The sequence below is a fragment of the Leuresthes tenuis genome, unplaced genomic scaffold (genome assembly GCF_036924035.1).
Source record: "Leuresthes tenuis unplaced genomic scaffold, fLeuTen1.0.hap1 SCAF_7, whole genome shotgun sequence".
Taxonomy (NCBI): Eukaryota; Metazoa; Chordata; class Actinopteri; order Atheriniformes; family Atherinopsidae; genus Leuresthes; species Leuresthes tenuis.
Window position 1 is genome coordinate 9,674,674 of NW_027325361.1, and position 228,670 is coordinate 9,903,343.

The following is a 228,670-nucleotide window of genomic DNA, read 5'->3' on the forward strand; positions in this document are numbered from 1 at the left end:
CGGTGAAGCTTTATCTTTCTGTCTGGTCAGTTATCACAACAGGTGTCGGTGTTCAAATCCTTTTTGTTTCCTGCTTTTGTTTGAAATTATCTGTCTCCGTCATGACTCCTCACTTTCTGTCACTCAAATGTATTCTGAATAATCAGTTTTTTTCCAATAAAGACAGGCTGTCAGGGAGACAATGGTGAGCAGGAAAACCTCGGACACAGCGGACCATTACCCTTTCACACCCTTCCCCAGCAGACTCGACTGTCCCCCAGCGTCATTGGCGCTGATAACTGAAGGTTGGTCCCAGAGAAAATTTGTTATTCCCTCATACCTAAAGCATGACAGGTCCCTATTGTTTTCATTCTCTCAGTCCTCGCTGCTATGACTCCTTTCCGTGCTGGCTTAGGACAGGATATGGTGGAAAGTTTTTAGTATTTGTTTGGTATTTCTTGCTTCTCTCTTTAGCTTGTTGTACATTGTTCATCCTCCTCTTGGGAATTATGATAAATAATTTTATAGTTGCTATATTTAATGTGGCACTGACCCTACTGTTTCCCATCCGCTTGATATATCTTACTCATATATGGAATATAACGGTACATTTATCCACATACTATACTTAATATGTCTCGTAATGCTTCCAGACAACATTTAACATTTGAATAAAAAATTAGGAATATCATGTAAAACAATATAAGAAAAAAACCTATTGTCCCCCACTGAGACCCATAGACCAACCAGTATCTCTGTGCTGGAGTACCGCCTGGTCACACATGAGCTTAACTGAGATTTAATTGTGAGAATAGATTTAATCAGAGAGATTCTCCACAAGACAAACACATTTAGACTGAACCAGTTGTTTCTGATACAAACTACAGCAGTCAAATCTTACTTCATTGTTAAACAAAAGTACCTTTGGTACATTAAGTAGAATTAACTGATAATAATGCTAATTTATTCAAGCTTAAAACTTGTCATGGAGTCCTTGGTGTTATCACTACAACTTAAATAATGGATTTGAGCTCCTCTTTCTCCATGTTCCCAGTGGTATGACGTGTTAAATGTAAACTAGAGCTGAATGTAACAGTTTGCAAATCATTTAGTCTGTACTGAATTAGAACCTTTATAAAAGCAACACATCGAAGGTTTAAACTTGAAATTTTTAAAAAAAAATATACAGTATGTTCATTCAACTTTTCTTTCACAGCACCAGCTGTAGCTTCAAAAGATAAATGTTTACGTTCTCATTTAATGTTGGATAGAAGCTTTTATTTTTAATTTCACAATAAGCTAAATGTTTTCAGTGTGACAGCTCCGTACGGCAAGCAATTCAGCCTCTAATAGCTTTGACCACAGTTACCACATCTGTAAACACATGGTGTTAAACAAATGGCTTTTACAAATGGATGGAATCTGGTTTGCCATTGTCTTGCTGAAATAAATAAGACCTCCCTGAGAAAGACATTGTAGCAATGGTACCTTTACAGGTGTTGAGGTTACCCATGCCATGAAAGATACAGACTTTTTGAACTTTGCGCTTATAATAAGCCAGATGGTCTCTCTCTTCCTCAGCTCGGACGATGCGGCGTCTATTATTTCCTGAAAGAATTTCAAGTTTAGAAATTAGACTGCAGACAGATTTATAAGATCAGGTCCAGAGAGCGTGGTCATGTTTCTGGATCTAATTGGTATGTTCTTTCTTTGTCTGGTAGCGCTTTAACTCGTATTTGTGGATGCAGCAATGAGTTTGTTCACAGACAGTGGTTTTCAGAAGTGTTCCTGAGCCCTTGCAGTTATTTCCACTCCAGAGCTGGGTCGGGTTCAGAGCCTAAAGATTCACAGTGTTAGACCAATCACAGGCTTAGATTTTTACACTGAGAGACTTCTCCAACAGACTGTCTATGTACCTTAGATGATGAAATATCAGGGCTGGATGATATACAAATCAGTGCATTCTGCTTCACAAACGTCCCAGCTGGACTTTACCTGGATAAACTGCTCACTAGATAATGTAAGCATATCCAAATACATATGATACTGTTGTTATAAAGCTTTAAGTTGTTGTTATAAGCAAATTAAATGTTTTATTAGTTTTTATCGAATATGGACATTAAAGTTTCTATTTATGGTACATTTTCCAGGAACTACAGTTAATGAGCACAATGGATGAGTTTTTGGTGTCTGCCATGATTCCTGTTTTCTCAACTGTTGAAATCTCTTCTTAATCTCAGTCTAACAAAGCTCACAGCCCTCATCCTGTGTCAAAATGACTACCATAGCAACCTCACTTGAAATGGAGACATTTATGTTGGAATCAAGCCATGTCAGTTGTAAAAACAAGACATAGTATCAGTAGTTCAGTGCAAATACTCTGAGAGTTGACTTTCAGAGCAGAATTTTTCCACACAGAGTTTGGATTTCTCAACAAGAGGAGAGGTATAATCTTTAACAAGCAAACTTTTTGTTGAAAAAGAAATAGAACAGGGTGGAATTATTTTAGGATTTATAAATGTCTGTATGGAAATTTTAAGTCCTGTCACAGCGGTCTCTTTTTGTCTACACATTTGGATGGAAAATTTGGAAGCAGAAGTGCAGTTGGAGGCTTTACCGTGACAGAGGTCAGTCAGGGAGGAGAGGGGAGGGCCAGGATGGACTGGAAGCCTGCCTCCAGCACCCTTTATAAACATGGCCCCTTCACACACTTTAACGTCATTGTGTACGTACATTAATATATGCCTTTTCTGCCTCAAGGTTTTCTTCATTCTTACAGTAGTGCAGAGCAGGGCAAAACTGAGGGCTGAACATTTTGCCAGAGCTTCAACATTTTCCATTTCATCTCAACAGTGATCACCTGAGCGCCTCAGCATCCTCTGTGTAGAGAAGATAACATCAGAGGGGAATCCAGTTTTGCAGCCAAATTGATCCTGATTAGATAATCCAAGCCAGCTGCAACCATTTCACCTCCATCAGCCATGTACAGCTCCAAGTGTGGCCTGAAGTCGAGGGAGCCCCTATACAAACCCAAAGGGAAGAGCTGTGGCTACTACATGAGGATCGTCTTCTTCTTTTCTTCTCTCATCCAGTCGCTCATTATCGTCTGCCTGGTGCTCTTCCTCATCTATGGACAGCCAGAGAAGTCTGCCGAGGAGATGAGGGTCAAGGTAAGTGATTTCTTCAAATCCAATCCTTTTTTGTCGCATTAACGACAGTCAATAATACATGTTTTTGAAAAGAATGAGCATGGAACTTCTATAAAATGGAAGTAAAATGTACAACATTTCTAACTTCAACGCTAGCCCAGAGGAGTTTTATTTATGAATGTCACAGTAGCATGTAAACATGTTAAACGAGTGATACTGATGATGCTCGGCTATTGTTGTTCTGAAGGAGCTGGAGCTGGGCTTCAACAGGCTAAGTGACAACAACATACTGCTGAGGAAAGAGAAGGCCGAGCTGGGAGCTCAGCTGGGAGCTCGCACAGCTGAAAAAGCTGCTCTGGAGAAAGAGATGACAAAACTGAATGATTCCATGGAATCCATGGAACTCGGGCTTAGGAAAAAATTGGTAACTAAAGATGATAAATGACGATGTGTGCAAAGAGCTGTGTAGCTTTGTGCACCTAATTTCTTATCACAAGTGACAAAGTTCTTGAAGCCCATATTTTTTTTATCTGAAGATATATTAAAACGTTGTTGCTTCTTTAGGCACTTTTGTGTTTTCTCTATTGGTCGCCAAAAACAAACCCAAAAATTATTTAAATTTCACAGACTAACTGTGAGACAATGATGGGAGTCCTGATGGCACGGCACACCACTCCAGTGCAGCCCCCAATTATGGTTACCCCTAACAGTGAGTACAGCAAACTACACATGTGAAACAGTAACTGAATCTGGCTTTGTGTTTTTCAAATTTTTTTTATACAAGAACACCATAATCTATGTTACCCAAGTAGAAATGTTGTACTGCCTTAAATGGCTGATTAATTCTTAATGAAGCAATATAAAATTGAAAAGGAAACTATAATTGATAATCCTTTAAAATCACTTTTGAACACTTTTATCTGACAATTAGGAAGTATTTGATCTCTCAGTTTGTTATTCATAAGCTTAGCAGTCTGTAAATCGGTTGGCAATACAAGACAAGTTCTCTAAATCATATTTTAATGACTAACAATGCCATGAGTTACTCACAGAGGAGACCTATTGGAAAGTGGCAACAGAATATCAATAAATGCAGAAAATTCTACTGGTGTTAATTATTGTATTGTTGATTTAGTTTTTTCTCTAAATTCTCCAGATGAAATAAAGACTTTGCAGACCCTCAACGCTCAGCAAAAAGCTATGATAAGTCTTCTTAATTCAAACTTCACTCAGATGGTTCGGTCTCTGAGCCAGGAGAGAGACAACGCCCTTAAAGACAGAGACGTTCACCTCGGGGACGCCATCAAGCTGCACAAAGACAACTCTCTTCTGCGTGACCAGCTCACCACTTACACCAGGTGCTGTCTGTCTGGATGTCCTAATGGTGTGTTGGGGGTGGGGGCGATATGAAGAATAAGCATATTAAAGTTTTGTTTCTAATCTTTTAACACAGGAAGTGCAAAGAGGATTTTGCACAGTCTTTGGATGGGATCCAGACGGTGACTAGGGATTTCCTGAGCAGGATCAACAGCCTGTTTCCCCACCAGCTGACCTTCCACCTCACCTGTAAAAGTCAGAAGGAGGAAATGGAGGAGATAAGAAACAACTGCTCGAACCTGTCCAAAGACGTGGAGCACAGGTTCCAGCTGTATCTGAACAATGTGGGCAACCAGGTGTGTGCATGCACATATTTCCTTTTTGGCATCAACAAGACCTCCGATACAGTTGCATAGATGTCCAGAACTAAAGATTCAAATTGACTTCATAAGAAGTCAAATTTATGAATTAATTAATTAATTTTGATTATCTAAATTGAGAAGACGCGTCGTGAAATTTGGTCAAATGCTTTCGTTTTACTTCTGCCTCATATTCTTATTTTGAGGGCCACATGAGTGAAAAATGGCTCGTCTTAACTGTTCTCTCCTAATATGTGGGTTTTGGTAGTTTGAGGAGTAAAGAAGTGGAAACCTTTGATTTACATAATATTTTCTGTTATACATACATATATATATTTTAATTGAAAATGTCAATCCAAACATTGTTACTAAATCTGTCAGATAAATGGAGTGAGGTAAAAAGTACAAAAATTCTCCATAAAAGTGGTCTAGGTATAATAAACATGGATTTACATAAATAATTCAGCACTTGAGTGAATGTTCTTAAGAGTTAATTCCTCCGTCAAGGCAACCCTCCTTTCAATTTTCCTTAAAGGAATTTGTAGTTTGGAATATTCCAAAATAACAAGCTGAATGGGAAGCAGGTTCCTCAGGAGAGGAAGTCCACTCACGACACCATATCTGATAAATTTAGCTAAAGAGACAGACGAGCTGTGAGGCAAACTCAGGGTCAAAGCAGATGTGACGCGTGTGCCTCTGCCCATACAGCAGCACTGTACAGGACAACAAAACCCATGTCCTCAGCAAGTACCTGATTTATTTTATTTATTTTTTTCCCCTTGAATAACATTTCATTTGGATGTGACCCTCGCTCTGGGGTCAAAAACTATTCATCCTTTGGTGCCTGAATTTGTCTCCACTGTGGGTCTCCTTAGTTATTTTTAGTTGCCTTGCTCATCAGAAGAACAGCACTTGTTATCACCTTTCTATTTTCCTCATGCAAACCAAATCATTTCATTGTCTTAATGTCAACATGAAATGTCGGTATCACTACTTGTGCAGCTGTGTTTAAAGAACAATTCTTTTCCACGGATGGCTTAATGTCAGATGATACTTGTAGTTATCTATGGAAGAAGCCTTGTTACAAATACACAAACTATTATGAAACTCTGAACAAAACGGCACTCAACAAAAAACTAATTATCAAAAGATCAGCACAGAAAATAACAAAGTGATGTGAATTTTAAAACCTAATCCTGCTTCAATTTTTTTTATTCATGTAGCCATATTGTCTCGATTTGACTCCACGTCTGGTACAACATTGTAGCGTTTGTTAGTACCACAAGTCCCCGCAGCTGATTTACAGCAAGAAGAGCCTCTGAGTTCAGTGTCCGCAGGATAAATAAACACCTTATGTCTGCTATTTTCTGCCATGGCATCTAATGAGGCAAATACTTAATCTACATGGAACCTCATGGCATCACATTAAAACCTTTAACGGAAATCATTTTAATATTTCAGGTGGCTGAGATTCAGGCCCTGTCTAGTAAGCTGGAGGTTCTGAACACTCATTTGACCACTGAGCTACGGCAGTGTGAACACAATTACAATGAGAAGGTCTCAGAGACTGCCAAGACGATGGAGCTCAAGCAAAAGAATCACGATGACCAGGTATGCAGTGTTTGTACACGGAGACATGTGATGCTGGAATGATCTATAAGACATGCTGATGTGATGTGACTCCTCATAAAACTCAGATGTTTTAAAATTGTATGTAAAAAGAAATGTTTTATGCCTCATAAAATAACCTATATATTTCTTAGGTGGAGAAATTATTGATAGAGCAGAACCAACTGAGAGACCAGAGACAACTCCTAGAGGAGAAGCTGGCCCTGAGAGAGAAAGAGCTTCAGACTGTGCGGGGAACGCTGCCCAACAATAATAAGGTAAAAAAGCAAAACACAGTCATTTAGTCTGTATAGATATATGAAACGGGTGTTAATTAGGATAAAGAGATTGCTAAAATATAAAACAAGTCTAAATGTTATGGTATATTTAGTCTAAGCACAAAAGACTTATCTGGAGAGCACTGCGGTGGTGAGGCAGCCTGTGTGTGTGCGCATTTGACAGGAAAGTGAGGGCTGCAGCAGCAGGAAGGATGGAAAATCAAGATAACAAAGGAAAACAAATTTTAGGGAGTCATAAGTTCACAAAACGCCATTTCAAATTCCACAGTGAGAAGGAGTCACTGGGCACAGTAAGAGAAGGCACAACTGTGATGTATATGGCTATGTTTAATAACAGTTTGATAATTTTATTCGTTTTGCAGCCTGGACCACCTAAAGTTCTTTTCCCGCAGTCAACTTCACCGCAGGGCAGATAGACTGCAGCTAACTGGCAACTGTCATCAGTAAAATGGAAATGGTGAGATTCCTCTTCAACCACACAGACTCATCTGACCACTGTTCAAAGCTGGTCTCGGTACAGCCAGAGTTATATTTTGTTTTTTTTCAGGAGCGACACCTAAAATGAACCAGTTCTCTGATGGTTCATCTTGAATTGGTCTGCACACACATTAGTGGTTCTGTGAGGCTACATACTCAGCTTCACAGAACCACTGCTGTATAATTCTTAAATGCTAACATCTGCACCCTCACAATGTCAGTGGCAAAAAGATTGATGAAACGGGTATAAATGTTGCTGTCGTGGCCAAAATGTTAACTTCAATTGTGGTGTGAAAAAACAACAAAATGTATCACAAGTCGTCCTTTGGAAACGAGAATACATGCACCAGATCTCACAACTGTTGCAATTCACAACACCCGCCAGTTGTAAAACTATTTATGCCTCAACCAAAATAGCTAGAAATAGCATAAACAATTTCAGTAACCTAATCAAAACTGTATTTACTGAACTGTTATGTAATAATAATTGTTAATGTATTGTCTTCCAGGTGAGTTGAAATAAACCGTCCACTCTGCCGTCTTCTGTATCCGCCTCCCCTCGGGTGCCAAAGAGAAGGGAAACCAAATCCAGCTGATACTGTGATCACCATTTTTCAAAGAACATGTATACGTTCCCAGTAACCACACATCAGCAAGCCTTGTAAATACTTTGTGACCACATTAATGACCCAAAGCTTTGCTCGTCACTGATAGTTCACATGTTTTGCACTCAAATCAGCTGTGAAAAGTCTCAGTATCTTTATGCCCAGGTGAATGTGGAAATTTCAGTGACGCTGGTGTAAATATTTTCTCTTGTGTGTCACCCTCTGTGGTTTGTGTAGTTAGAAACATCTGCTCTGGATCAAACTAAAGACGGACTCATTCTGTAACACTATTGTCGTTGCTGGTGGTGAAAATATAACAAAGATTTGGTCGGGGACTCAGGCTGCAGCTGCTCACTTGTCTGCTATACTCTTAAAATAGCAACATTTGAGTTTCCTGGATTTCTAACATGGATTTCTAATGCATCCCAATTAACAATACAGGCATCCATTAAGACATAAAAACATCATCACCCCTGCAGTTATTAGCTGTCCACAATACTATGGGCAGAACTGAGGAGGAAGAACTGTGACATGATTTAGGCTGAAAACTGTAGCTTTTATGATAGGACACTGTTAACTGCCATTTTATGGCATATTTTACAACTACAGTAGCTATTATATGAACTGTTAAGCTTTAGTACTTCCTTTTCCTCACTGAAGCAGAGGTCAAAGAGCACATGCAGTTATGTGGCTGGAAACGGCAGTTGTTCTGTTTTATGATTATTATGGGTCCAGTTTGGTACAGAAGAAGAGACTGAAGACGTTTTAAGAGGAGACATTTTGAATGAATGAAGGGATATTTACTCAGCATGTTACAGATGTCGGTGCGTATTGTCTGAGATGGTTTTAGCATCTAATTGAAAGATTTTCTTCATCATAACTACCTGTGTAAATACTGTAAACTTAATAAAGAAATACAAGATTCATCCACACTGCATTGCTGTAATTCATTAAGATGTCATACAGTATTTTTACAACATTGTATCATATTTTTTCTTTATCAACAACATATATTGTGTATACCAATTTATCCCTCCTGGTTATGTTTTAAGCACGTTCAATTTCTCTTCTAATTTCTGAAAATTACTCTGACATGAAAAGTTTAGCTACAGTAGAATCTGTAAGTCAGGTTGTTCATTTTATCTGATTTTCATAACGTTTTAGTTTCAACAGTTTGACAATTTTTGGATACATGAGAGATGTAAATACTGCTGATTTTGCTCTGGTGCACAACAATGATAAATAAAAGTTTAATAAATAAATAATAAATAAATAAAAGTGAAATTGAAGTTTACAGTTTATTTATAATGTAGTCACCACTGCTGTTCTTCATCTGAGTGAGTCTCAGCAGAGGAAAGAGATACCTTTAAAGTAAACAGATTAATTAAATCCAGTATTTGACATGTGTTCACAAGCTCCCATTATGTTTCGCAGTGAAGAAGATACATAACAGTAAAATAAAAAAGTGTCCGTGGAACATGTCATAAGAAAGCTGTCATTTAAACTTTTTCAGAATTAAAGAGTCAACACTTAATCATTTTATTCAATCAGATATTTGTGTGATGTTGTGGATCAGTTACCAACTTATGGCCAAAAGATTACATCATGAGCTTGGTGACTTTTCACGTCAAAATCATTTAGAATCTTCTCTTATCACTTACTGTCAGCTCAAGTGTGAGTTTATGCCAAATTCCCTCAAGGAGTTCCTGAGATTCGGCCCTCACAAGGAAAGAAAGGCTTGACAGAAACCAGTGAACATAATGCCTACTGCCACTGCTGTCGCCTGTGTGGAGAGAAAAAAAATGACTCAAAACAAATATTTGAGCTCCTTCCCTTATTTCATAAGAAAACACACAAGAATAACCTCACTGTACTGATGGATGTGAGTGTTACAGGTGAGGTTGTCTGCCCTAAGTCGGCAGGAAATCCTTTGTTTAACATGAAGTGTTTTCGATTCCATGTATAGCCCCGGACACTCTCACACTCACTAAGTCACATTGGTAAAGGGTGGAACTGGCTGTACCAAGCTACGTCACCCTAAGACACAAATCAAACTCACAGGAAACCGACGGCTGGCCTGAAGTCTCCATCATAAATCAACTGTAAACAAAAATGTGACTAAGAAGTCGCGTCTTGGTCCAAAATTACACGAAGAGTGGAATAAGTAATGAGCAAAGCCCTCTGTTTGAATTCCCTCTGATTGTTTTTCACTTTGACAATAGATCCACTGAGTACTGAAGATATGGTCAAATTCTTCCAATCAGTAATCAGATGTATTCAGTTTGAGCTCATTTCAGTTGGGCTGGTGACATGTTTCGATGAATAGACTGTAGAAAAAACTCGATGCTGCCATTAACCGTTTGGATGTGAAACTGACAACAAATTGCCTTAAAGTGCGCTTCCACAGACGGCTGGAAGAAGCTGGCTCCGAAACGGCTCCACAAGACTCCCGTTCAAAAAATGTCAAACACTGAAATACTGAGTCAATATTTTTTTTTTTCCCCACAAGTCATTTTCATATCATTAGATAGAATCACTTTTTCTGGTCAGTGTGTCATAAAAAGTCTCTTCTCCAAACAGCTTTCAAGGATCCATCTTCAGCCCCACTTCGTGTCCCCTTTGGAGAGCAACTGACTTCACTTAACCAGAGAAACATTTGGAAGTTATACAACCAGATTTGTAGTAAAATGGTGAGATTTTGAGCACACAATTCTGACAATGACATGTTTAGGTTTAGTTTATCTTGTTAGCCATTTCAGTTTATTGTGCAAGCCTGTGTTTTGAAAGCATTTGGTGCTTCCTATGACAAATAACTTTTTCCTGTTATAGAAAAAAGATAAAGAACGACAACAACACAACAGGAATCCAGCACTGGTTGTAAATATATCCAACATTGTTTCTTTTATTACAATTAAGAACCATCAAGTTGGCTGTATTTTGTGCCTCATAAATAATACAAAACAATGACTGCCAACAAAACAATGAATGCTACATTTGTAAAGAAATGTGACACAAAAAATTTCAGAGAGATTCATCGTCTCAGGATTATTTCCATATTTCTAATGTCATTTGACAAGTCTGAAGTGGTGCACTAACCAACATAAATGCCACTCACTGAGGCTTAGGCCTTAATATGTTTATATCTTCAAATGGAAGGTTTCAAATGAGGTGTTATATTGATATTAATATACAAAACACTGGTCTTGAAGTATCCCACTGATTTCCACCGCTGTAGTAAACATTGCGGTCTAAAGGATGCTCAGCGATAAGCACATCAAAGAACAAAGCTCCAAATTTCACCACCACAAATCAGTATGACAGCAAGTCCCACTTTTGGCCTGAACTTCCAGCCAGTTGCAATTAATCATGGATAACATGAAAGAAGACAAAAGCGCTGACAGAGCAAAGCGGAAAGAGGAAAAGTCAGGTAGTGCAGACTGAGAAGGGAGTGTCAAAGAGACGCAGAGACAGCAGTTACGCTGGGCTGCAACAGGTCCAATGTCGTCAGAGACTGAGGGAGAAGAAACCAACTGGGGAAGAACGGTGAGGAGTTCAACAAGGAAACATAAATATTTGATCTAGGACAGATTGACAAGCGAACAAAGGGCACAGAGAGAATTGCCTCCAAAAACGTCCCTTTCCCACAGACAGGAGCAGGGTCACTATTACTTTATTGGGTATTACTTTATCGTGGGAGTGGGACTCAAAATGCAATCTAGAATGGAGTGAAAACCATAAACACACTTGTACTGAATGTTCTAGCAGAGACTTTAAGAAATGCAATAAAGGAAGCAGAAGTAAAACAATAAGGAATAATTTTCTAATCAGCATTTCTCAAACAAATACCTGCACAAGTCTAAATATGCAAATTAGTGTGCGGTTAAAAGAGAGGGCATGCAGAGCTTGAGGAGCAGTTGCACCTTGCTGATTGGCAGGACAAAAGTCACCAAACGAGAGAACTGACAGTGAAAACAATGGAAAGGATTCTACTACTCAGAGAGAAGATCATTTATCTAAAAAATTATCACAAAAGATGTGAGCTGTCTGAAACTTGGAGCGAGTATAATAGGAAGTGTCCGGACAGAAAACTCAAAGCAAGACGTCAGAAAATAGAAAATGCACAACAAAAAAAGGAAAAACAAACGGGGCAGGAAGAGGACTCAATGTTTGTGACCAAAATGTAAGAAACCGAGTGAAAAAAATGGGATTTACAGGCAGAAAAGCCAAAAAAAAACCATAACATCACAAACACCTGAATAGAAAGAAACAAGCAAATATCCACAGTCATTGGAGATGGAGATGATGTCAGGTAAAGAACCATAGGAGATGGCCGTCGTTACCTCGACTGCGAACGTACACGTGTGCTTTGAACTTTTGTGTGATTTATACACTTTTCTCATTTCATCAGTTAAAAAGAGTTTGGTGATGCTGAGCTCATTTTTTTAGGATGATAATGCTTGTTGCTACAGAACAAAGAGCCAGAGAAGGTGCAACCAAGTACTTGCTGCGATTGTTTTGGTCCATCATTCCATCGGCTATTAAATAAAACAGTTTTGTGTCATAACTGTGTTGTGTTTGCTCTAGAAAATAAAAAAGTTGAATGCACATCTCCAGGTGTGGTGACTCCATCATGTTTGGCCAGTGGTTGTTGTTTCAGTTAAAGATGAGGCATTTCTTAAACCTTTTAAGACTTTAAAGTTTAAAAAGAACAAAAAAAGTCCTAACGTTTGCCTTCCCTTCATGGTCAGTATAGCATATTTAGAATCTTTAGAATCAGAGCTCATAAACTTTATTTCTTTATTTCTTGTTTCTAACAGTCAGCAGTCTTTTTTCTTTTTGTTAGTCACCTTTCCTTTTAGGGTTTTTCATCCATTCTTCTTCTTTGAGATTCTTGGGTTGTCTTGTATGCACTGACATGCTGATGTGTTCTCAGTGACTTTTAAATCAGAGAACTGTGGGGGTCACAGAGCAACTTTCAGCTTGTGCCTTTTGAGTTAGTCTCTTGCAGTCTGCTGCAGAAGCAATCCTCTTTGTTTCTTCAGTAACTTTACAGACAGTGTAATGCTTACTTCAAGGATTTGCTGATATTGAATCAAATTCATTTTTTCCTCTGCCTTCCTTCCTTTTGCAACAGGCTGAAACATGACTGACCCACCCCTGTTCTTAATGGTTGAAGAGGTTGTCAGATTCTGCACCAAATCAATCAGTCCACTGGAATCAGTCGAAAATACATCATTCTTATTTACGTACTACTTTAAAAACTTCTGCCAGTGATTGTGATAACCTTCCTAAAAGACTGCAGAAGCAGTGAATGTTTTCTTTTACCTTTATTTGACCCAGACTGTTCCTACTCACTGCCATTTCTTGATTGCTTTTCAAGCTGAGGAAGTGGCCAACTGAGGTTGTTTTTGTAATCCTGTTATAGTCTGTCCTGTTTGTTGAGGATCAGCTATTTTTTATTAAGGTTTTTAAATCTAAATCACCTGATTTGTTTTCCTAACAGGGACTTTATGGTTTGAGATCTTGATAAAAGTTATCTGAGAGCTGAAATTTCTTGGGGTGCCCCGACATTTTCATGGTGCTTTTTACCGTTTTCCCTCTAAAATCTTCAAAAACCCATCTTGAAAGAAATATTCATCTTAAATTTGAATGGTTTTGGAGACCAGTACATTTTCTAATAATTCAATTGTTCACAATAACATAGATTTCCACCAAACATTTGTACTTATTTACTTCAGGTAAGATAATCCCACGTATTCCATGTTGCAGATATCGAACAGCATCAATACAGTTATGTGACAGTTATGTTTTGCAAAAAAATAACTGACAAATTTTGAATGATGGCATATTGTATGAACCCAGCTTCTTCTATCACCACCACTAACAGACAATGAAACAGACAGTTCATTTTCCAGGTACAAGTAAACATCCAAACCATCAGTCTTTGACGTTGGAAGTTCTTGGCTGTTTTGTTGCGACCCCAGAGACCAATATTCACCATCAAAGGCTTTGGAAATCTATTTCAAATTATGACTCAACACTTGGCAAACACTTGTTCAGTATACTGGGCCTCTGAGACACTGACATCACGCTAAACTATTTCAATCAGACAAAAAGGACCAATGGAAAACAAACATTTCTGTCTTGGGAGAGAAGATATTTTTGCAGCCAAGAACACAGACTTCAGTATCTGTGCCCTCACTGTGTCTCTAAGGCTGGCACAGAGCCGAGGCTTTGTCCTTTTTTGTTCCAGTGTCTTCACTGATACTGTCGGACTGTGAGATTGTTCTCTCTGAGCGGTCCATGACAATCTCTACTTTTTTCACTCTCACTTCTCTATTTTCCAATACAAAAGTCTTTGAAGATGATATCCAGGATCTCCTCTGCCCCGACCCGTCCAGTGATTCTTCCCAGGCTGGTGAGAGCCAACCGGACACCCTCAGCTGCCAGAGCGAGGTCAGAGTTCCGGTATCGCTGATACTGTGCAAGGGCTGCCACACACTGCTGAAGGTGGGCCCTGTGGCGAGTCTGGGTCAAGGTGGGGGCACCAGAGAGAGGATCACCACACCTAGAGAGGATGTTTAGAGTACAGAATGAACCAACGCAATAAAAATCCCATAAAAGTTTGTGCTTCAGTGGATGAAAACCAGACCAAGAAAAGCAAACATCGGGATAAAAACATCACATTCTAATAAATCCATCAGCAAATTTTTTCCTTTTTACATAGCCCCTACAGTACATGCAAGTGCTGCATCCACATAAAAAAAATCATTCGTATATGAGTGTAACTTAACTTTCTCATACTTTATTTACAGTAAATAGACAAACAGTTTTGGTTCTGGTACAACAGACAATCATAAATCATAGAAACGTACAAAGTCTTGACACAACCGTGCAACGCTGTGAGGAAGTCCTTCAGTCCTTCGTTAGTCTGACACGAGATCAGAGACACTGGAGGAAGTGCCCAAACCCCTCTCAGCTCCCTGTCCAGCTTCTTTCTTTGAGTCTCAGGCAGCAGATCAGTCTTATTTAGCACCAGGAGACACCTGTCTGCAGGAAATATTGTGATAAATAAACAATCAGACAAGGCGACTTGTGCTCAATTCATCTTGATGATTCCCAAACTTCAATCGTTGACCTTGACTATGCTGACACCACAACTGAAACTTAAAACAAGTGACCGACCAAAATGGTGCATTCTCCATTCCACTTTAAAAGTAGCTGCATAGTGAGACATGTAAGGACTCAAGTTTGTGAACCATTTGGCATTACTACATTTAATTGTTTGAACACTGTGAGCAGCCACTCACACTCTACATTGGAATGAGTAAGTGGTGTTGTATATTGTAAATAAAGTCACACAAAGTCTTGATACTATCTGCTCCTTTCACGCTCGAATGGTTGGGAAGAGCCACGTTACAACAACTCCCACAGGAACTTAGAATAAACACTCATACAAACATTATTAGAGCTGGAAAAGTCTGTAAAGCCACTTCCAAATACCTGGATGTTCCACCTGCATCAATCCATACAAAGACATGTTTTCTACAAAATCCGGGACTATTGCTTCTCTCCATAAGATACCCAAAGATCCAATAGAGAACGCAACATTCAATCGAAAAAGGAAATTTTCAATTTGAAATGTTTTTCACCTGTAACACCGGAATAATCTCTACAACTAGCTTCAATCCTTCTTTATGCGTCCACAAGGAGAAATATACTAAATGAAATTGGTATTACTTGAAAGACACTACACAGCAAACATCTACCCTCCATAAAAAAGAAAAATACTGCAGCACACCTCAAGTTTGCAAACGACCACCTGCATGCTCCACAATTATGGGACAATGTTCTGAAGCCAGATGAGAAGTAAAATGAGCTTTTTGCACAATAGATTTTGGAGAAAAAAGGGAATTAACACCAAAACCTTGCAGGAAACTTTTAGTTTACTGTACCTTTACCAAGGTGCTGAATTAGAGACCCATAAAAGTTAAATGTTTACTTCGCTGTGCTTGTAGTGCCTTTGTAAATAAAACGCAGTTTACTAAAGCCACGATATAATACCTGTCTCAGGCTGCTCCGGGGAGGGCAGCACACTCCTCAGGTGCTGCTGAAGGAAGGCTGCAGCTGGCTGCACCTCAGAGGGGAGCTGAGCAGAGTCCACAACCACCAAAGTCAGATCAGCCTGCTGCACCCTGGAGGAACGAGAACACCCTCAACTTTAACCATCAGGTGACTGTCACAACAATTTTACATAATCTATCTAAATTTTATGTGAATTTGGGTAAATTTCATGCTTCACAGCCTATTTCTGTGCTGAGAAATACTATCTTACTTAATTTACACTTCCAAGAAATGTCGCCAACTATATACAGCACACCAGCAAGATTTCTCAGAGCAGCAACTTGGTTTTCAGTTTCATTTCTTTCACATAAGAACCATATGGCAAATCTAAAATAACACCGGCAGTGATCATTTTAATCTATTACTCTAAATGGAATTAATTTGAAATACCGCTGTCTTGCATGCGTCAAATTGTTAGTAGCAGCAGGAGTAGCAGCGGATGCTTGTACTTAACACGTCCTTCCTGAAGTGACCCGGGTCACCAGCTTCTGTCCCGCTCCCAGCACACAAAGCTTCCTATAGGACACAAAGCGCCCACCCTTCCTATAAAGCCAAAAAGTCGCCCAAATAACCCAAACAAATGGCAAAGGAATCTGAGACTATTAGCACCGAAGATGTCTGTAGTCAGTCCTACATATAACATACATTTAAACTTTTAAGCTTTCTCACAGAGAAATATAATACATCTTCTTTATTTATCTTGCTTTCACTGTCGAGGTATAATGTTAACTGCTGTGGCTGATTTTTTCCTCCCACCAAGAACACAAGCACTTTGGGAAACAATTGACAATATAACAATCGTTATATTTTTTGGCAAGAAAATGGTCATACTTCATTAAGAGTATTAGCTGAGGTTAACATATTTTATTGGTTAAATGAGAGAAAATGAGAGAATAAAACAAAACACAACTTATAAAGCTTTATTATTTCTTTTTATCTATAATTCAATAAATGTTCCCTCAGCACTCAAACACCAAAGTCATCATGTGACAAAACGCATCAGAGTTCACGTTTCTAAATGTTTTTTTCAATAATGTGCACATGCCAGAGTGTATCATTCTTCTGTCTCTGTGTTTGTATATCATAAAGCAGTGATGACGAATGCTGCAGCTATAGTTGTTCTTCCCTGGTGTAAACAATGGATGCAGCTGTCAGTGAGTGGCAACATATGTCAGCCACACATGAAAAATCTCTTAATTGTAAAAACTCTCCAGCATGGAAAGGTGGCTCTTTATTATGCAACCTCCTGAGTGCGTTTGTCCTATGTATTTATAACTGCGTCTCAGTAATAATATAAACTCTGGCAGTAACTCAGACATTACAGAAGTGAATTATTTCTTCCTTTCTTTGTTTTCAGACTAATTTGTTCTTCTAAATTACACACGTGTGAACGGTGGAGCAGTACCCCACGGAAACCATTGCTGTGTACCGTGAACCCGTTTTCTAAAGTTAAACCAGCTCAAAAACATTCAGGATGTTGGTGTTTTTTATTCATTTAAGAGGAAAATCTTCAACTTGAAAGACATTCTTTAAACAACGTCCTCCCCTACCTTTCCCGAGCCCGTCGGACTCCCTCCTGCTCCACCAGGTCTTGGCTGTCTCTGAGGCCAGCTGTGTCACTCAGCAGCACTGGGAAGCCACCAATGTCCAGTGCCGTCTCTACTACATCTCTGGTGGTTCCAGCAATGGGAGACACAATAGCTGCAGGTCTCTGGCCTGGATTTCGAAAGGATTAAGATGGTGGTATTTTAAAATCCTATAATTATAAAAAAAAAAAAGACCCAGCTCTCTATTCAAAACTTCAAAATATATATATTATATATTATATTATATATATTATTATATATATTATTTATACATATATAATTAGAATAACTTCAACAGTTTAATGAAGAGTAAACTATACATCTGCTCACCACAAAGTAACACACAATTGGCATTCTAAATTGCATCTGCCACAACAAGACCGCCACAACATTAAAACCACTGAAGGATAAAGTAAAAAACTTTGGACGTATCGGGAAGAAAGGGAACACTCTGCTCATGAGGTCAATCTGTAAGAAAAATTTGGCAGGCGTGAGGATCTGAGTGACTTTGATAAGGGGGAATTTTGATGGATAGAGGATAGGTCTTGTTTAATGTACCTGATATGCATACCTACTAAAAATTGTGCCCATGGTTCACTGATGGGGAGCAAAGACTAAAACACTTGCTGTGATCCCATAGAGGAGGTGAATCGCTGATTGTTAAGAATGCTCAGGCTGACTTTTGCCAAGAAACAACAATCATTATAAACTCACTTCTGTTGTACAACATGCAGCTCGCTGTGTAAGAACATGTAAAGATAATAATATGAGTATGAGAAAAAGACTGTGATAAGCAAATAACATGGAATAAAACCTCACCCAGTTGTTCTGTACCATTCTGTCCAATGTGTCCTCATGTCTCCTGCCAGCTAAGCAAGAATAACAGAATTTTATCTGATAACTAACATCTAAGCTTGTTATCCTGATAGGAAGCTCTCACGACCACTTGCCAAACTTCTAGTCCAGAGGGTTTATGTAAACTGATTCTAATATTAGGCTCAATAGGCTGGCACCACTTGAGCATACACAATCACAAATACAAGTAGAGGTGATTTAGAAAAGTGGCAAACATTGTGCATTTACTCATATTCATCAACATCTCCTCATGAACCGTTTGTTGCTATACTCTCCATTGCAGACTCTGCTGTCATTTGTAGCACATACACAACCAGAAAAACACAAAGATGAGATCAGATAAGTGACCTCAACCTTCTTTCCTTTTTACGTGAAGTTCTCAGCTCCTCTTGGACACTTTGGAGGCTGCAGTTATGGCAGTGGTTGCATAGTGGTCACAGCTGATCATCATGCAACACATAGCTTCCATTAAATCTACCAAATCGTCAAATGATAAGGAGGACATAATGATGTGATTTAAATGGTGACAGGCTGGTTAATTAGATGCAAATTATCATAACCCAAAATGAACTCGAGTAAACTGCAGTGCAGACGTGTTAGTGCAGCTGCTGAGGAGATAGATTTACTGAGGCTAAAGGACAGAATACATACAAAACTTAAACATAAATATTTAGCAGTCTTGTATCTCATTAGTCTTTTGACATTACCTCATTGTTGTATTTCATTATACGACAAAAGAGCATTAAATGTCAGCCATCTCCCAGTCTAAATCGGCAGAGATTGATCGCTGCACAACAGCCTCGTGATCAGTAACTTCTGATAAATATGCAAAAGCAGACTTTTTTTCCCCAGAATTAGCACTTTAACTCGCAATGGCAGCGTTTACATTCACAGTGTGTTATTTCAACTATTGCCGGGTAGCAAAGTATTGGCTTTTTAATGAATCACACATATTTTTCAATATTCTGAGTCCATGCTGCTTCGGTATGACAGATGTTGCTTCAATTGTGCTACCAAACCATGGTGAAAGGTGCTCTGATATCATATTGTAATCTTAATTTCTTTGCTGTGTGAGTGTGTGGGATTGCATGTGGGCTGGTTTTCTTTGCTCTTACAGAGTTTGTTGAGGAGGCTACTTTTCCCTGCATTTGTGGCTCCCGCGATGACCACCTGGACTCCGCTGCGAAGCCGCTCGCCTCTCCTCTCATCCTGCAGGTGCTGCTCAATCTCTGCTTGGAGATCGGACACTGAACTGTCCACTGTAGAGGGTGACAGACACTGTAAGACACTGAAGACAGCACAAGACTTTTTAATTATTAAGAATTGGGACTAACTCAATAACTAATTCTGGTAGTGAAAATTAAGAAAATGTAAAAGATAACTAGCTGTTATATTTGTTATAGCAAATTTGTTGTTATTTGCTGCTCTGCGCCAACAAAACAATCATCTGCAGCCTTTACCATGTTGAAAATTCACAACATTTGAGGCTCCTGGAGAGTGCTGACAGCAGGCGACAGACTTAAGGGGGAAATTCCTCATTTATTTTTACACACACACACACACACACACACACACACACACACACACACACACACACACACACACACACACACACACACACACACACACACACACACACACACACACACACACACACACACACACACACACACACACACACACACACACACACACACACACACACACGCATACTGGTATTGCGGAATTAGAGGGACAATTTTTTCAAACCAGTTTTTTGCAACAATAAACGGACACCTCTTTCCACTTATACTAGAAAGATGTAGTAAATCTTCAAAAATCCTGTCTGAGCTATACACCACAAATCTCACTTAAAAATTTAGATAAACACATCAGAAGTCAAGATACAAGAACCTGACGCAATGCTGTATTAGAAGGACAACGATAATGAGGTACTTAGCTCCGCCCATGACACAAACAGCAATTGCCAGGGCCAACTTTATTTATCAGGACCATAGCCATACACATACACAAATGTGAAATTTCTGTGTATTAAAAAGGCCAAACATGGATAAATGGAATACAACTAAACAGAAAGAAGTAGACTGGATTTTACAGCACCTTCACTAAATTTGTGAACAGAAAGGAAAATTTATGAATGGCAAAATGAAATTGTGCATGTCTACTGTTAAAAAAAAAGATATATTAAACAAACAAATTGGGTGAACAAGATGAAATGTCAGCATGTTTACATATTCTGAACAGCCATTATAACTGGAACAGCCCTCCTCCTGCCTCAACAAGATTAAATATTTAAATTGTCCATCAGTGATATCATCAGTACACAGAGATTACTTCTGGTCTCAACCTTAAAATCCCATGTGTCCTGATGATATCACTGATGGACAATTCATCACATCCCCATATGCTATGCAGGATTTTCTTTTCTTTTCAAAGTTACGCCCCGATTCCTGACAAAATCTCTTATGTTTTGGATAGAGCGACCAGCCAGAGCAGGAACTTCAGCCTTCTTGCATTGCTGGCATTCAATCATAGTGGCGAGTTTTCCTTTTTTGATGTGGCCGCCGAAATGTCTCATGACTGCGGCAACCTCCATGGGAGACCATAGATGTTTTTTTGCTCTCCTGGCACTTTCCAAAGATACTAGAAAAAAGACAAGTAAATCATTAATGAAAACCAACTCCACTTTAAACATTTTTTTAAATAAAGAAATTTATGTTTAGTTTATCATTTTGTGTAACAATGTTTCTTTGCTATAAATGATGTACTGATATAATGCCTGTTTCTTCCCCTTTTAAAATGTGCATTCATAAAGAACATACATTAGTGGGACAAGCTACAGAAATGACCATGTGGGTTGCACAGATGAAAATTAATTTCTGCCAAACAGCTTATTCTGCCGTCGATTATATGATTGAATTCTGAAGAAAATAAGTTTTCGTAAATTAAAGATTGTTTGACAAACAGGCTTTAGCTGCTTGTGAAGAACCATCCAAAGCCAAAGGACACTTCTCCTTCTCCCCTCCTTCTCATGCTGGTCCCGAGTCTCGTTTCCCAGTGAAGGAGATCCCACTCAGTATCATCTTACTGACTTCACCAAAAGACGTTTCTCTACAGGTGCATCATCGGCCCAATGGTTGAGAACCCTGGTTTACTAAATCTAACTTAATAACCAAATCAGAAAATACATATTCCCATTGCTTTGCTTATGACAGTTTTTTGGTGCTTTGCTATTTTGAAAAAATATAACTGAGAATGCATAACGGATTAAAATTGGCATAGAGAAAGTAGTATAAACATTAGACCCATTACTGATCACTAAATTACATTTATTTTCTAGCATCTGAACATTGACAGTGTGAAAATTTGTAATTTTTATTACAAGGTACAGTTTTACATGGTATGCATGTGGTACTTTATCTAATTAAGCCAGATGATATATTAGATAAAGTGTCATCTCATAGTATCCTGCAGAAAGAAGAGAATGGTCATCATATTGCCTTTGGGTGGTATGGATCATTTCTTTTTACCATTCTTCAGTTTAACTTAAGTAACTTGGTGTTTAGTGACTTGTGTGGTAGCATTTACCAGAATGTTTTTTTGTGTTCTTTTTTCTGTTGGGCTCTTTGTCCTTCCTTTTTAGTCTTCTGTTGGGTTCTTTCCCCTTAGCATCTGTGTGTTTACTATGTGCTGAAAGAAAGAAAGAAAGAAAGAAAGAAAGAAAGAAAGAAAGAAAGAAAGAAAGAAAGAAAGAAAGAAAGAAAGAAAGAAAGAAAGAAAGAAAGAAAGAAAGAAAGAAAGAAAGAAAGAAAGAAAGAAAGAAAGAAAGAAAGAAAGTTAAACAAAAATAACAATGGATGAGCATTTATGGGGTTAAGCAACTGATGGAGAAATAATAAATAAATACATTTTATAAATAAATAAATTCACTGTAAAGCACTTAGGCTGGAACAGCTTTTTGGAATTGTTCAAACATTATTTGCTTAGAAGTTGATTTGTCATTGTGAATGATATGATAAGAAGTGCTTTTATTTTTAAGTGCAAGCCAAGGCGCTGTAGTTGCCGTTGTGTGTACTAAAAAGCAGCAGCCAGGCCTATATGTTCATTGTTGCACTGCAACATATTCAATGAGTAAATTGTTAGATTGAAAAGAATGGCCTGGTCATCAGTTAAAGCTACTACTTCTGTAATCTACATTCACATCACTTGAAAGTTAGCTTACATGCCTCCCATTTATCTGAACTGTTGCCATGACAACAAAATGTAAACAAGTGAAGAAGGTCTGAATCCACAATGCATTATTTCATAGCCTAAAAGCGATCAAAGAAGGTGACATGTTAGTAGAGTGAGGATAAGGGCTAACCTTGTGATAATGGCACAGACATGCCTGGAGGTTCCTCGACAGGTTGCCCGGCCAACAGTCCTGCACAACCAGTAATAAAATATAATATAACTCATTACATACATGGAAATAAAAACGATGAGTATTACAGAGAAAGTTTGGTTAACTAATAATATTAATAATGATATATCTTATGGTTATATACCTTTTCCACTGAAATTTTAATTCCTTGGGACTGAATTTCATTTGACACATGCAGTCAAGTTTGGACAAAAGCAGACTTTCACAGAATAAACCAGGAAACATTGAAAAATCTAATTGACATACGGCACCCTTTGCCATCTTTGTATGTGACTTCATAGACGTCCACGAGTAAAACGCAAACCAACTGTGGAAGTCTGTTTGCATGGGCACTCAATTGCTATCTGGGACATAAGTCATTCGGGCCCTTACCATTTTCTAGTATTTCAGATACAAATTAATGCCCCCTTAATATATGTCTGAAATACAAGAAAACAGTAAGAAATTTTGGTTACTGACTTGACAGTGAAATTAAAATTGGTTAGGAAACAACATAACATGTAGTTACACTGTTAAAAGTCTAACCATCTGGTGACAATAAATACATGCTAGGTTCCTCAACAGATTCCTTTGTTTTTTTTTAATTTCTGCAGAATCTGTAATAAAGTTTAACATTATCATCACCATAAAAAAAAATAAAAAAAAATCAGTCTTACCAGTCTGTGAATATGTGAGATTTCCTTCATCGACCTCACGCTCAGCATCGACCTCACGCTCAGCATCGACCTCACTCTCAGCATCGACCTCACGCTCAGCATCGACCTCACGCTCAGCATCGACCTCACTCTCAGCATCGACCTCACTCTCAGCATCGACCTCACTCTCAGCATCGACCTCACTCTCAGCATCGGAATCGGTCAACTGTAGGTTGTCTAATAAAATAAATGATATTGCCTTAATAAATTATCTACACGTGTGTTCCATTTTGCTACCATACATTTGCTAGAAACAGGTCTAATTTTTAACTTTAAATGGCATTACCTTCAATTTCAATCTCGTCAAGTGTTTTGCCTTGAAGGTTTCTGAGAGACCCTTTCTCCATGGCAAGCAGCAGTTTGGATATTTTGGCCAGCTGTGTAGTAGCCTCAGGAAGTCTGTAATATTCACGATGAACGCGAATATCGTGGCCAAGGAAGTTAGCAACTTGGTCCAACTCGTGATTCTTGAGGTTCAAGATCTGAGACAAAGTTGCAACATGTTTGCGTAATTGTGTTGACCTGAGGAGCTCAGGGTTTTCGGCCCCACATTCACTGGCATAAAGCCTCAAACAGTCCTGTCCTCTGTAGGGAGTCAGACAGTGAGGTCTGGCAAAAAGGAACAGGTTTTCTGCCAGAACACCACAGTCTTTTCTTTTTTCTATTAGGAGCGTTATGGCATTCACCATGTCTGGTGAAAGTAACACTGCAACCTTCCGGCCTCTTTTACCCCTTAATTCAACACGACTGAAGTGTCGACAAAGGTGAAGTTCAAATTCTGTCAGTCCAAATGCGACGTCCTTATGCAGGGCACTTGTGTCTCTCTCCAGAAAGCCATTCATCGTCATCTTAGAAATTTCCCCCCCTCTTCTCCTGTTAAAAAGGATTACATTTGCCATGGTGGCTTTACACAGTTCACTATATGATTTTGATGAACTATGGTCTTCCAAATCTTTCAATGCTTGTTCTGTAGTCTTCTCCAGATGTCTGTGAAGACGTTGAACATCTTCTGTGAAAGGAAGAGTGGAAGGCTTGTTAAACTTCCGCTCGTTCAACGTAGTTAAAGCGGTGTGTGAGATGAGTTCAGACCACTTTGTAGCATAGAGAGTTTTGAAACTCTGGATTGACTTTATCAGCATACTGTCTTCTGCCATGAGTGCTCTGCAATGTAAAATATCACTGACTTTCTGTAGTGAGTGACCTAACTTTAGAGCAAGGCTTGGAGTACGGTAGAAGTGCTTTTCTTGATCATACCCAGATACTTTCTTGACCGCTTTGATGACCACATCAAAATTAGCAGGTCTCACAGCATCCTCAAGAGTATGTATTGAGAATTCCTTGCGAAGCGTAAGTAGAAGTCTTCCAGATTCTCTGAGTTTCTGGCGAATGTACTCATGTTTGGTGGGATCCTGTCCGTATTTGTTGAAGAACGATTGGGCCAGCTGAAGAATGGAGAAGTCACTTCGCACAGTAGAAGTTATCTCATCATCTTTCATAACAGCTAACATGTTCCAAACCCCTGGTGATATCTGCTGACACAGAGCTGACTCATTCATAGAGGCCAAAGACAAAACTCTTTTTCTTCCAATCTCTGAAGTAGCTTCTACTGGTTTTGAAGAACATTTTCGAACATGTCGCCACAGATCTCGCCGGAGATATAATGCCTGGCAGTACATGCAGTGAATGTAGTCTTTTGCATTATACTTTTTCTTTGATGTGCGTCTTAGTTTTAGTGATCCAACTCCACTCACCAAGACCTCTGAGTTATGACTGTGGTTTCCCTTGTTGCGAAGCTTTATAAGCATCTTCATACGTTGTTTGGACCTCTTGGGAAGACTTAAAACTTGAGCAACATCTGCATGTGTTTTCTCATGAGTTTTTAAGTGACGTGTAAACTTTGTCTGTATCTTTCCACAAATGTAGCAGTAAGTTCTATTTCTGAGCAAGGATGATGTGTTTGAGACGTTTTCCGCTCTAGCATCAGCACCATCATCAACAATAATGCCTTCGGCATCAGCGTTTCCTACTTTGGCAGTAACTCTTGATACGTCAAGCTGAGTTGTGCTGATCATATCTTCAGGTAATGATTCTGCAGCTTCAGAAATGGACTCTCTGTCTTCCTCTACAAAACTTTCTTGGTGGTGTCTTTTCTTTTTGGAAGCAGACTTGCTGGTGGAGACCTCACAATTCTGTACTTGTTTGTGACTGATTTCTAAAGGTTCTGATCTGTCATCCAATGAGCTGTTTGAATCATCTATGGAATCAGGAACATACTCCTCTTCTGATGATGCCGCCTCACTTGAACTTTGTTCTGTACAGACCTGATAATGATTAGAAAAACATTTATATTTTGTATACTTGGAAAGCATTTCACGGAGAATAATTCTACTAAAAAGCTTACCACTTGCAGAAATTCAGTGATGTCCTCCTTGTGTTTAACATAACACTTTTTGTGCCAGGACTGATTGCAAACTAGACAGAGAAAAGTAAGAATTTATAAAGGAAGGTAACATGGTAAGTACTGAAAAAGCAGCAAATGGCTCATTTTGAACATATAGCACAGCTACACATGGAATAGTTTTTTTATTTTTATAAGTGTTACTGTGGAATCACGTTCAAAAGATACAGATAAACTCCCCCCTCCATTCTCAAAAATTACCTTTACATCTCACACCACTCCATTTCAGAGGTGAAAAAGGTCCTCCACATGTAACACATTTTTCTAAACTTGACATTTCGTCAGGGATGAGAACATGATCACAGTCCTGTTGACAAAAAAAAAAGTGTAATTGTAAGACAGGAATTTGATCCTAACAAACACTTGTGTAGTGTAGTATTAAAAAAACACTCAACAGAGCATTTTCTTAAACAGAACAAACTGAACAGAAAAAAAAACATGCGCTCACTGAGGACTTATGCTACCAGTAAAAAGTTCGGACCCAACTTCTCATCCTCATTAAGCTGAAAAGGTGGATCTAAACTTTTAACTGGTAGTGTACATCTTAACATACAGAGCTTTAGAATATTGAAGTGGATTTATAGTCTTCATAATGTATTAACTTGTCAAATTCAAAATTACACAACACATGTGAATCTATACGAAACTGATTGCAATTCTTATGAATTCATATTTTTAAAAAAAGTAAAAGTAAAAAAGTCTTCAAAGATTCAAATTACCTCTGGTGTGTTGCCTGAAAAGGACCCGCATGCACCAACATCCTCAGCTGGACACGGCATCTCTTTGGAGATCTGAAATGTAAAGAACAATCACTGAATGGGAGTTTGTTTCTCATGTAGAAAACTCAGTCCTCCTTATTCCTGCACCTTACATGTTGAGTATTACACAGGACCTGTGTGTCTGCGCACTTCTAAATCTACTTTCATTCCTTTCTATGTGTAATTTCAAAACTCAGCCCTCCAGATTCCTGCATCTTACATATAAAGGTTACATCGTAACTGTGTGTCTGAATACTGCTGAATATCATTCTCATTACTTTATATTAGACAATGAATATGCCTTCAAAGATTCAAATTACCTCTGGTGTGTTGCCTGAAAAGGACCCGCATGCACCAACATCCTCAGCTGGACACGGCATCTCTTTGGAGATCTGAAATGTAAAGAACAATCACTGAATGGGAGTTTGTTTCTCATGTAGAAAACTCAGTCCTCCTTATTCCTGCACCTTACATGTTGAGTATTACACGGGACCTGTGTGTCTGCGCACTTCTAAATCTACTTTCATTCCTTTCTTTGTGTAATTTCCAAACTCAGCCCTCCAGATTCCTGCACCTTACATGTTGAGTATTACACAGGACCTGTGTGTCTGCGCACTTCTAAATCTACTTTCATTCCTTTCTTTGTGTAATTTCAAAACTCAGCCCTCCAGATTCCTGCATCTTACATATAAAGGTTACATCGTAACTGTGTGTCTGAATACTGCTGAATATCATTCTCATTACTTTATATTAGACAATGAATGTGCCTTCAAAGATTCAAATTACCTCTGGTGTGTTGCCTGAAAAGGACCCGCATGCACCAACATCCTCAGCCGGACACGGCATCTCTTTGGAGATCTGAAATGTAAAGAACAATCACTGAATGGGAGTTTGTTTCTCATGTAGAAAACTCAGCCCTCCTTATTCCTGCACCTTACATATAAAGGTTACATCGTAACTGTGTGTCTGAATACTGCTGAATATCATTCTCATTACTTTATATTAGACAATGAATATGCCTTCAAAGATTCAAATTACCTCTGGTGTGTTGCCTGAAAAGGACCCGCATGCACCAACATCCTCAGCCGGACACGGCATCTCTTTGGAGATCTGAAATGTAAAGAACAATCACTGAATGGGAGTTTGTTTCTCATGTAGAAAACTCAGTCCTCCTTATTCCTGCACCTTACATGTTGAGTATTACACAGGACCTGTGTGTCTGCGCACTTCTAAATCTACTTTCATTCCTTTCTATGTGTAATTTCAAAACTCAGCCCTCCAGATTCCTGCATCTTACATATAAAGGTTACATCGTAACTGTGTGTCTGAATACTGCTGAATATCATTCTCATTACTTTATATTAGACAATGAATGTGCCTTCAAAGATTCAAATTACCTCTGGTGTGTTGCCTGAAAAGGACCCGCATGCACCAACATCCTCAGCCGGACACGGCATCTCTTTGGAGATCTGAAATGTAAAGAACAATCACTGAATGGGAGTTTGTTTCTCATGTAGAAAACTCAGTCCTCCTTATTCCTGCACCTTACATGTTGAGTATTACACAGGACCTGTGTGTCTGCGCACTTCTAAATCTACTTTCATTCCTTTCTTTGTGTAATTTCAAAACTCAGCCCTCCAGATTCCTGCATCTTACATATAAAGGTTACATCGTAACTGTGTGTCTGAATACTGCTGAATATCATTCTCATTACTTTATATTAGACAATGAATATGCCTTCAAAGATTCAAATTACCTCTGGTGTGTTGCCTGAAAAGGACCCGCATGCACCAACATCCTCAGCCGGACACGGCATCTCTTTGGAGATCTGAAATGTAAAGAACAATCACTGAATGGGAGTTTGTTTCTCATGTAGAAAACTCAGTCCTCCTTATTCCTGCACCTTACATGTTGAGTATTACACAGGACCTGTGTGTCTGCGCACTTCTAAATCTACTTTCATTCCTTTCTTTGTGTAATTTCCAAACTCAGCCCTCCAGATTCCTGCACCTTACATGTTGAGTATTACACAGGACCTGTGTGTCTGCGCACTTCTAAATCTACTTTCAGTCCTTTCTTTGTGTAATTTCAAAACTCAGCCCTCCAGATTCCTGCACCTTACATATAAAGGTTACATCGTAACTGTGTGTCTGAATACTGCTGAATATCATTCTCATTACTTTATATTAGACAATGAATATGCCTTCAAAGATTCAAATTACCTCTGGTGTGTTGCCTGAAAAGGACCTGCATGCACCAACATCCTCAGCCGGACACGGCATCTCTTTGGAGATCTGAAATGTAAAGAACAATCACTGAATGGGAGTTTGTTTCTCATGTAGAAAACTCAGTCCTCCTTATTCCTGCACCTTACATGTTGAGTATTACACAGGACCTGTGTGTCTGCGCACTTCTAAATCTACTTTCATTCCTTTCTATGTGTAATTTCCAAACTCAGCCCTCCAGATTCCTGCACCTTACATGTTGAGTATTACACAGGACCTGTGTGTCTGCGCACTTCTAAATCTACTTTCATTCCTTTCTATGTGTAATTTCAAAACTCAGCCCTCCAGATTCCTGCACCTTACATATAAAGGTTACATCGTAACTGTGTGTCTGAATACTGCTGAATATCATTCTCATTACTTTATATTAGACAATGAATATGCCTTCAAAGATTCAAATTACCTCTGGTGTGTTGCCTGAAAAGGACCCGCATGCACCAACATCCTCAGCCGGACACGGCATCTCTTTGGAGATCTGAAATGTAAAGAACAATCACTGAATGGGAGTTTGTTTCTCATGTAGAAAACTCAGTCCTCCTTATTCCTGCACCTTACATGTTGAGTATTACACAGGACCTGTGTGTCTGCGCACTTCTAAATCTACTTTCATTCCTTTCTATGTTTAATTTCAAAACTCAGCCCTCCAGATTCCTGCATCTTACATATAAAGGTTACATCGTAACTGTGTGTCTGAATAATGCTGAATATCATTCTCATTACTTTATATTAGACAATGAATATGCCTTCAAAGATTCAAATTACCTCTGGTGTGTTGCCTGAAAAGGACCCGCATGCACCAACATCCTCAGCCGGACACGGCATCTCTTTGGAGATCTGAAATGTAAAGAACAATCACTGAATGGGAGTTTGTTTCTCATGTAGAAAACTCAGCCCTCCTTATTCCTGCACCTTACATGTTGAGTATTACACAGGACCTGTGTCTAGACACTCATATATCACATACCAGTTAATATTTAATTATAAGATCAGTATAAATCTATTTACATGTGACAGTTTGTAACATTTTGAATAGTACTGAACAAGTTGAAATAGTGTCGTCTGATTAATATTTCAGCAAAAATCGTTTTTTTTTAGGCACTATGCTCATCACTTCTTATATTTTTGACTATATTGATACTGTGTACTACAACTTGATATACCCTTCAAAATTCTGTTCAAAGCTGGTAGAATGATTCTTGACAGTTTTGTTACACTTCTATATACCTTGCTTCTCCATGGCCAGTCAGAATCACCATAATTATAAGTGATTTCTTCCCCTGGACCAATATCTTTGAGTGCAAATAAACAGAGATGGGGTCTTCCATCCACTCTTGTAACTTTCATTTTGCTGTTTGGATTCGCCTCATCATCATTTACCAGTCTACCTAATGATCCATCCTCTTTGGCAGCATCAACACTGAAACATCAAGTATGCAATAAGAATAATTACACGATGTAAGGAAAATCATATTTAGTGTTAGCATGACTGAAGAATATTTCTCCACCAACTCAAAATATTCATCTGGCACTGTATGTCATAACTGAAACTACTTTTACTGATGATGAGGCAGAAAATGTTTAAATCACTGTCTTAAGATATAAATTAAATATATAAAAAAAACACACTTTAAAACAGTCACATACCATAACTGTTGTCCATTGAACTGGAAGTCAAACATAAAAACCTTGAGTGCATCATGGTAAACTTTCAATCGGTTTTCTTGTTCCTTTCTACTTATGACTTCCCCTCGGTACTCAATGAGGAAATCTCCTTTTTGAAAGCACCGGCAGCTGAACACACCCCGACCTGGAGGTACATATAATAAACAAAGTAGAATAATAAACTTCAAACAATGTAGAGCTTTCAAATAGTAGCAATTGAGATTATTAACTTTTTCAAAATCTGTTCATTTATTTAATTTGATGTCTTTCTTTGATTAGTTTAAAAAATGACTCATTCACTTCTAAAATGTTTCTGTGGATTAATCCATAAACAATTATTAAATAAAGCATCTATCTACATATACGATTATCTTCCCAAGAAAAAACAACTTAACAGCTTCTATTTTGAGCAGTTGCTTGTCTCCTTTGAAATAAGAAAGATGTTCTGATCATAATGATCATAGAACAAGATCTATGCTCCTAATGTGCAGTTTAAAAATAAATTATAAGTAAAAATTAAAAATAAATCTTTGTGTAATAAACTCTGGAAACTTATGCTAAATAAACTTACAACTCACCTTTAAATGAATTAATATATTTTACATCAAATCCTTTCTTATCTTCACCTAAGGAGCAATAATAACTGGCATCATGTTTGGGATTTATTTTTGCTCTCTGTGGCCTTGTTCCTGCCATCTCCTGCAAAGATCAGATGTTGTTAAATTGAGCAACAACATATACAATATGATTTAATGTTATTGTATGTGAAAATTTTGAAAACGGGTCCCAGAGTGTTAAAATCTTAAAACGCCAGATAGCCCGGAGTGTTGACGGCGAAACGATGACGTATGGGCCCCGCCTCTCTAACCATTAACTTCAGCCGCCGTCACTATACGCGTCATAACCATAGACATAAAGAATAAAACTTTAACAAGTCCGTTGTACTTGTATTTTTCCAAACTTTATAATGTCTATGGTCATAACAACAACGACAATGGAGGACTACACGCTTGTATTACCTTTATACATAGACGTGTAAGATTCTTTATATGTCTATGCCTGCATGCTCCATGGCTTCGTTTCCGTTTTTAGTGTATTGGTGTGGCGTCGTCACAGCGCCACATATAGGCCTGGCATAAACGTACGACAGCATTTTGGGTCGTTTCCAGTGAATCCGTGTGGACTCAGATATTTCTGGAAACGACGCCGTATTTTTACTTTTTTCAAAACGACAGCGTATTGGGTGAGGCAGCGTACTCGTATGGACGGGCCCTTCATGTCTCAGTTATTCTAATTCTGGAGTGAGCCACCATGCCAGTCAGTTGCAATAACTAGCTAAACTGTCGCAGATCAGATGTTTTGGTACATCCAAACATCAAGTAACCTACACCATTCTGCATAATTATATAAAAATATGTACCTAAATGTGTAAGATATATTAAATGGGTCTTACCTGGTCCTCCGCGCAAAGGAATGAAAGGTGTTCAATTAAAGAGTAATCGTTCGCACCAAAACTTGACGGACTGTACCACGTTGATAGAAGAGGAGGGATATGACAAAAGAAGAATTCCTTTTTTTTCATGACAGCATAATGTTTGATTTATTCAGGATGAACAAAACAAATTTACTTGCGTAATAGTTTTTTAATTTAATTCAATGTTTCAAGATAAATAGTTTATTATACATTTTGTTTTTATTAGGTTGCAACAGTCACATGGTATCTCCCACCAGCAATGTTTACAAGTGACTAATTTTGATCACTTCTGATGACATGCTATATGATGTCACAGCACCTATACTTTAAAAACATGTTTATTTAGAGACACTTTGTGATTGGTATTTGTTATTATTAATTTTCACCCAAATGAGGTAGCTTAAACCCTTTTTTAACTTTTCCTTCCTCTGGAAACTGCTGTCTATTGGCAGACACAACACCATCAGAAAAACATTGTCTGATGTACCTGCCTATAGACAATCTAGACTAGACAATCTGCATGTATGTAGAGTAGCAGTATTACCTGGGAATAATGACAAATTATCAATCTTTATAGTTTTATGCTAACAACAACACAGGTAACCGTGATATATTTGCACTATTTTTTAAATCAATGCCTTATACATGGTGGCCCCATTTCTGAGTCAGTATATATAAACAGTCTTGTTCATTATTTGGCCGAGGGCAAGCAGAACAGCATCTCCTTGGTAAATGCTGAAGGTTTTGGTTTCCACAGCCTCATTAATATATATATATATAACTTAATGGAGCTTTTCAATTTCCAATGATTCTTACTTCTACGTTAGTGACAGAGTTTACTGGAATCTACTGTACTGGCTGTGCATAGACTCTCGCTTAACGTGAAGAGGACTGGCTCCTTCACTCTACTGTTCACCTACTGAATAAAATCCACGACATTTGCCTCCATTTCTGCACAAGCCCTGCACTCATGGTCAACATGGCAGATAAATATGTACTAATCTGCTCAAGTCAAGTCCACAGCTGTCTTAACTTTATGAGCATTTTTAATTTTTCAAGCTGTTCTAGAACAATCAGATCATACAGTTGTGAAAACATATTTTTAGACACCCCATGCATTTGTCAAGTGTTGCATAAAGAATCACTCTTTGTGGTTCAAATCCACAAAAGACATCCTCGGTCAAGTAATAAACAAAGTGAGCAGATAAAAACTCAGAGAAGTTTGAGAGCTATACAGAAACATGCTTGGCTGGAAGTAATGGAAGTGCTATTTTTTTCACTTCATACACAAATCCTGTCGTTTTTTAGCAATCTTTCCATCATACTGTGATAGTCTCGATTGGCGAGAAGGTGATGCACGTACAAATGATCTGGTCTATTGTGGCTTTAAGAATGTAATTTATAATTCTTATTATTTTTTAATCACAGTTTAGAAGTCTTTCCTTTAAATACTGGTCCTGTATATGAAGAAATCCATGTTCAACATTTATTTATTACATTTTAATAAGATAGATGTCTTGCAAACAAATAGATTAAGGTATTAAGAATTTGAAAAAGAAATGTAAATGTAATTTATTTATACAGCCCTTTACAACAATCCATTTCGGTGTACCAAAGTGCTTTACAGCAGATAATAAATAAAGAAAAGAATAAGTACAAACAATAAAATAACAGTAAACGCAATAAAATACAGCAAAATTGAATAAGATAATATAAAAGAGTCACCATACTATTGGGTATTAAAAGCCATCTGAAATAAATATGTTTTTAGCCTAGATTTAAAGAGGCCCAGGTCAGAAATAAGACACATCTGGGGGGGGGGGGAGCTTATTCCAGAGTCTGGGGGCAGCAACGGAAAAGGCTCGGTCACCCCAGTGCTTGTATTTTGACCTGGGCACTTCCAACAAAAGTTGATTTGTTGACCTCAGAGCTCTGCCAGGGTTACAGACAGTTAAAAGCTCAGATAAATACGATGAGGCGAGGCCGTTAAGAGCTTTAAAAACAAACATTAAAAGTTTGAAATCAATTCTATAAAGGACAGGAAGCCAATGAAGGGAGTTAAGAACGGGAGTAATATGCATACGTCTGTTAGTGTTGGTTAAAAGACGGGCAGCAGCATTTTGCACAAGTTTAATGACCTCTTCTACTTGATCCGGGCTTAAATATGCACTTTTCATTCTCTCAATGACATTGTTAACAAAATCGCAGCAGTGGAGCACAAAAATAGTTTGATTGCTTTTTCAGGGTTACATTTCTTGTCATCCATGCACTTATCACAGACATGTATTATTCATAATGTTTCAAAATAATAATATTTGATGAAAATGTACATCTATTTGTGCATATTTTTAGGTGTCATATAAATTTCAAGGTTGAACAAAAGGTTGGGTTTAAGCACCCAGCAAACCTTTATAAAATCTTACATTTTATAGCATAGAGAGTAATCATATTGCCAACTCATCCCCAGTGTAAATAGCGACACGTGAATTAGAAGGACAGTGTAGTAATAAGAAGGACCTTCCGGCAGACAGCCAATCACCATAAGACACTGTGTGAATATTCATGAGGTCTTGCTAGTACACAACCTGCCTCTGGGGGCGCTGTGGTGATACACAGATTGTACACAAAATCAGGTTTATATGTATTAAACGGACATCTTGTTTTTTTTGCATTTTTAGGTTTAATGGACCAATAGAAACCATTCTACACTTTTAGAATTTTGTCAAAATTAGCAGGACACTGCTCCTGTCCTGTTAATACAAAATGTTCTTCTAGTGTGGTGTGTATTCTGACCAATTGTCCTGTTAAAACATATTTACAAACGCACACACACACACACACACACACCCCCAGTGAAAAGATGGGAAGCCTGAGCACTGACAGCATGGTGGGGCAGTGTGGTGCTGCTCACAGCACTATTCCTGACAGGCTGTCTTTGAAGGAAAAACGAATGCTGTCCCTCTGGACTTCTCTCCACACTTCCTAAGGAAACAGTCATCTGAGCAGCTTCTCGTGTCAGTAGTTTCTCCCTACAGTGCAGCAAACGGGCCAGTTGAAGATCCAAACAGGAAAAGCAGCCGTACTCCTCTCCCCTTAGAATGACAGAGTCCACAGACCCCCTCACCCTCATCTAAAGCCCAGGGGATGACTGTCCTGTTGTTGTTCAGTACAGATGTCAAAGGGCACACATACCTTGTTCTAGGACTCCATCCTCAATGAGCTCATCCTCGCTGAAGTCTATGAAGGCCTCGACATGTGCCAGACACTGGGACAAAAACATAGGGCTATGCTTAAAAAAGGCAAACCAATTCATTAACCGATACAAAAACATAAAAAAATAAACAAGTTTATCCATCAAAGGAAACAAAATGTCACTAAACAAACACAAAAATAGAGCCAGATGTGTATTTAAGGAATTCATAATCTCAATTCTTTAAATTTTCGTATACTGTTAATAAAAAGTGAATGCACAAAGTGAAGCAAATGATTAAATTGCAATTTATAATAACATTTATATTTCCAATTGCAAATCATTATTATACATTAATTAAATATCAAATTATTTACCAATGGAGGTAGTCATTCTGGACCCTGGTTTTGTTTGCTAATATACATTTTTTCAATATATATATTTTTACAAAGCATAAATAAGTTAATTTTGGGAGCAAGTGGCCTTTATTTGAAGGAATGTGAACAGTGAAGGGGGCAGAGACACCGGGACTTGAACCCAGGTCAGCCACGTACAGAAACTACAGCCTCTGTACGTGAGACACCAGCTTAACTGTTCGAGCTATATGGTGCTCAAAAACACACGTAGCAGTGTCCAGCAGTGTCTCAATCACATGTCCAAGGTGTATCATGCCTCTACAAATAATACCTGCCAAAAAAAGTACTTACTCTAAAAAATCTGTTGGACTTCAGTTATTTCTTGTTACCACCCTCTTCACATGAAGGTATAGTAACTTACATTCCTGTATTTCTTTTTTTATTCAAGTGTTCACCTTATACATCCTCACAGTGAATGTGTCAAATATACTCAAATTAAAAATGACATCAGCTCTATTTGTAGTGTTGCTGCAATTTTAGCTCACTGCCACATGTTTGAGATTTATCTTAATTTAGACTACGGGGGGGACAAACGCTACTGTATATCCACCACATCTCCGATCGGTATCTTGACTTATGCTGTGGAACATAAACACAATAGTAGTGCTGCTGCACAAAAACAGGATGCATCAGATTCACAAACTTTACCCCGTTCACTAATGTGGGAAGCGAACGGTGAAAAAAGTGGCATTGTTCAGGTGTCAGATGGAGAGTTGACCCCTACCATCATACAGATTGCACATATCTGATTGGCTTGGATTTTGGATGGAGTCCAAAATAATGTTTAAATGACTCTAGGAACCAAAGCTATTGACCAAAGCTTAATGTTTCTCAGGGGAGAACTCTTGGACTGGCAGCTCGGTTCTGGTGCCAGGTCACAGTAGAGGAGGGTTTGGCCCACTGCCATAACGATGAAGTTTTGACCTCCTGCAGTTTTCCTTTTTCCAAGGAGCGCTGACAAACAGAACCAATGCTTTTTTTCACAAATGGTTGGGGTGACACTTTATGATAAAAGGATGACATTTTGAAAAAGTAACATAACACACACTTTCCTTTTAGCATTACATATCTAAAGCAAGTTTTAGAGATGGTTAAGGTAGGTTCATTTAGTGAAAAATGTGCAGGAGCAGGATGTTAAAGGGTTAAACCTGCCTATTTTTTTCTTTCCTTCAGGGTAAACTGAACTCTCTGACCATTTATACTCACTCTATCTACAGCTGGGGAGCTTGCAGGGATGAGAAGTCAGGAGTGATGTTTCTGAAAGTCTCTCACATTTTATTCATTCATTGATTTTTTTCAATGTTACAAAATGTGTTAAAAGGCTGTTTCTAACAGGTAAGTAGTCCTGAATGGGATAAATACCTGGAACTGTGTTTTTCCAGTCTAAGTGCTTATAATGTTATGATATTTACTTAGATACTTGTTAGTCTCATTGTGTTAATCTAAAAAAAAACTAAAAAAACCTGCTGTCAGTTAGCTGTTTGTGCAGAGTTGTAGAATTCACTAACTCAGTTACTTATATAAAACACACTACCAGCACACCTCAGTGTGTAACAGCAGCCCTTCAGGTGCCTGTGTGATCTCTGGCATTCTCCTTAGGGGGGTGGGGACCCCAGGATAGAAGCCTATAAGTTACATTAGAGATAAGAAAAAAAAAACACTTCTCAGATGGCACAGTGTTGGTGGTACTTTTCAGGTTTTTACCAGTCAAAAAGCAACTTAAAGACAGATGTTAACAGATGGACAATACTAGAATAATACTATATTCTACAATAATTCATAATACTGACTCTGCTTTGACTCTTTTAGAACAACTTTGAGGAATGAACGGCTCAACAAAGTCAATTGTGATGCCAAGACGGTTACGAATAACAAATAACACTGGTTCTGGTTTATGACTTTAAGTCTTTGGCCATCACATTTAACACAAAATATCAACAATTGCTAATTGTTGATATTTTTAAATTGTTAATTCAATAGATTAGTATTAATGTGAAGAAATGAGAATAGATATAACAATGCGCTCATTCACTGAAATTCATGCATTTTACAGGTTAATGAAGGATTTCTGTGAATAACTAACATATGTATTTATTTATATTCAAATATCAAATCATATATGTATCACAAGTATTTTGATTCTCAGTATTGAACAGGATCACACGTACTACACGTTCTGCAGCACCATGAAAACAGGAAGTCTCTGATTCCTCTAAAAACAGCTGCAGAGAATCCAAAAAGGAACAAAGGCATTGTGTGGGAGTGAAACCACTGAGGTCTGACCTGCAGCTCAGTACAGACAGGTTCTTTCCAACATCTCTGCAGGGAAAACTCCAGGAGTACAGCTTGTTTCTGCTTTCCAGCTCATTTGGAATTAGACAGAATGTTGTTTTTCAACAGGAAATCTAAAGGCCCGCGTTTCATACGACAAAACGGACAATATTACACACCTTCTACACAACACACTGGTCAAATAACGTGTGTTTTCAGGTGGTTTGTCATCAGCTCCACAGCAGTAAGCACAGGTGCAGGAGGTCATTCCCGCCAACGGAAATAGACTTTTACGATGACTCTTCTCTGTGCGGAAGAGGCTGCAACTCATACTGTAATTAATATTTTACATTAACTTTAGATTACTATAAACCTACTTCAAATAATGTAGTGATAGCAAGGTCATCTTTTTTTATTTATTTTGATATATAGTACATTTTGCACAATTAAATATTGATGTACAATAACAGCAGTATCCTCTTTGTAATATCTATGTAAAGTGGTTTGTAATTTGATTTATAATATAGAAGTTTTCATTTTACAATACTTTAATCTGTGCAAGTGCTGGTGTTGTTAAATAAAAGCTACTCAGACACTAAAAATAAGCATAGTATTAGATAGTCATTTGAAGCGGAATCAACACGACGTTCCATTTTCGCTTCCTCCCGTTAACACACAACTTCACAAAGCCCCGCTGCAGACAGACAGACAGCTCCTCCCCTTGCTGCCGGCCGAACACGTGAACAACACTGAGCTGGCTGCTGCTGGCAACATAGGACTAATTTACCACAGTGAGTGCTGATGCTGAAGCACCTTCACAGCCATGTTTCGTCTAAAATTAAAAAAGCAAAGTAAATCATGTCCAAAATTAGGCAGGTGACCAAATAAAGGCTAAAGATGTCAATAGGTCTGTATGCAAACAAAGTGGTAACAAAGTCCTTTCTCTTCCACTGGTGGTATTAAAAATGGTAGAATATTTTCCAGGGAACTGGTAATAAGTTTGAAACTCTGGTATCATGACAACCTTAACGTAAGCACACATATTCCATTTGACCTTTTTAAATGAAGTCATCTTTCTCTCAAAGACCAGGGGCCAGGTGCATAATTGTACACAGAAAAGCATTTATTTTTCCAACAAACAAACTGGTCTTTGTAGAGGGGCTGGGCAGAGAGGATGTGCACACCTCGTGCATTCTTTAGACCACGTGTACACATTTATGGAGCAATTTACCCTTAAAGTGAAAATTCAACATAAAACAAAACTTTTTTTTCACTTGATAAATAAAGAATAGTTATTATTTTTATTTAGTTTCTTTTAAGTTTGTTTGCCATCAGTTTTTCTACTATACTCTAATGTAATTATGGTGAGAATAATGAGCATGCATCATGGTTATGCATAAGGATGCTTGTGGAAAACTTTGCGAATGAGTATTTAGAGACTGGTTGGATTTTCTGGTACAAAATTTGCTCATATGCTGCTTTGGGCATCTGAATGCAGCTTAAAAAAACCAACCAAGATACCATGACATTCTGTAAATCTGTGTCTCTCCTCAAGACTCCACAATGCAAAGTCTGTTCTTCTGTTGTAGATAAGGCAGAGGTTGTGTTGTCCTGTGTGAGCTGTTGTGCATTTTCACGTCTAGTTTGCAGACGTTTATTTTATACCTCAGTAGGGTCCTCTGCTCTGAAATTACAGAGCTGATAACTTCTGTTACTTTTCCCATTCAGCAGTTTTTGGGTGTACCAAATAAAACAGATCCCTTTTCCACTACTTCACAGATGAATGTCTTGATTTCACATTTGATAAAATTGTGCTTCACTTTATGATTTCCTTCAGTGAGTTTAAGATCTGGTTTGAGACTGGACACAAAATGGTGCAACAAATGCTCCAACCATCTGTCTGCCTATAGCATGAAACCGCTTTCTACTTCACCAGCAACCAGGAGACCTACTCGTTTCAATCTGTGGCTCCAGTCTTGATAGAGTCGTCCCAGTTCTCCGGACATCTGTCGAAGAGCTTGTCTCCGTTGGGCTTCTGTCTCTGCGTGGATCAGATCTCCAAGTCCTTCCACCTTCAAGAAGAATTACACAGGATATCAATCATATGCTTATGCATTTATACAGACTATCTAGTTCTTTCAATATCATTTAAACTCACTAACAGCATTAAAAAAAATAGTTTCCCTCATAATGTGCATTATCTCTTATTAACAGAAGACATTATATGGCTTTAGAAATGTAATGCTTTGGGCATAGTTTATGCTACCTGCTGTTGTTTATACATTAAATTCATTTCAGGGAAATTTGAGTTTATAGTATCACATAATTAAATTGATTACTAGAATATGAAAGTAATTCTTTTCACTTTGGCAACATTTCTGCATTGCCTTAATTTGCATGGACATTTTTAAGCTTTTTCATAAATACTAAATTTACTGTACACACTAATAAACTGACTCAAAGCAGACAGCTATGAATGCATTAGCCTGCATATTTCAAAGCATAAAAACTCCCTCATCTACAGAGGACCATAAGTTGCATTTATGTAGGAATCTTTGACAACCCCAAGACATAAATGCCAGAAGGCAAAATATGTAAAAAAAAAAAAGAAAAAAAAAGGGCTAATATTAACATTTCATGCATTTGAAATCCCTGTTCGGTTTTGAGTCTGTTCATTCCACATTCACCCTGTAGGCTAACATAACACTGAAGAGGTCATGACACACACTCCTCTTGACCTGCCTCAGTTAAACCCAGCTTCCCTGCTTGAAAAGCCCTCCGCGTGAACTCCCCAGCTTCAGCAGGCCTCATGCCGGGCACGCTTCCTGCAAAAACATACACACAAACAAAAACTTGAAGAAATGGAAAGACGCACATGCCGTATGTGCACAAACACACACACACACAGAGCAGGATCAAACATGGGGTCAGTATGTCACCGTGGGGTTCACTCGAAATGAAAACAGGCACATCTGTAGGCTATCAAGGTTACATGTACATTGTTGTCTCAGACGGTTTTTAAAACCCATTAGGAGACAATGGTGAGCATGCAACCATTTGGGAAATAGGGGTCAGGATGTATAATAAATATTACAGACAATTAGAGTCTGCCTATGATGTTGCAAACATTTTCATTGGCTCTCTTTTTTATTTAAAACTAAACAAATCTTTCAAATATACTGTACAGCAACCATTCTTGATTAACAAACGCTTACATTAGCAAGAATTAGTTTTGTAGTACAATACTGCCCTCTAGACGCCAATAAGGAAACTGCAGGGGAAAGTCTGCAAATCACAGATTGACTTGCCAATGCAAATATTTTATATAAGAGAAAGGAGTGCATGTGTTGTTTCCTGTTTTGAGTCAAAGTGATAGACTGCCACAGATTGTTCTGAAAGGTTAGGAGCCTGAGGTCATAAAGATACACATACCACAGACACACAACATCTCATATTGTGTGCTATATTGCATTATATCAAGTTGTTTAACACTGTATCTCACTCATAACAACATCTGTGTGTTACCTAGAGCCTGTAAGACAGCAGTAGTGACAGCAGGACCACCATGGATGTGGAATTCCACACTGTCTTCTCCTGTGAAACTGTGAGGGGCTGATGACAAAAGCAAATGAAACATAGAGAGTTACTTTATCCTTAGCCAGTTGAATATATTGAATACTGCTTTTCAGTCCAGCTGATGAAATGAAAGTCAAGTGTTTTTCAAGGTGTCACACCTGGAAACCACAGGACAAGTCCACGGTCCAGAACTTCTTCAGAGCGGGGGTCTGTGATCTTTCGCAACAGGGCAGTTCTGGGTGGAGGCAGATGGTGCGTGAGCCGTGCCATACACCTCAAGGCTGTAGCTGAGGCAGGACCACTGATACGCACCACCGCCACCCCACACCTGCCATGACCTGATGACAACGCGAAGATGGTATCCGCATCGGCCATTCCAGCGGGGACTCCATCACAGGAGGACAGGAGTCGACAGGGAGAGGTTATTTCACTGGTGATAAGAAAACGATAACGTCACATTATTAATTACACTTGTTAGAAATGTAAGACTACACACAAGTCATTTCCCAATATGTCAGGTATTTACTCTACATCGATATGCCCTATACTGAAATACAACTGTAAATAGTGGATTCAAATGAAACTGAGTTTAAAAACTAGATAAATCATTAAATATGAGCCAGGACAAAGGCAGAGCTGGCAGACAAATACACTGATACTGTTGATAACAGCAAAGGACTAAACTGAGTATAATAGGAAGCAAAGTGAAAGTTAAAGTCAGCGATTAAAAAAATAAATTCGAGAACGGACCTTGTCCTGAATGTTTGGACCGCAGCTCTCCATATCGCACGGTAAATGGATGGAAGTGGCAGCATAATTACAGAATACTGAGCGAATTACTTCATTTATTTGCTGCTTGTCCTGCAGACTGACATTGCGACACTTTCTCTGTCCCCACCTGGAACATTATCAGCACTTGTTCCCCGGTCAGCTTCAGGCCGGATTACCTGGTAAAGTAATATCAGTCGGTAAATAGTGAAAGTTCATCGTCTGGGACTGAACTTCAGTTCTGTTACACCTTCATTAACAAACACATTCCGCGCGTGTCGTTTCTGCAGTTTGGTATGTTGCTGCTCCCCCTGCTGTGGGGGATTGGTTAACATTTTCCACACAGTAAGTATGTTTTGAAGTCCTATTTGTTCAGAGCCTGTCATTCTAGAGTAAGTCCCGCCTACTGTGCGTCATTCAATCTTGTCCGTAGTAGTATTCATTAGTTCCGGCATATACAATTATCCCTAGATATTACTTTTTTTACTGGTAATTCCCCTCCAGCGCTTATTTCAAGTATAATTTTCAAGTAAAATCTCAGACAGCGCAAGCTAATCTTTTTTGTTTTGTATTGTTTTTTGATCTGCTTTATTTAATTTTTATAATTGATTTAATTATTTTTTAGTTCACTGTTATTTTATTCTATTTAACATTGCATACTTAAGATAACCCCAAATAATTTGCAAAGCAGTGCACCATATATCTAATTACTCTACTATCTGTCTGCAGATGAATCAGTTACAATTATTAGATTAAATCTAGAAAATATCTCTTCCTGTTTTTTTCCACTCATAATATATCAATCAGACATCTTTCTGTTTTTTTTTCTTTTTCAAATCAAATTGCTGAAGAATTAACAGTGTCTCTCAGGGTACTCCAGCTTCCTCCCACTGTCCAAAAACATGCATGCAACAGTGTGAGACATTTCTTTAGACTGAAGGAACTGAACTCAGCAGCATCACAATTTCAACACAGGACTTGGTTGTAGGAAGGTAATATTCTAATTAAGATACCATTGTAGCTACATTGCCACTAACTGTAAAACATTTTAAATGAGCACTTGTTTTCTTTTGTTTAGATAGTATTTTTTGTCTCTTCTTTCTAAAGTGAACAGTGCTGTGATCATCTGACCTCCATCCTGTACAAGCATGCATATGGCAGAGCATAAACAGAGAGTATAGACAACATGTGCACTGATGTGTGTGTGCCCCACTGCAGTGCCTTGCAGCTGTCAACCTGGAGGTTGGTGAGTAAGCAGAATTTCTGCTCGCACATGAGGTGCTCCTGAGCTGTGAGCCATACGAGGGGGAGGGCTGCCAACCTGCTTGTGTAGCTTTACAGAGAAACACAGCATCCAGGAGGGGTGGCCAAGAAGAGAAACTGTGTGCATGCTAAGGAGGCATGGCCTGAGGCCTGGGAGCAATGTCTAACCCGAGACCTCAATAATTTATAGACTGCTCCGTGTGTCCACAATGCGTGACAGCTGCCACCTCGCAGCTGTTGAGTACCAACAATACTCTGAGCAAGAACACTGCAAATCAGGCCGTGGATCTGATTACAGATCACAAATTTCTCTTAGTCAAGGACAGCAACTACTCTCTGGTTGCTCAAATGCGCAAATGTCACCAGTAGAGGATCGTTCTGACACAATTTGAAACATAAATGTTTGTTTGGAAGAAAGTGCATTTGTTTAAGGCGTTGGCTATCCTTGACTGGGAGCAAACATGATGACATCATTTGGTGTGTAAATAGCCTTTATACTTATGATTTGTCTGTATTTTGGTGGACTGACAGCAGATCAAGTCACATTATGTATGAAACAAACAGTATGCAGCTGCTGCGTGCACACTAGGGAGTTAGTTCAACTAAAGAGTGACATAACTTGTACCAATACCTGAACATCAATGAAAATTTAATCTATGAGGATATTTTTGCATTGATAAATAAGTCATAGTCTATTTAATCTTCCAGGACAGGATGGTGCAGTCCTGTTCCCAGAGGAGCACTATCCTACCTGCTGTACTGCAGATATCAACTGTCCGTCTGAGAGGATTAGCCAACCACTGTTATCATCTAAATTCAAGGTGGGTACATTGAGAAAAACAATAATAAAATACAGTTTTGTTGATCCTTGGAATGGGCATATTGCCAGTTAAGTAATGCTATCGGAGTGTAAGCCATGCATTTTACTTTTTATTTCAGCTTTGCCTTAATGTAGTATAATCTTTTCTGGTATCAATCTGTGGCCTGGTCGCTTGCAGGGGTCAATGAAAGATGGAAATTCAAGGTTATACATGTTTAAAATGACCATTTAGATCCTACAAAGGCTGAAGGAGAGTTCAGTGGGTTTGTGGTGACAGCCATCTTACCAGGCTATGGTTACATTTTGCATGAGGTAATTCTTCAATGAGCTCTGAATTTTGCTGTAATGATCAAGGACATTACTCAATTATCAGGTTACTACTGTTGAACGGAGTGAGGTGGATGTGTGTGTCTGTCATCCAGCCCCTCCCCTCGCCCTCCCGCTCTTTGTCCCTCCTCTTGTAGTCTGAGGAGCGCTCTCCATCTAGCCGCGCATCCTGCCCCAGAGTACCACCAGGATGATCCGCCGCTGCGCCGACAACCTTCACTTCACTTTCATACTCATTTAGCCCTTCCCTCGGACCCCCACCGGCCACCCTGCCACATCCATGCTTTGCCCTCCTCCTGAGATGCGACACCACTGCACAATTTCCCGGAGAATATCTTCATCTTGCGTTGCTCCTCGCTGATAGAGAGCATGCCCGACACGGGGACCGCTGCGGCGGCCGCCGGTGGTGCCACCACCTCCAGCGACGGCTCCGAGAGCTCCCGGCACAGACACAGGTCACAGCAGGGAGACGCGGAGAAGCCAGACCCAGGCGCTGCCCCTCAACAAAGCTCCTCTGGAGTACTGGGTGAGTCGAGAGTCCCCGTTAGGCTTCGGACGTTGCGGTTTACCGTCGGAGGAGAGGACAGGTGAACGTGCTGTTAGGAAATGAGGAGAGCAGCGCACCATCACAGCGGCACAGCTCTTTTGTCTCCACGAGGGCGTCCCAAAATGATCAAATTACCACAGTGCAGACCTGTTAATAATGTCTCTGTCTCGTGTTGCATATTTATATGGCAGCAGCTTTTTCAGAAATGTTGATATTTTATCCTGTGCTCTGGAAAATGGCTTCATTATGCACATCCCAGAAGCTATGTTTTGACCTTACTGTTTTATGGTGTAGCCATTTAGCCTACCTCCTGTCCCAAGCTTATTGCCACAGTGACTAGTATTATTACGGGTTGTTATTCTATATCCTTAAAGGCTACTAATAGGCTATGACTGGTTGCCCGTTTCTTTTAATTGAATGAGTTCCAGTTTTGTCAATCATTCCTCCTGGTAAACAAATGTATTTGCCAGCCATGGTTTTCTGAACTATTGTTCTCTGACCAGACTACTAATCGGCCATGTAATTGTAGTTTTCAGCCTATTTGATATAGAGCAGGTGCATGTTTTGTTATTTCAATACAGAAAATGCCTGTCTGCCTCCTTGTAATTGCTAAAATATTTATCTTTATGTAAAGCAGACTGAACGTTCTGTCTGTTTTCACTCCCGTGACATGCAACAGTAGATGTAATTAGGCCATATCATAGTTGTTTCTTTACATGGTTTCCAAGTGAGGCTATTTTTGGATCAGACCACAATATTAGACTACAATATCCTGTAGGGAGCCTCAGCTGCCGATGTGGATTGTTTTTCCTGCATGCAGGGTGCAGAGACAGCCTCTGTGCTGTGCTCCCTGCTAGTACTGCTGCAGAGTGATGCAGTGGGCTGTCAGCACATGAGCGCTCCTTTCCACTCTTTGTCGAGGTAACCTGAGCAAGCTGGGGCTGACTGGAAGAGCAGACTGATGTCATCCTCCGAGGAAGGTGCTTGAATGGGTCAGAGACACGTTGGAGGGTCAGTGGAGCAAATATTAGCTCGATTTTACGGTCACTTCAGTAGTTGAAGGCAGCAGTGGGGCAAAGGAAAGGACTGGGAATCTGAAGATGTGAAGATAGGGGCATAACACAAGCATTTATTAACATGTGAATTCACAGGTATGAATATCTTAACAATAACAGCTTTTCTTGCTGATGATAAGAGTCAATCATGTTTTCAAAGCTGTGACGAACTAAATGCTGGCTTTACATTTTCTAACCGTGACTCCTAATTCCACGATTAAATGTTTTTGGATGTGAAGTTGGAAGTTTGGCAACGTGTTTAAAATTTGAGAGGATCAGTTTGTCTTACCTGTTTTTAGAAAATCGAGTTTTAATTTCTGAAAGTAGAGCGTCAGTAAAGTGTTGCTTGCACGTTGTTGGTTAAAAAACAACTTTCTTTTTGGGGCAAAATATCATAGTAATATCACACTACATAAAATCCTATGAATTTTCACTCTTAAGTAAAAAGAGACGAGCTCAAAGAAACAAGAAGACATGGAATCAGCCTGCAAATCAGTGAGGGTTAATCCAGAGAGGAAGGCTAAAGATTTGATCCCCAAATCCTGCTTTTTTGTTGTCTTATGCTCTGCACTGCAGTTTAGCGTCTTGATTTTATTTAAATTTTTTATGGAGTCATGTCTCCATAACCAAAGCCTTCTCTGAAAAAAACAAATGTTAAATAGATGACAGTATGGACTATTTTCAACTGAATGTGTTCCAAATCAATCATGTCTCCCCGAATTCATACACATTTTGTACTGCATGCCTACCTTTTTGGAGACAGGTTCCTTGAAGCAAGAAGAACCTTTAAAGAAGAAAAGTAATGATTTTAATAAAATGCTCTTTGCATAGAAGAATACATTTAGCTGTTACTCATGTTGTTGTTTTGCAGGACCATATGCGTTGTGTTCAATTTCTGTTTAATTTCACAGCAAATAAAAAGAAAAAAAAACTACAGAAATATAACATTATCTGCCCCAAACCCCCTCATGGATTGATATCAAAGATAAAGCATGAGATGTTTACAAGAGGGACTGCCATTCTTTGTGGAAACTTCCTCCTCCCGCTTGCATTGGTTATGAGTGAGAGGTTTGAGTATTTCAGTGGGATTACCATGATATCTCATAACTGGCCTCACACATGTCAGTGTCAGTTACCCAGCAGGGCAGACAGGGTGACTTCTCCGTACAGCTAAGACTTTGGTGGCAGTCTGGAAGGATTTTCTTCTCTGGAGTCTTGGATCTTCAATTGTCTCCATGCCTCCTCCATATTTTCCTAATCCTTACACTGTAGACCGCAGTGACTTTGATCCTCTCAGCCGTCTTCCTTTGTAGCTCCAACACACACACAGGCCTGCGTTTCAGGGATTAATTAAGCGCCCGTCATTAGAAAATGCAACGTAAAAGTTGCACCAATTAGAACGTGTTACCTCTGAGGCTAGTGCTGATAAGATTCTGTGTTGTAGAAATTGGGTCATGTATTTTCTGGTTGCCCAATAAGCCAACACCGTTGTGTGGGACGTGCAGCGGGACTCAGAGTGGCGCTGGGAAAATGATGCAAAGTTACGGGGTTGGTTTGAACAAACCTTATTTTACCCTTTGCTTTTATCCATATTTTATCTTCAGGGTTAGTGTTTCTCAGTTAAACTTCTGTCATCTGGACAAAATTCATAGAACATCAGATGAATGCGTTGTAGATACAAGTATTCCTCACGACTGTTCTGAAATTAGTTCATGACTGCCAATTTCAAAAGATTAAGGAATTAAAATGTAAGTCGCTCTCTGATTACAGGCCTGACTGTGTCATGAACTTCTTGTAGGATTTTGCTTTGTTCTTTTTTGTAATGTAGATTATGCCGTACTCTATGAAGTGTAGAGGAGTAAGCAGGTTTTGCACTTAGAGTGAGTCCAAAGCTGGCGTATGAAACCCTTTTCTCACCCTAGTTCTGATCTGAATGCACGCGACCTTTCTGAGGCGGCGGTGGGATTCTTAGGGTATATTTTCCTCCCTTTAAATTTCTTTAACTCCATCCTTGGTGCTTGGCATTAATAAATGCTCTTTACGGTCTACAAAATGCATGAGGAAAATGTATTAAGCAGGGATCTGCACTTTCAGCCTCTCGCTCTTCTGCTGCTCTCTCTGCCTCTTAAGCGAGTCGAATACCTCAGCTTTGCCTCAGACAGATTTAGTCAGGTTCAGTGTCACACAGGTTTCTTTAAATACAGCATTGTGAGGGCAGCACTGGGAGGTAAAAGCATCTCTCTGAACTTCCTAAAAGAAGAGCTGTTTTCTGCTGCAGCAGGCAGACCGAGCCACTGGTTTGTGCCCTCCCACTGCTTCATAAATGAAGGGGCTGATGAATGATATGCAGTTTGATATAATGCCAGCAGTGGGTTGTGCCTAATGACTCTCTGCTTAATGCCTCTCTCTGCATCTGCTTCTTTGCCTATCTTACAGTTATTCATTACATGATCAACGGATACGCTTCCTGTTCTTCCTCTCTTTTCCTTTTTTTTGAGGAAATGCTGAGCTGCATGTTGGCTGCGTGAGAAGTCGAGTCTTTTTCGGGTGACCTTGCTGCTGGTCATATTTTAGCTTTATTAGACTCATCTCGGGGGTCAAACACACAGCTGATGGATTACTTTGGTTTACTTTCAGGCTTGAATTATGAAGATCATCAAGTGAACTGTAAAATTAAATGGCTGGCTCTTTACATGGATGAGACTGCATATTTATTAGAAGCAGCTTATCTTTAAATTGAGACCGTTATAGAAAATGTGGCAGTTAGATGACGGTAAACAGTGCTGCAGTACTGTAATAACAGTTAGTGCAGCAATCATAGATCATATGGTGATAATGTCAAGCTGTGTGGTGAGCAGTCATGGTCTGGTACAGTGGGTGTGGCTCCGTCCACCTGAAGCTGACCTTTCTGTCTGGAAACACATGACTTCTTAACAATGCACACATTGTATATACCAAATTGGTATCAATTTGATTTTATTAGGCGGATCGTGTTTCGGGCTACGATCTGACCAATCTAGATTAATTACATTCTCTTCATCACTGTCAAAATTCAGTGTTTCTGCTATCAGTTACAGTTGTCCAATCACAGCAGGCTGTTGGCTTAATTTTTTGTAGTTCCATAACAATCATCACTTAGAAATGATTCTAATGAGGTCCACAAAGGGAGGTTTTCAGATTAAAAAGAGGGCAGTGTAGTGTACTTGTAGCTTGCAACATCAGATAAACCGTGTCACCTTCAACCTGACCTCGACTGACACTGTGGGGGAATTTTCTCACTCGTAGGTTTTGCATCAGTGTTTTTTTATAATCATTCTGATGTTGCACATGTTGAAGGAAATCGCAATATTAAAAGAGGGCGTTCTCAATTATGCGCTTGAGGTGTTTGTTGCCTCTTAGTTGATGAGAACAAGGGGAGATGGAAACATCATTAAGTGAATGAGGTAGCAAAGGTTTTACTTGCATGACTGATCATGTGAGCAATCACCTGTTTCTGTTTCTAGAATAATCATGACCCTTACTGGCTGACCTCAAAGAATAATAATCATGCATCCAGTTAAGAAAAAGAATCCTAGTTATTCATCATATTTCCAAAATGATCAGTTTTGTTGGTCTCACGTTCCTCAATGCTGCTCATATAAACAGAGCCTGTAGGTTTCCTGTAGACTTCTGCTTGCATTACAAAGCAAAGTTTATTTGCTCCCAACCAGTATTTGCATTCAAAGGAGCATTTCAAAGGAGCTGTTTTTACATTGTTTTCCAAAGTAGGAGCTGATGACACAACCATGAATCAGATTTCTGTTGTTTAAGGGAAATAAACAATTAGAGAAAACTAGATTTTGAAGCGGGGCTGCACGGTGGTGTGGTGCTTAGCACCGTCACCTCAGCAAGAGGGTGCCAGGTTCAGTCCCTGCCTGGGGCCTTTCTGTGTGGAGTTTGCATGTTCTCCCTGTGTATGCGTGGGTTCTCTCCGGGTACTCCAGCTTCCTCCCACCATCCAAAAACATGCATGTCAGGTTGATTGGTGACTCCAAATTGTCCATAGGAGTGAGTGTGAGCGTGCCTGGTTGTTTGTCTCTGTGTGGCCCTGTGATGGACTGATGACCTGTCCAGGGTGTACCCTGCCTTTCGCCCAATGACTGCTGGGATAGGCTCCAGCCCACCCGCTACCCGATTGACGGTATAGAAAATGGATAGATTTTGAAGCAGAACACAAGCTGAGAGATACGTACAAGTCGATCAGTCAGGCTGCACTTCCCAATCAGCGGCTCAGCTTGCCTCTTTGTTGCCTGGTTCTTGCTGGCTTGTTTTTTCAAATGCAGGGATGGCCCTGTATAGGTGCTATATACTGCCTGCTCTGTGCCCTCAGGCACCTTCAGGAAACTACATCCTTTTGTAACTCATCAGCTGTGCAGATGCCAATATGTAGAGCCATTAGATAAGCAGATACGTTTTTGGAAGTTAGAGACAATTTCCTTGAGTTGTGATAAACCATCTGTCTTGCCAGTGGTGATTCAGCTGTCCTAGATTCTCAAGTGCAGTTTTTAATGGCTTAATCATATGAATCACATCGCCCATAACGCCTCTTTGCCTCTAGCCAACCAACTTCTAAATCCCTATTTATGCCCTGTGGAAGTTTACACTTTTCCATTTATATCCATGAAGATTATCTAACTGTACGCAGAAAATGATAATGCACACCCTCGAGCTTAAAGGATTTCAAAGCACAAGATATGAGTGCTGCTGGCGTCGCCTGTCTTCATCTTTTTGTGACATGTCGCAGAGACCTTATCTGTGAGTTTAGGCTTCTTTTCTGTGATCAGAGCGCAGTCAGTGGCCAGCCTTCTTCTTTGCTACTTATACTGAGAGGAAAAAGTAGGACTGAAGTGGGTTCTGCCATCCTGTCTTTTACCCTCTGTGACTGCACTGACTTAGCTTTGGTTTGATTTTCTTTTTCCTTTTTTTTTTCTTAGTTGCTAAGCACAGCCAGGAGAAGCACAATGACCATGGTGAAGAATGCTGTTTTTAGCCTTGGTCGAAGGGAAGTGCTCCACATTAGCTGCTCTGCCGTCTTGAAAAAACAGGGAGGGAGTGACACTTTTTCTCCTGCAGCTCATAAATGGACATGTTATCCATGCCATTGTTGGCACAGAGACAGACAGTGAGACGCAAGGGAGGTTTAAATCACAGTGTCTGTAATGTAGGTCTTTGTCTTCTATCATTCTTGTTTTTCTGCAAACAACCCCATGCGATTCATTTCGTTTGCCCACTTCTCTTTTAGATTGGTTTCGTCGAGGTGCAATCAATCCTCACCATCTTCTCCTCATTACCCTCTGTTATGGCCCAATTTCAAAGTTAAACCTCAGTACAAAGCAGCATTATCTGTTTGTTTGCAAGCTTGGGCTTCCTCTGGTTACCACTGCATATCTTAGCATTGCTCTGTTGCTTTTCTCTCTTTGCTGTTTTTTTTTTTTTTTTTTTACTAAAGAGAGTATGCTGGTGTAGAGCATATAAGGAAGAGAAATCAGTGTTCATCATCCCCTACCCTCTCCAGACCTAGAGAAAATGACCCATGTGTGGCTTTGTGATGGTGGGAAAAAACAACACTCTCTGCCTTTCTATGAGCATCAAGCCCACAGCTGTAGATGACAGATGAAAGCTTGGCTGCGTGTCCTCCCCTGAGATTACACCTCTATAAATGTCCTGCATGAATCCGCCCTTTTCAGACCCTCTTTTTAAATTAGTTTTCCTTGTTGATATACATAATAGATTCAGGAGAATCACTTCCCTTACAGTATTCATTTTTATCCTTCCGAGTGGTGACATCTGTCACCAGAACACTGCATTGATTTTATAGATCAGTCCCTGTTTCAGATGCCAGGACCGCTAACCTTCAAAAAACATCCATGGAGTCAAAGATCAGCCACATCGTTAATGAAAGGAGTATACTTTGGGGTATTCAAGCAAAAAAAAAAAGCCATTTAAAGTCACTATAAACTCAAACATCCACAAGATACCTTTTAGAGATGTCAGCATCAATATTAAGACAGTATCACCAATGATAAAAACATGTGAAATGACAGAAAGCCATGAGAAAACACTGATGAAACCTATACTAGTCCTTTAAAAAAAAAATCTAATTCTCTTTTTTTTACTTATAAAGAATCCTCTTGCTTCCTCTCTACAGGGAAACTACTCGATGTGTACATTCAAACCATGATTTTTATCCACAGCTTCCTGAAATTCGGCCTCACTTGTTTGGTGTATTTGTAAACTCTGGGACCTCCTTTCTATTTAAGGCGACATGTGGAGGTCAAACTCGAGTATTGACTCACCCAGTAGTGGGGTCAGATAGGTTAGTGTGTGATGATGAGATGCTTTTCACTCCTCTTGTTTTTGTGTGCATGCTTTGCTCCTTATCTGCCCCTGCCTGTAATGCAAATTTGAATGTGCGGGAAGTCTGTCAACAGCTCCAGAGGAACATTCAGTTCCAGCTCATATATTCTAGCGTCATCAGTGTGGAAGATTGAAAACTTCTGTCTGTCTCCTTGTATTTCTGTTCATTGTTCAGTCCTGCTCATCACAAAAAAAAGATTTAATCTGTGTGTCCTTTTGCTTGACATTGCTCTGTCATGTGGTCAGAAAATCAAATCTCGGTTTGTGTCTGCAGCAGCTTTAAAACTTCAGCTCATTTCACTCGGGCGGGAGCACATGACTGTGTGGTATCCCGACGATGCCTCAGAAAATAAAGAATGAACTGCATTGCCACTACAACACCCGTTCCTGCATTTGGGAGAGAAAGATCTGCAGTTTTTCACTTTTCGGTGTTTATTGTAGCATTGAAGTTAACCTGCTGATGTTTGTGTGCAGGACTCTTCCTGTGCCTCTTTTATTTAAACTGAGGCTGACTCACCAGCTTAAAGATGCAGGGACTTTGAAAAACATTAGCACTGTTTAAGGGGAGATGGAATGAATTTGGATTAACCCTCATTTAGCAGTGATAACACATTTTAGCGTAATACCGTAAACTCCTACTTATGCTCTTTGCTTAAAAGCATCACAGTTCACTTTTGTTGCGTGTTATTGTTACAAACCTTCAAAAAATTCATCTGAAGAAACTGCAGAGCTGAAAAAACCCAAAACAGGATGAGCTGTTGCGAAGATCTTTCACGTCTCCTTTTTGAGAGGCACAAGAATTCAAAGCGAGGTCATGAATGATCTCTTCCCCTGCTTGACATTGAGTGGGAAAGGAAATAGGAGGAATGGTGCAGTAATGTACAACAATCACTGGTTCCTCTGGGATATTGATCCAACACGGAGCCTCCTTCCTTCTTCTGCTGTCCAGTGATAAAATACAACATACAGATTAGTTAATCGAGCCATCAGACTGACTCACTGCTGTTGCATCTTTTCTCCACATGCACTCGTCTGTTATCCCCCTGCAATGCTCTGCCACCCACCATCATTTGTCAGAAGAAATACCCACTTTGCCTGATTTGTACTGGGCTGCCTCACTGTACTGGATTGTCACATTATCAGGATAATTATGAATGCATTCTGGAGACACTGGCTCGAGCTCGATCCTCAGTTTTTACAAAGTAGCTGTGAGGTCAACTTCTCCCAGACAAAGAACTGACTTTCACTTAGATGAATGGTTTGAGTCTTGTGCAGCCGGGAAGATGAAGTGCATTAAGAGGCCGACATTACACTCAAACGCTCTGTGTTAAACCTATTAAAAAATGTATGAGTCTGTTTTCTCCCGAGTTGTTTGGTCCACTATGTGACCTTCTGTGCATTCTTAGTTGTTTTTAAATTGCATTGTTGTGCAGGAGGCTCCATCATTTCCTTTCTCATATATTCTGCTAGTTTGACCATGGATGGATTATGAAGCATCGAGCCCCTGGGCACAGACATGTAAAAGGCCTTCCAATTTTTTTACTGAGGACTAAGACAACCAGACTGAAAGGAACACAAAGCACTAAACAATCCAGATTTGTATTGTGGCTGTTTTTTGTGTTTCCAGCTGTTTCTGTTGAATTTGTCTTGAGTCATTATGAAGCAGTCTCTTTGTAGTCACTTTGCATATCTGACTGTGAAAATTGGTCATTTTTGTATCTCCTTCTGGTGGCTTGTATTTCATTCAGGTGTTTCCGTCACGTTGTGGTTGTTTCGCATGTCTTTGTTGCTGTTCTATGTCTCTGGAGATGCCATCTCGCTTCTGTCGGGGATTTGTATTTCTTAGATGAGAGCGGGGCCCCTCACTCCTCGGGCCCATTCAATGATCTGTCCATGAGTATGAAGCTACAGCCAGCAGTTGGTTTCTTTGCTTAAGGATTGGGTGCAAGGGGAGAACAGCTTGCTTTGCTTATAACAGAGCTAATAAAATCTGCATATCAACACTTTCCAAAGCACATTTTAACAGCCTACATCTCGTATAAGGCCTGCAGCTAATCGTTTCCCGTCTTTACGCTAAGGTATGATATATAAGTGCTGCTGTTTGATTTCTTTTTATCTAACTGATATGAATATTGTGTTGTTGTTTTTTTATCTATCCCTTGGCTTCATCTAGGCTTCATGGCTTTACATCCAGGCTAAATGCCATGGCTGTAAAGAGACTCTTGACTTGCTCCATATGACACAGAAACGAACACTTTCATGTAGGCTCACGTCTGTGCGTGAATTCAGCATCACTTGCATACTTTATGCTTACGATGATCTCCCACAGAGAAAGTTGGAAGCGGCAAAAGTTTTTAACAGCATTCCTGTGCATAGTTTAGGATATTTTACGCTACTAACCTGAAGAAGTGTTGCGTTTTTCTATGTTTAAACAGGAAACACTATCCTTGTGTTTTTATTAATGGCTGAAGCAAGAAGATGGTTAATGGGCAGAAGGCCTGACAGAAACCTGACTCGAATACAGTTTTTAAACAAACAGTAAAATCATTTTGATCACATGCTTTTTCAATATTGTGTTGTTGTTTTTTTATCTATCCCTTGACTTCATAGGAAATCTACTCAATCCGAACACATTTAGTCTTGCTTTATCAGAACTATCCAACCTTTACATCCAGGCTAAATGCCATGGCTGTAAAGAGACTCTTGACTTGCTCCATATAACACAGAAACAAACACTTTCATGTAGGCTATATGCATTGTTGCAGAGTGTAATCCGTGTCTTTTTGTTCTCTGTTCATCAGAATCCCCTTCTTCTACACTGGCAGTTGCCCACTGCTCAACAAGGAGGTCTGTTTGCTCCACAAAGGCTGCTATTCTTTTCTCTGTATTCCTCATCACCACTCGTTTATTCATATTCCTAATCCCCTCCCTCCCTTGACAGAGTGCAATTCAGCCAGTTAGATAACCAGTCTGTGGTTGTGTGAAGGAGTACTCTTCTCTAATGGGGTGTAAAAACTGTCTGCCTGTCACCATTATAACCTGACTGAATTGCACACAGCATAATTTTCCTCATTTAACCCCAGCTTTATAACTCATAGGACAGCTCAATCTGCGCTTCTTTGCTTTCTCACCGAGGTGGCACACTCAGAATTACCAGCTAACCTAGAATGAACCACCAATTAGCCTACTTGGCTGAAATAAAAACAAAACATTTAGAAAGGAAGGAGGCAGATATAGTGACACTAAGTGGGGAGGAGAGATGAAAAGTGATGCAAAGGAAGGAGAGAAGATGGGATGGGGAAATTGATACTTGAACTATTCTGCTGTGTGAGCACTATAGCTCTTCTCTTCCTACATCCTCTTGCCTCGTCCTTCTCTTGGCTCTCAGCCATGGGCACGTCCAGTGTCACAAGCAATCATTGTTATTTTGAAGCCAAGGACGAGTCCCTATTATCCTCCTTGCTACTGTTAATGAGGAAACCAGAGTCCTGACATCCATGAACACTGACATCTTTATCCCATTTGTCACAAAGGTGGAACAGACACCTCCCATCTTTCTACTGTACAAAGGACATCTTTATCTGATCTACATTACCTACAAGTTCTTTTTCTACTGCTCCACTGGATTGTTGTTCCTCTAATTTTGTGTTGAATGAAATCATTCAGCAACTATTTAATGAGATGTTTTAGGGCTCCAGCAACTTCCTGTAGCTCCATCGGGGGGTTTATGATTCTGAGAAACATTTCTCAACAGCTGACCATGAAATTTGGACCAATTTCTTAGTGCCCACAGGATTAACTGTGATCATTTTTTTGATACCCTAGTACAATTGAGATTAGTTGTCACGGTCATGCTCCTTAGTTTTTATCCCCTTATTTCTCTAAATGTTCTCTATCTCATGTGCCTCACATCTTTGTTTAACTCGGTTTGCATGTTTGAATTTCATTGTCATTTATTGTTAAAACGAGATGTTTTTTCTTCTTCCTGCTCTGCCAGTGTTAGATAAATGCCACATAAGTACTAATAAAAAGCCGTTAGGAGACCTTTAGATATTAAAAGAGGAAATGAAAGCAGACACATCTGCCGTAAAGAGTGGGTCTTGTTGACGAAATCTGATGTCATTTGCTCCCAGAAACACAGACCTGTTAGAATAATCACAAACCATGACACTAGGAAAAACTCATCATTGTGCAAGTCTGACCAAATCAGACTTTTAAACTGCATCTAAACATATTAGTAAGACCGAAATAATACAAAATTGAGTTTCTATAGCTCAAATAGATTAAATTGGGCCCAGACAAATGCTGTTGACTTCCAACTTGTTGCATCTTTTTGTGTAATAAAACAACAGGATTCCCAATAAATCTGCTCTCATTCACATATTTTCTGTATCTTTTGTCGCCTAAACTTTCTAATCTTTCAACTCTGATTCGCTTAAAGCATTTCCACACTTGCTTCGCTCCTGATAATAAAATTTGTCATCATCATCTCACAAAATCACCATTCAAGTAACTTAAAGACAACGTCTGTGCGTGAATTCAGCATCACTTGCATACTTCATGCTTACGATGATCTCCCACAGAGAAAGTTGGAAGCGGCAAAAGTTTTTAACAGCATTCCTGTGCATAGTTTAGGATATTTTACGCTACTAACCTGAAGAAGTGTTGCGTTTTTCTATGTTTAAACAGGAAACACTATCCTTGTGTTTTTATTAATGGCTGAAGCAAGAAGATGGTTAATGGGCAGAAGGCCTGACAGAAACCTGACTCGAATACAGTTTTTAAACAAACAGTAAAATCATTTTGATCACATGCTTTTTCAACAGCTCACAGCTCAAATTAAAACTGCCTGGCTGCAACCTGTATGCTTGACAGCATGATCCCCTTTGTTTACACTGCTGTGAAACTGTTTGGGGTAATGCATCAGCTAATGGAAGCAACTCATTTCTTTGCAGCAAACATGCTGCATAGTGCTTCAACACTGGAACAACTCAGTGTGTTAAACCAGGTTTATTTGTATCAATGTCAAACATTCCCCCTCCTTTCTTCCTCTAGTTTGAAAGAATCATCCATACAACCTCTGTGTACGCAATGATGATGAATACCTCTTGAGACAGCCTGACAGAGTGCAAAGGCAGGAGAGCTGGGAGAGAAAGAGATAAAAAGACAGCATGAAGAGCAGGAGGGGGTGATAGATTCTGCCCAGAAGGAGTGAAGAGAGAGGATTTGGAAAAGAAAACGAGGCAGGGCTGGTTGTGGCAAAAAGACATAAAGAGGAAAGCAAGATGGACAGGGCCGTGGTGTAGAGGAGAGGAAGAGACTGAAGTGAGAGAAAGGAGGAGTGTGCTGCTACAAATTCTCCAAAAACACATCCGTGTGTACAGCTACCAGTGAAAAAGGGGATGCAGTGAGGAATGGGTTTGTATCTGTGGATGTGGTGTCTATGTAAATGTATGCACCTCCGTATTGAGGGTGTACTGTGAGGTGACTTGTAGCGAGCAATAATGTGAGTCAGTATTTGAAAGTTGGAGAAAACATGAGGGAGGGAAGAGGAGAAGGTGGGTTAATGTTGGCATTTCTTTCCTGCGGTCATGCAGGCAGCGTTTACAGAATCCACAGCTTGATTCACATTACCCTCGCAGGTGGAATGGTCTGATGTTTTATTTATGTCAAACTTCTCGGCTGCATGACTGGATTTGAGATTTTGGATTTGTCGGACCTGTTTAGAACCCTGTGTGTGGTGGTGTTTTTCATTCTGCATGCTCGTGTGTATTTAAAACTGGTGTGTTTGCACAGACAGTTGGAAAGTCACAGGCAAGCCTGAAAGGCCCCTGAGAGTTAGCAGTGGGATTCAGTCTGGCTGTGTGTGGACTTGTCTGTTCAGGATGGAGACAGACAGAGTCGGGGATGGAGATGATTCTAATAAAAGACAATGTGGGGTGTTAGAACCTGATTATGTTCTCTGTCCCACTTACTGATGTAATCATTCTAATGTAATAGGGCCATTTATTTTGTTCACGAGTGCTTAGCAGATGTAACAATAGAATACATTTTGAGCATCTCTTATTGTTTGCTGTCCTCCCCGAGCTTCAGTAAGGATTTCTGTCACTCTTTCTGTCTTAATTACATTGTTTATGTGTCTGTCCCAATATTACATAGATTAGAAGGCCCTGCTAGGATTCACCCCCTGTTGCCAGGTGAATTTAGCAAAAGGCATCCTTTTATGGATCTTTTGTATCTGAAAATGTATCTGAAAATATGAGTCTTCAGCATCATATGAGGTGAATCTATTCTGTGTTTAAATTTAGATTGGTCTCCTATGATGCTAAATGTATAAATGTGTGTAGATTTTACTGCCTGTAACTGCAGCTCCTAGGTGGTGCTTCAGTAAACACATTGGTAACGCGTGATCGGATACTTAGTTAAACAGATAGAGAAACTTCAAATATAAAGCAAGAAAGTATGACAGCACCGTATTCACATTTAGTTTTTTCATAAATATATATTAGAAGTTTGAATTCATTATGACAAAGATGTTTTCAATTAAACTAGTCCATAAACTAATTGTCAAAGTCATACATGATATGATCCGATTACATTGTTGCACAGAGAGGACCGAAGTGCAGACCTACATGCATCAGGGAGATGGGTAAGAATTTACTAACCGACAAGCAGATTTCCTGCTAAGCAGGAAATCCAACATGGTCCGAAAGCAGGGAATCCAAGTTACTTGCAGTATGAAACAAATCCAGAACAGAGCTACTGCAAGCTGATAGTATACACTAAGGGAGGTGATGACAAACCCACTAAAAGCATTTGGCAATCGGTGAGAGAACTCGGGTGTGAACCAATGACAGAAATATAGCTGACCAGAATCAGGATCCTGAAAATCCAGATGACAAGGTCAACACTATGACAAATGCAAGGTCAACACTATGACAAATGCAAGGTCAACACTATGACAAATGCAAGGTCAACACTATGACAAATGCAAGGTCAACACTATGACAAATGCATTTACATGACAAAGAAAACTAAAATATTGTTTTTGTCCAACTGAAACTCGACTTTAGATAAAGATAAAAATGCGATGGCTTTTTTGTGGGGAAGTATATAAACTGAATTTAACTGAATTATGTTTAATACGTTACGAAATAAACTTTGAAACGTCTGCATCCTTAATAGAATAACTTCTGTATTTCAAAGGAAGCTACTGTGAAGAAAACTACTTGATTAAAAGGTTGTGAATGTTAAGACCAATGGGCTCAATTACCCCGAGCTCACACAGTAAAAAGGTCAATCACTGTTATGAATGATAAAAGCTGATCCAAAGCTGCTTCAGTCGAGCATAAAAACTAACCTGTTATCAACAGCCTCACACAGCCAGTTAAGACAGTGAATGCATCATCAACTTTCTTAAAGTGCCTGTGACCTTCATTTTAGTGCTGAGCTTGAAACTGACTTCCACTTGATTAATCTGGAACTCTATAGCAAAAGCGCTCACACACACACAGACAAATACACGCACATAGACAAAATACCCATGCGGACACACAGTTGACACACATTAACATCACATAGAAATGCTTCAGAGAGCGGCTCAGATCACAGAGAGACACCCTGGGTCTTACTCCTGCCTGGCTGCTGTCAGATAAGCATTAGCCCTGGAACAGTCTCACTGCAAAGGCTGTGAGTAATACAGGCTTTATCTGTAACGCCGCTAGTCCTGGTATAACATAACTCATCAGCGACCTGCTTTCTCTTACAGGGGCTATTAGACTAAAAAATGGTCAACATTTTTGAATAAGTAAATGATATATAGGATGAATTTTAATTTAGTGTCTTTAGAAGGATACATCAACACTATGGGATTTGTAAGCACCTCATACTTACAAAATAAGCGATGTTCATTGTTCCTGCATGCAGACATTATCTTATGTGTACACAGCTTTGGAGAAGAAAGCCAGTGTTGAAAATTAAGTTCAAGCTATCAGTGCTTATTGATCACTTGCAGTTATGCAAGATTTGCTAATATATAAATGTTTACATTTGGTTTCTGAAGCCACCAGATGGCCAAAGTTACTTATCTTAGATGTGAATGAACACAGTTTTCAAATGTCTGTGTGCAATAAAAACTAATGTTTCTCTTTTCACATTTGCTAACATGATTAATCGCTGATACTGTTTGATCCAAAAACATATAACCCCTGAGTAACTGGCCATGGTTTCGGTTGTGCTGCTTCACGGAAGTTATTCTTTTCCTGGAAAGTTAGTGGCACATTTTTTTGGAGCAGAGAAACCACATTCTTACACATGCAGATTCAAACATGGCAGACAGGCCTCATCTGGACAGTGAAACCGATGTGTGGTCTATTAGATGCTGTTAATGTTAAACCGAGTAACAAACTCATAAATGCTTGCAAAGTGTCTGAGCACATGATCGCTACTCGGGTGCATGAATTGAAGCTTTGTGGTGTTGACTCCAGTCTGAGGGCTGTTCCAAGAGTGTGTGCTTCTGTGCATATTGCCCTGAGCAGTGAATACGGAACTCATTAGAATGGCTGTCATGTCGCAGCAGTGCCTGCAGCATTTCATTTAAAGCACAGCTGAGCGACCAGTCAGATTTCAGCATCAAGAGGAACCACTTGAGATTAGGAAGTCAAAAACACCTTGCTCTGTTTCCAGTCCAACCTGTTGCAATGTTAGAAAGCATTCTTCAGATGGGAAAAGCGGTGTGGAGTAAGATGAAGTTGTCGCAGTTTCTTTGTAAGTACTTGAGAGATTCTTTAAATAATAATGCTGTGAAGTGTAAACGTGTAAGTGAAATTCTCTCCAGATACAAGTTTGTAACACCAATGTTTTTGATTTATCTTGACGGTTAACACCATCCTCAGATACAGCATGCATTTTCTGCTGAATTTGGAAAAGATGGTAGCTTAGTCTTGATATTTCCTGAGTAAAGCTTGTTTATTTAGTTAATTTATGATTAAATGTCACACAAATAATTGCAAATAATGATTAAATTGTCTCTCGCTGTTAATTTGAATGCCATTATTATACTAACAGCCAATTAATTAATTATGGTAATTATGAATACATTATACAATAAATGACAGGTGATTAGAGTAATTGTTAATTGAGATATACCTAATCCTTTTTTGTGTTAAATGACTCTGATTTATTTGCATCTGGAATTTTGAAGTGAAAGATACTGAGGAATTAGACCATAACGTGCCCAGTAACTGGCAAAAATGCAACAAAGCAGCATTCCAGAGTTCAGTAGATTAAATTAAGATGGAAGCAGCTAAATGATAGTTCATACATATGGGTTTTTTATACCAGGTTTTAAGCTTTGTTAAGACGCTAATTAAAAAAAACTAGCACAACACTGTCAGATGATATAAGTGTTTTGGGGAGTGTCTCAGCAATTATTTACCTAATCCAGGAGATGTAGACCAGCATTAGATTTGAAAAGTACTTCAAGTAACATGAAACAGTCCTACAGCTCTGACTGAGCTTTGCACATGCACAGCCATACGCGTGAAGTTGTCGTCATGCCAAAGAAGGCCGGCAAAGACACCTTCCAAAGCCATAAAAAATGATGGGCCACATTGTAGAGTCTTACAAGAGTAAGACTATGACTGCATAAACGGTGAGAGGTCATGAACATGCTTCTCCCTAAAATGTGCAGATGTGGCGAATGTGTATGTAGGTGGAAATAATTATGATATGATTATGATTTGATTATGAGTGTGAAGGGTAAAAATGGCATCCATAACATCCAGGTTGCATTGTACAATGTTTCTTAGCCCTAAATGTGATCCAAGTTTTCTTGTAACACGCTATGTTTATACGTAACCATAGCAACTTGTAAAATGGTGTCCATGATTGCGAGGGTCGTGTTGTAAAAAGAGTGTATTTTAGCAAAAAAAAACATGATCGGCTTGATAATTGGACTGAAGTAATCTTATTTTCTAAACTCAGCCCGGACGTGAGAAAAGCGTGTTGTTTTGCCACTGGTCTCGATCTGACGTCTCCCAAAAGCCCAGGACTGAAAACGCACCCTTAAGCTGCTCCATCCAACCAGTCCTTCTCCTTACACGGACTTTGTGGCATAACTTCCATCTCTGATCATAGCCGCAGCAGCTGTTGTTGTTGTAATGTTGTGTGTTTCCTGTTCGTCCTGACACAGCACTTAGAGGAAGAAATTATTATAAATCCACACCGTGACAACTTAGAGACTCAAGTAAAGTAAGTGTATGCAGCACAGAACAAATGAGCTAATCAGTTATTACTTGGCAGTTCAGTAGCAGCAATGCTAATTGTGCATCCCTCCTGCAGGTTGTTTTTTTCATTCAGCTCTCAAGCAGTAAAAGGATAATTTATCGTCCTGTCTCACTTCCTCTGATGGCATTGGGTCTCTTTGCTGCAGCTGCCACAATGCTTTTAAAGATTTTTTTTTAAAAGAAACTTTATGACTTTGTTTTTCATTTATTTTGGTAAAAGTGTGTACAGTAAAACTTTCCCAAGTGCTCAAGGACAGTTTCAGGCCCAGTAATGTGCCTGATGAAGGTCAGTATGCTTCAGCGCAGCTCAGAGGTGCCTACCTTTAGGTACTTTTTGTCCATGTCTTCCTTCCTGGGCAGATATAGCGGCTGTATGCGTCTCAAAATGAGGCTGAGGATAACAGTTCACGGGGCAGAAAACCAAAACATTGATCCATAAAGGATAAAACTGGGATTAAGCCGGCAGACCTAATTTTCAATGCCAAAGGCAAAATGTTCAGCAGCTTTATGCTGCATGTTTCAGCTCTCATGTGTGTTCATAATATACAAAACATAAAAACCAATCAGCCCAACATTAAAACTTCTGACAGGTAAAGTGAGTAATTCTACACATCTTGTAACAATACAATGTTCTGCTGGGACAACCCACAGGGCCTATATTTTCTACTGCTAACATCCTACTACCAGATACTCCAGGGTACCCTCCGATGTTTTTTGTTCATGCCTTGACTATTTCGAGCTCTTTTGTTGGCATGACGAGGACCTACACGATGTACACAAGTGCTCTGGGTGATGAGTGTGTATTTATCAGTAAAGCCAAGCCCTGCAGTTCCAGGAAGTAGAGGGACACTGTGTAGCAGTACAAAGATGTTTTTATGTGACAGGTATTTATTGGCTCTGCAGACCACAGAGACAGTGTTATTTACAGCATCATTCTAATGCAGGAGATATGGTGGGGACGTTTATGACCTGTCACTGTGTATGTGTGCACATTCACTGTAACCATGTCAGCAATAACTGAAGCGACAGGATGGACATCATGTGTAAGATTAAGATTACTTTATTGTCATGTACACACAAATGTTACCACGAAATTACTTCTCCGCATTTGACCCATTAAGGTTGGCACCTGTTTAACACACACATGCACAGGGTCACACACTCATGGAGGGGTGGGCAGCCAATCACAGATGGTGGATTGCAATTTTGAGTGGCGAGACTGGGAATCAAACCGCCGACCTTCCAGTTATTGGACGACTCACTCTAACCACTGAGCCACAGCCGCCCAAAATGATAAAAAAAACATTTAAAGTGCTGTCTCATCTGGATACACTTCAGCTGCTTTAAATAGATAAAGAGATAAACAAGGAGGGTATCAGATGATGACTGCTGTGATAGTGAACATGCCTGTGTGTGATCTTTGGAAAGTGCCCCACTTTCCGGCTCCTCTGACAGACCTCGTCTCACTGATCACAGAGCAGATGAGGGGTGGACATTCCCTCCAGGCTGCCGTCATTATTATTCAGGAGCTGGTAAATAGTTTTCACAAACTGCCCTCTGACAGCTGAGTCGGGGCTTGCACTGGTTACAGAGCACTTGGTATTTAAACTGTTTGCACTGGTGCGTCCGTGTGAACTTGAGCTCTACGGGGTCAGGGATTGATGAAGGAGGTGTCAGAGTAAAGATGGAACTTTACAATTTATTTTTCCATGACGTTACAATATCTGCACCAGCAGAAATATCTGCTGAGCACTTTTTTTCCCTTCAGACTGCTGCATTAAGGTGGCTGTGTTTTGTCACACTGCTGTGTGGCCAGAGTAGAGCTATTTTAGTCTGCTTTTGACTTCACTGATGGAGCCATGGTGATTCTGCACGAGCTGAATTCATACATATAGGTGCATTTACATATTATACTGCAAACCCCAGGGAGAATTTTTATTTATCATTCAAGTGTCGTTCCTTGGAGTCAGAACTTATTACACCAGCGACAAAGAGCTGCAGTTTTGTGTCATGTGTGTTTTGTGTATGTGACAATTCAAACAGTGCAGACAATTTGTGGCCTGTGGTCTTGGCAGACCAGGATTATTCCTGCCAGTCTCGTATTGTGAAGCAAAGGGGCGTGACATTTAAATCTGTCCCATTAAGAAGGCCAATTTTGTTTGTTTGTGTGTCCCTTTGTGTATGTGTGTTGGAACAGCAGGGGCTGAGAGTTTTTGAGGGGGTTTGACAAAAATGTTAAAAATGTCATTGCTCCTCACGCTGGTTGACTTTGAAAAGGTGACTCTCCCACTCTCTCACCCTCTTTTCCCCTTCCCTCACTGTCTCTCTGTCTTTCAGATAAGCTGTTTGGAAAGCGGCTGCTGCAGGCCGGGAGACACATCATGTCTCATAAGTCCTGGATGAAAACGGTGCCCACAGAGAACTGCGATGTTCTCATGACATTTGCAGGTCAGGCACTCGGAGACATCCACAAATGTTTTTATCTGAACAGTATGTCTCTGAAAACATTCAATGAAATGGTGCATCTGTAGCACATAACCTATCAGAAAGAAGTGCCTGTAAACCTTTAACCAATACTGTCAAATGTGGACGTAGTCAATGTGAAAGGTTTTATGGAGACAGGAAAGCGGGAGCTGCATGAAGTAAATGACCAAAGGTCAAATTTGCCACAACAAGGATTCAGTCTCATAAATGACCGGTGACTAGTGATGTTCACATTTAAATAGCAGAATACTCAGAGAAGTTGGCTGTTAATTTTCAGCATTTGGTAGATTTAGTTGCCTGTTTTCAGCCAGGCAAAATTAGCTTTTCAATTATTCTCACAGTTATATATTATGGATGCACCTCCCCAGCCGTTTAAGTTATATAGATTGTATAAGCTGATAGTGCTATGCTAATGTAGCCAGTAATACACATTTGTATCCTCTTTAGAAAAGGGATTATGTACAGGGCCCAATGATGAACAGACAACAAGAGAAACAAAACGCTTGCTCGCTACAAGGCTCAAATTTTCATTTATTCATCGATTTAAGATGTCAGATCGTTTCTGATGAAGAGCAGTACGGCTTTGTACTACAACATCAAACTTTATACTTTAAGACAACTGATTAATTACTCTAGATATAGCACTAAAACTGACTAGATTACTATTTTGCCTGCTGTGGCTCAAGAGTTGGGCTCCACTTATAGGAGTGACTCTAAACTTTATCTTTATTTTCATTCTGTTTTCTTTTGTTAACTAGCATGTCAGCACAGTACAAGCCAAAGTCATTATATCCCAATTTCATGACAGTTTTCTGTTAATTATTTCTGCACCGCTGAAACCGAAGACTACGTTTTCACCCTCCAAAAGCACTTTTGAGGAAGTGAAGGCAGGCCTACTAATTTTCCCTGCTCAAAATATTGTTCCCTTAAAATACAGCAGCACAAGACCACAAACAATTATGTACGTGTACACATAAACAAAATTCTGTTATGGAATTACATCTTTTGGCCAATCGTAACAGGTTTTATGTTGATGCTCCATCATTCACCACAGCCCCATTAAGTGTTAAATGTTTCATTTTAAAGTCACGTAAGACTGTAACATTGCTTTGTGTCGCTGTAGGCAAAGAACGCACATGTGTTTAACTCCTTAAGTGTCCCGTTTTTTGCAGCTTAAAGAAAGAAGTGAAATAGTTATTCTTAACCTCCAGCTGCATCCCAGGAATAAGTCGTAATCGACTGTGGGAGCACCCTGTTGATCCTGCGTAGATGATAGAAAATAAATTTTTTTATTTTTCATTTCCTGCCATAGACGCCACAGATGACCACACATTACTCTGGCTACTGAACCACATCCGGCTGGGAATCCCAGAGCTCATCATCCAAATCCGACACCATAAGAAGACCAGAGTCTACGCATTCTTCATCACCGCTACATACGAAAAGTAAGAAATCTGCCGAGAATTTCTCTCATTTTTTCACTCATTCAACTTTTATGACCTTTTTTCTTTAACAGTGGGGATGAAGTTATGACGATTCATTCTATCCTCATTGTTTTTTTGAGTTAATAGATATAATGTTATAATTTTCTTTGCATGTAAGGTAGTGTGATATCTTATTATGTTTCATCTAGCACCTGCAGATCCTCAGTTGACCATAAATTGAAGTGAAAATCAAAACTGATTCTTCACCATCATACAGTACATTTTCTCTTGTGTTGTAATGCAGAAGTGGTTGGAGAGCCTTATTCTCGCCCTCTGTAGTTGATAGTGGAAAAACTGTTGCCTCTTTGTTGCCTCTCATGTTCTAAATATGAAGTTAAGAGAAAATTAAGAGGAAATGCTCGACATAGCAGCTCAACATAGCAGCTGGCCTGACTCTGTTGACGAGTAATATCTTCATCTCAACCTCATTGGCCCCCTGAAATATTGAAGGATTTCATTTAAATACTGTTATATATATATATATATATATGTATATGTTTGAAACTCTTATGTGTGCCCTGTTAGCTTCAGTAGAATCAGATCTGCTGTCATGACCTGGTGCAGGCTTTGCTGTAACTGTTCTTTTAGCTGTAGCTGTATCCATTCATCACCTCATTACTTTGGGCAGAATGTAAGTAAGAAGTTACAAGTAAGAATAAGCTATTTTTGTCCAATGTGGAAGAAATTAGCAAAACTGCCTATGAATAATGCATGACCTCTTCCTCCAGTAATTTGCGGTGTGGTTATTTTTAAATGCTACAACTAGACTTGGAATGTAAAATACAAAAATATCTGTGCCGTTCTGTGTTGGTGTGAAATTGAAACTTATCTGTAGCTATAGGATGCATAACAGTCTAGCTCTTATGTTGTGAATCATCTGCCAAGAAGCAGCCAGATGCACTCCTCTCCTTTTGGTTTGAAGTTGATTTTCAAATTCAAGTTTTTCTTTTCTTTTCTTTCTTTAAATTTAGAGTTCAGCCAAATTGTTGGGATTGTTTTTACTTTGCCCGTGCTGCCTGGAGCTGTGCTTTTTTTCAATCAAGACCTCAGGAAAATTGGGGCTGAGCCCAGGGCCATTTTAATCCAAGTGCTGACTTTGGTGTACGAACACTGAGAAATACAATCCAAGGTATCATGGTGGCAGTTGTTCTGTACCTCGTTTCTCCGCTTGACAAATATTGAGCCCTGTTTGCTGACTGTGCATTTAACAATGTGCCTCTCAAATAAAATGTTTTGCCCATGAATGGAATAGGAACAGATGGATGGTCAGGAGGAAAAGGGAAAGATGAAGCAGTGGTAGAGAAAAACAGTGCTGTCAGAGTAAGAGATTTACTGTGGGGGAAGATGGAGGCAAAATGAGAAAAAGGAAGAAGTAGGGAAAGGTAATGTGGTGAAGGGGTGGACTGAGTGCATGACCCAGTCGCTCTCTTCACACACATAAAAACACACACACCTGCTATTAGGTAGGCTGACCTACATTTTATCAGATTAACCCAGAAAGTACATTGTCTCAACTTCACTCTGGGCAGACATTCCCCTTTTATTTCCCTTTTTTGTGTCAGACCATATGTTGAATTATTTTAAGATTAAGATCAGATCTAGATTTATTGTCATGCAGATACAGGGAAACACGGTACATGAAATTTCTCCTCTGCATTTAACCCATCCAGGTTGGCACCTGTTGAACACTCACATGCACAGGGTCACACACTCATGGAGACAGATGCCATACACTGGAGCGGTGGGCAGCCAATCACAGCACCCAGGGAGCACTCAAGGGCACCTGAGCTGTGGACTCCCACCCCTCCAGCTGTCAGTTCACTATTTTTTGAGTGGCAAGAGTGGGAATCAAACCGGCAACCTTCTGGATATTGGACGACCCACTCTAACCACTGAGTCACGGCCACCCAGAATTTAGTGGAAATTCTAGTATTATGCCTCCTGTTTATGTTATTCAGAGGAGATCTGTTGCAAAAGTAGAAGTTCTTACTGAGTAGAAGTTAGTGATCTGGACAGCAGAAAACATGGCTGTTCTTTTTTTTGTTCATTTCCTTTTTTAAAAGCAACTCCAGCAGAACACACAACCCAAGCTGTTAACATAGTCTTACACAAATATCCGTGTCCTATTTTACTTACCTGACACACCATCCATTACTCATTCCTCAGCTCTGACTGGGCACTTTACTTTGTGCCAACCTGAGTTCTGCTGAGTTTCATTTGCACACATTATGGCTGATAGATATTTGCTAAATTAGCATAAACCTTAGAAGCAAAGCTCTCCCTCAGCAGTGTTTTGCTCTTTAACAAGGTTAGTGTTGTCCACACATTACCTTTTATTGCTTCTCAACATTTAGGCTACCTGTTTGTGGGGAGAGAGGGTGTAAAAAGCAAAAACTTTGAATAAAAGAAAGGGAATCATTAAGATTCATGGTCACACCATGAGCTGCATACCTCTGAAAAGGCCTTGAAGTGTACTAAACAGTTGGTTTAAATAGATAAATAGATAGAATGTTTTGTTTTGCCTCAGACCTTTATTCTGATGCTGCTGTATTTTTCAGTGATGCAGAAGCTTACATCTTGCATTCTGATGTAATCCATCATGGTGCTGCCAGCACTTCACTATACTGCCCCTCCAAGTGCTCGCAGCTGCATGATGAATGGATGTTACCAGCCCACCTAAGCTGTGCTCCCAGATGTGAGAGTGTAGACTATATATATATATATATATATATATATACTGGCACATGTGAGAGCGAGGTGAGCTGTTGGCCTGTAGGGAACGGAAGGCGTGGTGCTGCATTATCATTGCAATTTCAGTACAAGGCCACCGGGAAGGACAGAAAGACAGGAGAAAGGAATGATGGGATGAGGGGGGTTGGGGAGGCGTGGAAGAGGTAAGAAATCTGATAGAATGATGAAGACTGAACAGGAAGGGTAACGGATATGAGACGATGAGAAAGAGGGTTGAGCTGGTCTGTACTATGCTTTAGTATTATACTGACATTTATCCTAAGCATTAACAAGTCAACTGAGGGTTATTGTTATTATTGCTGGATAAATTAAATAGTTGATAAATGTTCTGTAATTGACTTTGGTCTCTGCGTATAAGCTGATACCCCCACCATCGAGCTCAGAGCTGAAGAAGCCTTTTGGATGACAGGTGAAACGTCTTTAAGATGCAAGTCCAGTTGCCCTTATTCAAGCTCTTAGGATTACCATGACCTGAATGACTAAGAATCCTCATCAACTTATTGACTTAGTACAGTTCCCTCGTAACCCAATGACAAAGGATTTTACAATGCAGAAAACATAGCTTGAATAACAGGAATTTATGTTTTTTTTCTCAGATGGAAAAAACTATGCTTATTTGCTGTTACTATACAATCACTCTCAGTACTGCTCTCTCCGCCTACATGTTGTGTGGTAAAACTGCCAGCAGAGTGCAACAGCTTGGGGGTCATCACAATGTGTCAGTTCTGAGAGGTGTGGGCAGTTGGTAACAAAAGCAGATGTAATCAAAGCAGATTGAGGGGAAAATAATGCACTTCAAAGTCCTGCCACATATTAGAAAAGTAAAATGAATAAAAACTGTGTCGCTGTGGATGCAGTTTACTGCGTGGTGCTGAGGAAATGGGACTGAGGAAGGCGGTAAAACCCGAGTTTGGTGGCGGAACGCGAAGCTTCTCCTGCGAAGAGGACTACATCTATGAGAACATCGAGAGCGAGCTGTGCTTCTTCACCTCACAGGTCAGTGTCTCACACACACAGAGGCAATTCATTTGCTCATGTTTTTCTGACATTGCTTGCTGTTCTTCTTGTTGTAGGAGAGGCAGAGCATCATTAAATACTGGCTGGATAATCTACGTGCCAAACATGGGGAGGTTCTTCATAATATTAACTTCCTCGAGGGCCAGCCAATCAGTAAGCAGCATCCTTTATCAGCACAGTGTAGCTTAACACAGATATTTGTATTTATTAATCCTAAGGCACATCTTTGACTGGCTTTGGAAATAATCTTTTGTTGGATCTGATTGTCCCTTTTCTCTTTCTGTATCTTCTATTTGTTTCTCTCTCTAACAAATGAGTAAATTTTGTGCTTTTTGGTTGACTGTTTGCAGTCCCAGAGTTGAGTGCGAGAGGTGTGATCCAGCAAGTATTTCCTCTCCATGAGCAAAGGATCCTCAGTCAGCTGATGAAGTCTTGGGTGCAGGCTGTCTGTGAGAAACAGCCTTTAGGTCCGTGTCTCATATATTGCATCCATAAACACACAAGAGTAACCACAGCACAGTTTGAATCGCTCACTTTGCTTGTTTGCAGTTCTTTGCTCTTTGTTTTTTACTCTCTTTTCTCTGACACAGTCACTGACCAAATGTTGCTTCTGTAATCTGAACAATTAAATGGGTATTTACAGATGATATCTGTGACTACTTTGGGGTAAAGATCGCTATGTATTTTGCCTGGCTGGGTTTCTACACCACTTCTATGTTATATCCTGCTGTGATCGGGTTTGTGCTTTGGATGCTCACCGAGTCGGATCAGGTGAGGAGAACTCCTTTAAAGCTTAAATTATTAAGTAAAAATGTCATCACCTGATAACAGTCAGAAACTGCATGTTTGTGTTGTCTCAGACGAGTCGTGACATCTGCTGCGTGGTGTTTGCACTGTTCAACGTGGTGTGGGCCACTCTGTTTTTGGAGCGGTGGAAGAGGAGGGGTGCTGAGCTGGCGTACAAGTGGGGAACTCTGGACACACCCGCCGAATCCCTGGAGGAACCACGACCTCAGTTTCGGGTGAGACGATCTAAAGCTCTGATTCCTCTTAACATTTGATCCTCCTCTGTTTCTCTCTTTCATGTTGTTTCGTGCTTTCTGTCTGCAGGGAATCAAGCGCTGCAGTCCTATAACCGGATGTGAGGAGTTCTACTATCCTCCATGGCGGAGGCGTGTATTCAGGTGGCTGGTCAGCCTGCCCATCTGTATTCTCTGTCTTTGCTTTGTCTTCCTGGTTATGCTCATCTGCTTTGAGCTGCAGGTCAGTCTGCTGTCAACAGTTATTTCATTTTTTTTATCTATGTGTTCTGCTGCAGTGGTAGGATTGGTGGTGGAAGTCTAACTCCACAACCTTTTTGTTTAGTTTATGGATGGATACAAAAAGCCTCTTAAACATCAAGACACCACAGACAATACAGGTTACAGATAGCAGTAATTCCAGAGCAGATTATTTCTCCTTTACAGTTTCAGTCCAGTGAAACATAAATGCATGTTTGCCCTCAATGTCTTTTGTGAGGTTGACCAGTAAGAAAGCCTCTTTTTTTGTGTATCTGCAGGAGTTTGTGATGGGGATCAAGGAAATGCCTCGGCTAGCTCGCTTCATCCCCAAAATCATGCTAGCTATCACTGTGACTGCATGTGACGAGGTGTACAGGAAAATTGCCTGCTGGCTCAATGACATGGGTGAGAGTTGAACTAAACTAATCCACATGTACACTCACAGCAGAATATCTCTTAATAAAGAAATATGTCTGTGATTCATTCACATTCTTTGTGGATGTTATGTTATCTCTTTTAAACCCTAATTCGCTATTGCTTTTAATTTAGCAGTGTATTGCATTCTTACAGTGCTGTTCGTTTATGTTATATTTCCACAGAAAACTATAGACTCCAGAGTGCCTATGAGAAAAATCTCATCATAAAAATGGTTCTTGTAAGTGGATTTTATCTCTACCACTGTAATGCAATCATACTTTTTCAAAGTGTTGAATTTTCACACAGTTATCTTCACTTTGCATTTCTTTCTCTTATAGTTTCAGTTTGTAAATTCTTATCTCAGCCTTTTTTACATTGGATTCTACCTCAAAGACATGGAGCGCCTGAAGGAGGTACAAAACATCCCTGTCCTAATATTGTTCTGACGTTGTCCAGCCATCATACATTTGCATGTCTTGTAGCAGTCTTTCATTCTTAAATGCTTCGCTCCGTCCGCTTACTTGTGTTGATTTACCTACCCATTCATCCACACATCGACCCATTTGTCCATTTGTGAAAGATGCTGCTGGTGTTGTGTCTGTTACGGAGTCTGCAGCGGCAGGTCCGGGTCAATTTGCTGCCTTCCCTGATCTTCAAGATCCAGACATTTGTGGTCTCTGTTCCCTGGTTCTTCAGGGCTTTACTCAGGTCCAAAGTATGACTCTTGTTAAGCCTTTCTGGGAGGGACTAAAGGTTGTTTTTTTTGCCATGCCACCTGTCCACCAGGCAAGGCTTTGTTTGCTCTGGTTTGTCTACTGCTGGTCTGATGATGGTCATACATATTGTGCTCTATACGTGGGAGGCTTGTGACTTTGTACCCTTCAGAACATACTCTGATTGTTAAACAAGCTTTTTTTAAAAAAATTTATCATTTACCAAAATCTTTCATTACATCCTTCCATTGTTCTTAAACAGACCACCTCATCTCTGCATAATATCGTATCATTCTATATGTGATTTTGACTTTTTTTCCCTTTATTTATGTGGAGGCATTGGGGATTTTTGGTCTCTTCCTTCCATGCTGTTTTTGTGAATAATTTTCCCTCATACTTAAAATTCTCTTCCTACAGTCTGTCACTTTCTGTTGCACTCTCAGCTAGAGTGGCACCTTGCTGGGTTTTTCATTATCTGTTAACGCCCTCCTGACTTTATAGTTTTTCCTTGTCCAACCAATCCAAATATTTGTCCAAGTATATTTACTTCCTGTAGGACAAGTCCACATACAGGAGTTATCATGCAAAGAGTGATGTAACCTTGAATATATAAGCAGATGTGACTTTCCAGTTTAATTAGGTAAAAAAAAATCTGGTAAAAGTGTGCAAAAACCTTTAATCATCTTTTTTTGTTAGCTTCTGTTTTAATCAAGCAAAAATCATGTGCTTTGCTATTTAGTCACTTCAGTGTATGTCTCAGTTGTATCTGTGCTGGTAGCAGTGGGAGAACAGTAAGTGCTTTTCTCAGTTCCCTAGAAACTGAAAATATTGTGTTCGTATCCTGTCAGGAATTCATTGTGGCTGTGTGTTTATATTCTGTGCTGCAGCGACTGCATATAAAATATTATGTCAGCAATGTTTGACTTGAGGACAATTGCATTTAGGTTAAAGTCAATAATGAACTGTAAGCTCTGTGATGCTGAAGTTCTTGAAAAAGTTCATTGTTGTCCTCTGGGTACAAAGAAATTAAGTGGAACGAAAACAATATTCCTGCTCAATTTTGAGCGTTAAAGCAACATTTGCATTCTTATTGGTTTTGCCAACATGGGAAACAAAGCAACATGATCACAGTAAAACCTGATGAGGAAAACAACTGAAGTTGTCTGAGCACAGAGTTTATTCGATTTAATCAAATAAACCAAAATAAACCATGTATTTGGTTAAAGTTTGTTCAAAAAGTGCTGAAAAAAAATCGCTCACTGCAAAGAAAAGGGTGATTAGCTTGTTATAGTACATCAAAGCAGAAGCAATAAGTCAGTGTTGGAAACACAATGTGGCCTGTCTGCCATACTGAGTCTTTGTTTGAACATTTGATGGTTTATATTTCTTGCCATGTCTTAGTTATTTCTCATTTAGTTATATATTATTGCAAATGTTAGTTAAACCCAAAACTGTTCAAGTAGACCCAAATGCTCCCCGTTGTGCGAAATTTGCATTTGTTCTGCAAGATAAGTCTTCCTAAAAGATTTGGGGGGTAAAGATTCCCAGTAAATCAGGAGCTTAAAACTCTGGCTGCACTGCTTCCTGTTTGTTCTTGGAGATATGTTACACCTCTGACACAAACCAATCACAGATAGATCTTCTTGTGATTAACTTGGAGATGGAACCTACACCCTTAATTGTCTTTTAATTGATTTGATCCATTTTCTTGTGGGTTTTCGCATTTGTGATAATTTCCTCTCTGTCCTGTAGTCTTTGTCTAAACCCTAGCATTCTCATAAATGCTCTTATTGGTTTCTTCTGTGTTCTCTCAGTGTGGTGACTGTTGTCCTCTCCTTGTCAGATGCTGGCCACTCTTCTCATCATCCGCCAGTTCCTTCAAAATGTGAAAGAGGTGCTGCAGCCTTACCTGTACGAGCGTCACAAGCTGGGGGAGCTCACACTGAGAGCTGTGTGGGACCTGCTGCTCTCAGTGCTGCTTAAATATGCCCGGCTGGCAGCTGGAAAAGCCAAGGCCTCACCCACTGACCAGACCATGCCAGGACCTGGACTGAGGGGCACCAGGCCTGGAGTGTGGCACTCAGAACGAAGGTCAAAACCATTAAACTCTAAATCTGTCTCTAAAGAAATCAAATACAAATATGGTGAAGAGCTTTTTAGTGCAGAGAAGACAAAATTATATGTTAAAAAACCTGACAATGATCATTTACCCCAAAGGTCACAGGATTAGTCACTACAAACACAATTGCTTGGGTTCAAATAGAAAACCACTTTGTCTTCCGCTGTCATTGTTTGTGTGCTGCCTCCCATTATGATTCATGCCAGTCAGACATTGAGTAAATAAACCTTGGGAACACTACTGTGAGGGGATAATGCTCAGTATGTCTCATGTCCCATTATCTCTGCCTTCAATCCTCTCAGGGAAAAGAAGTGTTTGAACGGTGGATGTGGTGTGCCTGATGAGGAGGAGGGAGGTGAGAGGGACGAGGCTGACAGCGGGAGGTTCAGTGAAGGAGAGACAGAGGAGGAAAGTTTGATTGACTGCGGTTTGAAGCTGAGGAAAGTCAGCTTCATAGAGAAGGTACAGTACTGTGTGATGTGCGTGACGTCCTCATGCTGGGACACTTCTATAAGTTTTCGTAACAGTAAATACAGTAACAACAGTTGTTTTTATCAAGGTGGACAGAAGGCCAGCCTGTAGCGGACCCCCAATGGAAAACAGTTTTCTTGAAGACGGGAGCCCCACTATGGTTGAAAAAGGAATGGACCCTGCCTCAGTGTTTGAAATGTGCGATGACGACGATGATAATGGAATCCATGATGTGAAGGACTCTGGAGGAGGCGGGACTGAGGGAAATAATGCTGCTGCTGCTGCTGCTGCAGCTGCTGCAGCTGCTGGCAACGCTGCCTCGCTGCCCTCTGGGCCTGAGAGCAGCACATCACTGCGTCACAGGAGAAGAGGTCGGAGCGTAGAGAGGCCCGAGCCCAAAACAAGAAAAGAGTCGTGGATTGATCCTCCTCAGGAGAGTGAGAGCACAACGCTCACTCAGGCTGAGATGGAGAGCTGCATGCAGACATATGCCGTAAGAAGGAGTCTTTACAAAACTCAACCGGCACAATTTTCAATACAAAAACATCCAAACTCTTTTCTTTAATTTGCTACTGAAAAAAGTTCACAGCAACAGCTAAGAGCTAAAGAGATCAGGGCACACAAGTCACTGTTTAATTCTTGTTATTAAAAACAAATTTTGCTTTCTCTCATTCTTTGCCCTCCTCGCTTTGAAAAACATTAGACTAACACTCAGAAAATGTAATATTTTAAGGTTTTCTTTCACTTTTTCATTCACTCTTTCACAGATTTTCATAGTAGAATCTGCAACATAAACCATTAAGATTTACCGTACAGTTACGGTCTTTACAATTGGAATAGACTGAAGAATGTTTTTTAATATTGGGTGAACAGCAGCTAAATGGTGAACCCTTCTTCTCATACTGTTGTCAGAGTTCATATATAAAGCTCTGAAGCTTGAATTGAGCATTTCATTCAGACTGCATAAGTAGGTTATAGCCGTGGTTTAATGCACCAACTTGTCCTCCATCAGGACACCTTCCAAGACTATCAAGAGATGTTTGTCCAATTTGGCTACGTGGTGCTCTTCTCCTCTGCCTTTCCTCTGGCTGCCATGTGTGCTCTCATCAACAACATCATTGAGATTCGCAGTGATGCCTTTAAGCTGTGCACTGGGCTGCAGAGGCCATTTGGGGTCCGAGTGGAGAGCATCGGCCAGTGGCAGGTAAGAAACTAAAAGTTCACTCTGAAAGTTGGATCATGAGATTTTTTAGCTTTGCTTATAAGTTCAAATATTTTAGTGATACCACCATATGGTGTGTAGGTGGAAAGGCACTGGCACTGAAAATCAAGGATATTTTGTAATTATGTAAACATTACCATAATTTTAAAATCAAGTCAAATTTATGATGGTATGAAACACTTTTCTTTTCCTCGTTCACAGACTGCCATGGAAGCCATGGGCCTCATTGCCATCATAGTGAATTGCTACCTGATTGGTCAGTGCGGTCAGCTACAGCGCCTCTTTCCCTGGCTCAGCCCTGAGATGGCCATCATCTCCATTGTCATCCTCGAGGTACCACAGCTCGCTCCTGCTTGTCAGTCTGAGAAGCTTAGAGCAGTACTATTTCTACTTTTTTTTTTTTTTGTGGTAACAGAAGTTTCGATATAAGAACTTTTCTCACATTCCAACACAAAATGTATGCTAACACAAAATATGCCAGGTTGTTGGGCTGCAAACTCAACTACTCTGGTGTGATATTTTGCCACCTGAAAGGCTTTAACTATGTTTTTAAACTTGTTAACATGTGCATAAGGATTTCTTTAATGTGTTACAAGACATATCATGAGCAAAATCAGTCATCAGTGCAATAGCTGAGGATTTCTGCTTTAAATCTGCAGAGCAATGACAGTCTCAGAAAGGCAAGTTCAAACAGAGCATACACTCCAAAAGAAGTGTTTGATTGGTTCTGGGTGCTGTACTTCTCTTTTGTATGCGCTGTGAAAAACCAATGAAATGAGAAGCTAGAAAGCTGAAGGAGAAGTTGAGCAGGGGTTTCACATGGTGGTGAATGTCACTATATCGCAGTCCTGCCAATATGTCTCCCGAAATGTTACATTGGATCTTGAAGTGGTGATCAGACAAAAGGTGTCTGGCAGACAAAGCACCTTATAAGAGAATCGAAACATCGCGTCTGTTCAGATTGATAGTTACACATACAAAACGGGTTTCCAACCCATCTTTTTGTAAAAGCATGAACAAATGATTAAGAGCACCATCGATGTCACTCCTACTGCCTGTAGTATGTATTCAGATGTGAGTTGTGTCAGCTCTGCACTCTGTGCCTGTCTATTTTAAGAAAGAGGTAAACAGCTTAAAGCTCTGTCTTGGCCTAATAAAGATGTCAGGCGTACCAAGAGGTTTTTGAGCCAGAAATACCTTCAGTAACAATCGGTAACACTGTGGCATATTTCTGAACTCTGGGATATTGATAAATTTTTTTCTCTTCTCCACCTATCCGTCTGTTGCAGCACTTTGCAATCCTCCTGAAGTACGTCATCCATGTGGCTATTCCTGATATTCCTACGTGGGTCAGAGAAGAGATGGCTAAACTTGATTATCAGCGCAGGGAGGCCTTTAAGGTAAAGGATGAGGCAATATGAGACAACTTGAATTTTTCATAGCGACATTGCATGTACAAAATGAAGTTTAGTTCTAAACTCTGTAGGTCCTCAGCAGGCTACTTACTTAACTTTCTGGTGCACAATGATTGTGATGCTTTACTGCAGCCCTGTTGGATTATTTTTTCAGACTGTTGTACATTCTCTGTGAACTGATGTTTTATTCACAACAGACCATAGAAAACATATCAAATGCTGAAAGTGAAACATTTTACCAGATGGCAGTAACATGTCTCCAAAAAGCTGGGACAGGGGCAACAAAAGGTTGGAAATGAGTTCACGGGCAACAGGTCAGTAACAGGATTAGATGTAAAAAAGAGCACTTTAGAGAGTTTTCAGAAGTAAAGATGTGAAGAAGTTTATGAATCTGATCATTCCTCAATGTAAAGTGGGTAAGATTTTGATTATTTAATAATTTATTCCAAAAATCAAAAGATTCTGGAAATATGTCAGTACAAGGGACACAGCTGAAAATCAGTACTGAATGCAAGTGATCTTTGGATCCTCAGACATCACTTCATCAAAAACATGCATGATTCTGTCATGGAAATCACTGCATGAGCTCAGGAACACATCCGGAGGTCATTGTCCATGAGCACAGTTTGCTGTGCCATCCACAAATGCAGGTTAAAGCTCTATCGAGCAAGGAAGAAGAACCCCTCTCTGAACATGATCCAGAAACACCACCAGCTTCTCTGGTTAAAATGAGGTTGAAAACAGCTGATTCGATGAATCCAAATTTTGAAATTTTGTTTTAAATCATTGATCGTCCATATTCTCTGGACTAAAGAGTGGAGGGACCTTCTGGAAAGGCACCACCACTGCTGAAAGGTATATACAGCAACGTGTTCTCCCATCCAGATTATCTCAAGAAAGCATAGCTTTGCAGTAGAAGAGTCTGGGTACTGCACTGGCCTCCCTACAGTCCAGAACTTTCATCAGCTGAAACACCAAATACAGCAAACTCAGGACTGTAAACAGCTAGAGTCCTCTATCAGACAAGAATGGGACAACATTCATCATGCAAAGGTCAAGCAGCTGGTCTCCTCAGTTCTCATGTTGCTAAATGAAGAGGGGATGCTGCACAGTGATAAACAGGCCCTGTCCCAATTTTTTTGGGATGTGCTGCTGACATCAAATTCAAGATTAGCTAATATTCTTCTTCATGTCTTACTTTCAACATTTGATGTTTTCAACGCTGTGAATAAAATATGGGTTTATAGGATCTGCAAATCATTGCCTTCTGTTCTGTTTATTTACATTTTACACAGCTGTAGAATGACTGCATTGCAATCAGCTATAATGCACAATAAAGGGAATAGATTAGTTTGTAGTGGCCTCTGCGGCAGGATTCTTACTGTAGTCAGGGGGGTTGTTAGATGGGTAGCAGTGCAGTATTGGATTGGTTAGCTGGGTTAGTGCTGATTCTGGTAAACACATCATGTGAATGTTTCTGTTCCTCTGCAGAAGCATGAGCGGCAGGCACAGCAGCATTACCAGCAGCTGCAGCGGAGGAAGAGGGAGGAGGAAGAGAGGCAGAGGCAGGCGGAGCATATGGCCCGCAGAGAAAGGGAGCGGGACGACAGCAAAAATGACTCCTCTGGGGATCACCACCACGACAAAAATCACAGCAGCAAATCTCGTTCTGGGGGTGGAGGGGGAGGGGCCAGCAGCTCGGACAAACCCAAAAGGCCGAGCTCTCTTTTGGCCAATAATAATGTGATGAAGCTGAAGCAGATCATCCCACTGCAGAATAAATTCTCCTCGAGTGGCGCCCGCTCCCCTCAGTCACCCACTGGCAGTGAGCCCAAACTGCCTGGATTCTTGAGCTTCAAATTCCTCAAGTCACCTGAGAATAAAAAGGAAGGCGCTACAGCTTCTTCTGCTGCAGCCGCAGCCACTTACACCACAGCGACAGCATCATCGTCTTCATCTTCATCATCAGGTAGCAGCTCTCAGGAGCGTTCTCAGTCACCCAATAAAGCCTTCAACCCCGGGAAATTGTTTAACTTTGGGAAATCTGAAGGAGGAGCGTGTGTGAACGGGGCTTCACTGCCCAGATCTGGAGAAGGATCATCATCGCAGATATCGGAAAGACAGTCTTCCCGGTCTGACCTGAATGGTGTTCCCGATGAGATCCCCTCGCCTGGTGGTGAAGGCTCCGAGAACGGACATACCACAGACTTAGACCTAGCCAGTTCTAAAATGTAGTGGCTCGAGTTAGAGAAAAGTTGTCCTTGGTTACATCTCAACTGAAGAGCTGATGTGCTTACGGTGAGGAAAGGCCTGACACACCCTCTGTGCTGTCACAGGCCATGTGTCGAGGTACGTGAAGCAGCAACCGACGAGATAGCTGTTGTTTTGGTTTGCTATTTTGCTGAGAGACAAAAAACAGGCTTTGTAAGACAGACGTAAGCCCTTCTACCATGACCGAAATATAACACACACACACACACACATCTTTAGACACAACACAGAAATTCTTCCTTGTCTGCAATACATAAAGAAATGCATGAGCTGCGTTTCTATTATTTTCAGCCTTTAAAGCAGAGAGCTTTGTTTCTTCTAGTCAGAGGTTGTAACATCTCAGTGGCCTCGCACCAGGACACACACAACAGCCCGTTGTGGAGGAAATGTATTAAAAAAAACCTACATGGTGGTATGAAAAAAATTGCAGATTGTATATCAAATAACTAATGAGTGTTTTTTTTTCTTTTACCTGTCACAACAAGTGATCATTAGATATCCCTCTCATTCTTAACTGTGAGGATTCCTTGGGCCCTTCACTTTTACAATGAAGCGGAAAAATGGAAAAGCAATATCGATCAGTGTTTTAATAGTTCTTCTCATCACAAAAGCCCTCCATCTGTAAACCCGCTTTATTTTGTAAGCAGAGGTGATGTCGGAGCTTTCAGCTTTCCTCCTTTCCCTGTGGCAGATCTGTTCAAAATGAAAGTCGAGTTGTTGCTACCAGTATTTTTCCCCAAGAGAAACAAAAAAAAAAAAAGAAAAACTAGTTGACGGAGGTGATTTTTGAGAAAGTGGAGCATGGATGCCTGTTGCGTGCTGTTCTCCATCCAAGCCCGTAGAGCGCCTTGTAAACACAGATGGTGCTTCATTCCACACACTCCAGCCAGACTTGGCAAACGAGTATAAAATTAAAGCAGTAACACTTGCACTAAACCCTGACATCACATCTCTCCCTTCAGGCGATAGACCCGAAACCAGCCACTCTCATTAAATTATGCAAAAGCTGGATTTCTTTTGTATTTCTTCCTTTTACAAACTGAAAGTATCTTCTCACCTGTCCCTGTTCTCAACAGGTATGTAATTAAATGATATTCAGATGGGCTTATTAATTGTAGTTTTTTTTTACAATAATTGCTGTCATTATATCCTTTTTGTAAGCATCTTTTGGAGATTTGTTTTTAAACCATGATGCACAGTATTCTACAAAAGATTTAGGCTCTAAATGAAAAAGCTCATCTAACCTCATATAAGAGCAGGATATGATTAAGAGAAAAAACAGCAATTGGAGTCAGGGTTGGATATCTTAGACCGGCTACAGATGGGGCATTTGTCAGGGAGGTTTTTCAGGCATCTTAGAGTCCTTGCCACATATCCACTGTGGATTAGGGCTGTGGTCACGTGATGCCACACTGACTCGATGCCTATGAGCTGTGTCTCTGAAAGGGCCAAAGCTGTAGTTTGAAGATTGTTTTTCACAACTACATCAAAAAGTGCTCAAAGCTTTTGTAATGCGCCGTCTTCATATTATGCTGTATGTCAACTGTCTTTATGGTAGAAAAACATGTTCCTCAAGTAAGCCCCATCATCAACCAATATGTCAATTCTGCTGGGTCTCCAGAAGGTGGTGCCAGTTTGTCTGCCTGTAGAAATCCAAGATTTACTATTAACCCATCAAATCAGTCACTTGTCATCAGTATAGCAGCAACATTTGAGTGTCAGGCTGCACTTTAGGTGCGCTTTTAAAGGGAAATGCGTTATGGAGTCATTAGATGACACGTCCACACTGAGAAAAGGCCATTGCACTGTACTGTGGGTTGTGAGACAGAAACATTAACTATGCATTTCCACATTTTTACTTCTGGCAAGGATTTTTGGCAATAACACTTGAGTTTAAATTGACTTGCAAGACAGTAAATCTAAACTAACATCCCTTGCTGCACTTCCAGCAGCATCACTCCTCATCATTTTATGCATCTTTTCTTTATATTATATTACTTCAGTTTCATCATGAAAAATAATTCCATCCAGTGGCCATTTTGTGTTAAAATAATTTACAAGTTCCAAACTGATTTTTTTTTATTCTCTGTATTTTTGTTGTCACTTTTCATGTTTAAGCTCATTTAAAGAAGAGACCAAGTGCTCACACAGATTAAAAAGTCAAAAAGATCCAATGCAATACAGAAATGGGCAGGATGTCGTCTCCGATATAATCGGCCACTCTGCGGTGTGTTGTTTCTGCTGTTCATTGCAAATGTAAAATAAGAATTGCAGAGCTGAGAACATTCATGTCAGCATTGTCAATTGTTCTCACCGGCTGGCAGAGGCACATTGTTACAGAGAATCAGAATAACAGCTGTCAGTGGTACAAGGTAGCTGAGTCCAGTCTCATTAAAACCTGCATTCTTGCAGCATTTGGATTTCAGGGATAAATGACATGATGATGCAATAGCGTCCGTTCATCATCATTTGCAAAACTGTGCAGAGAACAAATCAGTATTCCGAAGAAGAAGGTGGAGATCTGGGTGTTTTGCTGCCGAGTCACAGTGAACCGGAGTTGGGTCATTTCCTTATGTGTGAAGTTCCACTTTATTCAGGTGGAATTAACAGCTAGATAGGTTAGAAATGGAAAAGATTAAGCAATTTGTTTCTTTTGTCCTTTTACTTGTGGCAGCTGTAAGATATTTGGAAAACACATCTTTAAACAAAAATTAATTGAAGTAACATATCTTAAACTGCTTTGAGTTTCATGGAAAAATGAATCCTGTGTCTGAAACGGCATCATCAGACTAATCAGGCAAAGCACAGGCACCCCTCGAATGAAGAGAGCAGCTCGGACCACTGAGACTCATCACATTTCAAATTCATCATCAACAGAACAGTAGTTCTTCAAAAAGTCTGGTCTTATCTTCACTTTTACCACATTATCAGTGTAATGAGAAGTCTGTGCAAGAAGACTGAATGGGTTTAGTAAATGTCTCGTGTTCTGGATTTTTGGTTGGATGTCAACAGGTGATATTCTCACCAAAGTTACATTAAAACCTGACCCTAACCTCACAATTAAGACATCTTCATGGAAGCCTCACTGACAGAACATCAAACGCTCTTCCAATGTACAACTGTACAAAAAGAAAAAAAAAGGTCTTTTAAAGAAAAATACTGGGAAAAATGGGAGTATTTATTTCTTTTAATTTATTTTGTCATATTTTTGTAAACTCTGGAAAATAGTTAATAAAACTCTTTCAAATGCACTGAATGTTTTTGACTAGTTTGTTCCTTCAAAACGGTCATCGTGCATGTTTTACCTCCACCCTCACAAATGTTGAACCTTTAAAACTCAGACTTGAAATATATATATATCACCAATTTTAAAGTTGAAATTCAGCTCGTTAGTTTTGGACTACACGGAAAATGTGTGCTTCGGCACAGGACACACACATTTAAAGTAACACACAGAGAAAAAAACAAACAGTTTAAATCCAGTTTAATTTGAGCAAAGCTAAAAAGAACATCTGACTGAACACATGAGATGGGCAAGGCTTAGGGTGTAGTTCAACAGTCTATCAGAGCAGAAGCATAGTGTGGTTTTATGCTTGAAAAACGGGGTATTTACACTGTATGTAGGAACCACACTGTCAACCCACACTGCAGCATCGACTGACAAAAGAACAGGAGGCTTCAATGCGACTGCTGGGCAGTGATAAGAACATTTACCAAAAAGATGAGCTAATTTATTCAGCGCTGCAGTCTCTTGACACCAGTAAAAACTGAATGAGGGGAACAAGGCAGGATGGTGACTGCACTTTCCTGTGCATGCTTATTGTGCATTCTATGGCTGAAAATATAACACCTCTTCAAACCCCCCACAGTTATCCAAGCAAGCTCTCAGACAAAAACCTTCTCGGGACTGTCACTAGACAAGGTGAACAGTGCAGCTAACAGGACCCTGAGCTGGGGTCTAAACCATGATGGCAGGTTGCAAGGCCTCTTGGCTGATGCCTTCTAAATTCACACAAGACAACACCACAACCCCATCACTCCTTCAGTTTTAGAAATGGTCCTGGAACATAACATCCTGCTGTGAAACAGTCAACATGCAAGGCAAGATAACATCCACAGGCCATTTGGGTGCTTCTCTTTATTACAACAAGGGGCTCCTTCTAATATATCCATGGGCATGTTTTATTTAACAAAAAGGCAGACACAAACATACTCAACTGGATAAACTAATTCTGGTACTGGTAATTATTTACACACAACACAAAGCATTCCTTTCCCTTTTCCTTATGTCACTTTAGAGATTTCTCTTCAATAGCTGTGCTGTTACCAAGTTGTGCAGCTGAAAATGCATTCTCACATTTAATATTTTCATATTTATAATGAACTTTTCCTTCCTTTTCCAGGTGCATATTTCGCTAGAACAACTAAGACGTTTGAGAACGTCACACTTTCACTAGCCTCAATTAGCCAGAAGATGGTGCTAGATGTACAAATACTTCTCAGGAACGTCAACAACATTTATCCTACAAGCACAGCTCCCAGAATAGAAAGCCAATATCAATATTCACCTTAAACATACACTTCAGACGGGCGAGGGCGGGGGGGGATTCAGGAAGAGTTGGCTCTACTTTGTGCTCTTGGTCACAGTGCATTCTTGGTTCTGTAGACTCAGTGTGGAGAAATGCTGCAATGCCCCCATGTGGTTGCAGTGGGCAGTGAAACTGAGAGGGTGGGCACTGTGGCTGGCAGGAAGCTCATTGCCATACATAAACAAGTTATAATAAAATTAAAACGGTAACAAAATATTCATACAGATCAGAGCAGACTGTCCAGATGACAGAAGGCTACACAAATTATAGCTTTTAAAAGTAGTGTCTGACTTTATCTGTCGAGTCCGTCTCTCTTAAATCTACTCACTTCTTCAGCTGTTCACTCACCTCACACATACAGTACAACACACGATACGCACTCACAGCTCAGCATGCACACAAAAACATACATGTATGCCGACCCACAGGGAATAGTCAACACGAATAAAACCCGAGAATAAAGTTCCCACCCGTACAACTGCTGTTGTTTTCCTTCCACTGAATGCATCCAGCCATCACGCTTTTTTTTTAGTTTTTTTTTTAGGTGGGGTTATTCTTTGTTTTTCTTAGTTTATATTGGCTACACTCTGTATGCACAAATACACATATATTCTCTTCATCGTACACACACATTTTTACGAATCCTCATTCATCTCTTGACTATCTGTCCTGGCGATCTTCCGTGGGGGTGCTGGGCTGTCGCCCTCACCTTGCTCCTGTTCCCTTTTCTTTGCTGCATTCTGTTTGACACAAAACATTTCACAGCTGTTAGTCAAGTCCCAATTATCTTTTAGTAATAACACAACAGAGAACCAGTGATTATTCATTCTTATACACCACTCATGCCTAATTAGGACCTAATATAAATGTCAATGACCTGTCAATAAATGACATTATTCTTAGGAAAAAAAGGCTTAAAACAAGCTCCTGCTGACCTTTTTGTCCCACTGCTGATGAAGGTAACGCAGGAGGATGTTGGTTTTCTCTGTTACAATAACTATAAGGGGAAGAAAAGACAACATATTACTAACAAGTTATGCCTAAAGCTGATCAGTTTAGGGAGCCACTGAGTTATTTGCAGAAGTTCAGGAGGACGACCGCACCTGAAAGAACAGGTCGAATAAACAAACAAAAAGTTAAATCAAATAATAAAATATAGTCTTTTCTTAAGTGCTTTTCCTTGCGGTAAAGGAAAGATGTTGGGAGAAATGTGTAAATATTTTTGAAAAAGGCAACCATGCTACAAACTGGCCACACTTACACTAAGCTGATTACTCAGTAACTAGATAAAAAATGACTTCCCCATCAAGGTTGGTAATTCAATGAAGAAAAGAAGAAGCCAACAAAGAAAAAGATATCAGGAAAGGCTGCTCACATTCGCTTCGATCAAAATTAATCCCAGTAAATATGTACGTAATTATTCAACCACTGCTTTGAATGGTGTGACCACAAGTAATCATGGAATTAATAAATCCGCTTTCCTATCAAAAAAGATGGGCCTGCGTTTCCTGCTGAGCGTATGCACCTACGTCACTGCTCTGTCCAGCCGTTCCAGTCCGAGTGGCAAAACTTTCAATATGGCTGCATATTTTTGCTACTTTATCGAGGCCTCTAATATTCTTTTGCCCTTCACAATCTCGATTTGTAACACAGAGAAAAGATTTGAACCTGGGGATCAACAGGCCTGCTGAGGACCTGGGGAACAAAGGAAAAACTTTTGTAATATAAACCCATATAAACATGAATAATAAACTTCATTTCAAACCCATTTGGAGCAAACTTGAAATGTTATGTCTCTTTCTGTACAAATTCCACAGGTAGAAGAGACCTGTTAAAGTTCCTATAAGGTTGTCATGACTAACTAATAGTTAACTCTCACCCACCAACCAGACCAAAGGAGCGATGTTAAATATGTTTTAACCATCAAACACAAAAACTTTGATGTTGTTTCAGACACTAATGGGAGATGCTCAATAGCTTATCACATCTATGATTTGTCAAATTATCATACAATTAGGATTTTTACTCAGAAAACTAGCATAGCAGACACAAGCAATTAATTGCAAATCTACTTTTCTAAGCCTGGATTCTAGTTGTTTCTGCACCTGACAGAAAGCCATTTGTCTGTACTCTTTACTCTTTAGAAATTCTTTCGAATTCTGTTGGACTTCACCAATTTAGATGTGTTTTCTATGTTTCCCAGTCCACAGCTATTGAGCATGCTGTCTTTTGCCATTCAGTGGCTAAAAATGGGTGTAACTCAAGTGAAGTCACGTATCTGAAACACTGCATGCAGTTCCTCTATGCTGGAGAAAATAAAGGAAGGAACAAAAGTTTCTTTACTTAACATTTATACAATTTGATCAGCTCTTAATATGTCATTTGGATACTTCCAGGTTATCTGACTTGGTTAAGAACCACGTTAAGCTAAATAAAGGAAGAAAGAAAGGAAGGAAGGAAAAAGGCTAATAAACTACACCTTTAGTAATCTGTCAAGCCCCACACTCTCCTCCCTCTTCTTGATGCCCTACAAGCGTTTCCCCACATTGTTTCTCATCAACATCAGACATGTAATACATTTAATAAACATGTACGTCTCTTTAATAGTCAGAGTCCTAGCTCATTAATCAAATATTTGGTGGAAACACAAAGGCTTTTCTAAATGCATCTTTACTGTTAATTCATCGTTTGATGTTCTCTCAGACCTTTGCTATACTCACTCTGTTCAGAGGGGTATTCACGTGTTGGAAGGTACACAGAGGGCCTTCGATTCTGTACAAAAAAAAAAATCAGAGCTTATAAATTATAGTTGGTCCTTTTTCTTGTGCATGCTCATATTGATACTGCGAGGTCTTCAGATATTAACAGTTATCTGTATCCAATACAACTACGTGTACAGTACAGTCATTGTCACTGTGCATAGAAAGCTACAGTTAGTTATAGTGTTTATGAGCTTAAAGGTGCTGACTGTCAACTTTAATTCTGAGTGTATCTACATCAAATCATAAAGAGAAGGTTTAGAAATCACAGCTTTGATATATAGAACCATCTTTTTCAGGGGCTTTTTCTAATTAAAATTTTAAAAAAGTAGTTTGTCTGTGCACCTAGTTCTGTCTTCAGTAACTGAAATGCAGGTTTATCAGATTCAGATGTGATGACTTATCCATATCAGAATTTTCTATTTCTTTACTTCAGAAAGGCTTTGGTTGTTTACACTATATGATTTTGGTCACTGTCCCTCTGTTAAGTGCAGAGCAATCCAAACAACTTTGCTGCATTTGGCTGAATCAAAGGAGTTTATCTGTGCACTTCAGAATACATCCAGCTGCGTCGTCTTCTGTCACAACATCAACAGATAAGGGGGACCCAGCGCCAGTGGAATGCATGCATGCCCATGCCATCACTCAGTCTCCCAACTGTTTTAATGATGAGCTTTTCTAAGACTTCTCCATGCAGTCCCTCCACCCACGTTATTCTGATAGAACTTGTTTCTTCTGTTCAAATATTGCTTTTTCAGAGTTGCTCTGGCTTTTTAAGTTCATAGGGTTTAATAATAGTTTTCACCTTGTGGTGAACTCAGTGTATTTTCTACTGCGAAGTCTTCTCCTTCAAAAATCCTGTGATCATCCACCAATGTTGTCTTCCATGAATGTGAAGGCGCTTTTCTACAGCAGATCTCAGTAGTGCATTTTTTCTTTCTCAGAAACAATCAAACTCTTCATCTGGACATTCATAACATTACCTCTATATCTCGGAAGGATGGGTTTTACTGTTGGAACCTAAAGATGACCCTATTTCTCTTTCCCTGAGAAAACCTTTGAGTGATCTTAGATCCCAGCAACAGCTTCTAAATACAAATGCCACAATCGGAAATACATCTAGACAGTTTTACTAAATTAGGTTATGACAATAGAGCAGTCCACACTTGCCCATGGAAGATCATTTGAGTCAAATGTCTGACCAACATTTGTGCCCCTGAAAGGGAGGGTACTATATATTAAGGAGTAGTAACAAACTCCTTGCCTAAACTCTGTATTTTAAGACCATATTGGTTAAATAACTGTGACTCACATTCTTTAATATCAAATAAAACAACAATAATTGTATCAGTGTCCAAATATATGTAGTTACTTAACTGAAATTTCACCAAAGGAGATTTTTTAAACAAATATAAGAGCATTTGACTTTCCTCAGATTGTAACATCTTAACCAATACATGTATTGCAAAGTATGCTACTTACAGATGCTTTACAAACAGAGTCTGCATGGAACCTGCTGAAGTTGCTCTTATTGTAGACTGGAAGTCCTTTCAAGAAATCAGCCTGGGGGGTAAGAAGATGATATTATTAATATTATTATCAAAGCCAGCAGCTCTGGTTTATTTTATCTTTTAGTAACCGAACACCACACTGCAGGTCTCATAACATCTGTGATGTCTTTCACGAACCTCCTGCTTTTAGCAGGCAGACTGAGGTTATTTACCTAATTTATCCTTATTGTTTGATAGCAATCTAGGTGTCAAAGATTTCCATATACAAGCGGATATCTACAAATTATTGCAGCCACAGTCAATGCTGGGCGTTACCTCATCTTATCAAACCAGACTCGCTAAAAGGTACCCATCTCCCCAACTCGCCCCCTGCAACGTCAAAGCTGGGTGTGTGACAATGTAGAGCAAGTGGTTTCGAATTAGCCGGAAAGAGTCGAATAGTTGAGAGCACAAATCGATGCCGGCTTGGCCTGAACAGGAGGTGCAGGTGTGGCGAGCGGCTAGCTAACACTTAGCCAAAGTTAGCTAGCTAGCTATTACCATATACTCTGCAGTACTGCTGAAGCTAAGGCTGCAAGCATGTCGTGTGATAAGTACCTTCTCCATGTTAATGGCAGAAATTTCCAACGTCTTATTACCAACTTGTGGGTTTGACTTGTCGTTTGTTATGCTGCTAGTGATGGCCGCGCTAGCTTACAGGCTAGTTCACCGAGACAGCTAACCTGACGGGTCCTCTTGGCAAAGAAAACAGCAACCTTCACGCACAAGTTGTTGTTTCCATAATATATCCCAGTATCTAGTAAAAATGATACCACACTTATAAAAAAACAATCCAAACTGTCATTCCATGAGATCGCAAACTTATTCACACAGGACTTCTTCGGCTAGCATGATGGCTAGAAGGCAGCGATGTTCATTTGACCACGCCCTTAGAGCTACCATTGGCTTACCCCTTCTCCCACGTGCTGCAAGCTTTATCGAGGAGCCAATCATTATACAGAACACAATTTAGCCCCTCCCTAAAGTGTTGACCTCTCTATTCCACATGATAAGCTTCTATGAAAAACAAACCCAACTCATGATGTGATACTATGTTAAGTATTTTATGTACATGTACTGTCTAAATGTAGTGATCTTTATCAGTATGTACTGAAGGCAGTGAGGAACTATTATCATCTTCTATTCTCTTCGATAAGAAAAAATATTCAGCTGTGTGGGAAATATACTTTTTTTCAGGAATATGTTGTGAAAACAAAGATTTAAAACATTTGACAAGACATAAACTCACTGAGAAATATTATATTATTCGGACGATAATTGATGGAAATTTCCAAAGGAATCTAATTGCACGATTGGGTTTGATAGCTATGTGGTGAGTTGATCTTACTAAGGGATGCTTTACATCTAAAGAGAAGTGGCTTTATATTTCATAAATAAGGAGATTCAAAGATATTAAAACCATATGATAGTAGAGTATCTTCAAAGAAGATTTGAAGGAGAATTGCTAAAGTCTTGCACTTTTGGTTTTACTTGAAATTTACTTGATCTTATAATTTCTGTCCATCTTTGTGACCTTAATATTCAACATGTATGCACTTTCAGCTACGTATGTCACTGTACTAAACAACGATAAAGGCTTAATAATATCAACACCATAGCTTGAGTGGGAAGACTAACTGCCACCTTGCAAGTAGTTACATAGCAACAACAGCCATAGCAACCGCCGCAGCACCAGCTCATTATAATGCTGGAGAATAAAATGCTGACTAGATGTAGGGAATATCCCTCCATGGTAATCTTAGCAAATTTGGGTTGTATGGTTTAAATATTAATTTTTAAAAAAAAGTTCAAAACCAAAAAAGCAAAGAGCATCATATATGAATATAACTGATCTTAGATGACAACGCAACTACATTTAAAGAATTGTAAAAATATTGTATTGCAGCTAACTAAATTTGATCATACAAAGTTTTCTATACAAGAAGTGTTTTGCATAACCTCTGGCCACAAATCAGTTTGTCTGGTTTTGTACATATGTAGAGCAAAAGCAGTAAATCAAAACATAAATGACTAAATGACATTTAGATTAATGCACCTGTGGTAACATTTATGATGGCCAGGTGGTGTGGAGGTGTGGTGTACAAACCTAAGAAATAAAGATGTGGACAACGTTTGATCAAATTCTCAATCTTTCACCTACATCTGAGTCTTTTTTGGAAATAAACTAATTCAACAAACCACTATTATGTTTGCAAAGCAAACAAGTGTCTTTCCTTTAATATGTCCTCTGCTTCCCCACACCACATAGCAGCAGGGGGCAGCTTTTCACGTTCACTAAGAAAATTAGGAGGCTGCAGTCGCACTAACGTTGATGGATTAAAAGAAAAAAAACGACACACGGAGGGCTCCGGTGCGTCTCTACGTCGTGTCCGAAGTTACAGCATGTTAGTGGAGGGCTGGAGTTCCACGCAGATATCTGGTTCTACCTTCTGACCCCTTAAAGAGACCTGCTGTCAGCCGGCCGGCCGCCATGTGGCGGCTGCCGCCAGGACAACAAAATCCAGATGAATTAGATTATTGGATTGGCAGCAACAGATTATAGCTCTCTTTCTTCCTCGATGCTACATAAGAAAACCGCATCAATCTGATCATATACTTGAAGTTTAAGGAAATATAGCCTTGATAAAGGTAAGTATTCTGCTTCATTGTCGCGTATTTCTTTTGTTTTGCTCGGACTGTTATTGGTTGAATTAGATAGTTTTCGGATCTTTGACACGAGGGGAAATGTATTGCACTATCAAGCTGAGCAGCAACTATTCAAGACTAACGAATTATTGAATGTTTGGTGTTAACGTCTCGCATGATGTTTTATTTATTGACACATTTTTTTGGCCTACACTGAAAGAGAAAAAAGCTTCGAGCACCTGCCTCACACTGTGCATCAGACCAGTCTATTCAAGCCGTATTTATTGTTTCAAGCGAATAGATGGAGCCTGCACTTTAAACAGGCTATTGTACCAACCAAACAACTGCAGCTGACTTTAAAATGCTTATTTTTTCTCTGTTGACAACTGTGATATTGCTTAAAGTGGTGTCATATTATCAGATGGGTCATAACGACTTTGTTGAATGGATGTAATACACAGTCCATTCAGTTTTACCAGAAATATCATAAACTATGGCACAAAATATGTTGATACTCAAAGAAATTCACACAAATGTAAACAATGTTTAGAACCTACTCTGATTGTAACCATAGCTACAGTGTGTTGACAAAAACTTAAATGGATAACTCAGATGATTTACTATGCAGCACATGATAATCTACAAACTGCTAATGGCCCACACAGTTTATTTGAAATGATGTCATACACCTGAAATTGCTCTGACTTAAAAACACTGTATGACATGCACTTGGCAAGCCTGGTTCCACATCAACAGTGAACCTGCTGTAGTTGTTTTAATCCCCCTTTTCTGGGCACCCAGTCCCAGTTGTGTTATGTAACAGTCTGATGCAGCCACTGACAACAGCAGCCATGTAAAACCGCAGCAGGAAACAAACAGGGCATTAAAAGCAGTATTTCATCAAATTAAGTCTAAACAACATAGTGAAGAAGATGGACCCCCACAGTTACAAAACCTATCTTTGGGATATGTTGCGGGATAAAAACAAACAAACAGTGGCAATAGAAGATAAATACATCCAGGTGTGATTCTGTGTAACTGTCAGGTATTGTTTAAAAGGAGCCCAAGGGCTGTTTTCCAAAGTCTATGGAGTCCTGAGTGGCCTGCACCAATTATGACCTGATTTGTTACCATTGGACCAAGTCACTACAATGTAAATGTGCTTAAAGACATTATTTCTGTTCAGTCAAACTAAAGATTTGATTGATTTATGATAAGCCACACAAGTTATCACTGTCAGTATGCAGCATGCTTTTATCACAACCTCCATTAAGGTGTTGGGTGACAGGTGAGACAGATACTTTTTAGTAATTGTGCTAGACACTGATGTTTTACTATAAACATTTGCTGCAATTGTGCTTTTTGTTTATATGAAAAACTGCTAAATTTGCATTTTAAATCATGGCATATATGTGCAGTAAAGTGCAGTATAGTAAAGTTAATTCTAATATCTCAGGTGGGTGAAAGAAGTCAAGCAATTGGGGGAGGGTTGTTGCTGTAGGGCATAAATCTCTGTGTATTATGTTTCATATAAATGGTCACTAACAAAAAAACTGTCAACATAAGACTTTTAAGAACACAAATGTCTACTAAAATGATTTTAATGTTTTTAATGATTTTTAATTTTAAAATATCGTGAGGGTTGGACGAGTCGCCCTGTCTGATATCAAAATGGCCTACTCAGCGTACTCTTGTTAGCACACACAGCACTGCAGAACACTGCTGTGGGGAGAGAGGATGTGCAAGTATAAGCAGAAAGAGCATGAAAATAGCCTGCAAAGCTGGAATGCTGTATTACATTGTGCCCATAATCCCCAGATGAAAACAGTAGCTGATGGATGACACCGTTTACCGAAAGACGCAACAACTCACGCTGTGGATAAAACTGTCAGAGCACAGTGTCACTGTTTTCATCAAGACAGTGGAGAGGCAGATTTGTTGCATGGACTTAGAGAGACAGAGAGTTTAATCCCCTCTAGTTGGGAGGGAGGAAGGTAGGATAATGCCACCAGCTGAGAGACTTGCAGACCATATCAGGTGTTGCGCTGCTGCTATGGCTGATAATAAACTAAAACTGTATTTTTTGGATACCTGTGTTCTGTATGAAACTTATACTGCAGACTCCTCTTTCTTTGGAATATTTACTAACTAAAATTTTGAATAAATTTCAAAAGAAGCAATTTGGAGTTCGTGAGGAGGTTAATTTGGTGGTGGCATGAAGTAATAAAATATCTGTTGTATCTAAACCATGGGTTCATTACCATTTCTGCTAATTTATTCTTTGAATTTTGTGTTTTATGTGTTAGCTTTAATGTACAATACTCAAATGTCTCATTTCTTACATAAATATATATATATATATATACTTCTGAAAACATACTTGGTAGACAGTGCCGTTGTTAACTGGTTGGTTGTCCCGTGGATTTGACTGGCAGTATTGCAGTGTGTGCTGCTGCAGAGCGAACACATGGTGGACAGCTTTAACTCAGGGAGCTATTACTGTCTGAGGCTATTAATAACACTAAAGGCCTCTGAGGAACGATGCTTAGAAAATCACAAGGCTTTGAGTTGTAAAAAGGTGCCAGACCGTACGGGCTTAAGGCTTGTTTACCTTTTTGATTGGTAAATTTTAGGAGCACATTAAAAAAAGACTATTCATTAAGATAGTGTGATATATTACATATTCAGAGTGATAACTAAATGATAACTAAATGATTTTGATTGTACAAAATACACATTTGATGTAAATACATTTTTTGTGTACAACTTTTAACTTAATTTGGATCACATTATTGACCTTTGTTCATGTGTCATTATGTGCTGAATTATGTGAGTTTTAATTGGCTGTGTTCCTTTCAGACTGGCAGCCATGCTGACCAGCTTTATAGAAGGTCTCCTGTGCTGCCTCACCTCAAAATCAGCCAACACTGTGGTTCCTGTAGAAACCTCAGAACCTGCAGACGGCTACGAGTTTGTGGAGGTAAAACCAGGCCGGGTCCTGCGGGTTCGACATATCATCCCTGACAGGCCGATGGTGGAGGAACCCACTCAGGGAGGGAGTGTTAGCTGCAAGAGAAAAATCACAGTGTACCGCAATGGACAGCTGTTCATTGAGAACTTGGGTGAGACGGCTAGTGCAGAGCTGAAAACCTGCCAGAACGGAGAAACAGAACCAAACAGCACTGTAGAGGTTGAACTGACAGACTGTCGTAACTCATCACCACCTGTCAGCATTCCTGAGTCCCGCTCAGAATCTGTCACAGCTGGAAACAACGGAGCATCTGAAACAGGAGCAGCAGGAGAGGCACCTGCAACAGGACCAACTGACCAGTCCCAGCAACCCAGGAAGCGCAGGCGGAAACCCAAGCGCACTGTGGTGATTGACTGTGAGAGGAAGATATCGGCCTGTAAAGAGACACATTCAGACCTGGCTTTGTTCTTCATCCATGGGGTGGGAGGCTCGCTAGATATCTGGGGTAGCCAGTTGGACTTCTTTTCTCGCCTTGGCTACGAAGTGATCGCTCCAGATCTGGCAGGCCACGGAGCCAGCTCAGCTCCACAGATAGCTGCCGCTTACACTTTCTATGCTCTGGCTGAAGATATGAGGCTTATCTTCAAGAGATATGCACGGAGGAGGAATATTCTCATAGGGCATTCTTATGGGTAAATTTAAGATCACAGCATTCACACAAAATGCAATGGAACAGAAAGAGATCATACAAGAGGGTTCAGAAAACCCCTCGTTGAAAAATATGAGTTAGTCCCTCTTACACATTTTAAATTTGTACATAAAGTTAAAGTAAAAAGTTTTCTTCTTGTACAAAAAGCCAGAAAGTGCAATATGAGCTTGTTATGCTTCTAGATCAATCAATTTCATGAAAGACGATAACCACGACAGGATTATCAGGTCTCTTCCAGTTTATTTTGTAACCAGCCTTGTGTTCTACTTGCTCAGTGTGTCGTTCTGTACGTTCCTGGCCCATGAGTTTCCTGACCAGATTCACAAGATGGTGATGATCAACGGTGGTGGTCCCACAGCTCTGGAGCCCAGCCTGTGCTCCATCTTCAACCTGCCCACCTGTGTGCTTCACTGCCTCTCCCCACTGCTGGCCTGGAGCTTTCTCAAGTAAGAGAGGTGTTCCCTGCTATTCTGAAGTCACAGTAAAACACCTAGAAGCCAATTCACAGGGCTTTAATTGTTCTTCTGAAGTCCATAATTTATCTTCCCCATGAGCCCAAATAGAAGTGGTTAAGATTTTGACCTCCTTAACCAAGAAGCTTAAATTAAATTGACACAATCTATTCCAACTGATCTTTAAACTCAGCTGGTTAGCATATATCGTACCTAAGATAAATCTCTGCTCTGCCTCTGCAGGGCTGGCTTTGCTCGGCAGGGTGCCAAGGAGAAGCAGTTGCTGAAAGAGAACAATGCCTTCAATGTGTCGTCATTCGTGTTGCGTGCCATGATGAGCGGGCAGTACTGGCCAGAGGGGGACGAGGTTTACCATGCTGAGCTCACCGTGCCCATTCTGCTTGTTCATGGCATGCACGACAAGTTTGTCCCTGTTGAAGAAGACCAGCGAATGGCAGAGGTACGGAGGCTCAGCCCTCTCAAATTCCTGCAATATTCCCCTAAAATGCATGTCCAGCACACAAATTAATACATTTCAAAAAGCAGGGAAATACTTATATATATAGTACATACCAGTTGTGCTCCTTTACTGCTGGTGGAACAGGGATGTCCTTCAGGGTCCACTGCTCATCTACACCTTTGACCCTCCGCTGGACTGCGTCCTCTCCACAGAAAACCATCTCTTGTGTCTCCACTGTTTCCACTGGACGAACAGGGTGGAGTCGTTCCTCAGCTAACAGACACTCCCTGTGATTTGGAGTTCAGGCTGTTTGTTTTGGATGGTCCCACGTGCCCAGATCTTTTGCTTGAGCAGGTCACAGAAAAGCATTGGACTAATGTAAAAATTGTCTACAAAAGGTTTATACCCAGTGCCCAGTAGGTTGGTGTTGACCAGCTGCATTACAGAGTCATAACTTAACCCATTCCCGCTAAGTACTTGTGATCGTCCTTCATAAACAAAAAAGTCCCAAGTATAGCTGTTAGATGAATCTGCAAGAACAAAAAGCTTGTAGTCCCAGCATACAGGCTTGCTCTTCATAAACTGCTTCAGGCCAATGCAGCATTTTGATGCAACCATGCACTCATTGATGGAAATATTTTGAGTGGGGTGATAATAATTATTGCATGCATTCCTCAACTCACTATAAGTGGGTTTGATTTTGCACAGGTGATCTTATGCTGCTGTTGCCCTCTTCTGATCATTAGAAGCATCCTCTGCCCTGCTGCTAAGATGCAGGGACCAGCAATCTTAGGACCAACTTTTTATACATCATAACTTTTTTGTTATTGAGGGAATGGAAGGGTATACAGTTTTCCCTTTCTCCAGTAGTACAAATCCCATATATATAACCAAAGGAATAAAACAGAACATGCCCTGTGAGGAAGTCCCAGTCCATGGGGCAGTTGGTGTTGAGATGTGTGTGGCACCAAACTCATTTATGTTCCAAATTGCTGTAGTTTGGAGTTTGTAAAAAAAATCTGGAATGCTGTGTATGATGAAGTGGAATTAAGCACAGGTCCAGGTGGACATTGGGACATTGAAGATGGGTTGTAGAGGTGTAATGTCTTGAACCCCAATATCATTCCTGCAATCTTCAGTCACTTCTGAAAATCCGACTTGACCGCTGCTGTACTTGGCTCTCTCCTTCCCTTTCTTCTCCCTTGACCTCCTCCTCTTGCTTTTCTTTTGCTTTATTCACCTTTTCCAGGTGAGAGGCAATTGGGTTCTTCTTGTATTTTGTTCAACTCTGCTTTTTGAGGAAGTAACGCCTTAAGGGAGGTCATGCATCCAGCATCCAAATAGGGAAACCCATCTTTTTAAATCATGTTATAGTATGTACCAAGAGTGGAAATTGAAGATGACAAAAATTAACCTGCTAGCATTGGAATCAATGAAGTAAACATATGATGGCCTGAAAAACAAGTGTTTCCGAATCAATCAGTCATATGCAGAGAAGAATTGTATCTTTAAATCTTTCCATACCTGTTTCTTGTCAGATAAAGACACTAAAAATGCTCCATTTCATGAAATAAATTAAAATATCTGGAAGCAAGAAAATCCAAAAAAATATATATGTTTACAGAAACAATGACATTCACTTAACTACACCTTATTTTAAACAGATATCCCCAAGTAAAACCCACCCTCCTTCCAGTTCTCTACTGAGTATTTTAGCATAATTTAGCTGCAGCTTCCAGCATCTTTCTTTAGCTATAATGTAAGACTTGGTATATCGCCTCTACATCCACATGCTCAAACCGATTGGGATTCTTCAGAGGATCTCCCAGTCTTATACGTTGTACCGTTTGGGTCAGATGTGAAAAATGTAATTGGTCTACATCACAGTGTATAGCCATAGATAACAGAAGTTTTCCTAAGAAGTCGCTCCCCACAGCATCCATGTTGTTATTCTGCTTATCTTTGACTTCAGTGAATGGAGAATGATTCAGGCACATATGTTGTTGGTTCTCAGTCCATGCAATAACAAATATTTTTAGGACTCTGTGGGTCCTCAAGGATAAGGGTCTTCTATTTACAGCTTTCTTTTCTGCTGCACCGAAGTGGGTTAATAAATGTAATGCAACAAAACTGTAGTGAAGGGTTTTGCAGAAGTGCTTAAACTATTGGGGCAGCTGTAGCGCAGATGTTAGACTGGACAACTGAAAAACTAATTGTAAAACTCTTTGTGGAACTAAACAAAGGTTTAAAAAATGCCACATAAGTGAGGTCCATTTACCACTGCGTTGAATCACTGCCCCTGACGGTAAAACAATCCCAGAGGATCAGTCCAGCCGCATGCTTAACAGTTCTAGAGGTTTTCTTTTTAGGAAATTCTACACCCTTTTACCAGACACACCTTAGCTTATTGCACCAGAAAGTTCTATTTTAATTTCATCAGTCCACATGACTTGTTTTCACAATGTGCTACACTTACCCAACAGTGCACCACCACGAAAGAGCCTGCCAGATCTTCCTGATGGTCTTTTATAGTCAAACAGGGGGTTTAATTTTCTTTTATAACAATGAGTAGTTCTCTTAGAATGTTTGTTTGATTGTTTTATGACATTGAAATCTAATGAAATATCTGCCACATGTGCAGCAGTTTACAGATCTGGAACTGGGCTATGATGCCACAAAAAGGAAAGTGGCTGTATTTTGAAATTTAAACAACATCGGTTTTTTTTCTTTTAAAAATTATTATTTCTTTTTTGTCAGATCCTCCTAATGGCATTCCTGAAGGTCTTGGAGGACGGTAGTCACATGGTCATGATGGAGTGTCCCGAGGCTGTCAACACACTCCTGCACGAATTCTTACTATGGGAACCAGCCACTCCTCCACCACCAAAGAAAGAGCCCAAAACCCGTCCAGAAACTGCCAAAGCTCACACTGACAACACCAGGGCTGTAACTGAGCCCGCCAAGGTCCGGCCTGCGACTGCCAGGCAAATCTAATTAAACAAAGGAGCAGCCAGAAAAGCAATAACTGAAGACTAAAGCTGATTCAGACTAAAGCTGAAACAGTGGCTGTCACAGTAAATCATGGCTGGCGATGCTCTTCCTGAGGAATTGAGCTGCTTTGAGCTGCTCAAACTGGTGAGGAGCCAAGTTTATCTGAGTTAATGTGGCTGAAAGTTGGATTTATGGAGTTGGGACACTGCAGAGTTTCAGTCACTGTATGTCAGCCAAAGAGCTGAAGTGAAATGAACTGTTTAAATGAAAACAGAGATGGGTCGCTCTTCAGCTGTCAGTCCCAAAAGTGCAGCAGGAAGTGACGTGGTCGTGCCTTTAAGTGATGTTCTGAAGAATCAGGAAACAGTAACATGCAGCCACAGGGGCAGTTATAAACATCAACCGAAGCCAAGCAGCAAAAGTGATCTACTGGTGTGTTTTTTGCCCATCCCAGAGGATGAAAAAGCAAAACAAAACAATTGGTATGAATCAATCTCCTGACTGACTGCACAAGCAACAACAGAGTTTATCCCTGGAGCAACTGGCTGCGTAGTAATTTATTATTGTACTGACTTTTTTTGTATATGAAACTGTGACATACACTGCAAGTATGCTAGGTCTGGTTACCTCTTTTGGTTACCTCTGGTTAACATCTCTCTTTCTGTCACACATTAAATATCATGACAGCAACACTGACAACAAGTGGGAAGAAGTTGATTTGTTAAAAATGAAAATTGGAACTTTTACAACCATTTTACATCTCTGAACATCTCCTACGGTAAGTGAGCAGGAACATATTTTTGTACTGTGCACCAGAAGTTTACAAAGCAAGAGGATTTAGCTTCTACTTCTTGTAGTTCTGGCATTTAACTGCATAAACGAGTAGTAGAGGATTTATTGTGTTGTGACTGAAAAAGTGAACATTTATATAGTGAGTGAAAAAAGAAGTGAAAGTAATTCTGCTGCTTCCTTGAATGTTGTCCCGTCAAGTGTGCACTGCTAAATTTAACTGAAGTCAAAGCTAATCTTCCCTGAACATCACAAAGCACGTACACATGCTGAGGTATTTAAACTATTAGAAGACGGCATGTTTTCTGAGTGTGATGCATCAGGAAAATACAGTATAAAACAGTGGTATTTACCAAATAATACATTTCAAACTGTCTCCAAGCTGCTACAACACTGCAAAGTATTTGAAAATGTTATTAATCTGGCATCATGGACATGAGATGCTGCTGTGATATTTTTGACGCTACAAGCAAAGCTGTAGTTTGTTTTTTCTCTGTTTTGAGGTTTTTCTTTTTCTTCTTTGATTCCCTAGAATCCATATTTTTCTGAGTGCTGGAAACAAGTACCAAAATACACATCTAGGCCTTTATTTTGGTTTCAATTTTTTATTTATACTACTAGTAAAGTTTTGAAAAAGACTAACACACATGAAATTCAGAAAATGTAGTCAAAAAATGATGATGGCCTTAATGTAAGTAATACACTGGGGATGTTTTTGACACTTAAGTTATGGTTTCCCATTAAAATTTGTAGAGACTTGTATTTCAAATCATTGAAGGCTGTTTCCTCAGATTTTTTAATTTTTCTTTTAAACATCTAAACCAGAAATTTCCATTTCCGTAGCACTTTCATGCACTTTATCGTAGGGCATACTTTGTAAATGAATACCTTATCTGCATATTTAAACATAGCATTTTGAAAATCTTTTGTATTAACGTAAGTAATCAATTTAGGGAGATTATAATGATATCTATTGTTTTTTTCTTTTCTAATCCAGTTCACGTGTAGCGTCTGACCTGGAACTCCTCCCTAAATTAAAATGTGACTGAATGTCACTGCTATTATTCTCTGAGAATTTGCTTCAACACTTTGTTTCCTGTGCTAAATTGCTGGTGAGAAACCAGTGTTTTGTCACTTAATTCCCCCTCTGCAGACAGCATTATTTAGTTAGATCTATGCACACAAGAGGTCACGAATTCAGCTTAGAAAAAGCACAGTACAATGACTGCATCCATGCTCAATCACATTCTGAATATATTCTATCTCAGTTTATTGTGAACATCTGTGCTGAAACTCCACAGTGCAGATAAAACATTTAGGAGGATATTAAATACTGTGACATTTTGATTGCTAAAACAATGTCTTTTGTGTATTTACAGTCTTGTTCCTTGTACTACAGTTGTTCAGTTTTTCTTTTTTTCAACATTCTCAAACCTTTGTAGATTCTCTAACACAAAAAAAGTTTAATTTGTTCAGGTGAGTGTGGATGTTCACAGATTTCACTCAGTATTTTAGGTTTTTATACATAGAATACACTTTTTATACTTTATTTGATGGTTTTTGGTTTTTGATGGTTTCTTAGAGTTTTAAAACTATTTTTAGCAGAGAATTTGTTGAATTTATTGAAGATGCAGCTTTGATCTGAGAAATGCAGCTGACTGTTTGCTTAAGACTGTCCCGAACAAAAGGAAACTGTCCCCTTTGTATCTCGTGTCTTATATTTTGTAATTGTTTGCCTTTGACCGTGACAAACTGCTGACTTTAAAGTATTGATTTATCAAAGTAAAGAATTACATGTTGTGCGTTTTCAGCTAATTTGCCTCCTTCTTTTTCTAACATTTTTAGAGATTGTGGTTCTTGTTTTCATTCAGCCTGATTGGCGCTGCTGAATGTAAGGTCATTTATTTCTGAAAGCGCGTCTTCACATGCACATATGGGAGCTACAGATTATATATTGCCATATATCCACACAGCACACACATAGGAATATTTTGTTTCCTTATTTGTGAGGGGGGTGTCTAACAGTGTATCTAATAGTGACCCACTATCCTCTTTAAAACTGTTCTAACTCTTAGTGGAAAGTTTTCATGGAGGAACCACTCTGAGAAGCTGACTATGGGAATAGTTATTTGGATTTAGAATACTAGCAAACCCATTCTGATAAATATGATGAAAATAAGCAAGTACTTTTCAAAAATGAAACTATTTTATTGTATTGTTTTAATGAGAAGGTAGAAAAGCACATGATACATTTTGAACTTAAGACCTATCTTATTTAGATATTCCAGATATATATATTTATAAATGTTGACTGTAGCTTGTGTGTACAGTAGTTAGCAAGAAAACAATATATAAACTAAATCAAACTCACAAACTTAAAATATCTGAAATTTAAGTTTTAGATGTGTCTAACTATACAATAAGTTCAAGGCCTCCAGTTTGATAACAGCTGTCCACGTAAACTTTGCGAATAGGAAATATAATTTGCAGGATTTCACATCTGAATCAAAAATATCATAACTTAAGGCTTTTTAAATCGCTATTTTGAAAACTGACATAAAATATAAATCATATTTTTTTCCAGCTAATATCTTACCAACTCACACTTTGTTATAGCTTTACAATGTTTATACATTCATAAGGTGGCTAAAAGAAGCGTTTCAACAAAGCGTTTATTCCCACAAGTAACGGCCTCAGGCATGAATGTGCTCTCCATCTCAGACCTCTGCAGTGACAGTGGGACCGTTGCTGGTGTCCTCCAGCGGTGTTGTCTCTGTGGGGGCGCTGGACTCCTTCTCAGGCTTGTCTTTGACCTCTTCCTTGTCTCCATTAACCACCAGAGGAGTGCTCTCTTCCACTGCCTGCTGGTTGCTGCTGGTAGTGCTGGCAGGCTGCTCAGCCTCTCCCTCAGCTGTCTGCTCTTTGGTTTCATTGACTATCTGAACGCTGTCGACTGCAGCGGCCTGTACCTGTTTCACTTCCCCATTCTGGACCGGGAAAGTACTCTCCAGAGTATTGTATAAGAACTGATAATGCTCCTGTTAGAGACATAGAAAGATTTGTGAGGAAAGAGAAGATATCCTGATGTCATCTGAGGTTTTCTAAGATAAAACATTTTTTTTTGTACACTCTGATTTATAAATAAGACAGAAATCTGGTTGAATTGATATTATTAATGTCAGCTTATTCCTGTAACATTTCTTGTACAATGATATATCTCTATTTTGTTTTAGTTGATAATTAGTCACTTTGTTTAATTTCTAGACAAATCAATGGCCATGGCTTCTATAGTTCACTACCCACCTCTTGTAAATGCTCACAAAAATCTTATGAACACATTCTACTTATGTACAATTTGTCCCCGTTTGCTTAAAATTACAGTTGCTGGTTTAACGTCCAACTTAAGCAGGAACAAAATAATTTGTCTGGGAGTTAAAGGCAATGTAAGTCAGATAATACTGAGAGAACAGGTAGTGCATTGTTGGTTTTGAACATTTAAAAAAAAAAAAATCATGTAGATATTTAACATTTCTGGCACTTTCCTTTCGTTATTTTAGAAAAGTGTCATGTTTGTCATTTAACAAGAAGGCATTGCAGTGTGACATCTTGATCTCCTGGTACAAACCCCACCGTAAAATATAAATAAACTCATACTGGCAGGATTTAAAAGAAGAAAAAAAAATCATCTTTTCATGGCTCTTCTAACACTTTTAGAGCTTAAAGCAATGAAAGTGTGTCTGTGCTGAAAACTGTGGGTTGCTCTTTCTTACCAGGCTGGAGATCATGCACTGTCTCTCCTTCCGTAGAGTTTTGACCACTTGGAACACATCCACCAGCTTCTCAGAGTCAGCGCTGTCCAGCAGGTTCCACAGCGCACAGAAAATCCCTGAACGGGTCGAGCCGTTGCTGAGGAGATTGAGCACACAAACACAGGAAGTTAGGTGAAGGTCACAATAATTCTGTCAATTAATCCATTTTAGTATGTTACATTTACAGGTCAAAGTCGGCTGCTGCATACGTCTGGCATTACTTCATTGTATCATCCTGCTAGAAGTTACTTTTAACTTGATGTAAACAAAACTCCAGAGAATCTGACACTCGGCTGTGAGCATGTTCAGCATTTTCTGGTTCTTTTGACTTCCTAATGATGTGATTAACCTGAGAGTTTCACAGTCTTGTCAGAGCAACTTTTTTACACACTGAGCTTTGAAAAAACTGGAAACATAAAATACAATACTGACTATCCTCATGCTTAACAATGTGTCTTAGAAAATATTCATGTCTATGGAAAATGTTGGTTTGACGCACATGTTGCCTTCAGGTTTGAAAAGCAAAAGCACTCATATGTGTTATCAGTTCATAATGGGCTGCTTCAGATACAACACTAGTACTAGTGTTCCTCAGTATATTCTATAAAACTTTTGGAGACTGAATGAATATTCAAAATATGCTGTATCATAAAAGGGATGCAGCTGCATAACTTCTATGAACAACTACAAAACGACTACTATAAAGTGATCTATGACCTTTATGAAAATATAAGCCTGAAACTGAGCCCTTCTTTCCGAAAAATGAATTTGTTTTGTGTTCTCTGAATGCATGCTGTCCCGTTAGAACATTTTCATCTTACTCGCAGTGGACCACAATGGGAATGCCGCTCTGTGATTTGCTGCTTTCACAGCTGTGCTGAATGTCCTTGATCATATCTGTGAGGTCTCGAGGTTTCTCTGGCAGCTGTTTGCTCTCCCACTTCAAAAACTGGAAATGTTTCACCTGCCGATTCTCTTTCCTCTGTTGACAGAGGAGGTGTTAGTTTAATAAAAAAGCTTATCATTTAAATTCGACCAATGACTTCACTGGAGTATGCGGCAGACAGAACAGGCGGCTGTTGCGTTACCTTGACATGACGGATCAGCATGTTACGGGTGATGAAAACTGCAGAGGTTTCTGTGTTTGTAACCTCCACCTCAATCTCCCCAAATGTTTTCTTTTCTTTATCCCAGTACACTGAGTTATTGTCCTGTAAGCAAGAAGAGAAACAAGAAAACAAGAGTGTTTACAATGTGCATACCTCGAGAATGTGTAATTATGCAGGATTGCAAGTGCATTGTGCTCACCTTATCTGCCTCACTGCAATCTGAGAGCATGACAATAGTACATGCTTTCTTCTGGTAAATCATCGACCAGAAGTCACCCAGGGTGTCTGACAGCGGAGTTTGTGCTACAATGAAGGTATGTGGGCTCCAATATCCCTGCATGGACAAGAAAAAGCATCCATCTATTCTTGTATGCAGTTCAAACAAACAGGATGTGATCTGTTTAATTATATGTTGGAACTCATCTAGAGGTTTTATAATTTGACATTCATTCATTTAAAAAACAACTTAATTTTCTGCAGAAACAGGCTAATAAGTAAAAAACATACATCAATGTGGGAGGCATTGATGTATTTAGTGGAGTTTTCATCCTCTTCATCTGATGACTCTTCCTCATCCTGTTCATCAGGGTCTTGGCTGTCTTGGCTCTGCCCTTCATCAAGCTTCAGCAACACTCGGTTGTAGTCATCTGAGGATGGGAGGTTTGTTTGTTAAGACACAAGTGAAATTGAACCGAACTGAATCTTGTATATATATGTATATATATTCACATGTGACTGTAAACATAACGCACTCACTGAAGGGGCAGATGCAGCTGCTACTTACATGGGATGACAGTTGAGGATCGATTCTTCTTCTTGTTTTCCTCTGACATTCCTGTGTTGAATGTTCTCCAGTTTTTAAAGGAGGGGAGTCTCTGAATTGAAACACAATCATTTTTCATCAGTCAATGCTGTATAGTTAGACAGTTTGGTCTGATTTGAAGTAAAAAGCAGTTAGAGATATTTGATAAATTATTTTAATGACTTTGAAAAACGTTAAATTGTTTATAGTTTTGCATTTCAATTATCTTCATCATGCAATATCTAGGTACTATCCACTGTTGCACAGCGAGTTCAAGTGCAAATGATCAGTTCAGTGGAGTTGAACATCATCAAACTCATTTTGAAGTTGCTTATTCAGCCCCCCACATGATTTTTCAGATGAATAGATGTATTAGAAATGCTAAATAATAAGCAACCATACCTCAAACTCTTCTTCCATCAGGGAGGGCTCAGTTTCTGAGTTCTTCTGTTTGAGCGTGCTCAGCGTGCTGTGCAGCTCAGACAGACTGATCTCCGTTTCTCCGAACTGGTTGTGCTCCAGCAGGGCTTGGTGAATGAGGATGTACTGGGCCTGCACGATGAAACAAGCACTTGTCTTAATACACAAAGAACAAACTTTTTGCACAATAGGCAAAATGTTGTTGAATGCACAGTTCACTTATTCGTGATATATCTGTAATTATATCTAATTAAAACTTCTGCTCAATTTATGATCTGTCTAAGATAATTAAATACTTTATTTGTGATAGTATGTGTGTGAGCATGTGCTGTAACCAATGTGTTAAGTAAACATATTTCGCACCTCTGATAAAGTTAATGTGCATGTGTTTTATCTAAAACATTCCTTCCGATAAATAATGGAAAGCACTGAGCTTTCACTTTCACTCACACAATCACACTTTTGAATGGTTAAACCAACCATCTGACAACCATCTACTATATAATGGTATATAACATATATTTGTATGATGTAAAAGCATTACATTTGGAAATGGAAATTATTTTGTTAATATTATTTATATTCCATCTATTTATATTTGTCTCCTTGTGCAGTATCATTACTTTAGTTTGGCCTTATGTTAATGTTAAGTTACTTTCTGTTTGTATCTTCTTTGCTGTGTCCCAACACACTCTGAAAGTATTTCACTTAAATTCCTAGCATCATTCTCAGCCTCTTTGGTTCTGATAGGCACACACAGGCACATGTTTTACCTCTACTTGGACCATGAGACATCTCTGTCTGCGGAGTCTGACAACATAACCGTAGATGTCCACTCTGCCCTCTGCCTCCAGACCCTCCATCATAGCATCAATGCCGATGTAGGTGCCTGTTCTTCCAACTCCCGCACTACACAAGACAGAGAGAAGGATTATATGTAAGTAATGCTAGCATCTTATATCCATCCATAGCCGTATAAAGATGCACTTGCAGATTTCCCAGTGACTTGCTTTGTCTCAATTCACCAGCTCTATCATTTAAGAGCAGCGAGTTTTAGGGATGTTTAAGGAAAGAAAGTGATCCAGTCAGACTTTTCCCAAATTTCAGTAGCGCAGTTTAGTATAAAAACAGATAAAATCAGAAAAATACAAACTATGACAACATATGTGAAGATCAACAGCCTGATCAGTGAAGGACAGAAATGAAACAAAAACCATTAAAAAGTGTTTAGACGAGCCTTTACTAAGATCAGTTACGTGCCTGCAGTGAACAACGATGGGACCACTGAAGAAATTCTTGAAAGCGTTGACGCGTCTCCTCAGTTTCAGGAGGAGGTGAGGCTCTCCTGGGACACCATGGTCTGGCCAGCTCATGAACTGAATGTGAGTCACTTCCCTTTCTGAGTTTTTTTCCCTCTTCTGCTTGGAGTCACACAAAAAACCCCACAGATAATTCAAACACAAACCAAAACATATACTGTATAAACACCTGCACACATCTGTTAAAATGAACGCTGTGTGCATGACCTACAAGTTTTCATTATCTTATCTATGGAAATTTGGATTCAGACTCACGTTAGTCAGGCTGAGATGGCGGATGATGTAATCTGGGTAGTGGTTCTCTGAGGTTAGCTTCACAATGAACTCCTCAAAGATCTCAGTCTCTCTATCTCGAGATGGCCAATACTGTGCACACTTGATCTGCAAAACAACACGTTAGAGGACATGCGATAAGACAAGCCACTTTAAAGAGAGAATTGAGTACCTAAAGAAAGAATGTTATATATGCAGCTGATGTATGTTTACAGCAGTACAAACAAAATGATTTCCAAGAAATGTGTGTGTACGTTAGTTAGCTTTGACACAAGAGTTTCAAAGTGAGCCGTTGAGAGGGCACTTTTATCGACTCGTTTAAAAAAATAAACAACAAAAGTTTAATATGGAGGTTTTTACCCTGTTCCCCTCCTCACAGCGCGTCACCATGACAATGATAGAGGACTGCTGTTCCCAGACCATCCTCCAGAAGTCACTCACAGTTTCGTCCTTTGGCCCTGGAACACCCACAGCATGCATGGTTAGTGGTGTATTGCATACAAGCACCGTAAGTGTGTGAAGAATTTGGAAACTTGACGTTACCCTGAGCTGCAATGTACTTTTTTGGTTCCTTGTACCCCTGAAAGAAGAAGGCAGGTGATTTTCAGTTTGGTCAAGTCATCAACTTTGTTGCTATTTAACCTTCAAAAAGCTTCATCAGGTAATGCAGAAGACATAGATGTCCACTTGTAATTTTCAGATTTGTATGAAGGTGGATGACATTTTTATTTTTACGTCAGCAGCAGCAGTAGTAAAAATAGCTGTGGTGTAATTTGAGTTTTTACGTACATCAATGTAGCTGGCGTTAATGTAGTCACATCCTGCCTCTCCATTTCCTGTGGTCAGCTGAACACGGTTATAATCATCTAGTTGAGGGCGGATGCAAAAAGGAAAGCATCACAGAGGACATCTTTACATCCCTGAAAACTCTTACGTTTCAAGTGGAAAGTTTCATCAAGCATCTGTTTAACAATTACTTGTCTTACGGTGTACCTCACATAAATATTAAATCCTTTTTAATAGTTTTGATTATTCACACTCACATGGCAGGATGTCCACATAGCGGTTCTTGGGGACGTTGCAGGCCTTTTTGGCCTCTTTTACCGTGTATCTTGAGAAGATTCTGGGGATGCTCTGAAAGCAAGTATGAGGGATGTAAATTATAAGGATTGTAAGGACTTAATTCTCTAAAACTATAGAACAGAATAGAATAGAATAGAATAGAATAGAATAGACTTTATTGTCATTGCACTGTGGAGGTACAACAAAATTTAACATTCTCCCGCAGAGCCATCCTGCACCACAAAGTTTAAAAAACAAGGCAAAGTGTACAAAGGACATTATAAAAAATGTTTGACATTACTTTAAAATAAAAACATTTGAATAAAAAAGTTTTATATATAATATAAATATAAAATGTTTATCCAGAGCTTTAACTCTCACATCCACCTTCCTATGATCAAGTCTTGCCTTGGACTTTTGTTATAAGCTATATGAGTGGAAAACATCCAGTTAAAGAAAATAAATGAACAATCAATACTATTGATAGAAATAGGAATAGACCCCAACAAAAAACATTATTGTTACCTGAAACTCCGCCAGGAAAAGTCTCCCCTCATCAGCGAGTTTCCTTTTGTAGGTTTCCAGCAGCACCTCGGATCCGATTGGCTCAATGGGCAACAGGTTCTCTTCATCATCTACAGCAACAAATAAGAGACTCGTCAAACATAAACAGAAAAATTCTGCCACTTTTCATTTTATACTCGTCATGTGTGTACTTTTTATGTGCAGCTGCACATCAGGCTGAGTTCGTCAGTTACTTCAATAACAAAGCGTAAAATACTGGTTAGTGTTTTTTAGTAATCTTTATTGAAACTTGCTTCTGCATTAGGAGGCTGTTGAACAAATGGATCATTTTGTTGTACGACTCAGGTAACAGTAGAATGTTGGCTTCTGCTGGCGTTCAGTTACAGTGAAGGAAAACAAGACCATAAGGAACAAACAAGGAGAAATGGACATTTTAGAGGAAATGAGTTAATTTCATGAGATTGAGTGCGGTTGGGATTTTTTTTCCTTTTAGCTTCATGATGTGTCAGAATTCTGCACGTCAGATCTTATACTCTAATACTTATACCAGTTATAACTCCCAGGGGATAATAACTAGTTTTAGGCAAACCTATGTGACTTCCCTCAGTTCAACTCTTTGTATTGTTCATATTAACATGGCTACTATTAAGAGTTCTTTGTGAGTCTCCCAAGCGCAGTTCACTTTATTCGTATGATTAAAAAGGGGAAGCTGCTTTAGCTTGCTGTTATCTTCACACTGTTAAACACAACATCCTCCCACACTCAGCAGAGATGGTACAGATACATGCTCCCTCCAAGTGTTCGCCTTTTTATATCTCACTAACAATAATTTTTTGTTGAATTTTTAAGGGAAAGTAATGTCAAACAATTTAGTCAAAATGTTTGAAGGTAGGGGAATCATTGTTTCATGCACAGTCACACAACATATATGTTGTGAATGAGATCATAAAGTGTGCAAATATATCATGAAAATGGAAACAAAAACCTTAAAAAAAGACAACAAACAGCTAATTTAAAAGTAAAAATGTACTCACTTCCTGTCTGAATTAGCCCTATGTTTTCACTCAAGTCACTGCAAGAGAATAGAGAAGATATTTAGTTGATATGATAGCAACAGGTATAGATAGAGTAAGAAAGTCTGGATGAAAGACCTGTATCTAAAAGGAATTTCTCTTGTAAAAGAATTGTGTGAACTGTTAATGAGAAGGTATTGGCTAATCAATAGAAGAACAAACTGCAGATTAAGATTAAGTTGAAACATGATCACATGAAAAAGATCCTTACTGGGACTTTCTGCGTTTCAAAATGTAGATTTTGTAGACGACCACAAGAAGAGCCACTGAGGTGAGGATGATGAGGAAGACCAGAAACCCAATGAGAGCTTTGTCATTATCTGAAAAAATATGATAAAAACCTTTATGTCAAAAATTAATTAGATGATAACTAACCTGGTTAGTGTAAGAGACTGGAATATGTCGAACAAATTGAGTCAATTAAAACTGCACATACAGCTGGTTCTAAATTCTTTTGTTTCAGGTTTGCTCTTTAAGTGTCCGTTGTCAGCAACCACCTGTAAAGACAGAATTTCTCTTCATTAGGAACTATAGAATCGATTGAAACCTAAGTAATGAAATGTTGTTTGTTTTGAACTAAAAAATAGGATTATACAAACCTGCACTGTGTAGGTTGCAAGGTAACTCAGATCTTTGAAGTCAAATTCACATATTGATTTAGTTTGTGTGCTGCCACCAAGAAGATGAGCAGAGTATTTCTCCTCAGGTCCAAAAAAGCCTTTTTTTGGTTTTTTGCAAGTTACTCTTATCGCATTATTCTCGAGGTGAATCACTCTCAGTTCACTAATATCTCCTGGTGCTGTAAGAGAATGAAAAAAGAGGCAATCGTGACGCACAAATACAGATGTTTAGTTGTATTTGCTGATTGACATGTGTGTTCATCTGATATACAAACAAACAAATGAGAAAAGAAGGAGTAAATACATTTGCACTTTGAACACAGTTCCATATAAACTCTGAGTAAAAGGATCTGATTCATTTAAGCGATCACACAATGGAAACTGTAAGTGTAAAAGCTATTGTTCAGTCAGGTTGTGTACGGTCATTTTACACCAAAAATCATTTCACGGTCACTCACTTCCAGGCTCAGTTCTCCAATTAAATGATTTATCGCCGTTAACTCTGATGTTGTTGTAGGTGAGATGGACTTCACAGGTATTAACAGTGTATGGTGTCAGTCCAGTCCGGTAACATGTTCCTCCAGGTGGAGTTGGTGAGGTACCTTTAAGTGTGACATCATGTTCATCAGCTGTTTTATGACTGATTTAACAACAACAGGTCAATATAAAAAGACAGAAAGTGACTAATTCTCAGGCTAAAGTTACAGAAATATAAATTTGCAGCTCAGTTGGAGGAGTTACACATTAAGAACTTGTCATCAAATCACTCATGAGTCACTGCTGCTGTAGAGAACTGAGTCTGGTCCTCATGGTTCTAACTTCAGTGTGCACCGTCTGCTACATGACCTGCAGAAACTGCTCACATCACTCTTTATGGAGGAAGCTGTTTCAGATCAGTTAATCATGTGAGGAGTAACAGTTGTTGTCTGTGAACAATGTCACCATGTCTTCTGATGGGAAACAGGATCAAACACTGATCTGTTGATGTTTTTCTGCGTTATAATTGAAGATTAATGTAGACCAACATGTGACTCAGCATATCATCTGTGCTTATTGAAATCTACTTTCATTTAATGGAATGAAATATCATCAAAGTATTTATAAATGTACAGCAGTGGCAGCTCAAACTAAAGATTTAAGTCACAATATTCCACAGATCAGATAAGATTCCCAACGGGTTTCACTCCCAAATCTCTTAAAACTACGTTGTACTTTTAGATAAGACACTAATACGGTGAATGTAAATCATTTCACTTACCTTCACACCTGCAGTCATTAGAAACATAAGATAGATTATGAAGTTTTGAGAGATCTTGACAGTTGCTACTGGTTGTTTCCAGTCTCAGCTCAGTGGAAGTATTGGTCGCATGGCTCTTTGTGATGGTTGTTGTGAGGTCTGTTGGAACACAGCCGACGTTAGTGACAATTCATCTGTTTCATGTGACTCGTGTCACTCCAAACTGTGTGAGGATAAAACCTCGTTCCACTGAGGTAAAGTAAACACTAACATACCACAGACAATCGTGAACAGGACGGGAGGAGTTGTTTTTTTAATGAAGACGCTATTGTTCTTGATCAGACCAGTACAGCTGTACTCTGTGAAGGGCTCCAGCTCAGTTATTTTTATGTTGTCTCGTCCCTTTTCTGAGGAGACACAAAGATGACATCATTTCTTCTCTAACTGGTATTTATATTTCAGTTAATAAAAGCCGTTATCTTTGGAGTTTAAACAAAAAAATTCAGTCAGAAAAAAAAATCTAAACAGATTCATAGAATCCTTAAAAAATCCATTTTTACATCAAACTATGAGTCAGATCATTTACAGTTTATGACCACATTATTTGTTAAGTTTCCACCTTTAACCATGTAAACCTTCTCATAATATTACTGATGGTGAAGCTCTTTACTTGTTGTCTGTCATCTTACCTGAACAGGTGTAATCAACAGTGAGATTTTCACAGTTTGAAGGTAACTTTGGTTTTATCTCTGCAGGAAGTCCAGTGGGTCCCTGCTGATCTATGCCACTAAAATCAATAAAATCTGAAAAAAACAGAACAAACTTAAAACCTGATGAAATCAGTTCTAATTAACATGAAAATAAAGTTTGATCTTTTTGTACGTACCAACAGGGATGTATTTTGTGATGTTAAAGGAGGAATTCACACAGTTTTCTGGGGTGAAGTTTACAGTAAAATCTGAACAAAAGTACTCGTCTGTAAGATTGAAACAGATTGTTCCTTTGTCGAACTGCACATCTGGAACATTAGTTGGTTTTGATAATGAGGAGCTGATGTCCCAGTGGCTTTGGTAACAAACAGATCCAGGCTGGCCGTTGGTAACAATAATGTGATCTTTAGCTGAAATACAGAAATGTTTCTGTTTTACAAACAGTTTCATTTGATCAGTTAGAAGAAAGCAAGATACACAGGAATCTGAAGTATTTGTACTCACTCATATGAGTTGTTCCAGTTTTAATGTCAGAGTTGTTACAAAGTGTTGTTTTCCCATCACTGTCAACAAGTTCAGCTCTGTGCTCATATTCAGTACAGGGCTTCAGATGTTTGATTTGTTCTGACTGGTTGGACGTTTGATCAGAGATACTGAACCACTTTACAGTAGCTGGTTGGCCTTCTTCTTTAATGGAAATGCTGTACTGGGAACCAGTGGGAACATTTTGAAACGTCATGTTGATGTGGAAACCACCCTGGATAGGTGTAACACTGTAGGAGCCTGCAGAGAAAATCAAGAGAATTTATAGATTTCTGTTCAAATAAATCTCCTGATGACATTTTAATCTCAGTTTGTTCATGTTGATGCTGAAGATGAATAAAACACTTCTGTTCACCCGCTACAAATATGCTTTCATTTAAAGAGAAAAACACAGGATGGAAAAATCATCTTTTAAACTGATACTCACATTCTGGGGTCGGTTTAGCGGTCGGTTCAGGAGTTGTTGTGTTTGCTGGAGGACATTAGGAGTAAAACATCAGAATATATTTATGAAACTGGAGCCTGAAAATGTTTTTAAAACCACCTCACACATGATCTGCTCTCACCTCAGTGTCCATTGTCTATACTCATATTAAAAACGCAATCTTATCACAATCCCATAAAATAACAGAGAAAATTCCAACCTTCGGTGGTAGCTGGTGGAGAGGTGTTGAGGTGGGTGATTGGAAGTGAGGTCAGGTTTGATTGGTTGCTGGGTGGGGTGGGTGCCAGTGAGGTCTCATTTGTGTCTGCAGGAGGAGTGTCTGCAGGTTGGAGAGCATGCTGGAGGTCACCTTCAGGCTGAAATACTCTACTGTCAGCTATCTTAACTGATATGATGCTCAGGATTTTATCATCGTAAATGTAAACTAATACCTTCTAAACTTTAGACTGAATCTGAATACATTACCAGAGATGTTGGCTGAAAGGACTGTGTTAAATGAGGAGTTTGGGGTGGGAGTTCGTGAGTTGGGTGGAAGAGTGGGGGCAGCTGGGTTTGAGGCAGTGTGGACTGCCGTGGTGCGTGCAGGTGAGGTGGGGACAGATGCCATGGATGCTGAAGATAAAAAGGATTTTGTGGCAGTGCGTGGAGGTAAGGTGGCTGAAAAAAAATCAACACAACATCACTATGCTAGTTCTGGTAACGCTGAAAAATCCTGCATTTATCACCTTCCCTCAAACAAGGAGAACCACAAAAATGATGAAAGATCTTGCCAATGCTAATTTCACCTTACAAGCTTTTACATTTCCTATAAATGTCTTCTAAAAAGATGAATTAATGATCAAAGGTGATCAAATTTTAGATTTGGAAGGGTAAAGACATTGTTTAACTGGATAAGTGAAAAAGAGCTAATAGAGTAAGAATCAGGATGAGTCTGATTCATAATTACATGCTCTTTCAAGGTTCCTTTAATGTTGCTGAAATATTGGCACTATGTGACTACTTTTTGTTTGTTTTAAAAAAAGAGTTGAAAATATAGTCAGTACATAAACTAATTTTGACTAAACTAACAATAAACGAAAAAAGGAAGAATTAGTCATGCTTGAAATTTTAAGAACAAGCCTTTAAAAACTTTAAAACCAAATTCATATTTTTTTTAACCAAAAAATAGCATTTTATTGCTAAGCTGTCAAATGTAGAAGATGGTCGTGGGTGTGATGCACACTGGATTTACAAAAATATGTTTCACAAACGATACCAAATCTGCACTCATCGCTAATGACTGAGGCCAGCAACAGAAATATGACAACAGGCTAAATGATCAATGATTTCCTGGTTAATGTGGGGGAGAAGTTGCATCTGAACAAGACTTAAATCTTAGCAACAGTCCATGGAACTACTCATTCTCATTCCAGACTTGCTTAGTTTGAGCTGAAATCTCCCATCAATTTAAAACTATACTATGATAGATGCTTCAAATAAATAAAGGGAGCAAAAACGTTTATTTTTCCATGATTTGAGGGCTTTATTTTAGAGCTTTGGGTCATGTTGCTGTTGCAGAATTAAGCAGTACGTTAGTGTTAGTTTGCTTAACTCTGTGTGGCAGCAAGCCACTATAAGAATTAAGAAAAACTAAGAAAATCAACTTTACTTTGCAGCGAAGCTCAATCTGAAATTAAAAAAAAGCTTTTCTTCGGTATGCAACTACTTACTCAATTAAATTCAGAAATGTGTGTTATTGCATTTGCAAAAAAAGCATTGAAATGTTTTGATATATGGAGGTAAAAGCAACTGTCTTTTGTTAAAATACATGTGCATCATTTTCACATAATTTTCGTGTGTTTTGAGTTTACTTTGGCAAATGCCTTTTTCTCTCTTTAATCTGAACCTTGACAGAGGCAGGTCACTCAAATGGAAGCCAATCTTAATCAGTCTACTCAATCAATGCACAGAGCAGGTGTCCATTTAGAGTCTGTGCTCATTTAAGTGACATTTTGAGAAGGCGCCGGCTCTGCTGCTGCTGATGGAACAATTAGGATTAAAAGCCATGGTCATTATATATCTATATATTATTGGATTAGATATAAATAGATAGTCACTCACTTGTATTTTGCTCACCTGTAAATACAAAAGAGAAAGAAATGATCATTTTTGTCATAAAATCATATCATTTATATAATATGAAGGAGAAAAAACAACAAACAAAAGACATAAGAAAGTAATATTTTATCTATATTTTTGAAGCAGGACGTGCTAGCTCTTAAATACAGGTTCCGATTAAGTTGAAAGAGGAAAATGGCTGAGCAGAGGGGATGAGCTGTACAACCTGGTTGCCATGACAATGTGACAAAGAACCACACTCGCTATTTCAGTAAGCAAACCACCATTTCCTGCCTTGCACTAAAAGATGGAGCCGCCCCACACTTACAGAACTGTCTCAGCTTACTGTGTCACTGGCTCATGCACCAAGCCTTTCAACAACACAAAACACCAGCATTGTCATCATCAATTGCTTTAAATTTAAATAGTAGTTTCAACACGTGTTAGAATCTTTGTCAAATAGCTTTACTAAGTCAGTGAAATATGTTAAAAAAAATCTACCCAGAATTAATCTAGCCATATGTCACCATATTCCACAAAAATGTTTAGTTTTGTTCACCATTTGGTCCTTACAATAGAAGTAATGAGAACTGAACGGCGTTGTGATCGGGGGCAGCCAGACAGTGTCAGGATGTGGTTTGGCGCGTTTTATTGTGTTTTTTTCACAGTACCGAGCAGAGATGCATGCTCTCTGCAGTGACATTTCACAGCCTTCACAGTTCAAACTCACAGTGCCAGTTATTAGTTTCGCTGTAACTCATGCAAACTGCCGCAGTTACTGAGGAGTGTGTTTGCACTCAGTTGTGAGAGCTTAGCTACTCTTAATAATAACCATTTTAAGTAGTTATCAGACAGAAAGTGAGAAACAAATGAGGAACTAACCGCTATTAACAATAAATTAACTTCTAATTGAACTGTATTAAGTAGCTTATGGCTAAATAATCAAAACAAATGAGCAGGGAAGGACTTGATCGATTAATCGATATTTTCCTAGAATTCCCAAAGGTACACTATATTATAGATCATGATGAGTTACCAGAGAAGACACTAATTATCATCATATCATATCATCGTTACCTGATTATCATTTATTAACGATTTGTTAATAAAGAGATGTTAAATAATCATATTAACCACTTTCTTCATGAGCGCCTAACTCTGGAACGAGGCAGTGAACATCACAGAACCAGTGACAACACATACATTCATGAATATTTACTCACTGGTTACCGTCTCATTTAGGGTTTTTTTGGCTCAGAAGTCATACCATTGTCTTGGTGAGTGGTTGGTAGTCATTGCTTAATGAGTGCCTGTCCATTAGTTACCAAGTTTCCTCACCTCGAGTGCAGCATCATGCTTCTTGACCAAAAAAATTATAATCATAACTTGAAGTTTTTACCAGAAATATATTTTATCTTCATGATTCCTTCAGTCTGAAGTGTATGTACCCTTTGTAATACATTACAGCTTTTTTTGAAAATGAAAAAAAAAACAAAACATGAGAGATTAATTATATAACCGAATCTTGAACTTGCTCAGGATAAATAAAACTAAAATGTAATGAGAAAAACATGTATTTCTAACATCTAACAGCAGGACAGTTAAATGAATGATAAAGTACATAGTAAGACCACGTTGCATCACAAGTTGTGTGATCAGTGAAGTAATTGCAGTAACTAATGATGAAATGATTAGGAATAAATGAGTTACTACGAATGATAAGTTGTTAATTTGCCGGTTAAGAGTTAACAACTATGAAGAAAATGATTAGTACGTTTGATTAACTGATCTTCTTGAACCAATCAATATGTTTTAGGTCTCCCAGCCTCTTCTCTGGTAAATCATCCTTATTTACAACACAAACCTCCATCAAGGATAATCAGGGAAATATTCGTAACAGCTCAGTTCATGATAAAATAATTCATTCTGAATTGAATTAGCTGTGTTATACATTTTAACAATGAGTTGCTCGTTAACAATTGGTTATCTATCGTACTTCGTTTGCTTCTCATAGATTCCCTGGCTGTAAATTTAGTGTCCATCTTGGCCTGGTGTTCAGAACGCTCAATTTAAAGGTTGTTGGATCACAGCTACACTTGTTTAAGCCACATTGTAAAGAAAAAATCGGCCCGGAAACCATGTAAAAGAAAGAGTTGACCAAAACTGGTTTGAGGGAAGTAATTTTGGGTGCTTTCTTGTTCACTGTTTTCAGGCCAAGTGTGAAATGAAGGTGTGAGAGAAGCAGAAGTTGAGGACGACAGTAGACAATAGAGGAAGGGGGAAACTTAGAGAAGAAACTAGACTGTCAAAAATGACAGCAGTTACAGTTTAATGATAATCATAGCACACTTTGAGTATATTTAGTTGATTGACATTTTGTGAAAACACTGATAAAATGTGTGGATCTGTTTCTCAGTTTTGTTTTCTCCACATCAGTGTTCTCTATCTATGTGCTTTTTTAAATCTCTTCATAATTTGCTATCACCGCTGAACATCCCCAGCGTTTTTGAGGAGCCCAATCCTCCCAGTAGCTGCTTTAATCAGGCTTAACATTTCTGACCTCACTTCTTCATTTTAGACACTTCCCCTTTTTTGTCACGAATACTCGAGCCATTTACTTGTGCTCAGTCTCTTTGCCCACGCTGCATGTCTCTGCTTGGTTCTGCCAGGAAATGAAGGCAACTCAGAATGGAACACGGAAGTGGTCACAGCTCTGTCCTGCTACAGCAGCTACAGCGAGCTGCATGTTACACGGTGCACAAGCTGTCGGGTTGAGTTCAATCAAAAAAAGGCGCTAACACGATCTATAAGCGAACCCTCAGTTTCTTGGTAAAAGCTATTTGGAGAAATCAGAAAAAATGCAGAATAACAACAATTTAGGCAGGATTTTTTTAAAGAGTTAGCTACAGCTCAGGTATTTTTACCATTTCATCGTCTAATTTTTCCATATTACACTTACTTTAAAAAAGTATGGACCAGTACTGTCATCATACGTCTTCATAAAATTCCATTGTTGAGAAAATGTTTGTAAGATTGGCAACTTAATGTCACCGTTTTTATCAGTAAAATGGTGACTAATAATAATGGTGAATGGAATAATATTGTCTGTTGCGGTGGGCCATGATGACTCATCTCACAAACAAATTACACTAACCCTGACTGAAGATGGCAGAGGGCAATAAAAGAGTGAAGAAGTCACTTCAGCTTATGTTTACAGACATCACACTGAAAATGGAAATATTGAAAAGTAGCAGAACTCTGAGTGATGCTAGAGACACTAAGATAAGTCTGCACACAGACATAAATACAAAACCACATACACGCAAATATTTTTCTCAATGCTCCATCCACAGCCACAAATGTCGAAATGAGACGCTTGCAGGGACACACCCCAAAAAAATTCTCTCATCTTTGACAGATATACCCCCCAAACCCCCATCCTCCACCCACACATATACAGTACACTCACACCATCACACGCCTGCACTATGTCAAAGCAGAACAGAAACATGATTGCAAAAATTCCCGTGGCTTTGTTGCCAATGAAAGAACGTGTTTTAAACAGCGTCTTCTTATTAACAGCAGCCTTTGATTGAACATAAGTGTTTATTCTTTTGCCAAAGGGGCTCACGAAACCTGTCACTTTTCAGCTTCTCACATCACAGGCGTATGCTGTACTGTCTGCTGTTCTCAGATTTGGAAAGTTTAAGAAATGTGAAGTAGTACAAACGCAGGCACAAGTCAAAGGCTTGATATACTGTAGCTTGTCACTTCCGCCCTCAGTTTAAATGATTACATTTTTTTTGTGGTGATGTTTTCCACTTTAAAAAAACAAAAACAAAAGAAAAGATAGTGTCAAGCTCGTCTGCTGACAGATTTATGTCTTTATCTCACACATGGAAAATTTCTCATAAACACGATCACACATTCAACAAACAACTGCCACATCTTCAAAAACACTTGTGTTAGAAGGTTAGACATCATCACCTCAATGTTTTGCACAAATTAAAGACTTTTTTTAGACTGACAGTTGATAGACTCAAAGAAATCTTAACACACTACTTCCTCCTTATAGTCTCCTCAAAAAGAAAGCTTTACCATTACAATGTCAGATGGTTACTTACAGTTGGACAAAGAGACAATCCCAGCACAGAGAAGCGCGATCTGGAGTCCATAGAGACCTGCCATGTCCAGGAGTTAGGGTGTGTACGGCAACACACCGTACAGTACAGTCCGAGCGAGGACCAACTCTCTTAGAGTTGCCAAACTTAGGTCGAATTTCCAATCCTTAACTAAATAACTAAAACGATGCCTTATTCCACGCTACATAAGTTTTTCTGTCTTATCAGTCGGTGCAGCTTCCTGGACTTGCACTCCTAACCCTACAAACCTTGCCACTGGTTTCAAGTCATGCAAGTGGGAGTGATGTCACACCAAAAGAGCCTGCCTTCACCTTACTGCTTAGTGACAGGAAGTTTCATTTCAGCTACGCCACCAAGAACAGGAAGCCTTCTCTTGTCTGATCTGCACTTGCTTTTGCTCAAGTGTGAAAACCATCTGACTTATGAAAAATAATTGAAAATTGTCTTTTGGAGGCAGTTTTTCAATTTGTGTTCTTTGAAAACATTTTCTTACATAACGTCATCTCTAAGACAACATAGAAATAGAAGAAAATGGTGAAGAGACACTGAGGCCTTCAGGTTTAAATTAGAACCCTGAGAAATGTCTCTTTTCTCTCTCTTTCTCTCTTTTTTTAGAAGTCAGACTCCTCATGAGACACACGGTAGTAAAACTTCTTAAAGTGCCTCATATTTCTTACTGACTCCTCCTTGCACCTCCATGTGCTCACATGGAGCTAATAGTGCAGCGTGCAAGATGCAGGCCTTCCTTTCATACACTTTCTTTTCTGGTTTGATTTCCTGTTCTCATTCTGAAGAGAGACAACATGTGGACATTGGTTCCAGTAGTGAACGTTTTCATTTCTGCTACTTATTCTGTGTGAAATACATTTAAGGGTAATGTTAGATCTCCTCAGAGACATTGATCATACATGGTGTTTGATCATCCCGCTCTGCCTCGGAGCCCAAAATGCTTTACTCCTGTTTGCATACATAAGAAAATACGGGATAAAACACAAAGAAGTCGAGTAAAACAAAAATCTCCAGGGAGTTAGACTCACACACCGGGTGGTGAGTTGATGTGAATCTGGATAAATACAAGTACCTCACACAGTTCAGTGCATTATACATGGAATTAGGCTGACTCTGTCTCTGAGCTTAGATAATTGGCACTGAGAAGACAGAGATGTCACTTGATCGTGCCATGGTTACACCTTATCACAATTTAAATAATATTCTCATTCATTTTAAAGAAGAGAAAGTTTATTTCTCCTTAACTGATAAAATTCTGTGTAAACGCAATAGGCATCCCGTTTCCTCCAAAAACACCACATTTTTAGTATGAAGTTCTAATTATGGATTTCCTCTGAGACCTATGAGACACATGATATTTGGCTATTTCCACTTCCAAAAATACAGATTCTTGTAATCAGGAAGTCACTCTTGAGAAAACAGAATCATGTTCATGCAACAAAATGAAGCTGTTGTCACAGTTTGCTGGGGTTTTTTTTTGCGTGACTCTTCATTGCTTAGCACCAATTCCCAACAAACAATAAAGTTATGACACTTTGCATCCAACACTTCATGAAACCCCATTCATGATTTCATGAGGGCGATGACGGGATTAATTGCGCCGTTTCTTTATGTTTGGGTAGATTTATTGTCACGCTAAATGAGCAGAAGTAGAACACACAGAAGTGGGATCAGTTACAGCACTTCTGGGCATGAACACCTCACTCAGCTCGTGTCATGACTTATTGACAGCAGAGTTGGTCAGTCGTCCAGTTCATCTCTATCCATCTGTTTAATCACCAGTTTTCTACATGAAAAATAAAAGTAATGAAAAATCTGTAAAACTAATGATGATACCATTAGACTCGAGTACACTTTATGTTTTATGATGGTCAGCTAATACTGTGTAGCGCTCCTGTTGCCAATCACACATTTTATCAAGTGTGTGTCCAGAAACTGCTTTAGAGGTATTTACTGAAAACTGAATCTCACATGCAGGACCAAAAAGCAAGCGCAAAATTATATTTCCCCTTTATTTTGTGTAACAGGTTATATCTTAACAAAATCTAAAAAAAGCACACACAAATTGAACTAAAGCGGTCAGAGCTGAGCTGCAGTGGTTTTCAATTTTGTGTCAGGAAGGAAAGCAAATGTGTCAGACGAACAAAGAAAGTGGTCATCGCCCTGTGATATACTGACTCAAAGTACAACAGTACAACAAGTGAATATTCTCATTTGCTGCAACTTAGGTATCCATTGCAGGTTCAAGCTTTATTAAAGCAGAAAAAGGATATTTAACAAAATATCAGAAAAAGAGGACTGTCTTTGTTACCATCCTAAACACAAGTTAACATATACAATGAAATTGCGTCTTTGGTCTGAATCACACCAAACAATGACACACTGAGCAGTCCATTAGCGTTTCTCACGGCCTTTTTACCACCCAACCCCAAATTTTTAAAAAAATAGAAGAAGTCACATGGCCTGAAAAATGAGTCAGTCTCTGGACAGAGTCAGAAAATCCCTTTGCATGTTCCCCTGCAGAATGATCAGAGTTTAAAGCTGCCAAAGACAGAAATCTGCCCCACCATATGCATGAGCATATTCATGTGCTTCACAAACTAATCCCATATAGAGTTAATATTTGATTAGTTACAGTGTGAGCCGCTGCACGCTGGTGTGGTGGCTGGGGCCATTCTGTGTGGAGTTTGCATGTTCTCCCCGTTCTCCCCACCCTCCAAACACATGCATGTTAGGTTAATTGGTGTCTCTAAATTGTGTGGTCGTTTGTCTCTGTGTGGCCCTGTGAGACAGGCAACCTGTCCAGGGTGTACCCTGTCTCTCACCTAATGAAAGCTAGGATAGTCCATCCACACCCCCAAAGGAGCAATCACAGGTTGTTTCAGAGAGAAGGCATTCCTATTAGCTTCATGCTTGTCGCATGGCTTCACATTGTGGAGTTGAACCTCGTACACAGAGAAAATGTAATTTTGTACCCAAAAGTACAGTTGTCAGAAAAACATCCCGTAAGGTACAAAAATAGCCCTGAAGGAAATTATTGTGGAATTTTGTTTTCAAAGGTACAAAATCATCACTGAAAACCAAATCTGCATAATTGTACATGTAAGGCATGTAAGCTGCGAAAATATGATTATTTAAACCTTAACCAAACCCTATCTTTTATACCTTAACCAATCCCTGGTGAGGCATCTTAGCTTATTCGTTAATGTCAAGTCAAGTCAAGTCAAGTCAAATTTATTTGTAAAGCACATTTCGTGTACAAAACAATTCAAAATGTTATATATAAATAAAAACATTGCACCAGGGAGTGGAAGAAGCATTAAAAATACATAAAAATACATAAAATAATAAGTCTAAATAAATTAAAAGATACTGTGCAGATTTCACGCATACACACATGAGAAAAAATGTTTTTAACCTGGATTTAAAAATGTCTACATTTGGGGAAAGTTTAATCTGCACTGGCAGTTTGGTCCACTTGTTTGCAGCATAACAGCTAAATGCTGCTTCTCCATGTTTAGTCTGGACTCTGGACTGGACCAGCTGAGTCTTTGGATCTTAGAGCTCTGCTAGGTTTATATTCTCTGAACATATCACAGATGTATTTTTGGCCTAATGTGAAAGTTAGTACCTCACAGAAGAAATGCTCCCAGTTTGAATGTGTGCTAAGTTCCTTCTATGTGTTATTTGCATTTTTACGCAGTGTGTGACTGGGTACCCTGACTTCCTGTGTACTGCATATTTTTAGTCTGTGTCTTTTGGTGTGTTTTACCTCATGGTAAAACTGGCAGAAAGCATCTGTACTTTTATTAGACCATTCTTGCGCCTTGATTTTTTTAAAGTCAGTCTGTTAAAGTCAGTGTTCTTAAAGTGTGTCCAGTGTTGGGAAACATGCAAGAAATGAGTTCCAGTATTAGCGAAAGCTACCAACACTACAACCATATGGGCATATTTAAACACGTTTCCACACCCATGAGGCATATTCCAGTAACTATGATCCTATCACTTGAGAATTACTAGGTAAATGTACTGTTTAAAACAGAGCTGTGTTTCAAAATTACATCCACAAAAAGAAAAATAGGTCCTCGACCAGTCTTCTCAAACAGAAAGCCTCAGTAAAACTCATCTATAATTTTAGAAACGCAGCGTTAGTGTGGACACACACAAAGAAGAAAGCCACAAATGGTGTGCAAAGTGGTGCACAATGCACTTGAATTTCAACATGACAGCAGTATATGTGCATTTTATCAGCACTTTATATCTTTTTAAAGTGGCTACTTTCACCATTTATAGTACTACATGTCTATAAAATGCACATGCAATGCAATGCATGAGGAGATCATGTCTTACATGAGCAATTTACCTCCAGTGCAGTCTACTGTTTGCTGTTGTGCATGGACGTCCAACCATTTACGTCTGGCTTAGGTTTGCATTCTGTTTCATTCTATAAGTCACTTTTGACATTTGTGTTGTTCATCAGCGACAGCAATCCTCCAGGTGCCTTTTTGTGTGGCTGCTGTCTCTCATTACTACTCCGCTAAAAAGACCCGTAGTCTCTATTACAACAATATTATTTAAAGGATCAGGACATTCTTCTACATCAACAGCCACTCCACCCTCCTACAGCAACAACCTGTCCTTCTTCCAAGCTAGTTGTAATGTCAAAAGTCTTTTCGTGCATTCTATAAACTAAACTTAACACTTGGCTGGCTTCAAAATCTGCCCATACAATATGTCTGTGTACTGGGCTATCCAGTCCAGAAAAGCAAGTGAAGCAAGAAATAAAACAGTAAGGTGAATTAAGGGTCACTGGGTTGTGCAAAATATTTAAGATATAAGACTTTTATGATTCTCACATCAATCCAAATCAGCAGTATGAGTCAGTAACTCTGCTTACTTATATCAGTTATATCAAGTTGATCTCGTATCAGTATGATCTCGTTCTCATGTGTGAATGTTAAATGAAACTTCAAGACAAGAAGCTCATCTTGGTGTACAGACTGGAAATTTGTTTTTTCTCAAAGGTAAACACATTTGCCTACCAGCAGGTGCTCTCTCCCTCCCTTATCTATCCATTAACTTTACTCGCTTTATAGTTGGTATCTTTAAGTAGGTGAGAGGCAGTCCCAGTAGACATTAGAGGTTTCCAGTCCAGAGAGGAAAATTATTAAAACAGTACACAAGAAAATTGTTTTATTGTTTCACCTCATCTCACTTATCCCTTGCCTCTCGCCCAATGAAAGCAGGGATAGGCTCCAGCCCCCCGCGACCCTAAATTGGAATATAGTGGATAAAGAAAATGGATGGATGGAATTTTTACAGAAATCTTAAAACTATCATAAGGTACCACGTATAAACTGTTGTTTATACGTGGTACTGTGACTGTGACTGTGATTAACCAAGAAATTCAAGCTTATAGTTAGTGGAAACAAACATTTCAACGAAAGCCATTTAACATTATCATATTCAAATTCTGAATTTCATTTCAACCTTGACCAAGAACGGGTGGGGCTTGGCAAACTCTTTTTAAAAGCTCTGTGCTTCACATCCATCAGAGAGAAACCTGCGAGGCTGCAAGACTGCAAGGCGAAGGGAAACTCGACGCTATCTTCCTCCCACACAGCAGAACATCCTTTGTTTGATGAGATTTCACGGGGGACACTGATCTTAACTTAGAATAGGTACATTTCTGATGCACGTATTGTAAATATTGAAACATACCAGTCTAAAAGTATAACTAAAACTTTCTCCATTACCAATCAGTGATGTTAGTAAACCGAGCGAAGGCAGGTGGGTTTCATTGGGTTCCAGAAAATGTGCATCAGGAATTAACATAATTGCTGGTGTTGACAGTAAATGCATCTCTGGCTTCTATTCTGAGCTCTATATGTTTTTGTAGGGGTTGAGGAAGAAGGTGTGGTCAGGATGAGAAACTGTGTCACAGCTTCCCCAATTTAAATTTTTTTTCTACAGAAGTTTTTTTTTTTAACAACTTGGGTTGTTGCACAAAAACATTTTTTTCATCTTCCTCTCCTGTTTCCTTTCTTGTATCGTCACCCTCTTTTCTTCTCCTACTTTGTCCTCTCTTCTTCTCATCATTGCAGATTTTTGAGGCTCCAGACAAGAGCACACAAGACATTAGAGGAAGAAGGCCAGAGACTACCAATTGAAAAATGTGCTGTTAGTTCCCCTCTGCAGTCACAGCTGTGACCACAGGGAGGTGAGATAAAAATGGATTGGAAGCCATGCTTATGTCTGTGCTACACCCTGATGCACAGTTTTTCCTCCACTCTTTGCACGCTGCACCTACTCTTTGTATGTGGGTTAAGAGTTTCAGGTATCATCTTACTGCAATTCATTCTTTTCAACGTCTGCCTGTTGATTTCAACACTTAAAATGTCACCTTAAGGTCATTTTTTAACATAATAAAGATGACACATGCTAATAAAATGTATGCAAAACACAGATAAAATATGTTTTGTGGTCAACCTTTATTCTATTTTGTTTTGCTTGTTAAAAGAAGACAGTTAGATTGATTAGTTGTGGATTTCTTTGAGCTTAGGTTTAGCAGTTTTTGTTGTTAGATTCACAAGGAGCAAGGGTGTTAGCCTTATGCCTGTCTTTTACTCACTTTATCTTTTTAGATTAAAACTATGTCATTTACTGTGTTACTATCCATTTGGTTATTACTGTAATTTGCTTTGTTCACTCCCACAGGCTGTGCTTTTCATTTGCGGTTGTTGTGGCATACTTTCATTTTTATCATTTCATGATTAATTATCACTTATTCTTTCTTTTTTACACATTCCACCTGGTCTACTGTCACGCCTTTATTCTGCCTGGCTGAGTTGAGTTGAAACACAAACCCTTTGTTTATACTCTATTTATGTGTTATAGGTAGCATTCTGATGTGCTGTAGAGCTTGCAAGGCATCTACCTTCAGGAGGACCTTTTGGAAAAAATATCTCAAAATGATCTGAATGAATTGATAAATACACATGTTGCCTTTGTTAAAAGGTTCAATCTCAAGCCTTGAGCCTACACTTGGAGAAAATGTTTGATTTTAAAGATGAGTCAAAAATGTTAAAAGTCATAAAAAGCAGTTATGTTTATTACATTTGTAAGACTCTAAAGTTGGTAGATCCTTACTGGCATTAGATGCAATGGGTTACACATGATATGGGTAGTTACTTCAGCCAAAAACATTGACTTCTGCTGACTCTAAATACATAATTTGACATTAACAAAATGCACAATAAAAGCGCAAGTTTGAAAGCACTTATTCTGCTCAAACATTAACAAGACTTCTGTAATGAGTATGATGAACAAAAGCTTTCACTATAGCATGCATCCAGAGAAGTATTTTGACTCAGCTTTCCTCCACATCTTTTGCTTAAAAAGAAGTTCAATTATACTGAGACTTCAGGGGGACTGCGTGCAGAGACGATCATTGTCAGAACAAACCTCCTTTATACTTCCCTTTTCTCCTTCCTGTCTGTACTCTTTAATGCACAATGTCTTTTCATATCGTAATACTGTCAAATTTTCTTGATGGAACCCTCCAACTTAGTATACCACCCATGAAGCCTATCAAACTTAAGAAGAATATTCTATAGTTCTTCAAGTTCTAAAATTTCCACTGTGCGCTAGCGGGCCTCATGTTGCGTTACTTAACCAACAAAGTCAGCCTCTACCTCTGGAGTTTCACAACATGTCTGTGTTATGTGGTGGTGAAGCAACAGAAAAACCACTGGAGGGCAGTATGACTTCATGTTGCACCACAGCTGTTCCCCTTTTCACACATATTTCTCTCCTGACTTGTTTTTGGGAATAGCCAAGCGACTGACTGCATTTTATACGCACACAAACATGTGTACACACATACACACCCGCTCAGTGTTGCGATTTGGACTCCTTTTGGTTCCTCTCTGCCGATGACTGACAGGTTCTTAACGAGAGCAGCCTCCAGCGTTTGCCCTCCAGGCCTGTACATCAACCATCAACATACAACGCACGCACTCACGCACATGCACAAGCTCACTCCCATATTTATACACACACACACATCATCCGCTCTCTTTCTCTGCCCACAATCTCTATCCCATCTCTGAGACTTGATCAGTTGGTCCATTGCTGACAGGATGTTTGACAGTCACTGGGAGACGTTCACATTTAGCAGCCTTATTATGTTTCTATGAAGCAGCCTTATCCAACACAGAAGGAATGTGAGCCGGGCCATTGTTCAATAAGGTTCAATACAAACACGTTGCAGCACCACACAATGCCACAAAGGGCAACCTGAAGTCCATGTGCATGGATGTGTGTGGTGCTGTGGCCACAATGATGAGGTGGCATTGCTGGGGAGGTGAAGATGGAAACCCAAAGCAGCCCATCCCCCTCCCCCTCATGATTCATCCCTTCTCTCACCTCCATTACCCTTCTTTTTTTCTGTGAAGGAGAGAAAACCCAATTAAAATACTATGTGGATGGATACGATGAAGAAAGACATACCTCCTCCATGACATTCTCTATACCCCCCGTCAGGTGACAGATCTGGTGCACTGAAGAGGAGAAGAAAAATGTGCAGGCTCTTACCCTACTCCTGCTATTAAATGTTGATGTACAGTATCAAAAAATTATATATACCACACCAAAATGAATGTATAAATCACAACCTACTGCAGATACACTACACATACATAGACTATTTGTTTGTGTGTTGTTGTGGGAGAGATTCCCGCATGCCAAACAAATACCTGATGCAGCAGGAGGTGGAGGATGTATCTATTTTTTACATTTCACTTACACACACACGCATACATACACACTAACAGATTCATGTCTTCCATGTGTATATCTCCTTAACTCCTTTTTTCTTCCTCGGCTCTTGTTTTTCTCTCCTGCTGACCCAACATCCGGCGCTCCCAGGAGATTCTGCTTTCTGCTGCCGGACTGGGTCGGCATAACGCACACACACACAAAGACTCCACACACTGACTGGCTCTGTCTCTCTGTGGACACATGAACTGCCTGTCAATCTGGCAGCAGCTCAGTACAGACCTCACTAACTCTCCATTGCGGGGGTCAGGTGCTGGAGATATTTATGTGAATGCGTGCGTGCACAAAGAAAAACATAGGGTCAAGGGCCTGGACGAGTATGAGGCCTCCTCGTTTCAGGCCCATTAAATACTATATTCTGCTGAGTTTTACCTGCTTCACTACTGCAACAAAGCACCTCGGGATATACATGGCATGTGTACATCCCCAGCAGAAGGTGAAAAAACTCCACAGTTTGTCTCCAATCGCAAGTCAGCACCAGGACACATATACAAACATCCCTATTAAACACTTCTCCCCCGTGAAGACATGCTGAAGGGATTTGGAAAACTGCAGTAAACAGAGCACACTTCAGTGAGAAAGTCCAGAGAAAGTGTGGTTATGCCAGTCCCTCTCTCCCATACACACGCTCAGACAGATCTGATTCTGGGTTTTGAGTGGCCATTTAATAATCTGGACGGCAGTTCGCTGACCCAGCACTAACGAGGCAGTGATCCCAGCCTTTGAGGAGTACTGCCTCTTATCTAGTGACCACACAGACTTGGCTTGACTTGGCTATCTCTTGACCGTGTTTGACCACTGTTTAAACTGATTAGCCCATTCTCCAGTCAAGTTACAGTAAGCAGAGATTGAATAAGGAAACATTTTTGCTCAGTATGGGAATCTTTTTTGGACTAATTGTGCAGTGTGAGGCACCTTTTAGTTTATGCTTGCAGTAGCTTGAAGCTGCGCAATTGCCTGTACCAAAACCCACACTTGCACCCGGAAAGGCAAACAATAACACTGTGTCTCTACTAATATCTCTCAAGTAAGATTGGTTAAATGGTCAGTGGTTGAGAGATGGCGGGGTGGACACGTGATGGCCTAAGTGTCAGGGACTGGGCATTCACCCATTTAATGAGAATCTATGGCCTGGACTGATAAAGGGGCTGACTGAGAGGCTGTGACAAGTTCTAATGCTCACATGTAGCCTATAAATGATGTGGGTGGCTGAAGGGGGTGTACAGTGTCTGGGAGGACATAATCCTCAGAGAGCATGAACTACGTTAGGGAACACACCAAAAAAAGACAAATAGCTGAAAACCACAAAATCAGCCCAGAGAGGCACAGCATAGAAATAAAGACGTATTGAAAGGAAGTAATGAAAAAATAAAATAACTGCACTGTGGAATAAGTCTGAAATTAAAAGACCACAGTACATTTTGGGAAATTCTTTTTATTTTCTGGTGACAGAGTTAACTATATATCTTTTAAACGTTGTGCTACAGGTTGTTAGCTTATCTTAGCATAAAGAATAGCAACGCAGCTAACTATGTGTCTAATGAAAAAAAATGTTTGCCACAGTCAGGAAATAACACGTTGTTGTGCATTTAAAAATAAATGTTTTATACATTTATATGAGGATGGCCATTGGAGGGGCAAGAATGGGGTCTCTGGTGGACTTTTGTAGGTCAATTACCAAGGAACCAACAGCAACTCCAGGAAATTCTTGCCAATGAAATAGTCCGGCAGGGAACCCTGTCCTCAGTAAAAGGTTTTTTTGTGAAGATTAAAGAGGTATAACGTGGTAATTAGTGATCTTTACAAGTGCTGGCAGACAATGTTGCTGCTAACAGTCAGGCTAACTGCCACTGATTTTGCACAAAGCTACAGTTAGCACACCAGATGCTGGCTGTATCCCTATACATTTATCAGATAATGTGAAAATAATAGGCTATTTATACCTACTTTCATTAGGCTAACTCTCTTAAATCCTAAAGTGTTGATTTATTCCATTAAGAGTTGATTTCAAGGTCCAAAAATGAAGTAAAATGTGCACATAAATCTAAATGATAGTTTTATTTTGATTTGGACAAATTGAAATGGCATTTGATCTCCCCTGTGTGGTAACCATTCTAAGAGCTACACATCTGAAACAACAATGCAAAAAGTACACACGTGCATGCAGAGACACACACACGCACAGGCTTTGTTATGTTGAGAGCATTTGTCTCTGTACGGTAGAGAGGGGTTAAAATCCGATTGAGTCGATATCACTAGAGAATAACACATTCAGTGTGCAGTCTGAGTGTGCGTACGGCTTGTGTACACGTGTGTGTTTGCCTGAGCGCAACATGGAGCCTTGGGACTTCCTCCCTCGCCGTCTGCAACCTTCAGTTGAAATAGAATTGAATAGTCTGAATCCTCTATGGTAAATGTTCACAAAGTCAATACCAACTGTTAAGTCTCCCCTGCACTGGGGTTAGGGGCATTACCATTTCTGAGACTTCAGAAAAACACACACACTCATAGACACACACATACACTCACAAATAGTGAAGGCAAACTCACCAGACACCCCATGAGATGATAAAATATTTTTTAAAGTCTTTTACAAAATGCTTACTGTACATCCTGCTTAAAGATTCCCTTTTAGTTGTAACATATTCGTTGAAGGGTTGTTTTCCTTTTTGTTCACTAATCTCACAACAATGATCATGGAGGGTGTGTGCCATTTTTAAAGTGACATCAGAGCCTGAGGGACAGTGATATCACTGATCTGACTAAGCGTCAAATCCAGTTCAACACAAGACTGTTCAAGCACAAAGAGGTACAGGGGAATTATCAATATTAACTGCAGAGCTTACATTGTCTTTAAAATGACTACTGGTTCAAAACAGAATACTGCTGGTGTGTGTGTGTGTGTGTGTGTGTGTGTGTGTGTCTGTCTGTCTGTCTGTCTGTCTGTCTGTCTGTCTGTCTGTCTGTCTGTCTGTCTGTCTATCTATCTATCTATCTATCTATCTATCTATCTATCTATCTATCTATCTATCTATCTATCCATAATATCTATCATATCTTCATCTGTATGTGCACAACATGAACCCCTGGTGCTATTTCAACTCCTTTATCACTTTCTGCACTTTATCTATCAGGTTCTGCATGACATCTCGGCTTGTAAAAATACCACTTTATAAAGCCTACTTCAATTCAAGTATTCATTCCAACACACAGCTTTACTTTGTAGTTTCTAAGTTCAATCAATAAATATTCATCAGGAGATTTAAAAAAGGCAAACTGGGTGTGACCGTATCCATATTTAAAAAGGCATTTGTTGGTTTGAAGTAGAAAAAAGCCAGTGTGACCTAAAGCAAACCAAAATTTATTTTATATAAGAAAAAAACTGTGTGAATACACCGTAATCTTAGTGTTTCTGAACCAAAAGAGCTTGATCTTACTCCAGTTCAACACAATGCTTTGTCTGCGAACTTGTGAAAGGCTCTATTTCAACCCTTTCAAGCCAAACTATGATCTTTTTCCTGACCCAAACTAATAGTTTTCAGGCTTTAACCAAAAAACTAAATATCCCTGATAAAATTAGGAAGAAACAATTGTATCAAAAGATCAAGACAAAACAAGTTAGTTGAGCCATGAAATTTACGGTAAAATTAAATTAAAAAATCAGTTGGTTCAAGTTCTCTGGACCTAACATTCAGCAACTTATTCAAGCCCCTAACACAAACTTTGTTGCAGGTTAAAAGGTCCACACTTTCTTGAGGTATCTATAGTTTGTGCCAAATGTGCCAGAAGATAAGTCACAGTTTTGGACACAAATGTATTTCATTGCATGAAGCATTGTGTTTTTTTTAGCTCCATAATGCTCACAGATGTTGGTTTTCATAAAGCGCTGCAGTGTTAAATGTTGCTCATGAGATCTGGCAAAAATACATACAAACGCATTTTCAGATCACTTGAATGGCCTGCTCAGGGAATAACCATAACGTTCAATCGAGTGCTCTCTGAAAGCCTGCAGAATGTATCCAGTTGTTTTTGGCTCAGGTCAGGCATGGGTTACTGCCGTATGTGGTAGTGTTCACACAGTGCTTCCGTGTAGAATCATGATAAGTTAGTTTTGGGAAATTTGCTACTCAGTGTGGTAGCTAGCTTTTACGAGTGCTGCAGACTCTAATATGTCCTGCTGGTCATTAACGGCAGGCCAGCGTGGATCTTTTACCATGGCACAGTGTCTCATTGGAACAACGAGCCATAAAACCCCAGGCTCTGTCACTCTATGTCATTTAAACCAGGACTGATTGGAACTCTCTCTGGCCTTTGCTTTCTTCCCACCTTCCTCCCTGCTTGCGCTCTTTCCTGGTCGGTTCATGAATAATGAATGAGGATATATGCAGGCTGGAGCTCAGATATTAATGGAGCTGAAAAACAGAAGGAGAACCATCCTTTGTGCTGCCAGCCATTCCTCCTCCATGCTGCTGAAGCTGCCCCTGCCCAGTCCCCCCTTTTTCCTACCTGGCCTTTTCCTTCCCTTTTCTTCCTGTCCTTCCTTCTGCTTTGGGTGAGCTGACACAAGACAAAGCTCAGTCTGCTTCTATCTTGCCTAGAGTTATTTCTTTCTTTCCTGGCTGTCACTGTGGGGGCAAAGGGTGGACAGTGACTGTGAAATGAGGGCGGCTAACTTTCACATTTTTGGGGGGGGGGGGGGGGGGGCAGATAAAACTAAAGGAGATAACTGAAAAGTTGACTTGGCTGGAATTGCTAGGTGGCTATTGTTTTTTTTTTTTCAATCTCTCATTCATTCAAGGGCATGGCAGTGCCCTTCTTCCTATGTTTGCCTCTGTCCTGCATTTCATCTATCCTTTCTATGATGTGTTGATTCTGGCCACAGAAGCCTCCAGCCAGTCTGTGGCACTCAAGGGCATGAGATATGGTATCATTTGGTGGAACTCTGGCCTCAGCACACAGTTTTATTTAACTGCTAATGCAGTATCCCACAGTTGTAAAACCTTTCCTTAAAAGAACTGATAATAATTTAATTTTACATGTCTACTGCAGAAAAAGCTCAACTATATAGCACTCTGTCACACAGCATTGTTGAGACCAAACAATAAAGGCTTGCTGGAAGCATGTGGCTGGCAGTCAGTGAAGTCTGGCAGAGTCGCTGCCCATCCTTGGATGACTTGCTCAACTGGGCCAGAGGGCACAGATAATGGGCAGAGTCTTCTAACCCTTTATGTGTGCCAGAATGTCTCCACATTCAACAATGTCACATCCGCACCTTATAAGGTCAGACAGACAGAGAATCACCACACTTTGGTCCAGAAAACTGTGAATTGGCTGCGGATGGAGGCATGTGGTACGAAGGCCAGATCAGCCCGCCCTCAAACTCTGACCCAGAGCTGTATTATCATCTGTGGACCAACTGTCATCTCTTTTGACATATTATCTAAGTGTTTCAGTCTCTCATTTCAGCAAAGTCAATCACTTTCAAGAAATAGCTGTGCTTTTTTTTTAAATACTGAAGTTTTACTTTATAATTTAACTCTTCATATCCTCCTGAGTGAAACAATATCCCTAATGGCTTCATGTGGCCTCACACATAGAGCTCAATTGAACATTTGTTAAAGCGGATTCAAAGTAGCCTCCAAAATAATGATTACACTATTTTAAAACAGTGGTCAGTGCATCCATTTACCCTGTCTGTCACCCTGTTAACATTTAATCTCTATATTCATGTATTCTCATAGTCATTACCTTTTTTTTTTTTATGCACACACATTGCACGATTTTAACTTTGCACAACTTTGTTAATAGGACTTGCGTGTTGCCAGCACTGTTTTGCTGTCCACATACTCCAAAGACTCATATAAGATATATTTCCACCACGAAGGAAGGTTTTGATCTTGGAAGTGAAGCGGAGTGTCAGTGAAATGCCGTTCAAAAGGAGTACAGTTCAAAAAGTTTAAAAATCCAACTTTTTGTGCTTGCTTGGGTGAGCGTTTCAGCTAATTACGCGCAAATCCCTCACGCTCACAGCTCCAATCCACCGGCACCGCTGTCTCAGCAGAGGACAAAGAAAACAAAGGAGACTGACAAACAAACAGTGAGTGAAAAAATATAAAAGAGAGGAAGCTTTCTTTCCATATAGCAGCAGAGCTGAGGCGACAGTGGCGTTTAATCAGTTGGTTTTTGCAGCGCCGTCAGCGTGAGCAGCCTCGGCGGTGCAGCCCTCTGATCAGTGCTGGGAGAAGAGCTCCCCACCGAGCTGCTGCCGCCCCTGAACCACAGGTCAGTCCTTGGTGAGTAGGTTTCATTCTGCTGTCGCCTTCTTAGCACTATCTCCTTCTCTCATTAAGATATAGCGTGTATATGTGTGTGCATGTGGGCTTGTGCTTGGCTCTGCGTGTGTGTGTGTGTGTGTGTGTATGAATGCGTGGAGTAAATGCACCCCAGGACTAGCCTAAAGGAGATGTGGATTCCCGGCCTCCGCTGAGATACGGCAGCACAACTAGGATTTCTACCAGTGGGGGGGCTTGTGTGGGTGTGTGTGTGTGTGTGCTTGTGTGCGTGTAAATGTGTGTTAGACAGAGATGCAAGATGCATCAAGTGACTCGGTGCCTCGGGGTCAGACGCACACACATGCAGAGAAGGAGCTGGTGCTGCAGCAGGGTAAACAAGAGCAGGCTGTTAGATCTCATCAGCCTCATCACACCCTTTATTATGCTGGTTTGGGAGTATACTGTAAACTAATCAGGATCTGGGAGTCACGAGGGGACATTCGGCTTAAAGGTTAGGTGCACAGAGAGAGGAAAACTAGCGCTGCATCTAAACTCTTAACTTTTCATCTTCTTGCTTCCCTTTTTCTGCTCACAAAGTTCTACAACAATACCAGGAAATCAGAGCAGAAAGGTTGTAACCTTTGACCCAGGTTTGAAAGGTCCACTTCACGTCTGCCTCGGTTCATTTCAGAGGTGTGTGGTGATTGACTGGTACCACTGGGCCTGGTGCAGACTGGGGATTTTGAATTGAAGTCAGGACTCTGTCTGCCTGTCGCTGTATGCTAATATTGGCCTTTCACAAAACACACTTCAAGCCTCGTGTTTGTTCACTTGCATAAATGCATATGATTCTTATTCTGCACTGAACATCTACTCTGACTTACACAACGACACGACAGCACAATGTTACAAAGTTCACAGCGTCTATTAATTTTGAGGTATCTGAAGAACATTTCAGTGTTTATTAGACCTGGCTGCAAGCTTAATAAATAACAGTCCTCTCTTTACTTTGTAGACTTGACTTTTAAAACAGTTCTCTTTATGACTTCCCTGATAGAGTTCTCCTCAATTTACCCTTTTCTAAATCAGTTTGTGGAGGTAAAAATGTACAAAAGTTTCTATTTGGCTTTCTGTCCATCTATGTTCTTGTCTCAGCAACATTTAACAAGCACCATGAAAGAGCATACACACACAGAAATGTGGCACTTTAGCAAGTTAGAAGCCCAGTAGAAAACGAGTAGGATGACTGGTGAGAAAACGCAGGTGAGAACTGGGAGAGTTTTCTTTTTCTGGTCTCGGAGACGAGCAGACAAGAGTATTAATTAGGAGTTTTGTGGAAATGCAGGGATGGACTGGAACACAAAAGCAGCCTCTGGCAGATCTGTCACCATCATCAGCAACCATGTGCATTTAAAAATATACTGAGCACATCTGCAACTGTGCAAAATAGATTCAGAAACAGTTGGTCATGAGAAAAAGAAAGAAAGTGAGACTTGCAGAATGGGTTGTAAATAAAATACATATAAGTTATGGGTGTACAGATTTAGCTTACAAAGGGCTGGAGTAAAAGCCAGAGAATTTAAATCTCAGTTTTATCCTCTGAAGTCCTCATGCTGGTCTCGCTTTACAAGTAAACAGAGGTAGATTTAACTTACTCAATATATCTGATTTAAATCTTCCTTTTCTTTCTCTACAGATAGAGAACCTTGTTATATGCTATAAAACATGCTTTTATTAACATGGACAACAGGCCACTCAACACTCACTGTCAGGTTCCATGTAAAGCTCACAATCACAAGCTTTTTTTGGTTCACAGTGTCCACTGTAAATCCACAAATCTTCATAATTTCAAAGTGTTTAGTTACTATTTCCTTCTTGATTTTGGGGTTTTCCAGCACAGAAAGCTCCTTTTAGTATAATTCAGACAATGGTGTCAAATTCTCTCGACCGAAGACAAGCTCAGACTCTGTTCCCTGTCAGAATTTCAGAAAGCTGCACATTGTGCACAGCTGATATTTTGAACAATAATGTGATAAAAGATGTGAGTATCTATTTATGGCCATATATTGGAAGCGTGAAGAATATATTCACTTTAGAATTTCTTCTGAAAATACTAATTAGGAATATCAGCTTTGCCAGATTCCTTTCTCTTCGTGACTTCATTAATAGCAGGATGATATCATTTTTCACACATTTTTTCTGACATTACAGTCCAATTTCAAGATTACACACAGAAATACCAAGCCAAAGTTGATGAAACAGCAGAGCTGGATCATTTCGTAGAACCCTGCAAAACACAGTTTGGAGCAGGTTTTGAGTTGGTACAGTTTTCACCTAACATAAACGCTTCCATATCATACCACTTGATACTTCTGTCCTACCACATTTAAGAGATAGAAATGACCTTTTAGTATACTACATTAATCTGATAAAAAGATAAAAGACATTTCTCCTACACTTCTCAGCTGCATTGTAAGTAACTGTTAAAAAAACAAAGAGGTACTGTATACTTAATGTTTTACAGGAATACGAAGGCCGTGATTAAGTCCTGGCTTGGTTCTGAGTCTGCTCTGGATTGGTGTAACACACAGCTTTGCAAACACAAATCAAGCTCTTGTATATTTTGCAGCCATTATAGAGCATTCTCAAAAATAACAGGCTGAAGTACAAGCTAACCTTGCTTGTGTTGGTGCCGTTGTCGGTCCTTTAGCTTTGCCTTTTCCTGCACAACACAAAGATTAAACTGGGCAAAGATCTTTGTGATGGAGTGTTTAAAATAACTGACAGCATTCAACCTACTCATTGTGTTCTTAGAGGGCTGCGCGGTGTAGCTTTTTGAAGGACTGTGCACAAGCCTGTCTGTGCTGGCTGAATACCCAGGATCCTCTACTCTGCACGGTGTGAGAGCAATTCATAAGGAAACATAGTGGTCCCATGAAACCAGCTTAAGTTTACAGTGGCACTTTGGAAGAGCCTCACCTTTAAAATTCAAAGAAGCAACGATCGAAAATGATGCATCAAGTATTAACAACATCAGGTATAATAGTTGACTTCTTCTGCCGGGGTTCTGCAGAAAGCACACCTAGAGTGTTTGTGTCAACATATACAATATGCCGCCTCACTACAGTGATGCACTCATGTGGCCAGATGGAGAGAGCATCAGTTTTAATCTGCACCTGTGTGCATTGGTGCACCTTGATATAATAAGCTGTCTTGAATGTGTTTGTGTGGGCTGTCATCGTGAGATTGTGTCTGTGTTCAAACCAAGCAGATCCTCGGCTCCCCTCCTCTGACACAGGAGGCTCCAGCGGGGCTGTCTGTCGTTTAGGACTCGTAAACAAGGTGCATGTTGAGAGTCGAAGGGTCCTGCTGCTTTGGTGTCTCCTGTCTGCTGTCAGAGAACATGGAACACAGTAGAGCAGCAGAGAAGAGATGAGGATGAGACAGAAAGAGATGGAAGAAGACAAGACAGAAGCAGACGTATGAGGAGAAGAAACACAGAGGGAGGGATGACAGGAACATGGACAAAAAAAACAGATGAGGAAGCAAAAAAGAAGATAGAGGAGGACTAATGGAGGACAGGGTAGGGCAGAATGACATCCAAAAATTATAAAAGGGTAGTATTGAGTACAGTGACAGTAAATTCTTAGGACACGAAAGAGAACAAATGGACAAGGACCTGACAAAAGAAGCAAAAGATGGACAGAAGGAAAAGAGGAGAGCCATTTCTAAGGACTTTCCATAAATCAAATTATCTTTTGGTCTATGAAATGCCAAATCTTGAAAAATGTCCATTGCAATGTCTTCAATAACAAGAGGGTAAAGTAAAAGGAGAGAAATAAAAAATGGAAAAGGATGGGTCCAAAAGGCACTCTGAAAAGACAAAAATAGCCACGATTTTACCAATGGGGCATAAAATGAGCAAGACAGTTCGTGCCAGGGTCAATAGTGAATCCATTGTCACTGCCAAGGCTTAAGAGGGACTTAATCAGGGCTCCCTTGGGGCTTATCATTGGGGCTTTTGGCCCAGAAAATACCCTTGAGCCAAACAGGGCTCTCTGGTATAACGTGATGGCAAAGTCAGAGCTTACCTGTGGGCAGAGGCTGGGAGACCAGTTATTCAAAAACAAGGAAGTTGAGCAACTCACTACTTTTTTTCTTTCACCACAGTTCCCTCTGTTGTGCACTGCACTGCTATTCGTGGGATCATGTACACAAACAGGTTGGCAGTGTCTGCAGTAATCAGCAGAGAGACCGTCTGGGATGTGGATCTGACGCCAGAATTAGGTTCAGTCAGTGAGGTTTCTACATTAATCTATTTCACTAATTGAATGTGAATTTCGTATTTTAATCAAAGCTTCATAAAAGAAGGTCCTCATTTCCTGTTACGTGTACATTGTATACAGCTTTTTATAGTTTGGGGCTACAGGATTCTTACCTACAAGCATGTGCTGGCTTAAAGATAGTTCGAGACCACTGTGGCTTGATAGTATAATATTTGGCCTCGGAGTACAGGAGGACAAGAGGGATACAAAACAGGAAAAGCCAGAAGATTAACAGAAGAGAACAGGAAGATATGACATATGCAAGAAAATTCCAAAAAGCCTGATGTAAAATACGAAAATGGGTATATTACTTAAGTATGGGAGACAAAACACTGGAAAATATGACAAGAATTAGAAGACAAAATGACAACTGAGTCGTCGGGAAGTTGATAAAGCAGAAGAGTTTATAAAAGAAGAAAATAATACAAACCTCAGAAAACAGGACAGGAGAGGTCAAACAGGATGAAAAGGACACGATATAAAAGAACAGATCGAGACAGAGGAAGACAAACCTGAAGAATACGAGACAGGAAAGAAAATGTTAAACCAATAGATTAAAGAACAAAATCAGTACCGAGAAACCACTGGGGGACAGGGCAGCAACATGAGGAGGAAGACATGGAGGAGGACAAGACAAAAATTGTTTTGAAATAACCGAAAGGAACATGAGAAAAAAAGGGGACAGAGGAGGACAAACTGGGGGCACAAGGACTGGATGGAGAGATATCATGAAACAGATCTCATGATCAACTAAGACAAAATACAAGAGACAAAAAGGAGCACAAATGAAGAAAGCAACGATGAGGATGAAATCATTCACTGACTACAAGAAACACACATTAAAAACAACAAACACACCACAAGACAGTGTAAGGCAGCTGAAGTCAGTGACCATCAACTTGTGTGATGACCTGCCAACTGACAGCAAGACCTGACTGAACATCGTCTCTGTGATTTCTATAAAAAAGTGCTTTTGTTTTGTGTTTTTTGTCTGCGCTCATGTATGTGTACAAAAAGATTTTTGGTTACCCCCCACACACACACTGACACACAGACACACCGCTCACCTGCAGGTGGTGGGTGGGAGTGGGAGGATGGGGTGTGTGTTTAGCTGTGGGCCCTGCAGACAGGGCGATCAAAGGCTCCTCAGTCTTTGTCTGCTAACGTTGAATAGACAATAGTAAAGAGGGCTTGCTTTGATTTCAGCTCACTTTTATTGATCACAGAAGAGCAGGGATTGAAATATGAGAGACAGCCCTGAACTGGATTCCTCTCTAGCTATTGATTATATCCAGAACAGACAGCATTTCACAATGATCCAAGTTTTTATTTTATCCTCTCTCTTTTTTTTGTTTTTTGAACCATGAAAATGTGTGTCTGGCTCCCTGCCTGTCTTTCAGGTGCAGCTCATAGTGCTCTGACTACCATTACTTTATCAGGCGGTGCCTTGTCTAAAGTCTCATTTTCTAACTGCTTCTTATTTCAGAAATTGGCATCCCAAACTTGTTTAAGATATGCTCACAGATACCACCCCCCGACCCCCACAGTGTACCTTTCCATAAGTCCCACTCTCCCTCCTTGGAAACCTTTAAACCTCACTTTTAGGAGGACATTTTGTTTCCATAACTTAAGAGGCGGAACAGTCAGTGTGTCTTGGATGCATGGGACTGGGTTTAGGGAGTGGAGGGGTTGGCTGCAGCACAGGGAGGACCGTGGGAACACGGAAACACAAAATAGCAACAACACACAGTCATATGGCGCTCTTCTCCCTTGCGTGTATGGCCTCAACTCATCTCACAGCAGCTGTGTTTTAATCACTCCCGATTTGCAAACTGCATGGCCTGAAACAAGCAGTCCCAGGATTTAATGTTCTGAGGTGAGATACAGAACTGCCAGCGAGCTCAACTGTGCAACGGTTTCAGTTCAGCTTGGCCAGTAATTGAAAATGGAATCAATTCTGGTACAGCAGCAATGAGAGGAGAGAGAAACTGCAGCATTACATAATGTTGCATGATTGTATAGTTGAACAGCAGTTCAAATATGACTCATCGGTTTACAGTAAGCACCTCAAAGTAGCGTCTTCTGCTCAGAAACTGATTCTTCAGCAGCACATAAACATTTCTCTTGGTATCTTCTTCTTTTTTTATCTCATAGCAGAGGTAGAGATTGTGTGTGTGCGCAGCCGACAAAGTCCCTTCATCTTTAAGAGTGACTCTTTAGGGCCTGTTTAAGTTGAGCTGACAGATGTGGTTATTTGGGGACAGCTCATTGGCAAGTTTATGGCCAGAGTGCTTATTTTACTGGGGCCGAGCACATGTGCTGGTGACAGTGAGAGAAATCCTTTTGGAAGTCTGGCATACGGTAGGAAACTTAAGAGGACATAAAACCCATCTGATGTTGTTTATCACAAAAAAAATACAGAGATTGTTCAGGATAATAAGATGATAAAGTTTGACAGTAAAAGTAAAATCTGGTTTTGATATTTTTAATTTGTACTTAATTGTTTGAATGATCATTTTTGCACTGAATTTACTTCTCGGCCAGCGTGGAAGTGATACACAAATACATTTCAAGTTGTAAATGTGTTTTTTGTGTTATTTATTGGGAGCTAATGAACTGATATTAATCACTCTGCGGGTAAAACATTCGATAAGCACTAAACAAAAATCTTTCTATACGTGCTGATCTACATGAATTGTAAGTTGGGTGTTTTTTTTTTCTGGCACCCAACAAGACAAAGTATTGTAATACAGTTTCATTTGTGTCCACACTACTCATATTTTGCAGAGCGGGTGGGACTCGTCACCTGGGAAGATGCTGCGAGACGTCTGCTTTAAGGCCAGTCATAAGTTTCCCATTTTAAATCTCTAAACTTGAATGACAAGTGAATGAAAATAAAGGATTTTACATAGTAATTTTAGTTACTAACACTAAAGAGAGGATGCTTTTCAGTAGTGGCATGAACACTTTTTTATTGATCAATTAACCTCTTACAATATGCACCTCCACATGCTTTTTCCAGCATCTTGAAGCACTTACCATTGCTGTTCTGTGAATTCAGTCTGTCTCAGTGTCTTCTATCCCCGACTGAGTCCATGATGTTGAAATCAGGACACTGTGGTGATCAAACCATCTGTTACTGGATGGTTCAGATGAAGACGATTTGAAGATGATTCTGGTTGGGTGGTTTTTGTGCTGCACAGTGAGTCTGGGACCAGTCAGATGCCTCCATGAGTAGAGTGTGATGAATCTAAATCTCATTACCTGATGTGCTTAAAGCTGTTGAACAACACTGTCTGCAGATTTTCCTACTGTTTGAAAGACTGTTTGAAACAAGGATCATGCAGGGACGATCACATTCCTCCTTTTACACACTAAAAATACACACTAAAAAGTTTGTGTGCACAAACTCACACAGCATCTCTCTCTGTTTACAGGCTGTGGTCTGGTTGTCACAGATGGGACAGAAGTAGTCACTAAGCCTCACACAGGAAGTTAAAAAAAGCCCTGTGCGTGTGTGTGTGCATTGAGGAGGACTCTCCACATCTGACACACCCCTGGCCACCTGTAAAGAGTCTCTGTGAGGATCAGGTTTCTTTTGAACATGTTTAAGACGACATTTGTTCCCAATAGTTTACAGTTTGTGAAAGCGCCTGCTCCGGAAGGCTGGGCTGCTGCTTCAGAGGGTAAGTTTTGCGGGGCAGCATTTTATAAACCTCCTGTAGGCCTGCTGGATGGACGGGGGAGAAGTGGTGCATGCTTTTTAAGGGCCCCTGATGGGTTTAGAGAGCCACTTGGCTTTTTATTTTGGCTCAGCTCACTGCGGGCTGCTTGTTCTTTACTGTGCTTCCCCTGTGATGCCCTGATGGTTACAGATTAAGGACATGCAGAGCAAGAGCTACAAAAAAAAAAATTTTTTGTGTGCACACATCCTTATTTTGTGGGGTTTGTTGTGAAAAGCATCTCTCTTCACACATGTTGGTGTCAGCCACAGTGCTGATGAGTGACGCCAGTTGCGGTCTGCTGGGTGTAGCTTCCAACTGATAAATGACTGCAGGGACTGTCTTTCTTTACCTGAACCTCTTCACATTCTCCCTGGAGAGCAGGTGCTGACAAATATTCTAACCTGAAAACCGGGGGGGCCTACAAGACAACTGTTTCATTCTAAATATGAGTTTAACCTGTTTAAAGTTACTGAAGTTCAAACAATAGCAGCCTTCAAATGATGAACAGGATTGTGCTGCTGTTCCCGCCTGTGCTTGGAGATTGTCCCTGGTGATTCTCATCTCCCAGCAAACTAATATGTTTGAAGCCGAGGCTGCCATTGCCAAGCATGCGCCACAAGCTATTTCAAATGTGCAAAAAATATTGATATTCCAGGCTTCTGCAAACAAAATAAACAAACGGAGGAAAGGAGAAAAAAAATCAAGGCGATGTCCCCTGGAACGGCCCCATTTTTCTCCCTCAGAACACTCACAGATTGCCTGGGACAAATGATTTACCACTAGATTATTTATTTTCTATCTTTAAATGCTCGCTAATACACAATAGATTAATTGGTTTTAAAGTCACTAAGAATTATAGAATCTCTCAGCTCATACATGTAAGTAAAAATGCATTAAATGTCCTTATTTTTTTTTTTTTTTTAAATACTCTCCTTCTATGCAAATTCATAAACAGACAAGTTACAAATTAAATGGAAACCCATCAGAAAAGCTTTAGTGCATCTTGAAATTAACAGCACATCTCTTTGTAAATCCACTGGAGGGTTGGTGCACCTGTCTTCCAAAAGGTGCTAGGTTGCAGTCTGGTGACTGTGAATGCCATAGTGTAAGATTCACATAATTTTCATCCTCATACAACCATCTGTGCTGTATGGATGGAGACATTATCATCCTGGTTGATACAACTCCCATCAGGGTGGAAGAATAGCTTTGTGTTGATTTGGAGCAGCTCGTCCCTTAAAGGGTACCCAAACCACGGCCACTGGGCCCTTTCGTTGGAACAGTCGTGCGTTCAAACCAGTACCGGTTCCTTGTTTAGTCCATAACATGTAGTGCATCATCAGTCACACAGACTACACATACTTTGTTCCACATATCTGTGTTTTTTGTACAACTGAACTCAGAACTGTGTGAGACTCACTGTCACCTACATCTGACCCCACTTACTGATGTCTTTCTAGTAGATCTAAATGTGGATATCACCACAGTTGCTGGTTTCAGTAAAACTCCAACCCTAAAACCCCCTTTCCCCTGTTCCTCTAGCCTCCTCCACAAAATCAGAATCAACTGGTACTTCTCAACACCTTTAGAAATCATCATTTATACCATGCAGTGCATCTGAGTGGAAGCATCTGCGCTCATTGTGTTTTCCCTTTTGTCACCTGCCTGGATTTGTTACCGTGATTCACGGGTAGTGCAGTGAGGAGTTTTCACCACAAGATGGACTTATGGATGCATGGATATGCAATGTATGGGAGATGACAGCGAAAATGCTCTTACTGTTATTTACTCTTCTATAGATGCAAATGATATCAACAATGATAATAAATGAATAAATAAACTTTTTATCATTACATCCAAAATGGAGAGCCAGTTTCTAGCATTACTTTGAAACAAAGGAGTCTGTGAGGGTGGGGCCATAGAAGCTGGGAAAGGCCAAACAACTTGTGTATTAATTCCAGATATTTACTTTTGTTTGTTTTCACTGTGTTCAAGGCTCCATGGGAGCAATTTTTGCTGTGATGAATCTCAACAGCAGTCTCTGTGGAGTTCATTACAAGGAGAAAGCCAGTGCCCACCCCCACTGCTTACTGGCCAAGGGGGATTTTGAGGACCCAGAGGGATGAGTTAGTTTTGGGGGGGGGGGGGGGGGGGGGTGATATACAGAATTGAGTGAGGGTGTGGAGGGAGGGGGGGGTACCCATGAGACATAGGGTAAGGAGTCCATAAACACTCAGCTAATGACCTCAAATACACTAACAACACTGCAGTAATTAAGAGAACAGAGCAAATGAAGAAAATTACCTCTGAAGCAAGAAGCACAAACATTTTCTTCACTGTGGCATAAAGAGAAAAAAAGAGACTTTAGTGCACTAATACAAGCTACTTGTGTCTTTTCAGGAACAGCCAAGTACTGGTACAGGTACCATGTGCATACAGGGTTATTGAAAAAGATCCATGTCTGAAATTCAAACTCAAAGCAAATTCAAACCAATAAGATACAGAGCCTTCATTGTGTCTTTGCCATTTGAGAATAAACATACAGAGGCAGTGCTAAATATGGTAGAAGCAGCAAAGGAAATAAATGTGATATCTGATGCTGACAAGCCATTGGTTTCACAAGTGTTCAATTGATTTATAAAAAGAATACTTCCTGTTACGTGGGGTTAAACTGTTACACTTCTTGACTATACCAGGAAATATTCATCAGTACGCAAGCTCTTGATTTAATTTCCTTAAACACACATAATCACCTCAACTCCTGGATATGGCGGGTCTCTGCTGTAGTCTCTCGCTACTATTATTCTTCCCTGGAATTATTGCTTTGAGGACTAGTAAGTAAATTTGATATTTAATTTGTTCTAAAAATCAGATCTGATGCAGACTGAAGCAGAGCTATACTCACAACTATTAACTCATCTTATAGAGAGCAGGGATGACATGCAGAAAAGGGTCGCTTTGAAATCGAACCCCTGCTGATGTAGTTATTCTACAAATGTAAGAAAATAGATAATTGCTTAAATTCACTCCTTTTTTTCTGTAGATGTGCTTAACTTTTTCCTTTGACAACTACAGAAGTCGCGACCATTATGATCGTACAATGTAACACGAAAACATTTAGAATTTATTTTTACATTTTCTTTTTTGATCTGCATTTCTCTTTTTGTTATTTCAGGTTTTAAATGGTCATTTAATTACAATTTTCTTACAATCAACCATAGATTAGATTATACTGTAATCTAATCTATGATTAGGGGTGGGCAAACTATGGCCCGTGGGTCACATCAGGCTCTTTAGTCCTTTGAATCCGGCCTGCCGAAGATTGGTACAGGATTGTCCAAATCAAATCATATCATAATTATGACTGCATTCATTTGACCTTGCCTGGCGTTTTACCAGGTGGCGCATTAGGCGCAGTGATACGTTGATTTGATTTTGCGGAGCCCAGGCTACTCTCTGTTATTATCACTCTGCTACTGCTCTGAACCCATTTGCAACAATAAGTGGGCAAAAGAAAAGAAAAGTCGACAGTGGGTGCCGAGTGTTTAATAAGGAATAGACAACTAAATACTCTTTCACTAAAGTCCGGTCAAAGGCTGTTTGTCTTATTTGCCACGGAACTGTTGCGGTTTTAAAGGAATACAACATCAGCCATCACTTTTCCACCATGCCAATTACGCTAAAAACCAATCAATGCAAGAACGGACAGCTATCACTCAGAGGTTGGCAGCTAGTTTGCAGGCTCAGCAAAACGCCTTTATCCAACAAACTGCCATCCAAGAATGACGCACGAAGGCAGGCTTGCTGGTCTTTGCTCATTTTAAAGACCAGCGAGGGGAGTTTCTCAAAGAGTGCATGGTAGAGCAGGTATTTGACCATGGAATCCCTAAAGGGGACAACGCGGGGAGAGGACTTGTATGACATCGTCTCAGGGGTCACCAAGAGGCACAAGCTGCCTTGGAGTACGCTCGCCAATGTTACCACAGATGGATCGCCAAATCTGCCTGGAAAAAACATTGGGCTGCTCAAAAGAATGCAGGACAGTGTGGAGATGTTTTTATTGCAGCCCAGCGTACCACTCGGATAGCAAGGAAACATGAATTAAAGTTTAATTTTGGTTAACTCCGTCAGTACCGGTCGTCAATCAATTTCCACCGGTTGAGTCAACATTCATTTTGCGATTGAAATGCCAGCGACGCCTTCGATTGAAAATGAAACGTTTATTCAGTGTTGATTTCTCCATGTTGGATGCTGAACCTGTTCTATATTTCTGCCGGAGCACAACGCAGCAACACGGCACAGAGCAGATCGTGCGGGACAGGAAGTCGAGCGCAGAAACTAAATAAAACACCCGGTTAATTTTCAAAACAATAAAAATAATAAATATTTTTCTGTGGTAACTTGCCCTTACTTCATGAGTCACCATAATGGTCCTTCAAAAAGCCTCAGAATGCCCCATTTTTACCTCAAATTTCAAAAGCTCTGCACCGTTCTCAAGGTTTATGAAGATTTCTGACACATCTGAAAACATGATGTTGAAATGGCGTATTGTTTTCATTTTTATCAGTTTAGTATTTGACTGTGTTTATAGATTCAAGAGTTTTATTTGTCACATACAGTACATAATCATACATAGTACAATGTGCAGTGAAATTTTCTTTTTACCTGCTACCAAGAATTAAGGATAAGAATTTAAATATAAATATGTCGAATAAAAAAACCTTGGCACAATAAGTCCACACAAAATAAGAAAATAAGAAAAACGCTTCAGTAAAAAAGTGTTGAATGTAGGGTATTAAAATATAAGTGTAAAAATGTACAATATTAACAATATTATTGACGTTACCATTAAGGTGCAGGTGAGTGAGATAGTCTAGTTTTTTATATTCTTCACTAAAGGGAAAACAGGATGGGGAGGAAAAGGCTGAGCCAAACCAAGCTCATCTTTGGGCCAAGCAGCAAGAAGAGGAGCAGTGATAGAGAGAGAGCAAGCACTATAAAAGGAAGAGACTATGCCAGACCTGTATACGTTTTAAAAGTCAGATGTTTAATGCATGATAATTGAAGTATTGTGTAAGATTATAATAGGAATGTGTTCAAAAGCTGGTTTTCTTTAACAAGAGTGAACAGATTAGGTACTATCATCAACATGATAGTGTAATAGGGCTTGGGTAGCTATTTTAAATACTGAAGGAAATATGAAGTATGTCTATATATTATCCCTCTGTCCCAGGACAATTCATTCCTTTTTATTCCTAATCCATGACTTGATGAAATTCATTCTCCAGTCATTATGATGTTGTTTTTGTTCTTTTAAGACTCTGAAAATGGCCAGATTTAAATAACGGAATTTAAAAAAATTCCAGGGGAGCATGCCCCTGAACCCGACTAAAAGTTCTGACTTATGACCTCAGTATTTTTTGGCCCCTGTGTACGGCCCTGAGTGACACAGATTGTCTTTGTGATTGAGCTTTTGCTGTGGACATACTGACACACATGAATGAGCTGAATATGAAGCTACAAGGGAAAGACCAACGTGAGTCTTCAAAACCAAGCGAGCTCTTTTCTCAAAGCAAATATCAAACAAGTCTTTTGCTCATTTCCCCACACTGGCTACACCGAAAGAGGCCCCTAGACATGTGAAAAAATATAGGAAGTCACTGGACGGCCTGCATGGAGAATTCAGCCGTGGGTTCTCTGATTTAGGAAAAATTGACAAGTGACTTCAGCTGGTGTCTTGTCCCTTCACACAAGACCCCAAAAAGGTGCCACAGGAGTTGCAGTTGGAACTGATTGATCTCCAATGTGACACTGTCTTAAAGGAAAAGTTCAACTCTCTTAAACTGGATGAGTTCTATGCTTCATTGAGCTCGGCCAAATTTCCAAACATCCAGAAGATGTCACAGAGGACGCTGGTGTTGTTTGGGTCTACATATGTGTGTGAACAGACTTTTAGTGCGATGAACACCAACAAAGCACCCCACAGATCCCAGCTCAGTGATGAACACCTCAGATCTGTTCTGAGAATTGCCACAACAAAACTAATAGCAGACTTTGATGCACTGGCAAAGTTTTTGCCAGTTTTTGTTTATGCACATTTACACATAAAGTGGTTTTCTATGTCAGTGGAATGCTTAAAGCTGCTCCATCCCTGTTATTATTCACTGTTTAATCCTTATTTATTGGACTAATATGCAATTTATTCCACTCAGTAATAACATCCAGTGAGTGTGCTCAAATACCAGCAATTCTCTGAACAACACAGTATTATTCTGTCTTCTTCTGAATGTTAATCAGCAATGTTCTAAATTTCTATTTCACCTGAACATAAATAAACAGATGCAACAACACGATTTAGTTTGAACATTAAATAAAGCCAGATGTTGCATCTCTGACCATGTTAGATGGGTCTTCTGCTGGACTGATCATTATGACCAGAACTAGCATAGTGATGTTGTGTTGATTTTTTTTTTCAGCCACCTTACTTCCACACACTGCCACAAAATCCTTTTTATCTTCAGCATCCGTCCCCACCTCACCTGCACGCACCACAGCAGTCCACACTGCCTCAAACCCAGCTGCCCCCACTCTTCCACCCAACTCACCAATTCCCAGCCCAAACTCCTCATTTAACACAGTCCTTTCAGCCAACATCTCTGGTAATGTATTCAGATTCAGTCTAAAGTTTAGAAGGTATTAGTTTACATTTACGATGATAAAATCCTGAGCATCATATCAGTTAAGATAGCTGACAGTAGAGTATTTCAGCCTGAAGGTGACCTCCAGCATGCTCTCCAACCTGCAGACACTCCTCCTGCAGACACAAATGAGACCTCACTGGCACCCACCCCACCCAGCAACCAATCAAACCTGACCTCACTTCCAGTCACCCACCTCAACACCTCTCCACCAGCTACCACCGAAGGTACAATCCCATAAAATAACAGAGAAAATTCCTCTGTTATTTTATGGGATTGTGATAAGATTGCGTTCTTAATATGAGTATAGACAATGAACACAGGCTTTTCAATGTCCTCCAGCAAACACAACAGCTCCTGAACCGACCGCTAAACCGACCCCAGAATGTGAGTATCAGTTTGTGCAGTATCATCAAAAGATGATTTTTTCATCCTGTGTTTCTCTCTTTAAATGAAAGCATATTTGTAGCGGGTGAACAGAAGTGTTTTATTCATCTTCAGCATCAACATGAACAAACTGAGATTAAAATGTCATCAGGAGATTTATTTGAACAGAAATCTATAAATTCTCTTGATTTTCTCTGCAGGCTCCTACAGTGTTACACCTATCCAGGGTGGTTTCCACATCAACATGACGTCTCAAAATGTTCCCACTGGTTCCCAGTACAGCATATCCATTAAAGAAGAAGGCCAACCAGCTACTGTAAAGTGGTTCAGTATCTATCAAACGTCCAACCAGTCAGAACAAATCAAACATCTGAAGCCCTGTACTGAATATGAGCACAGAGCTGAACTTGTTGACAGTGATGGGAAAACAACACTTTGTAACAACTCTGACATTAAAACTGGAACAACTCATATGAGTGAGTACAAATACTTCAGATTCCTGTGTATCTTGCTTTCTTCTAACTGATCAAATGAAACTGTTTGTAAAACAGAAACATTTCTGTATTTCAGCTAAAGATCACATTATTGTTACCAACGGCCAGCCTGGATCTGTTTGTTACCAAAGCCACTGGGACATCAGCTCCTCATTATCAAAACCAACTAATGTTCCAGATGTGCAGTTCGACAAAGGAACAATCTGTTTCAATCTTACAGACGAGTACTTTTGTTCAGATTTTACTGTAAACTTCACTCCAGAAAACTGTGTGAATTCCTCCTTTAACATCACAAAATACATCCCTGTTGGTACGTACAAAAAGATCAAACTTTATTTTCATGTTAATTAGAACTGATTTCATCAGGTTTTAAGTTTGTTCTGTTTTTTTCAGATTTTATTGATTTTAGTGGCGTAGATCAGCAGGGACCCACTGGACTTCCTGCAGAGATAAAACCAAAGTTACCTTCAAACTGTAACAAACTCACTGTTGATTACACCTGTTCAGGTAAGATGACAGACAACAAGTAAAGAGTTTCACCATCAGTAATATTATGAGAAGGTTTACATGGTTAAAGGTGGAAACTTAACAAATCATGTGGTCATAAACTGTAAATGATCTGACTCATAGTTTGATGTAAAAATGGATTTTTTATGGATTCTATGAATCTGTTTAGATTTTTTTTTCTGACTGAATTTTTTTGTTTAAACTCCAAAGATAACGGCTTTTATTAACTGAAATATAAATACCAGTTAGAGAAGAAATGATGTCATCTTTGTGTCTCCTCAGAAAAGGGACGAGACAACATAAAAATAACTGAGCTGGAGCCCTTCACAGAGTACAGCTGTACTGGTCTGATCAAGAACAATAGCGTCTTCATTAATAAAACAACTCCTCCCGTCCTGTTCACGATTGTCTGTGGTATGTTAGTGTTTACTTTACCTCAGTGGAACGAGGTTTTATCCTCACACAGTTTGGAGTGACACGAGTCACATGAAACAGATGAATTGTCACTAACGTCGGCTGTGTTCCAACAGACCTCACAACAACCATCACAAAGAGCCATGCGACCAATACTTCCACTGAGCTGAGACTGGAAACAACCAGTAGCAACTGTCAAGATCTCTCAAAACTTCATAATCTATCTTATGTTTCTAATAACTGCGGGTGTGAAGGTAAGTGAAATGATTTACATTCACCGTATTAGTGTCTTATCTAAAAGTACAACGTAGTTTTAAGAGATTTGGGAGTGAAACCCGTTGGGAATCTTATCTGATCTGTGGAATATTGTGACTTAAATCTTTAGTTTGAGCTGCCACTGCTGTACATTTATAAATACTTTGATGATATTTCATTCCATTAAATGAAAGTAGATTTCAATAAGCACAGATGATATGCTGAGTCACATGTTGGTCTACATTAATCTTCAATTATAATGCAGAAAAACATCAACAGATCAGTGTTTGATCCTGTTTCCCATCAGAAGACATGGTGACATTGTTCACAGACAACAACTGTTACTCCTCACATGATTAACTGATCTGAAACAGCTTCCTCCATAAAGAGTGATGTGAGCAGTTTCTGCAGGTCATGTAGCAGACGGTGCACACTGAAGTTAGAACCATGAGGACCAGACTCAGTTCTCTACAGCAGCAGTGACTCATGAGTGATTTGATGACATGTTCTTAATGTGTAACTCCTCCAACTGAGCTGCAAATTTGTATTTCTGTAACTTTAGCCTGAGAATTAGTCACTTTCTGTCTTTTTATACTGACCTGTTGTTGTTAAATCAGTCATAAAACAGCTGATGAACATGATGTCACACTTAAAGGTACCTCACCAACTCCACCTGGAGGAACATGTTACCGGACTGGACTGACACCATACACTGTTAATACCTGTGAAGTCCATCTCACCTACAACAACATCAGAGTTAACGGCGATAAATCATTTAATTGGAGAACTGAGCCTGGAAGTGAGTGACTTTGAAATGATTTTTGGTGTAAAATGACCGTACACAACCTGACTGAACAATAGCTTTTACACTTACAGTTTCCATTGTGTGATCGCTTAAATGAATCAGATCCTTTTACTCAGAGTTTATATGGAACTGTGTTCAAAGGGCAAATGTATTTACTCCTTCTTTTCTCATTTGTTTGTTTGTATATCAGATGAACACACATGTCAATCAGCAAATACAACTAAACATCTGTATTTGTGCGTCACGATTGCCTCTTTTTTCATTCTCTTACAGCACCAGGAGATATTAGTGAACTGAGAGTGATTCACCTCGAGAATAATGCGATAAGAGTAATTTGCAAAAAACCAAAAAAAGGCTTTTTTGGACCTGAGGAGAAATACTCTGCTCATCTTCTTGGTGGCAGCACACAAACTAAATCAATATGTGAATTTGACTTCAAAGATCTGAGTTACCTTGCAACCTACACAGTGCAGGTTTGTATAATCCTATTTTTTAGTTCAACACAAACATAATTTCATTACTTAGGTTTCAATCGATTCTATAGTTCCTAATGAAGAGAAATTCTGTCTTTACAGGTGGTTGCTGACAACGGACACTTAAAGAGCAAACCTGCAACAAAAGAATTTAGAACCAGCTGTATGTGCTCTTCAAATAGCTACAAAATCTCTCAATAACTTTATCCTGATGTTGAGAACACAACTCGGCTTCTTCTCACTGTTTGTTGAATATAAACACCGCTTCTTTGACTCAGCTCTGCTCTAACTTTCTGTTTACAGACAACAACAAAGCTCTTGCTGGGATTTTGGTTTTAATCATCATCGTCTCAGCTGTGGCAGCGTGCGCCAAGGTCTATGTGAGGAAACACAGAAGGACCACAAAGTAAAGAATACACATCTCGTCTTCATGAGTTTCACAGATCCCTTCACACTGTTTTAAGTGTAACTGCTGATAGTCAGTCTTCACAATTTTCTCCACAGTGACGCGAATGACGACATGACGCTGGAACCCAGTGAGTAGACTTTGCATGTGATCAGCTCTAAATATTATGGTATTTTACTGTCAGGCTGGGATTGCTGCGATCACCATCACTTTTTGTGAGAATGATCCTGTACGTTGGGAAACAGTTTCATTTCTCCCAAACGGTGGCCAATTATAGTACTTTGGTTGTTTAATTCGAGCTGAGCAGACAGCATTTATTAGAAAATATGCTTCAAAGTTTACTGATGACATATTTCCCGCTTGTTGTCGTAGTTTATGTTAACGTTCACCCTCCTCGACGGCGTCATAAAGAAGATCGCTGACGGAGAAAAGCTGATGGAGCTGCAGACCAAAACACCATTTCCTCTCTGTGCTGAGTTACTGTTAGTCAGTAAGAAGAAGATCTTTGTTTTACATTTCAGGATTTTAAAGTTTTAATTACCGCTTTATTGTTCAGTTCAGTTTTATCTATATAGCACCAAATTACAACAAATGTCATCTCAAGGCACTTAAATAATATAGTCCAATTCAAACCAATTGGAGTTCAATTCATTGATTATTACGAGCTAATAACCTTTGTACAATGTTTCCTTGATGTTTTTTTTCTTATTATTATCTTTTCTAATTAATTTGCATCTATGCTGAGTTTGTGTGAATAAACAGAAGTGATATTGAAATCCATCAAAGCAAACCTTTCTATCATGCCCGTTTTACTCCAAAGGTGACTTTGACGAAGAAAATATGCATCGTGATGTGTTAAAAAGACTTGAAAAAAGGATCTGATACCCTGAAACTTATTTGAATTTGTGGTTTGAGACACTTCTGTGGTAGTTTCACTGTTAGCAGCTCGACTGCTCTTTCAGATACGGTCTGCGTTTCTCACAGGAAACACAACAACAAATACACGCTATGTTTACTGCTTCGTGGGAACTTTAATATCCCTCAAATAAACCAGAAGTCAGAGGTGCAGCTTTAACTGATAAACTATCACACATTTTACTAAAAACCTTCAATGGTTCTACACAAATAAAGTTTTGATGCTCCAGAAAACAGGTTAAGATTCAATCTCAAACTTACAAGAAAGGGGAAGCAGTTATAAGAAGACCCCAGAGCACATACAACTGACTGTTCATTTCTATTTTTCTTGAAAAAGTTTTGTTCACAGTCTTAATGTCACAGTGCAGTGAGGTCTTTTGATTTTTAGTTGATCTGGTCTCATCATTTCCGGTTTTATTTTGAAGGATTAACTCTCCTCTCGTTTCAGGTCACTTGCCCTTCCTCATGTGTCACCAGTCTGATTGTCTTCCCTGATCCCGAGTGTTTTCACCTGTTCCCCATTTCCCTCCATGTGTATTTATAGTCTGCGTCTCCCGCTGTCTTGTGCCAGTGTGTTTCGTTACAAACCTTGTGAGCATGCGATCATCCTAGCCTTCCAAAGAAATCCCACAGTCCTGAACCAAGCCACAGCGAGCAGCATTTTTCCCTCCATCAGCGTGGTTTTCATTTGTCTCATAATGTTCCAGATGTGCAGTTTGACAAAGGAACAACCCGTTTCAAATCGTGTCACTATCCATTTTGCTTCTTTACACCATCCCAAATCAATTCAACATGTGTAGAATTCTATTCCACCTTAATCTGAAGAAGCTTCGCACTGTGCACCAACTGTTCGGGTATATAGCTTCGTGTGCACACAAATAACGGACATGACCTGGTTCTGGTGTTCTGGTGCTGCTTCTTCCTGTTGAAACAGAGAATGCCGTTTATTCTGAGAATGCACAAAATGGAGGTCACATGACCAGACTTACAATAATGCTGTTGAAATGTGCCTGAGTGGAACATCCCAACTGTAAACCATCCGTCTACCTTGGTGTCTAACACGAATGTTGCATGTTTAAGTGTTGTTAAACATGTTCAAAGATGTGAAACCTACTTAACAACATATTACGGTCTTTAAAAAACTTACTTGAATGTCCAGAAGAATTTTGAAAGCTTTATTACATTTTGTTTGCGTACAAGCTGGATGTGATATGAGCATTTCATTTGACAAGAAATGCTAAAGAAGCAACTAAAGAAACCAAGACAATAAATATTAATTGCTAATATTTTTTTTTTTTAACTTTCTAGACTCTTCAATACAAACATCAGCGGGCATGCAAAGAAGCTGAAGGCTGGGACACAGTAAAGCATACATTACAAACAGACAAAAACATCAAGAAATAGCCATATTCCTTAAAGTGACTTAGCTCTGTGTGTAATAAACATCCCCTCTAAGGATAAAAAAAAAAAACCACAACTTCAACTCCATTTTCTCACGTAAACAGAAAACAACCATTTCTGCACAGATACAGACAGTTTTCTTAAAAAGATGCTGCTTTGGTTTTGTAGGCCATCAATGTAAAATGCACTTTTAAGCCAATATAAATGCAAAAGGTGCTTCAATTAAATATGCTTAAAAAATAAAACTATTAGTGGCTGCCTCCAGGAGCCATTGGAGTCTACTACGAGTATTTTTCTCTTTACTGTACCAATTTGGAAGTCCTATACAGCATCAAAACTAAAAAAAAAAAACCTAAAAAGTGCTTTAAAGCAACAGCTCCCAGATGAAACGACAGAATACTGAAATGTGTTGGGTGTTAGACGGACAATCTTGTTTAGAGAGCATTAACAGAACATCATCAGGGCTGCGGTTGGAGATGATATAAGAAAAGAAGTACTAACTTGAAGTTTATCCACTTATCAAAAAAAAATGACAAACATTGCATTTGCTGTAAATATCAACACATTGTGAAAAATATTCTGTTAACCAGAACAAAATAATTTACATTTATTTTCTTGCACTTTTGCAAACAATGATGACAGTTTTGGATGTTAAAAAAAGGAAGAAAAAAAAACTAAACAACAGGCTTACAGGTTCAATAAAAGGTTAGCAGGCTGTTAGATAGTTCATGAGACAGAAATCCATCAATTTTTATTTCTTATACCTTCAATATGGCATCATAGTAATTATATGAACCAGTAATAGTCAGTGCTGCTGGTGTAAACCTGTTTAAGGTGAAAAAAACAGAACTGTCCCATTAGTGCCTGATTAAGTCAATGCTCTTTTAATAAAATGTGCTTTTACAAAAGGTAAACTGCTCTCTGAGAGTGACTTTTCTCTTACCATCAGAGGACTTCAGCTAAGCCCGGTACACACTGTGCAATTCTCAGCCGACCCCAGTGAAAGATGACCAACACGAGAGAAATTTGGGGCAATCTTTATGGCTAGTAAAGGTCGTCTTATGTCGTACAGTAACGGATGTTCAAAGGCCACCGTTACGACGGCCTTGCGACCAAAGAGAACCACTGACGAGCGTTCGCTGCTACGACCTACGTCTGCAAATCAACGAGGAGCGGCGCTGCTGTGTGGAAGCTAAAACAAAGCTGAAGATTGTGGGTGGAGAACAAACGAGCAAAACTTCAAGGAATTCCAACTAGGATTGAAATTTGGTTGAGTTGTGGTGGAAGTCTCGTCTCATGATTGGTCCTCCAGCTCAGACCGTGACCACACCAAAAAATACTTTTTTAGTCCTTCAGCTCATAAAAATGTACGTCACTGTGAAGCTTAGGAAACATGCTGCTCCTTACGGTCGCAGCCCACAACCATTCAGCAGACATCAGACATGATGTCACAGCTGAGATCATCAAACGCTTAGCGCACAGTGGGGCTTAATGTGAACTTATACCGCAGCTGAAATCGCAGTGTGTAGCTGCCTTGAGGCACACGGCGGTGTTCTCCGAGCACGGATGGCTACACAAGGAAAAGGATACACATACACTAACAGCACTGTCTCAAGTTAGACTTCCCTTCTGGTGGGTCAAATGCATCCACTGGACACTGATGAAAAAGATTCTTTGCTTTTTAAATGTCTTGTGATTTCCTAACACCTATAATAGAGGTAAAATTTTAGCTGTTGATAGAAAGCTGCTTTTGTTACAGCCTCCGTGTCAACAAGGCTGTCTAAAAGGAGACATTCTGAAGTTTTCAGACCACACAAAGGACATTCAAAGTGTTGTGAGGACATCTGTCCATGTTCTCCAACGAGCTAGCTCTAATCTACCCTTTAAGTGATCCTTTCTTTTTTCTAATACATTCATTAGACATGCTCGCCCTGCCAGCCGTCCAGTACCAGGGTAAATAGTGCAACAAAACAACACCACAACCATCAATTACTCTCTATTGTGTCTCAGATGTGCCGTCACTGAGCTAATGAACCTCTCTACAATCAAACTTTAGCAAAGTTTTCATAGATTTCTTTGTGCCTTTTGCTAACAATATGACACACTAAGGCCAACAGGGCCAACTTTGATAATGTTTCTATTGATATTGAATCGATGGGCACTGAACATTACACTAAGGGAAACTGAATCTTTTTCCAGTTTATCTGGTTTAAATAGCACCTGCTACTGGACGCTGCTGTGTTTTAAAGCCACAACAATAAAGAGAGCTAGAAGCCATACATTTTTAGTGTGACATTATTCAAGTATAGGGAAGAGAGCAGAAAGATTTGGGCGATAGGCTGCTGGACTCTGGATATTCGGCTATAATTCATGGTGAACATTAGAATAACAAAGAGTAGAGGCAGAGATGTGTGTCCCTATTCTGAGGGCTTTACTTCACTTTTTTTGGTACGATACTGCCGACTGCCCAAAAAACTGTTTGGTGCTTTAAAAATCTTTTTTTTTTTTTTTTAAAGTTGGTAACGGGTGTAAAAAGAGTCTAAATCTATCAACAAAGTAACTAACTGAGGCAGTGTGAGGTGAGTGTGACGTTCACAGCTCTGAGACGGATGTCTAAGAGAACTTTAAAGAAACAAACATCTAAATCCCAAAATTGAAAACTACAAAACAATGAAAATCTGGATCATCGAATATTCGGGTTCAGTCGTTTTATGGACTGCACCATGACAATAACAACCTGTTTCATGTACCAATTTTAAACCAAGAAGCTAAACTTTGGAGTAGGTTTTGTACAAAAGCTGAAAGATAACAGTGTTACAAGTCCAGAATAAAAAGCAAGAGGGGATGTTGGGAGGAGTTCTGCAAGGCTTGGTGTGTGCAACGCTGGGCTTAACTGCCTTGTGTCCTGTTCTGCATGTGTTTGGCAATGTCGTAGACGTAGGTGATGTCCGGCCTCTTCTCCGGATCAGGGTTGATGCACATATCTACCAGGTTCCTCAGCTGATGGAAGGGACGTGTGAAGTGTTGAGAGGTAAAGAGAGAAAAAATACAGTTAATGGCACTGAACTTACACCAAGCTGTGGGTTTTAAAGGAGCAGCTCCTGAGAAATGAATAAAAACACTGTGGGTGACCTTGCTCTGATAGCAGCAATAGCAGGCAGCAGGCATGAAGGATGGGTTAGTGCTGTAATCGCTTTGTGGTCTGTTGAATCCACTTTTACCTGAGCCCACACATGCACGGCCACTCCAAAGCACACACTCTGCACCCAGTCCACTGCCACCCAGAGACGGCACTTACACTCGAAGAGGAGCGCTTCGGCTGGTTTGAGCAGACAGACAGGTTCACGGGTGGAACAGCCACTGCTATCATTAAAAAAAAAAACGATAATAAAAGATGGAAAGGAAAGGAAAAAAAACTTCTACACGAGGTCGCTATGGTAACTGTCTGTCGACTTCCTGGCCGCTGTTGCGTGGCACCGACTTCTCATCAGCCGCTGTGTATAAACGTGTGTGTGTGTGTGTGAGAGAGAGAGAGAGAGAGAGAGAGAGAGAGAGAGAGAGAGAGAGAAGATGCAAATTCAGACTGTCTGAGAATTAGTCGCACAGAATGGAGATGGGGGAGCGCAGAGATGCAGATATGTAAAATATTCATGCACTTCTTTGCATGGTGAGTGGGGTGGGGGAGTGTCAGGTGGAGGGTGGGAGCTAGCGAATGAAGGAGTGGGGGGGGCATAGATGGAGATGGTTAAATGACACAACAAAGATGAGCAGCTGACAGTTTGCTGCCGATCCTTCAGGAGCATTGTTTACATCCAGACAGGCGCTGCAGGCACCCCCCTCATCTCCATTTCTCCATCGCCCTGTCTCTCGCTCTATCATTCCCACTTTCTTTCGCTTTGTCTTCCTTTCTCCAGGATGGGGGTGACATGTGGGGTAACGCTGAAGCTCAGAGTGGTGTGTGTGGAAAGATAGCTCTTGCAACAAAAATACACACGCACAATTTTCTTGCATGTACAAAAACAAAACAACAACCACAAAAAAGACACCAGTGAGGCTCACAATTAGCCTTTATCGGCCTAATGGAGTAAACGTCATGGTATAATTACAGCTTCTCTCAGCAGGGTTTACTATTTGACTAAAGGAACAAGAATATGAACAGGCCTTTCAAATCTACCACAGTGAACTTTGTAGAGGGGAAAGCTATCAAACTGTGGAAATGCAAAGTTGGCAGAGCGGTTTCTAAGTTTTTTTTGTGGATTTAATTTACAGGATATGACACCATTCTACGTGTACATGGGAGGAGATGGTGTGTGCGAACTCTAAACCAATGTCCATACACAGACTGGGAGAGCTTTGAAAAAGGGAAAATGGCATATAACCACATGGTTATGTTAACAAGACAGATACAATTATCACATTTACATTTTGGTATAAACCCAACAGGTGCAGTGGAAACGCTGCAACCACACCAATCACAACTTATATGTGCATCCTTTTGATGTGTAGTTATGTTTCTAGCTTTGGGGTATAATACAAAGCTAAACTGTCCACTCTGTATTGATCTGAAGAGTAAGTATGAATCAGCCAAGTTTCAATGAGCCACACACTCCTCTGCCACCATTTGTGAGAAATGGAGGAAGAAATTCACAGAAATTCCAAAAGATCAGCTGCACGGTTTATAAAAAAAGGTTAGCTGGGATGCATTTGAATTCAGAAACCAAAAATATTTTGTCACGTAATTTTATCTAATTTTGTTTAATTGATGGTGGACGGATGGTCAATGCTAAAAACTTTTGATCATTTTGCGCTTTCAGTTCTGCGGCTGCTGGATTTACACACAAACACTGAGAAACATTTAGACTTTGCCTTTAATCAGAGAAAAAATGTCTTCCCCTGGGCATCATATAATAAAAAATGAGTTGCCCTAGTTGATAATGAAAATCAGAGTTAGCGGAGGCTAAAATACGAACAATCAAACAAATGTAATAACTTTCAATGGGCCTATGACAAAGTTATCGTGAAGACACCTGCAGTCCATCTCCGTGTGTATTTAGTCAGTCCGAGGTTTGCGTGTATGAGCATTTGACTTAATATGTTTGAGAGAAAGGGATAGGGAAAAAGACACACAAACCCAAAGCCATGCAAATTCATACTCATGCCAATGGTAATCAGCAGTAAGACGATCTTTAGCCACAGTCTGACCACATTTCATTTTTGTGCACGGTAACTCTTCACAGAATTACACAAGATGATTTAACGTTAATTTAGGGAAACATGACTCTCGCCCATTTAGTTTAACCCTGATCTCGAGCATGACTGCATGCTTTTGATATGTTCATTTAATTTTCAAACGGTTCAAATCATTGCCAAGCTTTTGATCACACAGTAACATCATACACCGTACTGCAGCTCATAGAGATGGGCAGATTCCACTCGCATACAAAGAAAAAATAAGAAAATGATCAAAAACAAAATCAGAAAAATCAGGCATAGAAAGAGAAGCCAATGTTATAAGCCCTCTGCTTAAAACAGCAGTTCAGTTATGGGTTTGTCCTGTTTGTTTAAAGGTTTTTAGGAGTAAACACTCCTGTTAAAACCAAACTTTGAGGCATAGCAGTGTAAGCCAACTGAAAACACTAGCAGTACTTACCTCTTCTGAGTAGTGATCTGAAGGAAGAGGGGGGTAGTCACACTGTTCTATCTTCTTGCAAAGGGAGTAGAGGTTCATCTTATCCCCATAGAAGGGACTCTGTAAGGCTGCCATCTAAAGTACGAAGATGTAAAAAAATAGAGAAAAGGGCGGGGGGGAGGAGAGGGCATAAGACTGCGCAGATAAAAAGGAAGTAAAACACCTAATCAAACTCTCAACAGGTGGCACACAGAGGACACTCCAGTGTGTGTTACCAGCAGTGGCTATACAGTTTACTGCTCCTGAAGTGAAAATCTCACATGTATGGTAATAGTGTCAGAAACAAATGTGTTTTGTGCACTTCTGTACAATTCTGTACAGCCAAAAAAAAAAGTTTAGTTTATGCTGCTTTCCTTGAGCACTCTGGCCCTCTTTAAAACTACTTCAATAAGCTACGACTGAAAAAGAGAGGAGAAATAGAGCTGAGAAAGACAGAAAGAGGGGCACGGGAGGAGAGGGGTTAAGGGATGCAGGAGGAAAGAATTTTTCGGTTTGCTGGAGCAGCAAGAAAACTGTATTTTCCAGAAAACAAATGCAAGCAAGCAGAGCAGAGAGGAGGGCAGGCGAGAACAGGGGAAAAGTCGAAGTTTGCTGCTGAGTGGAAACAGGTCAAGAGTCCTTTCTGCTTATACTGAGAATGGAAAACTAACGTGGCGTTTTTTTCCAAGGCTTATGGCTGACTCACTTCATATCATCTATGCAAGGCGAAACCCACAACAGGCCCGCATAAGAAGAACGCTGGAAGTTCAGATTGTTTATTTCAAGTACAGGGCTCTCAAAACAAATACTTGGCCATCATCATCGATAATAATTAAGTGCTAAGAGGTTATGGAGCTCCTTACGTCTTTCATGAACGATGGTTCTCACTAACTGTACCAACACAGCATGACTTGAGTATCTTTTATTAGGTGTTCCAAGGCAGTCTTATGGAAAAGGTTACACTATCAAATATATATACATACGATGTATGTGAAATCCATATTCGGATTCCGTGCCATGCACCTGCTCCGTAACCCTCTGCACTATAGCAAAAACAAAGTGTGCTCTTGATGAATGTGAAAACAGGGTTTAAGCCAACGAATAGGTACTGAATAGTTAGAACTTTGTTATGCTCAGACTGGCTATGCTAGCCGAAAATTCAAATGTTTCTCAACTTTGAATTTGTTGATTTGAATTTGTGGAGGGAATTAAAAGCAAACCGTCTCAAGGAGCTATAAAGGGGTGCATAAAAAAGGAGGAAAAGGATCAGAGGGCATGAGTGGGCAGAAGGAAATTATTTTTCAGCTGTCCTGGTATTGTTGTGGAGAGAGTTCAGTGTGTGTCTGACAGCGTGCTAATTGGAAGAGAGAAAGTAGATGAGGATGAATCCAAATAGAATTCTTACAGAATACAGGAGCTTAGTGACAATGTGCCATATTCTGTCAGGCAGCACATAAAGACAATATTTGTGTGAGTAGGACTAAAAGGAAAAAAGGCTGCAGAATAGAGGATCTGATGTAGCTCGAACAGGGCGACAGTCCTGAATGCACAGATTTTTACAACAACGTGGGACAAAACTGCTCATCACTCTTTTCTAATTGGTTGCTTACAGCCAATTCTTTCACTCTTGAAAGAATCCCTCTTGAGCTACTCATCAGCTCACCAGTAAAGATTACCAAAAATAGATTGCTAAGTGTACATTATTTCACTTTTATTGCAAGCCACTGGTACTGCCCCAAAAGTCCCCAGCACACAACCAGCTTGAACACAGCTTTATCATTTCTGTTTTCAATGACAGATGCGTCAAACGTTGATGGCGCAGAGACAGATCCATTCTTGTGTTCTACTGGACAGACTTTGACAGAGTCTCTGTCACAGCCTCCAGCGGGCAGTCAAGACGACAGCAGCAGAATCTCAGTGGGCCACCTCTCCTCCAGACATAATTTACCATCATGCATCCATTGGCACTCTTCACCAAACAGACACATTAATTCTCTGTAGCCTTACAAAACCACACAACAACATCAGGAAACAGAATCACCCTGTATCAATCCTTCTTCTTCCACTACTCCAAGCATCACTACTGAGGCTAGCACAGCGGGTGTTTGACAGTGATGAGATGCGTTTGGAATATGGATTTCCTGTGTGTGTCAGCAATGATACACTTCCATTAGTAATAAAGCCTCTTATCTGTGAGCTAAGAGTTCAAGTCTGATTTAACAGTGTTTTAAGATAATGAGACATGGTCAATTTCAGCGAAGCAAACTGAAATGACATCATCAATCACTGGAGACGACACTGACTGCATCTAAAGAAAGACACAGATAAATACAGTAAACGATGTTACACTAAATCTAATAATTAGAATTACAACAAAACAAAAAGAACACCTCGAGAAACTCATTAGACAGCGGAATAGATTTGAGTAAGAAAAAAAAGTGTCTTCATATTTAAATTAACAAGTAAAATTAATGTGTTTTTTTTTTTAAACAAGTGATAACGATCAGGATTTTTCCAACAGTTTCTAACACAGAGCACAAGACATGAAACACTTCATTTCAAAAGCCATCTACACACGTTAAATACAGTAGAACTTGTGCTATGATTAGTGGTACATCTCATGCAATCATACCATGAGCCAATCTCACAATTAACTGCAGCAGATGATACACAACATGCACGGAAACCATAGAAAGATGAGTTCTTTTCCACCAACATCAACAGCCATCTCATCTATTTCTGAACTGAATAACTTTCCAACATGTCAACAAGGCAAGATCGCTCTAAAATACAAAAAGAATTTAAAAAAAAGAGGAAGGTGCCAAATGGACACTGACTCTGCTGGCTTCCTTTAAAAAAAGACTTCTTGCTATAAAAGCCTATTTCAGTGTCTTGTTGATGTGGAAAATATTCCTAATTGCTTTGTAACAAACAAACGCAGTGCGTACAGTTTGAGGTATCTGTCCAAGTGTTTGTGTCCTCAAAAAAACAGAAACCGAGGAAAAAAAAAAAAGAAAACCAGGCAGCTACAGACACCAGGAGGCAAAGGGTTAAACAAGACCCCCTCGTATTTTCATGCATCTTCTGCTTTTGACAGATGAAAAATGTCAACTGTCCTGTTTGTATTTGGGAGTTTTTGCACTATTCATCTGCTTCATTAGTGCCTGCTGCTCCTAGCCCCTGACAGCTGCCGGCCCCCTGCTCTCAGCATGTACACACACACACACACACACACACACACACAAGCATAAAGATGCATACCCACACACACACACAAAAAAAAAAAACAACAACCGCACACTTGCTCCCTTTTTCAGACTGTGTCGTTGCAACGGTTTAGATGATTGACTCACTTTCTGACCTCTGAGGCCCTGATGTGTGAGTGTGAAACCGTGCGCGTGCGTGTATGCTTCATTGATATTCGAGAGACATAGAAAGCACACGCATGCCTGCTGTCTGTCTAAGGGGTGTTAGCTGCTGGTGGCAGAACACACACATCCTTCTCAACCACACACATGCACACAAATGTACACTTCTGTATTTGAGAGGACACTCACGGACATAATGCATATTCCCCGACACCCCTCCTTAACTTCAATCAGCCCAACTAAATACCTAACCAGTAACCATTACCTGAACCTAATTCTAACCTTGGCCCTAAAACCAAATCTTAATCTGATCGCTTTGAAGTAGCACCACAATGGGAGAGAGTTACAGTCATCGGCTATTTGTCCAACAGCGCTCATATTTGTGTGAACATCCCAATAAGCTACATCAAACTTCACCTTCACAGCAACATGATGTTAAACTCTCATTCGCTGGGTGCTAATGAGGCAGGTAGAGGAGAGCAATATCAGCATTTCTGGAATATTTTAGGATAAGTGATGATGACAGTAAATCAGACTGCAAACAATGCTTAGTCAAGAAGAGGAGATGAAAATAACTCACTAAAGGTCTATCCAAGTGTGAGATTGGAAAAATAGTCAGCACTTCCTGTGTCCACAGCTCACATCGGCCCTCTCAAAGACACACATACACTCCCTCCTTTGTTCTACTGCTCTTCATTTGGCCAAGTTATGCCCCCCCCCCCCATCCTGCCACAGCATGTAAAGCTAGCATAGTTTTAAACATCTAGATGCGGCCTTCAATTTTAATTAACATGGATACTATTCTCTCACTCCAGCCTCTCTCCCTGTACACCAATTAGAAGGAGCAGAGAGAGGCAACTGTCACCCCCACCCCAACCTCCTTTATCCCTGGAGCCTTTACATTGTGGCACCAGTGGGCTTCTTACAACTTCTCACTTATTTATTCATAAAAATCCAACTATATATTTAGAGAACATCAAAATAGACACTTAAATATTAAGATATTGGACATATAACAAACATATATATGTATAGTTTTCCATCTCATTCTGTCTCAAACAAGAGAATAATTGCCCTCAAATGTGAAGAGCATGACATTTTTATGTGCTCATTGATCCTTCATGAGGCTTTATGATGATATATTAATCAAGGCAAGAAGTCACAATGTTGGGACAGTCATTAGACATATACCTACACCCAGTGGAATCATCATTGCTCTACTTTAACACACTAAAAAGCGAAAAAAAGTAATAGATGTGTGAGTTGAAAGCACCAGATCTTTACAGGGGCCCGAACCTTTGAAGAAAATAGTTTAAGAATATTTTCTAATGTGTCAATCCAGCTGCAGCGGTATTTGAATTCTGACTTTTAATGGAATAGCTTAACATTTCTTATTGCATACTTCTTAACTTTAAAAAGATAAAAAAAAAATTAAATAGAAATAAACACAAATGAGCCATAAGGCGCCTATACAGCATGACGTTAAATCAGCTGTCGGGAATGCCATGAGCGTTCGTTTTCACCGTTGTCTTTTCAGTGAGCAAAGCATAGCCAGCAAACGACCATTTGCCTTTTTTTTGGACCATTGACTGATGGAAAGAGCAGTGATTGGCTGTTCGGTGTAGCTAATGAGTGCACAGAAAGAAGGGCGGCAGTGGTGACAGAAAGCAGACAATAACACACATCATCATCTCATTTATCATCGTCATCTCCCCAAAACAAGCAACAGCTTTCACAAAAAATGATGGAGTGAAGAAAAATCAAGACCAACTGATAAATATAATTTAATATAACGAGACCGGATTTGTAGGAAATTTCCAAAAAACGCGAAGGAAACTTTCCTTTGTATACGTGTTTTCCCTTTGTTGATTAAAATGTACATACCTCCGCCCCCTTCTGTGGTGGAGAGTTACATCTTCCAATACAGGTGCAAGTCGTAGATCTACATCAAAGCTATAGTCTCAAAGCTCCAAATTTTAGCTGTTCTTAAGTCATCTCAATGTAAGGCAAGGAATGTAGATGTTAATGCAAGGATAACAAAAAGCAGCTCACTTTAAGGACTCTACAGACCGAAAACTACTGGGGCAGGTCATCACATGCAAACAGCAGCTGCTGAGAACCCTGTTTTTTGGGGTCTCATAAAACCTACAGCAAAAAAGAAGCGGGGGGTGGGGGGGGGGGGGGGGGGGGGGGGTGTGTGAATGAGGCAGGAGACATGGGCACAGTCAGCGGTATGGATGGCTGGGCTCCATAAAGGAAGGAGACACATTCCAGTAAAGCTTTTTAAGATATTATCCTCCTCTAAACCTTTTACCAAACACAGGAAGCACAACAAGCAGGCGACCAGCAATGTGTGCGTAAAATACCTTTTCTTTACAGGAAACAGATTTAGTGTGTGAGAGTCACTAATCCAAGTATGAGGTGGTACTGACAACACGAGGAGACTGCTGTCTCACTGACAGGCGTGTGACCAAACCCTGATGCACCCTCCTGGTCTCCATGGGAGACAACCCAGGTGAACAGCGCTGTTTACCACACTACAGTGGGTTTGGGTGAAGGGCACAGGGTCAGTTGAAGTAATGAGGTTGGACATGAAGAGAAAGGGATCAAACAGAATGGGAGATGAAGATGGACGTAGACACAATGACCAGGTATTGACAGGCACACCCTTTGGACCTCAACTCAACCCCCGGGCATAAGAATGAAAAATGCATGCTCTCTCAAACGGAGCCGTTTCATACATAAGGAACCAAACTCCCAGAGATAAAAAACACAAGCATCCGTTGATGCGAAAACACACCTAAGAACCAGCACAATCGTCATCCTCTTCTGTATGTTCAGAGTGAAATCAATGAGAGCCAAAGGGACCTCATGCGAACTTTCTATGTGAATTCCACAAGCCTGAAGGTTAAGTGAGGAAAAGGCAGCGTAAAGCAGAGGGGAACATAAGAGAGTGTTCTGAGAAAGAGATAAGTTTCCTGACACTGAATGCACTGTGGAGCTCTCTTACCAAGAAAACGAATGCAGGAGCCTGCTCTTCAAAGGGAATATGCATGGCGTGGTGAGCACTGCTCTGGTAACAATAAGGTTGTAAAATCTTTATCTCCACAGGCTTCTTGCACGGCTCACCTTGACCCGATGGCTGGAGTTCCGTCTCTGCTCTTGTATCTCGAACAATTTCTCTCTGAATGAACACCCCCCAACTTCCACTTCACTCCAGCAATCCATAACCCTGGTCTCGCTATTTGTTATTCTCACTTTCCACTTCTTCTCCTTTTCCCCATCTCTGGCCTTCTATCTCCTTTCGCTTCACTCTCATATGACTTGTATTGCCTGTGCCCTTAGCCTTTTCCAGCTCCCGATATAGATTCTTAAACTTTTTCACCTTACATCTTTATTCTATGCCTTTTGACCTCCTCAGGGAGCAACAAGCCTCATCTATTTTCATCACTTTTGCTCTCCAGATCTCTCCTTGCTCCCCCTGGCCTCCATCTACCTTTTTCACGATTACATCCAGATTGAAACTGTGATGTGAAAATGTATAAAAGATCAATGCATTGTGCACTAATAAAAACAGTGAAATAATTCTCAGGCTGCACATGCAGATCTATAAGTTTCTAAACAGAATTTAATCAAAATATCAAAACCAGACTGAGTGAAAACAAAACCCACCTTGACAAACCAACCAGATTAATGAGGCCTTCATCAAGTAAAATCTCTCGGGCCGTCGTACATATACAATCGTGACATATGCACAACTAAACAACAAGAGTACTCTAACACAGCAATCTGGTTTTTATTCACAGTAAAAGTAGCATCTTCCATATAAACACACAGCGCACATAAAATGTACTTGGAACCAGCAGCACCCACTGTTTTTCAGCCAACCATAGCCACGCATTGCCGCAGTGCATTGTGGGGAACAAATTAGCATGAAGGACTGTGGTTTCTGAGCAACCATGACCTGCAGGCAGAGTTCCAACTTCTTCTTTGCACGTTCTGCACCTCTATGCCTGAGGCGCAGTAGAGAAGGTGTACTCAGTGGTGCGTTGAAATGCAGCCCAAATGATCAGCAACTCAGGGGAATTGGAAGAGAAGAGGGGAGGAAAATGTGGGCATTTCCTTAGCCGACAGTGTTTCTGAATTTCTCTGTGTAGTAGGTGTACATGAAAGATGGCAAGGAGCAATGTCAGATTGCTATCATCCATGTCTATCACTGCTCTGCTTCTCACTCTTGCCTCTTTGTTCCCTCTGCTGTGTGGTCTCCTCGTGGGCTTGTCTGCACTCAGTGTGGTCTACAACAGAGCCCTGCGGTGTTTAGCTCCTGACTAATCAAACTAGTCAGTGTCACTGCGCGGTCTTATCTAAAACACATGGCCATGTCAGTTCTCTTCATTCTGCAGCTTTTCAATGTTCAGCAGGTTCAGAGTTTAAACAACATTAACTCAAAGAGTCTTGAGGCCCAAGCTCAGACGGGCAACAGATTAGAAGAGAAGATGATGATAACGACATGTGACAGATGATCTGAACACATCATTACAATGACTTTTAGTTGTAAACGTGAATAAAAAAATAACTGTTGTGGAGTGGAAGTCTTAAAAGTACGAGGACGTGTGTATATTTGTGCCATTAAATTTGGGATTAAGAAGGGTTTGTTTGTTCAAGTGTGCCTCTGAACCTCAGGTCACTCCCACCTTTGACTGCAAGGTGACACTGTGTGCACATATTCCTCCAGCTTACCTCGTAGAGCAGGCATCCTAGTGACCAGATATCAGATTTGAAGTTGTAGCCATTTTCATGTATCCTCTCCGGTGACATGTAGTAAGGGGTACCCACTGGAACACAAAGGGAGGGAGGAGAAGGAGGATTGAAGGGCGAGAAGGGGGACATAAAGAAATAGATGTAGAAACGGAGAGAAGAACAAAGGGTGATTTAGCATTAACATTTTGCATTGACAAATCACGCTTTCCCCACAAAGACGTGAGAAATGGAGGTGTAGACCTAGAAGTGGGACACCGCACCACAAAAAAGGCACCTCTAAAGTGTTTCAACTTTTGTTCATTCAAAATAAAGTTGAATAAGATGACATGTAATATGGTTAGACATCATCATACCTACTCAAACCACAAGAGCAATTGCACCAGTACTACAAAGTTGCACACACATGTGCAAAAAAACCACCCCCGCACAAACAAAATATACATAAATCACTTTTGATTAGCGGAGTTCAGTAATGATCTGAAACAGTAGTCAGAGAATACGCTCTGGGAGCAGCACTGGAGCCGACCCGTTTCTGGTTCTGGTTTTGAAACTCAAGAATCCCAAACTGCCATGGCGAATGGCAGAGCTCCAGAAAATCATACCAACTGGACAGAAAGAGGAGCCACAGCACAGCATCACATCCATGACACACTGCAGGAAGCTCATGAGATTTTTTTGGTTGGTTTTTTTTTAGCCGAGTTTCACTGGCTGCTTTTATCATCTGCTTTCTGTTTATTGTGATTTGCCATGTAAAAGTCCATCAAGCAAATCCAGCAGAGGATTTTTATTGATCACATATGGTTAAAAGATGGAAATTTCACCAGCAGTCTTTCAAACCTGTGCTGAGAAGCTCTCAGACCATACTTACTTCACATTCTAGCAGACAATCGTGTAAATGGAGGCTCATTGATAGAAGAAGATAAAAGCGACACAAGTGCTGCAGTTTGTAAATTATCACCTTTTCTTGCTTCCTTTAGTATCCTTATCTATGGTGCTATAATATTTGAGTGTTCGCTCATTTATTACTTAAAAGTCTACTTATTCACTTGATAGAAATGCAGTGCGAGCAATGTATCCTCAGAGCTATTTTCCAGCCTCACATCTAGCTAAAGTTCCTAAGCTCCAGTCCACTCAAACAGGAAGCCAGACCCATAGCTATCACCTAAGTCAGCGACATGTATTTTTGTTTGTTTCTTTCTTTCATATAACCCAGTTTTTGTTCTGAGTGCATTGGGGGGTGGGAGAGAGCCATGGGAGGAAAGGGAGTTTTTATGGATGGCAACTGGTAGCTTTTGGGTTTACAATTCACCAAAGAAGAGAGCTGGGAATGTGAACGCAGCTCTCAAGTGGAGGGAACTCAGGAGGAAAGTCAGCTTACATGAAAATGGTGGGGAAAAGCCATAACTGCACATTCCCTCACGATACCAACATGTGCACATGCACACACAAAATCTCCAGAGCCATTCTGCACATTAGCAGGTGCAAAGAAGCTCAAATAACGTAATTACAATTAATACAACTTTAATAGTGGGGGGCATTAGAGACAAAGTCTACAGCACTTTTAATTTTGGTGCAGATCTAATTGGGTTGCGAAAACATGCTTTTATCTTAAAGGTGTTATTTTGAATAATGAAGTGTTACCTGTCATTCTAAAAATATTTAGCATCTACAGCAGCAGAGAAGAAGCAAAAGAGCAAGTGGAAGAATACAGGATACTGGGGACTGCTGTTTTAATTGGTCATCAAGTTGGTATTGTGATCTATATGCCTTCTTCTGTTTGAGTGTGTGTGTAAATGAGTGTGTGAGTGCTGTGAGGTCTCATGGTGCAGTCTGAACAGGCTCCCCTAACATTCATTATTAGTTGATTAAAAGAATCAGGCTCTCTTATGCTAATAGTTGCATAAAAAAGGAAGCAACGCAGGGCTCGGGCTCCTTCAGCGAGCTGAATTAAGGGCACATTACTTATTCATGCAAATAAATTGAAAGTCATGTTGGGATTGATTTCCATTATTGTGAATAGTAAAGACAACACCATTTTCTCTGCATAACAGCATAAGGTTTGTAGAATGGGAGGTGAAATGCCATCCACTACAAAGAACTCCACGCTAAGCCCATGCTGACTGACAGCAAAATGAACAAAAAACTTCCCTACTAACTCTTTCAACCAAAAGCTCTCACAGTTTCCCTTAATAAACCTGCTCTCGTCTGTGCTCCATTACTAGTTAAACATTTCAGTATTTTGAAAAGGCTATGATTGGGAGTTTAGAAACCTCTGCTCCATCATGTTGTCCAGATGAGACAAAATGCTGAGCCAGACTGGATTGTCTTGATATGATACCTGCATTTTGCCCACAATTCAAATATGCTTCTAGATGTCCATCTGAGCCCTCACCTCCGGTTTGTCTCTTCTGTTCCTCTCTTTCTGCTCCCGATTCCCTTCCTTAACTTTATAAGTTTTGATATACATTTTTATAACATCACCCAACTCTAATGTGCCTTGCTGCTTTTCCCCAGTGCCCATCGTTAACGCCTTCCTCATTACAGGTGTTAATTGCCGGTATATTACATTACTTATTACAACCACTTGGCAGTAACACGTAGTAAGTTGTTCAATCCTGTAATGACTGCATTAGCTTTCATGTTGCTTTAACTCAGTCTTTTTCATACTTGTGTGCATCGTCACCAGTCATGTGCCTGACAATATGCATCTGGGCGAGCTCTCAGCTAATTTTTGTTCATTTGCAGAATTATGTGCCTCCGTGTGTGTGTGTGTGTGTGTGTGTGTGTGTGTACATTTGAACTCATATGAAAGTGCATGTGAACATCTTTGTACGGAGGTATATCTGTATATGAGACAAAAAGATTTAGTCTCTCACTGTGTGCAGAGTGATTTGGAGAAAAAGTGTGTGTATGTGTGTATGTGTTGGTCTGTGGACTGCAGAGCAGCTGAGTTGAAAGCCTTGAAGCTGACAGGCTGTATGCCTGGACCTCCATCTCAGCTCCACCACCCCACTCCTCTGTTCAGCTGGGTGGCTTGGCTCATTACATGCCCACACGATTGCCTACACACACACACAGTCCCAATGGCTATCTTTGTGAGGTCACTCTTTGACATAATGCATTTTCTAGTTCCTTACCCTGACCTTAGCCATCTCAGCTACTTGACTAATCACAACCTTCACCTAAACCCGAACCCTCACAGTAAAACTAAGTCTTATTCTCCATGTCGTTTGAAGCAGACAAAATGTCCTCACTTTTCCAAAATATCCTCAACGACATTCTCTCCTCTTACCCCGCTCCTTTTAACTTCTTTCTTTCGCCATCTTGTTTTTTTCCTCTTTTTTTTTGTCAATGTCACACTCCTTTCTTGCACCCGATACAGTCTACATTTCTTTCTCTGTTTCTTTGTCACCCATTCTTCTTTTCCTTTTGCTCTTTTCCTTTTGTGACATATTGCTTTCCTCTTTCCTCCTTCATTTCACTCTGCCGTCTTCTCGTTTTCTCGCACCTTCTCCATCTCTCTCCTTCACCCACACCGCTTTCTTTCTTTAACTAAAAGTCAAAGCACCGGAGGGAGGGACAGCAGGGAGGAGAGGTGACGACAAGTAAGGCACAGATACAGCAGCAGGAGAGAGGGAGAGGTGACAGAAAAGATCTGTTATTTGAAACACACAGCAAGAAATGTCAAGGGGAAAGCCCAAGGAGAGGGGCCAAGCATGCTGCACCCTGAGTCCTTTATGTCAGCTGGTCACGGTAACCTGCAGGTGTCTGAATATCATAAATGATTACTTGCACGCATTCATCACGATTTTATGGCAAACACTAGGAGAAAACTGTGGCAAACTCTCAAAAATGCATCCAACTTCTTCAGAAAACTGTGTTTTAAGTGCACTGAATCTTTATGTAATTCAAAGCTTTTGTTAATTGGAAGTTCATGAAAGCCTTTTAGAAAGCATGAACCTGTGCACTGTGTGGTATATGGCGCTGCACTGACTCCCTTGTGCAGTTAATCTGAGGAGGTAACCACAATGGCTTCAGATTAACGCTGAACACCTTGACCTGTGTCTGACAGGCTGCCGGTCCTCTGTCAGCCTAAAGAGGGTGCTGTGGACTCAGCTTTTAATGAGCAGTCACAGACGCTCTCACTCTGCTCTTCTGGCACTGCGGGATGTTTAGTTGATAGGAACTCTGTTGAGTTGATCATGTGATTAACACTTTGGGAGTCTGAGCTGCTGCTGTATGGTGGCTGAGAATAGCACACAGTTTGCGGTAATAACAGTTTGACATAGGGAAGTGAGACAGTGTGAATGGTGAGGCTTTTTATTTGTCTATGGAAATAATTTTAGTACATTTTCCAAACAATGAAGTAGCTGAAATGGTCATAGAGATGTTGGATGACACCTTCATGAGCCTCAGCAGGATAAACTAAACTAAAAGAAAGTGTCCACTACAAAGATCTGTACCTCATCCTATGGCCTACTGGTGGACAAGAGCTCTATAAATCAGTGAAATTACACTAACCACTAAAACACTAACTCCAAACAGTTTCTACTGTTTTATAATGAACAAATGATGAAAACGTATGCAGACAACAAGCAGCCACTGATTCTGTCCATGCTACGGTGAGTTTCTGACCCTCCCATTAAAAATTAAATCATATTATGATGATGATATCACAGAGGATTTGAAATTTCTGCCTCCATAATTATTACAGGATCATAGCATCTAACGCTGTGCAGTGTTTTAGTTTACTTGTGCAAACATATGGTTGTTCTTGACCCAAGAGTTATTGAAGAAAACATAAATATAGAAAAATCTGCTTGATGGCTGCATCATTTATTTATTGATATTATGATAATATTATCAAAGAATACCCACGATAATCCCGAGGCATGCTGGCGGACTAAAACTCATGCCTTTGATAATGTTTTATATCAATGTTTCTCACTTTTATTTAGGATCTTGTAATCAAGGTCCAGGTTACACTACAACTGAATGAATATCTGTATTTTCATCAATATTTAACTTTCCCCCCAATTTTAGCCCCCTCTTGACTTGTCAACATAATCTAGGTTTGTAATATCTGACCACACAATTAAAGGAATACACAATATTAATATCAAAATTTTAAAAATTAACTAGATTCATTTAACCTTTAACTTGCACTTAACATGTTTTTTTTTGGCACATGATTTACATCCAAAATTTAAGAGCGACAAGGGGCAGCAGTTAATTAATCATCGGTGGGGATACTATTTTTTTTTTTTTTTTTTAATGTGGGGTTGTGCATATTACTTATGAGCAGTTAGTGTCTTACCTGCAGTCTGCAGTCAGGATGCTCTCAGTCTGCAGAATCAATTAGTCTGAAAAGAAAGCTAAGCTAAGAGCTAAGCCCAACGGGTCACCGGAAGAGCACATTTTTTCCTGTTTTTGCATCAGACAGTTATTCACTCGGTCACTGGATTTACTTGACCACAAAATGGCGACGTTGTGAAACAGTTTACAGTTCGTGTCTCCTACAAAAGTGGCATGGTGTTAAATTTGAGTTGTTTTAGATGGCCAAAAATTGGCTTTTGTGACTCTAATGTTAATAATTACTAATGCTACCCACTGTAAGAAAATTAAGCCTTTAAACTAAGAGCACTCTGTAAGACAGGGACATCTCATGAGTACCTCACACAAACCCACTTATAAAAAGAAAAAAATAGCAGAATATCCCTTTAAGGTGATATACCGCCCATCAGTATGATGGAGCATCAACCAGGTAGTAACGGATGGTGGGTTATTTACAACAGTATAAGCAGATAATGACCAGCATACTATTAGCAGGTTATAACCAGATTGATGAGGGAAAAGCTTAAGTGGTGTTTGTTTATAAAGCAGTTTTCACACATGAACACTGGCGATTTTCAGGAAAATGTGTGGTTAATTTGGGCCGGACTTTTTTTCAGCAGTTGCTGTGCACACAAGTACTTCACAGCAGGAGATTTTCTGCTGGAAATGCCAGGGAGAAGGTGCGGGGGAGCATCTGTCTACAGCACACAGGAGGCAGGACATGATGCAGGAAGCACAATGTTGACATTGTTGTGTTTTAAAAGGAAAGCAACAAGAAAAGAGAATGAAGCAGTAACTCTAACCAGGACACACACATATACAATCACCAGGAGTAAACACTCCAGAAGATTAGCTGCTTCATTTGCACATTGTCTCATCCGATGATCTTCTGGACATTTTGGGGTCTAGGTGGAAAATCTCTACCAGGAGTGAGTGGACAGCTGGTGGTGGACAACTGCTCTGTCACATGTCACCCACCTCTAGAACACTGCCTCCTGCATTAAGATGTAAGCTATGGTTTTCCCTTTCAGAGCAACTGTGTATCTATAAGGATCAGCTAAAACATTAACACCCATATTATAATGCTCCTGTAACGTGTACAATCCACCTAAACATTGCTGTAGACCAATCCCACCTCACTGTGGCACCGAAGCTACCCGTCAGCAGCAGCTTCCTCCAGCATGACAATGTGCTCCAAGAAACAGCTCAACTCCCCAGATGCCAACAGAGTTGGTCAGAAAAAGGCCAAATTCATGGAGTGCCCCATCTCATAACCGAAAGAGACCCAAAGGATCAGAAAACCCAAGAAAATCCGTGTCCACACCCTGAGTGGTAAGAATTATTCTGACAGCACAAAGGAGGTGTGCACCTATAAGACCATTTTTTTTAATGTTGTGGTCTTTTGCAATTGATCTATTTCCAAAATCAAGACTTCACTGTTTTTAGACTGACTGCCTTATCACTCCATTTGTCAGTCTTAGGTTCAGGACACCCAGTTTTATGAGTGAAGTCTTACATTGAGCCAACTGTAGAAGTCTTAATAACTGGCAGCTTTGTGCAACGTTTCACTTCTTACAACAAAACCAGAGTGTTAGACGATTTCATTTCCTACAAGTGACAAGCACGCCCATCAACAAGAACAATCACCTTGATTGTAGAGCAGGCCAGCTTGTTTTATTACACACAGTCACAATCAGAGCAGTGTTGCACCAGCCTCAGTTTTCATCTGTGTTAGGGTTAAAGGTCAAAGCAACAGGAAGCAGCTAAGTGGCCTGTGAAGGGGCTGGGCACAGCACTGAGCAGCACAAGGACTACATGACACACGGCACTAATGAAACACATCCAAAACTGGTAGATCACAAGAGGCTGCTGCGTGTATATCCACATGTAGACTGTTGTTTTACCTAGAGAGTGAGCAGCAGTTGTTTTGGAGCTGAAGAATCTTCCCAGTCCCAAGTCTCCTAGTTTCACTACTCCAGTAGCTGTGATGAATACATTGGCTGGCTTGATATCTAAATAGAAGAAAATTTAAAAGGTTTAATTTGCTTCATGTGACACTCAAAACACATAAATGGAATAAATAGGACTTTAAAATATCATTTCAGTTATTGTGGGCGTCAGCAAGCTGTTTTCTAAAGCAATGTTAATGTGACCCACATCAGCCTTTGAAATTTACAGCTCCCGTATAAATGTAAGCGGCTTTTGAATGGGCCGTCTCGGCTAAGTGGTTGTTAAAGCTCAGAGCTCAGGGTTCATTAGTGTCCCTGTGTCCTAATCAAAGTCAGTCCAAGCGGATGTACATCACCTGTAGCTAAGAGTGAGTCTCTGAATGTACAGCCATCTGTGCACGTGTATCCAGCACTTACACTGGATTGGGCCCCATGGAAAGCATGCAAGCTCATAAACACTGTGATTTCTGGCCAATGTATTTCTAACACCTATATTTAGAGCCTCCTGTCATGTGTAACAAGGTCTATCGCACAAATTAATCTTTTTATTTTCAGGACTTTTTTCAGACAAAACTTCTAGTTTTATAGGAAATATGAGTTATATAAATCATGGCATTTACCAAATAAAATGCAATTTCTTCAGATTAACTAACAACCTATTGCCTTTTTTAGTTGGTTTTGGAAACTCCTCATTTCAGAGTTTAACAAAAGATTTGTTTCAGATAATAAACATGTAACATACAAAGGTTTCTTGATTCTTCTGTGCTGATAGAAGATCAACATGCAGCATTTTAAGCATTCACTGTAACACTATAGATTCACATATATCTACAATTAAATCATTACTCAATATGTGTGTGGATATGAGGTGTATGTGTAGAGCAGCAATACCTCTATGCATGACTCTCCGGGAGTGCATATGTTCAAGAGCACTGCAGAGCTGGACAAAGTACTTCCACACTGTCCTCTCTGGGATAAGCCTCCTCTGCTTCTTAAAGTGCTGTAATAAGAAAATGCATTTGTACACACACGCAAATCATAGAATTAAAATGACATGAAAATGCAGGAAGAAGAATGCACAAATGTTTTCATACAAATGGGTAAAAGTATTTTGTGGCACAGGATGAAGTTCAAAGATGGTAAAAAAATAAAGAGTTTATATATGTGTGTTTTTGTAAAGTATCCCACAATCTGACTCCACTGCTAATGCAACCCAGACCTCTCCGTCGTCTGTTCCTCACTTAACCGAGCTCAGTCGCATTTTCTCAACGGCCTACAATGGAAAGCACATGCATCTCAGGAACACAGAAGAAATTTGTGGTACCTTCTAAAACTCCCCCATCTGGCACACAGAACTTTTGTTAGACGCAACTTACAGTGGCACAGCGGTTCCATTTTTAAAGTGCACGCATTAACTCATTTAGAGGGCTGATTGATCGTCATAACTGTGGTGCATCTCCAGAAAAGCCCCAATGGTGACAACGGTTTCAACTTGGACATAAAAGCACCAACTGATGATAAGAACAACTCCTCAAGCAACAGCAGAGTAGCAGCAGTGCAGACTATGAAAATGTTTTAATGTCCCAATCATTAGGATTTTATGGGGTGTCCTTGAAGCTCCAGTTCCAGGAAAGAAAATGAAAAGGCCTGGACTTAATCCAGCTTGGATGAGAGCTGTGCACGGGAGACTTACAACTGAAGTATTTAGCAAAGAAATTTTAACAAGACAAACTCAAAGTGCAACTCTGTAGTATGTTTGCATTTCCAAGGCATCCAAAACACAGCAGTTATGGAAACTGGACTTATAAAAATCAGCAACTGCTGCAACCGTAATCAAGTGGAGGAATATTCCTCCTGAGAGTACTTCACTTTTATTTAACCAGGACGTCCCGTCGACAAGAAAAACATTTTTGTGCAACAGACAGCAAAGGCAGCAGCCTTTTAGAGCACATTAAACTCTGACATAAGAAACAGAAATGCATCAAATCCAACATGCCATCTAAAACCCAACAAAAAGTCATCTATAAAGACAGAGAGACAATCCAAGAAAAACACGTCTCCGAAATTCATTGAAGGACACAAATGTGTCCTTTTTGGGATCTCTCAGAAAATTATCCCACTTTCAAGATGCTGAATATGCTTCTTCCAGATCTATTGAAATCTGTGGTACATTAATAAGTAACCACTTGGAGGAGCAAGGTTGGGAACTTTTAGAACAAAGACAGGATGGAACGCAGTATTGCTTTATAAACAAAAATATACCAAGGCTTTTGTCTGCGATTGGTCAATGATGTCCAACCCAGCAAGTCATAAATAATGCAATGGCGAGTGAAACACTTTGCATTTGTAATGAAATATAGAGATGCATGGTACACTAAATCAAGGCTCCGTAAAATGCAGGAGACTGCATGCATGTGCAATATATCACATCATAATCAATCACTGGCAGAAAAGTTGCTTCTGCAAGTTTTTTTTCCCTAAGCATTAAGGCAAGATTTATTCCTGAAGTGATTTATGATAGATGAGGAGAATCCCTCTAATGCTCATATGTTTTCACTGCATACATGTATGGTGTGCATGAATTACACCTGTTATACCGCATGATTCAGATACAGACCTGGCTCATACAGACAGCTTGATGCAATGGTAAAAAAAAACAAACAACTACCAAATGAGAATCATATCTGCCACAAACTGCAAAAAAATAAACAGTGGCCACAAGAATGCTTTCACATTTAGACTTCTAACCTGAGACATGACTGGTTTACTGAATCATGCCCTAACATTTAACAAGATAAACACACATTGCTGTTAATATTTCTGGCTTATGTGAGAGAGCAAGAACGAGGGAAGATAATGAGATATAGATGCTATTGTGAATAAGAGAGTGCATCTTCTTTTAATTGTACAGTTGTAAACATCATAAAGACAAAGATCATCTGTTCCTCATCAGATCCACAAAGAATCCGATGAAAATATAACACGTTATAGCTCGTTATTATTCGTTCAACAAAAACAGGGCAAAACATGGCAGTAGGTGTGAAAAAACTAATTAAATCCTGCAATTCCATAACATGTAGAACCACCTTTAGTTCCAATCATTTTGAGTAATTGTTTTCTATACGATGTTCCGAGTCAATCTCATTACTATGGAGGAATTTTGACCTATTCTTCTTTACAATGTTGCGTCAGTTCATTGAGCTTTACAGGCATTTGTATATGCACAGCTCTCTTAAGGTCCCACCACAGCATTTTAATCAAGTTGGAGTCTGGCCTTCGACTGGCTCGTTACAACACCTCGATTCTTTCATTTTTGTTGTAGATTTCCAGCAGTTCTTGGGCTCACTAGGCTTTGCATGACACAAACTCAGCCAAGTTGTACCTGTCAGACAGAGAGCCTCACATTTGACTCTAGAATACTTTGGTATACAGAGGAGTTCATGGTGGACTCAATGACTATAAGGTGTCCAGGTCCTGTGGCAGCAAAACAAGCCCAAACCATCAGCCCTCCACCACTGGGTTTGACAGTTGGAATGATGCGTTTGTGTTGATATGCTGCATTTGTTTATCACCAAACGTGCTGTTGGGCAACATGACCAAACATCTCCAACTTCTGTTCCAAGAAAACTGTGCTGCCGTGGTCTTTTTTTTTTTTGAAACCGTTCTAAACAGGACATATCTGTTCAGTCTTTTTCTAATTGTGCTGTCATGAACTTTAACATTTAACACACCAACTCAGACCGTTACAGTCTGACGTGTAGCTCTTGGGTTTTTGACCTTGGGGTGAACTTGCTGGGACGTCCACTCCTGGGATGATCGACAACAGTCTTGAATGTTTTCCACTTGTGAATAATCTTTCTCTCTGCAGAGTGATGGACTCCAAATAGTTTAGAAATGACCCTTCCAAGACTGATGGACAGGAACAATTGCATCTCAAACATCACTGATGTCTTTCCTCCTCGATATTTGTATAAACTGAACCTCGAAGCAACCTGAACCCTTTGCTTTCGACTGATTAAACCTTCTGATGATCAGTTAATGAAGCTTAATCATTCCTATGAAAGCAGTAAGAACGCGTTAACGTTTGGGGCTCAGGTTTTGTTGAATAAATAATGAGGCAATGCAATAAGTCATGTTGCTGGTCATCATGAAGTTGTATATTCCTAATTTAAGACCTACGAAGGGTCAGATGATTTATCTGTTACATGCTGAATCGCAAAACCTCAGACCTGAAAGTGTGTATTTACACGTCTTCTGACTGAGAGACAGTAAACAGCTTTAACACTGGAAGCAGTAAAGGACATTACAAAGGTGGCGGTGAGAGATACAAAATACAGAAAGGGATGAAAGAAAGAGGGATAGAGATAGATAGATAGATAGATGAAGAAAGGGAGGAATAGACCTTGGCCTACATCCAAACAAAGCCTTAGTGAAGAGCCATTCTTTCCTTGCCCTCCCATTTCCATATCAGAGGACTGTTTGATGTCAATGGGGGAGCACATAGACACCCACCAACACCCTCTTTCCTATGCCTTTAACAGCAAACACTGCACATGCAATATTCTGTAAGTGCATGCAAATCCAGAACTATTTGATATCATTTGAATTCTGAGATGGTCAGAGACAGAGAGTCCCAGAAAAGCGAGAAAAAGGAAAAATGTGGAGGATGAGAAATCAAAAAGAATAAAAAATGTTAAATGAATTTATCACCAAGGTTCTGTTTTACATATGGCACACTGTATGAATGCGTTCACTGTGCACTATTGCCCAAGGACAGTCGGCTGAGTCCTGACACAAATCTATGGCCTGCTCCTATCACACCGTAAACAATACATTTAGAAAACTGCATAAGACAAGCAGTGCAGAGAGGAGGCATGTACATGCGAGTGTGTTGTGAGTAGACATAGGGATATGACACAGCTCGAATACTCCTTAGTAGCTTAGATAAGATGGTGGTGACATACAGTGGTTTGTTCATTTACCTCTTTAGGCTGCCATGTTACATCTCTGTAAAATGCAACTCATAGCATTTACGCGAGTGTGTTTCAATGGTTACGTCAGCACATTCTCTGCTTACAAAGTAGTCTATATGTGTTAAGTGTGTGTGTGTGTGTGTGTGTGTGTTCAGCCTGCCATGTTCACTCTCTTGTACAACTAATCCTCGCCTCTCCTAATTTGCTGTGCTGAACTGTGCAGATGTGGAGCTGCTGAGTATGACTGCAAACAGCTTGTCGAGCTGTACCGATACAACGCTGCAGCATCATTTATGCATGGGAGAAGACCAGGCTTTCTACATGCACACTCCTAATTTGCTACACTGGCAGGTTTTTATAATAACTGGGGGTTCAGTCTAACTCATAGATGAAAAACAGGGTGAGCCAAGGATAGAAAATGGCTACCACTGTCGAATAACTGTCTTCTGGTCCAATTTTAACTAAATTTCTGACTTAAAACCTACCATACTGCGATTTACTGATCAACACATTCATTTGGCTCAAAGCCATACAGTAAATATAAATGACACAATATAAATAACACTTCTATACACTGGATTTTATGTTAGTGCAATTTAATTTGCCTTGTTAGAACCATTAAAAGACCCAACCAAAAGCAAAGTTTTAAAGTTTTAAAAATAGCAATTTAACTGAAAAAAGAACACTTTTCCCACTAAATAATGAGCCTAATACAACAAATCGCAGCTTGCCATTTTAGTTTAAATCAATTGAATTACGGTTCAATATTAGCTCACTTATATCACCCCCCACACACAACACAAGCAAAAACTTTATGATCATTAATCAGTGCTTGAGTTTTTAACAACGTCTCTTTCACAGACTTGGCAGATGTAAACACATACAACTGAGATGAAAGGATGTTGATGGAGGCCTTATATTAGTTGGTTTTTGGTTGCTGTATGGGAGGGATGATTCGGGTTGACTAAGTGTTCAAGTACTCAAAATCCTAACAACCACAAACCACAGGACTCCAGCAGTCATGCCTTCGGGAATAAAAGGCCTCCTCTGCAGTTTATTGCTTGTGTACAGAAACATTTGTGCACCAGTTTCATGATACTAAGTCAGATTGGCAATGATTTAGTCTCATATTAATCCTAAAGCATTAAAAATCACATATGAATCCCTAAGAAAATCCACAAAAGTAGTCTAAATTGGTTAAAAACAACACTGCTTATGCTCTCTGTGATGACTAAACACTCTTTAAGTATCTTCATGTGAAGCATTGTTTGGAATGGTAGAAAAAACAAAAAAAAAAAACAAAGCAAAAATCTGTATGTTGACTCTATCATTCAAGTCCTGGGCTAAGTGTTTACAGTATTTTACCACCAAACAACTGATCCTTACCTTGATCATACGAGAGAGATCCCCAGCGTCTGCTAACTCCAGTACTATGTTCAGCTCATTGTCCTCAATAAAAGAGGCATGATACTTTATCACGTTGGGGTGGTTCAATTGCTGTTGGAAAGAAAAAACAGGAAGAAAAAAAAGGACATGTCACTGAAAGAGAAGGAAAGAGAGGACATGTCGGTGACACTTGTCACATTATGGGCATCCTTGATCACATTCCCAAGCTTCTTGCAAGCTATTACACTCTTTTATTATCAAAATAAGGTTTGGGAAATAACAGGTTTCTTGTCATGTGCAGTTCACTGTACTTTTACTGCCAATTAAAATAAAATGGTTGAAACCATACGAACAATACATATTGGCTATGTGTGGACCTAATGAGATGGTTTTGTCCTCAAGTGTGACAAAGCTGGGTGACATGTCACAACAAACCCTTGTCTATGATGACAACAGCCCGTGTGTGAGACACATACACACACAAATACGCACACACACACGCCTGACAGGCTGACATGGCTGGCAGTCAGAAAAAAACAAGCATCCCAGGCTCATCTCGAGCTGAGATTCCTTCCCGTTGGTTGGTCAATAAGGCAGGAACAGCATTCCCTGTGGTAAACAAAAAGTTTCTTTCCATCCAGAGCTGGAGACGGGGGGAGGGCGGGGGACAAATGACACAGTGACACAGACAAGGAAAAGGGAAGAAGACAGGGCAACATGAAGAGGTAGGGAAAGAGAACAAAGGCTGGGATTGGAAAAAGAACAGGAATGGGATGAGGTAGGCTGAGTTAGAGAAAGGGGGGGAGGGATAACGGAGAGGTGGTGATATGTGGAGAGTTGGAGCCGTGATGTGAGCAGACGGAGCGGTGTGACACGCGTCCTCCGCTCGGCTCTGCTATGCCTTTTCTGCTGTGATTAAAGAAATGTTCATGCTCTGGATGATGCCAAGAAGAGGGGAAAGGAGAGCACAGTGGAGTACACTACGGTACACTACACTCTCGACTCCATCTCTGCATCCCTCCACAATCCTCATCCTCATTCGTCCTCTCTTTCCCCTCCTCATGTCTCCATCTATCCTTCTCCCTCCCATGTCCTTTCTCGCCAGATGTATTTTTGGCTCAGAGTGGCAGTTCAGCACAGCTCCACACTGTAGCACAACCAAGCAGTGATGACAAGTCTACCCACCCCCCTCTGCCCGCCACAACCCACTGCTCTTCCACAAGTTGGACCTCAGGCAAGAGATACAGAGGAATGAAAAGATATGTTAACATGCAGATGTTTATGTAAATGATGGATGCGACCCTACTGCAATATAACAACCGTTCATTGGGAAATATCGCATCGAGTCTTGCATGATTATGTAATTATACATGCTGGCTGAGACCCAACAGTGTGTGTAATTACTTAATCATGCAGGACTATGTGATACATTTGTTGAGCTGGTGATGTGTTTCAAAGAAGAAAAATATACAGAGCAATGCAATCTGATGGCAGTAAATTAATATGATAATACAACTAGTCTTGGAATTTTGTGCCAATAGGAAAACAGCTGGTACACAAGGATTAGGGTTATATAAAAGATTTCCTGATACATTCTAAAGTTCATCAGCTCCAAGCAACATCACAAAAGCATAAAGAGTCAATTTACACCATCCTGCAGAAAAGAATACCTTGTGTTGCATGACATAGTTTACAGTTATTATCTATTACAAACAGGAAAATGATCAGATAAACACTTTTAAGATGTAAATTTTAATATTAAAGACTGTAATGCTCATAAAAATACCTAAAGATAAAACTCCTGAATTTGTTTTATCAGGATAAATTAAGCGGTTTGCTGTCAGGTCTGTAAACCCTAATCAGATGGAGAACCCAGACACGCGTTCACACACAAACGCACACATATACCACACAAAATACAGAAAAGCAAACGGATACCATCACTGCTTTTTACTGCAGATTAGAGCAGATCATTAGTCAGAAAACAGTCCAGGTTTGATTATAAACACAAGTGGGAGGAATACTCAGTTGTGGGAATTCAAAAATGGTAAAATTAGCAGACTGGCAGGGGGAAAGATATTTCTGCCAGCAACATCCCTATCAACGAGAATTTAGACAAAAAAAAAATGAAGTGAGAAGTGAGATTCTCAAGTTGAAATCCTCATGCCAAGGCAAGAAAACACAGATGAATGAGCAGACACAAACACAGACAGACAAACAAACAAAAAGGCATGCTGTTGAAAGACCATGACTGAGTGTACGTGTGTGAGCGGGAATGTGAGTATGTGATCTTGGGTGACTATGTGTGTCATTCCAGGCGGCCCATGCCAGTGTGCCTCTCATTATCCTGATTTTGCTGTGTCTCCTGTTGGCCTGTCTACCGGAAGATAAGGCAGAAGGACTGCCTTTCTCACATTCAGTTCTTTATTATCCGTCTGGCTAGGCAGTACAAGGCCAAGCATAACTTCTATGTTCACTGGCAATCAGCTTGGAGGATGAAAAGACGGAAGTAAAAAGCTCCTGGGGAGGAGACAAAGGAGATGGATACAAAAACATAGTAGCAGGCCAGAATGGCATAGGCGGAGGATATAGGTACAAGCAGAGTTGGAAAGAAAACTGCGTGAGAGTGATGGCGGAAGAAAGGCAATTGGTTGGCGAGACGAAAAGAAATGTAGGAGCTGGGAGAGCGTGACATTTGACCCTGCCCTGACCCCTCTAAGGAGGTCAGAAATACAAATCAGGCAAACTCTGCTGTCCTATTCTGTCATTGTAATGATCTGCTCTCTATGGGGTACCGTCTGCAGCTGAGTATCTTTCTTGTCTGATTGGTCCACAGAGCCCTGGAAGCTTTGATGAACTGTTTGAGTGGCACAAACTAATTGGTCTTGTTTTTCCATTTATCTATAATATGTACATGTAATCGTGCAGATGAGCACAAACTGCCTAGAGAGCATGCACTCGCACGCAGAAAGGATGCAAACACTGGCAGAACTGCACCCATGCACACTTACACGCAGTCCAACAACAAACACAACTGTGACAATTCTTTCAGACAGGCAGAAATATTAAAGCTGTCATTAGTTTGTTCATTAGTGTCTGAGAGCAGCGCAGCTGACACATGTTAAAGGTAGTTTAACAAATTAAACTAAATCATTGGGGGGGGGGGGGAAAGAAACATAAGAGATGCTGCTTAATTTCCTTGCTGATGCACTGTTGCTTCACTTATACCTTAAAACACTTGAAAAGGATAAAAAAAAAAAACAATTCTTCTGGCATTAAAAAAAGAAGCCAATATGAGCCTGGAGGGATGCAACACTGCTGAATCTGTGCACACAACCACTCAACCAGACACACAAGGAGAAAGGAACACACATATACTGTACAGTCACACATGCATACTCATTCACATTCTCATTTGTGTGCACAAATACTCCAACAGCCCCCTGCATTTGTAACAACCCTAGGAAATGCACACGCACGCACACACACAACGCACAAATCTACGCTGTCTGGCGCAGATCAATTGTTTTCCTGTGGTGGTGGGTCTCAGCTGAGGCACCTTAAGAGAACAGAGCACCACGCATGGCGCCGTCTCCCTCGTCTCTGGTTCTTTACCTTAAGGAGATCTATCTCTTTGATGCAATCTTGCCGAGCTTTGGCATCCATCAAGTCGAATATCTATCAGGAGATCAAAAGGGGAGAGAGAGAGAGAGGGAGAGAGAGAGGACAGTGAGAGGTGTTATGCCATATTCAAAAAAATGTAAGATGGATAGATGCAGAGAAACAAAAGGGGGGAAAAACAAAACAGAACATGGTTGCTGTTATCTAGAGGGTGGCACTGGAGTGAGTACAGGTGTTTCACATCCGAGTAACATGCACACATCCCTGTGTACGGTGTTTTTGAGCTTTGTGTATCTGTATACAAGCTCAACCAGAGCCGCATTCCCTCTTGTCGGTGTCTACGTGTGTGTACATCTGTGCATAATGCAGGTATGTTCATGTATCTGCAAACTCACAAAGAAAACTGCAGATTCATATTCTAAAGTTTGGCTTAAACAGTCATATTGCACTTTGCATACAGATAACTCAGAGTGTTAAGCGTTTGGACGTGGTTCACGAGTGGGTGAAAATAACAGCGATTAAATTCTCTTCAATGGTTTTTAGCATACTGAGAAGTTCATATTACACAGTTTTCTCTGTTGCAACAGACTGTTTGTCATACGGAACAAGTACGGAAGCCCCAGAGACCTGGGATGGGATGGGACGGATAAATAGCTGGTAATTAATATTGTGTCTCACCTGAACTTTCTTCAGGGCCACTGACGTGTTGTCTAACAGGTACCTTGCCCGGTACACCTCACTGAACTGGCCACGTCCAATCTTTTTCTCAATCTGGAAGTTAGCCAACGAGTTATGACCCATATCTGGCTGCAACGGTTTCTGAAAGAAAGGAAAGAACAACTCTTAATATGTACATGCAAATACATATTCACACTGTTTCTGAGCACACAAACACACAGTCTGGACGGGAGTACAAAATAATTATTTACAGAAATTTTGCACTAAGCATGAATATGTCATTAAGGTGAAGCTATCATATTTCTGAAAGAGGAAAAGATGAGGGATGGGGTGAAACCTGTAAAGCTGTGATTCTCTAGTTTGCTGCACCGAGGGGCTGCTTTAGGCTGCTGATGATTTGACTGGCGCTGTGCCGATGAGTCATACTGGGAAAGGTCTTGAAGAATTGCATAAATTCCACTATAACTAGCAATATTTCCTGTTATCTACTACCTCAATTTTATTTCAAATGTAGATAACAACAGAATCCAATGACATGCAAATGTCTTCAACTGATATCTTATGTACAACAGGACATAGAACATGTTATAATTCGTGAAAGTGAGAGATAAATCCTAATGGCAGCAACACGTCACAAAAAAGCTGGGATAGGTCCACGTTTAGCACCAAGTTCCTTAATGTCTGGAAACTGAGGGCATTACAATGTACATCTGATAGATTTTCTACGTTCCAGTCTGAAAAAAAAAAATTGGTTCATGAGGTGTGCAAATCATTGCATCTTTTTTGTTATTTTACATTTCATGCAGCTTCACAATTTTGGGGGATTAAAGTTTTGCTTTTGGTATACAAGGAGTCGCTAGAATCTTTTTAATGCAACTATGTTTCATGCTCAGTTTAAAAGTGTGAACTGGCAAGCTGCCAGTCGGTTTGTTACCCTATCAACTGTATACAGAACAGTATCATGCAGGACCTGCAAGTATCATTTTACCAAAGTGTTTGTCATACTGGCACCAGTTGTTAAGTGTTGTTACTGTTTCTTCTACGTTTTGTATGTTCATTTATAATGTTCCCATGTATTCACTTAAACCTTGCAATAGCAGCCTAATAAGCTCCTTTTAGCTTCATATCAGTGCTGTTCTGTAGATAAAACAACACTCTGGCAAAAGTGAAAAGCCGCAGCTTTTCAACAGGGATAGATAAAATTTACATAAATGCAGGCTTCTAATCATTCCATCGAAGGTTTTCAAGTTCACAGGGATCCAGAGCCCTCATCCTTCATCTGCCAAGTTATATCACTGACAGTCTGGCACAGGGCCACAGACTAAAGGACTCCTCACCTTGCCTCACCACATGAGTCGTTATGCAGAATGAGATACTTACGTCTACAATTTGGGAGAGGGGAGAAAAAAAAAACCCTCAAAACTAAGCCAAAATGAGCCCCCTGGACATAATGCATGAAAAACACACACACTGTGTGACCTTTCCAGCCTTTTGGTTAACTCGTAAAAGGCGTCGGCAGGAGAAAACAGAAGGTGACAGATATCAGAATGCCACATGTCACCAGCACTTCTGCCAGCGTGGCCATGGGAGCAGCTCAAGGGCAAGCGACTTACGAAAGAGGGAAGGAGGATGAAGAGGGAAGAAGGTCAAAAATTAATCTCCTAAGCGATGAAACACGCAAGAGGAGTGTCATCACATTTGTTCGCTTTTTTGGCGTTTCACGTTTTGACAAAGTTACCATGAGTGAAGATCAGAGGCTATACGGGACTCCCTTAAAAAAGAAGGCAATTCAGTTTTAATTCATCTACAAATGAATAGTTACAAAGGACAAAAAGTGCAACCATAACGTTGAGTTAACAGACCAAACATCCAAAATAAACTGGTATCAACATGTCTTCTATTTTCCTTGATAAACAAATTAATTATTTCGGAATCCTTTCGTGACCAGTGGTCAACTATAAGACCATGCTTCATAAAAAAATTATTTTTGCATTTCTAATACAGGAAACACTATCGCAAAGTAGTGAATTGTCTGTAAACTAACAAAACCAAAACTCTGGTAAATAATAAGGCCATAATTACATTAACAAATGGAAAGGTACACACACCAACAGCGAGAGGAAGTGCTGCTCCATACAGGACACCTCATTGTTTTTTTAGTTTTTTTTTTTTTTTTTTTTAAAAAGCTGACAGTTGGAGGAAGAGGCGTGAACCAATCAGATGCCCTGTCCAATTAACACTGCCGAGGTGTGCACATTTTTCAGCATGACACCACCATCATCCCAAGCTGTGTGAGAGCTACTGACAGCCAGCATGACATGCTGCTCCACAAGCCCCTATTCAACATAACATTAGATCGACAAAACAGCTATAATTCTACAGAAATACTCCTCCTCTGAGGGTTTAACTGTGAATTGAATTACATTGAAGAATCTATAAAGTGTGGAACACCAAAGATGCAGCGCACGGGGTGATCACTTTTCATTATATGAAGTAAGTAGATGTTCGGGGATGCAAGATGGACAGTTCAAGATTTATAAATTCAATGAGCGAAAGAGAGAAAGAAAGAGCGAGAGAGCGGACAAGAGGGCATTGCTTTCATTCGCTGCGTGGTAGCTTGACAAATGTTAGCATGAGCCTCTAAAGCGCTGTGACAACCGCCTGCTGAGAGCACAGTCTTGCTAATGTGTCTTGGCATGCCAGCTTCGTAATCACACATTTACATATGCAATGACCTACATTTGCATGTCAGATCGCACACTGTCCAGCATGATTAACAGTGGGCACCTCCCTGTGTGGAGTCGCCCTGGGTGGCAGCAGAGGCCATGCGAGGGCGGAAGAGAGGGCTGGAGGGAGGGCGGCTTTTCTGGCAGCCAAGGGGCCGAGCTGCCAGGCAGGATTATGTCAGCCAGCGGCCCCGACATTAGACACTTCATTAGAGCTAATCTGTTTAGCAGTGGGCAGTGTATGTAAACTTCACAGGCCATTTGCGGCACCTCTTCGCCCCCTGGCCTGGCCTTCAAAGGGCAGCCAGGCCAGAGCTGACTGACAGGCCGTCTCATCTGCCGCACATGAGTGTCACACAATCAGAAGCTCCCAGCTGAAAGACAAGGGCCCCGCAAACACACACACGCATGCACACAGAGATACATGAGGAAGTCACAGAGGAAGGACCCTGTATGAGGCAGGGGTCAGAGTCTGGATCATTCAGAACGCCCCTTTTTAAGGATTTAAGCTTCATCTGCTGGTTCAAAATGCTGGCGGAGCTCAAAGATTAAAGGAAACATCTGAAATTAACCAGCCCTAAATGCAACAAAATGTTCTGCTGGGCAGGTGCATCTTGGGGGGTTATCTGGTACACTGACAGGTAAATAATTAAAAAATTCAATATTGAGAGTCTGCTCTACATTTTGGTGTTAGTTTCAGGCCTACTGTTGTCTGCACACATTATTCAACAGAAACCCACCTCTCGTCTGCTCTGATTGGCTGATGTGTTCAGACACACTTGTGTTGCACCAGCTCTTAATGGGTTAACCCTAACCATCTAACCAACCATTCAACGGTAGCCTTAACCAGATAACAAACACTGGCCAATCAAAGTAGAAGAGGGGGGGGGGACTTCTGGACCATTCACAGACAGTCGACTGCGACGGATAGGAGAAAAATATGTCAGATTGTTTTCTGGTCCGTAAACTTAAGAACCTATTACCCCAATGAAAAGCACTTTGTATGCAGTTCCTGTGCTTTAGTCCCATGGGCATCAATGTCAGACAGACTATGAGACAGCAGCCGGTTTATTTTTAAACAGCATTTTGTTTATAAGTTATTGATCTCAAAGTTTGCTTCTGTGCAGCAGGTGAGGTTTACCTGTTGCTTTGGGTAGAAACACAGCTCTGTTGAACTGTCCTCAGTGTACGCAAACTTATGTCATTGTAAATAAAATAACTGAAAAGGAGCAAATTGCTCGGTTTGAATCTCCATGCTGTGGACATGTTGTTGCCTGTGCAGCTGTGTAAAGGGCCTGAACCATCTTAACAATCAGCCACCTTCATAAATCTAGGATGAGGCCTAATAACTAAAGAAGGTCAGCTGATAACAGTCACTTTCAAAATTTTTGTTTTCATAATACAGGATTTTAAACTTTTTCTTGAGTTACATTCCTCTTCTGATCCATGTGAACACATCATTCTGACTTGAGATGGGTACAAGCTGCAGGGTATAAAGATAAAGTGGCAGTTGTGCAAGGCATTATGGGAAACATGCATGGAGGACAGCGCATCTTGGGTGTAAAGGTGACACACAAACACCATGAGCCAGTCACAAGCAGGGGGATATAAAGAAAAAGAGAAAAGTGGCACGAGAGATAGAGAGGGAGCAGACAGACAGCTCATCGCAGGAAGTGTGATACGGGCTGCCCAATAATGACACCAAGCCCGAACATAACTGACAAGACACATGGAGAGTGGAAGAGCGGATGCAGAAGGCAGAGAGAGGGAGATGGGATAGGGTGGGGGTGGAGAGGGAGAGGGACAAGCAGCAGAGGGGAGAGGGTGTGATGTGACAGCCCAGTTGTGCCAACGGCTGCCACACAAAGGCCAGCGGCAGCAGAGAGGTGCTGTCTCTTATCGAAAGAAGAATGCAGAGACGGAGAGACTCAGGGCACATCCACCAGAAGAAGGATACATTTTAAAGCTATCTATCCACAATGATTCTTAGGCCTCTGCAAACTGGGCTTTTCTGAAACTGTGTCCTTGAGAAGAATTGGACAGTTAACTGCAAGAGAATGAAAAGACAAGGGAAATTTGATACATGGGAAATGACATGGAGCCACAGAAATGAACCCCGATGTCATTTTAAAAGTTAATGTAATGGCCACACGATAGCAATGTGTTCATTGAGCTGCTGCTACATTTATTCTGTTCGACACATTTACAATTATAAAGCTGGGAATGTTCACCCCGTGTACTAAATGGTATTTATCACCTTAGCAAATTGTTCAACACAATTTTCTGCTTGTTGGGACAGCAAATATTCCAACAGGATACATGAGAACTACTTACATTTAATCAGCTGTAACAACGTGACAGGACTGTGTCTTTTTCACTATAAATTATGCAGCTCTACTGTCTGTTGACCAAAACGGGATGAAGAAGTTGTCATTTTTCAGACTGTTAAAGCTTTTTTCACAATAGACAAACAGGTTTAGTTTAAACAAAAACAAGTTTAGTTTAGCGTGCGGACATTTATGCAGACAGTGTTCAATGGGTATAAAATCTGTCAAATTAGCTTGGATTCCATGCAAGAGAGACAGAGAGGAGTACAAGGAGAGACACAGACAGCAACTGTCAGCCGAGAGGGGATACGGGTGGGGGTATAACTCCCATCTTCACCAGTCACCAGCCCCCTTGAGCAGGCACCATGCAATATTCATCCTCAGCCAGTCAGCCAGTGAGCCAGGCAGTCAAACCAGCAGGATTCACCCCAAAGGTGCTTCTCATTCTTCTCCTCTGAATCGGCTCCACAACCATACCGCCTTGTCTCAGCGCTTCCAGACAGATCGGTGTCTGTCAAACTCTGTAGTGACGATCAAAATCTGATCTGAGGGGGCCTTCTCACTAACCCTCCCACTCACTCAAGAGCAAATGCGCCATTAAAAATGCACATCTTACCAGCTCATCTCATTTAACTAATGCATATGCATCATACCTCCGGGACCAAGAGAAATTTATCGCAAGCGATACAGAGTATCCTTCATCACATATACAATTCAGATTTCTCCAGGAGCAGGCTGGGGTTTTTTTCCCCCTTGCTGCCAAGCAGACTGAACCTTTGGAAATCGTGAAATAGATACAGGACTTGTTGAAAGACACCCATCTGGATGCTGGTTAGACAGTCATCTACATAATCTAACTTACTGTCTCTGTCTCTCCCACTTCCAGTAAATGTGAAATCAGTTCAAAATGCTCTGTGTGAGTGGGGGAAAAACATGATGCAACACAGAAAGTTCACTGTGCCTCCTGAAAAAAATTATTTGGAATTAACACTGATGTAAACTGCTAGAAATAGATTGAAAACCAGGCAGAGAAATCATTAAGCCTGAACAATAGCACATAAACAACTGTTGAGAGATCACACAGATTCCCTGTGTGTGTGTGTGTGTGTGTGTGTGTGTGTGTGTGTGTGTGTGTGTGTCAAAGTCAAATTAATTATTAGAGCTTTTATCTGACTTTCTTCTGTGTGCAACCCAATTAAACTTAATTTTGCAATTAGAAATCTTAAAATAAATCTCCCCCCTTGGCAGTTCCAGTGTTAATCTTGCCGTACGCACGAAAAAAAATGGAATAAAAAAACAAGTTCACAACTATTTTTAGTGTTTGTGTGTTTTTTTTTTTTCCTTCAGAAAGAATCCACATTTACTCTGGGGCACATGGATGATCCCCTTTGTTTAAAGTCTATTCAATACTTATGGAGGCAAAAACATCCTCCTGTAAAGAAATCAATGTGCCTGATGTTGGAGGGTGGTATTAAAACCCAACAATGACCAGATCTGCACAGAACAAACTTGAGGTGTATCGAACAAAAAGAGGCATGGAGGGAGGCCAGGCTCTGTCAGCCTCCTGAGCTCTGATCAATACGATCAAGAAACATTCATCCGCTGCTGTCTATCTCACACCCAGGCTACAGTGGTCTGTGGGATGGCTGGACTGAAGGGCATCTCTTGATTGATGCCAAAAAGAAAGGGTAATACAGGATATTTACATTTCAAAACACAAAGAGGGTGGAATGCTTCAAATGAATGATAGAAGTAAATTATCTTCATAAATGATCAAATCATTTGTTTATCTGCAGGCAAAACCTTCTTATAAACACAGCCTTTAACACTGGAAGCAGATTTAAGGACTCTATCAGAACTCATTTTCATTCGCCTGGCTTCCCTTAGGTCAAACAAACCTCCACTCGACCTCGTCTTTGCAGTGGCAGGTTTGTGTTAGGAGTGCGCAGAAGAGCGCCACTGAGACACTTCTGTTACACGCCAGCACGAATGTTGCTGATGTGAAGCGTTTACCGTTTCAGTGATGCGATTACCTGTATTAACAGGTCCCAACCCAAAGAGAAGATGTCTGACGTCATCAGCTTTGCTTTTGACACAGGGCTAACTGAAAAAATAAGTCTTATGTCACACTGTATAAACCTTCCTTCAGCTCTTTTAAGACGTGTGAATAATGACTTTACCATTCCCAATCAGAAGGAGATATTTTATAAGGCTGCAGTAGCTTTTTGTGTCAATTGCTGCAGCAGTGTGCAGAGCCAAGCTTCACACCACAGAGCCGCGTCGTTACGTAACCTTAAATGTCTTTTCAAATACACGTTTCAACTTTCCTCTAATGTACTCTGTAGAAGACCAGTGTAGGGAGACAAAAATCACTGTATTCGTGTCATTTTCCCTGCAAAGCGGCGCATTAATATCTCCAGTCTAGTTTCTAAGCGCCGCTTTAAACAACAATTAGGGTTCGTGAATGCTGCTCCACTGAAAAACAACGGGCGATATTAAACCACAAAACAATGTTTAGAAACATAGTTGCAAATAGCATCTGTGAATGCTGCCCTACACAGTGCACTGGGCAGCTCTCACAAGCATGACTGGCGCTACTAAAACATTAAACAGCAGGAAAACGAGACGAACACTGAGCTCATGTGCTTACACTGCCACTTAAATAGATGGATGCCTTTTTCAACCCTTGACTTTAATAACTTCAGCAATTCAAATGTGTATCTCACCCACCCTCTATAAAAGTTGCAGTAAGTGTAAATAATTGCCCCTCGTCTCTAATATTTAGGATTTTACATCACGCAGATACATATTAAAAAGCAAAAAAACGAGGAAAAACTGGCTGTGATGACATGAAATGTTGCAAATTTATTTGTCTAAGTCTATAAACTTCTTCATCACTTGGATGCAGTGGTGTGAATCTTGTGGTGGCATATGGCAGCCCTACAAACACTGCTCACAATGGCCTAAAAATATCTGTGAACTCTGTTAAAACTTTCAGCATCTCACTCTATGGATCGCTGCTGCTTCACAGCAGCTTGACTTGAGTTCATGTTTGTACGAGTTACCTGAGACTGAAACACGAGCACGGCTGCTTGCTGTCCTTGTGGCTGGGTGTCCATATCCATGGTGTTAGGAGCTTGATCCCGCACACCTCTGAAAAGTATAGACAAAACACTTAGCTTTTAACTTCTTTAAAAGTGCTACAGAAAGTCGACACAAGTATCCAGAGGAAATATCCAGTGTTGCTCTGCAGTAAGCTAGAAAACGATTGCTTCAACAGTGTTCAGCTTCCACAGAACTGCAGCCCACGTCATGCCTGTGGCTTTGACACTAAGTCTACGTCCATCTTTGGTTGCATCATGGAAAACCTATAGCAGGCTGCAACAGGTAATACTTCTCTGCATTTTACTGGCCTTCTTCCAGGTAATCTTTCTTGGGAATTACCAGTCATGCCAGCTGTATGTTCAAGCAATTCCACTTAATTTTACATCTCTGAGAAAATGTAGGTCACACAGAGGTGAATGAGCTGTGTGTGTGTGTGCGCGCGCACGTATGTGCATGTGTGTGTGTGGGTGTGTACGACTTGGTTTTCTTTAATTGCATGTCTTGGCATGTTGCCTAGATGGTAGCTAACTGCTTAAGATTCACTACTACCAGTTGCTTATCTTATCACCACGCTTAAAGCAGCCGGTGCCATAATAAGAAATTAACCTGAAAGAATCATTTACATGGTTTGAAAATAGTATGATGCAAAATTAACATAAGCAATTAATTCTAGTTTGCACCAAACTCATCTCTGTGGAGAAAAAGCTTTTGGTGCTCCAGGATTATTTTCAAAGCACAACGTAACGCACATGCTATAGTTCCAAATTCTGACAATTAACACTGTTATACTCATGAATAACACAAGATGCAGGGCATGCACATCAGCAACAATGTGTCATCCGAAAGGTAACGCATATATAAAGTGTGATGTTTGTATGTGCTAAACCAAACCAAGGAAACATGCGCACATATTGGGTGCTTGTGGAGAAATAAACAATGTAAACATGCTAAAAAGCTGGAAAGTAATTAAAAGCACAGGTTATGAACAAAGGCAAATAAAAGTCTGTGAAACGAAATAAAATTCTAATTATTAGGGTGGTCAAGTGGTCAGGCTACAAACTGAGATACTTATTATAGGATTTCAGATCCTGCCACTCTTCACTTTTCAGTGGCTAATTTACATAAAAAGCTGCATGGAAAAAAAAATACGTAAAAGACACATGAAGGAAAACAGACACACACAAAAACATGTGACACTTTAGTGTTCTCCTGCTGGGATGACAGCAGTCTCTCTGCAGATCCTTTGTCTGCGTATTTCCAACCGTCTCTCGTCACAGTTGCGAGAAACGTGCCCAGGCCAGTTGAAAATCCTCTTATATTTCCAAGTGTAACCCGAAACTAAAGGTTAGTACGCAGAAGTAACCAGTGTAGAGGACTCAGATTACTTCCTTGCAGCAACAAGTAAGGCTGCACGTTATCGCGAGTTACTTAAAGATGCAGTCGATTACTGTTGACAGTTCATCTTATCAACCAGTGTGTTTGGTTGCCACAAAACAAACAGAAAAGAAAGAAAGAGATTAAATTAATATCCCAGATGTACTCTGTGCTCAAGCAGGCAGTCCCTTCTGTACGTATCACTGTGTATGTGCAGTGAACTTTTGAATTTGTGAGTGAAAAAGACGTGTTTCTGGGTGATAATCTGTCTGTGAGCAGTGATGAACTCTACCTGAGACCCATCACAGCTCCACAACAGAGGTGATTCAGACGGATCTACAGCCCCACTTAAGGTCCCAACACAGGATTTTACTAGTCGAGACTTGGACATTGACTGAGCCACTGTAACTTCTCGATTCTTTTCCTTTTCAGTTTTTAGATCTCCTGTTCTTGGGACCATTGTCCTGCTGCATGACCCAGTTTCAGCCAAGCTTTAGCTGTCAGACAGACTGCCTCACATGTGACTCTAAAATACTTTGTAGAAGTTCATTCTACAGGTGTCCAGGTCCTGTGGCTACAAAACAAGCCCAATTCACTACCCCTCCATTAGAGTGCTTGAGGCGGGTTTTTTTTAGCAATATGACCAAACATCTCCACTTTGGTTTCATCTATCCAAAGAACATTGTTCCAGAAGTCTTGTGGTTTGTTCAGATGTAACTCAACAAACCTGAACTGTGCTGCCAGGTTGTTTTTAGAGAGAAGAGGCTTCCTCCAGCAACCCGTATCCTTGCAAGCAAACTGAACTGGTCCAGTCTTTTTCAAACTGTACCGTTGGAGACTTGAACTGTTAAAGTGCTGACTGATGGCTGTTGTATCTGAGGAGTAGCTCTTGGGATTTTGTATTGTTAATCGGTATTGACACAGTCTGACCTCCGGGTCAACTTGCTGGGATGCATCTCCCTGAGAAGATTTAAAAATGTTTTGAATGTTTTCCTCTTGTGAATAATCCTACAGTAGAAGATGACCTCAGAGATGTTTGGAAATGACCTTATAAGCCTTTTCTGACTGATGGGCAGCAACAACGATAGGCTTGCATGTAGATGATGGTTACAAATCAGTTAGAGTGATATCTTTTGTTTTAGGCATATGTAATGAAGTGTTAAACAGCAATGTGCTCAATGTAGGTTATGTTGTCCAGTGTTCAGGAGCAGGAAGCCAGTCGTTTGACAGCTGTGACGCTGAACAGGAAATTAATCAAAACAAATTAGTTTCATTTTGGTTCATTTTCAAATAATTCAATAATCATTACTGCAGTAAGACTTTTTTCCATTTTTCTATTCTTTAGTTGATCTACTGTTTTAACTTGGATTCAGATCCCATTTAGAGAACCTAAAAATACATAAATAAGATAAAAACATTAGGATATGCTTGTTGTCATTTGGATTCCAGTGTCACAGAGGATTTGCAAGTCAGCTGGCCTTCATGCCTCTTGTTGTGGTTCTTTGCACTGCAGCCTTGTGTTTTGTTAGACTGAGGCTGGCATCATTACTCCTCTCCCTCGCCCTCCTGTGTTCCCGACTGTCTAAGTGTCAAAATAACCAGCGGGCATCTGAGGTCCCCAATGTTCTTTCACCTCCTACATCCCATGGTAACGAGATCAATTAAGACTGCCATGTTAGATTAAACACACATCCAGAAATAATGCATTTAACATAACCAACTCAATCAAAAAAGGAGCAAATGAGGCACAGTCACCATAAAAACAGGCACAAAAAAACATAAGCGGTTTTTAAACTTGCATCAAGTTAGCCTCAAACTAACGAACCCCCTTCCTCGAGAATCATCGCTCCACAGTGGCCGTCACAACTGCTTGTCTCGTGGTCCGTTTTCCCCAGAAAGTTCTCACTCTGACCATTTTGAAGGGAATTTTGACTTCCAAAACCCATTATGGACTCAAACAGCAGTGGAAACTCCATGTATACGTCTGTCTCCATTTCGGTCATGTGGGTCAGAAATGATGTCAGGCTGGCACCAGATAAAAGTTAAATCCCCGACTATCTATAGATACATGTCGGAGCCTCATTTGGAAAGCTGCAAATATAGTTTAGCGTGCCGTAGAAATTTATTGCATGTTAAATATGTAAACTCTCAACGTGCCGATGACGTGTGCAAGTAAAAGTAAGTCAAATCTATTTCCTATTTACGTATTTAGTTGCACTTCTCGGGTCACAAGTTTACATTATTATTGTTGTTCTCTTGAGATCAAAGGTACAGTCATCTAGACTCTAAATGATGCGTCATGGTTCAGAAGAAAAAAAGAACGGGATCAGTGCAAAGAAAGAATACTTTCAATGTGCTCCGTCCGACACTGCAGCCGACATCCTCACAGTAGTTGTAATCACACGGAGACGATGATAAGTGATGAAATGATAGAGGCAGAAGACAGGAAATGAAGTGAGGCAAAATGAGACATGACGATTAAGCAATTTCTGGGGGAAATTCTCTTTTTTCAACACTTCCTGCCTACTTTGTCTTTGCCTAGCTGCCATTTCCCCTTACTTTAGACACATCTTAATCTCTCATCTCAATGTTATGATATTCAATCTAAAATCTGGTTTTTGGATGACACACAGGTTCCGTACAGCGACCAGCCCTTTACAACCCACCGAAACAACTAAATGATTGGTAAAACGTGTGCATCCAAAAGAGAGACTTGATCTTGTATTAGCAGTTTGGTGTTCAGTGCAACTGAGGTCGGTAACTCCAGAGAAGGCTTTAGTGTCAGAGAAATCTCAGGAAAGTTTGTTTTGCATTGCTCTAAAACTCACAATGAATGCACGGCTCATTTTTTCAATGGATTCCAATGTTGAAAAACATACCTAGAAACTAATCCACCCTGCTGGACACCAATCAACCCCCATTTATCGCACCAAAAATGTGACAAAAACACTTTTTTATTACTTTATTGCTACTTGGCCAAGCATCCACCTCTGCTTTTTGGACAGGATGTGGGTGTATATTCCCAGTTTTTATAATACAGATAAAATGAAACACTAACTTAATAAATTAAGAGACTCCTGGCCACAGTAAAAATGTAGGGAAAACAAGGAAACATGAGAAATAGGTTTCCTTACATTAGTCTGAAGAGGCATATCTTCCTTCAATTGGGGCAAAACTGGAAAAGCTAGCAGGGCGCAGCAGGGATGGTTCAGGACAGAGTGCAACAGATGCAGAACTGAAAAAGGTGCCAGGAGAAGGGGGGAAAAAAAGAAAAAGGCTCGAAGAAAAAAAGCTTGTTAGCCCCGATGTGTTCACGGCCCTGAGAGAGAGTGTGTGTGTGTGTGTGTGTGTGGAGCTATGTACCACAGAAGTTGGCACTGGCTTTAGCTCCTCTTTAATCCCCATTTCCTGCCTTCTGCATAATTCATTTAAAACAGGAGAAGAGGAAAAACAAAGAGAGGGAGATGATCATAAAAGGTGGATCAAGGCAAACTGGGATGGTGGGGTGGGGTGGGGCTTAAGCAGTTTGAAAAGGAAGAGTGCTAAATCAGCTCACAGTCTGAGGACAATAAATATGAATACAAACTGATGAGTTCTGGTTTAAGGAAAAGAAAGTGCGAAGGGCAAGTGCGGGGATGAAGAAGAGGAAAAATATAATGTGACACTATCCGGCCTGGGTGTACGATGCGAGGGAATCAAAGACACCTTTGAGGAGCCAGAAGACGACAGTGAAAGTGCTACAAGAGTGGTGTCCATGATTACAAGAAATAGAGAAACCTTTGAGTCTGTGCTCATGAAAGCCAACCCGAGGCCTGCTCTCAAACCCCTGCTCGCCTAATGCTGATGTTACAGAAAGAGAAAAGAAGGCAGAGAGAGGAGTAAAGCCTCTAATGATGGAGGGGGCCAGATACTACAGAAGCAGCACACTTTTCAATTCATTTTAATCACTATTCAAAATCATTAGCTCAAATTTGCAGGCACTCGTGTTCATTGGGCCATGAGCTGAAAAAGAGAAAGACAGAGAGGGGTAGCGGACCAATTACACCTCAGCATGCAAGCCAGTTTCTGAGTGTGATGGTAAGACTTGACAGAATAGAAAATGAAGAGAGGATGTTTTACTGTCTCTCAATCTAAAAGAAAATGAAGAAGAAAAAAACAGCGATAAAAAGAGAAACCTTTGAATTAAGCTTTGCAAACCAAGCCAAACACCAGAGTCCAACTACTCAGACTCCTCCATAACCTCAAATCTGGATGCAAAACAAAGTTAATCAGGGACAACTCAGCATGAGGAAATTACAGAGTCTCAGTGAGAGAACCCAAACAACAATGATTAAATCAAACTGAATTCACTATGAACAGCCAGAGCATTGCTGGATTAATAGCTCGGCCTCTTTTAGAGTGTACAAAGTGGGTGTATGTCTGTGTTTGCTGGAGCTACGATTTAGGGTACCTGATTAAACTTAGTGTAGTTTTTTTTACCATCGTCAGCTCTTTTTCTGTGCAAATCCATGTCAAGTTTCACAAGAAGAGTTTATAGACAGCTGTTAAAAAACAAATAAGAAAAATAATAATAACAACCTTGATGCTTCCGCTCCGTACGGGTATAAAGTACATCAGCGTGTGCGATATATTCCGACCTTCACTTACTCCCTCCTGAAGAAAGCACAGGAAAATGATAGAAAAGGAAATGAAGACAAAGAAATTCACAATGGTCTTATGGGATGCAACAAGGCCAGTGATCCATAACGCTGCTTGCTAACTATTTATAGACATCCTTTACAGTTTTCTCTTTCAGATTTTTATAGGCTCATGATTATTTCACTGCAGAAGTAAACAGCACAGCACGATCAGCCAGGGCTTCATGTGAGGCCCAATATGATTTATTAACCATCAGTCCAAATGAGCTAGTACAGTGCTCTGCTTTGGTGCAAGTGCGTTTCACCTTCTAAAGCCTCTATAAAGCACATCAGCATAACCTGACCTTCCATGGGCAAGTAGTCCCATTAACAATACTGAGCTCTCCTCTGTCTTCATCTGCCTGTGCAAGCACACCTGCACATTTGTATCCCCTCATCTTCACATCCTCTACCAGCATCTATAGTAAGGATGTCCACAATTGAGAAAAGATCTCAAGCACAAGCAGGTGTCAGCCTCTCCCCCTCCCCCTCTCCACCTCCCTCGCTCGCTCTTGTCCTTCCCACGTCCTCGATGTCGTGCTCCTCTGTGCTGTGTGTTTTTGACACGATCTGGCACGTGGCTAAAAGCCCAGGCCACCTCTGTGCTCCATTGTCCTACCCACTCCAGTGCGGCATGGATGGCTCTCTTGTGGCGAGGGGCCCTTTGTTGCCAGTCTGTCACTTCAGCAGGTGTCTTACAGTAAAAGGCGGGAGCCAGGCAGTCAGCACTGCTTCGTTAGTGTGTACTACTCCGTTTGATGTGCTCATTTCACCAGCCGGAGATGGCAGCTAAGGAGGATGCTAATAATCACTTGAAAAGGCAAAACATTCCACTTAAGCTTGTAAAAGATAAACTCCAATTTCAATGATAAAAGAAGAGTGACAGACAGCTATGGTACCAGTTGAAAAAAAGACTGCCAGCCATAATATCTTTGTCTGTTTTTTCTCCTCACTTCTATTGCTGGGTGACACCAATTCACACTGTCAATCACAGTAAATAAAAGTATATTGACAAACTGTTGATTGTGTAAGGAAAGACAGAATCATGTGGGCAAAGTATGCAAAAAAAAAAAAAATAGAGCTGCATTTAAGACAGCTGTGTGTTATTCCTGAGAAGCCAGCTTAGTGTGTCAATGAGCAGGCTGTGTGAAGGAGAGAACCCCCCAGGCGTTCAGGAGAGGGGACCCAGGGGGTTTGGGCTGTGCTTGCACACCTTCACTACATTTACAGCCTTTCAAAATGCCATATCACCATCACACCTCAGTTAAAATAGAAACTGAATGCATAATACAAGGAGGAAAACAGAAGTACCTTAAGAGTACCTAATTAAGACTGGCTTATCTATCTGTAAGTGACGCCATAACTTTGAATATGTAAAACCGTGAGCAAGTCACCAAATGAACCCTTATCCTCGCTTCGATAGTGAATCGAGAATAAGCGAATTCTACTAGATGAAAATGGTTTCCCATTTAAGCACAATTTTGAAAATGATAAAGATAAAGGCCATCGTATTCACCATCAAAAAGCACACTTAAATAAATGTAAAAGCCTATTTTTTTTTTAGGGCAGAAGAGGGAAATTATTTGACTTCTACCTTCAATCAACAATTAGATCAGACAAATAATAACAATAATAACATCAAGCTCTGGTCATTGATTCACTTATACCTGCATAACAGTATTTATGGTTTCTGTAAAGTGTGTTTTACAGAGCCACAGAGTGCGATTATTATCCAGCACTGGAGTGAATATTTTAAACACGGTGGGATTTCAGAGTGTAGCATACAGCAGAAAGGTTTATTTAGGCTTTGTCCACATAAACATGCATATTTAGCTGTGTCAACGCCTCTTTTCTACATACAAATGGTAATCTTAGTCAGAAAAACTTGGATTTAGAAACTCTGTTGTCATTGAATCTGTGCGTACACATGCAACTGAGGTTTTGGGCGTCTCAGCCTACTTCACACGTCCACTGCTGCTTTGTGTAATGAGCGTGTGCTGGAAGCAACAATGGGACCTATATACCGGTTTTACTGAAGATTTAGTGCGCTTTCTTTGTCTCGTACTCCAACGTCATGTTGACAACTGCACTTTGTTGTCTTGCCACACATATGACAAACCCCCCCCTGAAACTGTTATTCTGGTTCTGAGGGAGATCAGCGCATTAGGAATGCTCGGAACGTTCTCCTCTTGTATTCTGATGTGTCGTTAAGCCAAGACAAATCTATCTATTCGGTACAAGTCAACAACAAGGTGATTCAAAGTGCAACGTTCAAGGAGTTGATGTCGATGTTTTCCCAACCTACTGGCCCGGCATGATTATTTCAGTATTTGTGCGAACTTTGCCGTCTCATATGAACGGAGATCATTTTTAAAATGGTAAAAGCACATGGGGAGTGACATTTGGCCTCTATATTTGAGAAATTATTTTATTTTGGGAAAACTAGTGAGATGACTGCTACATAAATGTGATTTTCAAATTGGAAAGCAACATCATTCAAATATTCTTAAATTATATGTTTAGGAGGGCCCCAAAATCACTATGGAAACTTAGCAAAGTGCACGTGTAATCTACGTATAATCCTGTGCTGAAAGACATGGGGAAAACCATATTTCAGCCGTACATGCACAATCACACACTTACTCATCTAAAATGAAAGGGTAGGTGTGTCCAAACCTTTGACTGGTACCATAAATAATACACAACACTATTCCAAAAGCAAAGGAAGGGGCAAAGAATTAGCTTCTTTTTTTTTTTTTTAAATAGCAAAAAAAAAAAACAGTTTAAAAACTACTAATTATTTCATATAGAGGTAAAAAAAAAAAAAATAAAAAAAAAAAAAAAAAAAAAAAAAAAAAATCACACATTTGTGAGTTAAGCACACAAAGCAGAAACATTCTGCTTATCTGATGATGTCAGCACAACAGCACAGAGTAGATGTCAAGTGTGAAACAAGCTACTTCTCGAGGGTAAAAACAGGCTGTATTTACTGGTGTGAAATAGATGAAAATCGTGAACAATTGCAACATGAAGACGATCCGTAACGATCTGTCAAACTGCAGAGATCGTCTAGGGCACAGTCTATAAATTGCTGTTCTATGCTGATGCACCGACGCACCAGACGTATTACGTCATCAACCTGACTGACCAATCACAGCGAATTATGGGCAGTGACGCGCTTTCTTACCCGCCTCCTTGTTTGTGTGTGTAGCAGTAGCCGCATGGAGCGTCATGGCTGAAAGCCAAACGGAGGAGTTGGTCGCTAAAAAAAATTCCACCTCAATTATATGGAATTGGTTTGGATTTTCTGCAACTGATCAAGCGCAAGCAAAGTTTACACAGAAATGGTTCGCACCCCACACGACAAACCTGTTCAATCACTTGAAGGTGAAGCATCCCAAACAGTATGCTGAGAGCCAAACAGCGAGGGGCCCGGCGGCACCGGCACCGCAGGCAGAGGCAGCAGCTAGCTAAGACCCAAACATTAACACAGGCATTTGACAAAGGCATTCCTATGACAAGTCAAGCAAGTGATAGAAAGAGGTAACAGAAGCAGTTACCTTTTATCTTGCAAAAGATATGGTACCGTTCAAGATGGCAGACCCGCGGTACGAGCTGCCCAGCCGAAAATACTTCTGCAACACTGTCTGTTTTTCACTTTACGATTGTGTTAAAACCGAAATCGTGATTTTTTTTTTTTTAAATCGTCATATGATATTTTTGCCACATCTCCCACCCCTAGAGTAAAGAATCTGGTAAGAGCAATGTAAGTCTCGTGTTAATCTGTCTAAAACTAAAGATAAAATATCCAACCCAAAGGTCTGTGAATCAGAAGATTTATTTTCTAAGTAAACCAGTGCATTTGTCAGAGCCAATATATTAGAATCAGTGGTTCCATGTTAGGTGGCAGTAATTAGAACCTATTAAGTGAGTCACATATGGACCACGTAGCATTCAAAGCCCTGATCTTCTGGACTTGTTGTTCTCTTTGTTATTGACGTGTGTGGCAGTACGATGATGCAAAGATCTAAAGCGCTCTCTTAATGCTTCAGAGAAAAGGTTGTAGATGCTTATGAGTCTGACAAGGTTTTTTTTTTTCTAATGATCTAACAACTGTAAGTACACCACTCCCCTCTAAAGAAAATCATTTGATGTAGTCAAAATGTAGACATTTTTTCTTTACGTACTTCAAACTGCCTTTGAAACACCTGGAAAAAGCCTTTGTTTACAAGGAACATTCGGGCTGAATTTTATTTGCTGCTGAGCTCATAGCAAAGACCAGGAAGTGCATAGCAACCATTAGTGGTATCGCAGTTTACGGCACTTCTTAAGACCCATCACGTTTGAGGCCCGGTAGCAAAGTCCATCTTTTATATAAAGTCTATGACACCAGCTGGGAAGTATGGTGGAAGAAACTTATGGTTTAGGGGTGCTGTAAGGTTTAAAGTGTTCTATCCAATGGTGACGCTGAAAGAGGATGTGAAAATATTATCAGAGATTATCTGTCTCACAGTTCAAGCTGAGCTGGAAGTGGACCCATCAAGAGGAAGATTATCTCAAGCAAACTTACAAATGCACAAAATGAAGAAATGGAGGGTTATGAAATGAACAACTCTTACCGAAACACTGTGGCGGGGTGTTAAGAGACTCTTGAAACTGAAAGAATAGTGCATGGAATTAAGCTTTTTTCAGGTTGCTTACTGTATCTCAGAGACTAGTGAACAACAGCGACTTCTGAAATAAAGGGTGTACTTTTCCCCCACAGAATCATATCATCCATCGATGCTGAGCACGATACAGACTTTTTTATTTATACCAGTAACAAGGTATGACATCAGACATTATAATCCAAAGCAATCTGCTTGCCCTGTACAGCCGTGCCTGTGTGTACGTCTGTTGCTCCTCACATGAGGAGCTCCCCCACTCCACTTTTCCTTTGGCATGTCTTAGCAACAAACTGAGCTTCACTTGCTTACAACTTCTTGTCATTAATGCCACCTTAGCAACTTTGCTTTTCAAAAAAGCTACCTTCCTTGCACATAGCAACATCTTGGACAAACCATGACTACATTCATTGTAGGTGTTGTCAGAGGAGCCCCCGAAGCAAGCACACAAACATGGACACATGCTTTCTCCGGTCTGTATTATCAGAGACTGTTGGTTAGTGTGTAGTCTTTCTGTAGTATAATTTCACAATGCAGAGGTTTGCCTTTTTATGTTTAATATGGGCTACTTAATATTCACATTCTTTCAAATGACCTTTTCATTTACAAGTTAATATATACTATGCATGGAGTTTTTTTTCTTGGAGACATGGATGTTCTCGTGGATGTTATGTGGTCATTAAAGCAGATATTCGAGGTATTTCGAAGAGAAAATCACAACATATATTTACATCTGAACAACAGACCCACACCCAGAGACACCACAGTATGACGAAGATCCCAAAGGCTTTAGGTTGCATTAGTGCCCTGTGGCAACAACCCATAGTCTTTCACAATGCAGAACAGAGCACTGCACAGTAGTGCTGAGACTCCGGCCCTCCAGGACCAAAAAGGGCTTTGTTTGTTAGCCATGTCACTGACTGACCACCAAATTAGCTTCATCACCTCTGGCACCAAGATATTGGATGTGACATTCTGTACCGCAGGGCTGTGGCTCTGTTTATTCGCATGGCTAGAAGGCTAATATTCAAAATAAAAAAATAATAATAAACAACATGGGGACAAATGAGGAAATTTCATGCAAAAAAATGAATAAATAAATAAATAAATACACAACAGAATATCAAGCTCAGGTTTGGCTGTATGGTTTAAAAAAAAATAAAAAATAAAAGACTGTTAGAAACAGCATTTTTACAGCAAATCTGGTCTTCTTCTCATAATAAAGCCAACAGGAATCCTCATATAAAAGGATCACCTTCTATGAAAGGGATTTTATTAGATTATTTTCCTCTAACACCATCTATTCTAGATGAGATGGTGTATCAGTGAAGGGAGCAAAGGGAAGTCGTCAAACACTTTGAGGCATGGTGTAGGAGCAATCACTTCATCTTGAAGCAAAAAAAGACAAATAGGTTACTGGAGATTTTAGGAGGACCAGGAATAAGCGATCATTTCTATTTCTAGCCAGGCAGAAGAGGCGTTGGTGGTGGAGGACAACAGATTGAACTAGAAATGCAAATTTCAGCACGGTTACATACAGCTACAGTTAAAGTATTATTCATTTCAGTGAGGCTTTATTAGGGAGGCAGCTTGACAATGACAGTTTCAAAAAGCGCAGATGCAGACTGGCAGAGCACACAGTGAATCAAGAAAGTTATTTAAGTAACTAGACTCCAATACAGTTAAATAGTGTAATTAAAACCAAGTTTTTCTAGTGACTTTTGGACCATATATACGTTTGGTTCTAGTCACCTGAAATGCCCAATGTCTCAAAGCCCAAACTGCTGACCGACGATAAGACTTCTCATTTAAGTTTCTCATCTACGAAACAACCCGACTAAAAACATCTGGTGAATGCAGTTCATTTTCCCTAAACAGAAAACCATAGTATCTCATACTCCCTTAAAGGAGGTTTTTTCCTTCTTCTTGAATAACCTGATGCTGTTAAACTGTGTTAGCATTGAAGGTTGTCTAAGATAAAATGACAAGCACAAGATGTCCAAATCATTAGTAATATGAGAGGAGTAGTTCCCAGGCATACCTTCTTCCATAGCTGACTGCTAATATGGGGTTTAAGGGCTCGTATTGGGACTTTCCTATGACCAAGTCTTCTTGTATGATCTGTAAAAGATGGGAAGAGGACCCCCAACCCCTTATCATCTTCACAGTTAGTAATGGAAAAATCTTAAACCCAAAACAACTTCTGCTTAAGCTAGTCCATAAGGAGAGAAAGAGATACCAAACGAAAACTGTGGTCCACAACTTCATGTAGCACACAAAGACTCAAATGCAAACAGAAATAAATGTGAAAATGAAAGTCTATATGAAGCGCATGTGCTAACAGAGGACCACTGGGGCATAGCTCCACAAAAATCAAACTTCAGTTCAGTTTCAGTCTGCTGAGGAGGGCCCAGCTGGCTGCCGCACACACACAAACACACATTTACAACCTTCTAACCAGATCCAGAGCACTTCAGCTCAATCAGAGGTCAAAAACTCTATGTTGCTCCATACAAATGAGAGCCATGATTTTGTCCAACTCCCAAAGACGATGACTTCTTTTAATGAAACCAACAGTAATCCAACTATTTCAGCTGCTTCAAGAAGCAATTTATCCTGGCTTTGGATCACAGCACATAGAAAATGTTCTGTCTGATCACATATGTAAATGTACAAAGCAAAAACAAATTAATAGCTCATGTTTTGCTCCATCTTGACAATTAGGTGTTTATTTGAGGAAAAACTGAAATTATTCACTTAAAATCAAAACACTTGGCTCCTATTTAACACTTTCCATTGCATAAAGAAATATGTTTAATCTAATTTCTGTGCAGTAGTATGAAGTGGAAAAGTGAGGTTTCTTTCACCGTTCCTCACTTGAAACGGCTGCCAGTGGGTCAAGAATCCAAACCAAGATTCCCAAAAATATACATTGGACGCAAATTAAAATAGAAACATAAACTAACATGAGCACAACAGATGCACAAAAGCACACACAAAAAGTTCAATGTTTATTCTTATTCCTCAGGCACTCATCTTTCTTTGCATGAGTGCATTACCCGGCACACCGACAGAGCGTCCCAGTATGTGAGCGAGTGTGTGTGGAGCTGACGATCAGAGAATAACGTTACCCCTAAGGGGTCGCACCTCTCTTCATTCTCGCCCTCCTCCCATATTCACTTCTTTCTACTCTGTGCCTGCAGGGATTTCCCTTTTCAGTTCAGAAGAGATGTCAGACCTGTTCCACCATCCCTAACAGAGGCTGGACTCTGCCCTATATTCACCAAACATCTGTGAAACTCACCAAAGTCTCATTTCAAGATCTCAGAAGGTGAGGCTCAACACGGTAACAACTGAATAAATATGTCCGAAACTGGCATCTGATTATTTTTAACCTCGTTGGCCAAGTGAGGACCTGCTCAGAGCATTAAGCCAGAGAAAGGGGGTCCCCATTTCAATCACACAAGTTGAATTACAAGCACTAAAGAGAAGGTTTCTTTGACAAAACAAAAGTCCTGAGTCATCCCTCATTCTTTATATTTTGCTTCCTAAGAACCAGACTTTCCTGTGATTTTTTAAAGTTTCAAAGTTGAGTAATAGTTCCCTGCTTTTTCAGTAGAATTTTTTATTTTGTTTGTTCAGCCACTTAACAATGAACAATGAATGAAAAGACACCTTACACCAGGGACAAACTAGTGTGGTGTCAACACATAACAGACAACTGAGCAAAGAAACAATTTTAAATTGTATCTTTAGGCGTTTTGTTTCCAGCAGCCTGCTACAGAGATCATCTGTTCCCACTCTTTAGTTGCTTTTATGAAAAATACCAAAGATATCAAAGTTTGATGTATTTACAAAAAAATAAAAACCTACAAAGCAGCTATTGTGAAACAAAGTTGTATGCAAGGTCTTGACAAACCAGACTGTTGAGCAACTGTAATATGATATCTGCAACAAAGCACACAGTGGTAATGGACCAGTTAGATGTGTGCCCAACTATAAAAGGTTGCACTCTAACAGTCTGCTGTCATTTGCACATGAAGGTAAACACAGTGGTTGGTCTACAGGATGACACTGCACCCTGGCACGGGAGATTTACCGACACTCATTTCCTGCTGCTTAAACATGGAGGATGGTGGCATGAAAGACAAAAACGTTCTCCCAGAAGAAGGCAGCTGTGCGAAACAGAAATTGCAAGAATCAATTACGATGTATTCCCAAAGTGAGAGAAAGCTAGATTTTGAAACCACACAGTCGAAGAACTCCCACCCCCTCCCCTCAGAGCTCCGCCAAAGCCACACCTCTGTATAGTGCGCACACGCACCACCCCAGTAAGCGGCACGTTAACCTTGGGCTAACACCACAAACTGTGGTAAAATACAGCCATTGACTAACACACAATGTAGCTACATAGCTGCCAAAACAGCTAATTCCCCACAAAACAAACCAAAGCATCGCCTGTCCAGCAGAAAAACTATCAATCAAATACAATCAATGCAGACACAATGCATCTTCTGGTTGAGGTCTATTCAATCCTTGTTCAAATTCAATTAGATTCAGTGTATGTTCTGTTAAAGCAGTAATAACTTTAACTGGATATGAAAAAGAACCAAATGTCAGCATTTCTTCATGAAAGGGAGAGGGAATAAAGCTTCACACATCCCTGAAAATTGCATGTTGTAAGATAGATGCTTTGTGAAGAAACATGTGCTCAGCCTTACTCTTTGCTCAGAATATTTACATGTTTTACTACTGATTAAAATCATCGAAACAACATCACACTTTGTGCCTAAATGGTTTCTCTCCATCTTATATCTTACGTGTGTTCTTCTGATCTTGAGGCATCATACAGAAATACGGGTTTAGGTTTATTTATATCAGAATGGCAAAACTGCAGAGAAAAATATGCAAGGAAAGAGAGCAGAAGATACAAAAAAAAAAGAGAGAAAAGCTCCCCAACCGGGGTTGAAAGCAGCTAACCAGAGAGGTCTTCCCTGCCACTTTCACACATTAGAATATTAATATTTATGAGAATTCCTGTTCCCCCCCCTCTGTTTTTTCCCTCAGACGATTTGAACATGAAAAACTTGAAAAGCGCAAATTCCAGGAGTTGCGTATCACAGTTTGACCTGGAGCCACACAGCAGACACCAACCATGACAGACTTGCTGTTCAAAGCAGGCGGGAGCTGCTTTCATCAGGGGATCCTGGTGGGGTTTTTTTTTTTGGTTTTTTTTTTTACAGTGTGACACCACCAGCCCATGCCATCTGCTTTTTCTAAAATCAGAACTTCCAAGATGTGCTTCCTGCTCGTGTGTTGTTTATAGAAGGGCTTCATAACCGAGGCCCAGCGTCATGCAAGCTTTTGCTGCTATGCTTACAGCCAAGGCTCGCAGTGTGGCGCAATGTTAAATATTCACTGTTAAACTGTCAAGCCAAAACTGGTTGGGAGCCCAGCCAGGCATTCACAGTACTGCGGCATTGGATTCTCCTCCTCTGTAAACACAACCCCACCAAATCAATCTCTTCTCCCAGCCAATCCAGAATCAGACAAGCCTACTTCCCTCCTCAAGCCACAAGTGCACTTCCTGAAAACCAAGCCAAAAGGGTCTTTTCCCTCATTCATATTCAAAGAGCATCTTCTATATCTTAAATACTATGCAAAAATACATCAACACAGAGGTAGTTTGTGCTTAAAAGACACCTCTAGCCCAGGCCTGAGAGTCTCTGCTGACTCTTAATGCCTGCCATCAGACATCTGCAAGATATTTTTATTTGGTGCGCCAATACCGCATTGGCAAAGGTCTCTCATCCTTGGCTTGGCAGGACTTCTGACAGAGCCAGCCGGGAGCGCCATACAGACCTAACCCCTGCTGCTGTAGCTTCCTGTTGCTCTGAGGGAGTCAGGCTGCCTGCCTCCCTGACAGCGGGCCAGACTGGGCAGGAAGGAGAAGGCTGAGGGGAACCCCCTGGTAGACACGATGCCCAGGAGAGGAGAGTTAAGCATGGGGGGGGGGGGGGGGGGGGGGGGGACTTGGAGTCTCAGAAGAAGCTAAGGATAGACTGAGGGAAGAAGAAGAAAACGTGGGGAATCTACAAAGAGAAAAGAGTTAACTGGTGCGCAACGACAGCGAGGGGTCTGAGATGAGAAGCAGTCATGGGGGGGGAAAAGAGATGTGTCACATGGAATAGGGAAGGGGTGAGACAAAGGGCCTCGAGGCCAAGTTAGGCAGGAGTTGAAGGGAGCTTCTTATTAGGACTCTTCTTCCTTTCTATATGCCCCCAAGCCTTGACCATAACCTCAAAGCCCTAGGCCAAACCAAGAGACCAGGGAGACCACGGAAAACTGCCGTCAGGGTACAAACAAGGAGGGAGCACAAGAAAGATGTCTGCCACACACAAATGAGGCATTGTGACACAAAGAGACTGGAAATGAAAGAGAATGGATTTCCCGATTAAGTTTTTCCCCTTTCCCATGCAGCAGTCCAAAAGTTTTGCAGCAAGCTTGAAATACCGAAACCAAACCAATGTTCACCTTCTGCTAAAACGCAGCTGCAAATGATGAATTTGGCCTTAGTGTAAATACTACATTCAAAAGCAACAGAGGTATGTAAAGTTCTCAACTCCAAGACACATCGTCACAGTGGAAGACTTTGCATAGATGCAGTGACACTATATCGTTGAGAGTTTGTAAAATCATTATCTACTCTTCTTAAATTGTCATTTTCCATGCTCTACGTAACTATAAGCTCCCAGTTACATTGTTCACCTCGTGTAAGCAGCATTTTGTGAAATCAAAAAAATCAAATAAACACTTGCAACACAACAAATTTGAGAAACTTTTGAGCCAGCCTTTTGACACCTGACCAAGAATGCAACTTAAGGGAAGAAAACCATGGATCATGATACAAAAATAATATCCAGATCAAGTCATGAAGGCAGTTAGGATTCATACCACTTGTGTCCAAAAGTATTTTGCATTATATCCACTGAGACAGTCTCCATTTAAAGTCTGGACATCATATCTAAAACAAGTTCAGATGATGTTTTAAGTCTCACAGTAACAGATCAGAAAAGCAAAGCTACATTAGATTACCTTTCGAAAATGTCCATCCTACCACCCATGGCACAACAACAACCTTGATTCAAAGTATTTTCATTTATTTGTTCATGTTCGTGTTAGAAATACTGTGCGTCAGAAACAGTTCCCCGTGCTTTAAACAGAGAAGAGTGGGAACTTTAAAATACATGAATCGCCCCCGATCTTTATCCTAATATTCAACATGAAGTAGAAACGGGAACAAAAATAAACAAATACTTTTTTTTTTTTTAAAAAGCTGTAAATGTCCCTTGTTGCACAATGGAAAAAGGGGGGGGGGGGGGGGGGTAAAAAAAAAAACAGACAATCTGCCCAAACATGTGCTCTCTTCGGCAGCAATTCCTGTGTGAGACATTAAGGCTTATTTGTGGTGAGTCTGGAACAAATGCCCATAGCACAGTCAGCAAGCAACACAAAATAAAAAGAAAAATTCCTCTCTTTCTGCACGAGTGCAAATTCTTTCTGCTTTTGACTCATCTCATGACAAATGTGTACCGTCACTGTCACTGATGTGGTGTTTACAGTGGCATATAGCATCTTGTGATTATTCTGTGAAAGTGAATTGTAACCTGAGGCATTTGTATTTTTGCATGTGGATAATCAAAAGCGATAGAGAGGGAGAAGAGACGACTGGAAACTGATAGCCAATTAAAAAGGAGGCTTGAGAGCCATCTTTCCATCACAGCTCAAAACATAACAACATGGCATTGATGGTTTTATTTAAATGGCAACATACAGCGCACAGCTTATTCCTCAAGCTGCAGTAACTCAGACAGTGCTTATATACGGAAGGTATGAGATGCAAGCCCTTACCACACTACTCTTGATTTTATATATATATATATATATAATGTGGATGTCAAAGTTGACGCACAACTCAGATCGATGTGTGAAGAGCCTGAACGGCACAACACGTCACTTTAGACACCATCACAAGTGTCATTCCCCTGATTCTGCCCAGATATGCAACTGTGCCGCCTGTATTTGATCAGTATAAATGAGGAGAGCTAAGCAACAGCGGTGTATGAAGTGTGTCGTTTGACACATTTCGTAGGCTTGAGGAGTTGCGTCCTATTGATTTAGAAGAAAAGCATAAAGTTATCTTGAGTGTTTGGGCAAAAATGAGCTAAAAGTGACAAACCCGATGAAAAAGGGTCATTTATGGTGTGAAAAGGGGATTTTGAGGCCTGCTTTTAACTCTCTCAGTGAGATTCATCTTTAAATCTGTGATTTTTTTCTTTTTCTAATCTGCTTAAAGACTCCTTTCTGCGAGTTCAGCGATGTGTTTTTATGTTACTTTGATGGGTACACCACATTAAAAGGTTCGTAACTCAATTTCATAAAAAAAAAAAATCATTTAATATGAAACAGGGTTTTAGAGCCAAAAACAGGGCCAAGGTTGTAAAAAAAATATGAATAAAACCTTTTTTTCTCTAAAACCCTGAACTGTTAAGTGAACCACTGATACCTTATGATCATGGCATAAGCTGACCCAGGGGCACTGAAAGAATTTTATAATCTTAAAAACAGGTCCTAGGTCAGTATTTTTGTGCTTGCACATCTTTGTAGTCGGTTTCCCACCAGAGCACCATAAAGCCCAATAAGAAAAAGCATCAGTGCCAAAGTGAAATTTACAACCTTCACAGGACATAAGGAGCTGCGAGGCATCGTCCAAGAACATTTGAATGCTTGAAACATCAGTGACCCTTCTTATGATAGAGGGGAGGTGGATATGAAAAATATTGACAGGCAGCCTGCTTGAGAGGAGTGAAAGAAGCTGCCGAGACAACCTTTTCCTCATTTCCAAAGACCTTATTCTAAACTCTAACCAAACTGAGTCCGGAAAGGAAAGTCTTAATTTTAAATTATTCGAAGCCTTCCATCTCCTACCTTTAATCTTTATACTCTTTCATTATTCGTTCTCTCTTTGTATCCTCTTATAATGTATCGAATATCCACTAAGCCAGAATGCTAAAGTATCTCATGAAACGATCCGCTATCTTTGCCAGCACCGTTTCTCTCCAGCATTCGGCCAAGGTCTTTGACATCATGCAAAAGACAGTGTTTAATGTAGCTCAAAAAGGCCCCAGGAAGCATCTTCCTTCAAATAAGCTTTGTGAAAATAGTTTAAAAAAAAAAGAAAAAAAGACAGCAAACATTTTTTTTTGTTCTTTGTGAAAACCCAAAGGCAAAATGACTGTTAAAGTGGTCAGATGACAAATGTCTCATCTGATCTTTAATCCAGTGGAGGTTCCAGCTTCAGGGCTAAATCAGGAAACTCTCCCAGGAATGAGTGATTTGGTAAATTCCTATGTGCTACATCACTGCTCAGAGTGCAGCATACGTTTCCACATTAATGAATAGAATTTAGCTCTGTCTGATTCTGAAGGTCTGATTGCCATTAAAACCGACGTGACAAAGAAAACACATACAGACATACATATCTGACTCCTGTCTCCTTTAAAGACCTTTTAAAGCCTGCAAAAAAGATACAGAAATATACAAATATTTGCACTTCTAAAAAGGCCCAATTTTCCCAATTTATAACATTAAAAAAATTTGAACATTTATGCAATCATACCAAACATAACTGATCACCACTTGTCCATCTACCTCTATGAAATCTAAGCAACAGAACGGAGCTAAACGTTTGGCATTGCCAATCCTGTCAGAAGCAATCCACCTCCTATCAGCTCAAACTCAAAGGGAAATGTACTAGCAGAAATCCTTCACCACAGAGACTGACGCAAAGATTTGTCAGCCATTTTCTGATCATCCGGTTCATGACACATTGCTTGATTATCAACTTCACACAGCCAGCCAGTGTTCATCTCAATCACCTGATGACGCTGGCAGACTCCAGCCTGTTTTCTCTGACGATGATGGTACGTGGCAACACAGAAGTGAGTAATAATTGGGTCAACAAGGTATGTCAGCTCCCACTAACGCTCGCTTGAATCATCCCTCTGTAGTGTAGCCAAATGTGATTGTCTGACGCCTGAAATATTTGGCTGTGATGGGCAGTGACAGCAACACAGTGTGGGACAGAGCTTTCAAGCTACATATAACCACCACCACCCCCAAATTTGTTTAAATTAATCGAGATGAGACCGTCTACGTACCAGTGTATGTATCTGTCTTGAATTCTTGACATGTTTTTAACTCCAAAAATCATTTTGCAACCACAGGTTCTTTCCATACAAACACTGTCTTCATGAGTAATACTCTTAAGAGTTTGACAGTGTGAAACGAAGAGCTAGAAGCAATGCTGGTAAACAAAGGTGACTGTTTTCAGAATATGTTTGACAGTTACTTACCACTTTGTAGTCCAAAGTACTTAGAGGTAACAAGTTAAACTAGGCTGGTTTGAGAACAGATTTATCAATTAGAACAAGCTTTAAGTAACACATGGTAAGACCTGATTTGTCTTGGAAAAATCTGATATACTGTTAATCAACTAAGCAGCCAAATATGTTTTCAGGAAATCTGTTCATAATTCGGTTAATTACACTTTAAGCAAGGCCAAAAAAAAAAAATGTAAAGTTACTACATCTTTATGTGTCTTGAATTAACAGTTTACTCTTAAATCTCCAGACAGAAGTAGTGTTTACTAAATTAGCCTTTTATATGCCATTGAGAGATAATGTGCAGCATCTGCATTATTTCATGCAATCGTCCACAGATTGTTTCATGAGACCAGTGAACTTTTGATTACCACTGGACCTTAAATGAGTTGATAAATATCTTTACATGAAATGAATGCTCACAATAGTATTTCTGCATGTCCTTGAATTAATATTTGTTTAGTAAAAAAAACAAACAGAAAATGTGGGTTTTGTTTGTCAGTTGTAATTTTGTAAATCAACAAAGGTTTACTGTAAAAAGTCAGGATATTTTCTAAGTTAAAATTTTGAAGAAGCTCATCTTTTACAGATATGAACACGATACAAAACGCAGAATGGATCTATGTTCTACCACTTTGGAAAATGTAGCTTCACTGTGTGTTAGTTCACATAATATGCATTAGGAGCCATGTATTATTGTGGTGTCATGTACCTGTTGACAGTAATAACATAGCCCTCCATGTTAAGTAGGCATATTAGACTGAACTTGGGTTACCTTTTACCGCATCCCTTGACAACTTTAAACCTCTTCAGAGGAGATAATTATATAGGCATGCCAACACGTGAGATGCATCTTCCTTCATGAGGAGAAGAAGACTTTTTGACATTTCTGTACGTGTAAAGTTGCACGGTTGTCACCGTGCAGGACATCAGAAGCGGCACTGTCATGTTTCCATCGCAGATTTGACTGTATTGCTTTCTTGTGACGTGCAGAGAGTTAGCTCAGGTTAAAGGTGCTCTAAAGCACACTGTAATCATATCGTTACAGTGTCGCTGTTAACTTGAACTGACAGTGTCAGCTTGGTCATTTGAAGGTGGTTCAAATTAGCAAAGCGACAAGCTAATTGGCTAACAAGCTAAGCTAGCTTGCGAACTTCGTAGAAACTTTTTCGAGTGAGTGTCAAACTCGAGTTTGAGCGGAAACTGGCCACAATTGTGGTTTTTTTAAGACTACCAATCTCGTAACAAGTAGAACACATAGGTGACAACGGCATACAAGAGGTTCATTAGCTGTATTTCACTTTCATAAGTTCACTGTGAGCTAGCGCTGTGTCAGTACTCACCAGGAAGTGGGACTCTGCTGCTAGGCTATTCCTCCTTCACGTTAAGAGTTTCTTCTGGTGGCTGTGGTTGTTGTCTTTGTTTTGACTTTCCCTTTCTTTCCAAGGTCGCAACAAAAAGTCGAGTCGGTGGGCCTCTCTTCTTGCGTGGCACCAGGCCTGCGCGCTACTATTTTTTTTTTTTCACGGACAGCGCCTGTGCCGTGGAGTCAGTCGAGACGTGTACGTGTTTTCAGACAGACACTCCACTAGAAGGCCCCCCTCATCACCACACTGCTAACCCGTGTGCCAGTAATGTAAACAACGCAGCAGTGCCGAGCACACGGGACGGAGGCTGTCAAATATCGCGAGATTTAACACATAATCAAACTTTTTCCATCGAGTTTGCACTAAATCTTATCGGGGATTTTTGTTAATTAGGCCTTAAATTTCTAAAATGCCAGGCCAGTTTCACATAGTTTACTTATGTTGAGCAAAAGTTTCTCAAATTCTCAAATAATTAAATAAACTTGTCATAGTTTAAACTGAATCTTAAGGTTTTGGATCGCAGTTGTGTAGGAGGGTGCTGGCACAATTGTACAGTTGGCAATCCAGCATTTACCAGCAATATTGGTTGTGTATCATTGATTTATCATTTTTGCAGATAAGTTGTTGAAGTACATCTTTCAGGGAAAAAAGTTGCTCTATCAAGTGTAAATAGGAAACAAATGCAGTGATTATTAAAACATTGCATTTAACATACAACGTTATCAGATGTCTGAACAAAAAGTATTTTATTGTTCTTTGAAAAATTAATCCAATCTTTATTTTAAACAGGAGTTTTTGAATAACACTTTAGAGATTGTCCTGGCCAAGATAGGCAGCAGCTCAGGCCAGCAGCTACAAACAACAATACACATACACTGATCATAAGGAATATATATTGTCATATATATTATTAAAGGGAACTATAAAGCACGCAGTTAAAAAAAACAAAATAAGCCTTAGACACCAAAATGTCATAAAATTTAATCACGACAGCCATCACAAGCCAAATAGGGGCAAGAATAGTCAATCATGGCATTTACAACCAGACATACCTGCTTCTGATATGTTTTGAAATGGCTACTTTTGATTCAGGCTAAAGATTTTTAAAAATCTGACCAAAAACAGGAGGGAGAAACAGAAACAGTTCTGAAGGCAGGTCTGTTTAGCATCAGGACTCTAAATATGGAGCCCCGCTGACGGAGTGGGGGCAGAAAATGGTTTGCATTGTTTTGCTGAAATAAGTAAGACCTTGGCTGAATGGCTGAATATGAATATGAATATGTTGTTCCGAAAAACCTGTGTGTGTCATTCTGTATTAATGGTGCCTTCCCAAAAGTGAAAGTTACCCATACCATGGGAACAAACATACCATCAAAAACCCTTTTCTCTTCTTTAGTCAAGAGGAGACGACATCTGTGATTTCCAAAACACACCAATAACTGTTGGTCTTCATATCACATTTCTTTTTTGCCTCAGTTGATCCAAAGTGACTTCAAATCAAAATAAAGCATTTGTTGTTCCTGTTTAAATCTTTAAAATTTTCTCTTTATGGCTGTGTTTTAACCAACAACCAAGAACAAACTTTGTTGACTGACAACAAAAGTAAAAGTGTCAGAAGTGGTACAGTGTCGTGTCAGATGAGAGACCAAAGATCACAGCCACTCGGCTACAGTCTTCTTTCTTTGCATACAGAGAGTTATCTGGATTCTCTTAATCTTTTTATAATGCTTTGCAATGCCAGATGATGAAATCCCTCATATTCTAAGCAATCTCACATCGAGAAATGTTTTTCTTTTCATTATAGAAAATCATCTGTCAGCAATACAGATTCAGTCTTTAATACAGCGATGAACCCCTCACCATCTTTACTTCTGGAGGACTAACACTTGTTACTAGCATTCTATTTAAAATTAGCATATTTTTTCAAAAAGACAAACAAAAACCAGTCTCATTGCATTTGTTGTCTATTATATCATCAAATAGATGCTGTGTTAAGTCATCTGTCAGTTTTTGCGCCAGTTCTTTTATGTATATGTTTCACAGCCTCCCAATTTATTTAGTGATGGGCTTCGTGTGCGAACTTATTAGTAGGTTTGAACATGCATGCTCAGTCCTGACCTTGTGATAATCAGTTTGAAAAAAGTTGAAATCTTGATCAAGTATCCATTCACTGGCTTTTTCAGATGAATGATCATATCTTACGTTCTACATCAGTGCATTGAGTTCATACAGCTTTAAAAAAATCATTGAGGTAACAACCTTATATTAAAGATAAAGGCTATGTTTCATGTTCAAAACTCTGATAAGCAGGTTGAAAAATGCTCCAGGTTGTATTTTGATAAAAACTACCATATAGTTTGAATACATTTATATGTTGGTGCATCATGTAAACACGAATTTAGTCTACCTTGACAGTGAACAAACTCACATCTGTTGAGAATATGTAAGCATATGAATAAGCACTGTGAGTATAGATATGGAAGAGAATTCCCCACACATCCTATGACATGCACACAGTCTAAGTGTGAATATTAAGATCATTTATTGATATAAAATAGTATTACAGATTGGCTTGCATGGACAGTAAGAGCAACCGGAGATGATCAGCTCACTTTGCTTTGATAAAAGCTTCGGTGCTGATTTCAGACTGACAATTCAAACACAGGAAACACATCTGCCTTCTTCCCATTCCATATTGTTAATAATCAACAAGTTACGTGGGGTTGTGTTTCTTCTCGATACTTCAATAGCCGTTTTTGTTAACCTCACTGCAAATATGGAAAAGGAGAGATGCCTGGAGTGTGGGATTTTTGCCCCCCTTTTTCTTCAACAACAGTTGAAGATTAAAAGAAACGTCTCACAGAAATCTGTCAATTCTGTATGTGAATAATGCTGTGTGGAATTTAATGGCATGAGTTATATTGAGTTTCTTCTACACCCACATTTTCTTTCAATAAGATCAATGCCGCTCAGTGACAGATAGGGACGGTCTTTTGTATCTTCAAATTTCAGGTTTCTAAGGGAATAATTAGATGGATGGATGAAAAGTAATGCATCAGTCTGCAAGGGGAGCTGCACCCAGAAATTCTCTAGTTCAACATGCATGCCTCCACGCCTGTTTGGTAGAAAACTGTTTAATAATCGTGTTGGAACTTCATTGTTCTAAAAGTGGCTCTCTGCACTGATCTGGTGCTTTAAGCCAATGGCAAACTTTTTGTGCTCTTTTTGCATATATTGTTTATTTAACAAAGAAGATTTCCGTTTGATTTGGGGATATTCTTTAGCATGAGAAGTATTGTCATCTCTTCCACTCTGTTCCCTTTCAAACTATCAGGTGTCGCTTGCAGGTAACCAGGATGGAAAAGGGTCTACCTCCAGGGGAAATGAAGAAGATTGAATCGCTGAGTTTAGAGACACTTTAGACATTTTCCTGTAAACGTGACATTTAACTGATGTGCTGCACCTGACTCTGCTTCATATGTTGGGGCTTTTCGCTGAAGACAGTTTGCATTAAATGTAACTCAGTGAGAGTTAAATTAGATGCAACAGAATTTGGCTTTTATTATCTTCTGGATAGGAATTAATTAAAACAAACACTTCAAGCAGTAGCTTTAATTGTGGGCAACTTAAGAATAAATCACAAATCATGCGTTCCAGTTATGAAAAGAAATAAGCAGCTATACTGTGAAAGAGATATTGGTTCTCGCTCATTCCACTTTGGCTTTTCAGCGGGAAATATACAGAATTTTTGCACCCAGAGGCTGAGAACACATTTTAAACATTTAAAAAGCAAAAAGATGTTGGTGTTTTCACACATGTCATTTTATTTTCCTGTGTGTTGTTGATCTGGCTCAGGGGTTAGGGATGTCTGCAGTGTGGTAGAGACAGAAGCTGCAGTCAAAGCTCCTGTGATCAGGTGCAGACTTCATAGAGACCATCAGATGGAGGGGAGAGGAGCTGCGTGCATCTTTAAGGTTTCGCAGTAACTGAGAGGTTACACTCCACCAGTACAAAGATGACCTGTCATATAGAGAAACATGCTGTATCAATGCAGACGAGCTTCCTGTTTATGTATCCCACAGAGCACAGCTATCACAGGAATAGAGAGGAGGATTACAGATGGAAATATGTATGAAATGTTGTCTCTCTTCGCATATACCCAGCCTAACTCGGAGACAGCATGCATGTGATGCCTGCATTTCCATTTTATTCACTAATTAATGTTGTTTTGTCTTCAAAGTGCAATTGCAACCTGTAGTTATCAGCCTTGATTGCACTATTTTCAAGGTTGTCTAGATGTGAGCCGTCAAATAACAAATGGATGTAAATATAGAATAACAGCACAACAGAGAAATAAAGGATTTATGGCATGTGGAGAGCACAACCTAAATGAGGCACAGGAGAAATACTCTGTGATAATGTGAAGGACAAAACTGGCACATCATTTCTGTCTGGATTACTTTATAAAGTCCATTTTTCAGTAGCTGCCTTTGTGTGTCTGTATTCGTTATATATAACTGCATGTCCACAAATGTATTTGTGAATGTGCTCCATCTCTTGGCAAAAACCCAGCACAGTGGATCACTACACCTGCTCTGTATCAACCAGAGAGGAAGGCCTCAGTCTAACTCACACACACACACACACACACACACAGCGGGTGAGCTGTGTCTCATTCACATCGTCATCTCTCTGACATCTATCTGTGCGTGTGTGTCCCGGTGCCGGTGTGTGTTTGAGTTAGCGGGTTGGTTGGTGTGCGAGGTAAGGTTAAATAGGCGCCTAGCAATGAGAGGAGGGAACTGAGGCGGAACTGGCAGAAAGTCACACACACGTACACAAAACCAGTGACAATGGAAACAACACTATCAGAGCAACATGTAAACTGCAGATGTGCCCTGTGCCTCAGTGATTATTCCATACTTTGTTTTGACCCTGTCGCCTGTCACTGCCTGTGTGTCTATAATGTGTGGTAATGCATGTGTGACCTCGTGTGTGTGCCTGCAGAAAAACACTTTGCTGGTGTTTACTGATCATTCAGGAAGGAACTCGTTTACCGTTCGTTGTCAAAATTGGTGTGAATTACCAGCCGTGTCTCCAGAAAACATGTCTTTGGTACATTTATCCTCATGTCCAAAACATACTCTTGTCACTGTCCATGATTGTAAATTCTTGAGGTGTTAACATTTCTTTTGGCTGTTTTTTTTTTTCTGTCAGGCGGTGTTCGTGTGACATGACAGGAACCACAGTCCACCAATAGTGAAATGCATGAATTGTAAGCATGTTGATTTTTGTGATTCTCTTACCTTGTTTTTTGTAACATGTACAATATTTCTAACCGTGACCATGAACTTTTTTGTCTTCATCCTAACCATTTACAGGCTCACAATCTCTTGCATGGATGAGCACCTTCTGCCATACCCTTCTTCCTCCTTACAGGCGCTTTTAGTCTGATGAACATTAGTGAGATGTGGAAAGTGGATATCGTCACATGTGAACATATGTGGAAACTCACAGCGCTGATGTGGTGATTAATAGAAATTTAAGCTGCCTCTGTTCAGGGAACAGACTTAGGGAAACATACTCTTCTTCTTCTTCTTTCGGCCTCTCCCTCTATCAGGGGTCGCCACAGCGAGTCGATCCTGACGCAACCCTCTGGCTCAGTAACCCTTGATTTGGCACATGTTTTACGCCGGATGCCCTTCCTGACGCAACCCTCACCATTTATCCGGGCTTGGGACTGGCACTAGAAATGCACTGGCTCGTGCTCCCCAGTGGCTGGGCGCTCACACTTACTCCTAGGGGACAATTTAGAATCAAATGCAATCTCCACACAGAAAGGCAATCGAACCTGGAACCACTTAGGGAAACATAGTAATTGTGCTTATTTTGTGCCTTCATTGTGGACAGCAGCATATAAAACAGGTTTATAGGACTGCCCTCTTTTGCTTTTGTAATATTGCCAAAATTAGGAACATCCTGTCTCATAGTGATGCAGAAAAACTGCTCCATCTATTTGTTACTTCAAGAGTGGTCTGCTGAAATTCTTTATCATTGGGATGTCCCATAAATTCTCTGAAAAGCCTCCAACTGATCCAAAATGCTGCAGCCAGAGTTCTGATGAGAACTAACAGGAGAGATCAAGTTTCTCCAGTTTTAGCTTCTCTTCATTGGCTTGCTGTCACATTCAGAAAATCATTTAAAATTCTTTAAAGCTCTTAATGACCAAGCTCCATCACACCTTAAAGAAGTTGCAATATTTTCCCAACAGAGCACTTCGCTCTCAAACTGCAGGTTTACTTGTGGTTCCAAGAGTTTCTAAAAGTAGAATGGGAGGCAGAGCCTTCAGTTATCTGGGCCCTCTCTGTGGAGCCAGCTGCCAGTTTATGTCTGTGAAGCAGACACTCCAACTTTAAGATTAGGCTTAAAACTTTCCTTGTTGATAAAGCTTATAGTTAGGGGTGGCTCAAGTGACCCTGAAACATCCCATTGTTATGCTGCTCCAGGCCTAGATTGCTGGGGGATCTCCCATGATGCATCTTTCCTCACTCTGTTCTCTTTTTTTCTCTATGCACATATGACATAACTGTTGTCATTAACTTGTGTTTCTCTTTCTCAGCAGGTCTGGCGTTACGGTATTTGGTCTTTCCTGTCCTCTCAAACCCCAGCTGGTCGAGGCGAACGGCCACTCTTCCTGAGTCTGGTTCTGCCAGAGGTTTCTTTTCATTAAAAGGGAGTTTTTTTCTTCCAACAGTCGCCTCATGCACACCCAGGATGGGGGACTGGATTAGAGAAAAGTTTCAGTGCAATCTATTGGTTTCCTTAGCTATGCAATTTTTTAATTGACTTTTTTTTGTGTGAATTGGAGTAATTTGGAATTGAATTCTTTTAATTTGATTGTATTATGATTGTAATACAGTGAATTGGATTCTAATTGGCTTTAAATGAATTGTGTCTCTGAAGTGCCTTAAGATGACATTTGTTATAAATTGGCTATATGAATAGCTATATAAATAAAATTCAATTGAACTGACACATAGTCTTGATGGGCTGATTTCAAATCACAATTTCTGATGTGTTTATCTCTCTGACAAAAGAAAAATATGAATATGTGAATGACAGCAGATTTATTAGGAATTCAACTTTAATCGACTGATATAAACTTACACTTAACTGTTTTTACAAAAATATGTAACCAGTTGAAACTTTGGAGCATGTACAGGGAAATTTGAGTCTAGTTGAGAGTATATATGCAGGATTGTTAGTCTGGCTTCAACAGTTTTGATTTTGTAGGATTATGATGGCATTAACATGTTTGCATATATTCAAAAGTCAAACAATTTATATTTTTTCTTGGATCATATAAATGCATTCACTGACAATCTCACTGTTTTACATGATATCAGGTAGAGTGATTTGCCATTCATTAATTCCTTTTCCATAACTGCTATGCTTCTCTGGGTCACAGGGGGGCTGGAGCCTAGCACAGCTGCCTCCAGGCAAGAGGCAGGGCACACCCTGGACAGGCTGCCAGTCCATCACAGAGACAAACAGCTGTTCACACGCACTATGATCTATTTAGATTCACAAATCGATTTTGTACTATAGAAATAAGCCGGAGTACACGTGGAGACTATGTAAACGCCACACAAGAAGGCCTGAGCCGAGATTAAAACCAGAAACTTTCATGCTGTGAAGCGACAGGGTTAACCAGATGAGGAATTATCCTTGAAGTTTTTATTTGTCCTTGATAATTAACATTTTTCCTTTAAGTAGATCTGATCAGACATCATCTAACAAATGTCACAGGTCAAAACAGATGTAAAGCTCCATCCTGATGAGTTAGCATGAGTCTGAGTCACAGACTAAACAGGTCTCCAACAAACTGGGCTGAACTACAGAAAATAGCTGCTCCTTACAGCTACATTTGTAACGCACTTTGTGTTTCTTAAATGCTGTTAAACTTATTGAGTATTCTTTGGACACCTTACAAGTCAGAACAGTTTTGCCTTTGTTGATACATTTGAAATATTGAACATGCTTGTGTCTTTATATTATTCAAACGTGCTAAATGTGTAACTCCAGTTAAATCCCACCTGCTTCATCTGTCAATGCAGCAGAATATTTTTGATTTCTTACCAACTTCTACTTTAGGTATGAACTAATTTAAGCTGGAATAGTATCTATAGGTTTTTGTTTTATCTCACAATTGTCGGGATCACCCAAGTTTTATGAACAAACTCCTCGTGTGACAGTAAATATGCTGCGTTGTCAGCATTGTTTTAGTCAAAGGACACAGCTGTCATTTACTGTAACAGGAGGGAGAGATAAAAGAGGTAGAGGAGGATGTCAGCTGGTAGAAGACCCCCTTTTTTACCTGTTGCTGTACACACAATGTTGTGCCTGTCTTAGATTTAGATTTAATACGGCTAGATTTACAACATCTGAAATCATTTGAGTTAGTGGACCAAAACGCATTTGGTGCACAAATTCTTAAATACCACAAAGTCAATAACAGTTTTGTTTTACTCATCACGTACCTTGTTGTATGAAATATCTAGACTCAGATAAAGCAGCCTGAAGGATGCTGATCAGACATCACTTATAAAACCACACACACGTATGCACACACAAATATTACAGATAAGATGCATTCCAGGCTCTGGCTGCCAAGCAGCAAACCCCTGAAATTCTTGTCAACACGGGGCCATGATGTTGTCCAGAATTTTCATCCAGCAGCTCCCAAACGAAGCAGAGCTGACTGTGTTTGTTTGTGATTCTGCTCCAGCCGGGCTTCCCGTAGCTCTGTGTTGTCAACCTGCCCACCTTCCTCCCGTCAGCCCTGTGGAACACAGCCCTGCTGCCACAGCGCACAAGCACCCCAGAGAATGAGGTTACCTCATGAACCGACTGAAGTGTTTGCTGTTTCCCACATTGTTGGAATTCAACACCAGCCTGTTCACTGGTCCAGATGTAGCTTTAGTCTCCCCCCTTTCCCCTCTTTCTTTCACACTCTCTTTATATAGTATGTGTGCCCAGCATCCCCACTATGTAATGTGGCACCAGTAAATTGTTGTTACCTCCTTTACAGTTGACATACCCCCCATTTATGCCCATATGTCATACATCTGTGTATCTTTTGTATCTTACATTTTGTGCTCAGATCAAAGTGGTCAATGGGTTTTTTTAGCCTTTATTACAAAAACAGTTAAGGGAGCAACTGCATAACTATAGTCTTCAGTTCTTTTTTGAGTTGTAAGTGAAGCAGAGCTGAAAAAAGAAGCCACCTGTGATATATCCCAATATACAGGAACATAAATCTTAAGTGTGGAAGCCAAATATTCAGGAATGTTTTGAAGCTCACTAGAAATACACTGTGTTCACAAATACCCAAAGTAATGAGCTGAGAAACCAATATCTCTTTACCCTTTACAGTAAACTGAATGTCAAGAACAAATAAGCTTGAAGCAGTGTCCTATGTCTATGTCCTATGCTATCTATGGCATTTGTTGTTTTTTTGTTTTTTTTCCTCTCCATGTGAGGCACTATACCT

The 228,670-nt window shown here is 40.0% G+C and overlaps 8 protein-coding genes and 1 long non-coding RNA gene across 13 annotated transcripts; 5 read left to right on the top strand and 4 right to left on the bottom strand.

The window, feature by feature from the left end:
- Window positions 1-2,454: 2,454 nt before the first annotated feature.
- On the top strand, window positions 2,455-8,719 carry plvapb (plasmalemma vesicle associated protein b). Of its 2 annotated transcripts, XM_072389182.1 has the most exons (10): window positions 2,455-2,704; window positions 2,833-3,149; window positions 3,376-3,552; window positions 3,756-3,837; window positions 4,285-4,486; window positions 4,582-4,801; window positions 6,266-6,415; window positions 6,568-6,690; window positions 7,074-7,168; window positions 7,698-8,719. In XM_072389182.1, exons 2-9 carry the CDS (start codon window positions 2,961-2,963, stop codon window positions 7,125-7,127), a joined length of 1,197 nt encoding a protein of 398 aa, XP_072245283.1. In that variant the 5' UTR covers window positions 2,455-2,704; window positions 2,833-2,960; the 3' UTR covers window positions 7,128-7,168; window positions 7,698-8,719. The 2 variants fall into 2 exon arrangements, with proteins under 2 accessions (XP_072245283.1, XP_072245282.1); XM_072389181.1 differs by having other exon boundaries at window positions 2,455-3,149.
- A 4,742-nt stretch (window positions 8,720-13,461) lies between these two features.
- Window positions 13,462-42,729, bottom strand: gtpbp3 (GTP binding protein 3, mitochondrial). Its single transcript, XM_072389183.1, has 11 exons — window positions 42,317-42,729; window positions 41,725-41,996; window positions 41,516-41,602; window positions 40,733-40,815; window positions 39,943-40,062; window positions 35,306-35,378; window positions 19,474-19,617; window positions 17,468-17,633; window positions 15,858-15,988; window positions 14,669-14,843; window positions 13,462-14,361 (listed from the first exon to the last, which is right to left on the bottom strand). Exons 1-11 carry the CDS (start codon window positions 42,379-42,381, stop codon window positions 14,130-14,132), a joined length of 1,548 nt encoding a protein of 515 aa, XP_072245284.1. The 5' UTR covers window positions 42,382-42,729; the 3' UTR covers window positions 13,462-14,129.
- Window positions 42,730-44,877: 2,148 nt separating this feature from the next.
- Window positions 44,878-83,917, top strand: ano8b (anoctamin 8b). 2 transcript variants are annotated; one of them, XM_072389198.1, is made up of 20 exons: window positions 44,878-45,270; window positions 65,366-65,476; window positions 66,825-66,957; window positions 70,605-70,743; window positions 70,821-70,917; window positions 71,115-71,231; window positions 71,408-71,535; window positions 71,625-71,786; window positions 71,875-72,027; window positions 72,323-72,449; window positions 72,644-72,699; window positions 72,800-72,874; window positions 73,042-73,176; window positions 75,018-75,265; window positions 75,596-75,755; window positions 75,853-76,257; window positions 76,777-76,968; window positions 77,188-77,319; window positions 78,276-78,386; window positions 79,893-83,917. In XM_072389198.1, exons 1-20 carry the CDS (start codon window positions 45,114-45,116, stop codon window positions 80,634-80,636), a joined length of 3,582 nt encoding a protein of 1,193 aa, XP_072245299.1. In that variant the 5' UTR covers window positions 44,878-45,113; the 3' UTR covers window positions 80,637-83,917. The 2 variants fall into 2 exon arrangements, with proteins under 2 accessions (XP_072245299.1, XP_072245300.1); XM_072389199.1 differs by lacking the exon at window positions 73,042-73,176.
- nek7 (NIMA-related kinase 7) lies at window positions 71,034-219,386 on the bottom strand. 3 transcript variants are annotated; one of them, XR_011916925.1, is made up of 11 exons: window positions 219,094-219,386; window positions 196,555-196,642; window positions 188,437-188,577; window positions 187,753-187,815; window positions 184,138-184,248; window positions 178,670-178,778; window positions 177,734-177,841; window positions 170,475-170,569; window positions 162,349-162,462; window positions 157,631-159,698; window positions 71,034-71,044 (listed from the first exon to the last, which is right to left on the bottom strand). XR_011916925.1 is itself a non-coding variant. In XM_072389205.1 (10 exons), exons 2-10 carry the CDS (start codon window positions 196,612-196,614, stop codon window positions 159,588-159,590), a joined length of 912 nt encoding a protein of 303 aa, XP_072245306.1. In that variant the 5' UTR covers window positions 196,615-196,642; window positions 219,094-219,386; the 3' UTR covers window positions 156,459-159,587. The 3 variants fall into 3 exon arrangements, 2 of the variants coding, with proteins under 2 accessions (XP_072245306.1, XP_072245307.1); XM_072389205.1 differs by lacking the exon at window positions 71,034-71,044 and having other exon boundaries at window positions 156,459-159,698; XM_072389206.1 differs by lacking the exons at window positions 71,034-71,044; window positions 196,555-196,642 and having other exon boundaries at window positions 156,459-159,698.
- On the bottom strand, window positions 84,140-90,462 carry dda1 (DET1 and DDB1 associated 1). Its single transcript, XM_072389207.1, has 5 exons — window positions 90,129-90,462; window positions 89,503-89,583; window positions 87,982-88,033; window positions 86,197-86,258; window positions 84,140-86,001 (listed from the first exon to the last, which is right to left on the bottom strand). Exons 1-5 carry the CDS (start codon window positions 90,135-90,137, stop codon window positions 85,897-85,899), a joined length of 309 nt encoding a protein of 102 aa, XP_072245308.1. The 5' UTR covers window positions 90,138-90,462; the 3' UTR covers window positions 84,140-85,896.
- abhd8b (abhydrolase domain containing 8b) lies at window positions 92,057-101,555 on the top strand. Its single transcript, XM_072388664.1, has 5 exons — window positions 92,057-92,219; window positions 95,076-95,879; window positions 96,172-96,342; window positions 96,592-96,808; window positions 99,566-101,555. Exons 2-5 carry the CDS (start codon window positions 95,086-95,088, stop codon window positions 99,800-99,802), a joined length of 1,419 nt encoding a protein of 472 aa, XP_072244765.1. The 5' UTR covers window positions 92,057-92,219; window positions 95,076-95,085; the 3' UTR covers window positions 99,803-101,555.
- Window positions 102,789-115,347, bottom strand: ptprc (protein tyrosine phosphatase receptor type C). The gene is made up of 29 exons (XM_072388782.1): window positions 115,001-115,347; window positions 114,735-114,854; window positions 114,518-114,562; window positions 114,052-114,330; window positions 113,724-113,957; window positions 113,508-113,640; window positions 113,113-113,258; window positions 112,859-112,996; window positions 112,059-112,202; window positions 111,580-111,779; window positions 111,417-111,477; window positions 111,192-111,300; window positions 110,942-110,979; window positions 109,908-110,017; window positions 109,364-109,454; window positions 109,110-109,186; window positions 108,864-108,900; window positions 108,681-108,778; window positions 108,303-108,428; window positions 107,989-108,146; window positions 107,502-107,637; window positions 106,711-106,860; window positions 106,291-106,381; window positions 106,014-106,153; window positions 105,706-105,840; window positions 105,486-105,608; window positions 105,219-105,379; window positions 104,359-104,494; window positions 102,789-103,626 (listed from the first exon to the last, which is right to left on the bottom strand). Exons 1-29 carry the CDS (start codon window positions 115,140-115,142, stop codon window positions 103,306-103,308), a joined length of 3,879 nt encoding a protein of 1,292 aa, XP_072244883.1. The 5' UTR covers window positions 115,143-115,347; the 3' UTR covers window positions 102,789-103,305.
- LOC140311411 (uncharacterized) lies at window positions 147,821-152,052 on the top strand. The gene is made up of 8 exons (XM_072388783.1): window positions 147,821-148,015; window positions 149,766-149,940; window positions 150,465-150,602; window positions 150,749-150,868; window positions 150,984-151,028; window positions 151,229-151,504; window positions 151,599-151,832; window positions 151,916-152,052. The coding sequence occupies exons 1-8, from the start codon at window positions 147,821-147,823 to the stop codon at window positions 152,050-152,052; spliced, it is 1,320 nt and encodes a 439-aa protein (XP_072244884.1).
- Window positions 153,894-154,376, top strand: LOC140311274 (uncharacterized). The gene is made up of 3 exons (XR_011916893.1): window positions 153,894-153,976; window positions 154,079-154,139; window positions 154,280-154,376. It is a non-coding gene; the product is annotated as an uncharacterized lncRNA (long non-coding RNA).
- Window positions 219,387-228,670: the final 9,284 nt, after the last annotated feature.

Excerpts from the sequence above, each read along its gene's own strand:
- dda1 (XM_072389207.1), bottom strand. Across the intron at positions 88,034-89,502 it reads ACTCTGTTTGTAAAGCATCT|AATCGAAGGCCCTCTGTGTA; the intron begins GTAAGTAGCATA and ends TTTTTTGTACAG. Across the intron at positions 86,002-86,196 it reads ATCAGCAGTGGGACAAAAAG|AATGCAGCAAAGAAAAGGGA; the intron begins GTCAGCAGGAGC and ends TGTGTCAAACAG.
- nek7 (XM_072389205.1), bottom strand. The coding sequence starts at position 196,614 with ATGGATATGGACACCCAGCCACAAGGACAGCAAGCAGCCGTGCTCGTG. Across the intron at positions 178,779-184,137 it reads ATCTCTCTCGTATGATCAAG|CACTTTAAGAAGCAGAGGAG; the intron begins GTAAGGATCAGT and ends TTCTTATTACAG. Across the intron at positions 162,463-170,474 it reads TAGGATGCCTGCTCTACGAG|ATGGCAGCCTTACAGAGTCC; the intron begins GTAAGCTGGAGG and ends TTCGTACTTTAG.
- LOC140311411 (XM_072388783.1), top strand. The coding sequence starts at position 147,821 with ATGGAATCCCTAAAGGGGACAACGCGGGGAGAGGACTTGTATGACATC. Across the intron at positions 148,016-149,765 it reads TGTTTTTATTGCAGCCCAGC|GAAAAGTTCAACTCTCTTAA; the intron begins GTACCACTCGGA and ends ACTGTCTTAAAG. Across the intron at positions 151,505-151,598 it reads AACTGGAACAACTCATATGA|CTAAAGATCACATTATTGTT; the intron begins GTGAGTACAAAT and ends TCTGTATTTCAG.
- abhd8b (XM_072388664.1), top strand. The coding sequence starts at position 95,086 with ATGCTGACCAGCTTTATAGAAGGTCTCCTGTGCTGCCTCACCTCAAAA. Across the intron at positions 95,880-96,171 it reads CTCATAGGGCATTCTTATGG|TGTGTCGTTCTGTACGTTCC; the intron begins GTAAATTTAAGA and ends CTACTTGCTCAG. Across the intron at positions 96,343-96,591 it reads CTGGCCTGGAGCTTTCTCAA|GGCTGGCTTTGCTCGGCAGG; the intron begins GTAAGAGAGGTG and ends CTGCCTCTGCAG.
- plvapb (XM_072389181.1), top strand. The coding sequence starts at position 2,961 with ATGTACAGCTCCAAGTGTGGCCTGAAGTCGAGGGAGCCCCTATACAAA. Across the intron at positions 4,802-6,265 it reads TGAACAATGTGGGCAACCAG|GTGGCTGAGATTCAGGCCCT; the intron begins GTGTGTGCATGC and ends TTAATATTTCAG. Across the intron at positions 6,416-6,567 it reads AAAAGAATCACGATGACCAG|GTGGAGAAATTATTGATAGA; the intron begins GTATGCAGTGTT and ends TATATTTCTTAG.
- ano8b (XM_072389198.1), top strand. The coding sequence starts at position 45,114 with ATGCCCGACACGGGGACCGCTGCGGCGGCCGCCGGTGGTGCCACCACC. Across the intron at positions 70,918-71,114 it reads CCTCGAGGGCCAGCCAATCA|TCCCAGAGTTGAGTGCGAGA; the intron begins GTAAGCAGCATC and ends GACTGTTTGCAG. Across the intron at positions 72,875-73,041 it reads ACATGGAGCGCCTGAAGGAG|ATGCTGCTGGTGTTGTGTCT; the intron begins GTACAAAACATC and ends CATTTGTGAAAG.
- gtpbp3 (XM_072389183.1), bottom strand. The coding sequence starts at position 42,381 with ATGCTGCCACTTCCATCCATTTACCGTGCGATATGGAGAGCTGCGGTC. Across the intron at positions 41,603-41,724 it reads ACTTGTCCTGTGGTTTCCAG|CCCCTCACAGTTTCACAGGA; the intron begins GTGTGACACCTT and ends TTTTGTCATCAG. Across the intron at positions 17,634-19,473 it reads TAGCCTCCTCAACAAACTCT|GCCAGAGACCTGCAGCTATT; the intron begins GTAAGAGCAAAG and ends TTCGAAATCCAG.
- ptprc (XM_072388782.1), bottom strand. The coding sequence starts at position 115,142 with ATGGCATCTGTCCCCACCTCACCTGCACGCACCACGGCAGTCCACACT. Across the intron at positions 111,478-111,579 it reads TTGCAACCTACACAGTGCAG|GTGGTTGCTGACAACGGACA; the intron begins GTTTGTATAATC and ends CTGTCTTTACAG. Across the intron at positions 109,455-109,907 it reads TTTTCCTGGCGGAGTTTCAG|AGCATCCCCAGAATCTTCTC; the intron begins GTAACAATAATG and ends ACTTGCTTTCAG.